This window comes from Onychostruthus taczanowskii, unplaced genomic scaffold, assembly GCF_017590055.1.
Source record: "Onychostruthus taczanowskii isolate IOZ18803 unplaced genomic scaffold, ASM1759005v1 scaffold22, whole genome shotgun sequence".
Taxonomy (NCBI): Eukaryota; Metazoa; Chordata; class Aves; order Passeriformes; family Passeridae; genus Onychostruthus; species Onychostruthus taczanowskii.
Genome location: NW_024499462.1, coordinates 5,960,203 through 6,248,560, shown reverse-complemented (window position 1 = coordinate 6,248,560; position 288,358 = coordinate 5,960,203). Strand labels below are relative to the sequence as shown.

General features: G+C 39.0%; 5 protein-coding genes and 1 long non-coding RNA gene across 21 annotated transcripts in view; 2 read left to right on the top strand and 4 right to left on the bottom strand.

The window, feature by feature from the left end:
• SNCG (synuclein gamma) overlaps positions 1–11,361 on the bottom strand; it is a 35,125-nt gene extending 23,764 nt beyond the window's left edge. Inside the window, exon 1 of the mRNA XM_041405127.1 lies at positions 11,007–11,361. Coding sequence (XP_041261061.1) covers positions 11,007–11,100 — 94 coding nt within the window. The 5' untranslated portion in view covers positions 11,101–11,361. The remainder of the gene's footprint in view (positions 1–11,006) is intronic.
• Positions 1–19,599, top strand: part of MMRN2 (multimerin 2) — a 38,301-nt gene extending 18,702 nt beyond the window's left edge. For 3 of the 6 annotated variants that reach the window (XM_041405119.1, XM_041405118.1, XM_041405120.1), the window contains 6 exons: positions 9,092–9,214; positions 9,487–9,593; positions 11,574–11,639; positions 12,683–12,856; positions 13,918–15,822; positions 16,825–19,599. In XM_041405119.1, coding sequence (XP_041261053.1) covers positions 9,092–9,214; positions 9,487–9,593; positions 11,574–11,639; positions 12,683–12,856; positions 13,918–15,822; positions 16,825–17,213 — 2,764 coding nt within the window. In that variant the 3' untranslated portion in view covers positions 17,214–19,599. Of the gene's footprint in view, positions 1–8,811; positions 8,936–9,091; positions 9,215–9,486; positions 9,594–11,573; positions 11,640–12,682; positions 12,857–13,917; positions 15,823–16,824 lie in introns of those variants that run through there. The other 3 variants (XM_041405124.1, XM_041405121.1, XM_041405122.1) reach the window with 3 other exon arrangements.
• A 1,436-nt stretch (positions 19,600–21,035) lies between these two features.
• Positions 21,036–96,692, bottom strand: BMPR1A (bone morphogenetic protein receptor type 1A). 3 transcript variants are annotated; one of them, XR_005952704.1, is made up of 14 exons: positions 95,739–96,692; positions 58,746–58,867; positions 43,539–43,746; positions 34,756–34,918; positions 33,356–33,458; positions 32,762–32,861; positions 31,860–31,959; positions 30,914–31,058; positions 29,865–30,057; positions 29,206–29,503; positions 28,542–28,717; positions 27,884–28,014; positions 21,786–26,803; positions 21,036–21,653 (listed from the first exon to the last, which is right to left on the bottom strand). XR_005952704.1 is itself a non-coding variant. In XM_041405125.1 (13 exons), the coding sequence occupies exons 3-13, from the start codon at positions 43,603–43,605 to the stop codon at positions 26,678–26,680; spliced, it is 1,602 nt and encodes a 533-aa protein (XP_041261059.1). In that variant the 5' UTR covers positions 43,606–43,746; positions 58,746–58,867; positions 95,739–96,692; the 3' UTR covers positions 21,770–26,677. The 3 variants fall into 3 exon arrangements, 1 of the variants encoding a protein (XP_041261059.1); XR_005952705.1 differs by lacking the exon at positions 21,036–21,653 and having other exon boundaries at positions 21,770–25,808; positions 26,402–26,803; XM_041405125.1 differs by lacking the exon at positions 21,036–21,653 and having other exon boundaries at positions 21,770–26,803.
• Positions 96,693–105,080: 8,388 nt separating this feature from the next.
• LDB3 (LIM domain binding 3) lies at positions 105,081–220,722 on the bottom strand. Of its 9 annotated transcripts, none has more exons than XM_041405069.1 (17): positions 214,397–214,528; positions 214,169–214,293; positions 182,713–182,864; positions 169,798–169,873; positions 162,914–163,320; positions 149,602–149,771; positions 148,615–148,651; positions 135,143–135,178; positions 133,593–133,790; positions 128,547–128,654; positions 124,690–124,737; positions 121,725–121,852; positions 116,077–116,377; positions 114,672–114,852; positions 112,296–112,416; positions 110,881–110,996; positions 105,081–109,687 (listed from the first exon to the last, which is right to left on the bottom strand). In XM_041405069.1, the coding sequence occupies exons 2-17, from the start codon at positions 214,259–214,261 to the stop codon at positions 109,598–109,600; spliced, it is 2,262 nt and encodes a 753-aa protein (XP_041261003.1). In that variant the 5' UTR covers positions 214,262–214,293; positions 214,397–214,528; the 3' UTR covers positions 105,081–109,597. The 9 variants fall into 9 exon arrangements, with proteins under 9 accessions (XP_041261003.1, XP_041261006.1, XP_041261002.1 ...); XM_041405072.1 differs by lacking the exons at positions 124,690–124,737; positions 128,547–128,654; positions 162,914–163,320 and adding exons at positions 130,242–130,403; positions 155,068–155,271; positions 158,561–158,583 and having other exon boundaries at positions 214,397–214,527; XM_041405068.1 differs by lacking the exons at positions 124,690–124,737; positions 128,547–128,654; positions 214,397–214,528 and adding exons at positions 130,242–130,403; positions 220,504–220,722.
• A 127-nt stretch (positions 220,723–220,849) lies between these two features.
• On the top strand, positions 220,850–228,460 carry LOC121336115. Its single transcript, XR_005952692.1, has 3 exons — positions 220,850–221,003; positions 227,134–227,261; positions 228,025–228,460. It is a non-coding gene; the product is annotated as an uncharacterized LOC121336115 (long non-coding RNA).
• Positions 228,461–234,838: 6,378 nt separating this feature from the next.
• OPN4 (opsin 4) lies at positions 234,839–255,661 on the bottom strand. Its single transcript, XM_041404962.1, has 12 exons — positions 255,635–255,661; positions 248,887–249,029; positions 246,907–247,040; positions 245,562–245,765; positions 243,548–243,719; positions 242,554–242,718; positions 239,894–240,001; positions 238,581–238,761; positions 236,917–237,063; positions 236,336–236,404; positions 235,860–235,895; positions 234,839–235,030 (listed from the first exon to the last, which is right to left on the bottom strand). Exons 1-12 carry the CDS (start codon positions 255,659–255,661, stop codon positions 234,839–234,841), a joined length of 1,578 nt encoding a protein of 525 aa, XP_041260896.1.
• Between the last annotated feature and the right edge of the window lie 32,697 nt (positions 255,662–288,358).

The window sequence follows — 288,358 nt, the reverse complement described above, 5'->3', positions numbered from 1 at the left end:
CACCTGGCAGAGATGAAGCTTCCCAGTTCTGCCAGAAACCAAAACACTACCTCTGGCAAAGCAGAATTAGAGGAAGTTAATTTACTGACTCTTTCTTATAATGAACCAATGCTGATTATTTCTGCTGAGCATGGCAAACTTTGCCCATTAGCAGAAGGTGCCTGCCTGCAGACTTGGGCCTTGGAAATGGAGAGGAAAAGGTAATGGCAGGATGTTAGCAAAATAAAAATAGCGAGGAATAAATATAATGAAGTAAGGAATAATGAATAAGCATGACAATTACTACAAATTTCACACCCCCACCCCCTTCCAAAGGGGTTTTCATGATAGCAAAATTATTTTCATGGTAATCTGAAGCAGAAGAGTAGCCATTCTGAGAGTAAAAGGCACGTACTTCACCAGAAATATTCCCAAACCCTATGATTTGTGTAAGTTTTACAGGGCATGTAAGTAGGTCTCTAAATGTTTAAAATAGATGAAAACCAAGCAGGACAGTGAATTAATCTTTTATAGCCTTGATGGATGGGTACAGCAGAGCCCTGTTCAGGAGAGCTGAAACAGCAGCACACTGAGTGTTGTTCACAGCTCAGTGCTTTAGGATGCCCTGGTATTTTTCCCTTTAAATGCTCTTGAGGAAAGGAAAAAAAGTGAGATGGAAAGAGACTATAAAACCTTGCTCATGTCATGCTTCCCTTTCACGCAAACTGAAGAATGCAATCTTGTTTCTAATCTCATCTACATGTAAAATTAAGGCCTCCCTTCTGTATGTAACATGGTGAGTGTATGATAACCTTGCTGTCTTTCATACTACACCTTCCCAAAAATCTGCACCTCCCCTAACAGCCCCAAGGCACTTCCCAAAGCCTGCAAGGCTTCCTGATGAGTAGTGTTCGATAATGAAGTGCTCTATTAACCAACTCCTGGTTAATGCAGTTCAGACATGGACAAAGGAAGGAAACAGGGCCCAAGGGGTACTCTGGGCTTCCAAGTTACTCTGCAAGGTGGTAATCATCTGACTACTGGTTGAAATGCTGAAAACATTCTGAAAACTCCCAGCACTATGAAAATTCAATGCTGTAAAAAGGTCAGCATTACAGGTCAGCAAGATGCTGTAATATACTGTCCTAATCAGGGTTTCTTCCTTGGCTCTGTAGCTCTGTTCAGCACCAGCTTGTCTAATTCAGCTCAATACCAGCTATGACTCATCTTAATTTCCTCCCAAGGAGAGAAATACTTCCTTCTTTTATGGAGATAGTTGCATAATGAGTCAAATCATAACACTCTTCCTAATTATAAAGCCATGTGGATGACTACAGACAATCCAAATCCAGCCTGGCAGTAGCTTTAAGGTATTTGCTGGTTTTCAGAGCTGTCACACTTACAGCACACACAAGGCCAGGCAGCTGCTAGGTCTTAGGAAAGAAATTGGAGCCTTTGAGAGGAACTATATCTAAAAGTAAAGGGAGAGAGGGTGAATAAGAAGGGACAACACAATTCTTCTTGTAACCACACTCCAAATTCTAAAATGGTTGAAGCAACACACCTTCAGAGCATGAAGTCCTCATGTGCCTGTCAGCTGCTGTGGCTGCAGTACCTTGCTAGGCACAGACAAGATGTCATGAATCTGGTATTTCCTCCCTACAAGTGTGACACATTCCCTGGAAAAAAAAACATCAAAAAACGGGGTTTATATCTCTCAGGAGGAGAACAAGAAGAAAAGCATCAGCAGTTAAATAGGAATTGAGAGATAAAGGGAAAGAAAGACATGCCATAAAAAGGCGTGACAGATATGCCAAAAAAAGTCCAGGATGGTGGAGAATAGTTTTCTACCAAAATGATGTCTTACATCTAGTTTGATTTTGAAATAAGAAAATACTGTTTTTGCAGAACTAGGAAAGAAAGTCAGTCTATGGAAACTTGGTCTTTGTGGTAATGTTTTGACTCTCATTATTTAAAAAAATAAAAGCAGTATGTTTTTTGTTCAACCACTTCTTATTTTCTCTTTGTATTAGGAATAGTGGTAGTTACAAAATATTCTTATATTTTTAAAAAATGTAGAGTGTAATTTTTTCAATTGCAGTTATTTGAATAATTGAGACCATCATGACTAAGTACTTCAAGGTATTAATCAGAATCCTCTCGTTTCTGTTTCAACATATGAGATGAAATGACTCATTAGATCCCAGTCAAATACTTGGATATCTTGCTAATTCCTCTAAGAACAATAAGATTTCTCATGTAAGAGTTTTAAAATATAAATCAGTAAGAAGTCACTGACTTTAGAGGAAGAACTAGGTAACAGTTTAGTATCTCAGCTGTTGCTTGTATCTGAACAAATAGGAGAAGCTCTGCATGTTCAACTGGACAAGTATCTGTTTGTGTACAAAACCAAAACTATCAAAAGAAGCCAACTTTCCAAAGGAAATCAACTTTTCTATTGCTTTTCTCCCCAGCAGCTGTGTGGTTTGACTTCAGCTATTTTATTCTACTGCTGAGGTAAATGGATTCACATGTACCCAAAACTTTCAGCAGAATTAAAAAGGGAAATTAAGAGACCTGTACATCAGGAACAGTCAAGCTCACAACTCAGATTTCATGCACTTAGTGCTGTATTTCATTAAAGAACCCAAGACAAATGAAGCATGTAAAAGGCACATGCAGCTCCAACAGCAAAGCCCAAAGCTGCCTGTACCCTCAGTTAGCCTGACCTGTCTGTCATGTAACACTGTAAACCAGAGCACTTAAGCATTCCAAGCTAAAAATAATCTTAGGAAAAAGCAGAGGTTATTTTTAACCTTCCCTCTCAGTAACAACACTGACAGAGCCAGTTCCCAGGTGGATGGCTCACCCTGTAAGGGAGAAATGGATGGTGGTGCTGGAATGGGAAGGAGCACAGCAACTACAGCTGGCTTCTCCATCTATCCAAAGTCTCACAGAACTTCTGTTTCCAGAAGTGTAATCATTGCCAAGTGGTCCCTGTTCTGGTTTTGTCCTGCAGCTGGGCAGGTTCATTTTTTCTTCTTTCTTTTTAATCCACAAACACACAGTGTCATCTCCTGGGATTTTTTTTACAACATACGTGCAAAAAATGGAAAAACAAAATTAAAAAGTCCCCAAACTCTACCACCTGACCCATAAAACAGGAAAGGCAGAAATCTTCAGCTTAAGTAAATCCTTAATTTCACTAATACATTTTGAGTTTAGGACACACAATTCTGTGAAGTCACCCTTGATTAGAGAAAGTTTTCCTGGTGTCAGCCAGGTGTGTTGTTATTTCTCTGAAACACTCACCTCTTCCTCTCATTCCACATCAAGCAGCCACAAAAAATCAGGCCACTTCTCGTGACTACCCAGGGTGTCAAAACATGTAACTATCCTCCCAAGTGCACACAAGCAGAGAAAACCCAAATCACTTATTCTGAGGAAAGTCAATGTTCAATCTTAATAGCTTATTATTTTTTGTCTGCTTTTACAGGAAGAATCCATTAATTTAATTAAGACTAGTTCCACACTGACTCATCTATTTCTTCAAAACAAGGCAGGGACTTTTGTAGGAATCTCACGGGACACTGAAATTTCCCACCAAAGGGGCACAGAACATACACTTAAAATAAAACAGTTTGGATGAAGTGCAGCTGAAAGTGATCTTTAGCCCCTGACATCCTGCAAAGCAGTGGAACAGCCATTGAGTGCTCAACAATAGCTTTGGCAGTGCCAAGTGCATCAACAGAAGCCATGGTTTCCTATCAAAGCTGGGCACTTGGCTCCTTTCAGGACTTCAGGAAGTTCTCCAATATCTGGCTGTCGTTGACTGGCTCAGCTGCAGGTGGAATAGCTCCCCATTAGCCTGCTTGATGCAAATGACACAGCTCCATTCCACACAGTGCAGGAGTTATTGAACCCTCTGTGCCCATGGGATTGATTTGTTTCATAGCTCATTACTGCAAGCTGCAGCAATTAATTTCTTCAGCAGATAGCAAGGGACCTCCTGTTTCAGCATAGCCACAGAATCACTGTCAGCACTATCACCACCTGGACCCAACACCTTCCTGCTTGTGCAGTGATCAGTGGGCAGCCCTGAACAAATCTCCCCTCATGCCCCAAACACGGTCAGGGTGAGCTGCCTGTGCCAGTGGGAAGCTTGGCTTCCCAAGCAGTTTTGACTCCCTGGCATCAGCACAGCTGTGCCAAAGGGTGGCCACTGGCTGTCATTCCTGCTTCCAGAAGAAGTCTGACAAAGGAGTGATCAGGCTGTAGTAGGGGTGAACTTAAGTCTGCAGGAATCAAAGGATAAAATCCAAGTGTAAGCTGCTCTCTCAATGGGCTGTAAACTTCTATTGAGGCGGGATAATACAAATGAGGTAATGGCTGTGGATGCTCTTGAAGAGGAAAATCCTCTTGCATTTGCTTGTCTGGAATTGTTTGTACAGCTGTTGGATTGGACTCAAAATCAGCTCCCAGTCAAGCCTGCTGTTCCTTGAACTCTTGCTCCCAGTTCAGGACTGCATTTCTCTGAAAGTCTTCACTGCAGTGTGGTTTCAGGACGTCCTGAAGGACAGGACTACCCCAAAGGAAACACTTTAACTGTTGGAATACACACTGCGTTCAACCTGGGTTACTCAGGACTCTGGAAGATTTTCAGCACTGCATGGAAACCACATGTTTGAAACTACCATTGCCACCCTTTTCAGTCCAGTTTGTTAAGATGAACTGCAAATCAATCTGCTGTCACCCCAGTGAAAACCAGGGTGTTTCATGGGATGAGACAGGGAAAGATCCCAGACCCTCCCTGAGAGGGAGTTCTATTCCCTTTGGGACTTTTCCTGAGGGAAAGGAGAAATATGAGAGTTTCTGCTGTCTGATTCCAATACAGGGTTGCTGGCTGCCTGGGAAGAGCTGGAGAATTCAGACAGACCACCAGGCATCACTTGTCTGCTAATTAAAAACCCAGTGGCACACCATGCTGCTTTGGAGAGCCAGTGCCTTCCCCAACAGCTGAACACCTTCTGTATTCCACAAAATATAAAAAGATACATCTGTCTCAATACGGACATGCACAGTCTTAGTTTAGATTAATTTAAATGTGGTACTTTATCTCTGTTTTATTGAGGCTGCTTTTTATTGTCAGTGAGAAATTTACACTGAGGGAAAAACCAACCACAGCTAAAGCTTTACTCTTATATTATTCTTCAACTAGTATAAATCAGAAGTCATTCTGTACAACTCAGTAGAAAATCACTTGTTTAAACTGAAATAACAGTCTTCCACTACCTTCCTATAGCACACCAAGCAGGAATTACTGCTTATCTGGTGCCTTTTGTACTGCATAGGAAAACATTATGGTCTTGAAAAGTTTTTTTCACTGTGAGTAGTAGACACAGGCATGGCCAGGCAGGAGTTTTCAAAGTAATTATAGATACTAGCTTCCTTGAGAATAGAAACCTGAGGGAACTGATGGTGAAGGACAACTCAGTTGGACCAGTACAGCCAAAGTAATAACAAAACTTATGAACAACATCCCAACATCCTGAATTCCTGAAGCTTTTGTTCAGGAAAAAATTCCACTGACCTAGGAAACATCTAAAATTATGCACTGCTGTGCCAATAAGAGAACATGTAGCAAAGAGAACTAAAGTGTGTCAGTCCCTCACTGAGCTGGGGAGCATTACTCACACTCACTGACACACTGTAATTGTCTGTATGAAGGAAAGACACCACCCCATATTCATCTGAGCAGAGTCAATTACTGCAGAGCAGCCATCTAACCTTTTCTCCTGGTTCTGTGGGTTTTATTTTGTTTCCTGATATAAGGTGGCCCAGCCAAATCCTAGAATCAGAGAAAGAACTGCCTCCCTTTAGCTATGTTTCAATAGATCAAATGTAAGAAAAAAATAATTTTCATATCAGTTTCTAAACACGTGAAAGATTCAAACAAAAAGAGCTTGGGCTAACCTACATTTGCTGAATCTTATTTAAATACAGAATGCTTTGTCATCAGATACATTTAACCTCTAGTTTCTTTAGAATGTGAATCATGAAAAGCTATTGAACAAATGAAACATTTGCAGCTCTAAATTTGCTCGGGTTCCCTCAAGAGCTGCTCTAACTTTCAGCATTGTGATAAATGTTACTGTTCACCAGATTACAGGGAAGGCTTTTCTGCTCTCCTCACATGAGCAGATTCTCTCTGTCCCTCTCTCTTCCTGGCAGCAAAAGTTTGCACCAAAGGAAACTGTATTAAAGAGAATAAAAGCAGAGGGTGTTAAGTTGGTTACATATTCAGTGAATGAAGCGACATAGTTACAAACAGGAGAATAAAGGCAGCAACAGAACACAAAGCTGCTGTGTTCCACAAACCAGCTCAAGAAAGAAAGTGCTATTTGTGAAGGAGCAGCTCTTTGAAATTGCACAGCTTGATTCAGAGCCTTTGGTGCCAGAGAAGTCCTGCATGCCTCACTGAACTTTAGGTCAAGCCCTTCTCAGTCTTTCACATTGCTGCACTTAACATTAAAGAATGACGTATTTTCCTTCAAGGTTAATTCTGTTAAGGAGTATTTTTAGTTACAGATAGCAAAGTTTCCCTAAAGGAAGCATTTGACAAGTTGTCCAAAAAATACTGCAATAGAAGTTTCATCTTTGGGCACATGTATCTATTTGGCAGCTCATTACAGGCCTTATCTACTTACTTGAGGAAATAATAAACTTTGATAAGTTTTATGGAACCCAAAACCTCTGAAAGCTTTTGTGATTAAAACCACTACATGGTATTACATAGCCCTTCAACTCCGCAAATAAACCTTTAAGATCAAGTGAGAGAGAACCAGTGAACCAGTAAAGAAAACTGGACATAAAGACCCGTTACAGGCACTAAAGGACGTTTTGACCGAGAGTCCACCATATTCCTCCTACATTTCCTCCCTCATCTTATTCATTCTGCAGAATACTAGTCCAAAGCAGGCATCAAGTTGGGATCAACCACTGATTCCGTTTCTGATACAACATAATCCCTTTCTACAACTGGGAAGCCCACCAGGTACCTCCAACACTTTAACATGCTATGAAAAGGAATCCTTGTGTTTTCTGTTTTGTTTGTGCACATCCACCTGTGCAATACAGCAAAAGCACTCACAGTCCCACAGTGCCTCATTCTTGCTAACACAGGTTGATGCATGTGCACATTTGGCTTTGCTCTATGTGGCTGACATGACTCCAAGGACTTCTTGGGAAGGACCTGCATATGGTGGGAAAAAAAAAGAAAACAGCCCAGATGATGATTCACTGGGTGTGGATTGTTTTCATTAGGAAAGAACAAAACCCTGAAGCCAAAGAATCCTATTTTAAAAGGAGGTTTCCACACTGAATGCAGACTCCTGCCTGGATCTGGCAGGCATCCTGCTGGCAGGGGCAGAGATCCTGCACCTAGCAACGATACCAGTGAGCCCCAGCAACTGTGCCTGGGCACTTGATTTCCCCAGGAAAAAGTTGGGAGGATTTGAGGGGGGAGAGCCTCTCCCAGCTATGCCTTGCCAAGTGCATGAGAGACGACAGCCCAAAACCAAGCACAAACCAGCTCCCTGTTTTAGAGTTATTTAACTGACACCAAATTATCAGAAAAGTGACACAGCTGTTAAAGCCTGGCAATGGTAAAGCTGGTAAATTTAGGCATACCTTGGAGGCAGATGTCACCAGAGCATGTGTACTGGTCTGCTGGATTTTACTGAGTGGTTTTATACTCTGACACAAGCAGAGTGTTTGAATCTGGAACAGTAACACTTCAATAAAAATTTGAAGATTCTAGTTCAGTCCTGTAAAAACCAAGACATCCATTGATCATAGGCCCAAAATTTCCCCCAGTCACTTGTAAAGGCCTCAAAGCTACAACTCAAGCAAGTTGTTTTGGCTGGAAATCACAACAAAGGCAGCAGCTTGCCTTCGTGTCCTGCTTTCCCAGCACTGCAGTCTTTGCCAGATTCCTGCCCTTGCTTCTAACAGATGAAGTTTTGCTTGCATGAGTGCTTGCTGAAATCTTAATCACATTTTCCTTAAGAAACAGGGGAGTAAAACAGGCTATGGCCCAGCAAGCCTGGTGAACTGTTCCCAGCGAGCCCAGGCTGTCTGCCTTTCCATCCTTTCAGCTTCCTTGCAGCTTCCTTCCCTTCTCCTGGCTGCTGCAGTGCCAGCTTCTGCTTTTGTGCAGGACTTGGTTCCCCATTGTTACACCAACTCCCTGAGAGAGGCAAACCTTTTCCATATATGCTGATAGTTGGAGATTTGGTTCCTGTATTCCCATTTAAAAATACACTGCCTAAAGTTCAGCTGTTTCCATTATAGCTATTACTTGTCACTTCCTGCCCCTTCTGGTTTTGGATTTAACCACCAAACTTCAGCCAACACTCCACTGCAAAATCTTGACTTTTAAGGAAGAGGCTCACCTACACTCTGGGATTAATAGGTGCCTATGTAATTCTCACTTGGAAAATTAATCAGACTATTAAAACTCACTTGTCCTTTCTAGAAGCATAAAACTAAAACAACCCTTTTCACCCCAAAATTATTTTCCCGCAGGTGATGGGAGAAACTATTTTGAAGCTAGCCTACTTCATAAAATCCAATCACTTACTATATTATCTTGAAGAAGCAATACTTAGGAAGATATTATTAATGGAGTTAATGTTGGATTTAGTTTTCAAAAGCAGTCTGCCTCAACCTGATGAGTCAGTCGTATGGCATCTGAAATGGCAACATGCCTAGAAAGGCAATTTGACATTTAAAGTGACATTAACCCACAGGTTATCATGGGTTGGAAATTTCTCCTGCAAAATGAAAGGACTGGAAATGGAACTAATGCATCAAAGTTCAGACAATCAGCCCTTTTGTAACAAACTCTGATAAACATCTCAAATGAAAGCAAAGGAATTGGGAGTGGAGGGAGAAGGTAGGAAGCATTTTCCACTTTCCTCATCATAAAGCTGGGAAAAAATACGGAAATAAAAATAAAGGCTTTTCTGCATTTCACTTTTTCTTGGCACTATTACAGCCAGAGATTTAGAGACCTCCTTCAAACTCTTTTCCCACGTTTTTCCTCCACTAGGAACTGGTGTTCCTTCACGCAGTCCCGCCTGGTCACATACATAGAAGCCTGCATGAAGGAGAAGTACATTGTCAACTCCCAACAGCCCTGCCCAAACGGAGTCCCAGACTGCCAGAAGATCATGTAAGTGTCCTAAATAAAACCAGTGAAGAAAACAGAATTTTCTCTGAAGTATCTAAAAGATGTTTTCAACAGTACTGAAGCCTCATCATTATTTCTAGGGGAGTTTAAAACAAATTTCTATCTTCCTTGGTAACTGTGGCGTTTTGGAATAATGTGTTTAATAATAAAATGCTCTACACCTCACAGAATACTATAGAATTCAGGATCAGTTCAAACTTGATTACAAAGGACTTTATTACAATAAATCTAATGCCTAGACCCTTCCTCTCCAGGTACAGGACAGCTCTGAAGCCAGTCTACCAAGTGAAACAGAAGACTCTGAAGTCTTTGCAGTGGAAATGCTGCCCTGGATTTATTGGCAAGGACTGTGAACAGCATGGTAAGCAAAGCTGGAGAACAAGTATAGGAATCAATGACTAAATGCCAGGCACAATGGCAAGAAATAAATTTGCCTCATTTTTCTCCTTTTTTTTAGAATTGATGTCTTGTTTTTTTTTCAGTCTGCTATGTCCCAAATCACTGATACTTTGAGACAAGAGCAGTTGTAATTAGCTGCAATTAATAGCTAAATAGCATTAGCTACTTATTCTTTTGTTAATAGCACCTTTGTAATGGTTACACATTAAGAAAGGCATTAATTTCCTGGAAAGCCCATCAGATGTGCATCTTAGACAAGTCCATCTAGGAATGCCTAATTCCAGGTAGAAACTGCTGACATCAGAAAGCAACACTTGTGTGTGAAATGTCCTTATGGTCAGTTCACAGGATGAAATAATGAGTTGGAAATCACAAGGTGTCCAAGTTCAGAGGAGAGGGCAGCCCTCACTCTGCAGTCTGCACTGCTCCTCCTCTCTGCTTACCCTGGCTACAAAGGCACTGGCTTCTTGAGCAGGGAGCAGCTCTACAGCACAGGCAGGAACAGTGCCCAGACTCTAACCTCCAGGAGAGCTCCAGGTACAGCCTTTAGAGTGAACTACTGTAACCCATTGCACTGGTGAATAAAGCAGTGGGGGCAGCAGGTTGAGGGAGGGGATTTTGCCCCTCTACTCTGTCCTCCTGAGACTCCACCTGGAGTCCTGCATCCAGCTCTGGGGTCCCCACCTTAAGGACATGGACCTGTTGGAGTGAGTCCAGGAGCAGCTCTGCTATGGACGCAGGCTGAGAGAGCTGGGCTGCTCAGCCCAGGGAAGAAAAGGCTTCAACAAGACCTCAGAGCACCCTCCAGTACCTAACGGGCTACAAGAGAGATGGAGAGGGACTTTTCACAAGGGCATGTAGTGGTAAGACCAGGAGAAATGGCTTCAAACTGAAACAGGGCAGGTTTAGTTTAGGTATTGGAAGAAATACTTTGCTGGGAGGGTGGTGAGGCAGTGGAACAGGTCTCCCAGAGAAACTGTGGGTGCCCCATCTTTGGAAGTGTTCAAGGCAGGTTGGATGGGTCTCTGAGCAGCCTGGTCTAGTGGCCTCCCTGCCTTGGTGAGAGGGTGGGAATTAGATGGTTTTAAGGCCCTTTCCAACCCAAACCATTCTATGATTCTGTGATCTGTGCAGCTGCTAATAAAGCGAGAGGGGAGACAGTGTGGTTTAAAAACTGAATGGTGGTTTAAAAATGGCATTGACAAGATTTAGCAAATAATACACAAAAAGCAGAATTTAAACAGATTCAAGAATTTAAATGGAATGAAGGGAATTTAAATGGATAAAAGGTAATTCCCTCTTGAAATTAAGTCAACCATAACAATAAAGGCAAACATATGTCTGAAAATGTTTCCACAATCTACGTCTAACTCACCTTCAGACTCCCCAGACGAAAATCTCTGTAGGTTTAGCTTTTCTTCACAGATAGCTTTCATTTGTGGGTTGATCTCTTGGTGAACTTCACTCATAATATTGGAAAGATATTACCAAATGCAGTGCAACTATTTTAGTCTCTCTATTGTTACATTCATTGACCAAAACCAGCTCCTCCATCAATATCTTCTCATTTGTACAGCATCATTCACTGCTGCTGCCACCAGAATGTTCAGGTAACTGTGGAACAAGGAAGAAGAATTTACAGATCTCTAGATGGGACCCCCAGAAAAGAAAAAAGCCCCATTTATTTGCAATAGACTAATTTCTTATGAGCAAAGCTTGGCATGAGTTAAAAATCCCCACACTATACTGCATAGCACTGCCATGCATACAATGTCGTTTGCCAGTGCAAGGAAAGTAAGTCCTCCAGAGAATGTGTTCTTTCCCCAGGAAGCCTGTCTCCACACCATTTACACAATACATGAAATTCCTGTGGGATCTTGCTAAACTGCAGTAGTTTCTGCATCTAAAACATGTTCACAGCTATATCATATCTCAATTGCAGATCCTAATTTTATTCTGGTGCCAGGAATTGAAACTGAAGGACAAGAAGAAGAGTTCTCAAACCACAGTATGTGCTTGAAGTTATTTTGTTTGTCGTCCTTTTACCTCTCAGTCACTGAGCAGGAGAAGAAAAGAGAAAAACAGATTTGAAGCTGTAATTTTAAAGTGATAAACTATGGACAAACTCCTTAGTGAAAGCATTTTCTGGGAAAGCTTTGAAACAATACATTTACTGACTTAAATGAGGGCTTTTGCTGTAACACTCTGTGAATGCTCACAACAAAGCATCCCAAAGTTTCAAAGCTGTTTGGTCAACAGTGAATGCCAGCTGGTGCAGAGCCTTGCCCCTTTCAGTGGCATGGATGTTAACCCCTTGCCCTGGAGTGGGTTCACAGGAGAGCACACCATGCTCACAAAAATCTACCAGAAAAGCAATCCACTGAAAATGCTATTTTAGAACGGCCCCCCAGCAGGTCTGAGACTACAATTACATTTGTATCTCAAGCACTCCACCCTACCAGTGTAAGTGCCACAAATGACCCTCAAGTGGTGTGGCCTGCAGTGCTATGAAGTGCCTTTCAGCAATTAGCTTCAGGGAAGTATTGCACCCTTTGAAATCTACAGCTCAACTGCACAAGTATTTATTTAGAAAAACATCAGTTAAAGGGCCCCTCCATGAGGCCTCACACTTACACACTGTGCTTCTGATTCCTCAGTGGAATGTCTCAATTGCTCTTTCATCCCCTCCTTTTGTTCTAGGCTGTTAAACCTTGCCATCCTTTTAGTCAATGGCTTGAAAAGAGTTAGTATTCCAAAACATTTTTATGGCATGGGGAGATTTCTAATTATGAGCATTTTATTGCCATCATGGCTGTTGTAGCTGAAATTCTCTGCAAATATTTGGATATATTAGGTTTCCATCACTGTTGGAAAAAATCCTTGCAGATAAACTGCAATTTAAGGTGCCAGAAATCAACAGACCCCCTAAATGTCAGTGCAAAATTTTCAGAATGAAAACCAGACAGGTGTTCTCAGAGGTCTTGCATGAATACCTGTCACCTGGTCGCTGCACTCTGTTGCATGACTTTGTTTTTCTAATCTTGTGACTAGTGTCAACATCAGTGGATTCAAGAGAAATGTTCCAAGTCATTCAGAATCATGAGGCTTTACTGGATGATCTTCAAAGTGATATTCATCAAGCAGCCAGCACCTTAGGTGACTTACAGAGACTATTTGAGAACAACGGTACAAGCATGGTGTTAGCAGTGAACGAGAACAATTCAGGTGAGAGGTCTGATGCAGAATTATCAACCCATGACAGGCGCTGTGAAACCACACAAATCAGAAAGAAAATGTGAAAGCAAAAATACCCTGATATTCCTTGGTCTGCTGGTTGCTTCTACAGAGAGAAAAAATGGGTGCAATCCAATGCAAATGAATGAATCAAAGAGTAACTTGAAATGGGAAATGAGAGGAAAGGCACTGTTCAGAATATGCCTTAATCACAGAATAAAGAGGTTGCTTATATTTAAAATTTGTTAACCTCACTATTCTGCTTCTATGGCTTCTTCTCTTTTGTGGGGATGCAGAGTTTAAATCTGTTCTTTTTCCATACTTATGCTGTACACTCTGATGTGTGGAATAGCATACTGGTGTTACATGAAAAAATGAAACATTTGACCCATCTCTGGAACACTGTTTCTGCCATATACTGGAGTGGGAAAAAAAGAGCTGCTGAATTTAACCTACCATAGTGAGCCACTGGCTTGCAGAAACATTTTCTAATGATACAGACTACACAGTACTCAGTGAACTTCAAGGCACTAGAGTTTGAACTTCAAAGTTAGAAACTGAGCCTTAGTATAATTCTCATATCCGCCAGATACCTCACAGATTTTTCAAGTTATTTACTCCTAACCTGGAATATTCAGCTGTTAAGATGCTGTATAATCTTGTGGAGTTGAAAGCATGAGAAAAAGAACATTATGACACAGTCAAAAAAGAAAGAGCTCACTAACTAAGAACTGTTAAGAAAATGGACAGTTATGGCCACTGGAAAAACCACCTGTACACAGGTTTCAAAAAAGTATAATTTTTAAGATAAATGGGGAAGTCAATACATATCCAAGTTATTTTCTGCGCAGTCTTAGACACCATGTGCTTGATAGTAACCTTGATTTAACAATAGGCTATTTTTGCAATTGTTGAGATTTATCACGAGGTCAGATTCTGGGGAGTAAGACAGCAACTACCATAGAAAAATGAACACTTGAGTTAACCTGTCTAGATTGCATTCCAAAAGCAGAATATAAATTTAATTTTTTTTTTTTCAACCGTATTAACAGATCATCAGGAAAGGCTTCTGCAGCAAGTTTTGTTTCCTCACGTGGAGAATTTTCTAAGAAAACATTTTAACCCAGTGTGGGCAAGCTTCAACAAAAGCTTACAGAACCTCTCCAACATAGTAAGAAATCTGTCCCATGATGTGGAAGCCAACAAGAAAAGCATAGAAAGATTCCAAGAAAGCACTGTGCCCAAGAAGGAATTCCAGGAGCTGGGAACTAAATTTGAATCAAAAGTCCAAGAAAACATAGTGAAAGTTGATCAGGCAAAAAGAGATATAGAGAACAAAGTGCACATGCAGCAGGCTAATATTCACTATAATCTCAGCATGATCAAGGCAGATACTGACACAAGACTCAAGAAGCTTCATAAGATACAGCAGTCCCATTTCTTAGCTTTGAATAACAGCATAGCAAACATGAAACAAGAGCAAAACTTTCTTGAAAATAAATTGGAAGCTTTGAAAAAAAATTTAACAGAGCTCTCTTTACATCATGGGCCCAAAGATGAAAACAGCCAGTTAACCATCAAACATATGAATGAAATACTGTCAGGGCATGCCAAGCAGCTTAAAGAACTTTACATGGAGTCAGATGTGGCCTTTCAGAATATTGCAGTTTTAGAGAGGTGGTTTAAGGAGTTAAAGAAAAACATCTCAAAGTACAGGCCAGAAGATCTTACAATAACTTTAGCTGAGAAATCAGTTATTATGGAAGAAAACGACGCAGCAATGGAAAGGCAGATATCAGAGCTCAACTACACTCTCTCAAACCTTCAGGAAAACTATTCAGATCTGCTGCAGTACATGGAGGAATGCAATTGCCAGAGAGTATCTACTGACACTGATGTACTGGAGGAAGATCCAAGGAATAGCACTTATTCCCTTGAGGACACCCAGTCAAAGGATATGAAGCACTTGGAGTCAGTTTTCAGAGATTTCTTCAAGAGTGAAATTGAAGAGCTCTCCTCAGCTATTCCGTCCATCCATCTGTCCCTTAACCTCCGTCAAGAAGAGAACAGACAGCTTCAGTCACAGGTTACGGCTTTTTCAGAAGACATGGGCTTGCTGAAGAGGAAAGATGAAGAAATTCATCGGCACATCAAGCATCTCAACAGCTCTTTTAGCTCTCTTTTGAAAGACGCAATGCGGCACGAAGAAGCGCTGGAGGCTTTACTGAGACATGAATTTCTGGATGTCTTTTTTGAAGATGATTTCAGTAGCCTAATACCATCAGTATTTCAGCTGCAAGAATCTCTCAGGCACTTTTCAGATAAACTGCAAGAACAAAATATGACTTTAGAATCTCTTAGAAGGAGATTTCATCCCTTGGAGAGAAGTCACCAGAATAATCATGATGCTCACTTGCCTCCTAAGCATCCTGAGGAGGAAACACAAACCTCCTCTACTCTACACGAAGTCAGCAGTCAACGCAGTGTCATAGAACACATGGAACCTAACTATGAGGCTGCCAAAGATGACTCCTTGGAGAGCTCAGCATATAATGATATCATGACTCTGAAGAATGATATCAAACATCTGAGCCTGGCAATCAAGAGGCATGAATCCAGAGGTGACATAAGCCTCTGCTGCAATCATACAATAGCAAATGTAATTGAGCCACTCAACGTTTCTGTAGAAATTCTCTCTGCAGATTTAGCAACCATCAAGCGGAATCTGGAGGAACATCTGGTGACTTTCAAGAAACTGTTTGGAAGTAATGAAGAATTAGGTGCCTCAAATATAAGTCTGGATGTTACAAAGATTCAGTCAATGCTGCAGAAAAAAGGGAGAAGGCAACAGAAAGGTCAAGACAAGAAAAGAGACAAGAAAAGGTCTGAGAACCACAGAGAAAATACACAAACAATAAGTGGAAGAAATACAGTGCAGACAGAATTTGTGGAAAAAGGTGTGTTCTTTTCTTTCACTTGCTCATGTACAGGTCTAGCTTCTTTTTAGGCCCTGATACAAATTCCACACACAGAGATACTAGTATTAGTTATAAGAACTATCAGGTATCTTGTGGGATGCTAAAGGGAGAAATTCTGACATTACTTATATACTCCCCCTCCACCAGTTTAAATAGAGGAAAAAAAGCAGTTTGAGTGAGAACCAAGCTGATATTCTGCTGTACTGTGGTTAAGACCAATAAAATAACACCTGCTATTGCTGCTAGGAAATTGGTCTTGAACTAATTCAACTTGAGGTGTTTAGAAGACACATTTTGTTTGTAGATGCTCATGTTAATGCTGTAGCACTCTTCCCTTTGGAAGCTGATGTGGACTTCTTCTTTTTCCCTGTTACTTTGTTTCTTGGCTCTGGAAGGAGTGTACTCAAAGCACCAAATCCTTCTCAAGACAGACAGATGCATTAAATGAACTGCTATAATTTGCACAAGTGGAACAGGCAGCACTGACCAGAGAGCACATACTCTCTCTCTTACAACCAAGCTTCAGAGAAAAGTTTTCAGCTCATTCTTCACTGGGACTGGCCAGTTCCCTTTCCCTACAAGCATGTGACCATAAGCACCCGGTAATTACAACCACCACAGCTTTAACATTGGCTTTTATGATTGCAGTCCTTGTTATGGACAAATAACAGAGCAAAAATCAGCCCCTTTAGGCAGCTGTGCTGCAAAACTGTAGTTAAGACTGAATAAGCAGAGAACATACTCTTAACTGATTTATTTTTGGGACAGTAAGAGAGTGCTATTTTTTCCCCCTGGGTGGTCCCAGCATTATACTTCTCCTAGAGTTCCAGGGAATCATTTATCTACTCCAGTGTCTAGCTTTGCAAAGAAGCCTATAAACATCAGGCCTGAGAGGGATTCACCTTATCTCCCATCCTGATGATCCTGGGGACAGAAGAGCGCTCACTCACTGCTAAAATCCTGATCCTCTTTCTTTTTCAGACTCATTGGTGGCATTCCACGTGGGATTCTCAGAAAGAAAGGATAAAGAAAAAACTGTGAGGTTTAACGAAACATACCTCAATTATGGAAACAGCTATTTCTCTGAACATGGCCACTTTAAAGCACCACACAAAGGTGTCTACCTGTTTGTCATCTCTGCGGAGTTCAGCTCAGGACCAGCACTGGGACAACTCTCCTTCAGCCGTGGGTACAAAAGAACTCTCTCAAGCAGTCAGAGGAAAACCCCACATGGAAACACCATGACTACTTTTGCTATAGCAGAAATGGAGAAGGGGGAGACAGTGTGCTTTGAATTGCTGCAAGGCTCTGTAGTGAAGCGAAGCCCGCCTGGGACAACTATGGGTGGATTCCTAATATCTAAAACTTGAATAGTGACATTTATGTTTTATTAATCTCCTTCCATAGGTGCAATGGATGCATTCACTATTGCTTCATCTGTGATGTATTCAATGCTACTGCATGTGTTTAAACATAGCACTACCCTAGGTTTGTCTTCATGCTTCTTTTCTGGAAGTGTTTGGCTTTTGATTAGTTGCTTATGAGCAGCAATGGGATTTTCTTTCAAGTGAAAAGCTAATGGTTTGGACTCCAAATGTATCAGCACACACATTCCCAAATCCTTCCAATGTGAGAACTGCACATAAATGTTTTGTGGGACTTCACCTTTAACACAAATTTCTCCTTTCCCTTGGCAAAAGAATATCCTCTCATGACAAATGCCCCCAGTCAATGGCAAGGAAAAGATTTTGGGTAGGACTGCACACTCTCATGTTATATGGATGGTACCTTACAACCCAGAAGCCAGGGCAATTTTACCTTTTAGTTCTCTGTGGACCACAGACTATCTTGGCAACTTCTGCAACTCACTCCAATGTTTCAGTCTGTGCACAACAGGAACACTAGAAGAAATCCATCAAACCCACTAAAATTCACTCTATTGCCAATATTTGCAAGCAAGGATCTCCTAAATGGTCCAGTCTTTGTTTCTTGGCCTGTGATGTATTTGAGCTACACTGCAAAAATTTAAAGCATTGTTAAGATGAATTACATTTACATTTAGACACTACGAAAATGTCAACAATATTTTAAAAGTATTGGTGAAAACACAGTTTATTTCTAAAGTTAATCCTAGAGATTATCATGAATTCAGCCCAAAGTTCAGAATTTGGTAAATATTTTAAAACCAAGCAAGCAAAACCAAAATCAAAAGGCAAGCTCATTGGTCTGTTATCACTGCTGAATATAAATTTGTGATGAGAGTAAATCAAAGAGTAGAACTTCTGAAATGTAGAGGGTTTTTTATTTCCAAAACTTCGAAGTGACCATGCCTGGTCATGTCTTAAACTTTTCTTTTGTCAAATAAAACTTCCCGAAGACTTTCACTTTAAAGAAGTCCAAGTATTGTGGTATTTTTATCTATCCCAATACCTTACATAGCAAGATTAAAACAATTAAATTTGCCAAAATGAAATGCACTTTGAAATTCCTAGTATTTTTGATGAAGATATAAATTATTATGCCAATTGCACCCTTTTGAGGTAGCATTTTTTAACAAATCTATTCTGCTGTTAAGAATTTTCCCCCACCCACCTGTACTCTAAGGAATACTAACCTATCATTGTTAAAAACCCCCAACACATCGGTACCAACACACAATGCACCCAAAGCAACAGTCTGACAAGCAGACAATACCTATCTTTTGAAATAAAGCTACAAAGCAATTTCAGCTATTGACTTGCTGAGAAGATTGTTTTTTCTATCCTGACAAATCCAAGAAAACTAACAACAAAAAATCTCCTTATCTCCTCCTGGCCAGTGCTGATTTCCACAGGAGATGCCCAGGCTAGGTGTTTCTGTTTTTCTAGCACGGAGCCATGGCTCCCAGTGCTCTGCTGCAGGCAGCACTAAGTGCCTGCAAACTCAGTGTCATTTCCTGTCCCACTTTTGCTCAAAATATCTGAGGGACGAAAGAAGAATAAAATTGAAAGGGTGAAAATAAAGAAAAGCATCAAATTGTAAGATTAGGTTCTTTCAGTACAAAGCTACCATCCTGGGGTGACCCAGATGGGTTTTTACCAGTGTTCCTCCAATTCCTGACTTTTGTGGTGGCAGCATTCTGCAGAGCCAGGCCAAGTGTGCTGCCTAGGTCAGGGTGGTTCAAGGAACATCTCATCTTCAGTGCACACCAATTCTGCACCTACCAGCCAAGTTCCACAAACAAGCACCACTGGGGAATATGTGTATGTTACATATGGGGGATAGGATACACATATGTATTTCAGAACTCTCTGTTTTTAAAGCTTTGACAGAAAGCTTCAGCTGGAACGGAAACCACTCAGAAATGGACACAGGAGGTAGCAGAGACCATTGCAGTTCATCCTGTCAGGTTTTGTGTCCTTCCTTGTGCTTACCAGAGTACTTTTGTTGAAGAACATTCCAGATGAGTTCAGAGAACACTGACTCCAGAGTGAACAAAATGTTCATTTAAAGATGTTTCTGTATTCTAAAGATGTCTTCAAATATGTGCTTAAGTTAGCCACTTGCACATACAAAGAAGACACACTTCACTGAAAGACTAATTTTTATGGGGCAAAAAATGAATGAAAGAGAATGGAATAAATCACTCTGCTAGCTACTTAAGCCAGGAAGACTGACTTCCTTCTCAAGCAACAACAGAACAATGATTAATCTACTGGGCTGTGGTTTTGTTTGTTCAAAGCAATAAACCAGCTTTATAATAAGCCTCCATCTAAACCACTCCTGCATTTTTTTTGTGGGATGGTTGTTTGGGCTTTTTTATTATACCAACATAGCCACACCACTATGACCTGTATTTTTAGGCAAACTAGAGAAATCGATTTAATGAAGATAATTTAAAATAAAGCTATTGGTTGGCTCAGTGGATTTAGGAGAATTTCCAAACGTGAAAAACAACCTGAAGCTGACCATAGGCACGGGGAAGGGTTGTCTGTAAGAGCTTCAGTTTCCCTCACAGCAGACTGACTCATGTGCCTGAAGGCCAGGCAGCAATAGGCACAGAAACGTGTGCTCACTCCCGGATACCGATATATGTAATGTCAATCTGACATTCACACACAAAAATAAAAGCTTCCAGCAGCTTTTAGTACTTCCTAGAAACCTGCCAGAAAACGTTGCCACTGCTTCAAGTTTCTGTATTTCCAGATCAATGCACTAAGCTTTGTAATAAGGTAGAAAGCTGTGTACCTTAGTGCCTTCATGGAATTATTTTGTTACTGATCTGCTGCTTTATGAACGTCAGTATCTTACAGTACATTTTAAAATTAAAGTCTCCTAAAGTTTTTTTTCCCTTTCCATTAATAAGACAATCTCCTCACTGTACTCCAAATTCAAGTACTGACTGAATCATGTATAAACAATTTTACTTTCTATAGCTCCAGCAATGCCTGAATTCTGCAGGTAATATCCACATCGAGCCAGAGTCTGAAGCCCAAGGAGATCTCCTCATGAAGCACTCAGGAGGTGGTGAGCCCACAGCAGTGGTCCTTTCTGAGCTGATACTGATCTACTGCATTCACATCAGTGAGAAAGACCAAAGTGGTGTTCCAGGGAAAGGTGAAGATGAAATTGCAGAAGGAATTAAGGAAATGAATAGAATTAAATCTGATCTTTTCTGAATTTAGTTATACTTCTTCTATTTATTTAAAAGTTCATGATTCAGTTTGCTTACTACTTGGTTTATTTTTTGGTGTGCCCACAAAACATGCATGTGCAGTGTTTACACATTTCACTGGACACTGCTGATTCACCTCTTAGATACTGATGCCAACTCATCAGTAAGGTATTTTATGTAGTGGTCAAACCCACCCATCTACAACGGAGAACATTCTGGTATGTAATACCAGCAGGCAGTACAACATATTTTCACTTTCCCCAAGTCCTTGCTTTAGGACACAGCACCACGGTGTGGCCGTGTCACGCAGCAGCACCGAGAGAAAAGGCAGCTCAATACACGGACACGTGCAAACACACACCCACGATTTTCATCAAGCCCTCCTGCAACGCTAACATGAAACCCCAGTTTTAAATCCAACCGCCACCACTGCAACCAGTGAAGACATTCCATTCCACAACAGCCACAACCACAGGAAAAAGGTTTACCTTGCCAAGATACTTTAAATCCAACCGCCACCACTGCAACCAGTGAAGACATCCATTTAATTTAAGAAGACCAAATCTTTGTGCAGTCTAATTTCCTAGTATTATGTGTTAAGGACAGAAAGGTTTGAAACTATATTGCTGATCTTTCCACTGCACTTTCCAGAACTATACTGCAAGAATTTAACACTTGATTGTATAGGGGAAACAAAACAAGGCTTATAATTATATTGGTAGCAGTTTTTATGGTGTTCAGCTACTTTCTAGCTACTGTAAAAAATATGTATTTAAATCTAAGATTATTCCTGATTAAATGCAAAAAGAGAACAGAAACTGATCTTACTTCTTTCTCCTTGTAAACTAAAGGTGGACTCTGTGAGAGTAGAAGCCAATACATTTCTGCAATGAGAAAACAAATTCTGACACTCTCTTCATAGTACTCACAGGTGAGACATCCCCTTGACTGGTCTTCATTTGCTTGAATCACAAAAACCAGAGTAAATTTAGCAGGATATACAGAAGCACCTGCATATTTTTGCAACAAGCAGTATATACACATATTATACTCAAATATCTTAATTTGGATACTATTACACAAAAAGAATGTTGTACACGGAGGGAACAAAAAGCAATTACAAAATTCCCCATCCTTTTATTTTTTCTGTTTTTACCTGGTAACCTTGAGGCAAATTTATATGGATAAAACCAACATGTAGGGAACTTGCACAAAAAGAATGTTGTACACGGAGGGAACAAAAAGCAATTACAAAATTCCCCATCCTTTTATTTTTTTCTGTTTTTACCTGGTAAGCTTGAGGCAAATTTATACGGATAAAACCAACATGTAGGGAACTTGTATATGTTCAAACAAAAGTATTATTTGATTTTGATTTGCCTTTGGCTTTGCCGTAACACAGGGATAAAAATCAGGAGAAGAAAACACTGTTTTTCACTGTTGCACCCAAATTTAAATATTGTGCAAGGAATAAAGAGCTTGAACTTAGAGAGCACCAAATAATTTTCAATATCATTGAACAATAAAAGCAGTAATTAACAACTTACTGTGGGGGAAAAAAGCCATCAACGAGGTATGAAAAAGTAGGGAATTATTTAGTTACAGTATTAGGATTTCCAAGTTATTACATCTTTAAGGCAAAATCTTATAGTAACAAAACACATTACTAATGTGTACTAAAATAAGGTTATTTACTTAAAAATGATACATTGGACATAATCTGTGTACAGAACAAGCAATTCATGGTAAACTCAATAAGGCACCTTCTAAAGCAGATGCTGTACAAAATACATTAGTGTGTTACATTTTTAAAGTAGTATTCTACACTTCTGGCATATAACACACACAAGAGTGTGACCATTTGTCTTGTTCCACTCTTCTTTCATATTTTATTTACATCTTCTCTAGGTTAACTACAATGTTATTTATTCTTCTTGTATACAATATAGTACATTTCATTTTGGGCATGTCATGTCAGAGCACAAATATCACTACATGATGTGGGCTTCTAGAATTGCATTAAACAGGAAAATATCACAAAGCAACAATTACATTATATTTGTCGAAAAAAACAGAAGTAATGTGCCCTCTACTTCTGCTGTTCAACCAAGGCTGAGCACCATGGTTTCATAAGTACTGTACTGTGCAACACTGCCAGCTGCTTTTAGACATCACCCCTACTTGGAATAAAGTCGGTGGGCACAGGATAAAGACTTAACTCAGAGGCACTGTCAGGAGAGTGAACAAAGGCTAAATCATTCTAATATTTCACAGAAGACAGGCATGTAACTTCCCTTTAAAAATATCTGCAATAGCAAAAGAATGTTTATTAACTTTATATCTCTGCTCTTCAAACACTTTTAGACCATTAAAATACAGTCTGTTAAGACAGAGTAGATGAAATGTATCCAAATGATTTGTTTTATAAACACATTCAAATGGTCATTTAGATCAAGATCTAAAATTTGATTCTATACTACCATGGAGGTAACTTAAAATATTAATTTTACATTTCATTCAAGACCCCAAAGAAGGCTAATTAAGAAAATAATTCAGAAAAAGTGATGGATATTGGGAAAACTGTTTCTTTAGGAAAAATTACATTAAGTAAAATTCAGAATAAACTCAGAATGTACGCCTAATTTTCTCTAGAGGAATACCACATTCCTGGTGGAATTTGCAAGTTAACCAGGAACACAAAAACTTTGCTTTTAGTTGCTGTAATAATAAGAATGAAGTGACTGCAATTATTTCCATCTAAAATCACATGGAACAGGTTCAATAAACATAAAAATCCCTCCATATGAGTATTTAAAAACTTCCAAGGCACAGTCTTGATACTCCCCAAGGTATTTTCCACACAGTTGATTTTTGTATTAAAAAAAAAAAAAAAAAAACAAAAAAACCCACATTTGCCAGTTTTGGAGGATATTTTTTTGAATGACAAATGCTTAAAATTTTGACCACCAAAAATGAGATTAATCACAGTCCAACAGAAGAACCGTATTACCCTCTCTGACCTTAAAGGCTTCTGAACACTACAGGATTGCATAAAGTAACAACTTACCTTTGGAGTCTTAATTATGCTTAGTTAAGTAAAAATTAATGGGCTGGCTTCAAGCACATTTTTCCACCCAAATGATTAAGTATCAATATAGACATCCTTTAGTGTTAATGTTTTGTTGAGTATCAGAATCAAGGAAGCTGCTGTTCAGCACAGCAAAAACTACACATGCATGATAGACTTGAGTATGAACAGAGTAAATGAAGTGCTGATAAATTAGGTTAAAGGCAAAAAAGATTTTTTTTCCCCTCTCAAAAAACCATCTTTGCAGCAGTTGGCTCTCTCTATGTTAAAGCAACTTGAAAATCAATTTAGGTCCTAAGGTGTCTAACCATGCTATTGCTGCCTTGCAAATACCCAAACAATGGAAAAGAAAATAAGCGAAAATTTACATATTATTGAAATTCATACTTCCAGAAGGGGCTTCCTGGAGAGCTGGGAAAAATGAACTAAAAAAAAAAAATTCACAAAACATGTTTACAGTTAATGATGATGTGGCAAATTCTAGAAGAAATGACAAAATATTCTACATAGGATGGGGTTAATTTAGACAGATCTCCATGCTCTGAAAGTTTAAGCTAGCAGGGTACCTACATAAACATTTTTTCCTTCTTATTGATAAAAATTCTAGAGAAGGAAAAAAAAAGCTTATCCCTTACTTTTTTTGGCTTATACCAAAAATTTTCCAACTACCTGTGCAAAAATTATGTGCGAAGACATGATTAACAATTTCAAAATCATCATAAATTTCTTGGCAATGGACGGAGAAACTTTTTTTTAAAAGCCCTTTATCATGAGGATTGTGGCACAATATCGTAATTCTCTTGCTGTTTTCAAATAAGTTAAAGTTGACATACCTATGAACTTCTCAGCCAGAATACATATTAATACTTAAAGGCATTACTAAACAAAAGTAATGACTTTATTAAAAAAAAAAAAAAAAGTCCCTTGAAATAGCTAGTTTTCTATAAAATATGTAGAACTGTTAAATAAAGTCTGTACATCACAATAGAAAATAAAAATACTGCAATCTTTTGCCTGACCATTTACATTATGGGATCTACAGGATTAAAACAAAAAGGTAACATGCTAAAATGTTGTAATTGTTCACAAATCACATTACTTCTGTGTTACATTGCTTTGTATCAGTTGTATTTTCAAGGGAAATTTAAACACATCAAAACAATCTCTATGTAAATATTTTAAGACAACAAATAATCTGGCATAAATCAATCTGAAGTTTTAACAATTTCATCAGTTCTGGTATTATTCTTAACTTTTTTCTTCAGATCTCAACTATGGCATGTGTGTGTGCATATATCTAATTGTACAGATGTACTTAGGACTAGGTATTTATTGTATTTTGTTTTACTAAAGCACAAAACACACTGTATAAATAACTTCCCTTTTTAAAGTTATCTAGAACAAGATTTACAGTACAAAATTATAGGCACTTAAAATTATCAAATAGATTCAATGGTTCCAATACTGTGTGTTCAATCTTCAGATGATTCATGCTTTGAAGCTTCAACTTGAGTTATGGTACTATTTTCTAACTTCCAAGAAGAAGTGCCAAAGGAGTTATAAATCAATAGTTCTACTTTACAGTAACCTCATGGAGGGTTCTGGCTTCTATACACCTTGTGTGGGTCAGTGGTGAAAATGGGGGACCTTCAGTTTCTCGTGCAGGTCCAACAGTTGGCACAATAAAACCAAGTTTTGCAATTGTGCTAACTTACTGTATCTTCATGACTTAATTTCAATGCCATTCCTCCCAAACTTAACTAGAACTTAAAACACCCACTGATTTACCTTGTCTCAAATCTTCACTTCCACTAAGTGGCTCACAGATGTGGCCTCCTGTGTCTACATCAGAGCAACCCAGCTCCAAATCTTCTGCACGCTGTGGATCTGATCTTCAACAGTTCTCACTCACTTCTCCTGGTCTTGACCCTTTACTGCATTCTCTGATCTTCAGAGCACCCAGGGCTTCCTGCCTTCCTTCTTTTGTGTCTGTACACCAGACTTGTTCTCAAGCCTTTCAAAACTCACCTTCTGCCTAGTTTTGTCAAATGATGAAAGAGCACATGGTACAGCTGACAAATCCCTTCCTTTGTGGGAAGAAATTCAAAGCCTGACAGACACCTATCAGAGTCCCAATACAGCAGGAAGGCAACACACATCACCATCAGTCTTTCTGCTAAGATGTAAAGTATTCTATGGCAAAAATGCTGGTTGCATGTGGCACTGTGAAAAAAATATGACAAATTTCAGGGATCCAATTATGAAGCTCTCTCTAGACTGCAAGTGAGATGACCAAAGCAGCCTACATCTCTAGAAGAGATTGTTTCAAGCTCCTTACAGATTTAGGTAGGCATTTCTTAATTAATTAATGGTTCACATTTTTGCAGTTCTCCTTGTGACCAAATAAAAGACAAAGAAATTAAAACTGAGATTTCTGAAGATAACTTAATGGCAAAAGATTCAGTAGCAAATCTCTGATTATGGAGCCACAAAATGCATGGAGCCCTGACCATAAAACTTTGTTCATTTAAATGGTTTCTTATATATTCCAAATGACAGCAAAATAATCCTGGCACACACATAAAGGCATAAAGAACAGTTTAACTGAGTAGTATCACAAACAGATTAATAACCTACAGGCTGTTTCACCAAAACTTGGTATGGATTGACTAGGTTTTATCAGGTAGAAGACAAAAAAACCCAAAAAAGCTTATATTCTCCATCTCTGTTGAATCCATATAGCTTGTTAGGCTTTCACAGAAAGCACTGTAATCTGAACATTCAATTCAGTACCCAGAGTTTTACTGGAGACTCACTAAGTATGATTGAAGTCTCAATGCAGCTCAAACCAAAACAAAACGTGTATTTTCTCAAGGCTGTCCATATATGTAGCACGTAGTGTATAGAGGCTCTCTATACAGTATCATGGTCCATGAAGTACTGAAAGATTTCATTAGCAGCCTGTAGAAGTGTGCTGAGAAAATATACTGAATCTCAGTTATTTCCTCTTCTCTATTTTTATCTTCCTCACCCACGTTTGAGTGAAAAGATCTAGGGAGTCCAGCTTTGCTCTCCAAAGTCAATTTCCTATGTCAAATCTTTACATCTTGTGATTCCACCATCTTGGCAAGTGTCTTCTTGATCCTCAAGGCAGTGAGCCTTGAGGCAGGATTATGAGCCCAGCACTCAGACATCAACTTCAATATTGCTCTTAAACACTGCAGAAGGAAAAACAAAGGCACATTATTGTAACAATTGCTACGCTTAAAGTTATAATTCTGGTTCGCTGTCAAGCTCAAATTACAGAACTTTCAAGTCCAAAAATGTGCAGCTTCCAAATTTTCTGCAAAATTGTTGGTAGAAAACTATTATAAAGAGATCTACTGAAGGAAAAACCCCAAAACACCCCAAACCCAACATCCACATGCCAATCCTTCTTATCCCACCCCCTCACTGCCAAGTATAACAGTAGCTGGAACTAACGGCAGTGTTGATTTAGTCTCTCAGTGATGCATTACCAGAACTTCTCTGTACAACTCAAGAACAGTGGTACAAATGTGGCAGCAATAAACAGAAATATCTCCACATCTATGGCTGCAAAACCTTAGAGAATTCTTTCAGGGAAAATGAAGACATGACAACAGTTCTTTCAGCAGTAAAAAAAAAAAAAAAAAAAAAAAAAAAAAAGAGAAAACTGGTAATTCATAGAAGTCAAGGACTTGGGGAAGAATAGATATGGCATATGTAACTTGCTATGTGAAATAGTTATGTCTTATTTACTGTGTTCAAGCTGTGGCCCTTTAAAAACACATATAAATGAGAGTATTTTAGTTATATCACAGATTGTCCTGGGATGTAACAGTAAAAAAGGAAAAAAGGGAAGAGGAAATCCACAAAGGAATTGTTTTGTCTTTCATGAAATATCATGCCAGAAACCAATAAGCTATATCTATTAGGACTAATAAAATGAATTTAAAAATAATTTAAGTTTGAGCTCCAATTAAACTCTGAATATGTTCCACTATCTAAAATACATGATCTCAAGTAGAGCAGTATTCATATACTTGCATGCTGCTTAAGGGTATCTTCCCCCTAGATCACTGAAAAGATACATAAAAAAGTACAGTATTTTGAATTGATCTCAAGCATGTCTTTCTCCTATTACTGCTATGAAGTTTACAAAGTATCAGAATGTGGGAATGCAGTCCTACTTGACAACATTTTAGTATTTACTAAACTAAAATGCCACCCCATATTAATGAACAAACTGAAGCAGCTTTTCCTCTGAGCACACTCACTTCATCACTGTTCCATCTGTTCGACACCACTGGGCGCAGGCGTTTGACACACACCACTTCCCTCATGTCCTCATAGGATGGATCATTTGGCACCATGTCATAATATGGCAACTGGTATTCTTCAACAATACCTGGAGATAATTGTGAAAGATTAGGAACAATTACAATAAACAAATCCACATATCTACTCTCAGATTTCCTTGGCCAGGAACAAAAATCAACTTTCTGCCAAGTTTAAACTCAACACACTGTGAGTTTTACTGTGGTAAAAATCTGAAAATTCCACTACAACAATAATTTACTGTAAAAGCTCCAATATTATCATTATTAACTTTAGTAGCTATGATGATTCCTTGCAGTGCCTTTGATTTTGATACTAAATGCTAGCTTTAGCTTTTTCTAATTTACTACATGCTACAAAGAAGCATAGAGAAACATAAGATGGAAGAAGAATACAGATGAAGATGCATAAGAATACAAAAGAAGAGTAAAAGAAAAGCCAGGATGAGTCACAAAAATATTTGTCAGACTATTACTACTGCTTTTAAAGAATACAAGCCTAATGACACAGCAAGGTAATTATATTATTTCCTGGGGAAGCATTGCTAGAATGAGGGAAGGGTCTGGTAGATTTTATCCAGAACATTTAAAAGTTTACCTCCTGTGACACAGCGCCGAGCCATTTCCCAGATGATCAGCCCAAAACTGTAGATGTCAGCCATGATGTATGGCTGGAAATGATTTTTATTCAGGCTTTCATCCAGGACTTCTGGAGCCATGTAACGTTTTGTTCCCACTCTGGTGTTCAAGGGAACGTCAACTTCATTTGTGTCACTATATGAAAACATTAGCAAGTTACTGAACTGTGGACTGTTACAAGGTGTGAAATCCTGTATGGCACAACCACTAAAAAGACAAGTCTCTGTCTCCATAGAACTTAAACTAACAAAGGTATTTAACAATATTATTAAAGTAATGCATCTTCAATTAAGTTTCAACTACCTATATGCTGTTCAAATTTCCTATGAAAGAATTTACACGATTGCAATTACTATGAAAGGCTAGTTTTGAATTAAAAAATTAGTCTCCATTTCCTCTACAAAACTTTTTATTTTCCATAAGAGTATTTTTATTGTTTCTTAACAACCTATTTTCATCATGATGTTTATCAGCTTTCAAGAACTACATTTTACCCTCAAAACTGGAAAAAAAACCCCAAAAACGCACAACCAAATGATTCCATCTGCCTTTTTAAACTGGGTATCTGGTGCATTAAATAAAAAAATGACATGAAAGTTTTCCCATGACAGAGGATTTGTTACCTGTTAAACTTGACTGCAAGACCCAAGTCTGCAATGCAGCAGGTTCCATTTTTCTTTATCAAGATGTTTTTACTCTTCAGGTCCCTGTGTGCAATTGCAGGCTTGCCTTGTGTCCCATAGATTTCTGTGTGCAGGTGGCACAGGCCACATGCAGCAGAATAGGCCAGTTTGAGCAGAGCCCTGTTGTCCAGAGTAGTGCACTTCAGAAAATCATACAATGATCCGTTTTCATGATAATCCGTGATCAAGTAAAGCTGTGTCCAGGAGCCAGTGCCTTTAATATCTGCTGCTATGAAACCTACAAAATGTACAAACCAAGGTACATAAAATTTTTGTGTTATAGATTTAGTGATAATTCCTAAAGCTGCATTTTCTTGTACTGTAGCAGAAAATACATGCTGTCCTTATAAAAACTCACCATAGAACCTGTGATTCTAACTGTATGTGAGGTTACCAGTCCAGCCTTCCAGCAAAGAGACTGCAGATATATTTCCAACCAAAAGCAGCAAAATTCTACACTTTGAGTAACATTTTATTAGAGCACATTAAGGGAATAACCCATCTGGTGATTCCACAGAAGCTGCCTTAGATCCCTCAAGCCACCCACTAAGAGCTTGTCCTCCACCCTCCAGCAGCCAAGGCAGGTTCTGCTGCCTTACCGAGGATGTTTTCATGTCGCATGAGAACAGTTTGGTAAATCTCTGTTTCTCTGAACCAGCTGGCTTCTTCTGTGGTGAAAAACACTTTGACTGCCACTTTTTCACCCCTCCATTTGCCCATCCACACTTCACCATATCGTCCTTTTCCAACTTGCCTCACCATCTGAATTTGTTTGGCAATAGTGCGCTGAACCTAAGGAAGACAAGAAAAAAAAAGAAAAAAAAAAGAAAAAAAAAGGGTATTAGAGGGAGGAGGGAAACATACCACTTAAATAAAAGTACCTGGCCAGGCTGCTTGTCAAGTGTCAAGCTTGGATTACTTTAAAGTTTGATACCATTGTAAAATTTGTTCCATGAAATTTTTTACATTCCACTTTTGGACTCATTATTGCCGCCTCCAATGTATAAAAGAACTCCCAAAATACTTAAGACAACTCAACTTCTAACTGAAGGGTATGTTCTCTTGCACTTTATTTCTGATTTATAAATAGTCATCTGTCTCACTGGCTAATTTTGATGCAAGTATTATATAGCATGGTGAATGAACAAAATTATGAATAATAATCACAAACCGGTTTGAGCTGGAAAGGACCCTAAAGATCATCCAACCCCTTGTCATTAGAACAAGTTGCTCAAAGCCCCATCCAGACTAGTGTTGAACACTGCTATGGATGGAGCATCCACAGCTTCTGTGACAACCTGTTCCAGTGCCTCAATATCCTCAGTGAAGAATTTCTTCCCAATATCCCATCTAAACCTACTCTCAGTTTAAAGCCATTTCCCCTTGTATGCCCTTGTAAGAAGTCCCTCTCTGGCTTTTCTATTTTAATGGTCAGTGGATACTAAGAAAGTAAAATCTCTGAGTTCACTCAATTTGATCCTTACATTAGCCATTTCTTGTATTTTTACCCTAATAGCTGTAGGCTCTAAGTTTGCTTTGAATTCTACTGATGCCAACAGATTTTTTAACATAGCTAATTTCACACAATTTTAATTAACTATGTGAAGATAATAATTCACTGAAGAAAAATCTCAAGTTTATGACCTACCAACAATGGTAGCCCTGATCCACTCCCAGAACTCTGTGACTGGTCAATAAGGTCTTTTAATGACTCCCCAGCTGGAATAAATGCTTCATCTTGTTCCAGGTCACGATTATAACAGTGCCTCTTTGCCATCGACTTACAGTAATGCCTGCAAAAGTAACAGCAGTTAAGTTGAACTCCAAAACACTTAAAACATGTAGCAAACTGTTCTAGGAAAGGAGCTATTTAAATATACACACTTTCTCAAAAGAAAAAAAAAGAGAAGCAGATATTACTGTATTTTTTTCCTTTCCTGAAATGTAACTTATATAGCTTTTTAATGTTAAGAATCTGTTGTAATGCATGTACAGGTTTGTCAGGTGATTATCAGTGAGGGGGAAACCCACCATTTTTAATACTCAACTCTCAGCCAGAGTTACCAGCACAACATTGCTGACTTCGTTAAATGAACAGACAACCTTGAATCACAGCAGCTGAGGCTGACACAAGCCTTGGAAACTGCTAGAACAGTGATCACCTCCAGCACAGGGCTGGTGCTAACAGAAGCACCTGAATGAAGTGCCATAGCTCAGCTGGATAATTACTTAGTTTTGAAACTCAGCAGAAAATCTCAGAAGCAGATGAAATTTAACTATTGAAAGTGACTGAAGACCCAAAAGCATAAAAAGCATGATGATATTCCTGTTTACCAGCTGCTATAGCATCGAAATTATGTGTAGCTTGCAAAACTATAAATATTTTGTACCCAGAGGAAAGGATCAAACTCACTTAAACTGTCTGCTGTGAACATTTCATTTTACCTAGTGATGGAAACTGCTAAAATGTGAAATCAGGTTACAACTATTTCCAGTGTACAAACGATTAACTGAGTACATTAGCAAAATAACTGTTCTCTTTACACTGATTTGCAAAATTAAAAATGTTGCCAATAAAGAAAGTGCTTTCTTACTTGTAACAAAAGCAGCTAAGTAAGATGACCATGACAATTATGCAGACTGCCATAGAAATCAACACTGCCATCCAACGAATGCTGCCATCAAAAAGTCCATCTATTTGACAAAAAAAAAAAAGAAAGAAAAAATAGAAAGGAAAAAAAGAGTGTTTCCAAAGTCTATTAATGAAACATCTATTGTAAACAGTTTATTTAGGTATGGTTTCATGTATTGTGTATCAAAGTAAGTATTTATACCACAAAAGCAAAGATAAATTGATTTGGATGACAAAAAAAAAAAAAAATTCAGCTTGACATTTTGGAGTTGTTGGTTTTGGTTGACTCTTGCTAGTTCGTTAGAAAAGAAATTAAGGATTTAGAGCAGTAAGGTTCTGAGAAGATATAAAGCAACAGTTAGACCAGTACAACTTGCCTAGCAATGAATGAGTAAGCACAAGAAAACAAACTATTTTTGCTGGGAACAACAGAAAGAAGAGAATGGATTTGCAATAAAGAGGTGTTAACAAGGTCTGAATAGTTTTTTTTATGATGGCATTCATAATGGTAAAAGCACAGCAGAGACTAAGAAAAACATTTTAAAAAGAGATCAGACTGTGGAAACAGAACAAAAACAGATCAGAAAATCACATGCAGTCAAGATATGAACGTATTAAGAACAAGAATAAAAATGCCATGAGTGATTGATCAAGGAAAAGATTAACTTGAAAGCGGTAAAAAAGGAAAACTGAAAATAGAAAATGAAGAGTAGTACAGATCTTTAAATAAAAATTACTGAGTATGGAAAAAACCAGATCTGCGCAATACTGTAATTACATTGTCTCCTTACTTTTACTGTTGATGAGGAAGAACAGAACCTACATAGCATTCCTTAGCAGTGTAAACATACAGGAGGTGTTTACCTGTACTGTCAAGAGGTGGTAGTGTTGGTTGCAAATCCTGATTGCAGAAATCAGTGCGACAGCACTCAATCGTTCGGCGCAACTGTGCTTTAGGCGAGTCCTGTTGAAGGAGAATTCAATAAACATTCAGACTTTGAAGCTAAAGCAGGGAGAGGAGATGCTACAGCTACAACATAGCACAGATAAAAGTGCAAGCTATTTTATTCAAAAGGCACTTCAACCTCACCATTTCATGTATGAGATCACTCTGCAGTGGCAGACAGACATCATCTAATCTCTGAGCCTACATTTGATCTTGCGTTGTTTTTATATTTCATGAGATGTTTTCCACTTGTTGCACAGAAACAGACAGTTTCTACTTAAGTTGCTATTTCATATATGGGAAAAACCTTGAGCTTAGCCAAAACCAGTTAACCATATGTTAAACAAATACTGCTCTTAAGACAAAAAACACAATCCCTTTAGAAGTTTTTCTCTTATACTCATCACAGCAGCAGTATTTGCTTTAGAAGCATCCTCAGAATGCCACATAAAAAAGGGAGTGGCATAAACATGAAAGAAAGTATGGCACTGGTATAAATCTCATTTTTTCACCTTGCACTGGAAGTCTGAACCTTCATACTTCATGCAGCCAGAAGCAAGCGTGGGTTCTCCATGTTCATCCTCCTCAATGATAGCAAAGCAATGTCCATTAGTTCTGCAATAAACATATCACATGTGCTTGACCAGCATGTTTATCATTTAATATTCAGCATTAGTTGACCATGAACCTATTAAGAATTCTAGAATGAAAACTTCTAGAAAAACTATTTAATAGAGTAGTTACCATCCAGTTTGAGAACAAAAGACCCCCACAGTATTCTCGAATAGAACACTACAGGGATGCTTTCTCACAAATATTCATTAATTCCCTCAACATAGATACTAAGAAAAACAAAATTAGAAATAATTTTGTTTGCCAAAAATCTATTTACACTAATTCAAAGAAATGCAAATGTGAAAAGCATAATGCCATAAGGTACCCTGCACGTAGACACTGTGGGTTTTTTAACTAATAGCTTCATTATGAGCATAATGGCCTATCAGCTGCTAGGTCAGACAAAAATTAGTAAGACCTATACAGACTGCCAACACTAGAGGGCAATAAAATCCAATAAATAAATACCAAGAGGCTTAAAAGACAAATACTGGAACATTTTCTCAGCTCAAAACTGTTTGTAAGTTACTGCCTGTGTTTACATTTAAAAAGACAGCAGTGTTTACTCTACCTCCTTGGGTTCCACAGAAACTGCCAAGTGACACCTTAGAGAGACTGAATGTTAAAGTGAAGACTCAAAGTACAGGAGCAAGTAATATGTTTCAACTGTGTATATTAATTCTTAAGGAAGAAAACAGAAGGGCCTTGAACATGGAATTGCAAATGGAGAGAAAAAAAGAAAAAGAAGGATGTTTCAGGACATGAAAAAAAAAACAAAACACCTTAAGCAAGCACATAACCTATGCTTGAGTCTGTTAGGATTCTTATACCTATCAAAGATAAAACTTCCCTCCTGTCTCTACATGTCCACAGGCTTTTCTTTATTTTCCCCTGCCTTTCCTTCATAGTCCTTCATGTAACAAGTACAATTCTCAGTAAATGGCCTTGTTGTTTACACTACCTTTTTGACTACTAGGTGAAGAAATAGGTAAACAGGTGGTCATGTCAGAAGGCTTAGATTTGGGTCACTTAATACTCACCCAGCTATAAAATACCACAGGGTTACTTAAAACCTCTGTCCTTCAAAGCAGTTGCTAGGCTTAAAATGACCAGTTGTAAATTATTCTAAGGTGTGGTGAAAACGGAGATGACCATGGGTTTTAGCACTGACAGAACATAATCAATTACGGTCAGACCTCCTGAGAGAACCTGGGTCAGCATTCAGAAGTAGTTTGCTCTCTCAAAATCCAAAATTATATGCTTCAAAGAGCCTCTCCATCCTGAATGCAACACTTACATGCATGTGTTGTTAATAGCATCATCTGGACAATGTCCTGAGCAGTAGCATTTAAGAAAAGGTAAGGTGTCCTCTGGCGCAAGTGTTACTCCATTTGCTTGTTTCTTTTGGTCAGAATTTGTCTTCATTCCTGTACCATGAAGCATGCTGTCTGGCTTTTGACCTGGACACAAAAAATAGAACCAAAAAAAGTTTGCATCTCTTTGAAAACTGCTCAAGAGTTTTATAGTTAAAATATGACAATAATAATTATATTTATAACTGAAATATACAAGGCAATCTCCTCTCCCAAGATTATAGAAATCTGAGTTAATAATTTTATTCTAGCGATACCCTCCTAAGTTATTTTGTACCTTAACAGGAGATCTTCCAACCATATATAATCAATATAAACAGAAAGATATTTTGTCTTTTCCGGGGAGGGCAGGAAAGCAGTGGTGTAACTGGTTAGAATTTTCTGAAGAAAGCTTCTCTCATTCATGTGTTCAGAAAACCAAAATGCTGACGGCTTAATAACCACAACAAGAATAATTTTATGCATGGCTGAACATACTTAATATGCAATTTTCTAATTTTCTGAAGTAATTTTTTTATGGATTCACAGTCTCATGGAAGAGCAGTAATAACTCCAAAATCTCTTGGTTTTTTTGATCTCTGTATGCATTAGGACTTCAAAACACAGCTAAAGTAAATCTCGTTTGCAAATTAAATTTCAGTAAATGACACGAACATCCATCCAAACGAGCTTTCACAGAACAGAAACAGGGCTGCATCATGTTCCAAGTACCCCTCAGTTTCTCAACAGTAGCAGAGTTAAACACCATTCTTTCTTGATCATATTATTAAAGAGCTTTTGTGAATGCATGCATTCAGAAGAAAATATCCCTTTCCTTCTTAGTGAAGAACATCCAGAACAAAAATGATGAATGTTATCTGCCTCATTTGGAATATGCTATGTGATTACTGTATGAGATGAGAACATCTTTACCTATCTCCTTCAGCTTTATCACACGCAATTTTACCAAAAAGAAATCTCTTTCTGTCCACCACCTTGGCTCTAAATCCTCAAGGTACAAATCAAATACAGATAGAAGAGCTGTGAACAAACTATCACTTGCACTGACACAGATTACAGCAAGGCTCTGTGTGAGGGTCAATGTTGGCAAGATAAGCCAGCAGCCAGTCAGGACCAGCAGAAGCTTTTACGAATTCAATTATTAGTAAAAAAATTGAGGTCACAATAAAAATTTCATTTTTAAATTTCAATTTTTCTAAGGAAAAGAAACCTAAGCAGAAAACTCAAGAGTGTCTTCGAACAGATTCTTTGGCTTCCTGTCAAACCCAGCAAACACAAGCTGTAGAGTGATGAGAATATTAGTGTCCTGTTGTACCTTGCTTGAAACACGTCCAGAAAAACTTGATTAAAATCTCTTGCAGATACAGCCCTCTGCATCACTCTACATCACTGTAACATCCACTATGTCATTCAGACAAGTGCCAATTAAATACCTGTGAAATTTGATCCTACTGTACTGAAAATAGCAGACCTGCAGATTTCCTCATCTGGTTAATAGAGCACACCCAGTGCATTGTCCAGTGCAGCAAAATAATGCAACTCTGCTTCTTCTGGATACAAGTAAGAGAATATCCTGAGAAATACACCATTTTCCTAAACACTGAAATCACAGAGCAGTGCTTTATTTAATATGTGGTCTTCAAAGAGTATTTCAGTAATGCCCAAGTTAAATAGTGCTGATCTGTACAGACTGTTCACAAGAAACAAGACCCAATGGTAGAATAACAGCAGGTTATAGGTATTTCTGATTTAACCAAGAAGAATCCTGCACAACTGAAACAGCTCCTCCATCTACCCCCCTCTCTTTCTACATATTTCTTCCCAGCATAAACTGAAAGGTAATTTTAATACTTTGCTAGAGACATTACAAAACATTCTGTATTCACATTTAAGGAGATCCTTACCTGCTCAGAGAACAGGTAATTCTACTTAATATTTAAAGCAAAAGCCACTGCATATGTACAAATATTGTCTTTCTGATTCTGTTGAATGACTACAGTATCCTTCCCAAGTGATGTTATAAATCCCTCTTGAGGGACATTCCACATGTTGAAAGTCTTTATGGTATTTTATGATCAGCGTCTTACAGTCACTCATCCATTTTCCTACCCTGATCACTGAATGCAATGTTTTTTAAGTTTATTAGACAAGAAATCCAAGGAACCCTTAAAGCATGGCTTCTCCTAGCTCAGAACAGAAAGAACAACATTTTTGTGCATGTCTGGGATCTTTTAAGGCAGTATAATTCCCTGTAAACTAACACTGAAGCATGACTACAGGTATACCAACCTTTTATACTAAAAGTGACATGAAATACATTTTACCTCTTCAATTATTAAGATGGATTGCATTACGAGATTTATGAAAAGCACATACCATATAAAATCCAAAACAGGTAACTGTATTCTCAAAGAAACAGCATCTTTGTCTTTTGTTCAGTTTCTGTAGGCAAAGATTTTTATTCAAAGCAAGAACAGACTACAATTTCATTATTTTTGTAATGTAAAACTCCATAGTAGCCTGCTTTCATCTTACAGGTAATACCTGAACTGCACAAAGAATGGGGGGAGAAAGAAAATCACTTCACTCTTGCATTTTTACTTCCTAAGAATGTAAGCAAAACACTTCTTAGACAGAAATTTGAGTACCTAGGGAAGAGAATAAGAAAATTTGGAGGAAGTTTGGGATTACTTCACTAAACAGTTTTTAATTGCCTACACCTAGGATACCGAACTGTATCCTTTACTGCAGTACTGCAATTCAGCAGCAGCACTTCAAGACTCATTAGTGTCCATTTTAAAGCTGCTGGGTATGGGAATGGGAGTCAAGTATGGAAAGACTTGGCTTCCATCCACCTTCGATATTAAGAGGGCAAATGAAGGCCCTGAACTCACAGGATCCTTCATTGTCATTTTTTCCTGGTTAATAAATGCTGAGTAAATGAACAAGAGAGAACTAAGGATAGGCCTAAAGAACATCTTGCTCCAAGGTTTACATCTCCACCCTCAGAGCTCCAGCTCTCAGACATTCACACTGCTGCATCTTCCCCCTGGGAAAAGGACAGGCAAAGGGAGGATCATATTTTAGGATCTCATGACACTACACTACTTGATGATGTAATTAATCTCTTCTTTTCCATGACACTTGCAGTTGTCACTCTGTAGTACAGCTAAGAAACATACATACACAAATCTCACATAACCTTCAAAGGTGTAAGTGCAGTGTACTGTGCACTGAAACGCAGCAGTCAGAGACTCCAGGCACAGCAAAGCTTCCTCTCCACCATTTCCTAACCTCCACCTGCAAATTGCACAGAGCTGGTGGGGCAAAATAATACACAAGAGCAACAAATGAGCTATCACACACTGGTGAGATTGTTCAAGATCCTGGATCACTTCTAGCTTGTTCATCCAGCCTTGAGAACGACAGTATCATAGACTTCTAAACATACAAACTGCTCTGTGCATTTTACTGCATTACAAAGTTACAACATTCAAAAAAATATCAGAGTAAGGGTGGAACAGTCTCCTAACTTCACTGCAGTGTAAGACACTGATGAGAAAAAAGCTGATGGGACTTCAAGTTCTGATTTTGTCTTCTGCTCTGCCCCATCATACACTGCATGCATTGTAGATTTCCACAAGTGTGAACAACTGTTACAGACAGGACAACACTTAAATGGTTTTCTGTTTAAAATTAAACTTTATTTTAATAAAATAAATAAAAATTGAAAAAGCTAATAATAAAACAAATGGTTAGAACAATGCCTGACAATGTATAATATCCAGCCTTTGAACAAAAATATAAATTATTCAAAGCACTGCTTCTTCCAGTCACAGAAAATAAGTTAAGACTATAAAATGTATTTCAAAGAAGCACAGGATATTAAAAATCTCACTAGGTTAGAAATCTAAGTCTACTTGAAAGCACGCATCAAATATGAATATTAACATGGATAAATCTTAAAAATGTGCTGTGCGTGACACTGCAGTGTTACTAATCACTAAAACCCAAGTTAACCTGCTTGCAACTTAATGCCAGGATACAGATATAATTTCATTTAGTCTTCTGATCTAAGAAAAGATTTGTGTGACCCATAAAAAACCAGCTCTATGAAATGCAGAGACAGCAGTAAGTGTAAGAAGACAAATGCAAAAGTCAAACTATGCCTACAATTTTTTTACTTACTTGTATCCTCTCTTTCTCCACAAAGGAAGGTCCAATATGGCCTATAGCAGTCAAGTTGTTTGATAGCTTTCTGAGTTCATAATATAGGTGTTGCCCATAAAAACATTTCTATTCCAGACCACATTATCCTTTAAAGGATATACAGTGCTAGAGGCATTTCTTTGTAGCTACTGTGATCCACACTTGTAAAGTCCAAGAAATTCAATATTTAAGTAAGAAAAATCTTAGTCAGAAGAGCCCCTTTACCTGCCTCCCTGCTGGTGCTGATGCCACTGGGCTCTTTTCATCAAAGATGAAAGTTGTATCAGAGCTCTTTATGTTAGATATGCCTTGCTCATGAAAAAGCCATACCTTGACATTTTAATGTGGTAGTTCTAAATTACTTTTTCTTGCTTTAGGACACAGATACAGCAAAATCCCCCACTCCAGTAAGCACATTTCACCTTTTTGCCTATCACAAACTTTCCTAATGATTTAACATGCTCTGTTATGTGAATTAAACCTCAGTACAACTGACACAGCTTGAATACAATACTAGCACTTTCTTTTCAAAGACAAAATAACTTTTTTAAAAATCAGAAAAACTGTATGAGTACAAAGAAAATATCTTAAATGCTTCTCCAAACTCTGTGTTTGGCGTTGTAAGCATAATTCTCCCTATAGTGCTTTTTTATATATCAAGGCTGTGATCTCCAAAGACCAGGCATGTTAGAGGTAGCTCCATCTAGCAGAACTGGTTCCTAAAAATCACAGCATGTTCCCAGACTACTGGTTTAAAACCTCCCTCCTGTCCTTCCAGCTCTCCCAGGAGCTACATCAGTGCACAACATAGACAGGCAGCCCCTGCCTCCTCTGCTTCCCAACCCACAGTCCTCAACCTCTGCTCCCATTTCCCTTCCCCAAAAGGCACTTCTGAAGACTGCTCTGTTCTTATGTACTCAATATAAAAGTCAGAGACTTGGAAATTTTGTGCATTTTTCTTAAAAGTACACTGCATTGTAATTTAAACTAAAAGGGCTTTTAAAGAAAAAAGTTACTTAAAACTAAATGCGACTTTTTAATAAAGAAATAGATCAACTTTAAATAATCCCTTGAAGAATTTTACTCAGACAAATTTATAAGAGCATGGTTGCTGCCCATATTTCAAAGACATATGCAGCCGTTAATTGGGCAAATCACTAATAAACAGAACCAGTGTTTTCAAGTAATGAATCAGCTACTGACAACTGTAAGTTCCTTCTATAGATTTTAGAATTTTGTTTCAGATTAGTTTATACATTCAAATTCAGTTAACTACTTCATCTGAAATTGAGAAAGTACATAAAGTTTTTAAAATGTATCTTAATATATACCTCATATATATCAAGTATTTGAATAAAAGTAATTAGAGCAGTGAACTAAAATCAACAGGTTTTTTTTGTTCAGTAACAGCGGCAACTTTAAATCCATTTTAATATTTAATATTGACACTAATCATTTTTAAATTTGACTTTTAATACATCTTTATGCATATCAAGTGGTATTAATACATTTTTAGTCAACTAATTTACAAGGATTAAAATACTGGTTTTCTGTGGTGTCTTTGAAGAATACATAAACATGTGATGAACCACATGGGAAGTAAACTGCCAGCAATGAAGAACCAAATTTATGAGAACATGTTTAAGTAGATGTTAAGCACTTTATTACTGCTACATATATTGATCAGACATGCTCATCAATGCACTATAACAACAAAGAAATACTCGAAAGTAAAAGTAGTTCTCTGCCTGAAAACCCTGCACTACCGGGAAGACAAAACCTGTTTAGTGCAGCCACAAGTGTGGCTGAAGCCCAAGACCTCTTGCCTTTGATCAGAAAAAGGAAGTGGATGAAGATGCAGAGCAAGTCACAGACTTAAAAACACTGCAAAGGTCTTCCACAGCAAGAAAGGAAATATAAAATGTTTCAACTGAAGAGGTTGCTATTAAATCCGGCCATCTGCAACCCAGGCTTATTTCTGACTATTTCTCAAAGTAAATAAAGAAGTCCCAAAGCTACAAAGATACAACTCAACGGGCAACCACTGGGTCCCCCTGCTGCGTATTACCAACCTGAGAAACTGCAGCTATTCACCAGTAATGTCATGGAACTGCCTCTGGTTTCTGTTGTTACTGTAAGAATATTTTCACAGTAATCAACACATGCATCCACTTGCTTTTTCAAGTTACCTGTTAAGGAATCTGGTATGTATTTATACATGCAGCTATACAGACACATTTGCTTTTATCATTCTCTCAGGTCTTGGTAAGCTCTGAAATTCCTAACATTCTGAAGAAGCCTCCAAAAAAACCCCAAGAGAGCAAGCCATTAACCTGGATGCCAGACAATGAAAGTACACACAATGGTTTTTACTTTCTCTGCTTTTTCTTCCTCTTTCTGTAAATCACACAAATTTTCTTCAATTTTTCTTAATGAATCTTTTTTCACCTCTGTTGATTGCTTTATGATACATTTTTCTAACATCCTGCATATATTTTCCTAGTTGAAACTACTTTTTCAATGGTTTAAACTTTTCACTTTAGATTGTCTCTTTCCTATAAAAATGTCAAATGCTTTTTGACTATGATCTTAATTCTTTCCCCCGTGAACCTAGTGAAATGCAGAGAGACTTGACTGGCTTTTTCCTCACCACCCCTGGAAACCAAGCATATTTCATATGTTTGAAGAAAAGCCCTTAGGCAACTTGCAAAGAACTAACAACATTTCAATAAGCTCAACTTTTTTCACGGCTTTCAGAACTCCCTCCCAGTATTAATTTGAAAGTCAGGAAAATTTCTAAGATAAGGAAATTTTTTCTTTTGAAGCTGAAAAATAATACTCAGTCTTTAAACTTAATTTATCTATATTACTCACTGGAAGTTATTTACTGAACTGTTATTAATCACTGTAATCATGGAAGGAGTTAATGTAATTTAATTTTAAGCCACTAGAAGACTTGCATATTTGTATTATTATTTCTATTTGAATCTGGAGAGGAAAAAAACCTCTTCAGTTGGTATTGCTTATTATTAAAATGCTAAATATTGGCTAATGCAGAGGAGTAACCATGGCTTCAGCAAAAAGAACAAAGCATATTACTCCCAGCCTCCTCAAGGGAACAAGGGAAGAAGCTGGTCTCTTCCACCAGAAGCAGTAAAACTGCTTGAATACAAACAGAACAAGCTCCACAGCAAAACACTATGTCTGAGTATTTTAGAGAAGAAGAGATCTCTGGAAGTCACCTGGTACCACCACCTGGTCAAAGCAGGATGACCAACTTCTACATCAGACCAGGTTGTTCCGTCATTGCAGTAAAGTTCTGACTACCTCTAAGGATGAATATTGCACTACCTGCCCAGGCAGCCTGTTGTAATACTTAACCACATTCAGTCAAAACTTCTTTCTTAATTTCTCAATGAAACTTTCTTTAGTTTATTCCCATTACCTAATCTAAGCACCTTACAGCTACCTGCAAATATCTGTAATCTACTACAGACTTCAAGTATACCCAAACTAGGCTATTTCTGTCCGAATGGATGTATCAAGCCCAGATATTGAAGAGACAGCTCTGCTATATCCTTTAATCTAATATTGCAGATTCACACCAGAAACAAAACAAAAAGATCAGCATTTGGGTACTTACCAGGCTTCCTCCTCTCCCCATTTTAATGGGTTCATTGAATTGTTATTCTTGAAAGTATCTCACATAGTAAATAGTAAATCTCACATCTCAAAATCAAGCACTCACTAAGCAGTAATTGATCTAAGTATGGAATAAGAATATAAATTCTTCTATATTCAAGTATTTAAATGGCAGTACCAAATTTGTTTTCTCTATTTTCTGAAAATATACACTCTTACACAGAGACCCAACCAGGGATGTATATTTTCAATTCAACCCAATTTGACAGAGGAGTTAAAGTTCTAATGATAACTGAATTTCCAGAAGTTTTTTGATAATTGGTGTATGGAAAGACAAAAGACACACAAATGAGTACCTTCACTAATGGAAAACGAGGATATTTGTGAATAGTCCATAGCCTCACCTTGGCCCATCAATTAGGTACAAAAAGTTCATTTAGATTAGTTATGGCATAGTACGTCTAGACTGCTGGGAGCATCAAAAGGTGTGGGGAACTGCACACTGCAAGTTCTTCAGTGGGTCAAGTTAAGGGGATCAAATATTCACATACAGAAGGAACTGAAATTCAGGAAGTCAAACCTTCACTTCTGCTGCTCATCCAACCTGCTCAGTGGTGTACTAGGCATTTTGAGTATTTTTTCTAATCAAGTATTTGCTAAAATACACCTAATCTAAACTACAATGAATGACCACTAGAATGTCCTTCTCTTTAGGGAAGCATCCCATGACACATCAGGCCAGTAAAGTCACCTGCCCGCAAAAGAAACTCCAAAAGAAAAAACTTCAACCACTGGAAAAAGCATAAGTCTGCTACAAATCAGAAAGATAAGCTTATTTGAACTAGTTTATATTTACCTTGAACATGGAGAATGATAAGCAGATAGGCTCCAAGCAATTGCTCATGAACTCTCAATCGAGTCATTGTTCACTTTTAATCCTTCCTGTGCAGGGCGACCAGCCCTTCTGCTTGACAAATGCTGAGCTCAGTCCGTTCAGTGAAGCCTAATACAGGATTCGGTGCTTGACTGCAAGGATGCTTCTGTGGCTTTTCCACCTTTGTTTCCTGGAAAATAAAATAAAACAAAATGTTTAAAAACTTCATGTATTTGTGGAAAAGGAAAAAACCCTCAAAGTGGTCATCATAAAACAAAATGTTTAAAAACTTCATGTATTTGTGGAAAAAAAAAAAAAACCCTCAAAGTGGTCATCAAGCTGAGCATAACCAACAAACCCAACAAAAAAACCCCATGTGTTTATTAACATTAGTATCTGAAAACATTAGCTATGATTACTGTCTAACTGAATAGCAGGGTTCTTCTGAAATATAAACTTTTGGTAACAACCCACAGGGATGTTTTCATATTCCTATTAAAAATATTAGATATGTCAACTCACTGGTCGTAAATGTATAATTTTAGACTTGCATATAGCTGTTAGAGGTAGTATTCAACAGATTTAACATGTAAATCTGTTTGAAAACTATTTTCTTTACAGAAATGAAACCTTCTTTAAATTATTTCCCATAAAAATTAAATGCAAGTGGTGACTTCCCATAATACTGGTGGGGAAGCAGTAACACCATGTTAGGCCACCTGTTGAAAACTGCTGGTAGAGAAGCTTTATTGCAAAAAATCTCCCAGCCTCTCTGCTGGATGAAAACCAAATTTGCATTAAATTTAACAGTTAGTTTAGTCACCTAATATATTTATCTTGTTACTTTCTTCTCCTAGAAGAGAACTGCAGAAAAAAGACAACACTAACTGCAATTCAAAATCATTACATCCTGGATTCCCAAGCTGTATGCAAATTAATTCCTCCTGAAAAATTACACTACCGTATGTACACGCCATTTGCTCCACAAACAAAACATAATTCTACTCTTGTACAGTGGGTGAACATACAGCTAAGACAGCCAAACTGAGGAAGAAGTCACTTTTTCAGACTGCAGTAGTTGCGGTCACATTCCGCTTAGAGAACTTTTCAATGGTGATGCACGAGGGGAACGTAATTGGGCCTCAAAGGACTAAAAAGCAGCTTGAACACCTCAATAGTTCCTTGCAACAAAAGCGAAGCTGCACAAAGATGAACAGAGCCCTGATTTTGCCTCTCCTCGGCCTCGTTTCGGTGGGGTTGACCCCCCGACCCCTGTCAGCCTGGCGCTGCTCATGAATGCCAGAACGGGCGCTCGCTCGGGGATGGGCAGCAATTACTGTTGGTGGCCGCTTCCATCAATAACTCAATCTGTGTGTCGGCGAGACCCAAGAACTTTTCATTTTAATGAGTCTTCGGGGGCATTTAACATGGAGGCAAATTAGCGGCTGAGCCGGGAGGTGTCCGTCACTTCCAATTTCAGCGGGCGCGGCGCCGCCCCGACCCCTGGCCTACTTTTCACACGTCTCTGACTTCTCCCTAATGCTGCCACAAAGAGGGAGCCAGGCACCCCGAGCACCATGGCAGCCACGGCCCTGGCCAGGATTATTGCCTGGCTGTGGTGGGACGGACTCGGAATCGCGCACTGTGCAAACGTCTGGAGCACCAGGAACTTCAAAGTAATCTTCCTGGCCAGGCAGAGGGAAAAGCAATATGACAGCAAAAATATTCACTCTTTAGTGCTCCATATGCCACAACACCAATTCTGACAGTTAATAAGGAATGTCCTTCTAGCTATAAAATATCAGGCCAACAACGTAAGAGCGTAAGTATTAATGCTTTATTCTGTGTTTTATTGGTAATGAACTTCCAATCCTCTAAAACATGTAGGATTTGAAAACTGCCAACAGCTTTATGCAGCAATAACAACAAAGGCTTTATTTACGGTATTCTATCAAGCAAAACCAAATAAATCTTAGTAATAGTCTGTTTAAAGTATTTTTAAAAATCATTTCTGTCTTGCCCAGTTTCAGAAGGAATACGTATTTGCACTGTTGTACATTGCAAGAGTAGGAGTGTTTAAAACTTGATGATCTTGCCCCCTTGTTCACCAGAGGGGCACACTAGCACAGATATATCTATTTGCCATTGTACCACACAGCATGCTACCCAAAAAAAAAAAAAAAATCCCAAGAAAAAAATTGAAGAAATTAACCATTTTAATGCAATTCACTCCAATTTCATGGTGATTTTTGTTCAGTGACACACTCCAAGGTAGTTTCCAGAAATGCTGTCCAAACCTATTAAAAAAATAATGTTCTCCACCAGTATTTTATATCTCAATCTTCTTTCCAGTAATACTTCCCTTTTCACATATGTATATATAAAAAATATATAAAATATTGTATATAAAACCATGCAATAAAAATCACAGAGAACAAATCCTAATTCCCCATTTTAAAACAAAAAATACCCTTTCAGACTGCTATTAAAGAGGAAGACTAGCAGCCCTGGCTAAGGCACAAAATGGAAAGAGCAACAGCTGGAATTCTCCAAAACCTGCCTGATACAACAGTTTAGAATGACACAACTAAACATTCTTCAAATACATTAAAGCACCAATTAACACTTAGAATGCTACTCTGCCAACAGAATAATGCTGAGGAGATTCAAATCCATAAGTCAATCAATTGATTTTGAAATTCTCTATCTCTTTTCTACCATAGCCACAAAGAAGTGTTCAACTATAACCCACTAAAAAGTAACTTATTCATCAATGGTAACACATGATTTTTCTGCACTGTATTTTATTGTCTTTTTTAGGAACAGTTTATTGAAGAGAATTTTATTAGAACTGTGGGTTTTTTTCTGAACTGGAACTCAGCAGTGAATTCACAGCACTGTCACAGCAGTCCAGCCCTATGTTCTGTATGACTCTAAATAGATAAAGCTGAAGCGTGCAAGATCTCTCACATGGCCCAAACCAATTCTGAAAGCATGGAGCTCAGTGGCAACTGCTCTTTAGATGTGGCCATGTAATATTTTTAACAGCACGATCCTCAAACCAAGTGAGCTGTGCTGTTCCAAATTTCAATAAAGAATGATAGTGGTGAAGGCAACAACAAAGATAGTATTGTATAAGGGGAACACATGAAAAAATGTCAATCTTAGACCTCACAAGAATTAGAACATACAATCCATTTCAACAGACAAGATATTTCAAACCATTTGCAGCAGTACATGTAACACCAAGTTAATGTATTTAAACACAACAAAACTAAAAGTTACTAAACGGTTCTCTGATGTGTAACTGGGGCAAGAAGCAACTTAGGCAACTGTAAGCATATTACCTCAATCACAGGGACTGTTTTGAACAAGACTTGGAGATGAACAGAATGCCAGAGATAAACTGAACTGTCAGTCTAAGTCAGTGTGCAAAAACAACTTCCCTGGAAGATTATGAAAAAACCTGATATGGTGCCACAAAGAAAATTACTTATTTGGATGAAGAAAAGAGGGATTATAAGAACAGTAAAGAATTCACTACAGGGCAGACAAGTAGTTTCAAGAACAGAGATTAGTAGCCTAGTTCAAATGGCATCTGAGGACCTCGATTCTTGATTCAGCTTGACTGAAGAATACTCACCCTTTTCATTAATGAAGTAGTTACAGAAAGCAAAAACTTTTTAAAAATTGCTGACAAACAAATTGTCAGTTCAGCTGAGTGTTGTTTTTATGCAAGAAGATTTGGATCATGTGAAGAACTGAAGTAACAAATGGAATGAAGTACAACAGCATGAAATTGGAAAAGTCACGCATATTGGTAACTCTGGGAAATTTCTGCTTCACACAGACTAGAAGCTCACACATAAGAGATAGCTATGTCCAAGGACACCAACTGATTACAGAACATCAGACACATCCATGTGATGTGGCTGGGAGAAAGACACAAATACAACTCTGGTATTTCCTAGAAAAATTTCCCAGGGAAAACAGCAAGGCATGAATAGCACAAAGATAATATGATTGATAAATTCAACATCCATCTAGAAGGATACTATATCAAGGAAAGCAAGACATTTGGAGATAACAAGAAAAGAAAATAATACAATTAAGAGAGCTAAAACTGATGGGTAAATAACTACACTTTGACAACATAACAGGAATAAACACAATGAAAGACATACAGCTATTCAATCTCAAAAAAAAATTTACTGGTTCAACAAGGTACGGATTAGCCATTAAAATTCATTTGGATCAGAAATTAGAAGCCAATTCCTAACCACTGGTTAGAAGGTTGTAGGGCAGATTTTCAGATGAAATAGAGTCCAAAAACTTAATTAGTCCTTAGTTTTCAAAGGCCACCATCTCATATAGCTAGAGGTGTCAGGACAGGAATAGATTGATCTGGGACTACATTTCATTATTCTTAATACAAAAAGACCTATAGTTAGCTTCAGTTTATCCAAAGTCAAACAGTCAAATTTAACCCAGCCTGTAACAAGAAGAAAGTTTCAGCCTGTGTATTGTGTAATGCTGTCAAATACTTGTACAAAACCTACTTTTTAAATGTGTTTTTATTATTCTATTGCAAGGCATTGCTTACACAAATTGTTGAAAAGTGTCACAATGAAACACTCGAACTACCTATGCTTGAGTGCTGAAAAATATGTTAAAATAAAGAAGCAAGGTAAATCCACCCAAAAAAATCTGTCAAGAAATCCCTACAACTGATGGAGAAGACTGCTGACTATTGCAAGCCTGCTAGCTACATGGCCACCAACAAAAACAACTTCATGTAAGGTCCTATTTAGGCACTAATCTGTTCGAGCTCACAGAAATAATTCCCCTGAACTGTGGATTGTGAACAAATTATTTAAAACTATTCCTGCTTGCATAAATTTAAAAGCCAAGAGATTGTGTAAATTATACAAGTCCTTTCTCCTTCTAGAAATTGAAGTGAAATTTGAAATGCTAAATGAAGCCCATTTGTGTATATTATATACTTCTCAAAAGACTGAAAAAAGAAATCTTAGTTCTCCCTGTGGCACATATAGAACCATGTGTTTAGAACACATGTGCTGCAACATATTCGTTCATTCAAAAACCACAAGACCCTAAAACCAGGTTTTTTACAGCAGGAGAGCTCACAGTCTTAGAAAATAACTTCTTATTTCTGACCAGCGGGAAAAGCCACCAAAATCCACCTTGGACAGTCAAACAGATACCTCTTGAAACAAAGATTTCCCACTGCTGGCAAATATCAAATGCATACACCACAACAGAATTCAGAAGGCAAAGTACTAAATTATGATATATCTGTCAGTTTCATAAACAAAGTTGTTAACTGTGAAGAAATTAAAGCTTAGCTGCTTTCTACCATGCCCAACAAAATTAGGTAATTGGGGACGCCACTCAGTGGACTCCTGAATGCCCATCTTACTGTTACTCTGGGATTCCAATTCATTAACTGCTACAAAGTTTCTTCAATTAAATTAACTGAAATGACATCCAGCAAAATTGTCTTCCCACTGCAATCAGGTGTTCAAACATATCCTAATGTGTTAGACACAACGCATTTTTTTTATTTGAACGTATTCAGAGATAATGCCACCACACAATTTTTATTCACCTTGACCCATTTCCCTCTTTTCTCAACTGCTTCACTTTGGAAGTGATTAGCTGGCTTAGAGCTTCTGCCCTTAGGACAATTAGCAAATGGACACCCATGCTCTTTCTACAATGACATCAACTTCTACTATTCTACCCAGAAGCTATCCTTCTTGTATGTTTTTATAATTTTTTAATCATTTTTGCTAGTTCCTTACTGTCATACCAATCGGCCAACGTGAACAAGGAGAAAAGTCTCCACTCGTAATAAATTCCATCTCTAAATTTAGTAACTACAAATGGGTAATCATAACTTAAACCTCTCAGATCTCATTCATAAGAAACATACTTCTGTTCACCAAACATAAGCAGCAAGGAAAAAAAAATCAAAATTGTTAGAAATTTTACATGTCACTATTAAAAATATTTTGGTCACACTATACTGCCTACAAGACTTATCACACATTTTGGCTCCGAGTTTCAATAATTTGACACAAATAATATACCTGGGCCGAGGAAAGGAAAAAGCTGGGCCTCAATCCTGAATATACATTTGCTCACGTTTTTAGAAGTGAACAAAGGACCCTAAAATAAGTGCACCAGTGCCTTCAAAATTACAAATGCTTTTATAGAAAGAGTTTCTAATATGTAACACACCTTTTATCACTATTAAGACGCATGAATGTTTTCACAACCTTACAGTAATTTAAGGACAGTTATTCATTAATCTACGTAAAAAAAGGCCCAAAAGACAGATCCAGAAATTGACAGGGTAAGCATTTATTTTACTTAACTCCCATGATCTTGGCTTGCTTCTGCTACACGTATAACATCTGCCCAACCTAGAAGAAGAAATTCACAACTTCTTTATGCCTCCAAAGTGAAGGCGATTATGCAACTTAGGGAACTCAACGAAGAAGAGTTCTGCAGAAACCGGGTTTTTGTTTGGTGCTTAAAGAGCACACTTTTCATTTCATGATGCCTAAGGAAAACAGCCTGTATTTTTGGTCACTAACTTTAACCAACAAGAAAGCGTGCCGGACAAAGCGGCGATGCCAGGGACATCGGTGTGTCCAGCAGAGGAGCGATGGACCGGAACCAGGGCACCTCCCAGCCACGCTCAGGCCGGCCCGCAGCTCCGGCTCCCGGCGCGCTTCCCAGCCCGAGCGCTTCGCCCACAGGAGGGAGGTGTAAGCTCATTTCCCAGCAGGGGCACGTTGCTAGAGCCTACCTCTCTCACGCACAACCCTTAGAAAATGTGCCTGCTATTTAAAAGACACATCACTTGAATTTCAATTTTTGGTACAAAGGAGAAAACAGCAGCAACAAAGCTGAGACAACTCAATACGGGGTACAGGGTTAGCTTTTTTTAACGTGAATAAAACCAAGATTATAAACTACTTCTCTCCCTCTTGCCCTCGCCTCTTCCAGCCTTAACTCTCGTTTTCTAGGTAGTAAGATTTTTCCAAGTGCGCTGGCCAGCCGCCAGCTCCATAAAGCGAGCGGGAGGCGCTCCCCCCGCGGCCCCTCCCGGCAGCCCAAGGCGCCCGGCCTGACATGCTTTTCAAGGCGTGCTAGACTGCAGCGCAGACTTTCTGGCTCCACTTCCATTGTTTGCACGGCTGCTTTGCTCCTTATCCAGAGCCTGGATTAGCATAAGAATACTGTCTTCCCCCTCTGCAAGCCAGCTTCCCTCTAGAAGACCTCCACCCCTTAAGAATAAACATAGGGTTGGGTTTCTTTTTTGGGGGGGTTTCTCTTTAAATCCCTTTTTCCTATTCAGGACTTGTAGAAAGCAATAAAATAAATAAAACGCTAAACAAGCGAAGCTGACAAGGCTCAGAAAGGGCCGATTGCATAGATTAGTAATTACCAAGGTCAAAAGAGTCAACACCTGATAATGCACGGAGCCCTCATTCCCCACACTCACACTGTGGACATGAAAGTTATTAATGGATATGCTTTCCATACGGAGCTGAAAAAAAAAAAATTTAGGAAGGGGTAACAGAAAGATGCTTTTAAATCCCCCTTCCTTTTAATTTACACCTGGAAGATGGAGTTTCAAATTACTCAGAACAGACAGGAAACATTACTTATGAAGACAACCCTCAGCCAAAAATACAAACTGCAAGTCGTGATGCCCTTTACACAGGGGAATCTGCCTGCTTACACATCTGCAAACCCTCTGGTATGTGACAAAGGGACTATGGTGTCCCTTTATGTGATCCAGTATTAAAAAAGGCCGACAGAAGAACATTTCACAAGAAGCGAACTGCTTGCCCTCACAACGCCTCAAACTGTCAAGATGGACGTATTTTTTTGTTCTGCGACTCAGAAGGTAACAGCTGTCCAAGTGAATTCATATGTCGTTTCATGAACAAGATAAAAACACACTTGTAAATATTACTTCGTAAGCAAGCAATGTAATTTTTAAATCATCAAATTCCGCACTCCCCACTGCAATGGGTGAGAGATGAGCTTTCTTTGACAGTATTTGCTCGACACATACAAACAGCAGAGACAAGACTAGCGAGTTCAACATCGTGAAGATTTGCTAATACAAAACGCTGCTTGGCAAGGTAAGCCTTCATCCTCGCTTTCCTCACCTGCTTGCCATGCCCACGGAGGCACTGTACTCTGCTGAGAGGAAAACTCCCTGTCTAGCTGTTCTCACAAACCACTGTAAAGAACACACAGATACCCTCAAAGAAGTGCTCTCCAACAGACTTCCAAAGAAGGATCTTAATCGCTGGACGGGACAAATAAGTGAAATTGTAGGTGCTGCTTGTTTATCCTCCTCTGAATGAATGACTCCTGTGGCAGGGGGGAAGTTATTTTTAAAGTGTTCTTACTACAGAAACAAAATATTAGATAAATGTAATTTGCAAATTACATTTACCTATTAAGTTTGTTCTTTGTGGTAGTTATATTACCATTATAACTTAAAATTGCAACCTTTCTTATTCTTTTGAATTTTAATGCATAGTTGATTAACTTTTGTCATCTGTGAGCCTTCACTTCACCCCAGAAACTGATGTTGGGGATATTTTTACAAGATTACAAACTCCAGGCACAGAACACAAGTAGGTTACTAGCTTCACAGCAAGGGCAAAAGAAGTGAGAAAGTACTATCAGTGGCAAGTTTAGAAAAGCCTAAACTAGAATCATTCATTATCTTACACAGAACTTGCAAAGCGTTCAGATAGTCTAAGTATCAGAGTGATAAATGCTTATGTGTAAAATGTGACATGTTCATCTACAGAGTTACCTCACACATAGTGGATATACTAAAGTAGATTGCTATATTAAGAAAGTGCTTACACAGAACAAATAATGTAAAATTAATTATATGCTGCATTCAGCATCTATTTTCATCTGCAACACTTAATTTCAATGTGACATATGTAAGAAAGTATTATTGCTCTGGGAAAATTTTCCAGGACTCTAAATGTATGTGTCTGAGCGCTATCTCACCCTGTCAGTGTTCTGCGAGTCTTGCTGAGATAAAAACAGATTTTAACGCAAACTTAAGTTAAACTCTAAGTGCACTGCAAATCCGCTTGGTTAAATAACTACAGAAAAAACATAGCATGCACATGCACACAAATACTCTGCTTAAGTTTGAACAATTACTTTCATCAAATATACCTTCAAAGACATTTCCAAACCCAAACACCGTAATCTTTCAATAGGTAGACAAAAACAGAGTTCAAAGGTAATGTTGACTTCAACAGTTATAATCCCCTATTTCCCTGCACTGAAGTGCTAGAGCAATACTGTTAATTTTTTTTTTTTTTTTTTTTTTTTTTTTTCACAAAATTCAAAAGCAAACAAGAGCTTTCTGGTCATGAGTTTAATGAGATTAAAAATCTCCCATTTGTAATCAACCAACAACACCAGTTCTTTTCTCAGTGCAAAAAGGTTATTTTAAACACAGTGTGAAACATTTTTCAACAACTGTTACACAGTAGAACTCAGGACAGCAGGAAATCAACATACAGGGTAGAAGCTTGGTTTGGTTTTAGATTAAGTGAAGTTCACATTCAACTAATAAAATCTGTAATTTTTTTTTCATTCAATCTTTGTTTTTCTCTCCATATTGTAAGAAAACAACTGGACTAAGACCTAAAGAAACCAAAAGGTACAGAGACTATATGATCTATTTCTTCTATGAATTTCACTTGGTTTCCTACTTTTCTCTTTGACCATCATGGCATACGACTTAAACTGCCTATACTCAGTATTACAGGGATGACTTGGACACTATTTTTTATTGCAAACATTTCCCCCACTCTCCCATCATCCTTCAACTTGAAGGTATCTCCTCTGATGTCTCAACAGCCCCTTAAGCTAAAAATCTTAAGACCATGTTCCTCCTAAGTCACCTCTGCATTAACTTTGGCAATTCAATTATTCCCCAGTCATTCAAGATCACATTCTTAAAACTGTCTCATTCTGCCTTTTCTGATGTTACTTCTGTTAAGGCTGTTATTCCATCTAGGGGTGATTTATTCCTTCCACATCTTCACTATCAAAACCTTCTTTCTTTCAAGATTCTTTAGCTTACATGAATCACCTCTAATAGGATGGAATTAAGGCTGATTCAAATTAAATCTGTGAAGGAAAAATTGAGGTTACAGGAAAACCACAGATTCCATAACGGGAAACAATTTTTGTTGCTAGTTGAAGAGAATACAGAATTATTTTTGGCAGAGAGAAAGGGGACAGAAAAGCCTCATTATTGAGCCTTCTCTATTAAGCACTATATAATATCTTGTAATCCTCTACCACATCCTAAATATTTTTCCATTTCCTTTTTTTCTTTTGAGATTTTTCACACATTTGAGTTAAGAACCGTACTGAAACCAAACCAGCATATGAAAGACTGCAGTAATTTATTGGGTTAGTGTGACCAGGTTTTTGTAGCAGGGGACTAAAGGGGTGGCTTCTGTGAGAAGCTGCCAGAAGCTTGTCCAGCCAATGCCAGCTGGCTCCAGGATGGACCCACTGCTGACCAAGGCCGAGCCCATCAGGAATGATAACAATGCCGCTAAGATAACATATTCAAGAATGAAAACAATTTATTGCACAGATGTTCCTGTGGCCAGAGAAGAGAGGAGTGAGAATATGTGAGAAACAACTCTGCAGACACCAAGGTCAGTGCAGAAGGAGGGGCAGGAGGTGCTCCAGGTGCCAGAGAAGATTCCTCTGCAGCCTGTGGTACACCATGGTGAGGCAGCTGTGCCCCTGCAGCCCGTGGAGGACCATGGGGATGCAGAGATCCACCTGCAGCCCATGGAGGAGCCCACACCAGAGCATGTGGATGTCTGTGAACCCACAGGAAACCTGGGCTGGAGAGGGTCCTGGCAGGGACATGCACACTGTAGGTTTCCTGGTAGGACTTGTGACCCCATGGAGGACTCCCATCACAGCAGACTGTGCCTGGAGGACTGCACCCCAGAGAATTGACCCAGGCTGCAGCAGTCTGTGCAGAAGGGAAGGAACTCTCCTCCCCTAAGCAGCAGCAGCAGGAACCTGTGATGAACTGACCATAAGGCCCATTTCCCCACTTCCCTTCATAGCTGGAGAGGGGAGGTAGAGCCCAGGAAGGAGGGAGGAGTAGGAATAAGGTGTTTTTAAGATTTCTACTTCTTGCCCAGCTCTGATTTTGTTAGTAAGACATTCAATTAATATCCCCAAACTGAGTCTGTTTTGCCTGTGGTGGTAATCAGTGACTGACCTCTCCTGGTCTTTATCTCCAACCATGCAGAGGGGAGTGATAGAGTGGCTTTGGTGAGTGCCTGTGCAAATTTTAAAGACTAGTAAAGCAAACTTTTTTTTCCCTTTGCCCATTAAAAAGTCTTATTAATTCAGAGATTGGTGGTATCACCAAACATGAAATTTACTGAGGGGAGAGGAAACCGAGCAGATTGCAAATGTACATTTGCAAATTCCAAAACAACTCAAAGGGCATGGAACTTCAAGACACCTGTATAAATATCCTTCTTCTCATACACTGCCTTCTCAAAGACTGCAGGGACTCCTTTGCACAGGCATACCCCTTATCACTTCACTTTCATCCCACTGAAAGCCTACGACTGAACTGTTTCTGTAAAAACTTTCATATGCTTTACCTGCCAACTGAAACAAATAATTGTTTTTCAAACACCAGCAACTTGAATGAGCATGTCTGAACGAGAACAGGAATTTCAGATCTTAGAACAACAAAATGTGTTTGAAGCCTGGTGAAGTGTAGCCATTTGGGAACCCCTCTGCACATCTACACCGTGGAAATTCTCCTAAAAGACGTGACTACTGACCTCTCTACCATTACTCTAAACAGATTCAGATTTTTATTCATGATATCCTGAAATTCCTGTCCTGTAAACTCAAAAAATATTTTAAGGACATGATAAAAATATCCTTTCTTTACACAGATTTGACTATGGCACACAAGTAATTTTTTTAAAGGATGGTACACATATCTGGTTTAGAAATAAGAAAATTAGAATGTTTCTATCACAGTGTCTTTATAGACCTTAAGAATATTCGAAAACTTTGTTAAGCTAACAAGTAGCTGCCTATTATTTTAATATTTACTATTTTAAAATACATTTGAAATTGACCCCTAAAATTATTCTAATTAAATTCTGTATCAACTGCAACACTTGAAAAACACTTCACCTAACATTTCATGAAACTTACTTTATCTTTACAACCTCAGAACCTCTGGAAAAGGATATTCTTGACTTTTCAACCTAGTTTAGAGGAACCTACTCCACAACTATTTAGGACTGCTTCAAAATACTACCATCAGAAAGAAACATTTTTCTGCTTTGTTTTGGCTCAAGGGGAAAAAGGAGAGAAAATAATTCTTGAAAGCAAAATTAATCCCTGTATTAATGTTCAGTTGAAACCCACATTTTACTATTCCTAATCTAAACACTAAATAGAAAATAAGCAAAAAAGGCAACCTGGTATGTTTCTAATGACATATCCATGTTACAATAATCTGGTTGCAAAATATACTCCTATCAATACAAACATCTTCAGACTGCAGTGCAAATGCATTCCTTGTAGCTTTTCTCACTATATGATCTTAAGTTGCTCTCTATCCTACCCCATAAAATTCCCATCCTCAGATACAGAAATAAAATACAAAATTTAGCTTCCTTTTACTACACAGGAACTAGTCTAGATTTTTTTGAAATCTCTTGCCCTTGATACTTTCAAAAGGAGCTCCTGAGCCAAACAGAGCCAACATAAAAACAAAGGGACTCTCAGCAGCTTAATCTGACCTTGCTGAGCCTGACAGTCTTGACCTAGCAATAGGAAGGCTCTTGTTTTGTGTGGTCTGAGATCAAGATGATGAGACTACTGGAACAAGCTGGGATAAGCCAGGGGCAATGGCAGTAAGAAAAGTCCTGTTAGGAGGACACTGCAGAACAGAGCAGCCCCAGAGTGGAACCACTGGCACTTCCTGTTTTGATCAACTGATTCACAAGATGACACGGATGTCTGGTTCCTCCACTCCTGGAAAATGCTTTGAGCACACTGACCTGTATTTCCCATTTGTGGTTTGAGCCTCAAGTGGCTCAGCCTGTTTGTTATGGAATTAACTCCTAGCAAATAGTTTTCCACCAAGGAAATTCAATGGCAGCTAACCCAACCTTCTAAAATAATTGTTTCCTAACAGAACAGTGAGGATCTTAGGTAGCCTTGATGATTAATGAGAAAATCATTGCAGGAATACCATTTCATCACTGGCACCCTTCATTCTGAAGCACCTGGTATGTGTTTCTGGCTACTGAATGAACGAGCTCCATCACATAAAAGATGCTCCTACCACTACTGGTTTGGAGGACACAGGAAGGTGACAACTCTATGGACAGTAGAAGCTGAAAAGTAGGAAGTTATTCCTAAACTGTCAACTAAAGTTACTGGTTCAGCAGTTGTATGTTAGAGGTCTTCAACGTCCTTCTAACTCGTGCCTTGCTGCAGGCAAGGCAAACTATGGGAGTATTTGACATTAAGGGTGGTGCTGGGAAGTCATCCAAGTCCAGTTTTCAAAAATAAAGCAATCATAGAACCAAAATCTTTCTATTAACTAAAGAGACAACACTATATGGGACACCAGTTGCAGGAGGGAATTGAGCACACATAACCCTACTGATTACATGCAATAATCAGAATTTCTCTAGCTGCATTGCATTAGAAATTCACAAATTCACAGGTGTTATTAAAACAGAGCTATTCACCCTACTAAGTCAGAGGTAAGAAAATCTTACACTGAATCATAAAATAAAGTAGAATTAGAATTAGCACAATGAAGGGCTGTATTACAGAGATCCCATATTAAAGAAAGATAAAATAAACTATCTTGAGAACTGTCAGACATTTGATACTCTTCACTGAACCCTAAAATAGAAGAGACAACCAAATAGATTTAATCAAAATTTCTCTCTGTAAACCAATCAGGAGCTAACAATCTCTCTGTAAACCAATCAGATGCAAACAAAAGACACCTTTTGTACATAACAAATATTTAAAACTAAAACACTCACCTTCACTGTTTTTTGTAGGTGTCCAAACTCATAAATGGGCTCAAAGACATACCTAAAAGCAGGTCAGGCAATGAAATACAATACTGCTGATCTCTCACTCAGGAAGCACATAAAATGTCTGATCAACACCTGGGCAATGTACACTGCTCACATCTGGTATTTATAGTACTGCCCTCTTTTGGCATTCATGATCAAATTTTTTCTTTGTCTTAATCCCTTTGCTATTGAAATTCAGGCATAAAAGGTATGAAAACAAGAGGCAGTACATAGGAGCAGGAATAATTAGCACAAGGACTTGCTTTTATTTGGTTCTGATAAGCTCCCCTGTTGCCATTTGTGTGTTTGTGGACTTAGAAGCAAATAATCCCTAGTAAAAAGAGAACGAACTGTGTGAAGATAGAGAAATTTTGTGGTGGAGTAGTGTTGCCATTTTATTTTTTGCCAGAACAGCTATTTGCATACAGCGAAAGCAAAAAACAACCTCCCTCCCTCAACTGCTTCTAATACTACTAATCTTTAAAAAGACAGTGAACTAGAAGGCAGGAAAAGTAACTTGTGAAGGTGGCTGGGGGTGTGCGTTTTATGCTTCCCTTTTTAAAACAGTATTGTGTCCAGTTTTCAACCCATCTACTTATGCTTATGCCCTGCCACTTGACACTGTGTAAAGCTTTTTCCCAGTCATATCAGAAAAATAACAGACTAAACTAATAATCAACTAAAGCATTAGTAGTGTTCATGACTAAGCAGATTCTACCAACCAAAATTTGCCTGATACCATAACTCTTTTCCAAAGTGCCTTTGTATAACAGATGCCTCTGTAGTTGAGGCTGAGTTGTCTTTTTTCATAACTAAGATACAGACAGAGATTAGATCAAACAGCTGTTTTAATATGGTATGAAAGACTGTCACTAGCATAAAAAGGTGGCTCTGAAATTTTTTATAACATATGGTGGCTGCTTATCATATGCTTTTTATCCCTGAAGTACTCAAAATAAAATTTTGCATGCGTTAACCTTACCTCCGAATTAGGAAGCTGAATGAAACTGTATTGTACTTCAAGCTTCCTCCAAACTGTTTTCATCTGTACTTCCACTTCATTAGTTCAAATGTGGTATTATGGAAATGCATATTTCTACTGATCTGCAAAATAAAAAGAGGATTTGATTAAAGAGATGGCTGAAGAAACTGTGTTGATGGTTTATAGTCTAGAACATGAACTGCACATTGCAGATACTTGTATCTGGAATTACAGAAACCATCTCCTATGATGAGCTGCTCCCAGCAAGAAACTTCCTAAGAGTCATGCATATCCAATAGCAGCACAGTTGCAGCATATTTGTAAAACACTGACACAAAAATAATTTAAAAATAATTTTACTGTTATCAGTAATTGATCATATTAAAAATGAACCAACAAAAACATTTCTATCCTTTAGTTGGAAACTATCTTTGAGATCATTGCGTCCAATCTATGCCCTAACACCCCCTTGTCAACTAGACCACGGCACTGAGTGCCACTTCCAGTCTTTTCTTAGAACACTTCCAGGCACAGTGACTCCACCACCTCCATGGGCAGTGCATTCCAATGCCCAATCACCCTTTCAATGAAGAACTTCTTCCTAATGTCCAAGGAAAGGATACATTGTTGGTGACACCAACAGAAAAAACAAGCCATGCACAATTCAATCTTTATAATAAGCACCACAGAATCTGTAAGACTGCAGCTCCACACCAAATATCTACTGGTGTCACACCATTAGTTCCAGTAACTGCAATATACTGAGAAATAATGGAAAGGTTTTTTGTAGCTGTGCACAAGCATGATTACTCCTGGGAACTGAAAAGCAAGCCAAGAATTTAGACAAAGGTACTGGCAGTCAAGTGGGTTTGATTTTTGGTTTGTGTTTTTAAACTGCTGTACATCCCAGCATCAGAGGAAAGCCTGGCACAGGCTCTTCGCCAGTTCTCTTAAGGACGGTGAGCCAGCCTGACTTGAGTCAAGTCCCAGCATTTTCAGATGCATTGTTGATAGCTAAGATGGGCTTACCAGCTTTGTTAGTTTGATTCCACAGTGAGCAGATGCCACCTATTGCCAACTTTTCCCATTTTATCAGTGTCATAATTTCTGAATGTTTCCATCATCTGAAGCTTTTCAGAAGATCCTACAAGAATTTTACCATTCAGAAGTGCCAGTCCTATGACTGGGATCATAACCTTGAAAATCACACAAAGGCTTGAACACCACCATTCCAGCTGTACTGTTAAATAACATACAACATACAGTGTAGAGACAGAATGAATTTTGAATATCAAAATCATGTGTATGATTTCCAGCACAGTTTCAGCATCCACTCTCCTTCTCTTTTCCTTCCTAAGCAGCATAAAGACCTTTCCATTACATGAAGGTCAGAATACTTCTGTCTCCACATCCATTTACAAGCACTGCTCCTCATACAGTGAGGTTTAATAGTCTTGGTAATAAATAATAAATTTGTGCTAAATGGTAACCCAAAACCATCCAGAATATCAGATAGCACCAATTCTTAAAGACAACTGTCTCCTCTGAGCAGACAAGCTGACACTTGACTTATTTCTTCCATGGTAAAACTGAAAAAAAAATTCTAGCCATGCAATTGTGTTTGTAGAGATTGTTTTTGCTTTTTTTAAATAAAGAATCTGTAAAATACACCTATATCTTCTCCTCTCTCTAACCAAGGACCTCCATCTTCTGATGGACTCCAAAAGAACAACAAAAAAAAAGTTGTGCTTTCTGTTTTTACAACACGCCCAATATCCCTGTATCTAGTACCTGATTTAAATAGTCCCCTCCATATTATTTAAAGTGGTTGCTTTACAAGAGTAAAGACATATCTGAACAATGCAGCTCAGGGGTTTTTTGTTTTGTTTTTAAAACCACGTCCTCCTTATATTTTTCCAAAATCCCAAACTGATGAAGTAGCTGTTCAATTCTCTAAGTATTCATTACCTTTCCTGATTCCAAGCTCATGGATCAGATATCTAAGCTCTCTTACTAAAAAACTTTATTCTGGTGAACTTCCTCATCTGTACAACTCTAGGTATGTCTATATTAGCATTTAATTCAAATCAGGACTGCATTTTTGAAGTCCATCTCCCAAACAACCCTATTTTCCTTGCTTTGCTTTACATTGCAAAGCAGTCATCAAGTACATGAACCAGATTCCTTTTGAATAAAATCAGATCAGAGAATGAGCTTCAGGTGTACATTGTACACGCTCCAACCACCAAGAGGAATTCAGCCACAGAATCGGACCAGGACCAGCTTGAAATAAAACTCCCACCACCTGTATGGCACTTATGCCAGGTTCTCAGCACCTGACCAATCTGATCTTATTACACCACTCTGCTCGGTAATGTGGACACAGACTCTTTTATGACTTACTGAATTTTTGTGTCAGTTCCAGATTTATCTGTCCCCTTTTCAAAAGGAAAACTACAAAACCTCTGTCAGACATAGGACAGAAGTGAATGATAATTATTTAATTATGGGAGTGACCTCACAGTGTTACTATTTTTTCCACTTCTTTATCAGCAGGAAATGCTACTTGAGAACACAGTTTTATAAAAATTGATTTACTTAAATATTTATTTTTATACACTTATCCAAACTGCTTAATTATTAATATATTAGTTTTTCAGAATGGTTAGTGCCATTCTTGATGGCATCTTCCAGAGAAGTGCTATCAAGTACAAAATGAAACAAGTGAATAAAATATTTGCACAACTGTACCTTCATTTTATTAGAATTTGCTAACCTACAGCAAGTATAAGAGGAACAACTCCAAAAGTACTCAAGAGCCTCACAGTGCTTGTCACTAGCTACATATTAAATCCAGATTTACCTACAAGTTGTTCTTAATGCCAAAATTAAATCTGAGAGGTTTATATACTATCAACTGAAAATATCAGAACTCAGCTGGGGAAAAGAAAAATCAGAATTACATGAACACACCAGCTACCTAGATAACCCAGAAACTGTAGATTTTCTGCCACCGGCAGGCCCCAGGGAACAGTCAGAATATCTAAACTGAGTTGATTTAAACCTCATTCAGGAGTGGAGGTGGTTCCCCTGGCAGCAGAGTGCAGGAAGCAGCAGCTATGAGCAGGACAGACAGACCGCAGGGACTCGCAGCGGCAAAGCTCAAGTCAGCCTAACTTGCCTTGAGGAGCAAACTTATTCAGCCTGTGGATTCCTTTTTTCTTGTCTTACCACGTATCTCCAGTTACTGCTTCCCTCTCAGCAGTTCCAGTTTCTTCAGTTCCAGGGCCACATCCAGCTCATTCCCTCACCTGTCTCTTTTGATGCCAAAAACTTTCCCGGCACTTGACTTCTCCTGCACTCTGTTCATTCCTACTCTGCTCCAACTGCCTCATCAGTTTCCAGGTGGATTACCTTATTCATCCTAAATTATCTTTCTTCCTGAAGGAGGCTGCTACTTGTTAAATACAGTGTGCATTTAAGGAACAGAAGTTTGTAAAGTAACTTAAAGTAACATAAGAGTTAAAATAATTCAAGTGCCATTAAGTACATGATCATACAAAGACTCATTGGTACAGACACGGTTAAATACTTGACCATTCACTCCAACTTCCAGTTACTGGAAGTAACTGTAACAGTTTCCTGCTCTTCCACTTCCTCCAGCCATCCACAGAGCACCTCTGCAGGGTGCCCATTCAGGTAAGCATACCTTTATTTCAGTTTATGAAAGAGAACTTGTTTTGAAGCTTCTGTAAATTTAAATCATGGCACATACATAGGCTTGGGTGATATCAGACTCACAAATATCAGAGAAAAAAAAGGTCAAAACCAGTCTGCATCTGAGACTCGGGGTGGGAGCAAAGGGGAAAAGGAGAAAAGTGTGTGGTGCTCGCAACACATCCCTGTGTGCAGTGTCAGAGCTCACGGCCAGCTGACAGCTCTGGTAACCAGAGATGAGAAAGGTTTCAGACACAGAATTATTCCTCTCCAGGTAAACTATAGTCCTAGACAATAGGCTTTTTGTTAGAAATCTGTGCACAGTGAAAATACACTGCAGACCCATATGGTGGCCTGAAAGATGCTTCAGTTAACAATTTCATGACTGCCACTAGAAAACACAGCCAGAATTCTTGTAATATATTTCTTTTACAGGACTACTCCTCCTCTGAAATACGAGCTGAATTGCAAAGGGAAATACGCCATACCGAGTTTCCAAATTTTACTTCATAGTTCATGTTCAAAGATAAGAATTTATTAAGGAAACTTTTTTCAACAAGTTTACATGTGAGCTAAACCCCCACAGCATGCTGGGAAAAGCAAACATCATACTGTATGGCAAATTTGGGGCTTGCTGGTTTTGTCTGTCAAACAGTGAAGCTGTATGACAGAACATCTCATTGAATAAACAGCCCTTTAAAATACAATAAGACCAATTAATGAAATAAAATAAACTGGCTGAACAAACACTTTCCAGTCCCTGGACACCATGTCTTCCATGTAGCAAGAGGGGAAAGTGAGAGTCTGAGACACGGCTCAAGCACATTTATTTGATCTTTGAGGCAAGGTAGTTCAAAATTGTTCAAAATCATGTTAGTAAAAATATACCTCCATGAAAGCTAATTTTTAAAATTAATTTTATACCTACCTTCCCTTGAGTTTTAATTAACAATCATTAAATTATTCTTGCAAGGTATTAAAAATGCAAGGAATTATAAAACATTCAAGCACTTAATGTCGTACAGTTCTTCACATCTGTATTACACTGGTTTGACCTTCCTATATATCTGGTCAAAACACTCAAATTAATTCAGAATACCACTGATCTTTCCAGCACTTCCAGGTTGTTCTTTGAAAGCCTAGATTTTGTTGTTTTTATTGACCACTTCATGGATCCTTGACAGCAAGGATAATATAATTATTAAGAATTTGTGAGAACTTCAGAAATGCTACCGTGAAGGAATTTGAAGGAAACGACATATCACACAGGACAGAAATATTACAGACTAAAACATCAACTGGGCCATTCCAGTACTAATCTAACCTGGATGGTTGGTTGTGTAGGCAGATGGAGTAATGAATGAATGCTGTTGCCACTAAGAATCAACTCTTGATTGACCTTCCAGTCTGACAGAAAATATAGGACCAGTCTGTACAATTCAAAAAGCCCCCAGAAACCTACAACTGTTTTTCCTTAACTCAGATCACCCTCTTTTTTGAGGGAGATTTTCTTTAAGAGAGCCATACAACCTTTTTCTTCCTGACTCTGTTTTTTATTTCATGAACATGACTAGCTGGAAGTTCAGTGGAGCAGGCCTAGCACAACAAAAATTTTTTTTTGCACAACAGACAGCTCCTCGTGTCTATTCAAGAGGTATCAGAAGACTCCTCACAACATCTGTCCCCTTCTCATAGGAGGGGAGAATCTGTGCCCTAGAACAACCCAAGGTTTTCCTTCTGAGCACTTACAACCATGCAAGCGCACACAGATACAAGGCACCCTAAAGAGGTAGCATCTGAAGGACCAAGACACCGTGTAGCAGCTAAGCAAGCACTCTCCCTGCCCTTGTTACACATTTTTGTTTTCATCATCTTCAATGCCTGTTGAGGTAGAAGACAAAATGGTCTACATGATGAAGCTCCTGAAATATCATTGCCTCTGGGCATAACTGGAAGTGTAAGAGCACAAGAATTCCTGAGTAAGGTGGGACTGTGCAGTACCTGACAGAAAAAAAAAAGCATTTTCCAGAATGACACTGATCTGCATTATTACAATACACCATACCCTTCACAGCATCTAGTGGCATAAATCATTCATTACAGGGGCCTTGAGAATCCAGGCACAAGGCTCATTCTGCCTCATCAGTAGGGCTAGATAATTCCACCAGGTTTTTACTTTGCCCTGGCAGATGTAATTTTCCATATCAGAAAGAGTCTAAGCCTCCTGATTTCTTAGAGGATAACTTCAGTGTTTTATTTTGGCATGCCTAGCTACATCATCTGTAGTCATCTGAAGGACTCCACAGGCTGCTGTGCTGTGAGAGCCAGCTCTGTGCTCCCAGGAAGGCTGCAGAATTCTGCTGAGTCTTCTTAAATATTATTCACCAGTGAGCCAGTAGAAGCTGAAAAATCAGCTCACTCTCCAAACTTCAGAGGTAAAAGGAATCTGACAACAGCTTGCTGTTAAAAGAAGAGCAGTTGCCCTCAAAAGGAAACCCATCAGCCTGCAGTAGTGGTGACAAATCAAAGCCACCAGTTCATTCTGTGCTGAGAGGTGAAGTCAGAATTTGACTTGTCAAGCTTTGTCAAGTAACAACTGGGCAAAAGCCTTTGCTGAGCAACTCCTTCTTTCATCACATCCCACAGCTCACAAAGTATCCAAAACAATTTGTCTAACAAATATGCTTGGTTTTCAAGAGAGATGTAAAACTCAACTGCTTTAACACAACTCTGGAGGTACCCGGCCCAAAGCTTCTCCACCCACAATCTCAGCCTCCTCTTGGGATACTGATGAAAGAGTGGCCCCACAATTAACAGTCTTCTGCTGTGCCTGACATCCCTGAAAACATAAGGCTGCTTGTGACATCACTGACTTCATAAGTCTTCCTGAGTTGCAAAAAAATGAACAAGAAAAACCCCCTAACCGAGGCTCCATGCTGTGCTGAACCATCAGGCACATTTCCCAGCAAGCTGCAGACAGTCCCTGGGCCACTCCTGCCACCTGGCTAATAGGTTGTCTCGTGTGGATGGAAGCAACAATTCAATTCGATCACTTGGCACACAGACTCTGAGGCGCGCATTCTTATCCTAATGCTGATCCTGGGAATGCTGCCCAGAGTGCAATTTCTCTCTGACAAAAGAGCCAATGAAATTTAGCTTCTGCCTGTTCCGCAGGACATACTAGACCACATTCTGATAGGTGATCCTCTTCTCCCTCCCCCTAAGATTCCTGCAAAAGGTCAATTATTTCTTCTATCTGTCTATTTTACAGAGTAATTAAAATGGTGAGAAACATTTTCAGGAATCTTCAACTTAAAAAAATAAATTCTGTTACAACTTTAAAATTCCATGTTTTTGTGCACTATCAAAATACTACAAAGCAAACCACCTGAAAACTACACTAATGCTCTATCACATTGCCTTATACCTCCATGTGTGTAGGATTGATATTTTCTAAATTTAAATTTTACATTATAAATTTTTAAATTTTTAAGTAGTGTAGTGGGTTGACTCAGACTGCATGCCAGGTGCCCAAAGGCACTGTTACTGCCCTCCTCAACTAAACAGGGAGAAGAAATATAACAAAAGGCCTGTGGGTTGAGATAAGGACAGGGAGAGATCACTCACTGATTAATGTCACAAGCAAAACAGACTAAGCTCGGGAAATTTGTTTACTATATTACCAACCAAATTGAAGTAGGATAAAAAAAAATAAAACCAAACCTTTAAAACACATTTCCTCCATCCTTCCCCTCTGTTTGGACTCAACTTTACTCCCAAAATCTTTACCTCCTCCCTGCATGTGGTACAGAGGGACAGGGAATGGGGATAGCAATGAACTCCTCAGACATACTGTCTCAAGTGATCCTTCTTCCTCAGGGGAAAGACTTCTCACACTCTTCCACTGCTCCAGAATGGCCTTCCTCCCCTAGGAAAACAGTTCCCCCCATGAACAATGTGACTCCTTCCCACAGGCTGCAGTTCTGCATGCATTGCTGCAGTGTAGATTCTTTCGACGAGGTGCAATCCCTTAGGAGAAGGCTGCTCCAGCATAGGTTCCTTCCACAGCATCACAAGTGCTGCCAGCAAACCTGCTCCAGCATGAGCTCCTCTCTCCATGGGGCCACAGCCTCCTTTGGGTATAAATATGCTCCAGCATGGGGCTCTCCATGGGCTGCAGGTGGAACTCTGCTCCATTGTGGACCTCCATGGGCTGCAGAGGCACAGCTGCCTCATCACGTGCCACATGGGAACCTGCTCCTACCTCCTGCCCCTCCTTCTCCACTGACCCTGGTGTCTGCAGAGTTCTTTTTCTTTCTCTGGCATATTCTCACTCCTCTCTCCAGAACTCTTCTTCCCACGCTCATGTGTTATCCCAGTGGCACTTCCACCATTAGTGGTGGGCTGGGGCCTGGCCAGCAGTGGGTCCCTCCTGGATCTGGCCAGCACTGGGTTCATTTGACATGGGTGAAGTTTCTGGCAGCTTCTCACAGAAGTCATCCCTGGAGCCCCAATAAAAACCTTGCCATGCAAACCAAATCCACACACACAAAACCATATTAAAAACAGGTTGCAGCCTAACTTCTGACAAGAAACACAGGTCACAGGAACGTAGATGGGCATGAGAAAACCATTCCAAAAAGATCACTGACTTCAGCAAAGCACTAAGAGCTACCAGCTCAACAGCTCTGAAGACATGGAAGTGTGACAGATTCTTTAAGGAAATCAGGAGACACCTTAGACACCACCTTCACCATGAGCAGACCTATCAAGCATGTAAGCTTTTCTATACAAAAGTATGTGGATTACACACTGATATTCAAGAGTAAATACATCTCGTGGAGGAACCTTTGGAGTCCACATTACATCCAGTCTCCTGCTTTCTTTAAATCACTAACTATATAACATCACATAGCAAAACAAAAAGAAAGGCATGTAAAAATATTTCTAATTATTCTAGACAACTTCAGAATTCATTTGGACCACATGTAGTATCTAAAACTTAGATATTTGGATATTTTCATAGATTCCTTTGGACAAAACTTCAGAAAGCCATAACCCATAGTCTTTTAATGCACAACACATGGTTGTCTAAAGGAATGTTTGGCTTTCCACAATTAACTGAAGCTCCTGAAACAACTCTAAGTCTTTGGCACAGAAGATACACAACTAAATGTTTTACCCTTTTTTGTAATTTAATGCTAAAAAAATCCCCACCTTTCTGTACATAAAGTGAAAGAATGCTTCATAATCCAGATGACTATGTGAAATTACCTTGGTAGCCTTTGACTGCATCTCATCTCAAGCAAATTGAACTTTCCTCCATCCTTTTACAGGTACTGTAAAATTTTCCTGATACAATGAGACCAATTCATTATTCAGACAACTGAATATTATCCCCAGAAAATACAAGTCATCTTTTTTTGCAAAAGTGGTTACACACAAGAAAGCTGTAATTATGGAATCAACTCTGTTAGTAAGATGTGTGTACTAGGGACTTGTTGGAGCATACTTGGTCTCTGAAATTTCTTTAAACATTGTTATTTCAGGAAAAAGAAAAGCCAAATGGAAATTAGAATAATGGAATATCCTGAGTTAGAAGGGACCCACAAGAAATCATAGAAGTTCAGCTCTTGCACAGGACCACCCCAAGAGTCACACCATGTGCCCAAAAGCGTTGTCCAAACACTTCTTGAACTCAGACAGCCTTGAAGCTGTGACCACTGCCCTGGGGAGCTGTTCCACTGCCCAAACACCCTCTGGATGAAGAACTTTTTTCTATTATGCAGCCTCAACCTCCCCTGACACAATTCCAGGCCAGTCCTTTGGCTCCTGTCACTGTCACAGAGCAGAGATCAGTGCTTGCCCTTCCCCTCAGGAGGAAGTTGTGCCTGCAATAAGGTCTTCCCTTAGTCTTCTCTCCAGGCTGAACTGACCAAGGGACCTCAGTCAGTCCTCACACATTTCCTCTCAAGGCCCCTTACCATATTCACTGGTCTCCTTTATACATTCTGTAACAGCTTTCTATCTTCCTTGTATTGTGGATCCCAGAACTGCACACAGGACTTGAGACAAGGCTGCAGCTGGGCAGAGCAGAGAGGAACAATCCCATCCCTCAATCAGTCAGTGATGGTGTGCCTGATGCACAATTAGAAGAAATTTCTCAAGTAATAAAACAAGCTGGATATTTCCTAAAGTATTCTTTACTCATCAGAATTTTAGAAGACATGAGCATAACATGATTTCCATCCTTACCATTTGCATGATGATAAAGCACTTGATTTGCATGTCTAAATTCAGGCCACCATGGCCTCAACATCTGCCCCAGCCGAGGTGAACAGGTTGGAGAAAGGCAATGCTGCCTCACACAGCAAATAATAATACAAGAGTAATTCAGTGTAGACAATAAGGTGCTCAAAAATCCTCAGCCATTTCAGCTATTAAGTCTAATAATTATTCATTCTGAATGCTAGAATGTTATACTGCCTCTAGTTCTTTGGTCACCATATTATGAATGCTTTCAACTTGACCTAAGATTTCTAATGACAGATTTCTGAAATACTACATCCAGAATAGAACTGAAGGGCACAAACAAACACAGGGCAGGAAAACTCATCACCAGGTTCCTGGACATGCTGTACAGTTATCTAATATCTAATCTGGCCTCTTGCATTTCCTATTGATTTATATATTTGGAAGCAATGGTGAAGAATTCATCACATCTCAAATTCTCTTCTTCAGATGCGCGGGAGTCCTGGTGCTCTCATCAAGGATTTGAAAGAAAACTAAGCTGCCTTTTTTTTTCTGCCCTTAGCAAAGCCACAATAAAAACTCGTTGTGGTAAAAGGTGGTGATAGGCCACTTGCAGAGAACAATACAGATCTCTTCTGGTTAACTGCCTGGGAACAGGTTCATTTTGTACAGCAACAGCACCTTCCATGAACAAACAGTAAAAGAGGCCGTATCCTGAAAAAAAGACTTGAAAAAGAATGACTAAATTAAATCCACAGCTTCTTCAGCGTGGGAGAGATTTTTGTCAACAGAGCTCTAAAGGCACCAGAGGTGTGCCTGCTGAGAACTGCAACACACCTGGTACTCTGCATGCTCCTCCAACTGCTCTGACAATGCTGACAGGAGCTAACAACCCTGACTGCTGCTCTCCTTCAGACACATCTCAATCCTTTATTTTGGAAGTCAAGGCATCATCCCTCAAGTTGTGGATGGACAGGGTGTTCCCAAGAGGGACCTGATGAGAACAAGTGATCCTTCACTACTATGCCTGTTAAAGACATCATTTTTTACAGAGATGAGCACAAAGCCTATGGAAGAAAGGGGGAAAGGGAGAAAAGAGGCATAATTTGATTTTTAGCTAATTAAGCACTCTTGGGGTTGGAGAAGACCCCCAAGATATAACCACAGTTTTAATACATGCTTTATAGCAAAATATACACCAAGTGAGAAGTTATTTTATTTTGGTATGTAGAGAAAGTAATTTAGCCTTCACTGTGTTCCAAAGTGGCTTGAAAAATAATATGAAAGCTTTTCCATCAACATAGAAAGACAGCATCAGAAAAATATGAGCAAGCATTCGTGGTAGTTATTGTTCAACCATGTTTTGAAAAAGTCATGCTTATTTTAGTTCTGGAAAGCTTGTCCTGCTGCAAGAAACTTAAGATACTTGACATTGTTGCTTTAATATGACTTCTAACAAAAAACCCCAACCAACCAAAAAAACCCCAAACCCACAAAAAAAAAAAAAAAAAAACACCAAAAAAACCCCTCTGACTCTAGCAGCTTTTTCTATTTACTGAAGACACAAGAGCCAGCAGCTGACATTTGAATCTCATCTAAATTCAAACAGGAAATACACTTTAAGGAGTTATCAACTGCAGACTGATTCACCCTTGATGCAGTGGATTCTTCATTCTGAGAAGACATCTAAATGCACAGGTAAGAGCATTTATGTATACTGGGCTAGGAATTTATGTTGTTTCCTTTTGCTCACAAACAGACAACATTCCCAAGCAGAATTACTCAATGCTGAATACAACATCCACACTGCTCAGCCCAACCAAGCAGAGCTCCCCAATAACAGGACCACTTTGAAACCAGTGGAGACCAAGTCCCATTGCACAGAGCATGGACCAGCACAAGAAGGATTTTGTACCTTTCCATCTTTGTCCCATTTGTGGCTAATTAATAATATTTAAACAACTTTGAAAAAAGATTAAAGCAGAGCTATTTCAGATGTACAAATGAGTATACCATGTGATGTAGATCTTTCAACAAAAAGCTAAAGCAAGTTTAACAGATACACTTTAAACTATAATTACCCTAAGTAATTTTTCTTTCTCAGTTTTTCTTTTGGTGGGGAAAAAGGAAAATGGAGCATCTTGTTATCTTCCCTTAACTTAGCTATTTAATTTCCTACTCAAATAAGTGAATAAAAATCTTTTTTTTTTTATCAAGGAAAAATAAGAAAAGGAGTTTGAATAGAGAAGTGACCTCTGTCCCTCTCTACATTCATTCCATCTGCATTCTATTAAACCATCAAGCCATTTATATGTTAACCAGGGTTAACATATAAATAAAAGAACCAGCAAAATATTTAACACTGGCAGATTCTTTACTGGCTATGCTAAAGCTCTACATGAATCTCAGCTGATTTAACCCTTCAGATGCGTGACATCTGTTTTATAAAATTATACAGGCAACACTGCAACAAAGTGTTTTGCCCTGCAGAGCAGCTGCCTCCTCCTTCTAAGCAATGTGGAGAACTATTTATAAAATAGCAATCAATACTGTGAAATTTAGGGGGAGGCAGCAAAGATTTCCAAATAAGATTGCTGGGTTATCTTTTCTTAAAGGTTTCTTTGTAACACAGACTACAGACTATACACACCACTGTGTAAAGACTCCCCAGACAAGGGCCCTACTGCAGACAAACATCGTTTGGGCTCAAAAGAAATTCAGTCACATCTGGGTATATGCTCAAAAGAAACTTCTGAAAAAAAAGTTTTTTGAAAAAAGAAACTTTTGTATATGATGTACAGACTTCACTAACAGGAGCCCTCCTTGAATATTTTCATCCTTTAAACAGGTAACAACCATGCAACTGAAGTGTCACTCTTCAGGTAGGTCCTTTCAGCATAACGTAATTTCCACTGAACCACAAAGCTACTGAGCTTCCTTACTCCTTGAAGAAAGAAATTTCAGCCCACTAATGAACTGAAACTTCAGCATTCTCTGTTTGACAAGAATGCAAGACACTTGGAAGTGATGATAGATTTCAACACTAGATACTTTCCAAAAGTATTTACTGGAAACAGAAAAGAATCCCAGTTTAGGGCAGCAGTTTCCTTATTCAGGTAAAGAAAGGTGAAAAGCTGTCAGAGAGCAAACTCAAAGGAAACGGCAACAAAGTCAGTTTTTCCTGAAGGGTTTTATAAGGGATAGATTGGTTATTTACATTTTGCCTCTGTTTTTTTTCTTTACAGCAAGATGCAGAAGTTAAAACAATTATATATATATAACATATAATTAAACAAGACTGCAAAAAGAAGATATATATATATATATATATATACACACACACAAACTCTATCATGACAACTTTTGCTTGTTCAAATACAAAATGCAACTGTTGGAACAAACAATTGCAGGAAAAATGTACAGACTGAGGATTAAAAATGTGTAGGATTACATGCCTTACAAAGCCAAGGAGGAACAAGTTCAGTATTCCTATTTTTTTAAATGTAAAAGAACATTTAAAAACTTATATATGGAGTCCCTCTCTTATAAACCACAGAAACTTTGGAATGATGAAATGACCTTCCACCTTATTATAAGCAGCTTTGAAAATGACTAAAATTGAGACAGAATTACACAGTCTGCAGAAGCAGGCTCTATTGATAGGAGTGTCTTTCACAGAAGCACACAGCTTTCCTTACTATCAGCCCTACCAACTCAGCCCAGAGCTAACAATGAGTTACTTCCTTGGGATTGCTTTAACAGTGAAGATTCTGTAAAATAAAGTATGTACCCCAGGTATGCCCCTGCATTTACTTCAGGTGATTTATTCAAGTATATGTGAGAGCAAGTCAGGAAAAACTTTCCAGCACACAAGGAAGTCTGGAAAGTCTGATTTGGTTTTGCTGTCTCTAAAAGAGTTACAAGATAAAACAATAAAAGTTACTTAAGTAAGCAGTATGTTTAAGAGTATGTGTAAGAGTATGTTTAAAAAGAAGCACTGCTGAATAGAAGCTGTACTCTTGCACATTCCTTCTACCATTAGTATATTCTCAGAACTAAGAACAAATATTTAAGTATATTTAAACAGAACCACACAACAACTCAATAACAAGCTTACAGCTCAAAAACAGAACTTGAAAGATCTAAGCAGTGTAACTAAATCTTAATCAGAGCAGCATGCAATCATATTCTGGCAGTCACTACAGCAGATGCCTGCCACCAGTGTAATGTAAGCATCTCCATAACCTAACTCCTCCTTATTTAGAAGGAAGAATATCTGGGGTAAGGACAAAAAGAAACGTTTGGAGTTGCAGGAAACACAGGAAAGGGTGAGTTTAAGATGCTGTAACGTATTTTGCTTGAGGATGTATGTCTGGAAATCAGGTAAGACCCAGAAATTCTGAAGTTCTTTAAAATACAGGATGTGTGTTTCTAATAAACCAGAATATTGTATGATAATTCAGTGACCTGATTAAGCCAGTTTTGACTGTCAGACTGCCAAAACCTTGTGTAGATCAGACTATATGGATCTTGGCCTTTCCTAAAACCAGAAAAGGGAGCGGGGAAATAGGGAGGAAACAATGATGTCAGGGGACATAGATATGTATGACCTAACACAAAAACTCCTAATTGTGTCCTTGGACACTGCTAACTCCTGCCAAGGCTTGCAAAGGCATCCAATGGCCTTGGGATATTTTGTGTTTCCTGAGATAACTAGGGAGGGAGAAGAGGCAACCACACAACACACATTCTTCAAAATACTGCTCAAAAAGCTTCAAAATTCAAGTGTTCAAAAATTCTCCTGATAAATTAAGAGCTTGCAGGCTTTCCTTGTCTACATGCTCCCTCAGGGGAAGGTTTATCTCCCTGTCAACAGACCCTAATGCTTTGCAATTTGTACAATGACAGTATCAGTTCTATGCAGAGTCCAGCAAACAGGTTTGGCAGAGGTGGGGGCTTCCTGGCTGGCCATGGTGGGGGCTTTCTTCTGTTAAATAAGCTGAAAGCACAGTTCCTCTTTGTTAAAAGATGTGAAATATTTATAAGCTATCTTAAGAGGAACATTCTTAGATACTGTAAAATAGCAGCAGTTTGGATATGTAATTATTATCACACTACTTGTAACCCGAGCCCAGAACTGACAAACTGAAAAGCAGCCTCAGAATCCCGTATCTGCCTCCGGGAGGGAGAGGTCATGGAAAAGAAAAATAAAAAAGGCATCTGATAATTTGAAAACTGCATGATCAAAATGCTTTCAAAGATCCAGAATCTGTTGCACCAAATCCAGTGAGAACATGAGCAGGATGAAGCAATACCCTTCTGCTGACAGATGAGTTGACAGATGAGACTTTCAAAGGTGCATCAAGAAGAGCAGGAAGAACAAGAATTCACCCTCCATCAGCTCCAAAGGTCACGACAAAGAACCATTTATCAGCAATGGATATAGGAAGGTGTCTTGCAAAAATTAAATAGCTACAAATATTTATACTTTTTATACTTTGACTGGGATGAAGAGGAGGGAGATTGTTTAGAATAATCAAACAGGTAAGGAAAAGATGTGGAAAGAGAACAGCGTTTTTTTTAGCTACTGCTCATCTCCAGATGGAAGTTAAAATACCCCAGAACTCAGCCTACCCAAACAGCAAGGGAAGTTCTCACTCCAAAGCTCCTCAGCCTCACTGTGCTGCTCCAGGCACACTGACTCCACACGAGAAACCAAAGTGTCTACTGCATGTGAAGTGATGACAAACAACTTTTCCATTACTGCACAGTGAGAGTACATTTTTTTACAGGTTTTCCAGCACTTGGATTATTTCAAAAATTGTGTCTACATTAAAAAAAAAATCTTATATTTTAAAATTTATAAACTCTTTTGTCAATTGTAAATATTAGAAGTTTTCACAGCAAAGGCTGTAAATGTGTATCTAAAGCTCAGTGTATTTTGATGAGCTGCAAGTTCAGACTCTTCTCATATCATGTTTTTATGAGAAATAATTGTGTCAAACACCAATCATACAGCAGCAGGATACACAGCTACCACTGAAAAACAGATAAAAAGCTTTCCAAGCCACTGTCAGCAAGTGAAACTAAAATAGTTTCTGGAGAACCAAGGAAGTGCTACATTTCTACTACTGCAGTACTGCAAAACAGTGCACAATTATAATGGGAAGGTCCTTATAATCTAGTCTTATCTTTATTACATTTATCTTACTTTATTTTATCCTCCTTAAAAAGGCTTCCTCAGATGCTACTATAATCAAATAAAGTATCAAAAAGCCACTTTTAACACGAGAAATTTTTCCAATACAGCTGTTACAAAGAATATATCTGTGGAGGAACAACTTTCACTTTTTGCTTTAGCTGACTCTCTGCAAGATCACTGCTATTTTCTGACAAAAATGATATTTAAATTCATCAAACCTACTGACATATGCAAAATCAAAGAAAAAGAGATGGAAGACAGCCCAAAAATTCCAAGAGAATTGCCCACTTTTTAAAAGATTGAGTTAATGCAAGAGGCCACGCAACAAAACAAAATACCTAGTAAAAAACACAATTGTCTTCCCTTGATAGCTTCTTGAGTTTTTGACGAAACTACAGCCACATTTGAGAAAGCTTTTCAGTTCACAGATATGTTCCATTTCTCATTGATGTAGCAATAAAACAAAACAAACAGTAACAAAAAGGAAAACATGAAATGTGCAGTTTTAAATAATAGCCAAGAAATACACTAAATGCTTGTATTTTCACCTTCTAATGATGTTTGGAGGGGAAAAAAAGGCCTCAGAAGAGAAGTAACAGTTGCAGAAGTGCTGCCAATACACAAGGTAAACAAATAAAGGAACGTGGGACAAATGTTTCTGCAGGGCCTTTGTGACTGGGCAAGGGGTAATGGTTTTAAACTGTGCGGTAGGTGCACAGTAGATATGAAAAGGTTTTGTTTATCAGGAGGCTGGTGAAACACCGGCACAGGTGGCCTGGAGAGGTGGTGGATTCCTCATTCCTGGAAACATTCAAGGTCTGGATGGACAGAGCTCTGAGCAGCCTGAGCTACTTGGAGATGTCCCTGTTCACTGCAGGGATTTGGACAAGATGTTTTAGGGATCCCTTCCAACACAAATCCTTCTGTGATTCCATCAATGTTCTGGGTTTGGGTTTAATTTACAGTCACCATGTTAAAAGTAAACACGACTTGCAAGTTGCCACTAGTCCTTTGGAGCTATCTCCATACATTTATGTACACACAGTACAGAAACTGTCATTTCCAAGCAATCAAAATTGAAGGAAGTAGCAAAAAGAAGACAGGCTAAGAGATCTTAATGCCAGTATACAGTTAATACCTGAAAAAAATACAAAGAACCAGGAAAAAGATTCTTGCCTTTAGTATTTGGGGAATTTTCTCTAGTTTAATAATTTGCCTTAAGGCTTCTCATCCTCTACCAAGTTCCAGCATGGTTTATTTAACAATAAGGATTCTGTGGAGTTGAGTGGTAACATTCACATTTGATAACACTGCCAAGAAAAATTCAGTTGGAAAAATAACATAATTATTTGCTTGTAGAAGACTTGCAGAAGGCCAGAACACCAATACAAAACCCGTCATGGTTTATTACATATTATAACAGAAATTTACACCATTGTCCTCTCTTGAATTTGAAAACTCGACATGCATAAATTTATGCTGAAAAAAATTACCGTCAGTCTTCAATTATATCTATATAAAACCAGATCTCTACCAGAGGACAACAGGCAATAGTTGACTAGGCAACAGGGACTTGGCAACAGTTCTACCCAGAGCCATTTGCTACCCTGCATCACAAAAATAAGGAAGAAAACTAACCACAGGTCACTTTGAAATAAACTCCCTCATTCTAAGCCCAACAATAGGCTTTTAACACTTGCAGAAAATCAGGGGACTCACGAGAAGTACATTAAGAGTTACTCCTTTTCTGGCAAATTATTTGTGCAAACCACTGCCAAATCTAACACTGACAGAAAAAACACTTCAGAACTTCAACATTTTTTAAAATCTTTCCATTGTTTCAAATATGCTCTTCAAAACAAATAGCATTTAACATCCATTGCGTTATGTTATCTTCCCCAGGTCATAAACACCCATAATTTAAGAAAAACATAGGTAGTAACTGCTGTAGCTCGAGACTATGTACTGCTAATACAAATGCCAAGATTTAAAATAAAATAGAAGCCCAAATCTATTTGGACAATCAAGAAGTCAGACTAAAAAAAAAATTAAAAAATAAAATGCTAGGCATCCACCCAATAGCTCCCACTGACAAAATGTTCAGATTGAGATTTTCAGATAGCCTGTAGCACCAAACTATTTGGCAGCTCTATTGGCTCAGCTCTCTGTATAAAGTCAGATTTAAATCAGGGAATAGAAGACTACCACAAATGAGGGATAAACAGAAAGAACACATTTTTTCATTCCCCAACCTAGATCTTCAGAGAGCAAGAATGCAGGCCATCTGAAATAAACAAACCTTAGTTACAAGTAACTAAATTTAGAAGTGAATAAAAAAAAAATTGTTAAGTCTCCTTCTAAAGAAAGATCTACTAGAAAAAGCCCACAAATCTGACCCTAAACAAAGGGCCAGCACTCAGTGCTACATCTGTTAGCCGAGTTCTTCCCCCCTGTGACACAGAAGGATGAATGCACACTGAAGTTCCAGTTTTTGTTTTTTGCCCCGATACACAATACAATGAAAATTTAACCACTGAATCCAGATAAACCAACATGGCTGGTGTTACACAAGGTCAAGCAATTTTCACCCCAATCCTCCATTCACTAACTCTGACCCTATTAAACTGGGTTAGAAATCATGCGTATTACAGTCTGAAAGAGTGAGCTCTTCATATGAACTGTCAGCCCCACAGACCCCGATTGCTGTCAGACACAGCCATCAACTCTCACAGGCTGGAAGAGACCTCCAGAAGTTGTTCAGTCCAGCCCCGTGCCCAATAAAAAGCCAAATTCCACATTCAGTTAAGCTGCTCAGGACTTTGACAAGGAATATCCTGCACATGTCCAAGAAAGGCAGCTCTGCAGCCTCTCACAGCGTGTCCCAAGTACCTCACCATTCTAATTTTTTTTTTTTAATCCAGTAAGAAATTACCTTGCTGTAACTTGCAACTACTAATTTAGCACCCTTTCAACATGCGTTCCTGGGAAGACTCTAGCTCCACCTTCTCTGAAGATAACAAACACCATTCCTCAGCCTTTTGCAGGCTGAGCAAACACACCTGGTGCATGGCAGCCCCTCTCCTGCAGGCCACACCAATCCATCAGTCTCCCTCTTCTACTGGGGAAGCCAGACCTGGAAGACCAAGCCTGCAGCCTTGCTGGCTGTGATTTCTCTTCCAATCCAGCAGAACACTGAGCCAAACACAAAAGGCTTCAGCTTGATCCCACTGCTGTCCTGCCAGTTGCAGACCAGAGCTAGTACTCCATGTGACCTGAGCATGAAAGTCTTCAAATACCTGATATGATGGGTTTCATGCTGATGATTGGGGGTTTTTTGTTTGTTTGGGTTTTTAATGGGTTGGATTTCTGAGACCAAGACAACGACTTAGCCTGCTACATGGAATATCATAAAAATGGAAGACACAGACCCACCCATTATCTCATTGCCCTTTCAGACAGGTGAACAAATAACAGCTTCACAGCAAAACCAACAGCAGACACAGAGCATATCCTCCATTCCCTAGGCCCTCAGCTCCAACACCATGTTAATTTAGTGCCAAAATAATTTTGTTGCTTGCCACGGCAGATTAAGGGAAGTGTTTTTTATGAAGATCTATGCAAACATTCTGCAAGGTAAGCATGTGTGGGCGGAAGCAGTATAACTCAGATATGTGAGTTAACTTACAGTGACTCCAGCAGCTGTGCTCTTTTTCAGCTAAGGCAAAAAATTGGGTGTTGGTAATAAATTTTACCCACAGCTGTACATTTATTAATTTGCCCTGGATCTCGACACAGACTACTGGTAGTTCCCAAAGTGGCAGAAATACCTAAGTAAAATACATTATATGTGCATTTATAGCTCTTTTCTCATTTCTAGTCAATATACACACTGATCTCCGTATGAAAATGATGAAACTATTTGAACTGCACTGAAACCCATCACAGAGGCACAGACTGGAACAGAAACAAAAATGTGTGGTGGTTTTTTACATCAATTACCTGTATATACTCACAACAGCAGCTGCATCCATTGCATACTGCTTTGTGTGAATCAACTTTTTTTTTTTTTAAGCCAACAACACATGCATTTTAAATTATAGAATGAGGAGCAGTAAATTGAGAAAACACTGAGAAGCATTTGGTGAAAGACTACCTGAGGTGATGAAGTAATCTTTTTTAACTATATACAGTCTTAATAAGAAAATGAGATTCAATGTCAATGTTTCATTTCTGCTATTATCATCAGATTTTACTGATCTTAGGGTGAAGTGAATCTTAGCAATAAATTTATGTACACATTTTAACCAGACAGGACTAGATTTCACATGTTCAGGCTGAAGTGAAGGAAGGTTCTCCAACCTGTACCAGAGACACTTAGGCTGGCAGAGACACAAGAGAGTCCCTGCAGTGAAACAAAGAATCAGTTGGATCCTTTCAGTTTTGGGGAGCTCAGGGATGCAGCAGCAGCAACTCTCAGAAAGAATTTTCAAGAACAAGATACTCTTCTCGAGTGTTTCATTTTAACTAAAACAACTGCAGAGGACTCTTCAATTCAGCGTGTGATGGCTTTTATTTGTGGGAGGAGGGAGGGGAATAAAAGGAATTCCTTTGACAAGAGCGCTGCACTGGAAACCACAACCAGGATCATTTTACTTATTTAGCTACAAAGAGATTACATGCAATGAAGAAAAATCCCATGATCTAACAGCTTTTACAAATAACACCACTCTAACCAGTTGCCAGAGAAGATATTTTTGCAGCTGATTTGCTTTGTACATTTCACAGCATTTGATACACAGTATTCATCATTTAAGCTCCGATGAATGTGGTATCTCATGCCCTTGCTGAGCCTTCCCACGGACAAAGCTTCATTTAGTTCTTGAACTAAATCTAAAGTCGTTATTTATCTCATGTTTGTGACAACATACTGAAGGTAAAGGAAAAGAAATTCAACAGTTATGGACTCCTGATTGGCAGAATGATTTACAACCTGAATTAAAAGCAGGGGGAAGAACACAACACCTCTAACAGCATAACATAACATGCTCAGAGCTTAACATTGATATGTCCTGCTTAGTTTCTTTTACCTGAAAAGATTTATGCAGCCCCAAAGAAGTACACAAGACATGCTAATGACCCTGCAGGAACACTGGGTACCAGCAGACGTTGCTTTAACAGTTGCAATAAATATTCCACAAAACATTCTGTTCCGAAGTCAACTTGAAACCTTAAATACAAACTCAGCTCTATTATAACAAGCCTTAATGATATTCTCCTGCAGGTTGGTTTTTTTTTAAATGGTGAAGGCTTTAAGAAGTGTGCACTAAGTACCTAACTATTGTTCTGCCAAGGAACAACTGAGTGCTGCTCCAGTGCAAACACGAAATGGAAATTACACCATCTTTAAAATACATTACTTCAAATCGCTATTTCGTATCCATGGGAAGAGAAGGGAAAACAAGCAAAAAAAAATCTACACCTCCACGAAAAAAAGCAAATATTTACCTAGAATTCACATAATACAGGCAACAACTTGAAAAATGAGAAGGCGATAAACGCATCAGATAATTAACCTTCTAGCTCTCAAGGAAATATCTGAAGCACAACAGTCTGCTTCCACAAAGTCCTTATAACCACTGTTACAGCTAAGCAAAATTAAACAGCGCCGCGAGGATTTCTAATCTCTAAAAATAGCTCAAAAGCAAGTTCTTTCCTAGTAAGTTGTTACGCTCACTGGGAGGCAAGCGCAGCCCGAACGCTGCCGCGGTGACAGCGCGGGCCCGGCGCTGCCCGTGAGGGGCGGCGGGCGCGGGCCCCTCCCGGCGCCGCTGGAATGCGGAGCCCGTAACCCGAGCCGCGCCGCCCCTCCTCCCGCACCGCCGCGCTCGCACACATTGAGCCTCAAAATGGCATCCAGGCACGGCCTGCCCGGGAACCGGGCTGCGCCAGCCTCTCCTGAAATGGGCAGGAAAAGCCTTTTCTCGGGGTCCGGCGTTCCCGCCGCGCCCCGTCGCTCCGGCAGCCGGGGGAAGCAGTGGTGCCCGGCTCGGGAAGCACCGCTGCCAGGCCTCCTTCGGGCCACCTCTGCCATGACTCAAAACTCACCCGAACTGCCCTGCCACCCTTAGACAGAAACCTGGCTTACTCAGAAGCAAGGAACTGGTGAGAACAGCTCGTCCATTGCAAAGGCCTCGCACCTCAAAACCAGTGCATTCATGTAAATCAGCAAGACAGATTTCTGGAATGAAGTGAATTGTCCCTTTCTCAAATGAAAGGGACAATTTTGTTATGAATTCACTTAACTTTCCAAACTATAGGCATATTGTTTCTTTTGGGTACAACAACACTACAATGTGTTCAGTTTCAGGTCAATTACATACAAGCACAGAAATTAGTAAATTACCCCTCAAAAGAAGTGTGAGATGATCTTACAGATTAACTGTCTCCATCCATTTTCTCTAAAAGCCAGTAGTTTCGTACCATAAAAAAAGGCTGGTGCAATTTGAAATAAGTATTTTGCTGTAAACAAAACGGACAAGAATTTTACCATTGAAATTACTGAAATTACTAAGGTGCCATTATGCCACCAGATAGCAGAGACTTGGAAAAAATGATCATTCCAGTCACAGCACATGCAAGGAGAGAAAGAGAATAACCTGAAATGTATGTTTCTAGTAATAGTGATGTTACTCATTAAGCACACTACCAAATGTTCCATCAGGAGCTGAGAAAAAAGCCCTCCACGTGTCTCAGGAGGGTGCAAGTCTATCGCCATCAGTGTGGAAGGGGCTCACACTGACTCCCTCTGGTACGACTCCCATGGGAGGTGCTTTGTACTTCCTTGGCTGAACTAAATCTGACACTGCAGAGCACTGCTACGGATGGTAATTCTGCAACTCTACCAAGAGGAGACCTTTGGTCACTGTACACTGGATAGAGTCCCTCTGTTCATGCAAAAAAATATCTCACCAACAACAGGTTGCCAGAAACTCTTTGCTGTTATAAAGTTTTAGGCCTGGATCTTAAGTCAAAACCAGAAATTCAGAGCTCAATGACTTTTACACAGGATTCCTTCACTCACATGGTTTCCCCTGTATTGGTTCACAGCTACAAAATAGGAAAGAATTCAAAGTGCTAAGAGACATTGACCTAAAGCACTGTCTTAATGGTAAAACCCTAGAATCTAGTGAGGAGTGCCAAATACCACTATGACCCAAAAGACTTTAAATCTGAAAAAAACCCCAACAACCTAGAGTAGGCAGGATGATGAAAAAAAATCACTCTTATCAATATACTAATACACCTATCAAACATCCCCACTATCAATAAATGTTATTGCAGGTCAAGGATCAGAAGCACTAACAACTGGCTACCTCTATAATTCTAGGCAAAGTAAGCATAAAATTGATTATTTTTCTTTGTTATGCATGAGAACAAAAACCCTACTCAGACAGATACTTTTGTTACAGAATACGAGCACTTAAAACAATTTTTTTGTTTACTGCAAACAGACTTATATTTGCAGCACCTCTTTTTACAGAAGGCAAAATACAGCCAATTTTTCTTCTGTGTATCATATGTGATAGCATTTTGTCTCTCAGATTATATAAAACTCAGACTTTTAAATTCTTCCCTAAAGGAATCTCTCCTCTCTGTTAGCATTCTATTCTACAAAATTTTATTTCCAATTTGTAATTTCTATCAGATAATCAAAATTAAAAGTATTTTCTATTTTAACCAGAATTTCTCTATTAACCTAAGGTAACAAAAAATGTCGTACATATAACAAATAAACAGCTATTTTTCTTTTAAAATAGATTTAATAAAGCTTACTCATTGGAATAAAATTTATTTAAATTGTTGGTTAGCAGTGGAAGAGCAAGTATGTTTACATATTAGAATTGAAGCTCAAAACACCGTAACATGATTACCTGACAGCTATTAAATGCCCTGCAAGAAGTTATTAGTGTTGATTCTCTTTCAGAAGGCCAATATAACAGTTCCACCCTTAGCATCCTCCCTGTAGTTTTACTTTGTTGTGTCTTTTTTAACATAAACTTTCCCGTCACTCCCACAGGTCGTGTTTTGGTCTCAAGACTATTATTGGGATATTTCATACAACTACATATAAAGAAAATTAAGCCAGTGCTAAAACTACAAAGTAATCCTAAAGGTTTCAACAGGGGTTAAAGCCACTGTGCTAAAAATAACAAGATGTATACATATTTTGCCAAGGATTCTGTTTTCCAAAAGAGCAGATAGAAAACACCACTGTGATGTTTTACAAAGACATTCACAAATACCTTCAAGTACTTCAGTACAAGTTTCATGCCAGCAAAGATTACAAGCAGTCACTGTGGGAGGGAGAGGGAACCAAGGAGAAAAACAAAACCAAAACCAACAAAAAATCCAAACTAATCCTGCCATTTCAAATCAATTTTAACAAATGAAAAGCAGTGTCAGGAAATATACCTGCCTATAACAGTTTTAATATTTCCACAGCCACAATCTTTAAAAACTGCAGACCACGCATCACAGAAACATAGACATGGTGAAACAGTGGTGAAGAAGAGACACAAAGATTACAGAAAGTACTGTTAGAAAGCACTTTGGAAGTGGAAAATGTCCTTTAAGTTCTTTTTGTGTTTGTCTAGGGTGCATGAGTAACACAGTGCCTGACAGGTGTCATTCTAAACAAAATATCTTTTTGAACACACTTGCTTTCCTATGAGAAATGTGACTGTGAACATCACTAGCTGCTCTAGCAAGTGCCACTTTACTCACTGATCTCTAACATACCATGGACAAGCAGTCCCACTGAGCTGTAACTGAGTGCTGTGTGCCTGGCCAAAGGCAGCTCTGCCAGTCACTGCTTCCAGGAGAAGAGAATCTTCTGAAAGATGTAACTAAATTAATGGGTTTTAAAAAGTTATTTTTAAAGTATACTTTTAGAAACTTGTATTCTAAATTAAAAACTCAACAGTATTGGCAAATTTATTTGCACAAGACTCAAATATTTCCTAGTATACCTTCCAAAAGCACAAATTATGGATAATACTACTTCCTGCTGAAAACCCAGCACAGAAGAATAGCATTTGTCAAATCCAGCATTTTCAGAAAACAAGTGAATTTGCAACAAACAGTTTACGCAGAATCTGTTTTTTATTACAATGTAATGGGTTCCATAGGTGGAGGGGTGTAAAGTGCAAACATACTAATATATAAACATGTGGCTGCATCAGTACTCCTATGAGCTTGTCAGACATTTCAACACTATTTTTAGATTATTCTCTCATACCAACTGCACTGTTACAGTGGTATTTGAGTCTATTATGTTCATTGTCAAAAAGCTAATCTTCTGCTTCAACTACAGCAGTTACTTGAAAAAATACATTTTTAGAGATTGTATTTAATTCTCAAATATATTTTCCCAGTCATAGCCATGAGCCAGCTTAGTGTAATACAGAAAAGAGCATCCGCATTTTGCTTCCTAGATGCTATGTCACTTCATGCTCCTTTTGACCAACTCTGTAAAAATCCTTGGATTTGGGAATAGCACACCTGTTGTTATATCTGAGCCTGCTATATAAAGATTTTATTGTGCTTTCTCTCTGTTCTAATAAAGACTGGGTTAATGAGGAGAACAAAGAAAATACTTGGCTGAATTGATCTACTCTGCCCTGGCAGTGATGCCAAACGCACATCTATGGTATTTCTAGTTCTTAAAGCTCAGGTGGTTCTTTCATCTCAAACTTTTCTCTTCATTCAAGGAAAAAAAAAATAAAAAATAAAAGTCGTCATCACACATCAAACAAATTGCATTATGAGCAACAGACGTAGGAAAGCCTAGTTTTCTACAGATTTCTTCTATTTTGGTCTATATCTTTTCCCAGTGTAATTGCTCCAGCTCACTATATATCCTGTATGATTTCACTCTCCCTGTCCTTTAGCAATAGATCCATTTCCCCACTCACACACATATTCCTTTAACCACAGTTGTCTCTCGCTTCCCTCCCACATCCTCTGGTGCCAAATATCTTGCTGGCTGGACAGTAATGTGCATATTGACCTCCCTCTTAGCAGGCAGAACAAGTTTACTGAACACTTCTGATCATAACATCCTTCACGTCTGGGGACATTAACGCAGCTCAAGACCTTTGAAACAGAAATAGTGTGACAATCACTCCATAATCTGACTAGATACCTAATCTTCAAACCTGCTGATACATGAAGCTTGTCTTTGAAGTTTTAGGTATTAGGAGTTTGCCAAACTCCAAAACTTTACAGACTATATCAAAGGCAGAAAAATTTAACAAAACTACAAAACAAAGGACTCAACTGCAAAAGAGTGAAGACGAACGTGGGCATGGGAAAGTAAAGATTCTGACCAACTCATTTTTGCTTTGTGGAGTGAGAATATAGTCAATATACACTAAGAAGTTACACAGGATCACTAACATTCAAGCTAATAAAAAAAACCAAAAAGCAAAAAACAAAAACAAAAAAAAACCCAAAAAAACCCAAAAAACCACCCACCCACAACCAAAAAACACACAAAAAAGGCACTCCAAACTGGGTAACATTCCCAAATAGCAGACTTACCCACAAGCACGTTACACTACAACTAAACTGGGCCTGGAAGGGGCACTCTTGTTCTCTATGCTAACAGTAACGCTTGGTCGGCCCCCACAACCACAGCTAGACTGGCAAGAAGTGAAGCCTACTGAAAAAAATTTTAAAAATAAGGTAAAAAAGGGTAATGGGCTCTCAGCCAGTTTAGATTCCTACAGCATCAGAGCAGTGCCAGCCAGCGCTGCTGCAAAGGAAGAGGGAAGGACGCAGCAGGGTGGCGTGAACAAGGAGTAGAACTGGCCCTTCGAGTGCACCCGGCTGCTTAGGCTGCTTATCTGCAGCACAGAACTGCCCTCTCCATCTGGCAGTTAATTATTCATCCAGCAGACATCAATGGCAGTCTACCTGGCTACACTGCTTCAGTCCTTAGGAAATTATATGATCAATCTTTCCACACTAAGCAAAATAAACTACCTGAACAGAAAATGTTTCAGATAAGGCAGATACAAAAAAACATGTTACTTCACGTTTGATGGCAGTTTCGTTAAAGCAGACCTAACAAATGTGTCAACGAAGGCAGATGGGTGCCAGCGCAACATTAAAAAAAGCTGTAGGCGTTACAGACACTACTAAGTGCAACAGCAGAGGAGCTGACGTGCCTGGCTGCGTGTGGGTGTGATAAAAGGCCTCCGGATTCGCCGCCTGCTCTGTGGCAGATGTCTAGCCCAGCACTCTGCCTGTGACACCGCCCGCTATCAGACCAGTTGGGAGCTAAGGGAGAACAGAGTCCTCCCTGGCTTCATGCAGAAACGCGGGGAGTTCCTGACCTGCAGCCAGGCACAAGTGACTGCGCTATTGCCATCAGTGCACACATCCGTCAACAAATCCGTGTGATGGCCAATCTGCACAGCACTTTCATCCCCAGCCACGTATTCTGGCAGCGACTTTTCAACTGAAATATCTGCTGTCAGGAAGGAAAGAAACGCCCCATTTTACCATCCTTGTAAACCTGCCATTCCCTTACACCGTGGAGAAAAAAAAGTAGTGGTGAAACACTATTCATCAGTTTTTAAATTTCATTTAAGGTTTGATAGATTACTATCACCATCTCTCTCTCCACTGTTTCTCTTTCCTTAACTGAAGAGGCTCAAGTCTATTTAGTACTGCATCCTATTTGTACTGCTCGAAGAAGGAAAAATGCAACAGAACAAAAAATATTATCTTATCATTTTAATGGGACTGTTGAAATTGTATTACCAAAAGGACGCAACCTGTATGTTCATATATAATGAACTTGCACAGCTGTATAATCACATTTTTAAAATACTTAACCGTATAGAATGCTGCTTCAAAATTGGCCTAAACTCATTTAAGCCTGATTGTAAGGAGGGAAGTGCCGGTCCTCCTCTCCTCTTACTCCACATAAGGTACCACAGTGAACTGGAAATACTGAAAACCTAGGGGGTTTTATGTGGTTAGTTTTCAGTTAAATTAGCAAACAAATCCAACCTTTTGCTTGGCCAAAAGTACAAAAGTGACAGTGGAAACGCAAAAAAGAGGAGAGCGGAAAAAAGTTCGACACCATACGCAGATAGGTTCAATCTAAAGTAGAAGCTTCAAAACAAAGATCTTGCCATGTGTTAATACCTCATTTAGAGCCTATTACTGGTTTTGCTTCTGTTTGAATTAAATTACATTGCACTTACTGTACCTCATCCAGTATTTTATCATCCAGGCATTCAATACTGCTCAGGCCAGTTTACAGTACCTGTATCAGCTACAAATTTCACCACACCATCCACTCCCCCTTCCACACTATTTCCGAGCACAAGAATAAAACAGCCCTCCTCACTTGCTTCCTGTGAGGCTGTTACCACTCTATGCCCCAGGGTCATCTGCCCAGTTCTTCCTGGGAGCACAGAACCAACCAGAACCTTCCAGATGTGTCTCATCAGTGCTGAGCTGAAGGGCATCATCACCTCCCCGAGCCTGCCCACAACACTCATCCTTGGACAGCCTGGGATGCACCTCCCCAGGTGCAGGGCTTTGCACTTCCCTTTGTAGAGTTTCATGAGGTTGCCCTCTGCTCTCTTCTCCAGTCCATCCAGGCCCCTCAAACTACTCCTCCCATTTCTGTATTGCCTTCAAACTTCTGAGGGTGTGCTCTGTCCCGTCATCCATGAATCTTCACGTGGTTGCACTGTACTAGAAATCCAGCTCGACCCCTGGGTCACACTATGACTGGTCCCCAGCTGGACTTGCGCTGCTGATCACAACTCCTTGAACCTGGTAGCTCATCCAATTTTTAATCTATCTCACTGTCCACCTGTACTTCCATCACTTTGTTGATGAGGATGTTACAAGTGATGCTGCTAAGGAATTCAAGTTAAACATTATCCACTGGTGCCCACTCATTCATGAGATAGTCTCCTGCAGGCACCTACAAACACCACCCACGCTGCCCTGCTGCTAGGCCTGACCCACACCTCTCAACTGACTCCTCATTCACCCAAAAGGAAGAACTTGAGCAATCTCCATGGCAGTCTCACAACAAAAATCCCCACAATGCTGTGCATCCCTCACCACCTCAGCCTGTCCTTCCTGGAGAGCCTGTAAGGAGCCCTTGCAGCACACCAGCCATGTCAGCTATGCAACCCCGTCTCTGACCAAAACAAGATGTGATGCCACAGCACACAGACCACCAATTTCTCCTGTTTGTGCCAAATCTTTTCCATAACATATGGAAAATAGTGAAATCCAAATAAAATAATCAACTTAGGTTAAGTTTTAGAAACTTTATAGTGGCTACACCTTTAATAGCCTGAAACCTCATTTCACATGACAAAGTTACAGATCCTAGAGAGAAAAATCAACAGTGACAGTGGAGTAATAATGCATGGATGGATAGATATGGGAAGAGCTGCTTTGCAGTTATATAGAGCAAGGAGATTAAGAATTCTGTCACTCCTGTCCCAGGTTAGAAGAGAGCTCTGGGCTCCTCTCCAAAGCCCAAACCCAGCAAGCCTTTCTCACCATGCCACTGCTCCTCTGCCCACACTCCCTGTTACCTGAACCCAAAGTCTCACTCCTGCTCTTTCAAATGCTCAGGAGACCCTGGGATCTGTCATTACAGCACACCCGCAGCTCCTCTTCTCAATCAAAGTAACACAAAGGAGATTTATTTTACCTTCAGGTGGTCTAAGTACACACAGCAAAAAATATCTTCCAGTAAACAATTACTTCTTCCAAAAGCAGAAACAGTTTGAAATCAAGATTCAAAAACTCAAAAAGATCACTAGAAATTCTGACATTTCTCTTACATAACCTCAAAATTTTAAATTTTGGTAAAAATTCTTTGAAGCAAGAGTCTCTTTGTACAAAGCAAAAAAGCCATCCTAGGGTCTTTTATTAACTAAATCACCCTTCACATGAGCACTCAAACCAATGCTTTCTGAAAGACTAGCTCTACCATATGTAAATCTTAGTACTAACAGGAAACTCTGATGAACACCAACACTAAAAAACTACAAAGACAAAAAAGAACACAAACGAAAATGTAAAATTTCACATTTTTATAACCTGCTTCGTAGCTTAGAGAGACCTTTTCTAACTACAATTGTTTCATGTGCTATGGATCTATACTGAAATGGATTGAATGTGCCTTACAGACTCAGCTAGCCCCTGGCTATTGGGATGTAGGAAGAAGCTTCCAGAGAGTGGTGTAATTCCACAGCTGTCTGCTAGACTGTCTTATGTGTTCCTCTGGAGCAATACTGCTGGCCATTGATGGGAGCAAAACACTTGAAGCATTAGTAACATTCTTTTCTCACTAGTGCACCCTCCTTTTATGTAGTTTTTAGTTGGTTACTTTTCCTGTAACCAACTTCTCCTCTGAAATTAAGTCAGCAGAAATTAAAATATATTTATAAAGAACAACCAAGCATAATCACAGAATTTCATTGCAGCAAAAAACGACACACACTAGAGATGCTTTAGGACAAAGAAGGAAATTCTTACATCAGCTCTTCTCTCCACCTCTATTCTCCAGGCTTCTAACACTATTACTGACAGTATTAGAGAGATGTAAATATTATACAACAGCATTTGAAGCTTTGAGAAAAACTTGAGTAATGCCATTTCTGCAATGGAACCTCTGGCTAAGGAATGCACAGCTGCTGAGCAGATGTATAATTTCAGCATTTAGATTCCATTATTTCAAGGGGGATTTTTTTCTTTACTCCATGTTTTCAGATTTTCTATTTCCATCTGGTTTTTGACCTCCTTCAGCTTAGTCCACTCTTCTCTGTTTTAGTTCATTACACCAAAATAATTTTCTAAATTAGAAACATCTCTACATTTAAAAACTTGTGAATTTAAAGAGAGGTGGGGGAGTGAAACAGGGCCAGGGACAGAACAAAACCAGACAGTTCAACAGAGGCTTGGGTTTGAATAAAAACTGTCCTGTCTGGATCAGGATTGATTTTGCAGTTCCTGGTCTAACCCAAATTGGCGAGCCTCTAACTGCATTCCTTCCATGAAATTTTAAGAGCAGGAAACTGAAGAATATCAGCTATATGGGAATGTTTCTAGACTTTGCCAGAGCCCTCTGCCATAAACTTCTGAGTATAACAACACTCCGGGTTTTGACTCCTTTTTTAAGAGTTATGATTAATTATAGTTTTAAGTCTAAAAAAAAAATTAACTCACCATGTACTAAAAGAGCTTTGCAAAACATATAAAGATTAGTGCAAACAAGTGAGTGGTTGCCAAATCAATTAAGTAAAGAACTTATTATAATATTATTTTATTATGTATTATTATATATTTAATTATATTATTATGCAAGAGTACTGAAATATTTTAAATATATATATCGAGAAAGCATTGTTTAGAAAAATTTCTATTCATCTAAGTCAAGGAGAAGGCTAGGGCATAGAATATTATCTGTCTTAAACTTCAGTCCACACTACAGTAGAACCACTGATTCAAATGTGACAGATCTGCCATAATACCTATCCAATTTTCCATTTAATTTTAGGCTCAGAATAATAATTTGCTTGGGTGGGGAAGAGCACAATCTTCAATCCTAACGGATGGCATACACATCAGAATATTCTACAGGAAACTTTCTATAGAATATTTTCACAAAAAAAAAGAAAAGGAAAATTATTACAAACTAGTAAATATGGAAGATAAAATTATAAAAATACATCTATACTTTAAAACAAAACCCCACATTTTTATTTGGCAGGATTTATTGTTGGCTTTGAGAGGAGACATTCAAACCAAGTTAAAAAAAATATATCTTTAAAGTGAAATTCCCATATCGTCTCTCATCAGGGACATTTCTGCTTAATACTTGGTGCCACTACTGAATTTTTCATTACTGCTAAAATCCCTTCAACAGCCTGAACAGATGATAGATTCAGTGCCCAAACCAGGGAGCGAGGAGAAGGCTGCACCTCATTAGCTGGCAGCTCATGCCTGTGCCCTGTCCCAGTCCTGTGCTGTAATTAACTCTCAGTTGTCCAAACCTGACAACTGCAAGGCTTGCTGCTTGCAAAACACTGAGAGGGCAACAGGAGGGTTTCTAAAAATCTTCTCCAAGGCATTCTGTTAAAGATGATTTTCTCTTCCACAAAGAAGGACATGCAGCCAGGAAGAGCACATTTTACCCAGCTTTGTGGTCTCCTCACTCACATTTCCAGTCACTGAGGTTCACTGTTTTCTTCCAATAAATCCCTCTTTTTCTCATGCTACTGCCCAAGTTCTTTCATTCCCAAATATAAAGGGACAAGTAGATGATACATTTTTCATATTCTCAGTATTTCATGTATTCCATTATTCCTGCTGAACAATTCCTCCCAACCCTTCTGTTTGAGCTTCCTTTTCAAGCCCTCTACACCCCTGCAAAAACACATGGAACAGTTCCTCTGCCTGACCACTGCACTGTGAATTTCTAACAGAACACAGGATAGGAAAAAGAATGATTAATTTAGAAAATGTTAGCTGAGCTTATTCACCACATTCATATCCCTGATGTTCTGACTCTGAGCACACAGTGTGCTCATTTGCACAAATCTCATGAGCAGAATATTGATTCTCTGCATAAGTGAAATCTCTGATGACTTCAGTCCTCCAAAGTCATTTGAGCTCTCTCCACCAATTTCCAGTCAAATTTGGGATCAGGCTCTCTCACAGAGGAAATACAAAGGCCTACAAATGTTTCTAGGTGGGATTTTTTTTTTAATAACAAGAAAAGAAAAGCAAATTTAAATAATTTCAATGGCTGCAGCAGTGAAAAGGAAATTGCTTCTACAAACCAGATCTATTTCCTGGTACATATCTTGTGAGACTTTGATATTTCTCTAACTTATTGCTGCCTCATCTGCTTGTATTTATCAACCAAAGCATGCCAGTAGTGACAGTTTTCTCCTTAAGATGGTGAACTCAGAGAATACAGACACAAACAAGTGCTAGTTGCTTCCACATTTAATCTAATAAAGTTGACTGAAACCACACTGCAAAAATTTATGTGATATCAAATTTTTGTAACAAGCACTGCTGCTGTTATAATATATGATGCAAATTAAGTTACAGTACTACAGAGCTGAGTTAATATTTATATTTTCCCCTTTTAATGCTAAGCAACTCCTGACACTTGAATCACATTTAAATGCACTACATTTTCCTCTGTATTTTGGGGACTCCTATTTTGAGGGGAAAATGAGCATAAGAACATTCAGCTGCATGTTGCAGGTACACATTCTGTGAATTATTATTACACAGATTTTTGTCTAATCAAAATATTTCAAAACATTCCAAGTTCACACCTTCATGATACTCGGAGCACTTCCCCCTCCCCCATGAAGAGGCACCGCTGACAGCTCAGTGATGGCAGGGACAGCTCCATCAGGGCAATCACCTTCACTGTAACTACAGGTGTCACTGCAGAAACACAGAGCTGGTGACACACCTGACCTTCAACAAGGCTTTGCTGTGGCTTTTCCTTTCCTCCTGCTTATACAACCTATGAATACTATCACAATCATGAACCAGAGTTGATTTTCCTACCCTAACTCTTGTTTGAATTTTGCTAACCAGACTGTCATTAAACAGTACTAAACCTAACCGTAACACCCAGAATTCAAATGAAATGGGATGGCAGCTACAAGACACCCTTTAGAAAAATGGCAAGAAAAAAACCTCTCTGGATAATAAATCTGAAACAGAGTGACTATATTTCTCACACTGTTTGTGTACAGCTGAAACAATGGGGTCATAACCAGAAACCCATGCAAGGGTTTTGCACTACCACAAGATGAATGAAGTTCTTGGTCTTCTCAATATATCAAATATATGTCATCCTAAAATGCTTCAGTGTCCAACCTGCTACAGTGAATTTCAAAATATATATTGCAGACTAGTGCCATGATTGCTTCATTTTACTTTGGAGGGAAATGGACATGAAATACACCTAATATGCTTTGTAAACATACCCAGCAAAGTCCTGGGAAGCCAGTTCTCAACAAAGGCCATTCAGGCAGGTTGGCAGCTTGTCCCCTGATTTCCTGGTCAGTGTGGGTCAATGTCTTTTATGAAGCTAAAGCTCTTGGGATTTACACACCCCAAATACAATGTACTACACAGATGTTTCTGGACTAAATCCCTCACAGAATAGCTATTCCATAGATCTTCTCAATAAGAGCACCGAGATCGCTAAAATTATGTTTTGTGTACAGAAGAAAAATGAGGTGACTGTTTCAAGCTTTTACCCAGTCCCAAGTATCACCTAGCGTGGTCTCCTTGTTATTCTTAAAGGACACAATGTAGCAGCTCAAGTTTTCTATTCATTGTCAGTTTTAAACATTTTGAAGAGTAACTATTTGCTGCTGGAGAGCAGTGAACCCTCAACAGCTTTCACAGCAACCTTGAACAGACTGCAAGAAAACAAGGCAGAAAGAAATCACGTTGCCCCTTAAAGCACTGACCATCCTGGAAGCACAAAAGGGACCATCAGCACGGCTGTGGTGGGACAGCTGCAGAGGGTTCTGCAGATCTTGTCCAAGAAAGGAAAAAGGAAAAAGTGGAACCACTAAAGCAGCAGTGAAAGGAAAAACTTCTTGTCAGGCACTCTCCGTGCCTGCCTCCAAGTCCCGCATTTTGAGACTACTAGCAAAGGAAACAAAGCTTCAAGTACTCCATCTGTACCCACATATGACTCTGATAAGATATACTTTTAAATTGCTGAGTTCCTTCTGTCATTTATTTACAGATGACAGTAAGATAAGTGAAACAATCACAGGCACTGAAAATATGCCCTCTTTTTACTGAGGAACCAAGAAATACTTTCCCAGGTATCCAGATAGAACAAATCTCCAAATGATGCTTGAAATAAGCAAGGACAAACAAACATTTGTAAGTTTCTCTGCCACATACTGATTAGTCTCTTTCATTCATCTGTGTTTTCCAGCAATTCACCAAAGAAATTACTGCAGCTCTGTATGTCAGACCTGGTATCCAAAAAAAGCTTACATGTCATTTACACACTCCACCATATTCAGTATTTTTCATATGCATAACAATTTTGACTGTGAGGATCTTGCAGAGCAGTGTCCAAAACATGCGGATTTGGGGTCCCACACACTGGCTTTAAAATAGTCGATGCTCTAGCTACATACTGTTTTCGTAAACATGTCTGTTAATCAGTGAATTCCAAGTAACATGCTATTTCAGGCTTGCAGTTTACCAAGAGCTTTCTGCTCTAACTTGAACAAAGGCTCAAACAGATAACATCCAGAGGTCCCTTTCAAAACTAAATTACTTCACAATTAAGGGAAGAAAATAATTCGGATCCAGCCACATATACTCTCTGTTGCTGGAAGAGATCAGCCAGCAGGACATACTAAGGACTGGCAGCTGAATCTCTGAATCTTGCAGGTGCATGAGAAGACCCTTCATAAAATTTCAAACCACATCTCAAAGTCTACCAGGCTGTAACTGTCTACATAAATACATATAAAATGCACACCACCAAGCACACACCCTATAGAAAGTGTGGTGCATAACCTAAGAAAAAGCTACAAAAGAACAAACGTAGGAGACCAAAAGACAAACACATTGTCAGCAAGAGTTTTATCCAGGCTGCTACAAATGCCACAACATGGAGTACATCTAGCTGTAGACTGGGTAAATTATCTGACTACGAATTGCTCTTATGTCAACTTTTTTATTCCAGGATTAGGTTCTACTAAAAATCAAACAAACCTTTCAATTTGGGAGTCTTCCTTATCTACAAAAGCAGCTTCTCTATCCCTGCAGGTAACAGGCCTGAACAATCCCTAGCATGCTAACTTGATAAAAGAACTCAAAGATAATTACTTCTAAGCAGAGAACAAAATATGTACATTCGGAAGGCAATCAATTTACACTGGGAAAAATCGTCATACAACTTGACACAAAGTAACAGGCAACTGCTGAAAGGAAATACCACAGCTTACTACCATTCCCTGCTGCTGAATTCACTCTTAATTTTACCAAAACAACATCAGAGTTCGGTTGATTGAAAGGTGGTAAAAAGCCATTTGTGCTTTTGAACGCTGTTCAATAGATTTTGTAATCAGTTATGAAAACCGGTACATAATCGGTCTCAAAAGCACAATCTTTCGCTACTAAGATACGGGCGATCATTTGGGGTTATTATTTCTTCAGACTTTTTTGTCTGACGCCGCTGAACGGCAAAAGCCGATTTGGAAAGCCGACGTCCAGCTTTGTTCAAGGCTCGCACAAAAGGAAGGCGAAGCACCTTATTCCTCCTCGTACCCTTCCCACGACGACGGGCGCTGCCGCTCGCTCGGGCTGGGGCCGCTCGGCACCGGGCCCGGCATTACAACACCGGGAAGGGAGGGCAGGAGGGAGGGAGGGAGCGCACGGCCGGCGAGCGCCGCGCCGGCCCTGCCCACGCAGGGACCCGCGGGCCCCGCGCCCGGGGCTCTGAGCAGCCAGGCCGGGGCGGGAGGGCCGCCGCCGGCCGCGGCGGAGTCCACCTTCGACGGCGCTGCCCGGGGCCGGCGCAGACCCCGCCGGGCACCGCCCAGGCCGGGCCGCCCGACGGCGGGGAGGGGGCATGGCCGCGGAGGGAGCGCCCCGCGTCCCCCCGGCCGCAGAGGGAGCGGTGCAGGCGCGGCGCTGCCCGGACGCCCCGGCTTTCCCCGCCCGGCCGAGGCCTCCGCGGCGCGGCCCGCACTCACCGGCGGTGGGGGCTCCTCATCCTCCGCGCGGGGACGGCAGGCGAAGGGGGAGGGGGCCCGCTCCCCGCCGCGCTCCGCGGGCCGTTCCCGGGGCCCCGACGGCTCCGCTGAGACGGGGGCGAAGGCGGGTGCGTGTCGGGCGGGGGAGGGCGGGACGGCGCGGAGCGGGCTCGGCGCAGGCTCCGTGTCCCGGCAGGCGCTCCCGGCGCGTCCCTGCGGGGCGGGGCGGGAACGAGCCGGATTCCAATCACTGCAGCCGGGCGCGCGCGCGGCGGGGGCCCGCGGGGAGGCGGGAGCGCGCCCGCCGCCCCCGCCCGTCCATCAGCACGTGCCGTGGGCGGGAGGGCTGGCGGGGCTCCCCGGGAAGAAAAGTTGGCCGGGAGGAACCAGCTGGGCCTGCTTTTCCTCCCCAGGAGCCCCTCCGCGGGCGGGAGCGCGGCCCGCAGCCTGGGCCGGCTTGTATCTGGGCGCCCCGGCCCCGGTTATCCTGCCCCGCCGGCCCAGCAGCGCTTTCCCCGTGAAAAATCTCGTCTAGGAAAGGGCGGGAAGGTGTGAGGGGAAAAGTTGCCCAGCCGGTGTCATGGAAGCACTGCTGGCCTTGAAGAGGGTCGAGACACGAGAAAAGCAGCTGCGGCGGGGTCTGGCTGCAGGGCCGGGAGGCTCCGTGCAGGTGCTGAGGGGTCGGTGCCGCGGAGAGCGGCCGGTGCCGGGGCTCACGGGGACGGGGTGCAGGGCCACCGTGGCACCTTCGGCGGGAGCTCGGCGGGGCTGCGAGTCAGCTGGGACGGCAGCGGCGGAGGGGAAAATGAGGGACTCGCATGGGCCTTTCGGCTTCGTGGAAGAATAGTTCTGAGAAGGCTGACGTTGCAGCGCTGCAGGACGGATAGAGTTCCATTGCAAAGGACAGCGTTGTTTGCTTTTTCCATTTCCTGTATCTAAATAAATATGCCCAGTTAGTTAGATTGGAATACATTATAACTTCTTCAATGAGCTGCTCTGCTTGCTGATAAGGGTGCTGAAGGCCATGATTTGCATTGTATTTCAAAGCTCCTTATCATTAGGACAAATTGGAAAAGTAATAATTTGTCTGTCTGTCTTCAACGGAGGTCTCCCAGCAGCAGTGCAGGAGCTCCAGTGACAGTGTTAGGTGCCCGGCACAGCTCCCACCTGGGCTGCTGTTTTTAACCCTTCACTCGACAGTGTGACCGCAGTCGTGCTGCTGATGTCCTCTTGCCTTTCACCTATCCTGCCAGTTGGTTACTCTGCATCAAGAACTTTGCACACAAAGCCAGCTATGGGGGAAATGAAGGTCACATGCATCGTACAGACCTACTCAGTTTCCCTTTGGTGCACACCAAAACACTCTTTAGGCCTTCAGGACACACCAGTAATTGCTGGTGTGGAGATGACTGCCCAGATAAAGTGTTTGCAGAGAATAACCAGTTGGGAAGCAATCTGGCTTATTGATGCCAAATAGCCACACGTGCATATATTGTGGGAAACATGGCCTTGCTTGTTTTGTTGACCTCTCCACAGTGTATCTCCATTTTTGCATGCTAATATCAGATAGGACTCGTAAATGTTGTGTACTCCACCGCACAGCTGTCACCTCTGAATGTAAGATGAGAGCACTGGCTTTGCATTCTAGCTCACATGCGTTTTACCTACAGATGGTTAGATGAGTGCTTCACTTCTGTATTGTCCTACACAGCGATACAAAAGAGGAAGTGAAACTTCAAACCTATCACCTTCACAGACTCCTTTAAAAAGTAGGCAGGTAAAGGCACACCTAATAATTGTATGTGGCGAGATACTGTGGTGATAGGCATTTGAAAATGCAGGGTCTTGTCTTACTAGACTTTTAGAAAATTTTTTCCGATCACCATCATCCAGAAAAATCTGTCAGTGTCCAAAACAAAGCCAGGCTGCAAGAAAGACAAAATCACAGCTTCCATGCCAAGCAATACAGAACTCCTATGCTTATGTTTATAATTTCAAAGGAAAATATGAGTCTGCTGTTCTTCCACTCTGTGTACTATGAAATTATAGCAGCAGAACAGACACTCAATATGGAAGAAGAATGCAACATGCATGTGTGTGCTCCCAAGCAGAACCAGAGCTGTTAGTGCCAGCATCTCTTCAGTGATCATGTGTGCTAATACAGTCCAGTGCTTGTCAGATGTTAGATATTGATTCCAATCCAGGATGCACGAATTTAGCAACAGCCACTAGCCTTGAAATGGATTTAACCCTTTTTGTGAAATGGATCAACTCTTCTCATCCAGTTCCTGGTGTGTAAATTTGCACATTGAAGAAGTTGCTGTCTCAGCCAGTACTTTTCAAGGCACTTGGGCACTGAAGATACCCACAGGTCCCTGTCAGGTCAGGAACAGTGTGGCTGAGGATGAAGTTTGTATTGCCATGGCAAGTAATGCCCATCTCTACATAATTGACTGCCATTAACTCCTTGTCCTAATCACAAAATAAAGTCAGCAAAAATAAACTATATTATAATAATATGAGGACTGCAGGAGACCAAACTGCATCTTAATTTAAAATGATGAATCATAGTGACCTTAGAAAGTATTTAGAGTGTGATGGATATCTGATTAAACAGCATACAGAAAATACTGATGTCTTTCAAAACATACTTACTGCACAAAAGTGCAGTATTTAGGTTTCAAATATCTCTACCAGGATAGGTAGAGAGAGCTTTTGAAACCAGAAAGTGAACACTTTAGTTGGTGGGCTCTCAGAAAGACACAGGGCTCCAGCAGGCGAGTGAGCAGCAGCAATCTTACCTGGTTAGGATTTTAGGAATCTGCAAAAACTCAGATACACCAGGTTTAGTAACACTGAGTATTTATTTTGTCAATTGAGCCACACTCAAAAAACACTGAAGTCTGAAAACCAGAAAATAAACAAGTTTATTTGACATTTGGCCGAGATATGGAAGTCTAACGTGATATAAAAGAAGCAGTTCAAAACTGACTGTATGATGAAGAGGGCTGTATTTAAAAAAAAAAAAAAGAAAAAGGATTGTCTTCCAGCTGCTTTCATTGTTATTTCCTCCCCAGGAATTTCTTATTAGTTCTTGGAATCACTAGGGAACTGCAAACTTGAAGATCAAAGGAACAAAGGGGTATATATATAGGGAGAAGGTCAGCCATGTGATAGGACTTGATCTTTGCAGATCCTTCTTCCCTTCAGTCTCTGGAATTCAGATGTCTTAAATCTGTGGTCCAAATATATTTTTGAGAACTGTTTGCAATTAGATGAGTATTTCTCTGTTACTGCTACAAAAATAAATATTCCATGTTACATATTAAAAGAATATTGCCCTTCAGCCAGGGACACAATTATTTCACTTAATATGACATGAATTTGGCTTTGTCTCTTTTTCAGAACTATTTTACTTGAAAGCATATTCTTTTGATTATAAATTTATACAGCTGTTTGTTACTTACAAAAGTCATGGATTTTATTACGCTTTTTAAATGTAAGCAAAAAATAATTCAGTAAGGCAGAGTCAAATCTTTGAAGAAATGTGTTTTTAAAAAGTTTTTGCTGGTGGATCACTGGTAGCAAAGAGGAAGCTATGTCCAACCTTGAGTCCAACCAGTCTGGTGTGGAACAGAGTCCGGGGCAGCATTGGAGAGCACTGTGGCAATAATCCAAGGAATAATGCTCCGTGTGCAGAGCACGGGCACGAGGAAACAGGAGTGTTCCCACAGCTCAAGCACTTGGTGTGTTTTGGGGTTACTTTGGGGTTACTTATTCTTCCTCAGCCTTGTGCAGGTGGCCGTGGCAGGAGGAGGACACAATGGCTGTACCTGTCCCCAGCAGCTGCAGAGTGGGAGCTGCTTCCTGGCTGTTCTGTGCTGTGGGGACTGATGCCCCTGCTGTGGCCAAGGGCTGCAGTAATGGGAACACTTTGCTCTGGGGGACATCTTCCCAGTTAAGAACCAGACTTCCCGCTGCTTTTTCTGTTTCTGCTTCCTGTGCCTAGTCGAGCCGTATGATTTTGTTTTTATGGATTCACATTTACAAAACCCTTGTTGCAGTCTTCTCACCAGGTCATAATAAACCCTGAGATAACTCTCCTTTTAAATACAAATTACTTTGTTTTTCTTAAAGTCAGAGCATTAAAAGTCTTATCACAGAAAAAGAAAATATTTGTAGGAGCAGCAGAGGCTTCACCAGGGTGCCTCACTCACATCAGGTTGTTCGGAGAATTAATAATATGTTTTCCCCTAGATGCATGCACATAAAATCCCCAAAGTCTTCAGATGCTCAGAGAAGATTAAGTGTTTTCATTGTAGTGCTGGTTTTAAAATTTATGTTCTGAATTATCAGTCAGTGGTGCCAAATGATCTACAAAGAAGTTTGAATTATACTCAGAGAGAAGCTAAATGTTTGTGTTCCTCCACCTTTTGTTACAAGAGGTATTTGTTTCTTTTACAAGTCGGAATAATCCTTAGATCCAAACCCACACTGCATTAACAGTTCCTCTGTTAAGTCTGATGCTCAGGCTTTGTCCTGAAACTGGTGCACTGCTGAAAGCGGAAATGTTTTTAAAACCTGCTGTTACACAAGGCAAATTCTTATCAATACAGAAAGTTTCTGTCTTGCTGTATATAACAGCTTTTTACTCAGGAGGCATGGATTCAAGTGGATGTGTTTCTGGCAGCTGTAGGAGTGGGTACTGTAGAGATTTACAAAGATGGACATTTATGGGACTGAAAATGCTCTGTTCTTCCAAACCTCTTAAAATGAAACAGATCTGCTCCTATACAAAAGAAATGAATGAAATAATTTCATCACTTCCTGATTTTTTGTCAGTCTAAACATATCTTTAAACATTAATAAATTGCTGTTAAATAAGAGCAAGTGCAGCAACATAGTCTCATTCACTTCTTTTTTCATATTATACTAAAATCAATATGGGACTACAAAATAATAAAAGGATATCCTTGTATTTCAGCCAAAATGTCTGAAAATATATAATGAAGTTAAAGGCATATCAGTTAAGCTTTTCTCTCTTAGTCTGTAAGGTACTTGAATATTAACTGGAACTTGAATAAGTTAAACTCATACAGCTAAAAGAAAATCCCAAAAAATAGTCTATAACTCCCTCTGCTTCCAATGAGAAATTGGCCTGTGTCTGCAAATCTCCTCATTTGGCAGCCACACCTAATACAGTTCAAACTCTCACTGGCATCAGCAAAAAATTACCTGATTAGGGATGCAGGATTGGATCTAAGATAATAGCATATTAAAAATCCACCACGGATTCAAAAGCTACTAATGGAAATGAAATCCCTGGGAATATAAAACATTCCAAGCAGTCGAGCAGTTTCCATTGTGCATACTCAGAATGCTAAACAATAGCAGCTATTGCATGTGTGACCATCAGGAAACACAGCTGTGCTTCTTTGTGTTACAATTAATTACTTCCGTTGTATATAAAATTGAAAGTATTGGTACTCTGGGGCGGAAAGAGGATATCCTGATACACTGCTCCTATTTCCTTACCACGGCCTGTTACTGAATGCTTCACCATTAATTCACTCTCAATGAATTACCCTGCATGAAAAAAGGAAGGGTACATTGGCTGGTTAATTGTTATGCTAAAAGCTACTTTTTCTTTGGATTTTCGCTCTCCTACATTTTTATCTCATTTTACTACTTTTGATACTCATCTCTGATAGTAATTGTTCACTTTTAATAAGTTTCACTTAATAATGAAGGTCTAAAAGAAATATTTTGACTTAAAGATTGTTCTGTTAATATTTAAGTTACAAGATCAGAGAAAGCACAATCTTTCTCACTGTCCTTTAAAGAAATGAACAAAATCATCTCAACTGAAGTATTTGTGGCCAGGTTCTCTGAAGCTGGCACACAGAGATGTAATTTATACCTTTCTGTGCCAGTGAATATTCCTAAACTGGAGGGGAATGAGGATTGTTACCCAGAGATAGGGAGGAGTAGTAACAACCCTCTGTTATGTGTTCTTTTTTTTTTTTTTTTGAGAATTGCATAGGAACAAGAACTGTTTGAGGTTGTACTAAATAGGCAAATATGGGCCCTAAGGAAATACACTACCCCCAAACTTTAATATCTACTTTTTAATAACACTGATTCTTTCTTTTTAGAGAACTTCTAAACAGAGAGCAGCTTCTGTGACTCCTTAGGAAGTCAATCAAGTCTCCAACAACCACCAGCATGTAAGTCTATAAAAGGTGGATAATGTGTTCAGTATTGGTCTCTGAGAATTTAATTTCTCATGATGTGTCTCCTCTCCTAGAAGTCTGACAGTCTGACACCTTTCACCACCAGACTGTTTCCAGTCCATTTTAGGATGTCTAGCACAAAGCTGAATAAGTTACATGTGGAAAACACGGAGTCCTTCAATGTGAGAATAAGTAAATTTTGCCAAATGAGCTGAAACCTTCGTAAGTTTGAATTCAGACTGGTGTCATGATGCAGTAACAGGAGAATAGCAGCTCAGAAGAGCTCCCATTCCAGAAACTGCTTTCCATCATAAAAATGACAGAAAATCACCATCCACAAAACAGCGCTGTTGTCCTTTTGCTGCAGCAGCTGGCACTGGGAATACAATCTCAAAGGCAAACTGTGCTCTGCCATTATTTTATAACCACACAGTTCAGATTCAGGTGTGCTCTGTCTGAGGCCACAGTTAGAACCAGAATCCCTGGCTAGCACTTTGGATTTCTTGCAAGGACTTTTTGGCCAGAAGTAGATGCTGTGTAGTGTACATGCAATAAAGCAGAAACTTTCAATTAGTGTCATCTATGTTGTGCATCCCCAATAAATCTCAGGAAGTCTGGTATATGCAGGATGCAGTGGGCTGAATGCACTCACATGAGCAGCAGTGCCCACTCTGTCACCTTTTACCCCTCAGCTTACAGGCCTGTGAAAGGAACAGGAGCACTGGGCAGGCTTCTGCATGTGCATTAATCACAGGGAAATTGACAATATCCTTCGAATCAGTACAGGGAAAGAATTGCAGGAAGAAAATCTATCAAGGAATGTGCAGGGGACAGATGAAGAATATTTTGTTTGTGAAAGAATAATACCTGGTCTTTGTTTATAATGCACAAATAAAAATTTTATTCCTGAAATCCTATTTTTTATACGAAGCCAGATTTTTGGAAAGTGTGCCCTTTTTTCTGCTCCCACATCTCCTATGCTATCAAAATTGTGAAGTTGTTACTTCATAAAGCAAAAATACCTAACAGGTAACAAAACCCAGGTCTCAAGGTGCACTCAGATTCGTGCATTATTCTTAAGCTATATATAGTAAATGGACTAGATGACAACAATTTATGCTCAAATAGTGCAGATATGATACACATCCACTTAAAGAAATCAGAATCTCAGTTCTGAGTGTTTTAATCCACATATATGTCCCATACATGCATATAGGGATGCTTGCATTAGTCAACATGAAGATTTCTTTAAGTGAAACTAAAGCTCGATCCCAGCATTATTTTCCTGTCTACATATGATTAGATCTTAAAATAATTTAAACACTGTAAATCATTCTTTTGTTTTGAAATGAGATCTTTAATTCAGGCTATAGATATTTATTAAACCTCCTAAAAATCCGAAACACCCTCTTTAATACACCATGAGAATAAAACAATCTAGAACAGCAAGTTTTCTGGCTTTAGTGTAGCAAGCAGCATTCATTCCACAAGCACTGGAAGAATCATCACCTTCACTCAAGTCAAGGTTGTATTTTTATCTGGATCTTCTAATTAAAAGAAAAACAAGTCTCAACTCTATCAGTAAAACTATGCACAGTAAAACTAAGCAGAAGCAGAAGAATTTCTGCAACATCTTTGTCATAAGTGAAAATAATCCAATTTCTAAAGTAGTAAGATTAGAAAATACTTTTGTAGTAGAGACAGATTTATTAATGATATTTTATGCATACTAATTTATTATTCCCTAACAGTTTTAATCTGGAAACTTTCAAAGGAAAAATGTTTTGTTCAAAAGTTTAGCTTTGTTAAAAAAAATTCCTTCTTGTCTTTATTACAGAGAAAATTCTTGTGACTCAGCCTGACAGTCCTTATTAGTACAACACACGTTTGTTACTGTTTTCTTTTGATGTAATCTTCCTAAGAGGAGGAACAAATGTATTTTAACAGCTATCCAAGGGCATATTTCATAGGCTCACAGCACAGAATTCATGCCTGAATATAGTCTGAATCTCATCCATAACTCTGATTTGCCTGGGAGAACAAAGCATTTCATTGTGTATTCAATAATGGTTTCAGCAATCTTATTCACACATTCCTTCCTTTCTTAATCAACAGAAACTGTTTGGATTCAAGATGCATGATTGGGGTGGGAGGGGCAAACAATGCCAAAGCCTATACTTTTGAAATCTCCATTTTCTTCAGAGCAATAATCTCTCTTTAAGAATCTTTGTTAACAATCCCTTAACGCAACATTTGTCACACATTTTGCACCATGTCCTTTCCTAATGAACTTTGCTCTATTCCCCTTTTCCACCCTGTCAGCTGGCATGGTGCTCTGCTTATGCCTCTATTGCTTCCAGTTCCAACAACTGAACTCTCCAGGGATCACAGGGCACAGTTTAGGAAGCACTGTCTTGTGCAAAGGTTGAAGGTCACAACAGACAATCTGAAAAACAGCAATTTTGATCTGACAAAATACTGCACACATTCTGGGCATTCTTTTCAATTGCATTTCTTATGCACATTGTAAACAGAAATTGGGACTGGGAAATAAAATCAAAAATGCACAAAGTTCTGATTCCTGATGCTGTACTTGGTAATGACATCTACATCAAAGTCTGTTCATTTATCATCTAACTTCTTAATTATGTTTAATAAAATTAGTTGTATCTCTAGAATGCCTGCATTTCTGAGGGGTGTGCAACAGGAATGCACAAAATGGCTGTTTTTGAAAAACACATTGTTATATGAAGTCATCCTTTCATTTGTACATATTTCTCGGCACTAGAGCTCAATGAGGGAGTTCAAAACACTTTGTATTTTAAGTAACTTTTGCTAAGAAACAGTAGAACTCCTACCTGAACTTAGGCAGTCAAACTGTGTTTGCAGATGCATCAATGTAACTGAAGAGAGAATTTACCCACTCTTTACAAAGTTACTATAAACAGTATTTGTTGACACAATAAGGTCTGGGACTACACAGGTCTTGCTGAGTTCCAACATGTACTGTTAGCAGGCTGCATCTTTTAAGCATACTAATATTTGTTTAAAACAGCATTATTTGATCAATACAATATTCAAGACTGATATACAATAAAGTTGACCCCATTGGTTTTAATTTTTATTTTCAGGTCTGCAGTAGCGAGTACAAGCTTGTGTATGCTTCCTTACTGATATTACATGGCTGAAAGCTGTCAGCTGTTCACATGGCATATTCATAAATATACCCAAATCATAAAGCTTTAACTGTTTTTGCACATTGCTTTTATTACTAGACTGTTTTATTCATGTTGGCACAGATAATCCATGCAAGGTAATTACTCACATCTCATAAACCATCAGACATTCTGTAGTGAAATAACTAGGAACTCAGGAAAAAATATCTATCTAAAAGCAAGGGCACTTGTGGCATCAAGTCAAAATGTCAAAATATTATAAAACCTAGACTTCTAATACATGATCACTGCAGGCAATAAATCACTCAGTTTCAAATTCTGATGTTTATAAATACTAAACAAAGTAATATCCACTACCAGGAGATGAGTATTGCAAAAAAACATTAGTGTGTCCAGCATTAGACACTAATGAATGTGTTCAGTGCTGTGGACATTCACATTATTAAACATAAATACAAATAATCTTCAGCAAAACATTTTACCCAAAGTACTGACCACTGAAGGACCAATGGAAAAATATTTTTCCTTGTCTTGAATTGATTTTAGAATTGAGAACTGTATAATGTGTGAATCCAATATGGTGAAAACTGTTGAAAAAAAGGTCCTAAACTGTTGGGTTTTTTTGTCCAGATAATAAAAGTAGCCTTATTTGGAAACATTTAGTTTGCCCTATTCTGCAAAAAGAACATCAAAAGAGAGAAAAGCATTAAAAACAGCTTTTGAATCCTTTGACTGAAAAGTTATTGAACACTTTTTAGTTAGACAAAAGACTGATCTTTTAAATTGGTCATTCAGAGGTACAGTACCTATGTTTTATTGGGTAAAACCTCACATTAATTAGAATGAAAAGAAATATTCAGAAGAACTTAGGACTTATCTCAGGCATCTCTTACAAGACATTAAACATAATCAAGTACACATTATAATCTTGCATATTTTTGTACAACATTATTTTCCATGATAGTTAAAAGGTCATAATTTGAATTTTAGAGATATATATTATTGTATATATAAGCATTTTACCCTCTCCATATCACAAAGATGACATAGCAGAAGGGTATCAGCAGTTATGTGGTATTCTACCCCTGTGAAAATTAAAATGCTACATTATTATTCACAAATTTCTGGTTCAGATATGTGCAAAAATTATATCTTAATATAGATATCAAGGGCAGGTACGTGGATTCCCTGTTTTTGGACCACATTATGAAGCAGCACAAGTCATAACAGGAAATTTTTATTACATGATAATCCTCAGGGTATCTCTGTTCTTCAGAGATATCGCTGTACCTCATAGAGTGATATGTAAACTAGCTTTAATCTCTCTTGCTCAGACACCAGCTGGAGCCAGGGCATGTGCTACAGCGCAGGTTCTCTGCCCAAGGAACTTTTCAGGACTCTCTCAAGCCAGTCCAGCTCGCACTGAAGTCTGTGCTGCTGCACTTTCACTCTGCCACCCTGCAAGCCAGCTCAGCTCTGCTCACATACCCTGCATTCCCTTTCCTGCAGCCCAGACTTCAGATGTACCAGATTGGATCATTGCTCACCCCTCTGCACGTATCCAAACCATCTCTCTGGGCTATGGTGAGCTACTTGTACCCTAATTTCTCACTTGAAGCCCTCTCTCTGACTGTAGTGATCCTGGCTGCCCCCTACCCAGCCTCCCCTGCCCGACCCAACTCTCTGACATGCCAGCGTGGTGGAACTGCCCCTACCCGGCTATTCCCTGCTCCAGCCCCAGCCTCGGGAAGGGCTCCCCATCTCCTCATGCCCCATCTTTCCCACTCAACCAGAGGCCTGCGGAGCCCCTGCATTCCGGCAGCCTCCGGTGCTCCCTGTGCGGTCCCAGGCTCCGCTCCCCTGCCCGCACTGGCAGCCCCGTTTCCCGCAGCCCCCCAGCCGGTACCTCCGGGCTGGCCCACCCAGGGTCCCTCTGCCTGCCAGCAGCTTTTCACTGACTGCGCTCCCTAACTGCAACCCAGCATCTCTGGCCAGATCCTAAAATGATGTATCCTCCATGGTGCCAGTGCAGAGGAAGCTTATAGGGACATGGAGGGAGAAGGTGGAGGGGAGAATGAGGCACACGTATAAACACATGCAGATCAGAGGGGAAAGACCTCGTGAAATTCTCCTGAGGCATCCATCACAAGCCCTTTCCATGGAGCCTGACTCCCTATTCTGATGTTGCAGTCAGAGATTAGCCCCAGTCAGTGGCCAACACTGACACAAATCTGCCTAAAGAATATCTTCAATGCAGTCTCAGTATAGAGTATGCTGATGTGAATTCTCTCAAAGAACAGATAATAATAAACAGCATTTTGTTGAATGGCACTGAGAAATGAAAATGAAATGTAGAATTTTCTTACTGTTGTGAATATGTATTTAATGAAGTCAAATAGAAGTGGAAAAAATATTTAACTTCCATAATTATGATTTATTCCTCTGGAGAATATTATGAGCCAGATCTTTGGATTTTGTAATCTATGGGACCATATTCACACCAGCCCAGCACCGACTGAAAACAGAAAATTTGCTTGCTTACAGAAAAAAAATCCAAAACAAACAAACAAACAAAAAAAGGCTTTGCATATAATGCACTAGTGTTTTAGAATAATTCATGCATACAAAAATCTGACCCTGTAGCAACTCCGATCAGATCACTGCTAAGATCAGTGAAAACTAAGATACCTACTGAATAAATACAGGTCATACATGTCAAAACTGCCACAGGCAGTTCAGGTTGTTATTTTTGTCCAAGATGCAGACTGCCTGCAGCTAACTTAACTCTTATTTTTGAACTCCAAATTTCATTTATTCCTCCCCCAAGCTTTGGATAGTTTTTCATCCCTTAAAAGACATAACAAATGTAATGGGCATCACTCATGGGAGGGACAAGACAGACAATGTAATTTTTTGCTACTCAGAACACAAGGTAAAGTAGGTGCAGATGGCACCAGCATGTGGCCCACAGAAAGCATCCTCAGCCTCAGAAGTACTAATTCAAAACTGTCAGTACTGCAAGCTGTCAACACACACATCATAATTCTCACTTAAATGAGTTAATAAAGGTTGAATGGTGATCAGACTTTCCATCTTAACTCCATCAGACAGAACTGCTGTCTGCCATATAAAAGTCACTGATATTCAAAAATTCAGAAGTATTATCAGTAGTACAAGCATTGCTTATTTGAAAAAAAGAGTTTTATAAATAACTGTCTGAACAACTTGAAAGTTGTTCTCAAGCTATTAGGATAGATGTCTGTATGGTTATTAGAAAAGATGATTGTATGGTTATCCTAATTGTTGGAACATAGCTACTGTCTTCCAATGGCAATTACTGCTACAATTAATGATGTGCTGCATTTAAAGTAAGGAAAGGAATAAAGAGTATGTGCCTGCTACCTTACGGATTTTGATACACATTCATTTACTATAAGAAAAAAAAAGCCTTTTTCCTAATTATGTGGCATAGAGGAGGGAATTTTTGCAAACTATCTCCCACAACCTAGCTGTGCTAGATGGATGTGTTTCTTCTGTGTTCACTAGTGTGAAGGTCCAGATGTAGGTTCCTACCTCCCTCTGATATCAGTGGGAATTAGAAACCAAAGCAAGATTGAATCTCTTTTTTTTTTTTTTCCACAGGAGGAAAGGAAAACTGGTTTTGAATTAAAAGCTGGCCTTTCTAGTCAGCTCTATTCCATTCAATGTAAGAGCAATATGGAGAAAGCCAGTTGTCCTTTTCCATTATGATTTGAAAGTGAATTACCTACTGTGCACATAGAAGCCAAGTGCACTAGCAAGGCTGACCCAACCATTTTATTTTCAAACTGTTATGGATTGTCACCTAGGCTTCCCAGCTACATATGGATTCAAGGCAGACTTGTTATTTGGAAAGAATCTAAAATATCTGATGCTATGATGTAGCACCACAAGATAATGGAACAGCACTCACTTTTCCTAGAGGAAGCCCTAATCTATTTATTTCCCTTTGAAAGCTACAGCCTTTGGTTCTACAGATGACTGTACATATGGCACTTACTCATTCTTGCTGTGAAACAAAATGACTTAATATAGAAGTATTTTTCCAGTTGTTTTTAAACACCAGTGTGTGGTCTAAGCAGTAAAACTGCTGTGGGTAGTTAACTTGAAACTATATTTTCACATTACCGTTTATAATAAGGTTTTTAGTTAATTTCAGTATTTCCCCCAACTGTTGCTATAATAATGGACTAGTTCATGAGTTCATTTGGTTTTGACTGCTCATTCAATAGGTTTTTGTATGAACTTCACAAAAAGCATGTTCTGCATTTATGAAAGAGGATAAAGTTAAACTTGAGAAGTACCAACGTCTAGCTTTTACCAAGAGAAGTGCTAGCCATGGTTATCAACTTTATGATTGCCCAGTTAGTCATCTGTTTTACCCCAGCATTACTGACTACCAACTCTTCTTTTAAACATTGATAGCGTGGGCATGCTTCTTGCACAGTGGCTTGTCCTTCTTGGAGTAGAATGGCTGACCTTCCAAATTCACGTGGCATACCTAGAATTAATAATAAATGCAATCAGGAACAATTAAGGAAAAAGAAAAGGGAGAAAGATGTGACTATCAGTTTCAACTGCATTGCTCTTCTGCCCATGCATTTCTTTGGTAGTCTTTAGAAGCCATGTATTGATTTGCTGTTGATTTAACCCACTGAAAGAAATCAAGTTAGGCCCTTAAAAAGACCCCCACTGTGAGAATTGCATATTGACAACACATAATAAAACTATCACTTCCACAGAAAATGGTGCAGCTAAGGCAAATGAACAAGCAAAAAATAACATGAAATATTCAGAGAAAGTGTCTTTATGAGTAATCAATGTTTATAAGTAATTAAGAGCTGTTAGCTTGTGAAGGAAACTTGCTTAGTGTTCCTTTCTGTGTTAGAATTCCCAAAAGACTTCAGTTTCCACAAAACACTTTTTTGCAAAGCTAGTTTATCTTCAGATATTTATAAACATTTCTATACTTTCAACTATTCTACCTAAATTTTAGACTTAAACAAACATTAGAAATTGTCACTGTCAGTTTGGTGTGGCCAACATACTATTTTTAGCTAATTAGAGATTCTAGATATTATTACTTTAGGAATAATATGTTGCAGAGCTGCTCAGTGGTATTAGAACCAGATGAAAGTACTGTTTATCATACGGATTTTTCTGCTTTGTGTGCAGAGTGTGGGAATATGGCCACTCTCCAGAGCTATGTGCACACCACAGATTGATGAGTTTGACCAACTTCTATGCTAATTACTATTCATGCTCACTAAACAGACTTTTTGCAAGTTTCAACAAGCATTCAGCGTGGAAATACAAACTTCACTGCTTTGTAAGTAAGATTATGGTTATACTGTTCAGTATGGTGTTAATTTATTTTCAGTCTTGCTCTATCTTATTTGGCAAACTCTGCAAAGAATAACAGCAATAGTGGTTTGTACTGCTGTATGTACTATCTAAAACTGGATGTTTTATTAGAAAACACTCACTTATGATGGTCAAATTCCATAATTCTAGTAAAAGTTATGGAGGAGAAGAAAAATTACTCCCATCCTTCTCCAAATGGAAGTAAAGAATGAAATTTCATCCCTCTACATCCTTAAGCACTTGTTAGTTATTACTGCTTTCAGATTTTCTGATGTTACTACACAATTTAGGAGTATAAAGGAATGAGACAGTATTTGATGTAGAACTTACAGCACAAATGAAGCAGGTGTCATGCCAAGTGTGTCCAAGAGCTTCAATGAATTTATCTCCAGCTTCAACAGGATAATCACAGCCATGACATTTTGTGCTGAACAAAGCAATATAATCTAAAATAAAACAAAAAGCAAACTTAGAACAAACTCCTAACACAATCATATTAAGTCCAAAAGAAATAGAATGTTTCCAGACAATGAATGTTTTGATTGTTTTTGCTCAGTTTCCTACTTCATTTACTGAAACACTCCTACTGAAATATGCTTCTTTTCTTTCATTATTTCAATACAAACTCAGTCCAGAACCCCCCATTAGTATGACATTTATCATCACAAATGTAGAAAACACAGAAAAAATCCATGGAATTTGAAGTTGTGTTGCTCACAATACTTTCAAATTAGCTTTAATGTATTTGGAATTTATTCATAGGACGAATATGGTTGTACAAAAGAGTCTAATGACAAGGGAATGTTACAAGTTTCCATGCCTGTATTAATGTTCTTTTTGCATAAAGAGAGAACATTATGGAAACCCCATACTGGCTGATTAATACATCTTTACTTTATCAAGTGTGATTTGGAAAGGTTTGACATTGAAAAATATTAGTGGAAATTCCATTACAGTTATTTGATGTTCTGACAAAACCTCCAATTTTAGAGGGTAGGGACCCAGTCAGTCAGGCTGCATGGCTTTTTTTCTTCACTAAGAGCTACTCTGACTTGTAAAATTTGAATTGTGTAACCATAAGAAAGGAATCTCCAGAGAGAAGTAGGCCAGGAGCTCACTGAATGCACAAGGGGAATACAGAGGGAATACCACTTAAACATTAACCTCCTTCCTGACTATGTCATGCAACACATTTTGGGACAACATGGCCTTTTCCTTTCTTAGCTGGTAAGAAGCAGTTTGTTTGTTGCAGCAGCCAGGAAGCAAAATCTGCACCACCATGTGCTGCACATCTGTGCAGACCTATCTCTTCAAAAGTGTTGGTTGAACAATTCTAGCATGAGGCAGCAGCATCAGAGGTCACAGCTCCAGCAACTCAAAAGGATTGTGGACAGCCCCTAGAAGACTAATTTTTCATTTCTGGTGAGCAGAATCTACCAACGAGGGGAGTGGAACAGGGGAAAATGTGTAGGGAAGGAATTGCAAAGTATGATAATACATAAGGGAGAGAAATGAGGGAAGGCATTGTTGACACTGAGAAATGGCAAAGACCAGCACTCTGCCATTCTCTCATATAAACTGGAGAAAAATACAGACACAAACATTTGGATATGTGAAGAGTGGAAACAAAACCCATACTGGATGGGGAACTGATATTATTTTGCTCACCAGCTGCTTTATTCTTATGTTGCTTCCATGAACATGAAGCACATAATTACTGTGCAGAACTGTCCAGACTGCCATACCTTTCTCACAGTAAGGCTCCCCGTCCTCCATGTGGAACAGGCTATTCCCAAATGGCTTCTTACAAGCAGCACAGACAAAGCAACTCGTGTGCCAAGTCTGTCTTAGGGCATGCATCACTTCCTGTAAAACAAACAAACAAACAACCAAAAATCTCCAGCAGAATAGCCAGCCCTGCAACTTACTCCTGGAGAACAAACACAAGGCAGAGATGCTGTAAATTCTTCCCTTCTGGATCAGCCAGTTCCCCTCCTCAAAAGAAAGAATTATGACAGAAATTGGGCTCCTTTTGGAAAGAAAGAGGAAACAGGACTGCAAGCCTTCTAGAACAATGTATTTGCCAAAGTGAAGCAACATGGTTCAGCCAGCAGTTTATATCAACATGCCCAGTCGCTGTTGCAGGAGGGATTCTGCACAAAGATTCTGATTATTTTCTCCTCTGTTTTGATATGACCAGTATGAACTCTTCAATGCAAGAGTATGATTTGTTAAATAAACTTAAAAGATGAGGAGTAAGCGGTGTAAGTCTGTTGTTTCAAAATAATCTAGATTCTGTAGTTATTTCTTTATAAGAAATAATAATTTCTTTATAAGAAAAAACCAATTTTTTTGTAATTGTTCTTATAAGAACAATTCACAAACTAATATAAAAATCTAAAAAAAAAAACAACAAAAAAGGAAAGGTTCTTTTAATGTATATGATTAGTAAAAATGAGTCTGCATGTCTGTTCCTAAGCCATGTGTTTATCACAAAAATCCCCAATTCTCTGTGTCTGTACAACTGATGTTCTCCTCAACTGAGTACATCTAGATTTTATCAGCTTCTTACTTCTGTCCAGTATGGAGAAATCTCTATTATTGCTTCAGTCTTTTGTCATACAGAAGTCTTCCAAGTCAAAAGCTGCAGTACTGGGCTCTGATGCACAGTTACCTGCTAACTTGTCAATCTTACGTGTAGCCAGGATGATGTTTGACAGTGTATCTCTCTCCAGCAGCCTAGATTTCAAAGGGCCAGCTGCATAACTGCTGTAAATTAACTTTGTTAACTTCAGTGAAACAGCATTGATTTATACCAGCTGAGAATCTAGATCCTATTTTATGTTGCTTCCAATTATACGCATAGACTCTGATTCTCTTCTAAAGATTGCTTTTAATGTCCACTGATTATGAGAAAATGGATTGAAGTCCTCTTCCATGCTTTCAATCCAGTGAATAGACAAAATAGTCTAATTTAGATTTGCCATATATCTCATTAGAGAATCGCCATTTGAGATTCATTAACTTCTGTTACTGTTTGCAAAACAACTATTGCTGATAAATAGGTTTGGATCCATTTATGAACCTCAGTGAGGTAAGAAGCAAAAATAGCTTGAGAAATCTTATTAATATAAATAGAGGCAGCTGGCATCTTTGCTACTTTCCTGATGAAAATCCATAATGGGAAACTGATTTGTGCCAGCAATCATTAGGTAGGTTAAGTCAGCACTCTGTTATAAATTAATCCTTCTGCTGCAGTAGCAAACAAGACTTGGCTGGAGCCAGAGCTTCACCATCCATGTCTGATGCTGCCATCCCTAATTGGCAGTTGCAGAGAAGAGCATCTGTAATGCCAACATTTAGACAGATGTCAAAAGGTGACAGATAAGCAGTGAAAAACCAGTGGGGGACTCCTTGCTTCTTCATCTGAGTCATACATTCACTACAACTGCATGCATAAATACACTGCTAAAATTACTGATGGCATTCCAACCTCACCACCATCTAAGGTATGTGGAGAGCAAATTAAATTGTACATTTACTTGTACATTAGTCCTTTAAGACAAAAGTGGAATTTTGTCTTTTGCTTTATGAATATTATTTTTGGCTTTGTGGAATTCAGATCTTTGTATTTATTCAGTATTTTATTAACTATAAGAAACCAGCAGAACTTGTCAACAGCTGTGCTGCTAACTAACAGTGAGGTGCAACAAGAGCAGTGCGCCTCTTCCCAACATCACTGATTTCTCTACTGAAATTTTGACTAAATCCTGTGTAAGAAATAAAAACCCTGTTCAAGTCTCTTATAAATGAGAGATAAAAGTAACATAGTGTTTATCAGATAGCAAAAAACTATCCAGAAAGTGTTACTTAATTTACACTCAGTGAGATGGTACCTGGATTACATATTCCGTCTGTGAGCTCAATAAGGTACAGAAATATCCAAGACTTCAGATGGATAAAAATTATTATAAAATGTTTCTCATTCTGAAAGAATCAATAAACTGGGAAATAAGTCTTAAAGGATGAAATAATAAAACTTCTACATTCACTGCTTACAGTCTGAACTCACTGTTTCAGGGATCCATGCAGTTGCAGGAAGGGTTAATGTTGTCTCTTACCCCCATAATCTTAGTGTGGCACCTGGCACAGGTGGGTGCGAAGAACTGTTCATAGCAGCGCTCGCAGTACACACTGTTCTGCTCCTCCACAAAGCACATATCAGCCAAGGATGTCTTGCAGTAAGCACAGTTGAATTCTTCTGGGTGCCAAGAGCGACCCATGGCTACCAGGAAAGGCCCTCTGGAAGCAATCATAATTTATTTGTAATCTTGTTTAATCTTATTTGTATTGTGAAAAAAGGGTTGAATGACCCTGATTGCAAACCCACTTTGTCAGACACCATGTACACGTGTAAGAAGCTACTTGAACCATGAGGTGCATATTAAAGTAACATTCAGAAACCTGAAGTGGTCTTTTTCAAGACCATTACTCAAAACACACTGGTTAAAACATTTCATTATTGTTTGGTCTCATACACTGCATTTACAGACAACTGTTGGAAAAATCAATTGTTTTCATATCTGCATAGCTATAAGTGGTCTTTGTAAGCAGATTAAAAGACAAGAGGAAAAGGCCAAAGGCAACAGAAGATAATGCTACTATTTGAAAGCATGAAATAACAGGCAAATTTCCATCTTTGCACACCCACACCTCACAACAGCTCCTAAAGTCTCCTACCTCCCTTCTGTCTGACAGCACTGCGTGCAGCATGTTCTAGAAATGTCAGACTATCAGGTGATAACTTGCTGTTTTGTTATGTGGAAGACACGTTAAATTCATTTTGGTGATTGACTCTGGTGATTGTAGCTAGATACAATGATTATTTCTGGAATATTTCCATTCCAGAATATATGAAGGGCAATAATCAGCAGTTCCACATCACCAAACTAGCTCCTTTCAGTGGGGAAGACTGTCATTAAACATGGATTACTTAAGTTGGATAGCAGTGCACAGGCTAACAGTAGGCACTGGTCCAGCAGAATGAATTGGGAGAGAAGGGAGAGGCATGCTATGAATCACTGCTAATAGAGTGTAGGCATTATCTTTCTCCAGACACAAAAGCAACAATTACATTTGGCTGCTGTTCCAAAATGATGCCTTGTTCCTTTTCTCTCCACAATCCCCCCCTCTGCTCCCAGCCCCCTAACTCTCCCAATGAAGTTGCACGAACCTCCTTCAAAGGGTTACCTTAGGACCAGAAACCTGTTTAAAATCAAGCAGGGATTTGCTGCAGCATCCAAGAGCCAAACAATTAGCATGTATAACTTTGCAGTGATAAAAAGTGAACCACACAACAACAAAATGAGCTCTGGAAATGTTAAATTAATGAAGCAGACAACAGACATCCCTGCTGGGTAATTTAACAGAGTCTTAGGCTCTGGAACTGTATATTAATGTACAATGAGCAGTCTCTCTGATACTTTTTTTTCTGCTTCATCCCTCTTCAAAGGCCCATGACCTTACCGAATGATGCTGTTACAGTGCCCGCAGAGAGGAGTTCGGCTGCTGGCTGGAAAACGCTCCGCCCTCTGAACTGTTCCCCGGGCTAACGCAGGGGGCTGGGAAGGAGTTGAAACTGGAGACGGGTAAGCAGGAGTTGTGGCAGGGGATAGCACTGGAGCACCCCTTGGTAGGATGTGCTTTGTGACAGTGGTGGTGGATTTTCCAGGTGCAAATTTCTGGGAAAAGGAGTCATCTGTTACCCAGGGAGGGCGACTCGCAGGCTCCGTGTTGGCAGGGGTGTAGGAATGAACTGGTGCTGGCGCTGTTTTAAGTATTCCAAAAGAAACCAAGAAAGATTTTAAAGTATTTTTCTTCTACTGTCAACACAGCAACACTTACCAAAGGGTACCCCACGACACACATACAATAAAAGCTGTAGGTGATAGTTAATTATGTCCCATTGTTGCTCACTTATTCTGGGCTGAAGCCAAAGGTATCAGCACAATCACTGACTTCTCGTATCACTGCCTCCTGGCTTTTACAGATTTTATGGAGACCATTGTCAAGATCATCTCTTCATTTTTTTGAAGGAATGGGTATGACAATTCTGATAATGTCAAAGACTGCCACATACTCTATTTCAGATAGGTTAAAGATATAAAAAACAGATAATACAGTAAAGTTTTAGATAGAATTCCCCAGAATTTCAGTAAGTTATGCTTAACTTTTCATCTCATTATATTAATTAAAATACAACATGTTCTGCAGACGTCACTATTATCTATAATTTGTAGGTTTATTCCTAAGTTTTTGAAGAAAAACAGGCTCCCACAGGGAACACAGAAATAGAGAGCACTGGAAGCAACACAGGGAGCCAGTTCAGCTCACATGACCAGCAAGATAAAGCCAACAGCACTTAGAGGAAGGCCAGACTTGTGGTTATGACTGATCTCAGTTCAGTTCTTGGCTCTGCCACAAGCTTCCTGTATAACTTTGAGCAAAGCAAAGTGTGTCTGCGCCTCAGTTCCTGTGTGTAAAACAGAATATTATCCTTTCTCTCTGCCAGCCTTTGACTAGCTAAAACCTTCAGAGCAATCTGTCTCTGTGTTTGTGTGCACCAGGCTCTAATCTTGGGTGGAGCTTTATCACATTAAAATAAGCAGGAGCCAGGGCCTGCACATACTGACAAGTTTTCCCATTATCCTGCTCCTTTCAAAATGTCAGATCTTGCATTATGTAGGACTGAAATTACTGCCCAAGAAACAGCCTCACTTTGCCAAGTACAGGAGCACTAAAAGCAGTTTCTCTTTGCAAGGAAAACAAAGCAAATGATTGAAAAGAAGCTTGGAGAGCTGAAGTGTTTTGCCCAAATGAGAAAGCACAGGCTTGGGAACAGAAGACAGTTCTCCAGCAGTCTAGGCAAACATTCCACACAGCAGATCCCAGCACCAAGAAAATCACAACCAAATACAACATGTACAGGTTTAAGGGACTTGCAGGTAGAAAGGTATTTCAGCTAAGAGGGTGAAATACCTGAAAGTAACATGGATCTTTCTGAATAATTGAGTGGTGAGAAGTTTATGTTCGACTTAACATCCCTTCTTCAGCCCACACCCTGCCACATAATAACTTACACTGATTATTGGCAATTTGCAAGTGCTTAAATTGCATATATATCAATGCACTGTGATCACCCTTGGGATCTTTTTATTGAGGTCAGAGTTGAATCCAGTGCATTTTCTTGATAAAAATTTCTTATGGTACAGCATCAGCAATGTTTTTGCTTCATAAAATTGTATCCCACCTTAGCTTGAGGCTTCTTCTTCTTCTTTTTTTTTTTTTACTTGGAAATGGTAAACAGTATTTAAAGATTTCAGAGCAGAGTTTATATGCAATCTCTTTAGATCCCGAGGCTCTTGCTATTTATGTAATTATTTATGTAATATGGTATTAAGATAGGCAAAAATAGAAGTTAATATTTCATCTCTAATTGATGAGTTCATAAGGCTCCCACCTATGAGGCTAATTAAACAAGGTGACTTCAGCTCACATCACTACATTCTCTCTACCTTCTATTTCTTTTCACTCTTTCTGTTCTATTTGCTGCAGTAAAACAAAGAAACAGAAAAAAGGAAAGTAAAATAAAACAACAAAATGGGATTTTTCCCCCAGCTACTAAAAGGAAGTACCAGAGGAATTACTGCAAAATGACAAATGCTGGGTGTTTGCATCTGCTCTGAGTTCTCTTTTCAGCTGTTATAATTTAATTTTACAGGCCTGATTTATTACAATATATTTTCCTCCTGTGAACAAGCTGCAATTAGTATTGCTTCAAAATAGTATCACTGCAACATATTAGAAAGATTTCACTAACTTTGAGATTTTAGCAATTGCTATTAAAAGGGAATTATCTTATTTTCTTAGAACTACATCCCTAAGCTTATATGAACAATTCTTTTCTCTTAGTAGCTACTGCCATACATATTGAATGTTTATGTATTTAAAAAAGTCTTCCAACACCAATCAGGAGAAAAAAGGGGTTGTTTGCTGCTAAAAAAAAGTACTAAGATTCAGTACATCAGAGAATATATTCTCAAAATACCAGTATTGCATGAGTTGACCATTAACTGTTAAAATATGAATACTTCAAATAATTCAGCAACTTAGCCTCTATCACCTTGTTTCTCTCAGCCCTCATGTTCTCTTAGAATAGGAAAGAATGAATGGCATTACTGTTGTCCTGACAGAATGGCAGGAGAGGAGGTCTCTCTTAACAGAAGCAGGAACAAGCCAATTCCTTGCTTCTGGGGAAGATAGAATTCTCCCCCTCAGCTCTTCATTTATGGCCTATGGCTATTTTCTCTCCAGACAAAAAGGCACATTACCAAGACTCATGCAGTAAAGCAAAGATTTATAGAGTCTCAAATGCTTTGGTCACACAGACTTGCACTGTGAGAACATTTTTTCTTTTTTTCCCCTCCTTTTTAGTAGATGACATAAGTGTTACTCTTTATTATTATCAGTAACAAAATAAATTAATAACCACAACTGATACGGCTTGTTCTACACTTAGTGGCCACATCCTTGAATCCCATAAGTTTTCCCATATTCTGTTGCAGTACAGAGCAGATGACAGACAGAGCAGATGAGGTTTTATAGGGAGACACTATTCTAATTTATGGGAACTAAAAATGAAATAATGGTGTGGAAGCTGCTGTTTTAGTATTGAAGGTGCTTAGGATTCAATATAAAGTTCATTAAGTTCATTAAGTACTGTGGGAATCTACCAATTCCTCAAAGAGCAGATCAGGCCTTTACACTTGACCAATTTTGCATACACAAGAAGGCCCAGTTGGACGCAGGAATTTAAAAGGAAAGATCTGCTTTCTTACATTTAGGTATCGTGTTACTTTGTGGTACAGAAGTGCAGCTGGAGTTGTTTGGGATACGTGAAAGGTCTGGGAATGCCTGCGGGAAAGGAATACCCAGGTATGTTCTGCCATCTAGTGGGCTTTGCTCAGAAGAGAAGCCTTTAAAACACGAGTTATGAAATTTAGAGAAAAGATTTCAGATTCCCAGCCTTCTCTAGTGGAAAAAATGAAAGATCTTTAGCAGCAGAAAATTTTCCACCTGGATTAGGTTAAGGAAAGTGTAGACTGCCTGATAAATCCCATCTGAGCCAGATACTCAACAATCCAGTTTCATTTTGAGATGTTTCAGTTTGTTTGGGTTTTATTTTCAATCTGACATTAAAATAGCCTTTTAAATCCTCTCAGTGACTGATTCAGGAGTCTCTATAGTGAATATATGAGCCTGTTGATTGGTGTTTTAATCTGGAAGTTGCTGCCCCACATTTCCAAGGGAAGCCAGTCACTGACAAAGTTGGATAAGGACATTTTCTAACTGTCTTGGTGGTTTGTTTCTAAGTACTATTGATTTTCCCCTCTGTGACAGAGAATGCTATTTCCTCCATTTTTTCCCAAGTGGCAATTTCCCATTTGCTCTGCAACCGTCTCTGAGGATAGCTCATGCTCCAAAACCACTGTGAAGTGCTACTACATCAAATATATAACACTTTATAAAGTACCACAACAAGAACCAAACATGTTCCCTGAAATCTCTGTCTGGAGCCTTTATTGTACCTGAGTCACTTCAGGGTTCAATTATGAAGGCATTTTAGAACCCCTTATTGGACATTTCAAGCTCCTAAACAGTACAGGAGGACCTTTTCAATCTCTGCCAACTATTTAAGCCTCTAGTGAGAGGCAATGAGGCTCAAAAGTAGCAACATAAGGAATTGCAAAGGAACACCAGCAATGTCAGGAAGTGTAAAGAAGATGCCCAACCCAGAACAAAAAAAAGCCTTTCCTCTTACTCCAAGCAGAATTCAACAGCCAGCTTTGACTTTACCAGATCCAGCCAATAATTGGAAATAGCTGCAGATGTATTTCTGTGGCAGGTTTGTATATTGAACTGGAGTTTATACTTCCCCAAATGAGCACAGGGCTTAACATCAGTCAGTGTATTTAGGAGATATTTTGACTTGCCAGAGTTTGCTCTCTTCTGCATTATAGAAATAAATCTGCTGTCGTCATCTTTGCAAGTCAAAAATAATAGCATTTGCCTTGAGTGAGAACATGGTATACACTGGCACACTTAACAAAAAGCAAGTGAGGAGGAGCTGAGGGTTTATTTACTTTGAGACCCTTAAATAGCTCATGAGAGCTCTGACTTGACTTTTTCTACCTTTATGTCTCAAATATAAATGTCAATTGAGTTGTCTGTCTGCTTTACATCTAACTAAAATTCCTACATTTGTTTAATTTTAGTAAATCCAGAAATAGAACATTACAGAAGACAGGGTTAGAATTGTTGGCCTGCTCATGTTTATTTGACTGTAAAGATATAAATCAACAGATTAATTCTCTTGCTAAGATGAGAAAAACCTTAATTTGAAACAGAACTGCCTTTAGACTTATATTGCTGTCTCAATTCATTCAGTTTGAAGGTTCACATTTTGGTCTTCAACGGTTTTAGAAGCTCAGTCCATTTGTAACACATTAATACCAAGGGAATTTAAATAATATCAAGGAGCATATTTTCCAAATGAATGAATAACCAAATATATTCCTTAAGTTACTGTCTCTGGGAAATGGAATAGCATTATGAGGTGCTTAAATACCTCATTCTTTACTTCAAATATAAGCCTAAGTTTGAGAAATTCAATATATGGTCTTACCTATTTTGCAAATATATCCTACTCAAGCAAACTCCATTTATTTTACCTCCTTCCTGAACTGTGCAATCTTTTTTATAGCCTTTTTCTCAATTCTGTAGTGTCACTGGGCTCCTAATTAGATAAACTGTTATTTTTCAAATGTATTTCTTCTGAAAAATCAGGCTACACATTTCTTATTAGACTTTTCCCTTGCTTTTATTTTACCCTCTGTTTGTTTCCCATTTTAACTCTGAAGTAGAATACAAATACAACATAATCCTCAATCTTCAGATAATCTGAGGCAAAACTAGCAACATTTAGATCCACATGTATAAATACTGTCTGGTACATCTGTGTACAGAATGTGTGCTTTCTACATTTTCTTTTCCCAAAAGAAATGTGTGAGCATTTTTTTTTTCTGAATCTTTTGAGTACTTTGAAGGCTCCTTACCTGGCTGGTAGACAGAGGGCTTTATGCTGGCAGTAGTAACAACTCTCATTTTTGAAGCAGCAGAAGGAGCAGGACTTTCACTGTAGCCTCCAGAAACTGGCATTGGTGTATATGACTGGACTGTGTTTCTAAAAGCAAAATGTAGGTGTGAACAACTTGATAAACAGCAAAAGTTAGTGATCATGAAGTCAGAGATCTGGCAACATCCAGAGAACTCCAAGAGGAACTGTCTGTGAGAAGTACAGAGAGAATGCTGAGAGATTCATCAGTCTTTGTCATTGCTAAGGAAGCCTTGGACAATTCTTTGGAAAGAAAAATTAGTCAAATAAGGATTTTAAATAATGGCAAGTTTGCTGTTGTTGTCATCATAGAAAATAGCTTGCTGAGGGAATATGATAAATTTGAAACTCTCAGTAACAAGGGATCAGACTTTACAAAGCTACATACAAAGTTTGTGTTTTCTGTTCCTCTGCAAACAAAAAGGCCTGGTCTTCTCTAAGATAAATCAATGAGTCATATCTGGACTTAAAAATACACTTGCTCAGCAAAATCATTACTAGCACAAATGCTAATTAGTATTTATATTTATATTACACTTATATTTCTATTACATATTTATATTATAGTATTGATATTTATAATTATAGTAGTAATATTTATAATTATAGATGTATATCTATATCATATTTATATTTATATTATATATTTATACTGTTATACTATTTTCAAAAATATTGAAGTGACTACTCTAAAAGTCACTCTAAGAGTAACTCTAAGAGTAAATATCTCTTTTCCCTATTTAGACTGAAAAATTTACATTAATTTTCCTATTGTTCAGATTCATCCTTCAGAAAAAAAACATACAATATGCAATACTATGATGCACTTTCTTCCAGTCCTAGAATAAAAACATTTTCTCAGGATTCCAAAAATCAGTAAGAAACAGTTTTTCCCCATCTTATGGATTGGATGGTGATTCTCAGTTTGATTACAGTAACAGATTACATAATATGCCTCTTCTATCTGCAGTTACTTGGGGTGATTCTGTTTGTAGTGCCTGTGTTTCACAGACTGCTAGAAGAGCATCACAGTCAAAGCAAGCAAGAGAGAATAAAGAAGTACAGAGAAGGGAAGCAACAGACAACAAGATGTGTGCAGGAAGAAAAACTTACTCACTACAGAATATCCTTCTTACTCACCCTGAAAACAGCTTTACTTGTTTTCTCCCTTCAGTGTCACTCCCCCTAGGAACTAGATCCCTATCTATTTGTGCTGACAGCTAACAAGTTATTTCCAAAGTGGGTTTGCCTAGAGGAAAACGTTTGTCAGCATATGAAAAGAAGAATCCATCTTTCCCAGACTACTGGTCCATCTTGACTTTACTTTCTTTAACAGTGGAAACAGATGCCATCTGGAGAAAACACGTTATAATCTTACATGGCAAACCCAGCAGATTTTTTTCCAGTACAGGTAAGAAACATTCTGAGGAATGGAAACTTTCAATTTTTAATTTTGAACAAAATAAACCTGTCCTCAATGTAGCTTTTTGCTGCTCTGACAGTGTTTCTACTACAGATTTAATTTGCACAGCATTGCTGCCTCAGGCTAATTTATTTTATTATGTAGCAAGACCTAGAAACTTAGCTATTGCTACAATGGCTATAGCTAATAATTTCTGTACCTAGTCTAGGGCTTAGGCCTGGATTTGTGTCCACTGTACCGTGAGTGAACAATAGTTTATCTCCAAGATAACTATTTTAGTGGGTCTGTATTCACTGTAAATTCTGTTGTGAACCCTGCTGTGCTTTTGTAACTGCCAAAGCTGTTCTAAGCACTGTCAAACTTTCTGGGGCTGTTCTTACCTGATCTGTTTCCTGATGATACCTCCTGTGAAGTGCCTAAGAAGGCACTGTGCTTGAGATCACTGGACAGAGGCCATTGCTCCTGCTATAGCACAGGGACAGGGACACTCTGGGCACTCTGGCTTCACCCACAGCTTTCAAAATGCCATCAGCTAAACACACCATCTGAACACTTGTCTTTGTTTTAAAATCTGATACTCAGGGTAAACTACACAGCTCAGTGCCCAATATTTACAATGTGAGTTAGAAGATTTTAAAATTATGTGTTGCACAGCCTGAATCTCAAAATGTCATCCAGTCAGGAAAGTCTACTCCCAGGTGCACAGATCCAATGGTAAGAAAGACTCATTCGGATTTCTCTTAATGCACAAAATAAACAAAAAAGTTCTGAACCAGATTAGTAATATTTAGACTGTCATGAAGAAAAATGGTTATTCAAAATTCAAGTGTTTCCCAAATATAATAACATAGTAAAACCATAGCACAGATTTCCTTGCGTTCAGGGAAATGAAGCTGAAAAAACCCCAAAACAACACCCCCCAACCCCCATTCACAGTATCAAAACCAAAGCAAAATTAAAAGTAGTACTGAATCCTTTTAGCCCATTTATATGTATATGATGCATAATAAATATAGTAAGAAAGATCAGAAAGCTTATCAAAGAGAAATAAAGTGTTATACTACATCATTAAAGGTTTAGTGAAATAAAAGACTTATCAGCATTTCTGCTGAAGAAATGGAAATGGCATGTGATTAAAAGAACAAAAAAAAAAAAAAGAAACAAGAAAGAAGAAAGAAGGAAATTAAGAAAGAATAAAAAGATGTTGTAAGGACCAAAGATGCTTTAATGGATCAAGAAGCACTGGCATCTCAAAAAGCAGTGAAAGCAACCCCATTGAATTTATCTGTAGCAGTCAATGGCATGTGACAGGCAGCAAATTAAATACCGGCTCTGAAAACTATTAGTTGTCAGGAAAAGAAAGAGTAAATATTTCTAAGCAGATAATTTTTATGTTAACGCTTCAGTAGATGCCTACTAGTAGCAATAAACTGGTTTGTTAAGTGCTTTTAAGGTAGAATAGCTGCACAAAACAGTTTTATACCTCTGCTTTGACTGGTAGCTGATGGAGGTGGAAGAATGCCGGTTGAAACTAAAATGAGACAAAAGTGGTATTTGAAAAAATATACAGAAAAGATAGGGATATCTTGCCCTAGCATGAACTTCCTATGAGCAAGAAGGGCTCTTAAACTAAAGCAAATAACACATACATATTTATCATCATATGAGTATTACATTACATTTTGTTTTCCTATTTAAGCTGGGAATCACAGTGAAACCTGAAGTGGTAACATAAGTCAATGAGCTGAGAGCTCCAGAAGTCTCATCTGATCCTGTTATTTGATTGTGGAACTCCAATTATTTTAATAGCAGAAAAAAAAAATAAATACAAGGGATTTTTTTCAGTATCATAAGTTTACGTTGCATCAAATCTGAAAAGCAAACCTTGAATAAACCAAAGGCCAAAGATCAGGGAAGTGCCCCAGCCTGTGAGGCAGCTCGGACAACCCCATGGAAAGGACAGGCTGGTGTAGTTGAAGCAGAAACATCAGCCCACCATGTTCAACTTTTGCCTTGCAGAACCTTTCTACTGGTACAGTCTTAGGTAAACAAGTAGATTCTTTTTTTTTTTTCCTTGGGGAAACAGTGTAATTTCAGAACATAAATGAGTCATTTATGCAAATACAGGAAGTACTTGAAAGCCTGCACAATGTATGATCTGAGAAACAAGAGGATTCAGAATGAACAGAGCTCCTGTCTGCAGGGCAGTGCAGGGCTACAGAGCATCAATCCCATCCCACAGGGGCACAGCCCACATTTCCCAGAGCCACCAAGAGTCTGCCTTATGCCAGTTATTTTCCTAACTTCTGGAGAAGAGTTTTTTTCCCTTTACCATGGACACAGTGCTTGGATTAAAATCTCCGGATCAGAAGCTACACTTGACTTTTAGAACCATAATTGTAAACTCTTTCCATTGTTTCTCCTGGTTTTGCATTCCCAGAGTGCTGTTGCATGGGGCACCCTGCTTTAACCCTCTGGATGGAATAACCCATCCCTGAAGAGCTTCAAGCTTTTTCAAAACTCTCCTGCTGTGCTTGCTTATTTTAAGTAAGATTGTAAGTGGAACAGATAAGTCAGATTTCACTGCAGATGTAAAAGAGTAACACAGTCTGTTAAAGATTAGTGATTTACTTCAAACACTCCTCTTCAGGAACATTATAAAGATTTTACTCATGTTAAGTGTTATGCATATGCTCACCAAAGCTAAGTCACTATAGAACAGGATCTACTAAAGTTTAAAATCAGATGTAATAGTTAAGGATATTGATCAAGAAATCCTCCTGCCTTTTCTTGGGGGATGTTTTTAAAGCATCCAAACGGAAAAAAAATCACCAAAAACTGGAATAATGGTGATAAAATCTCAGCCTCATCTACCCGAGGATATCCCCATCCTGTAAAACAGTGGTGTAATTAAGGTCATCCATATTCTTTTTTAAAATAAAATTATATTAAATGCTCAATACTCCTCTGGTATATGTTAAGCTAAAACTGGATTTTTAAGCCTGTATTTCGGCATGCTAAAGCATTGCTTGATTTCTAAATGAAAACTTCCAGATGGTCAAAAATTTGAATTATAAATCAATTTAGAAGCCAGTTTTAGTCCCTTACATTTGAATACACTAACTATAACACACAACACTTTTTAAAACAAACATGGAAGAAGTGCACCAAGATAAAGAACCTATTCCAGCTGCAAGACAGCCATCCAAAACCAACCAACCAAGCAGAGTTCACTTCTTCTACTTGATTATCAGGGAACCAAATTTTTACAGGTCCTACAAGTCTCTGATTTACCCTTCTGTGCCAAGACTTGCTGAAGCCAAGACAGTAACATTTGCCTGCTGGTAACAGGGAAGCAGATGACAGCATCACACTTGTGTCATCCACTGACAAAGCAGCAGTGTATAAAGGTGATATGCTGTAGATCTTTTCTATGTGGCCAAGTGCCAGCAAGAGGCCTTAGGAGTCTGATTAGAGCATTTCTTTTTGACATGGACAGATGTTTTTTCATAGATTCACAGACTCTTTGAGGTTGGATAGGCCTCAGGAAGAATCTGATCTAACCTGCTGAAATCAAGGCCAGCTCTGAGGTCAGACCAGGTTGCTCCATGTTTTAGCCAGTGATGTCTTGAAAACATTCAAGAGTGGAGACGCAGCCTCTCCAGGCAAGTCACTTCCTTTCAAAGGGGCAGGAAAAGCAGCAGTGGTCCATGTCAGTCTATTTCACTAATTTACTTTCAATTGAAATGCCTCAACATCTCAAAGTCATTTTTTTATCCTCTTTAGAATTTTGTTTTGCACTGATTAGTCCATGTTGGTACATAACTACAAATGAATTAATATGGTTTTGGGCCTCACACTGCTTCCCTTCTCCCATTAAATGCATATAAAATTTAAGGGAAATGGAAAAAAAGCTAAATCAAAAAATAGTATTACATCAGTCCTAAGAAAAACATGCAAGTATTGTCAGCAAGTACTGGTTTTAATAGATCTTTATACTAATTGATTAGCTGTTTATATGTAAATGATGCATAACTGCTGCTTAACTTGTCCCTGCCCATGGAACTAGATGATCTTTAAGATCCCTCCCAGTGCAATCCATTCTATGATTCCATTATTTCCAAGGCAGGAATGAAAATAAGCTCTTAGGAGAGATTTAGATGGGTCCTAAGACCCCTGTAGACTGGTGAAACATGAATAGATGTGCTCTGTCTGGACAGAGTAGTCATCAAAGCTTCTGTTTAATTTCATCTTCTGACTGATTTCAATCTTCAGCTGAAAGAATCCCTAAAATCAAGTACTTTCTGTAGCTCAGGAGAAATAATAGTTTTTGCATGCCAGTGTTTAATCAAACTCAAATATGCACAGTATTTATTGCTTGGAAAGCAATAAATCTTACCTGAGTAGACGGAGCTTCTTGAAACTAAAGTTACAATTGGTGTACTTCCACTCATCAGCAGTCAGTTTTATTCCTTATGTTTTATCAGTTCTATACTGGGATTACTTCCCCTATGTTAGTCCCAGGGCTGGAAACAGACAGGTTCACATCCGAAAACTAAAAACTCTTCTGATGTTTTGTTCTGTAGCTATTTCATTTTTGCATTGGTTTCAGTGATGTGAAGCCAACCAAACTGCTATTAAATACTTCTTGTGCCAAGCACTTAACTGTTCTGTGATTTTCTTGAGAAATACCATTGTACTTCATGCCTTCATTATACTCAATCCTTCAACTTGTGCCCTTTGTCAATTTCAAACATCACCTTTGGGTGATTCCTTACTATTTTTTAATATAAAGATAAGACACACATGGTTAATTACAATCTCAAATGTATTGCTGATTTAGTTTTTTATTATTTCTTAAGACTGTTCAAATTATGTTCAAATGAGTCTTGAAATCACCTACTTTTTCCTCTGTTAGTTGTAAAAGTGTTATGAAAGCAGTGAAAAGGCTTGGAAGTGAGGCAGTACAGCAGCATTCTCTCTCTCTAGTGATAAAAGATTGCTGTGATCCTGCATTTTCATCAAGAAAAAAAGTCCATAATTCTCACCCAGTGTCTCTAGACAAATATTTTCATTTCAGTATGGCAAAAGCAGCACAAACCAACCAAGTGAAACACCTGTGTTCTAACAGGACCTTGTGGTCACACATCCTACATCTAAAATGTAGCTGTTTCCTAGCTGGGTTGTCATGCAGAAGATAAGGAAGGGGCTGTTCTTTTAAACACTTGGTGCTTTTTCTCTCCCAATTCAATTCCTTCAGAAACTGAAAACCTCATGTCAGAGAGCATAATACAAAATCAAAACAAATTAGGTTAAAAGAAGAGAGCTTTACAGATATACCTAGACTGAGATGAGATAGCAGATGAAATAGTGGAAGCTGCTAATGACATGTTCTTGGGCCCATGGGAAGGCTTAGGCTGGGAAAGAGAGCTGGGGGCTGCAAGAACTCTGCAGAAGACACATAAAAGCATGAAAGCATGAACAAAATGATTTAACAGAGGCACAAATCATGGCATCAGAACCAAGCTCTGGCAGGATTCAGATCCAGGAAGACTGCTGCACAGTTACCAGGAACAGGTTTTCTGTAGCACACATCTGCAGACTTACAGACTAGCACAACCAAGCACAATCCTACAGAACACAAGGCAAAATGCACACATTATGGAAACATTTGAAAACCAGACTATCAATAATTAAGATAGACAATATTACAGGACAGGACTTTTGTCAATGATACATGCTTTTATCTGAAAGATCTGAAGATGTTTGAGTCTAAATACAAGATAAACATTTTACAATGCAAACAGTCCCAGATACAAGATTGTCCTGTCAAAACCAGAAGTAATTGGAACAATTAGTTTAGTAGAGGCATATTTTTGGTCTGGAGCAGATACTAGGTAATACATTTTCTTCATGCTATGGTTTCAACTGAGGGATAAAATTACTTAAACCTTACCAGTATTTTATGTGGAAAGTGCCTCTCAGGCAGTTCTGAATTTGAGCATAAGACTTTATTCAAACCTCCTTTGCTGTCTGGAATAAAACCACTGCATTCTGGTAGGCCATGGCTAGGTAAAAACTGACTAAAGTGAGAAACTAATTAGTTGCTATATATACATAATGCAAGTCAACTACCAAAATTAATTAAGAAATAGAGCCAAGAGAACGTTTCCAGTTCCATTTATACATACCTAAAATATGGTACATCTGAGGTCTCAACTAAAGGTGGTTTATATTACTGGAACTATGTTTTTCCTTGGACTTTAAAAGCATGCTAAAATAGACATCTTTTCAGAATATTCATGTAGCAAACCCCAAAGATAAAAGAATATTATGTACCAAAAAACACTTACTATCTCCAAAATTACTGTAATATAAGTGACAGCTGTATAAATCCCACACATTTCCTTACAAGCTGTCTGACAGTTTTTAATATACAACTGTAACTCCCACTCTGCTACAAGTGTTAGGAATGCATCTCCTTGAAACTTCTGCTCAAAGGCTAATTCTCATTAGGAAAAAAAGATCAGATAAATCTAATAGAAATGAATTGATTTAACTTACAGAGCAAGTCAATCATCAAGTGTCCACTATGCTTTACTGATATCTGCTGTGACACAGTAAGCTCAATCATGTGAGTAAATGACATTTTCTGATTTTCCATTTCTTGTCCTACTGCAGAAACACTATTAAAAGAATCTTCATTCACTGCAACTAATATGAGGAGTTGTTTTGGTTTTATTATAAGTGCTGTAAAAACATTTCTAATTTTAAGCCCAGACTTGCTTTCTGAAAATGAAGTTATTTTTAGGGCAGTTTTATTTTGCAAATTCTATGCAAACATGAACAACATATCACAAAATTGAAAAAAAAAAACCCACATCAAAAAAACCCCTAAAAAACCCACCCCCCCCCCCCCCCCAAATATATAAAAGCATATAAACCAGGTTACAGCTTTTCATACTACATTCTTAAGCTAAGAATGTGTATGCAGCATTTCCAAAGCCAGAGGGGTATAAAGCAATGGAGCATTACCTTTGGAAGGAGGATGAGAAAGACTCTTGCACTACTGAGGTGGTGGCTGGTGCTGCCATCAGGCTGGCTGTGTTTGGAGCAGCAGTAGCAGGCTGAGGTGCTGAAGCATGTGGTGCAGGAGCAGCAGAACTGGGAGCCACCGGGGCATGCTCAACAGGGGTACTAATTAGAGTTAAATTAAATAAAACAAGAAGCATCTTAAGAAGGCGTGCATTTACATGGAGAGCATAAAACCTACTATGTTTGAACCTGCAGCTGCAAACATAGTAGCTGGCTGGGTTACTGAGGGAAAAGCACAATTATGCAAAGAAAAAAAAGACATTTGTTCAGCCTTTTCCATTGTGCAGTTCAGACTGCAATGCAGTGCTGGTCCTGCTTGACTGAAATTTACCCCAGGTGTTAAAGAGCACTTCAGTCCTGCTCCCACTGATGCCAGTGGCAGGAAATGTGGCACACCCAGGACTGAAGTGGCGGTGAAGAGCCTTTCACAGTCTTGTGAATTCGTATAAATTCCATCAAATATATTGAAATGAATTATAATTAGTCTTGTATCCAGTGATGATTTAAGTAACCTGTTGAACTATTAATGTGTTCCATCACCTCCATCAAATTTGAGAATTACTCCTCTCTTACAGACAGACAAATGGAGCAAAGTTTACAGGTTTTTTTTTTTTAAATCAGGGCATCACTGTACATAGTTGTCTTGTCCACGAGCAATGGCCTAGAAGCATAATGGATATATGTCTACTTCTTTAGACTTATGTCATAAGTATATTGTCACATCTCTGTGTTCTTACAAATTACTCCTGTCAAGGTGCTGGAATTTGGTGATTCTCTTGCTCCAGGTACAAATACCCCAAATGCTCCTTCCTGAGCACAGCAAGTATCAAATAACAAAAAACCACATTTCCATAGCTGTTTCTTCAGCCAGCCTTAGCCCTCCAACTCTCTCTCAGCCTTTTTTCCTAAGCAGAATTACCATCCATTGTGCAAATTATTTCATATTCTCTTTTGCTTCTCAGAAGCAATGATTTGACAAGTTCTATTCCTCAGGACCCAGAATGAGTGTTTGGTACTTCTGAATTTGGGATATCCCTTGTTCTCCAACGGACTGTCCCGTTTCCCCTGTCCTTCACCTCCTCTTGTAGAGTTCAATAGTCTACATGATGGTGTCTTAATTCAGCTGAATGTTTTGTTTGATTAGCTGAAACAGAAGCTGGTTGTTATACCCACAAACCTCAAAGCTGAATGCAGCTCTCAACAAAAGCAGGAAATTGGTATTTTCTTCCTTATGGAGATTGATCTACAATTATGTACATAATAATTAAGTTCCTGAAAATAATAATCCAGTTTGCAATTCTGGATTTCAAATCCTTACACCTAGTTTTGGAACAGTTTTGCAGAAGTTCTTCCATAGTAATATGCATTTGAGAGTCAGATGATTTCTTCTATCCTGATGCATTTCGTGATGTAAGTTCTTCCAATTAACTAGCAGACTATCAATTTCACAGCCTATGTAGCAGAGTAGCTGTGTATTATCCACCACAGCTATTCTGGTACTGAATTCCAACACTGACATTTTCCCTGTGCCACAGTAGGTACCAGAATTAACCCGCTAAAAACTGTGGAGACACAGTTTTCATCTTACATACTTACATATCTTTGATTTGGCAAAGAAGAAAGGATTGAAACTATGCTGCACACAAAAATGGAACTTAATGTATGCGTTAAAAACAAACACAAACCAGGATTTCACTTATTTGGTCTATTTGCACTGATGTGAAAAGGAATCTGCTACAGATTTCAGAATATTCAAGACTTCGTATCTTGAAGAGAACAGTGAACTTAATTAATTGCAATTTCATTTTAACAATCTACAAAATAATTAAAATACATGTTCACTGAATATGATAAACACTGAAAAGAAAGTAAAAGAACCCAATCCATATGTGTGCACCTGTGTGGAGACATACATGAACAGAACGAACCCATATAAATAAAATAAAACCAAATATACTAGAATACCTTTTCAAGTTTAAAAGAAATAAAAAAAAATTTTATCTTGCACAGTGTTTGTAATATTTCTTTTTATGTGATTAAAATGTCATGTGATTAAAATGTTGCTTACCTTCCTTCACGGTCGCATATGTTAATTATCAGAACAAGGAATTGGAATAAATATAAGTCAGGTGGATATAACCATAAAAATCAGAGTGGTTTGGTTCATGCAGTTGATAACATTCTCAAAGCAGTTTTATAGAACGAGCTCAAGACTGACTTGACTGGTCTTAACTTAGCAACTATAAATTTTACATAATTTTATCTATATTGTCAAATACAATAGCCAAACTGGGTTTTTTTTACTCCTCCTTTCTAGTCTTTCAGTCCAATTTTCATTTTAGTTATTCAAGAACAGAAGAATTTCAAGACCTGATAAATGTTGAGTGGTGCTTTATAAAAAAGATCATCTAATGCAACAGCTTCATTATGACATGTTATAGAATGTTTTTTGGTTGGTTGGTTGGTTTTTAAATACAGTAATTTTGTAGACTTTAAATCTTTACAGTACTTTGCATTTTAAAAGACACTGAAAAAATCAAACATCTTCATATTTGTGGTAACAAACATAAAAGTAAGTTAGGTAGATGAAAACAAACACACATTTCTTCTCAGCTGATTTTCACTCATGAAAAGGAACACAGATCAGTAGAGGTTAAGAAGATAATAATGGTTAACAACCATAATGAGAACACAGCAACAAATGCACTATAACACTTAAAATATAACACTTTTTCTCTTAGTGAAGTCCTAAGTTCTGAGACTTTCTATCCCAATAACATGGAGTGGATGATTAAAACAGCACTTAGTCTCCTTTATGTAATGCATGAAGGTTTTTGTGTTTCTAATCCTCCAACAGATCACTTGCAAAGAATCAAAAATACAGAGAACCAAAACTAAAATGGATATGAAAAAAATATCTGTTATCGCATCATTCGTAGAAAAAAAAGTATTTTTCCCAGAGCAAGTATTTGGAGAAAGCTGTAATGTGGAAGGATTTAACATTTGAATATGGGAATGTTTGTGGAATCCAGTAAAAATACAGAAATTTCAGCTGCTGCTTCTCTGCTCAAGATGCTTAATGACTTGTCTCTGTACTGTAGTCGTGATCCTACGAGAGCCACTGAAAATGTAACACCCACATGAACCAGAAGCTGCTGGAAATTGGAAGAACTGGAATGTCTTCCTTTGTGGCAGTGGGCATTTCCATCTGAAGGAGTTAGAGGTTGTTATTACCAAACCATTGCAAAGCTCCAAACCGGGTCAGTTATGCAGTTACACGGCACAGTGTACCTTTGGTTACTGGATGAAGCAAGAGGGGCTTTCTGGCCAACACCGGCCTCCCCCTGGCTTGTACCTGCTCCAAGCCTCACAGACCCCTTGGAGGCCACTGGCTGAGCATTGGCAGTGTTGGCATCCCTGGTGGATGACTTAGGAGGATGCCAAATACTCGAGGTCACATACTGGGGCGCATGCGCGGTACCTGTAGGCCTGGGTAACAGAGATTACAAGGGTGTTTGTAAATGAGGCATTTCCTAGGTAATAGCAGGGGTTTGAGGAACAGACAGAATTCCAGCCACAGGTGGAGCTGGAGATCATAATGACAATGCAGATGAATCTTGATAGTTCGTTGGTTAATTGATTACTGCTTAAGACCAGGAAAGGCTTGACAAATTAAAAAAGGTACCTTGTGTTAAATCTGGAAATCATATTGCTATGAATATCAAAATAAGCAGAGCTGTGATGGTAATGGAGGTGAAGAAAGGCTGTGGTATGACAGATCACACAAAATTAAGGCAACATAGGAGGACAATAACACCAGTCATATATCAGAAAATGTCCCTGGCAAAATAAAATAACAGTTAAAAGAAAAGATTTCAGTGAAGCAGCTGCATAGTCCTATAAATGGTTTTACACAAATGAAACTGCTGGTGAAGTTCTAACATGTGTTGCTTGTTCTTTACAATTTAATTTATATTCAGGAATCAAGGGGTTTATTTCCTTTCTTTTTTAATTATTAATTTAAAAATAAAAACCAATTTTCCCAACTGTTCAAGTGCCAGTTGCCATTGCTTCTGTCATTATTAACAAATAATGCTTGCACTCAGATATTAACTCTATGCAACCTTCGTTCAAATATAAGCAGTCTTAAAAAAAAAACAAACAAACCAAAATAAAAAGTGGTTGCATATCACTGAGGCAGGAATCAAAAACAAAGAGAAAAGCAGTAGTATAAAATTCTTTTAATGACTAACTACTAAGAAGCCTGTCTTTGCTCCATTAAACAACTGGTCAGATTCACTCAAGAAGTACCTGTGTATCAGTACTTGGGGTTTTAATAAATGAACTGGAAAACAACATTTCTATACTTATCTGCAAAATTCTGAGATCCTTTGGGAGAAAACAACTTGACATGAAAGAACTTACAGAGGGACTGTTTTGAACCTCACAACCCACTGAGTATCAATCAAGATCTGACATACATATGTCCTTAAAAAGATAATCTTATTTAGATTTTAAAAACATCTTGAATGGTCTAGACAAAGTTTAAAATGGAAATTGTTCTTAAAACTCCATCACAAACTCACACTACTCCATTTCAAGAATATTTGATTTAAAACCTCTTATTTTTCAGGTTTATAAGTTTTGAGAAACACAATCCCCACCTGTTCCACATCACAGTGCATGAGAAAGAAATGCCTGATGAACCCACTTAGCTGAAGCCTCTACTTTCATCATCTGCTCAAACAGTATACAAATTTCATGTTTTTGAGGTAAGAACAATATGGAGGAAGTGAAGATACACTCTTAACAGGAAGTAAATCAAACACAGCAAACATTACCTGTTTTCTGATGCTGCTGCAAGGTTTTCCTTGTCTCTGTGAAAGGAGGGGATACAGTATGAAATAACTGCAATTGCCAGCAATGGCAAAAAAACCCCACCCAAAACAACCAGGGAAGAAGAATATGGGTTGGGTTGGGGAGAAATGTTTGGTTGCAAAAAGCATCCTAGAGTGGTTGCTCGTAAATACAGCTGTGAGAAACCTCTTCAGCTTTCCAGGTGAAACCACCAGACATATAAGTTTGCTGTATGCCTCTTATCACTTGCAAACAACTTTGTTTCAATAAGAAAATAAAAGGAAAATTAACAGTTACAAATGAGACATTGTACTTGTGTATACAATTTCAGGAATAGTTTTGACTTTAATAAGTTTCCTTAAAAAAAATAATTCAATAATATTCTAGCAGAACATGTTTGGATGCCAAATACAAGCAGTAAAAATAATCAGAGTTGGGCAGTCCTCATGGACCCAATATTTTGAAGTGATCAGCACTGAAATGGTTAACAAAGACTTACACAAAAAGGATTTCTTATGCCTGGCATCACTTAAAAATTCTCTTCCCTATCCAAATACTAGTTTTCTCAACCTAAATTGGATTACAGACAATTCCTTCAACTGGAAGTCATTCCTTTGTTGAGGTGAGGATTCAGTCAGCCTCAGAACTGGGCTGTCATTCTGTAAATGCACATACACACTTAAAAAATAACTGATCTGTTTGAATGCCAGCAACTGTTTATCTGTAAGAAGTTAAGACACAAGTAATTTCATAAAGAATAGAATCCATTAGCCTTAAACACCTAAGTTTGAAATCCAGTTAGTTAAGTAATTGAGATAGTCTCACTATTTAGCAATTCAATGGGTGATCGCATCCCTTCTGCTTTAAGGAACTGTGCTGAAATTTCAACAGGTTTAAAGCTGAAATATGCCAAATGAGAACACTTTTCTTAAGTGGCATGTAAAATTACAAACCACAAAGCAAATGTCCTTATTTACCCAACTGAACCTTCTTCCTGAAGCACCCTTTGAAAAAAAAAAAAAAAAAAAAAAGAATACAATCACTTCTTTGTATGGATTTGCTGGGCTCCAATCATTAATTTACATTATGTTTGGAAGGCCATTCTTAATATTTTCCACATTATTATCAGTATTGTGTTTATGTACTTATACATTAACACATATATGTACAGTCACATATTCTTTCCTTAGTTCAGTTCCAAGAAAGTTATAAAAACCAATCCAGTTAAGATCAGCAAAGGCTTGGACATAGGTGTTCTCTACGGATTTTTAAAACCTCTAACTAAAATGTAGCCCTAAAATGAATTGAAGCCAGATTTTGAAATCCAGAAGTTGGTAAATGCCCCTCATATGTGTCTGTATGAATAAGATGTTCCTGTGGTCAGAAGAGCCTGCCTTGAACAGAAATCCCCCAGCGAGGTCGATGGCTCACCACTCTGAAGCAATGAGAAACCAAACACTGTCCTTATGGTAACCAAGCTGTGAGTTCACTGCAATGCCAGCTATCAAACAAGATGCAGGAGGATGGATTAGAGACTGGGCAGGTGTGGGAAGTGTTAATTTACCAAGAGCCATAATCATGCAACAATGTTAAGGAACACAGTCAGGGCCTGGAAACAGAATACAGCACTATTTATCTCCAGTGTTGCCAAATGCTCTATGAGAAATTACCGCCAAGACCAAAAGGCAGGCAGTTGAGGTCAGGCTGAAGCAGTGCTAAGCCTCTGTTGTTACAATTAATGTAATTAATCCTAACTTTTCTGCTCCAATGGTTGTGGCTACACTGAACAAGGCAAAAAAAAAAGTCACTTGACTCAAGGTCACTTTGAGGTTGGTATTTCACAAAAGCTTTTTCCCCAAGTGTACAATATTGGATAATGTTGAGTGATGATAGCAGGGGAGTTGTGAAGGTTAAAACAGAGAGAGAAGTATAGTAAAAATACTTCCACAGAATAAAACAAATGAAAAGGCAGAGAGTAAAGGGGAAAATGAGTTCAAAGGCACATAACACTTCATGGTTTTGCTTCGAGGACCTATTTCTCTTCCCAGTCAATAGGAGTAATTCCCATTTGGCTACCAAGAAGAAAGGCTCAAGATCAGATGTGCCTCTGACTGGCAATACTTGCATTTTAAGGAACCGACGACTGGATTTCTGACCTTTACAACCAAAACATTTTTTGCTAACTAAATGCAGAAATAACTTTACTTTTGAGCCAAATACATCCCTCGGGCAGGCTCAGTAAAGTCAATACCTTCACAACATGAAAGAATTTGGCTCAGAATACTATGAGCTGTTTGTACCTCTGTCTACACAGGCTGCTGCAATAACTGACAGTAGTGAATAACAGTTTTGAGCTATCTGGGAGAGATTTAAAATTACCGTGGGGGATTTTTTTTGGTCTGCTGTTGTTATTAGTCCCCACTGAAATGGCTTTTGATAGAAGGGCCTCAGACAATGACTGTTCTGAGAGAACAGTGCAACTCCCACAGATTTCATTAAATGTTGGACTTGTATTTCAGACAAGACCTATTTATGCAATATACTGTCTTCCCAATTCCACAGAACATTATACAGTAGAAATCAAGAAATGTTTTCTTCTTATAAAATATGCTACATGATATGGTGCTAAAGGCAGAGTGAAATGATAGAAATAGATAGAAATCCCACACACCAACAAGAATCAGAATACTTTGAGTAACAGAAATCAAAATTAATTTGCAAGCCAAGCTTGTGTGTGCTATTGGACCCTAAAAATAGCCTAGAGAATCATCAGAATTTTCAATAAATGAGTAGGTTAAATCTGAACTCTTTGTACAGGACATTGGAATGCTTTTCCATTTTACTTTATTTTTGGGAACCAAATGCAAAAGATTCCCCAACATGTACATGTAGCAGGCAAGCTGAAATGTGGAGATGGTGCACCTTCCATCTACCTTCTTCTTACATAGTAACAGATCTAGACTCTCTCTCTTGAAAAGCTCTGCTCTGTTCCCCTAAAATGTGGAGACAGAATCATATGATGTGCAATGAAGACCTGGTGACATAAGAAACATGAGGTGTCCTGAGGGACCACATGGTCCTTCAACTGCTCTTTCAGTACTGAAGCAAAAAGTGAATATTCTAATTGAGTTTTTTCTCTCTACTCTTGTGGGGCAAGACTATTTTTCTAATTTTACAAATGAGAGTCTAAAACTTAATAGATTTGTTCGTGGTCTAAAAGGAAGTCCACAGCCGTGTAAAGAACTGAAAAAAGCTCTCCCAAACCCCAGCTGAGTATTTAAAATATCAGTTCACTCTCTTTAATGAGGTATTATAGATTTGAAAATAAATACATCTGTTCAGTTCATCAGTATTTTACTGTATTGAGAACCCAATATAGTCTTCTACCGAGTCTGATAGATATACAATCTTTTTCCAAAGGGGAAATAAACATACAGATTATTAGGTTATTTATTGAAATTAAAAATTCTGTTTTTCTGGTAGCGTAGTGTGGATTTGCAGGACTAATCAGACTTATAACTTTCATCCTAGCACGTAATTATATTTATATAAGCATATTTGCCTACAAATAACATTTCCTTTTAAGAAGTAAAACTAACAAAGTGATTTAAAAGAAATTCTTACTGGGTGTCTACGAGTAAAGTTGTGTGAAAGCTATTCTATAATTGCCTTCCAAACATTTTTTGTCTTGAAGGCATGAGACACTGACACTTGGAAACTGGACACTGAGCTAGATTAACTGCTGCTCTGATCCATTGAGGCTATTTCTACCTTTCTGTATTTGCAGCTGAGAATTTTTCCATGGTCAGATGACTTTTGAGATTGCTTGCTTCCCCCCCCCCACCCCCCCCATGCTATATTCCTGTTATTTTAACAAAGACACCAGAAGACAAACAAAGAAATGACAGGCAGTTAACTGGAGAGGACAGAAGAGGACTATCATGCTGGTTTAGTTAACACTTCAGCTTGGGATCACAAAAAGGGGGAAAAGGGCTAGTCTCTCTTTTTCAGCCACTGTAGTTAAGAATGTGAGCAGCCCACGCCAAAACAATTGCAATATATCCTACTATGTTTGCTTTCCAAAAGAGGGAAATACTTTTCTCACAGGGGTTTCATGGTTTGTGCAGACAGTGCCACAGAAGAGAAGAAGCATTATCATAGATTCAGTAGAAAACAACCAGCAGCTTGTTGTCAACACATAGTATGGAACTCAATCAAAGCAGCTCGCTAAAATCCAAGCCAATCCCTCCTGTGAATGCATTTTAGTGGCATCTACAGGTTTGCTGTTAAATTTGACAGGCACAGAATAAATGCAGCTGGACATACAGCAGCATTAGTGTTGGGGAAAGATAAGGTAACTCTTGCCCAAGGTTTACATCATGATATTTGGCATATGAACTACAATTTTAAATTTAATCTTATTGGTAAATACATCACTTTAGCAAGAACAAAGACTGCACAATTTTGAGCATGTGTAGCAATTGGAGCTGGGATTTAATTCAGATAATTATTCCCTATCTTGGCCTTAAGAGTGCAATTGAATTTAATTGAATGTTTTCCTGTAGCTTTCTATAGCCCCACGGTAAAGTGCAGGGATCTGCCACCAGGTACCTGAGCAAAGGATCCAAACTCTCAGGCTGTGTTCCTGACCACTACCGACAAAACCAATGGACAACAAGTTTGGGCTTTGTATGCCAGGAAACGATTCCCCTCTCACTGAAATGCTCTTTCTCATCGTGACTTCACTTTTCTCCATAGAAGCTGCGGGAAGAACAAGAACTCAGAGGTCACTTTCAGGGGGTTGTTTTTTAGACCTACTTTTTAATTTGTGCACATTGCTGATATGAAAATTCATACTTCCTCTACATGGCATTAAGCTAAGTTTGAAGCTGCCCCTGAAACCCAGCAACGTGTCTGTGCTGTTCAGTTCCTGAATCAATTATCTAAGAGGTATGAATTAGAATGGTTGTCATTTTTTCAGAATGTGGATTAAATTTTATTTCATAAACTCTCTCAAGGATTTTCTTACCTTCCCTCTCTCTCATTTGTAATCATATAACATTCTGGGTCAGCTACAACAAAAAATCTTACATGGAAATGAACTATTAGGAAGTTATTAGTATTTAGGGTAATTTTGCTGACATTAATGCAATTTAGAAGCAGAATAAAAGGAAGCAGTGCCAGTGCTGTGCTCCAGCTCACCCTAAGCAAAGCTGTGAGCCAGGCTGATGATCCACAGACCCCAGCTGAGTGCCTCTGAGTTAGAATGCTTGTTGGAAAATCTGCTGCATGTTAGAACTACTTTTCCCTTTTTGGACTGAGCAGTCAGAGAGAAAGGCAGCACTGGTGTCTTGGTTAGCCACCTGCATCAGCTGAAGGATGCATATTAAAAATTTTAAAGGTTGCACAGTAAAAATGAAAGTTAATGTTCATTTCTGGTCATGCAAAGGTTACATGGTGGACAGGAATGTGCAGGAGACTGAGGTGGCAAAGGTAAGATGCTACACATAGGTCAGTACACCCACACCCAAAGTTTGATTCCAGCTTTAACAGGCTCTGTTAGCTTATGCATTACTTTCTTTACGAACTGTTTTGAGAAAAGTTTCATGGTATTTTCTAATTCCATTTGGAGGCTTCACTCTTTCGATTTTAAGTGGGTACATTGAAGTGGATACACTGTACCTTACACTGTACTTTACACTGTCTTTGACCAATTTATTCTACAGGGAACTGACTTGGAAACAAGGGATTTACTATGCCCTAATAATTTTTTTCCTGTAGAACTTCCAGAAATAATTAGAGGAAAAAAGCCTTTATATTTGATCAATTTGCTCTCCTGATTTCACTCAAGATTCCATGGAGACAAGTGAGTTATTTCACTGTTCCTACACTTTTGTCACTCTTCAGGTGTTAAAAGGTAAGCGGGGATTGGAAGATATTAAATTGATGTGCTTATTAATTTTTTGTTATGTTCCTTAAGTGGGAAATCTACCTAGAGAAGTCTGCTTTATTTCACAAGCTATTGTGGAAAGATAAGCCATGTCTTTCAAAAGTAGCAATTCTGGTAATTTGAGAAGCAGATAGGAGGTTTTTGGCAATTGGGCAATGTTAATCATTGGAAATTTTGGCCAACAAAGGAAGGAAATCAAGATACCTTAGTTTGTCTTAGTGGTGTCAGATGGCTTTGATTAGCAGCCATAGAACAAGGATGTTTTTGGGCTTGAGAGCAAGTTTCAGTCAATTAATTTTCGTGTATTCTGCAGAAAGCTGTCAACTAAAGGCAAACTAATTAAATGAAGTAATTATCTGGTAATACCATGCACCATACCAAAATTGTGGCTTTTTAACTTTGCAAACTCAAATTTGTGTAAGGATCCACTTAAGTTTCTGATACATATAATGGTAATCCCAGTCACTGAAGCTCATGGTAGACACAGCTAAAGAAGCTACAACATCAACTCAGCTCCTGCGGGAACCAGAGTGCACAAGTGAAAAACTGGTGTCACTTCTTCTGCCTCTGAGGAAGGCTTCAGAAAGCTCTGTGATGTTGGACTTTTCAAAAGAGATAAAGTAGCCCCAGAAATACTTGTTCCTTGCTCTGGAAGATATACTTAACCCAGTTGTGCATAACGAGAGAGAAACTGCAATGAAGTGACCTCTGTATTACTTAGCAAAAACATACTGTCCTTCCTGTGCAGGCAGGCATGAGGAGAGGGAGGCAAGGGAAGGAGCCACAGAACCTTCCTCCTTTTGTCCTTTTGTCATGCATGAAAGGCACAGAGGCCAAGGTGTCACACCTGCTCTCCTAAAGCCACACTGCAGCCACGTCCCATCAGCACACACTGCATGCAGTCAGTGCCTCTGCTGCAAACTGAGCACTGCAGGAGGTCAGGGGGCTGCTGGAGCAGAAGGCAGGGCAGCAGGATTCAGGAAACAGGTTAGTTCAGTTCAAACAGCCTTGTACCACAGCAGAAAAGGAGCATGTCCCTGGTGCCATAACCAGACAAGCAGATTTACCTGGAAGGCCTTTTGGTTTTGATTTCCTACTGGCATCAGCTCTGCTGTGTCTTCATTAAATGCTTATTACACTACGCTTTACTGGCAATATTGGGAAGGGCAGGGGGTGCACATGACTACCCACATCCTGTGTTTTACTTTATTTTTGGCATGGAGGTTATTTAGAAGACAGCATTGTCACCAACCATTGTCCTCTGCTCAGCAGAGCCGTCACAGGTCAAAATATACTCAGCATGGGACAGATACACCTGCCTATCATCAGTGCTGGTTTAAAGAATTACAGGACTCATCGAGTCTTCAATCAGGAACCTATTTTAAGCCTCACTGTCATTAATTGTGAGTGATTTTCCTGTGTGAGACAGCAGACTTCTGCAAGTGCTTAGGAAACACTGCAAGATAGGGTTGGTCACTCAGAAGTCACATAGAGTGAGATAAGCCTGAACATACTAAAATATAATAGGCTAGGCTTGCCCTTTCACTTGAACAAATCTACTGGTTTTTTTTCCGAAGATTTAATGCTTTTTAATCAGGCCCAGGTTTGTTCCTCTAACTAGCAATGATATGCAGTAGAGTGAAAAATCCAGGCCAATTTCTCTGCCTTACAGACAAAGTCTGCCCCCTCCTCAGGAAGCAAAAACAAGGCCTCTTCAGAGCTACACAAAAAAGATCCATAACATTAATTTTCTGGACTTGAAGATCACCATGACAACATGAAAGAAGATCTTTGAGGAGTAAGAGTTGAGGAATTACTAGTCTAAATATAAAAAAGAAATGACATAGAAATACTTGATTGACAGTTTTAACACAAAAAGTCCATCACTTGTGAGATTTTTTAAAAGGAATTGGACTAAGCAGTTGAAATATGCTGTAGTAAAAATCTTGCTGTAAGGATTAATGAAGGCACCTTCACAAAGGGTCTTTAACATTGCAGCAGTTCTAAAAGCTGCCACATATTCAAGTTTTTTTCCTATTGCTTTTTTTTCTCCATGTAACTGCATAAAGAATTGACATTCTACAAGCTTGGAGAATATTAGATTCAATTTTTTATCCTATAGAAAAGAGGATTAAAACTATTGCCCTATATGATTACATGGTTTATATGCACTTAATTTACATCATTAAAATACCTTTCAAAATAACACTAAGTGTAAACATTGAGATATAATCTAGACATTTTCATTCTAACACATGCACTAGAACTCTTGGAAATGACTAGTATCTGTATTATATTCATAAAACATTAAGGATACACAATTGTTGTTACCATGTAGAGACTGTATTACTACTTACTCATAAAAACATCTAATTTGGTTGAAAATTAGAACTGGAAGATTATTTTACTTAGGTACATTTTATGTTTATGAAAATAATCGTAATTGCCTATTGATATTTTAAATGCTATCAAAATTTCCCATACATAAGTAAAATTCACTACCACTTTGGTTCACCAAAGGTTGCTCCTGGCAACAATCAGGAAAAGTTAAAATGTTGCTCTTATTTCATGCAGTGATGCTGATTTACCATAGGTACTAATAAGATAGTGTGATCAGAATCTGTTTGTGTTCCCGGAAAATATAAATCCATGTTGTGAATTAAGTAGCATGTCCTGAAGAGCTCTGGTATTTAGCTAAGAAAAGTGAAATGCATTTTAAAAGGAATTAGTGCTTATGTACTCTTAAGTAATAGTGAAGAATTAGGTTTTTTATATATGTATGATAATCCTTTAAACACTTCAGTATTTGGTTGATTCATGCAAAATTCTCCATGAACAGTAGCTTTTCCTTATTTCTATAATGCAGAAAAAAATTTGGTTCTTGTACGAGCTGCTGAAACAAATTTGGAAGCAGCAAAAAGTGTAATAGTTTCAATCTGATCTCATGCACTAATCCCTTTGATTGGAATTACTGCTACCAGATAAAGGTACCTAACTCAACTGCTTTATCAGGTTTATTCCAATTCAGACAACTTACAGTTCATTAATAATTACAGTTAATAATGGAAAGCTTTTTGACCAAATTTTATATTTGGGAAAGAAAAGGTCTTCTTTCAGTAACCACTTGAAGCAGTTATTGTATTAAAACAGAATAAAGTACTGTGTAAAATAGGCACAGAATTATTTTAGTTTTAAAACCTTTTATTTCAGATAAAGCATGCTGGTATATACAGAAAAGATGTGAGTCAAAGCAAGAGCAATACAGAATGGGCAACATATTCCTTAAAACTTACAAGATGCTTTTAAAAGCTTCAGTGCACCAGCAGTATGATATATTCTTCTCACTCTTAAATCACCTCTAGCAAAATGTCATTTCCCTGCAGATCCTGAGCAACCTTAGCTATCTCTCTTTCATATAATGATAAATTAAGGTTTCCAACACAAAACTTACAGCAATGGTTTCAGTAAATGACTTTTGCCAGTATAATATATTGAAATATAACTTCACATTGCTAATATCTTATTTCAAACAGCATCATTCAACTATGCAAACTAAGTGTGTTATACATTTAGCAAAGTCTAGGCCAATCAGTTTTCCTTTTCAACTTTCTTTCTCTTACTTCATTATCTTTATATCAGTAAAACTGCAAAAATCTCATTCTTTTTCCTCCTAAAGAAATATTGTCAATAAATTCCCTCTCATTTTCTTCTAGAATTAAAATCAAGAGACTACAATAGTGACGTTTTTCTGCATACCGAAGTTTGAGATAATAAAGGAAAAAAAGCTAAACTACTTTATCATGAAGAACATGTCCTGGGCTGTGTCATGATTTCACCTTTGGTGACAGTGAATGGCTAACAGGCTAACAGCAGAAACCTAGTGCCTAGCAGCACATCTTTGCACGAGTGGCAGGCTCAGGCTCTAGGTCAGGCCAGCAGTTAATGTGTTACTGGGACTCTGTGGTTGCCCTCGGACTGGGGGCATTTAGCTTTTAACATTAAGGAGCTGCGCGGACAGGCCGTGATGCCAGTTGCGCAATTTGGCAAAGCGTGGGCTGTTACGTTCCGTTTCAAACCTCTCCCTGTGGCATGAGGAAAGAGAGAGACAGAGACAGAGAGAGACACACATACACAGAAGAAAGAAAGGAGGGAGAAAGAAAGGGGTTAGGGACCATGGCTACCACTCCCCTGCCTTACAACTAGGGCAGTGGCAATTTATTTGGATTTTTTCCTCAGCTTTCAAATCAGCATAGTGAAGGCTGGGTGATGCTTTTTGGACCACGTGTGAAAGGTTTTGCAGTGGTTTATTTTTGAGAAGCAACTTGATATAACTTCTTATTCTTTGACTTGTGCTTGGTATTACAGGGCTGCTTTTGCTAGAAATGCAGTGTAATCCCATTGTTTTCCTCCCAGCAGTTTCTCTTGTCTTCTCCCTTCCTCTCACACAACTAAGGAATCAGTGGAAGTTAACTCATACAAGTGCAAAATGAATGTAAATTTTTTTCCATTCTCTAACACTTAGGTCAGCCCATATATAACCTGCTGTCCTTCCTGCAAGGACCACCAAGCCCAGGTTTCAGCAGTACTTTACTACAGCTTCCTCAGAATTAGTGAGTATTAGTGTTGACATTTTGCATAGATATTTCTGGTCATGTGTGTCAGAAAGCAGAACAACAGGGGATTTACAAAGCAGAGTCCTGTGAAATATTGTCCATCTCCTGCCACCCCTGACTGCAGACTGGGGCGCTCGAGCCATGCTCAGCATCTCTCAGGATTTAATCTTTTCTAGATGCCCTATGACTTAAATTCAGCTTTTGTATATAAAAAGGGGAAGAAGGAAGATGTGAGATGATAGCACAGTCAAGGAGAAGTATATCAAACAGAATGAAAAAGAAAATATTCTCATTATTTGCAAAACTTTTTGCAGTCATTGCAAACAAGGTCATTATTTTCCTCATTATTTACACTCAAAACACAAGACAATTAATTGTGTTAATGCAGTGGGACTTGAGAGTGAAACCAGCCAAACAGAAAGGAGCAGACTGGGCTGGTTTTACTCCTCAGGCTGAGGAAAGCACAAAACAATAAACAGAGTAAATGCCAACAAACTCACTGATATTTCTAAATCTTTTGTGCTTAATAACACATTGCCATGCAAGCAACAGTCCTAAAGGAGTCTTGATGTATGACTTCTCAAGCTATTTTTTATGCTTTTAGGTAATTAAGAGATGTAAAGTATTTGCAGCTGAAACTTTCGGATGGCATTTTTTTTTCCAGCTACACCAGAATATACTAGCTCCAGTGGGTCTGACATATAATTTAAGAACTCCCTTTCTGCTTTGAAGATATTACCCCTCCATTCAAGGAAAAGGTATTCAGAAACATCTGTTTGGCTTGAAATGGATCCCATCTCTCCAGAAAATACTCCACAACAATCATCATACCAGCAATGAAAAGTTTTCATAGCAAGTTATACTTTTATGTGTGCCTTCAAAACAGCAGCAGCATGAGCAAAGGACAGTCATACAACACACTCATTAATATTAACTGACAGGAATGTTCTGCCAACCAAATTCCCAAGTTTATGGGTTTTTTTGAACATATGTCATGAAGTTGGAAGTAGCAATCTAAAAGTGACTCTTTTAATGTAAAACAGTTCTTCCTTAAAATAAGCTACATCTTTCTTCCCTCCACTCCTAAGTGTTTGGAAGAAACCTGATCACCATTCCATGCAATTCCTGCTGGCTACACTGAGGAGCTGACACAAAGAGACAAGAGAAACACCAGAGAGAGATTGCTCTCAGCCTCCCTGGGGCCACAATGATGGATGCCTGCACAGCCAGGGTCCTGCTGCCAAATCCCCAGTGAAGTTTGTCCAATGTTTGAGGTGAGTATCAAGCACCCAGATGGTGCCAGTGGGGTAGGAAGGAGATTCCAGTTCATTCCTTGCACCAGAGCTTACACCAGTTGCACTGTCCCTGTGTAACTACTGATACATGCTCCCTTATGCCTCTACTACCAATGCACACCTTAAACCTGTTCAGCTGTGCCTAAACATAACCAGAAGCATCCTTGGGCAAGAAAAGAATAACACAGCAATACCTAAAGACTGCAGAAAATGTACAAAGCATAGTGGATGTAGTCATGTACTTGGAATTACACTGGATCGAATGTGCAATTTACATGTGTCGATGTGTTATCGGGTAATTATTGTCAACGTATCTCATGCCATGTCAATTTTCCACAATTTTGTCTTTTCCAAAGCCACAGATTAGACCTAGAGAGATTACTTCTTTAAAAACACATACTACTCTCAGATATGAATGGGGCAATGTGAAGTTCAGCACAATGCTTTAAATCCCATCATAATAAGGATTTGGATGTGTGCTATTACATCAAAACAGATAATGCACAATACATGTAATGAGAATTAGGCTTGCTTATTTGAGGGAAGAAATAAATCCCTGAGGGCTATAATGTCAAGCCCAATGTTCAGGCACCCAGCCATGAACGTGGGCGAACTGCAGCGGAGGGTTTACAGCAAACACCAACTGAAAGCATTCTTGTATTCTCACAGGGAAGACAGCAGATCTCTTTCTCACTGATTCAACATTTGCAACCTGCACTGCGATCAAAAGCTCAGAACCTTTAAAGAACCCACAGAGCCGTAAAATATAAAATAGAAAAAGAAGAGGTGGATTGAGTACCCAACACATCAAAAACCCAGCTGGTGGCTTAGAGCAGCTACAGTGAAACAGGGATTTGAAGTATGCAAACAGAAACTAAGGATTGCATGCAGAATGCTTCTGACTCAACTGCAGTTTTTAAGCTCAACATAGTAATATTTAATACATCTATTTCCTGGCTATGCAGGATGATGATAAATCTTTAATTCCATATTATATCTCTGAACATATCCTCTTTTTCAGTGTTTTAGATACATCATATGAAACAAATACATTTATCCATTAGCAAAAGCAGTCCTGTGCTTCCATATTCTACAAATTTAGGTCATATTTATTCCAAACAAAACATAAACCAATGAGTATGGGTATGAATGGAAACAACTCCTTTACTGTATCATTTAAGGAGAATCAAATGTCAATCAGAGGGACATCCAAATAAATTGCTCACATATTTCAGTGCTATCACAACATTACATATTCTTTATCCACTTACACATTCAAGTAGTTACACAGGGCTTGGAACTCATGACATTCACACACCCAGTAAAGTACAGGAAAGTTGCATGAGCAGAGAGCTTTCAGATTTGAGCACACACTTCAGCAATTTTGCACTGTTTTTCCTAAAAACATGCTGATTCATTATCCTTCTCATTCAAATGCCTCTCAATGACAGCACTTTAAATTTAGTGATTTTTAAGTAAATGTGTTAGAATTTTTTAGGACAAAAATATAATAAAGGAAGTTCATATTAATGCCATTTTAAAACATTATTGGGTTATCAGGAAGGAGAATGCTGTATTTTTCACAGGGACTTGCCTACCTTGACCTCCTCAGGGCTTCTTCATCTGGATCTTGCACTGTAGGAAAAAATGATTCAGTTAAAAAACAGAAAGAAAGGAATTGGCTTTATGCTATTTTAAATTCTTTAGAAACTTATCAAAAGCCTATCTAAAGGTGCATTCACACTGACTTGGCAGCAATGGAATTTGAAAGAACATCATGAAGATAGCAGTTCCCTAGAGACAAGAAGGAGGATGTTAGGAAGAAGGTAGCTATTACAACTACTTTCCCATTCATTATTAGCAGTGTTTCACAGCTGTAGGCAATGATTCTATAGAGAGGTCCTGCCGTTTTGTACAAAGCAGGAGAGACAGCAGCAGCACATTAATGGGGGAAGGAAATACTAAATATTTCCCCCTGATGTGGGAAAAGGCCCTGACCTTCCTTCTCTTTACATTAGGAACCACCCGTGAGCTGAGTACCAGGCAGCCATAAAAACATTTCCATAGGCAACAAGGTTAAAGCTCTGTGATACTCAGATCTAGGTTTAGATAACAGGGCTGATAGAGATGTAGATTCCATACAAATGGTGATTCATTTGTTTTTGACCTCCAGAAGTCACTTCTAAACAAGACTATTACAGAAGACATGACATGTTTATCATTTTTGTCTAAAGAATGGACAGCTCTGTATGCCTAGGCTGCAGGAAAACCAAAGATTGCACTGCAGAGACTTGATTTCTAAGTAGGAATAACTATGGGGTCCCAAATGCTCATTTACTGTACAATCTGTTATACTTTTATGCTGAGGCCCTTGGCAAAAGAATTTTCTTTATAAAGCATAAAGCGAGATTGCTCACTTTGATTTCTGAGTTCTCTCAAGTTACATCCAGGATCTTCACCCTTCTGACAACTACATGAGCCTGGACAAGAGTACTCCCTGAATATCAGTGGCCAATACCAGGGCAGCGAGGAAAAGACATGAATCTAAAATCAGGATGAGGGGGATGTTTTGCCATTCAACTTACTGTACTCAGTTCCAGTCATCTGGGCAAGGATGCGGAAGGACTTGGACTGCAGGTTGGCAGAGCGACGGCTCCAGTCCTCACTGTCCTCCTCAGGCTTGTTCTGAGTTTTAAGCACAGCCTGATACACCGGAGAGGCACTGTCTACGTGAGGATCCTTTATAGGGAGGGTACTGCAATTCAGAAAGGGAAATGTTGGAAGCAGCTCTCTGGTCACAGTTTCTCACCCAGCCATCCCCAGAATGGCTTTGAAATGATCACTTCTTAAAAAAATACACAGATCAATTTTATGTTATGGCTCATTCTGTCTCTGAAAGGGCCTGTTTTCATTCAAATCTGTTTGGACATACTTGTTCATGATTCCTCAGCCAATGCAGGTACACAAGCGTGCAGTGGTTAGAATAATATGTGGAGAATAGGCAAAACCATTTATTTCTCCGACCATTTTGGTGACATATTATTTCTTATAGAAACAACTTCATGTTGGTACTGTTTTATGTTTTCTTTAAATTACAGTGTTGAGCCAGTGTACCTTAAGGTTGCAATTAGAAATAAACCCATGTTTCAGTATAAAAACAATGAGGTAGGCTTTTACAGCTTTTTCTAGAGATGATTCTTTTTCAAACTGAATTGAACTTCTATCTGCCATAGTCTGGATTTATTGTCTACTAAACATGTGAAGCACAGGAAGTCTAGACTTGCATTCAAGACTTACATATATAAGTAGTATCTGAAATCTTTAATGACTGAATGTGTCTCAGGATCTTACAACATGCTTAATCATCTTGCAAAGTGATACATCCAGGTGTGCACAGCTAAAGTCAAAGCTACATAGGAAACCTCACTTTGATTTATGATGCAGGCTAGAAACAAGCACAGTAACTTAATAGGTTTTGGTGGGCTTTTTTTCCCCCAGTGAAAATAACTTCTGCATAGCAGAATTAAAATTAACTATTAACAGAGCTGCAGAAATATACAGTGAGGGAATGATGTGTGCTTGGAGCAACTTGGCTCCATGGCTGCTCTAAATACAAGGTCTATTTTTGAAGCAAGTGATTTATTGTAACAGCTTTATGCTATTCCATAAAGAGCTTTGCAAGCAGCAAGCTCAACTTCATGAAAACTGAGAAACAGTTCTGTTTAAAGTTAAGGGCCATTTGGTCCAACAGTTGCTTCCTTGGTTCAGGCTCAAAGTTAGTGCTAAGATACCACTGTGCAGAGAAAATCTACAGAGAAGTTGGGTCTGTGATTTGAAAGCCTGAGAGAAGTCATGAAAAGCCAGGATGTCTGACATCCTACATAGAGTGGGATGCAAATGTTACCAGGTAGTGCTTTAAATATCAGAGTATTTCCAAGCTGACACACTCCTCTTCTTCAGCACTAGGTAACATACACTGGTTTGATGGATTTACACACAATACCATGTATTTATAACCCCCACATATGCAAACTTCTCACTTTCCTGAGGAACCACCCAAGTGCAAACCCCAGTTAAGTTTTTTTTGTGTGTTTCCACACAATCAGCTGTGGGGTGGAATGCAGCTTAGGTGAATTTAGAGAAAAACTTGACTCTTCAGTTTAAGCTCTGCCACGAAACATACAAGTTATGTAAAAAAGTTCCTTAGTGTGAAAGATGGCCTGTAGGAGGAAGCAACGTTTTTGAGCTCCTTTTTTAGCTTGAGTTTCCTAGACCACAGTCCTTACAATATCCAAACACTAGCAGGTACAGAAGGCAGAATGCAGACTTGTTTATTTTGGGAAGGCTCTGCCATCAGTGACTTCCACTAGTGCTGCTCCTGCATGGACAAAGTGGTGCCATAGCCTTCTTTAGGTGGAAGAGGGGAGAGAGAACAGTAGTCCTCCTCTTCTGGTCCATTACACAAGCTAAAGGGCTTGCTGAGGCAGGAAGGAAAGGACAGCAGTGAGTTCTGCCTTCTCCAGGAACAGTCTTTGCATGGCAAAGAGATTCTCTGTAATACCAACACTAAGTCAGAGCAACGCCCTTGGGACTGTTCTGTTGCTGCTTCTGACACTTGGCTATGCTCAAAGTTCTGTCACAGTGATGTTCCCCAAAAGGTGACCCAGTTTTCAAGTCCCCAGGGCACTTCAGGGTGCTTCACATCCAGAACCTGCCCCATATGAATACCAGAAGTGACTGTCTGATGTGGGACAACAGTTAACTTCATATTCCCACAGTGACTTCTTAATCTTGCAGAAGCTTGAAAACCTGCTGTATGGGACAGCAAATTTCCCAGCAGAATGCTGTTCTAGAGTGGATAATAAACCACTGGATAGACACTGCTGCTGATTTCAACCATGGACCACTGTGGCAGCAGTGGTGTGTCAGCACAGACACTTCAAATTCCTCTGCTTAAATCCTCTAGCTCAAATGCTTTCTTTGTATATTATGATCTATGTACAAAAAAGCAGTTCAAAGGTTTATGTACAGATATGCCACTAACGCAAGCATTGTTAAAAAACTAGAGCTGGAGGCTGGACTACAAATTTCACAGTAGCAATGTGTGGCATTAATATGACATATTAATATCCTTATGGTAGATGATTAAGGCAGGAAATGGAGCTTGGTGAATTAACCTCCCCAGCAGAGTGAAACATGCTCATATAAATTGAACTAAATTAATGCAATACACTGGAGTATTTCCAACTCTGTCTTTAATTCAGCAGGCCTTTTTCTTTTTTTAAAAACATAATTATATTGTGGATGAATAACTAGGACATATGAGCCACTCAGCATGGAAGTGTAAAATAGAGCGGATCGCTGATTATGAGCATTTCATAAACCTAAATGTGACAGCTGATTCTTACAAACAGCCTAAAGATGCACATAACCATGTTAATACCTCTGTTATACCTCTTTGTAATTTAATTTCTTTCCATCTGGGTGTGGATGTGCAGAAATATCATGCATCTTTAAGCATATTACTTTAAATTGATGCTACTGAAAACCCATTTTCCCAAATGGGTTGGAGCTGTGCAAGCTTTTAATCTAGAGCCTAAGGTATTCTAGTAGGAGTCAATAAAAATAATTTTCCTTTTTCTTATCATCATTTAAGTCACACATTTTTACCATTAAAACAAGCTTTAAAGATAGTCAAACCTCTCTGAATAAGTAGCAATGGAATTTTATTTTTTGGAGTTCATTATAAACTATGGTTTACTGTGTGAATAACTCCCTGAATACATGACGCAGATTTAATTTCGGCAGATATTAAGTAAAAACTTAGGAATGCTGCAATGTTCTACCCCTGATGTAGACATAAAACAAAATATTGTGACATCAGGTATTAGACTGATTCCAGCTGTTTTAAAAAATGCTCTAAAAGGTAAAAACCCCACAACCCAACAAACAAAAGTTCAGGTAGACTGGTAAATAACCAGCCAAGCTGACTTATTGCAGAGGACACACAAGACCTTAGTTTGTACAACCACATTCTTTATTCTGCTACTTCGACTGTCAGAACTTATTCCCAATAAGGTACTGGATTTGTGTCTTTATAGAACTTGTGAATTTGGCTGAAACTGCATAATGGAATTTAGAAGTCGTTTGACAGAAATCTACTCAAAATGCACTGTCCACATGGTTTTACTCTAGCTACCTAACTCCTGGTTCTGGGTTTAGCAAGATCAATTAAAACAGAAAAACAAAGAGTAGAAAAATATATCAAGTCAGGGCATTCAAAATTTTCTACCTTTAAGTTTCAACATGGAGTCTGAGTCTGAATAATTCTGTCCTTCCCTTTATGTTTTCCGTGGTGATCCAGTAAGTGTGGCTTATTCCAAAGTAACAAGAGTCTGACTCTGATCTCATGAAGATACAAAATCACTGATTTAAAATGGTGAAACTAGAAAATGAATTCCTATCTTAAGCCTGCCTGTCCTTCATCATTGATAAAATAAGTAAACTGTTTCCAGCTGCTGTCTGCCCTTCAGATGTGCAGTCTGAGTGTGCTTACCACCCTACGGATACTTGTGGACAAATGAAAAGGACTAAGATTATTAATTAAGAACCAAGACCAAATTATAGGCTGATAACTGAGACAAAATGAATCGGCACACAATTTGGTCTGCTTTTATATCAAAATCTTCTGATACAAATACTTCCACATTAAGCAAAATCTTAACTCAGACTTGATTGACTAAGCAAGCTAAGGAACATTATGGTTTTCACTGCAAATTAAAGTTCAGAGTATCACAGAGGAAACTAAAGCAAACTTATAAAATGAAAAGGATCCACATATACAGCATTAACTTTATAATCATCTGATCATTTAAATAGGTAATTTTTTTAAACATTACTATTTGGATCATATAAAGCTACAGCATTTAATACAAAGTGCCAATGTATCATAAAATGTCTCCTACAATCCACGCCTATGAAGGATGTGAACTCTTATAGAGAACACAAATGAACTTCTTTGTACTTCACTAATTGGAAGTACGAGTCTATCAACACCTGTGGAGATTCACTGAGTCATGGCCAAAGGTATTGCTTGTGATCCATCATGAGGGACAGCTGTGATGAACAGCAATATTGGTGCAAAAAGTTAGCAGAAAAGACAAATAATTATAAAAAAGAGAGAAAAATGGCCAGCAAAAGGGAGAACAAGCAAATACATAAACCATCCTCATTTTGAATAAGCCTGCAGCTGACATATGGAAAAGAAACTACATTGAAGTGTGTTGCTACAGCTGTATTTTGGTGTCATACCAAAGGAAGGCAAATTCTATTTTAGGCAGAAGTGCACCCGGTAAGAGATAAACCTGGCTACTTTTATTTTACATGTAATTTCAGTAAAGCTATTATAACTCTGGACAAGTTAATCAGGTAAGATTACCAAAGACATGCATTGGAAAAGCAGAGTTATTAAAGATCAGGGAATTTTGCCATAGTCCAAAGGATCTGTGTAAAACACATGTACTGTATGTAAACTGGGGATAGGGAAAATACAGCAAAACATTCCATTCTGAAGAACAAAACAGTAGCCAGTGCTAAATAAATATTTTACATTTTTCATGTCTCAATAAAAATTCCATCCCCCTTTTCTGTCCTTTCTGAGCTATGCATACAATAGTGACTATTATAAATCATGGTTGCCAGGAATGAAAAGCCATCCAATATCATATACAGAGCATTAGATGTATTTTTGTGGGGTTTACCAGTTCTAGGAGGAATACAAAAAAGCTAGGTTAAATTAACGTACCCCTGACCATGGTAGGGGCTTGGAACATGAATGTCCCTTCCAATAACAAACCATGCTATGATTTTCTGGTGATCCATCCTTTTAAATTCAAAAACATGGAAGTGCTTTTCGACACTGTCTAGGATTGATACACATTTTTCACCCAGGAAAAAAGGAAGAGTCCAGGAAGAGCAAATGTGTCATGCAGGTAGGGATGTTACAAGTACCATGCAGAGAAAGAGCATTCCACAGAAGGAAATAACCTTACCCAGCAAATTCTCCACCCTGGGCTTGTGCCTGGCCTGCAATTGCATCCATGATAGCATCCTGGGAATACATGCTGATCGGGGTGTTATACTGCGCGTGAATTATGGTAGCCTTGCCGCCAAGGCCCTTCACCTCAATGGGTTTGTGGGTAGACAGGGCAGAGTCCTTCAGGACATTGGGGTTGAAACGCTCCGTGAAGTCCGTGCTGGGTTATGCAAGAGTGAGGTTCCATGGGGAAGGAAGGGAGGGGAAGAAAGGAGAGAGGCGTGAAGTTAAGTGAGGGAAGCACCACCAAGAGAGGAGTGTGCATGTCTGTTCATGGCATCTCACCAAATTTTCTCATCAGGAAAGCACAGACAATATAAGTACCAAGCCACAGCGAAAAGATGGCTGTGCTAATGGATGTCATTTTTGGGTTGGCTTACGATGTATAGAAAGGAAAAAATGGTGAAATAGCTGTCACTGTATTAAAATCTCAAAAAAAAAATCTGTAAGTATTTGTGCAATACTTACATATTCAAAAATTCTGTTATTATATGCATATATACATCTAAGTGTATACAAACATGCACATGTATATATGCATGTCCATGGGAAGTACATGCACAGTGCAGAGAATTCCCATATTTTTTTTCATCCATTTGTGTTTTCAGAAGGGTCTTACAAAGGTCTAGAAAGTACAGTGAAGAGATATCAGGTTCTCTATTATTTAGAAGATTTCAGTACTTTCTCTGTGTTATTAATCACAGTGAAATTTAGTACTAGCACCTTTTAATCTTCAAGGCTTTCCTTACAAAGACTAAATCTTCCCAAAATCGCTGTACAGACAGCCTGAAGTGCTGCTATGGCATGATAAATGCTCAGCCCCAGATCAAAATATCCAACATTGCAACCAATGGGACAAGTGCAGTTGAAGAGTTGCTGCCTTAGTTTCCAGTGACTCCATTTACAAGGAAAGACTTTATATTTGACAGACTGAGCCCCTAAAGCAAGTTAACTGAAGCTTCCATGACACCAGAACGAGTCAGTTTGATGTCAGACTGCAGCCAAAGAGCAGCTGGTTTTCTTGTAGGACTGAGTTGTGGATAATTCTAGTCCTATAGCCATGGACTGAGCACTGTCCAGAGTTCCAATGACCAATGGCCAGCAGGAGTGATTCCATACACTCACCAAACTGGACAAAACTGGGAATTCCATCCTTTGTGACATAACAGATATTTCATAAATGTTTCATTCAGAACTGAACCCAAAAGCTGGAAATAGGTATTTCTCCCCCTGCAAAAGAACTGCTGAAGAATTTAATTCTGTTTGATTGGAACAATTTTCCTTTTCACTTTAAGACATTGGATTGCAAGGATATTGGCTAATACTGTTTTTTCTCTTTACACACAAAACAGTGTGCCTGTTTACCATGGGTAGCCTCAGAGGGTGAGAGTTAAAACTCAATCCAGCATGATGAAAAAGGTAAACTCATGTAAGGCTGGCAGCCATCTGACTTAATTATCTGGAGACTATCACATGTGCTGTGCCAGCCACACCTCTGAAGCCAGCCAGAGGACTCCACTCTGTTTTCAGCCTTTTGTTTGGTGGGATGCCCTGACTGAGGATGGACAGAGATACAGTCATATATAACTGCAAATCCTTGATAGAACATCGACAGCCACATGCACAAGGACCAGAGACACACAGGTGCACATGCTGCATCACAGCCACAGCCTTCACTTGCACATGCCAACATTTTAAGGGAGGGAACTGGGAAGCAGCATTATGCATTCAAAAAAAGTGAAAATTCTCTTTTTTACCAAGACATTCTCACATTTAAAACACATCTCCCTTAACTATTCATCAACTCTGACAATCCTATAATTACAATGGCATCATCTCTGGAGGGGTGATGTGCAGAGACGTGCAGGTTGCTGTACTGAGCATGCACATGCCTGACTTCAACAGTATCTCTTTTCTGTGTAACACCCTAAACAATCGCATGATAATTACAAACACACAGGTCCTCAAGATCTTGAATTTAGTGTTCTCTTTCTTTCACACTGTTGGAAGTACTAAAGAGATTCTAAACTCAAGATCTGAGAAGATTGTGTGAAGGAAAGGACAGAGGTTAAATATGGCACCTTTAAAAAATAATGTTCTAAGCAATTTGTTTCCACAGTCAGTTATAGAAATCAAAGCTACTAATGTTAGAACAGCCTAAACTTCCCTCATGGTAGCAGCAGGAGTCATTTGGGCTTTCACTTGTGGTCTTTAAACAATTTTAGTGATGTCTTTCAAGAGGTTTTAGTCACATTATGTACACCTAAGCCAAACTTCCAGTAAAGTGCTAACAGGATTCCAATAAAAATAACAGAAAAAATGTACAGATAGCGAACTGCTGAGCTCTTTTTCCAACTCTGGAAGCAAACAGAAGATATTAGTGCTTGTAAGGAGTGCTGGGCTCTAGGACAAAGTGGCAGAGGTAAGGCTGCAGAGACAGCACCTCTGCAAAATGAACGGGATCTTTCTCCTAAGCTACAAAAGATCAGGAAAAATAAATCCCAAAGCAAGTAAGATTACAAACACCCCTATAAAGTGACTTCTGCTCTCTAAGACAATCCTGTCAGAATAATTATTAATGTAAACTAGCTAGGATTTTTCACTCCAAAGGACTTACATCATCACACCCACACTTCACTGAAATCAACAGAGAATGCAAGATCAATGTAAATTATATGTACTAAATATTATTTCAACTTTATGTATTCTAATACTCCTAACTTTGTACTGTCAGTTTAAATTTGACATTTTACTATTAGATTATTTATTTCATAATCAGTTTAACCCAGTCTCCAGCAATTTATGGACAACACTCAGGTCAGAGGCAAAAAGCAAGAGTTTAGAGACAATCGTCTGCCTCTAGAAAACTAAAGGTCAAAACTGAGGACTCTCTGAAATCTCCTAAATAAAGCAGGTCAATCGCATTTTCAAGTCAATAGTTATTTCTTTTTTGGGCAATAGATTTATCAAGGTAAATCAATTAATAGATTTTTTTCCCCATATCAATATCTTACTGCAACCTAAATTTGAATTTTAGCAGACTTTAGAAATTAATTTAACATTGAAGCTTAAAGTACTTTACTAATAATGCAGCAAAAAAGGCTCAGAAAACGCTCTCCAAACTCCGAGGGCATGAAGATGACTTAAAGATTCAAGAGGACTTAAACCTGCCCATAGAAGAACAACCACCTGAAAGCTTTTAGAACTGGGCAGGCTCAGGTGGCAGCTCCATCCACAGCATTAGAGGAACACTGAGAAATGCCAAGTGGGAGCACTGCTGGACAGCAGGAGCAGTGCAGGGCGCCTGCCACACCAAGCAGATGTTTAAAAAAATACTTGCACTTGCAAGCAGACACAGCAGGAACACAGGGGATCATGCTACCCCAGAAAACACATCTTCACACACAGCGTCACACAAATATCTGGCACTACACAGAGGTGATACTAACTTGGCAGCGGTGTTGGTTATGACCTAGAAGAAGAGAAAGAGAACAAATAACATCAAAACCAACCACACAGAAAAGTCAATAGTTTGTAGAGTGCAAAGGGCAAAAGATATTTACAAAAGGTTACTACAGCTCTTCTCAGACCATCTAAAAATAAGAATAAAAAGTAAATGTATGCCTAAAAACACCAACATGATTAACAAAGGAAAAAATGCAGGGATTATAGTTGATCCACCAGGACTTAGTAGGGTACCGTGGCATTTTGGCTGACTGTTGAACACAATCTTATTGCTGTGGATCCTTAAAAGTACTACTACCAAAGTGAAGGGAGGAGGGAGCAGAGGGAAAAAAGGAGGATTTTCAGAGAATATTCTCAACTGAAAATGGAAAATGAGTGGTAGAGACTATATTTTTCTCTTAGATACTGAATATTCAGAGATAAAGTCTGTTCTCAGGCCACCCTCAGAATTGGTTTTGCAAGACTGATTTTTAAGTATTTTACATGCTGGAGAAGATCCAAATAATATATTGGCAAATGTTTTAAAGCTAAAACTAAGGAAAATGCCTTTGTATATAACAAAGCATTTGCCTAGCTATGACTGCACCTACATTATGCCAAGAGGTGTGCAAGCCAATTAACTTTGGAATAGTCATTCCTAATTTATTCCACATGAAATAAAGCAAGCCACACTTGCTATATGTTCTTTAGGACTATCCATATCAGTATATTTTATTCCAACTGGTTCCATACAGTATGGAAAAGCTATGTTCACACTCCATTCCTGCATCTTTGTATAAACCAGTGATGGTGCTTGCATAAAGCTGGGAGTGCAGAACAGAGTGTGCTCAGTCTGGACTACAGTGCTCTTCCCAATAACTCTTTCTGGTGGTTGCACAAATAGCAGTAATGGGCTGTGATATTTATTTTAACTTTTTTTCCCCTGAAGCTCAGAATACCCACATTCTGCTCTTTTCTTGGTTGAAGAGTAATTAATCCTATTTTGTGCAAAATAAAGAGGAAGAGATCCGCCGTCCGTTAATAAACTTTTCTTTTTACTTGACTGTATGGAATGCTGTTGACAGAACTGGGCACTGAGGATTCCAACTCGCTGCTGTGACATTTCTGTGTCTGGGACTGATACAAAATACTGGACATCAAAGCTACACTGTTAAAGAGTGACATTCCAAGTGGATTTGGCCCCTCCTGCTTTTTCCTTGCAGAACCTTTGATATTAGTGCTTTTTCCTACCTATGATCCTTTTGCCTTGGCTCATCGAACAGCACTTTTCACAATCAAGAGGACTCTAATGAGCCAAAGCTGCAGTAAAGGTTTGCACTTCGGTATTTCCATGGTAAAGCAACCACAGATCACCCTCTGCAGCTACTGGTCAGACTCTAAGATTTGGAAATATTCTTCTAGCTTTATAAACCCTAGATTAAGCCAAATGTTCTTACAGGAACTGCTAGAGATATATTAGGAACAAGCTGCAGCCTGTAAACACGTCAGTGATCCTACATCCATTTTAGGTGCATGTGAAACAGCTGGGCACTCATTTACAATGAAACCAAGTGTAATGGTATCATTTTCTGACTCATCCACACATCTACCATACCTATAAAATAACATTTTCAAGGCAGAACTACCAAACCCTTAAAATACAACCTTATTAAAGGAATATAAAAGTATGTCCAAATAAAAGAAACATCATGTGCACACACTAAGAGCAGGTCACTAGTCACATCTCAGTAAAGATTTTTGAGATGTGAAGAGGCTGCTATAGTTTCCTTCAAAAACAGTAATGCTTTGCTTCTCCTTATATTTAGGATATGATGAGAAAATTCCTCCCAGTTCAAAGCCACAATAATTTTAGCTTGCCTCTATACATGGGACATGTCTGGAACACCCAACCTGCTGCTCACAGAGGTCACTCAGTAAGAGGCCAGTAACCCAAGCCACCTGGCACGTACTTGTGGGACAGGTATTTACTGCCCTTGACCTACAGTGTGAAAAATAACTTACACTGGAATGAAAAAGATGCATGTTACAAACTATGACTCACTGTTCATATTTATTCATACACTCCAGAGCTTTCAGCACATCACGTTCCACACTCCTAACAGGCTATCTTATTTTTCACCTTGGGTCAGAGTGATAAAGCTTTAATATAAAGTGTATCAGACAAACAGATGCTTTGTTATTCTTCACAGATCAAGGAAGAAATCCCAAAATTAATTTCAGCTTCTTGATAGGATTTTCCAAAGGGTTTAGCTAAACCTGTAACAGCAATTCACACAATTAAGTTTAAGTCATCTGGTGAAAAGGGCACAGAACTGAAACATACCTTAATATCACTCCTCATGCTTGAACTTTCTCACAGCTTTTACCATACAGCTAAATGCATGTTTGTGAAAGCACAATGAGTTCAGTTTTGGAGCACCACAGTATCACAACCATGTTGTATTATATGGAAAGAATGTTCCCAGTAAAGACCAGAGCTAATTTTTCAGTGCTCACAGTGCTTCCTTATTACCATATATGCACTGTGAGACTGAGATTATCATGGATGCCACCAAGTCCCAAGATAGTTACGGGTTCCATGTTTTTCTCCACAGAGCAGGAGGCAAGATACTTCTTACTTCATGGATAACAGTCAAGTGGGAGTGGGAATGACAGCACTATTGAGCTCTGAATTTTCTCTGCATGTCAACAGAGATGTACAGTTCTCTAAATCTCAGAGAAGTTACCAGACAAGATACATTTATTTAGTGCTTCTGGGCTCTTTCATCTTTTCAGAATGTTCCTGCACAGCAGGAAAAGTTTTTTTTTGTTTGTTTGTTTGTTCATCAGTGTTCCAGATGGTAAAGGCAGATAGCAGTTCCCTAAAATTTTATTCCAACTAAATAGAAAGGCTCACACTGACTTTGGTGAGTGATGGATACAGTTGTGTTGTAATTCTAATAACAAACAGTCACAATGCTGAGCCATCCAAAATTCAGCCCCTCCACCATCACCCTTGCAGGTATTAAGGAGGATTATAAACATAGTGGAGGAAAAGACAACAAGATATCCACCCAGGAAACTCTGTATATTGAAATAAGACAAGAATTGGTATTCTTCAGGAAACTGTAAATTAAGAGACAAGTATTCTGAGGTTGATTTTGCTGATCTTGGTAACTAACTGAAATTATTTTTTTAAAGGTAATTGCGTTACTTAATTATCAAGTATAAGGAGGGAGGATAGAATTTTCTTAGATAAGTTAATTAGGATTGTTAATGTTGAGTGCTCAAGAGAGTGGCAGTGAATCACATAAAATTGCTTGAATCATTTAGAACAGGTGTATATGCTCTTTTAATAGGATGAAATATCCCTACTTTTCTACAACTTAAAACCTCTTGGTTTTATTTTTGCAAAGAGATGCTGCAAATGGATATAAAGTACTTGAAGATATACAGTTGCTATCAGACCTTGAGAAGATTGTCAGAATTTTCTGGTTTTCCTTATGTAGCCAAGTCCCTAGTGTCAAAAAACACTTTTCCCCATATTCCTAACAAGAAATTTATCTTCATTTAAAATAAAAACCCAAACCACAAATAAACTAAAAAATTAGATTTGTTTGATGATTTATACATGGAGGCAAAAAAATTAGGAAAACCTGTTTCTTCCTGCTTTTTCTCACGTACAGCAGTCCAAGCTCCTCACTTCACAACCTACTAATAAAATAGTTGACTTAAAATATAGGAATATGGAAAACCTTGACAGCATGGGCTCAAACTATCTGGGCAGTATCTGGAGATCATTCCTTGTTATGGCAAAGTTAACATTAAAGATAATAGACGCAAGATGCAAGAGGATGCAAAATATTGCAGTTCTGACTCATTCTGCATAGGAAAGCCAACACATTAAGGCAGGAATTACAGCAGGACACTCCAGTAGCTGGGTATGTCGGATTTGCTGGACAAAGCAATTTCTCTCTAGCACAGTACCAAAGATCTGGTGTGGTTTATAGCAGCTGCTCTGATGTCTGACAGCAATACTTGGTTCTCTGAGATTCCATGCATTAGCTAGAACTGCTGAATGGCACAACCCTGAGATGATTACAGTTACTTCAGTCCTAGTGTTCCCCCTCATGCTCTGCTGACTATTGCCAATCCATGCTGCACGCCACATACCAACAACCATTGTTCTGTAATGGCAATGTGGGTATGTTTTGGGGGCTACTGGAAAACTTAATTATTGATCCAGACTTTAATAATGACTGCTAGACAAATGCACAATAGAGTAAGCACCATTACATTCACTGCTCAGCAAGTTCATTACTTATTGCAATTATTAAAGATGTTACCATGTTACCTACCCTCTAGGAAGTCCACCTTCCGAAGCCCTTCGGTTGAGACTCAATTTATGCATCTCAGCCATTTCCCTCAGGGTCTCTGCCGAGTAAAGGCCAATGGGGTTGTTATACTGCCTTGCAGGGCTCAGCTGGTGAGCAGGGCTACTGCCACCAGCCAAAGCTGGGCTTGCTTTGGAACCTAACGAGCTCTTGGCAGGTGAAATGTCAGGAGTCACAGACTGAGAGGACATGGAAGATCTAACTGTGGTAGTCTTTAGGTAGGAAGAGCTATTTGAAAGGCTGATCTCTTGCTGGTTGAGGTAGCCTGAAAAGGTTCCATTGGTTGCTAAAACACTACCCATAGGCCCCGTCGCCGTGTTAGTTAGAGGGCTGAAGGTTGTTCTGTTGCCATTCATTTCCCAAGCAGGTTCCTGTAGTAGCAAACATGCAGGCCAAGAAAAGAAAAAAAAGAAAAGAGCAATCATAGAACACATGCAAAAATAACATATTTGCAATTAATGCTGTAAACATAGTCATAAACTAGCAATAAATAGATTGGGGCCAAAGCATTCAAACTTTCAGGGAAGATTTTCAACAAAGAAATGCATTGTTTCAAAATAAGGAAAGCAAAACCAACTCAGGCATTCTTTTACTAGGTTTTAGTTGAAATCAACAAATAAAGCTTAACATTAAGAGAGCATTTGCTACTAGTCAACCTCACAGCAATAATTTTATATTAAGGCAATACTGTCCATTAATTTCTAGGATAATTAAGAAATCTTAAAAAAAGTCTTGAGGTAAGAATAATTTTAGATCATGTACAACCATAGAAGTCAATGCCATTATTATAAACACAAAAGGATTCTAGACCACACCGTTCTGTTTTCTATGAGTGCACTTGAGGTTATGGAAATGATGCACTGCTTTCCTGGGCTCTGGTTCATGCTGATCAGGCCATGCAGCAGGGTTAGCAGAGACACCAACAGGACTCAAGAACAGGTACTGCTCCATCAAGAGGCTGCTCCTATGCTGATCATTCCTGCTTAATTTCCAATTGAGGGAGTGTGTGCTTGAGTATGTAGGTATGTGTGTGATCATACAGTCCTGTCCCACATAATATTCCTAACTGGGACAGCAGCGGGTATTGCCTTACCCAAAGGAATCTCTCCTACAATATCTATACCCATAGAAGCCTGTGCTGGTATTCAGATTCAAAACAGTCTACCAAAAACTCATCCTGGAAAAACACAGTCCAACACTTGAGTTTCATAAATGATTCATTATAAATGCACCTTAGTGAAATCAAAATAAGAGAAGATATCAAAAAAGAAAAATGCTCACAGTTAAGAGGCCCAGTAATGCTGGCTACTTGCTGAATCCAGCTCAAGGGACAGGGACAGGCAGGGGACATCAGCCTGAAGCAGGAATGGAGCTCACAATCTGGCCTCAATGATAGCCAGTTCGAGAGCAGGTGGTGGCCTGCAGTGAGATTTTGCCTCATTCACTGGCAATGCAATCGTCATCTTTAACACCTTGCACTCATCTTCCCCTTCCATGAAATACAGGTCTGAGAATAATTTGGCCTCTAATTCCATGCTTTTGCTAGTATTGGTTATCATTAATGTAATTTACTAATTTGAACACTATGGTTCAGGAGAAAAATATTTTTATTGCCCTTTTGGATTTTTCTATATTGCATGTATAAATTTAGGGAGCACACATTTGAAAAAAATATCAAGATAATATGCCTTGATTAATTAAAATTTATTGGAAAAAAACCCTAAAAGTCTAAGGATATAAGTAATCATAACATTAAACACATGTTGAATCAAAAATGTAAGGCAGATAAAATTAACTAAGAAAATTTTTCTTAGTGATAAACAGGAAGAGATTTTAGCTGGCATTAATATCTGCTTGAGGCTGTAGAAACAGATAATCCTAAAAGCATTTTCAGACCATGCCTTTTTACATAAATACATTTGCAATACATACTTTGGTTATTATACCCTGACACTGAAAACAGCAAACAACAATCCCTTCCAGTGGCCTATTGAAAGCTTCCGGAAATAATTAAATAAACAGAAAACAGGGCTTCTCTCTAAAAAAGTGTTCAAAAAGAGGCACAAATGCACAAGGTCACGTTCAAAAATCAAGTAATCACTTGGGCAAATAATTTTTACATGCCAGAGGGACAAAACAATTATTAAATAAAAAATAAACACAGATGTAACAGAGAAGGAAAAGGATATGCTGGAGTTATATTCATTTGTTACCCTGAAAACTCTGGCTTTTACTTAATGGTGGGTTTCTCCCTTCACCCCAAAACAAAAGGATATGCAAGAAAAGCTGATTGTAAAGTATCAGTTTCAACTGCTAATGAGAGAAATGCCACATATTTCCTTAGCTCTAATGCATTTTCATAGTCTTGGTGTTACTGGACAGTAACAATAGGCAAAGGGAAAATCATAGGACAGCCCTAAAAAAAGATGGCTGAATATTTTGCTCCCTTTTGGCACAAATGGAGTTGTGGTTTTGCTCCTCAAATGATCCCTAGCTGGAGTACCAGCATACTGGCAGATCAGCATTGGAATTCTTAAGAACCTAGCAGTGCCAGCTTAGCAATCGCCATCTTGAGTTCATATTTTGGATAGTTTTAGGGTAGTTGTTTTTCCTGTCTTGTGGGGGAAAAAATGGATGAAACAGGAAGTGTCTAAGGGAGCGGCTGTACTTATAAATAATTACTGCCCCACCACCAGCATATTTAGCTCTTCCCTTTTGTGACCAACAAAAAAATCTCTGATTCAGTCTATTCCTCGGCAAATATTGTAGAATTATTTTTTGTCTCCAGTTCAGTGTCAAAATCAGATCAATGAAGAATTTTGGAATCCATTTCTGTCTGTGAAGGGCAAATGTCTAATACTGAGCAGCAGCACTGAGCTTTCAGCATTGCATCACATGAAATGCAGCCAAGAATTACAAACGTTCCCCTGTTCCCCATCTCTCATCCCATTCTGTTTCAGTGGCTGGAAAAGCACGCTGACATTTCTAGCTCCGGGAGTCTGATGCTACCCCTCCAGTCGACCAGGAGAGGAGGCTCTGACACTGAGCAATGGGCTTCCCTTCAGAAAGATGAGGGATCGTGCAGCAATCCCTTACTGCGGGAGGAAAACTGCGTAACTCAGGGAATGAGCTTCAAACTGATAAATGTAGAAGAGTCTCAAACCTTTTAAAATAGAAGGAAGCTAACAATCAGCTCAATTTCTATTCTGAAGTATTATTATTATTATTATTTGTTTATAAAAAACCAGTTTCTATGAAAGGCAAATGTTCCTTTTTATGCATCAGAGAAGTGAAAAATAAATTTAGATTGGGAGATAAACACCAGGTTTTGCAGGCCCTCTCCCTTTGACAAATCATTCTTTATCTATTGCTGTGATCCTACAGCCATTACCCACCTCTTGCACTTCTGTGAGAACAATTTTAACAGTATACCAGTGAATTTGACCACCCAACATGCTCAAGAAGCAATTGTTGCTTCACATTTTTTAGAGGATAAAGGAGATAGAGGCACCATGGCACTGAATGACTCTGCTCAGACATGATCAAACTGCTTTTGGCTGAGCCAACTCCTCCACCCTATACTCTACTTAAAATTCAGTCATCTCCATCTATTTTTTCTTAGACACAGAGGCTCCCAAATCTGGAGGAAAAAAATCATAAGTATGACAAGATGCTCACTGGGACTCCAGAATAAAAGTGTTGTCAGTAGTGTTTCACAGAAAGCACGACACATAGCCATACTATTAGAATTAACAAGGCTGTCAATACCTTCATGCAAATGAACAAATGTTAAAGCCATGCTTAGCCCTAAAATGCCAGCTTGAATGTTTTGAACTGCACTGAGCTGAGTCTTCATTTGTGTTGTGTCCTCTCTGAAGAGCTGCAGGAACTCATTGACTGATTGATGGCTTAGCTTAAATCCTTGGACTCAAGCTTACTCTTACTTGAATTCTTTCAACATTAACTATGCCCTTTCTTCCCACCTGTGCAAAAGACTTCACTCAATCAAAAATATTTGACTAAACTAAATGAAAATTGTTTCTAGTTTGAGATTTATGTCAGATATAGTGAAACTGAAATGCAATCAAACCTTATTTCCAATAATAGCCCTATATACTTATGGTTGCAGAACCCGTATAATCTATAATATTGATCAGCTTTGTGAAAGAATCTTTGTCAAAAAAGTATGCTTGTTTCCATAAAACAAAAAAAAAATTGTGAAAGAAGAAGTGCATTCTTGAAAATTAGTGGAAGCTGCAATCAGATCAGCAATAATGTACAAGAGGATTTATGGTTTTAACTAGACACTGAAGTTGCACATGCAGATTGTTTAGCTAACATTGCCACACCTTAACCTTAACCAGAGAAGGGTGAGGAAAGCTTCTCTTGATGTATGAGGATGACACTGTCACGACTGTCTTGTAATGCAGTCTTTTGCTGATTTTTAAAAAATACCATCAAATTCATTTCATGTAAACCATCAGTCTAAACACTGTCAAGCAGAGGTGTGGAGGTGACTTCTGCCTGTGTGTCACAGAATTCTTCATTTCTACAGTGACACTTGTTACTAGAAATAATAAAGGGGCAAGCAAAGAAACCTTGGTTTTCATGTGTATTTACTGTAACACACCTTACTGCCAAATCAGCATTACACTGCCTTTACCAGTAAAATATCTTTATTCTGGATTTTTAGACTTCTCTGAGAACTCAATGCCTTTTTTCCTTCCAAACAACCCCTCAGAGAAGAATTCTTCTTCACTTAAAACTTAGTATTAATGTAGACAAGTGTCACTCCTCTTGACCTGCAAGGGGTCCAGCACTCTGATGTTACCTCTTCCCCTGGGTGAAAGACCCTACACCTAAGATCTTCTTGAATACTGCAAGATAACCTGTTTCCCACCATACTCCCCCTGGAAGCCACCCTTTTTCTCTAGAAAGTTCCACTAATTCTGTTTTCCAGCTGCTGGTACTGCGTGTAGCCGGCTCAGAAAAGGCTGCCTCCAGCAGCTCCTACAAACCTTTCCTGAGCACCTTGCACAGAATTCTCCAACATGAGACAGCAAGCTTCTGAAAATGGGTTGAGTCTTTTGATCCTCATCTCTCTCTGAAGGGTTAGACTAGGAAATTTAAAGTGTCTTTATAGCTTTCATGCCAAGGGGTCTTTTAGAATCTTCAAGAAAACCCTGCCGTGTGTAAAGTTAACTTTCTACACAGTAGATAGTTAAGGGAAGAAAGTATTTTTTGTGGTAAACAGCTTTGAAAACCTATGGCAGCAATTTTAAAACTGGCACTTGGCAAGGAAGAAATGCACCTAAAATGCCCCTAGAAAGAGTAATGAAAGTCCAATATATAAGAGCTTTATGTGCCTGTGGAGGAAGGGGACAAAATTTTCATTTCAAAATTTTAATTTCACCTGTGCAGGTGATATAGAGCCCCAAAAGGCAGGAGTCAACCTGGTGTGGGTGAATAACTCTGATGAGACACATCTACTCACTGCCTTGAACACTGACAGCATTCTGGGTGGGTCTTCAGGGAAAATGAGAACTCCTTCCCCTTTCTGTCCCTATTAATTTGCTGGTGCAGTCAAACATCAATTTAACCAAAAGAATGATTCATCGTTTTTTTCCTAGAAATTTCACAGTACTGTTTGGTGACTATTCCAGTAAGTTCCTCCAAAATAACTTCTATAAAATCATGATATAAACAGAAACAACTCTGAGCAAGATAAATTCTTAGTTTCATCTTTACTTGCCAAAAAAGTTTACAACATCCAGTCTGAAAAAACAATTTCTGCCTCAACTAATAAACGGCCAGTCAGATTAATTTAAAATTTCACAAAATAAAATTGAATCAAATTACTCCCCCCAGGTGCATTCTCTTCTGCTATTTTGAACCTATTTGCAGCAGTCTCAGGGATGATGTTACCATCTGTGCTCTGAATTTGGAAAGCACAGTGTTTATAAAAATTACTTAAAATTGATCTATGGATGTTGGAACTGTCAAACCCAGCAGAAAATCATCTAATTCCCCATGTATTTTGATCATCAGTGTTTTTTATTTATATGCATGCTGGGAATGAAACTGGCACAGACAGCAGGAATAAGTTGCAGCAATGGAAACTTTAGCTCCTGTCCATTTATCTAATCAAATGCATCAGCAATACAAATGCTCTGCCCAGAGCCTGAGCCTAGGGATATATACACACCATCTTTCAGGTACCCCTGCTCCTCAGTGTCTCCAAAGATGCAGAAGATGAGTTGCCAGGTACAGTCAGTGTTTATTCTAAAATGAACATTTATTTTATGAAAGATGATGTGTTTTGACAATGGAAACCAAGCCATTCATTTCCTCTGCCACTTGCTGTTATTCATTAAATTGACTTATCTTCTTTATTTTTTATTCTCAGGTCTTCTGAATTCTATGATAAGAACACTATATGATGCAAGCTTTCAAATGTCCTCATGTCCTCTTTCCCAATCAGTTTTATTGCAGCCAGGATTTGGATAGATTGAGGTACAGTCTAATGTTTCTCCCCAATAATCTATGAAAGCAAATGTAGATTTTTGAGAAGCTTTAGTGGCTTCTTGTAGCTAAGATGAAAACAGTTGCTCAGAATTGGTTAGACCAAATCACATCAGAGGATAGCTGGATGCTTTGGTCCTGCTAATCAGAAATTAGCAAAATACAGACCACTAATACATTGCCTTGCAGCAGTTTTGCTGTCTGTGCATTCATTCAACCTTTAATTATTTGGGGCAGGCAGAAGCTATTTCCTGTAATAGATATTTACCTTCACCACAGCAGATAGAAACAGTATTCATTCTGGCTGAGGAGAAATTGTCACTTACCTTCTGATGGGGAATTACAGCCCTGGGAGAGTCAATTCTGGGAGCTGTGGTTGAAACTGGCACTGGACGTTTAGATCTGGGGATTTAAAAAAAAAAAAAAAAAAGAGAAAACAAAAGAGATGTGCAATCTGCACTACTATTTTTCACATCTAATTTCAAGACAAAAAGCTGCTACATCAGGAATGAAAGTTAAGTGCAGTCTAGACTTTTTCTGTCCTACATCCTCATTTACAAAGGTATTAAATGAGAGAAAAAGTTTGAGAAAGATTCTCTGAATGATGAAAATCCACCCTTATGGAAGCAACCTCTGACTTGGGAATCCATCTGTTTTCTAATACTTGTGCCAAACTGCATTTTCATAGATGAAAGTCAGCCACAACTAGATAAATTCAAGTTTGGGCAGCACTCTGGAAGAAGAGACTTAAAGGTGCTTTAAAATGCAGAGGCTAAACTTTGGTGCTGAGGCACCTCAAGATAACTCAAAGGATTATTATTTAATAACAAACTGTACAACTACAACTGCAATTACTTAAACCTCTCTTCAGGAAGAAACATGGGCTTCACTTCAGACAACTGAGTTTCACAATGAGCAGAACACTACTGCATTAGCCACTCCAGGTGCCTGTCTTTCACCTGTATTTGACAAATATATGTCCTTGACCATTTAAAAAGCCCCACTACAATGCTCTGAAAACAGTTTGTCCTTTCATTGGAATAACAAAGAAAGCACAGTGGCACATGTCATCTGAAGCACTCCTGCTATGCCCAGGTAAGTGAAGATGTAGTTGTGGGAGGTGTTTTGAGAATCTACCTAGTGGTGAAAGCTCCCCTGAAATCGTTCCAGTATGGGATCACCAGAAAAAAGGAAATGAAAAACAAATAGTCAAAAGATTCAGAATTATACAAGTAATATCCCATTTCCAACCTACAGATCAGGCTTATGCCTCAAATTCTAATCTTTAAAAAGTACACTTCAAAATTAGGACAGGTACAAAAATGAAATAAAAATACTTAAAAGCTTACAAATCAAGTAGAAGCAGCTAAGACATTTGGAATTGTTTGCTTTAGACAGGAGATGAAGAAGGGAAGACATTGCAGAGGCTTAGAAAATAATGAATGGTAGAAAAAGGGAAATAAAACTACTCCTGTGGACATTGAATGAAATTGAAAAGACAACACATATAAAATTGATAAAGGAAAACATCTTTTTCTAGAGAACTTGATTAACCTGAGGTGAAACTCATTGTTACAAGACATCACTGAGACATTGAGAAGAGCAGGGTATCAGAAAGGATCAAACAGTTATACTTAACAAGAAAAAACCCCAAGAGCTGCTTTAGACTGGGTATAATAAGTAAATATACAGACTCTCATTTTTCACAGCACAGCTCAAAAGACCTCCTGTGTTAGGTTCATTATGTCTTTACTGAGGGCTGTGCTGCAGTTTCCTCTGAAATACTTACCAGGGCATCCATCAGAGAGGGAAAGCTGAGCTCAACAGGAACAGGGCTCATCCCCAGTGGCAAATCCTGCATTAATAGCCAGTTTCACACTGAGCTCTGGGTTTAACTTTAGCTGCCACACTTAACATTTTTTCCATAAGCAGTAGTGAACATACAAAAAAAGACCACCTAGAAGAAAGGAGTAATCCTTACAGGAACTGGAAGATTTCCACTTAGAAGGTATACAAATTTTGCTACTTTGAGAGCTGAAAACAAATCTGATGTAATAGACGCCTACCTTACAAGCAGGCACTATGAAAATGAATGCAGTCTGAGGAAACAATGAAAACTGGAATTTTGTTGAACAATGTGTAATTAACCTGTGAAATTCACTGACAAAGTACTCCTGAAACAACAGGTTAGAAAATTGTAATTCATACTCACAGCTGAAATACATCACAATATACTACCAAGATATAATTATCTGAGAAATAGATACCTTCAAGTTCTAAGAATAAGAGCTACTCACTAACTGCCTAAAACAAACTTTCCTCCGGCAAATTATCTTCCCTAAGGAATTAATGCCATACTCTTCCTCCAACCATTTTTGCTTAAAAAGAGAAACAATAAATCATATTTATGAGACATGCACATGTATCATGAAAGACAGCAAAAAAGAGAAAAAAACCCAACTGTAGCTCATAACACAGGGTAGCTGAAAACTGACAGTGACAGTTTATGAACACACAAAGATTTAGGGGATGATTCTTCTCCTCTTTCCATTATTGTAATTTCTGAGTACACCCAGTTATTTCTGTGAGGTGACATTGGTGGGCCTGGGCAAGTGCCCCCCTGCTCTGTTCACTGATGATGAATTTTAGTGCCAGAGTTGCTCAGCACTGTAAATGTGGTTTGCCGTGTACAGAGGTTGAGCAAACAACCACACATCGCATGTTTGATGTTTAACTGGAAAACAGTTGTATTGCAGCAAAAGAATTTATTTACCAGACTATTCCATCACTTCTGATGTTTATAGTATGTTCAGTTTTTCCTCTCTCATTACCTGCCTACAGAAGATGATGCTAAAAAGCTGAATTTCTTCCACATTAGTGATAAAATACATCTGTCATTCACAGTGTTAGCCAAGATTTGTATTTGACACCATCTTGGAGATTTCAAGATGTTTCTTGAAAACGATGTTCCTACACAGCTCTGACTTGGATGTTTATAGCTTTGATATTTAAAAAGAGAATAATGAGGCTTGCTAGATCTAGCAGAGGCTTGCACCAGAGAAAAGGGCAGAAGAGGTGAAATCAATTTGTGGAATGAAATTGTATGCACTTGCAGAATAAAGTGATTATTTACATAAGAGTCATTACTCCTCCAGGAAAAACATCTGCGAGTTCAGAACATTCTTTTTTTTTCCTCTCTCTCTTGCTAGATGGATCAAATCCTGAAGCAACAGAAGTTTGCTTTTTCAAGTGATGATGGTGCTGTAGTGAACGTATGTGTTGAAGTATACACTTTAATCCACCAATTGCAAAATAATTCTATTCCAAACACTTGAGGGTGTACCTGGTCAGTAGGGCTATGAGAAGGGTGAAAGACCAAATATCACTGATGATTGTGATAATTTTAGATTTGATATTGAAATTTCTCATCAAGATTCTTTTTCTCAGGCATCTAATTTGATTTCAACTTTCAGACATTTTCTTCTACATTTTCCAGGGTAAAGATGGGAACAAAAACCTCATTTCAAAAGGAAAACCTAGAACAGTTCTAATGATGACCAAATACATAATTCTGGTATTTTTTTCAACTCTTCTCATTTCCACAGATACACTTCTTCTCTCCCTCAGTACTGGTTCTGTTTTTTAATGAAGTTCAAAACCAAGATGGACATAGTTTTGCAAAGCAGTTCAATTTTGATAGCACTGCTCAAATGACTGACAGAATTTCTACTTGTTCCCACCTAAATAGATCTTTAATTGAAGAGCACTTGACTTCAATCCTGGTATTTTTGTACTCACCACAAAGGTTTATTATAAGTCAACTGCACTGAGGAGTGCAACTGCTGCCTAAGTCAACTTGCAAAAGGCTGCAAAGGAGTTCTGTGATGCACTATCAGTTTAAATTGCATCCTCAGGGGAGCACAATATTGTACTTGAAAAGAGAGACATGATCATAGAGATAATAGCTCCTTTTAATCTTCATGGGGCTTTTTTCTATTTCATATCTTCACCAGTCAGTGTCTATCTTTACTAATTCCCAGGACAACTAAAATCAACACTTCTCTTTTACAGTATGTTTTTCATTTGTCATTTTATGACACATGAGCACTTATTTACCACTTCTTGAATATCTTAATAATTGTATCCTAGTATTTCAACTACTAGAAAATGGAAAATCATCAAGTGCATGGAAAGGTAATAAAACAGATTAGAGTTAGAAATTTAAGTAGTTTAGCTATGACCTAACTGAAATGGAGGTATTCTGGAATGGAGCAGGTAAGCACAGAGCAGGATGCAAAACAAAACATGTAGAATAGGGTTTCTGTTAAATCACAGTAAGATAAAAAGTATCAGATATATATATATATATATATATATATATATGTTTTAATGCATTAATATTCCTGAAAATTTGCTGGAAATGATGATGGGAATGTCAGGGAGAGATGCAAAAAGATAAAGTATTACTCATGGTTATCAATTTTAGGTGTCCATTTAATAAGTGCTAAGATATTAATGTGCCAGTTAAATTTTCAGCTAACCAGTGAATTAAGCAGCCAAGCAGAAACTGCTGCTTGTTTCTAAGTCTTGCACACAAGACCTTGAGCCCCATGATACCGTGGTGTAATTCCCTATGCTCTGCCTGGGACATCAACAAGCACTCTTAGAGACTTCTCATGGTCACTCTTAGTGACTGCAATGAGAATCACAAAGACAAATCCCTGAACATTTCACAGTACTTCAAAGACAACTGCGATCACTCTGGGCCTAGGATCAGACTTACTTTCCCTCTCTCAGGGTATCATCAGTGCCTTCAATAAAATTGAAAAATAGTTCCACCAGCACTTTTGCTCCCTATATATCAAGGGCAAATTAAAATATTAGCATTTGGTTGGATGACTGATTCATTAATCCTTTCCCTGCATTATGCTGCACTCACATTGCAAGTTGGGCAGTTATAGTTTCCTGACCTAATGTTCACACCCACAGTGGCGTAAGGACAAAAGCTTGTTAGGCATAGAGGGCATCAGTCCAAAAGGGAGAAGCTATCCAATAAAAAAGCTGTTTGGAAGTATGTAACACCTATTTTCCCTTAGAAGGAATCTGAGTCAGAGGCAACCAAAAACATTAAGGGATAGAAAGGGAAAGTGAAAAGGAAGAAGCCTTGGAGATTTCTGTAAAAGGGAGGAAAGAAAACAAACTGAAGCCAGTATGTGAAAAGATGAGATTTTTCCAAGGCTCTCCTGATCTCTCTTTGACCCCTTCTACTTCTCTGGCATCTGCACAGTCCCTGTTGTATCCTCCTAACTCCTCCCCTGCTGTGGAAAATCCCTCCTTTCCTGAACTGCCCCACATTCTGCCCTCCAGCTTGTTCCCTCCTAAATGGAGCCACTCGCTGCTAATGCCTCCATCTGCTCTTAATTGACTCGGTACTGACCCTAAAATTCCTCCATCCCAGCAGCTTGTATGGGCAAACAGGAGGCTATCCAGTATCCCTGCAGCTCTGCCCTGGGGGTGAGTTACCCACAGAGTACCATGTATGAATGCTGAGCACATGCCTGGCACTCACCCAATACACACAGCAAGCTCCAAGGAGTGTGGACACCTTTAACCTCCAAGGAGTGTGGACACTTTTACTCAGGCAGGTTACTTCTCTGTCTCCTTCTTCCTGTCTTTGCACAGTTTTTAAACCATTTCCAAAAATTTCCACTACATATCACTATTGAAAATCTGGGTAAGCCATAAAAAAATGTGGATTTCCAACCAAGGAAATTTAATTTCATTACAAAACTTGTTTATGCTGTCATGGATTGAATTTGCATGTAGATGTATATTGCCATTAATACTGTTAAAGAAATACATTCATTTATATCAAATTTATGTGCAGACAAACCCACAATACTTTTGAAATATTCAGAAATACCAAAATCAGTATGGATTATAAATAGGAAGCCACTACTCTCACATAAATTGGTTAATTGCAGAATTTGCATTGCCTAGTTATAGACAATGTCAGTTCAGAATCAAAAACAAGAGGCTGAAATGCAGTCAGGCTTATCAGAGGGATCAAGGCTTAATAGCATAGAAACTTCAGATACAGCAGCTCACTTGCAACCTAAAGTTTGGCATAGCTATTTATTATTAATGATTTAACAATTAGATTGATTATTTAAAATTACTGAGATGCTAAAAACAATCTACTGAAGGTAAACATACAAATAATAAAAAGACTTGCTCATTTAAGATCATCACAAAAAATGTACCCAGTGCTCAGCATCAGTGTGCTCCAGCAGCCACCAGCCAGGGACAGCACAGACACCAAGAACTGCCCAACCCCAACACTGCCCAGCAGCCAGGCTAAACAGACCTTTGTTATCACTGCAAGAAAAAATGGGTTGCCAATAATTAAGAGTTTGTTGGAGAAAAAAAGAATTAGGGCAGACAGCTTTTATAGGGGTTGATGGGCAAGAAACACCACAGTGAAAGGGATCCAAAGGAAACCAAAAAACTCATAGGCACAAAGAACATTTACGAGACTTATCTAGTAAAGCCTCAGTGTTTTACCTGATTAAAAAAATTCCTTATTTCACATCTGAAAAATACTTTTTCATCCATTCCAATTAGTTTTAAGTGTGTAATTTACATTTTTCCATGACTGTGCTTAAGCGAATCAGCATTAACAGTAAAAGGTCCCAGCCTGAACAGACTGTGACCTTGCTGTCTATTGTAACATTTTGGCTAACGTGTCTACTTCCTCCTTGCAGACAGGAACTGTTTGTCTGAAAGAATACAACTGCCATGTTTATTTACTAAGCTGTGTCAGCCCACTGACTTGGGTGAGATGGGCCCATGGTACCCATCTTGACCTTTCCATGGTGAGTGAAAGATAATATGTGAAAGAATTCACATGGAGATTATCTTCAGGGAATCCAGAAAATATTTCTCACATAAAACAATGAATTTTAAACTCACCTCTAAGGTGAGTATAGGAGGGGGGAAAAAAGTTATGTGCACTCTGAGAACAGCTCTAATCCCTAAGCAGAACCTTGCTGCAATGAAAACTTCACTGCCCTTTAAAGCCTTGGCATATATCCACAGTTTCCAGACTCTTTTCTAAAACTAACAAGGACACTTTATGCAGTGAGTGTAAATAGCAATCCACTAAATTAAACTGCTCATGTAAGGAATATATTTATGTTTATTCCAGTGACTGACATTGATACTTTATTTCATTTTCCATGCAAATGGCTGCTCATTAATTTCACCAGCACTAAATGTTACTACTCAGAGAGAGTAGCTCACAGTTCTGTCCAAATGATAGCCTGATGTCTGTAAACAAATCCTACTGCCCTCTCATACCTGCATACAGAGACAACTGGGCACACCTCTATTTCACAGAGAGTGAGGGAGGACCAACTGTCTCAGTAATACAGTGTAGCTTCCTTAACCCAGTAGTTCGATGTGTCTTTTTTAATGCTTCAAGCATACAGAACCACCAGAAGGAAGGAAAAAACCCTTGGCTATTGGTGGCAGATGACTTAGAAGTTCTACAGTCACAGGTTTAAGCAAAATAAGCTAACTAGCATGGCATGTCATATCAACCATTAGTGTTCTTTTTTCTACTAATCTGCTTAATACTTTGAAATAGTTCAACTAGTTCAGACCAAGCTTTCATCAATATTGTATATGTAGTTCTAATTTACCCTGAACTGGAACAGATACCATATTTTAATTCTTCTGAGCATAAATACAGCCCTATTCTGGTTCTGATTTAAGTGTGCCCATCAGCAGACCTAAAACATGCAGAGAATTGGTTACTACACCCTGCCTCAGACAAAAGAAAGCAGTTTACAACAACCATTGAGTTCCCCTTGCTTGCAGTTTGCTGTCACCAAATGCTTTATTTATCGTAGGCCTGAAATAAATACTGCAGGATCAGCCATCTTTTGGTGCTGCACAAAAAAGGAAAGCTATTAAATATTTACCATCAGTCTTCACAGCCTTGCCTCTGACATTTTCCCTTTCACTAGAGAAAAGAATTATTTAGCTCATGATTTTCCAGCAAAAGACAGCCAATTGTGACTGTCTGAAAGCAAAGGGTAGCATCACTGGCATGCCCTGGGAGGGGGGAGTTTTGTCAATGTGCACCCGGCACAGAAGTCTCCACCTCCCCTGCTCCTCTCCAGCAGCACAGAGTGACGCCAAAGCGGAGCCTTAGAGTGACACAGGAATGTTTGTGCCAGCAGAATGAGGCACACTCATGTTACAGCACTTTCCAAAACTAAGCCAGTACATTTGGTGAATCCTTTCCAAGGAGGCTGATCAGATTACTTGAGTTATGTTGTGGGTGCTCCAGTGAAACATGTTGACAAATAATGCTACTCTCTTTTTAAGAAAGAAACCCATTTGTATGAAATAAAAATAGACTTTGCATGCATTTTGTTTTTTTACTGTGAACTGAATACCGCATGATCCAATGTTTATGGCCTAATATGTGTGGGACAGACAGACAATTAAAGATGAACTTTGACTGGCCTAGAATTAAAATGCCTGAGGGCAGCTGTGTAGCTCAAGTAACTGATTAGAAACTGATACTGAAAAATGACTGAGATCTGAACTCCAGGAGGTCACAAAAAGACTAAAAGCAAGGCAATGTCTTTTTTCCACCCCAAGCCAGGCCATTATAGAGTGTGATCATACCCTTCCACAGCACAGTCCAGCAGAACCAGCACCAATCCCCCCTCAGTACACCTAGAGCAATGCAGGTTTCTAAGGAATAAGCTGCATCTACAGAGGTATGTAACACTTTAGAATATCAGCCTGGTTTGCCTGAGTGTCTCATGGGAGTTCTGCTGAGTAATAATGCACAGTGCCAAAGATACTTCTTTCCTTCTCCTCTCACTCCTGCTCCTTTCTTCAGCAAAAATAATGAATCCACATCCTAGATGTACTTTGTCTTCTAAACTTAACGAAGCAGTGCTAGTCTGGAGGGTGCCAGACATTGCCACGTCACTGGATGACAGGTCCCTTTCTCCAGGCATGGCCCAAATACCTCAACTTCCCGACACTTGCCTGTCTGCATCTTTTCGCTTCCCAGAAGCAGCAAAGGGAGGCACACTGCAGGCTCTAGAGAAATCGGCAGCCAGACAATGCAGCTCAAGCCACTAACAAGTTCTGGCTGCCTGACCAAACCTCTGGCATAGCTGGTGAGACTTCCAGTCTAATTTGGTAGGTTTATGTGAAAACATAGCATGGTTGAGGTGATAAGAACAAATTAAAGAGGGAGTTTAGGGAAGGGAGTTGTCAGAAAACACTTGGCATGCACAAATTCCTGAAGCCATGGCTGAAACATGGAGAGCTCCACTCAGGCCAGCACTGAACATTCGTGGAAGGTTAGTGTGCCTTGAACAGTGCAGGTGCTACTTGAATTAAAACTAAGTTCATAAAGGAAATCACAGTTTAGGCAGGCAAGTATGAATGGAGGCTCTTAACACTTCCTTTTTTTCAATGATCAATGCCTTGCAGTTGGACACCCTGCACAAGTGCTGACACCATGTACAGCTTTTTTTGACAGCCAAATTAAAACAACAAGCAATTCCCCACCCTGAAAAAAGTCCACAGGGAACGAAGTGTTGTAATAAAAGTGGGTAGCAGCAAACACTGTCTTAACTGTCAGGTTATAAACAATGCTCATGAAACCTTCACGGCCACGACGAATAAAGGGAAAGGCCATTGCTCTTGAGAGCCAAGAACCATTAGGGAAAAAAAAAAGCTTTCTACCTCAGAGGATTTTCATCAAGATTTCACATTCCACTGCTTCTTCCATGGACTTACAGATAAAACAAGCAAGATCAATTCTACTTCCAGTGCTGCAATAGCAAAACCAAGCCACAGATTGCCTGGTAAGGCTCTCTATGACCTTGAAACATATTCTGTAGAGCCATGTGACTACTTCACATACACGTCCAACATCACCACAATTTAGAGCTTAAGTTTTCCTATCGCAACAGTCAATCTCCTAATGCACATATGTGCCTTTTCCATTGGAAAGGATTTTCAGCATTTCCAAACTTTTATACAAATAGGATAAGTGAGCACTTCCATCTCTGTGCTCTTTATGGCAACTAGGGCTGTTTTTCCACAGTAGTAGAACACTGCTCCAGTTTCATTGCTGCAAGCCATGTCTAAAAAAAGTCAAAGTGATCTCTTAGCACAGTCATTTTCCTCGTAACCACATCCCAGGAGATTTTGCCTCTCTTCTGTCTTGCTCTTATTTGGTTGAAAGTTACTATCCCTTGTCACTGCTACCTTCTTTTCGTGTTACTCTTTTCACCAATCCAATATCTGTAAAATTCTTTGCTGAAAAAAGGATATTACATTGTACATTTTTGGCAGGTGACTAAGCTAACAATCTTTTTGTCCTTGGGTAAATGAACCCATTTGTGTCAAGGAAAAAAAAAATAAGGCAAGATTAATATAACTTCCTGAATATAGTGGAGATGCCTTTTGTTCAAGACATTGTATCCTTAGTAGGGTTCTATGTGTACCTCAGTTGGTCAATATCACTTGCTGCTAGGATTTAGTGTCTATAAATTTTGAATTGTGCAAAGCAAAGCCAGCTTAATGCCTCTGAGCACAACTTTTTTGAACAGCCTCATGTCATCTAATAAAAAAATTATTTAAAAAATTACTTTTCAGTCTTTTCATTGGGTTTTCCCAATGAGGCTGAATGGGTCCCCAAGGTGAATTAATAGCTCGCATCATAAAGTAGCTGAAGAGTCCATTAATTGTATAAGTTCAGAGCAAAAACATCATCTGAGAAAATTTTAATTTGATAAAAAAGCTATTTTATCATCTATTTACTATTATTTAATTTTACTTTATGCCATTTTCCTTATTTTCAGAATATCTACATCTATTATCTATGCAAGCATATTTCAGTCTCTGGAACACTCCATTACTGCTTTCTTTGGTTGTTCTTTATCCATATAACTTGAGTATCTGAATTATATATTATTGTTTTGAAACCAAGAGACAGGGAAAGCCTTAAAAAAATAGAAGAAAAAATAAACAGAGATGAAAGCAATTAATAAAGGTATTTCCACTAGTTTTCTTTTCTTTTTTTTTTTTTTTCTTTTTTTAAATCGTGTGGCCACTAGAATTGGTGATGTTGCAATTTAGAGGTCAGCAAATAAAAAAGCACAATGATTACTCAAATGAAATATCCCTGGCAACACTTGATCAAAATTACTGTTTTAAGTAACTTGTCTCTGTGATATGTATTAGGATAATCTGGATTTGTTAGTCATGAATTTGGAAATCCTTCTGTGAATAAGAAGAGCTTTTGCTTTGTACTTTTAAACCATTTAAACCTCTACGGCCAGGCCACAGAGGCAGACACTGGAGAATTTTTTGGGTTCAATATTCAGGGAAATTAATACCAAATGTGGAACAACCCAAAGCAAAATAATGTTTTCTCTCAAGTTAAAACACAAACGTTCAACAGAAAATCAGACAGACATTCTAACAATCAGAAAGGATTTCACCTAACTTTTAAATAAAAAACATTCAGAGCAATCTAAATCTTTGCAAAAAAACCATCATAAATACATTTGTCATAACACTATAACTCCAAGTGAAGAAAACAGAAGTTGGAATGGGTGATAGGATGAGAATTCAACTACATGCATCAAGATAGTGATTTTCTATCTGGACCACTCAAACAGAAACTTATAGCCACGGGGGAAAAACAGCCACATATTTTACTTTATAGTATCCTGTCCTGTCTTGGAAACTTCATCTAAACTCCATATTCTTTAGCTATTAGTATGTTCATGATACTGATTATCTCTACTGCACATTCATATATGAGATTCTTTGGTATATTCTCAGAAATTGTACTTCCACATTACAGTCTGCTTTCTGTACTTGTCTTTGCCTGTCCTGTACAAAAATTTTCTTTTTCACAATGCAATAAAATTAGCAGCTACATCTCTTTCTATAATTATGGAGCTTTAAATATTTATGCATTTATTACAGAAATCCTCTGTGCAAGGTTATCTAACTTGAGAACAAGTTTCCTTGGAAGCAACATTAACCAGCAGAAGTTAAAAGACCTATTAACTGCTTTCTTAATGGCAAGAAAATGGTAACACTTGCAACATCATAAATACATTTGTCATAACACTATAACTCCAAGTGAAGAAAAAAGAAGTTGGAATGGGTGATAGGATGAGAATTCAACTACATGCATCAAGATAGTGATTTTCTATCTGGACCACTCAAACAGAAACTTATAGCCACGGGGGAAAAACAGCCACATATTTTACTTTATAGTATCCTGTCCTGTCTTGGAAACTTCATCTAAACTCCATATTCTTTAGCTATTAGTATGTTCATGATACTGATTATCTCTACTGCACATTCATATATGAGATTCTTTGGTATATTCTCAGAAATTGTACTTCCACATTACAGTCTGCTTTCTGTACTTGTCTTTGCCTGTCCTGTACAAAAATTTTCTTTTTCACAATGCAATAAAATTAGCAGCTACATCTCTTTCTATAATTATGGAGCTTTAAATATTTATGCATTTATTACAGAAATCCTCTGTGCAAGGTTATCTAACTTGAGAACAAGTTTCCTTGGAAGCAACATTAACCAGCAGAAGTTAAAAGACCTATTAACTGCTTTCTTAATGGCAAGAAAATGGTAACTTTTATCACATCTCTATGATAAAACCTGCCCTTTCCATGCCTCCCTTTCCTGCACTTGGGCTACACCTTTCTTATTCAGTCAGATACAGAGCACTTTCCAATGCACAGGTGCCAGACCATTAGCCCAAATTCTCACGAGGTTCCTCCCACACACTTGTAACACTTCTGTTTATTGTCTCTAGAACAGTTGTTCATAAATTAGCCAAACTGAACTGGGTTGCCCACATGAGAAGAAACGTCACTGTTGGATTCATTCAACAGAAGCTTGAATGGATATGAGATTACACCTGTATTCAATAGGCTAAATCCCACACAGATACACTCAACCTAATCATTCCATTTCTGTAGGAATCCGTGCTGACTTCTACAAGAATCAGAGCAGATTTTGGCTTTTCATCTCATATCTGTGCCATGAGCACTTCAAATAAATCTAACAGACAGGGATAAAACACTTGCAACCTTCAGTGACAAGTTTCATACTCATTGTCCTTAGGAACACAACAAATTAAAGTTATTGCAACATACTTCTGCAGAGTGAGGCTCAGGTTGTGGCTGGCTGATTTGATCTTGTTCTGGGCCTCCAGGTGGGTCATGCTGTCAGTGTTGACTCCATCAATGGCCACAACAAGGTCCCCCTGGTTCATCTGTGACTGTGCTGCCTTGCTGCCAGGGGTGATCTGTGTGGAAAAAGACAAAAGAAAAAGTCTTATCCTGGTGAGTCATTCTATATCCAAAGCAGCTGAAGAACTTGCCCAGAATTATAGTACAGAATAGATACAGCAAAAAATACACAAATAGATACAACAATAGTTGTATCCGTTATTATATGGGTGAAAAATCAAAACTTACAGCAATTAAACAAATCAAAGTTAACGCACGCTTCTGCAAAGGTCCAGGACACCATCTACTTGTTACTTCCATTTTGAGAGTTCAGCACAATGTAGTGGTTCCCTTACCACCTATTATCACTATCTCAAGGGGATAATTATCTCTATACAGCAGCAGTATATAGAGATATTACTCAAAAGCAGAAAATGAATGAACCACTATCCACTGCATGATTTTATTCTATTTTTTCTCCTAAAAGCCATTTTCCCCAAATTAATTCATTTTATTGAGGAGATAGAAAATGAATGTGTGTGAGTGGCCTTGGGCACACTTTGTTTCTTTAATAGCAGGCTTTAGAGGAAATTATTCTACTTAACCTTACCCATATACAACTGCAGCTCCATTACCAACACAAATTACTACATACCCATCTCACCAACTGTTGGACCTCACACTCCAAAGACCAGCACTCTCAGAAATAAGAAACCACAGTGCTGCAACCACAAACCTAACAACTGACACATCAGTACAAAAGTTCTGTTTGTTCACTGTGGCAACAGATTTTGTTGGCTCCAGTCAGCTTGTGACCTGCATCTTCTCTGAATGGACAGCACCCTGATCTCAATTTTACACAGCCCTCTCAGGTTCTCTATGGTTAATACCAGTACAGCACTGAACCAGAAAAGCCTTCACATGCCGTCAGCCAGACAAATTTTAATGAACGCACCAGAGCTGTCCTCTCCTTTCAGCACCCAGTACAGAAAGAGCATGGATATAAGCTATAGGTCTTTTTTTTTTAGAAATTCACTTCCTTGCATTCCTCACTAAAAATCCCAAGGATAATCTAAAGTACTACAACAAAGGCTGCATTCAAAAATGCTGTTCCTTCAGTACAGTGAACATAAAATAAAGATGTGTTTGATTATGAGCCAAAAGTCCCCTGTGAATTCTGCCAGTCTGAAACCATGAAGTCAAATTTCTAGTCACTTATAAATATACTAAAGAAAAAAAACTCCTTCCAAAATAATTCCCTAGACTGTTAGCTCATGTGCTTTACTGGCAAAGATGAATAAGCAAAAAAAGGAAAAAGCCCTTTCTTAACACGCTGTTAAAGGTGCTCAGTATTGAGGCCAGAAGTTCAGTTGACAGTGCAGTCTGACAATGGGAAGTGTCAGTTTATTAGAACACTAGCTCTAGTATCAGAGTGCTTGAACAAACAGCATCCTGGATACTCAAACTATTTGAAAGTAAAGATTGCTTCGGAATTAGGCACTGTAAGTAATTCCCAGAACTGATTTGACTGAAAGAGACAAGTTTTAATACCTTTTCATTTGAAATCAAAGCAAAGAGTTCTGTGTTTTCTGAGTGAAAGACAGCCACAAATACAATGTTCTCATGCAAGTAGAGCTGACTGATAATGGCAGTACTATTCCCCAATGTATTTTTCTGGTGTTAAGGAATTGAGGGATGGGGGAAATATTCAGTAGTTTCAAAGATAGGGTTCTATCCTGCAATCTAATGCACCCTCACAAGAAAAAAAACCAAAAAACAAAACAAAACCCAAAAAATTTGTGTTACAAGCATAGCTTTTCTAACCTGTTATACAAACATTAGCTTCTATGCATTTTATTGACTTGCAGCGTGCCAAGTACACAGAATCCAGAAGCCCATAAAGAATATGGATCATTTGTACACCCACATATACTTGTATAGTTACTCAAAGATTCTTCCTTGCTTAGTCCCACAAATATGTTGAGAAATAGAATCTGCAAAAGAATAAAAGGTAAAGAAAGGGCAAACTAAAGCCAAACTCAGACAAATGAGTCAGTAAGGCTTGAATTCATCAAGTAGGAAACTTCTTTTTCAAATTATCATTTTAAAAATAAATAATCTTCACACATCACTTTTCTAAGACACCACTTTTAACCTCCTCATGAAACATACAAGTTCTTGCCACAGAATATTAACTGTGTGATGCTGGTTCCAAATTCTAGGACACTCCCCCCAACACATGTTTTTCTTGTCAACAACACTGGTTTTTGAACATCAACCCAATTCCTGAAAGTCAAACATCTGCTGTAATTTGGGTATTCTTACTCAACACATCTATCTCTTCCTCCATTCCCCAGTGATGCCTCAAACAAAATAAACCCAGAGAAAGAGAGCTTCCAGAGACGGGATAACACACTCTAGGTCTGGGGCTAGTTTAACACAGCTCTAACACACTGGCTTCCCTCTCACTTGCTCTGACTTTTGCTTTTAGTAGCCCCACAGGTAAATGCTCTTAAAATCATGTCACAGCAAGTACAACCCTCCTAGAATGAGAGTCCATTTAGAGGGAGGGGATGGTTGTAATGAGTGACCTAATTTCACTTCTTCTAACTAGATATTTTCTGCCTAATATTTTAGAAAATATGACCTAAATTAAAAAACATTCATCACAAGAATTTCTCAAACAAAAAAGTCCTCAGTAACTCTGAATTTGTGATTTACATGACTTTCTAACTTTGCAACACTGTTTCTGAGGCAAGGAGCACCATACTGTGAAAGAGAAGGAAACAATCTCAACTGTGGCTCAGTCAATTGCTACCAAAAAAGGAAATGAAAGGGCTTCAACTTCTTTAACTAAGTATAAGGGTAGCAGTATTTGTGGGGGTTTCTTTCATACAGTCCTGTTTTTTCAATTCCCATTTCAGGGGACAGCACTCCACTGATGTCACTTTACCTCTAAAAATCAGCTTAGCCTTACTTCATAGACAGCAAGACTCACAAGTATAAAATATCTAATTTATTGTATCTGCAATTCAGACAAGTAGTAGATATCAGGAAAGAATTACTTCTTCTCAAGGTCTTCCCGCTGGCTAAAAGCACACTAGATTATTTGGTCCTGTAGAATTTTATATAAAGGCATTATTAATGACTGGATGCATAATCTGTATGAAACGTGAAAATCAAAGTACAAAATTACATGTATTTTAGTTAGAACCTGAGAGACATCTCTGTGAGTGCTCCAAGCGAAGGCACAGCATGCATTTCCAGCAGACATCGAGAGCAGTCAGTAATTGTTGTGAACAAAATACCAGTGTGCACATGGAGACACAGGGCACACAGATCTGAAGTGTCAAGGCACATTCAAGACTATCTTGTTCCCATTTCTAAAGATCCAGCTGAAAGGAATGGAATGCAAAGAGTTTATCTTTTATCTGTTGGTATTTTCCTTTGAAAATCCATCTCTGATCTACTAAAACATTTACTAAATATAAATCACAAGCAGTAAAGAGCTCACTATGTCTTTCCAAAATCTTTGGTAAACATTTTCTATTTAAAAATATTTTTTGAAAATATTTTTGAAGGACTAATGCTAATTAAACCTTAGAATTAGACTGGAAACCCAGATCTGTCTCCATAGCAAATTCTACTTTGCTCTTATCTCCGTTTCTCTTCTATTAACAGAAGTAACAAAATTAGAAAAATATGCTATTGTCAAGGATAAATATGCATTTTTCAATTTGACCACCAATTCTTTTTCCTAAAGCAAATCTCTGGGCAAGGTCTAGACAGAATGATTTCAGAAAACCTTTGTAATAGTCTTAACTCCTTGCTCTGGATTACAACATAGCTCTCAGTTGCTAGGTGCTGTAAATGCTTTTATTTAATGCTACAGCGAGACATTTATCAGAGTTTCAGGGTGCAGCTATTTCTGTCAATTAATTTACAAAATCCAATCCAGAGTAACACCAACAGGCCTAATTTTAATAGTAGTTCTTTAGTGCCTCAAGCCCAAGCATAGATTTTATCTTGAAAAACCAAACATCTCACTGCTCTCAGAAAAGCAGAGGAATATGTGCTGCTTCAGAGATGTGAATTTTCAGTCCTGCAAGACAGATATCTGACTTCCAACATCCTCAGCTTAAAGCAAGTTGGCAGGCTGGAAGTGTCACATATTCCTCCCAATACACTACAGAGAATTCTTACTACGCTCTGTTGTGAGCGGATGGGTACACCGGGTGAATATACAGTACCACAGTAACAGCTGTGCCCTAAAAAAACTCCTCTGCACTGGGTTCACAGTAAATACTACTTAGCAGGAGCTCTGGGAAGCAGCACACAAAGAGCAGCTGCTGCACCACCTTGAGAACTGCACATGCTGCCAGCCAAGCCCCCTCAACTCCACTCCAAAGGGAAGAGATAGGGATCAGGCAGCATTTGAGTGGATGAGTGTTCAAATACTAATGAGAATGCTTTACAAACAGGTGGATGGACACAGTTTTCCTACCCTCAAGGAACTCCTAATTTACGAGGCAGACAAAAATACATAGGAAGGCCTACACAAATGAGAAGCTGTTAATACAGCCTGCAGCATTAGCCAGGGCCTCTTTTTTCCAGCACTTGAGCTATGCCTGACTCCATCCTGGCTTCTACCCCAAAATGAACAATTATCTTCTTCTCATTTAAGAACAACATTTCAGAGAATCAGATATTCACTAGCACTGGAAATGTGCAAAAGCACAGAGAATACCCTCTCCTCTGGAATAGAAGAAATAAAAGAAAATGTCCTTTTCCCTAATCAGAAAATCAGAGACTAAAATGTCTCAAGAACATCCCAAGAAAAGGATTGGCCAGAGATTAAGGAACAATATGTTTCCTCTGTGGAGAAAAGAGCATTTAAATCTCTCCCCATTACATTTATGTAGTTTTTTGCACAGAAGATTCCAACAAACTTTCAGAGTCATTCTAAGCTCTAAGGCTCTAAGTACCTGCAAAACTTCCTCTCTTTAAACACAGGAGCATGGCCTAGTGAGAGGAGAGACATGCTTTGAGACCTCACCGCAGAATAGTTGCTGAATGCCCACATTGATCAAAGTAGTTACCTCTAGACCAGAGATAGCTCTTCCTCTCTCCCATGATAAGAAAGTTATTGAGGAAATTCTTATTATTTTTTTCCTAAATGAGTCACTTGCCATCCCTGTCCCCACAATGAAAGTGTAAGAGCTCCAATGGGAAAAAAATGTTTTTTCTTAGAAAACAGAAGGCAATTTTGGACAAGAAAAAATGCAAAGAAAATGAGTAAGACCCACTGGGATAAGTCATCAGGCAGGAAGATATTCACCATTTCATTTGACACATTGCCAGAAGGCACAAAACAAGGAAAGAAACTGCCTAGACAACCTATACCATAAAGCAAGCACCCTATGGCTTTCATACCTTTCTGTGTCAGATAGGAGAGCTGAGAAAGACCACTTAAATGTACAGACAACACTGTGGGAAACCTGAAACTAATGGCTTTGCATGTATCACTAACCAAACCCAAGGAAAACTTCCATTTTTCAGCTACCATTTGCCTGAACGACATGTCTCATTGTTTTCAGTTCACTATTGGGCTTAAGTGGCTTTTTCTTTTTCCCTTGCTCTCCTTTCTGTTGTGTTTCTTTTGTTGCTTCGGTTCAGCTTTTTCTTTTTGTTTTTAATCAGACAACAAGAACTGCCTTAAATGAACACTCACGGCATGTCAGTGCAAAACATGCCACTGACACCTTGAAGAGATTCCATTTACACTAAACAGAGCTGCACTGGCAAGCTGCAAAGACAATCTGAAGTGGCCTCTCAGCTCTGCTTCATCTGTAGCTAGGAAGGGAGATTACAATACATGTGAGAACACCCAAAATAGCTCTAATCTACCTCTCTCAGGTACCAGGAATCACAATGCCACAGCAGCACAGAGATTTTGTGGGATGAACAGTAAAGCACTTGCAACTTAGGACACCCTGTGCTGAACTCTGTACTCCAACAGCAGAAGGGCTGGGGACACTCAAACCAGCCAGTTTACCTCATTCTCAGGAGTTCCAAGCCAGGCTGGAATGATGCCACCTTGATTAACACCAAAAATTTCCTTTACACTTAACATCACTCACAAGCCTGCCTTTCATGCACAATAGATAGTCTCTTCAAGGAAGAAGACAGACAGATGATAGCTCTTCCCACCAAGCTAACTAGACTCAGGTGATGAAAATAAGCCAAATGTAAAAGACTTTCAGCTGTGAAATGAAAAAGAAGCATATAGGCATGCTTAGGGAATTGCCCTAGGCAAGGCTTTGGGGGATGTTTTGAAAGGCAGTGTGAATACACCTGTTCCTATTTGCAAGATCATTTCATTCCCGGCCCCACCTCCATGTCATCTGATGAAAAAATTTTGAATCCTTTGTTAAAAAATAAAGAAAAAACCCCCAATATTGTGGACTGTGGAGATTAGCTTGTTAGAAGCGTGACTGCTCTATGTCACACCAACTATACAGATGATAGTATAAGAATGGATGTGGTTTTTTAATAGGAAGTGTTGGTGTAACTAGGCTACACAGCTCTTTATATCATGTATGGTATGACTAATAGTAATATCTCTTTTCCCAGTCTTTATCCAAATGTATCTGTTACAGCTATTCAGTCTGTTCTCAGTTAGCATCACACACTGTGCCAAGGTAGTGTGTGCTGTGTGTCTCACAGGAATTAAATGGAAGCAAAGAGGTGAGTCACAAAATAAGAACTTGATTGTTTTGTTACAACAGGTTTTGAGAACCAAGTGACTGAGTTCTCATTTGGTATCAAGGAGTTCAATAACCTGAATGTCAATCAAAACCAGGAATAAAACTGATGTGCTGTTTCTTAGTATTCTTAGCCCCCATGTGTGAGCTGATCTGTCAGCTTCCACAGGACAACCCCCTGCAGCAAATATACACACAGCTTCCAAGTGCCTGCAGGATCAGAACAGCCAAGTTTCTTCATAGGTTCTCCATCCCATTCCCTGCTTATCCTTTTCAAATTTGAATTCATTTTAAGGCAGTTGTGTAAAGTGGAATATTTTTCTGTGTTTTGTGCAGACAGATATCAGTCATCAGTATTGCCTGCTTTTTTTCCAGCTTCTTGAATTCTACATTCTGTGCAGCTTTTTAACCTGCTCACAGAAACACAATTTGTCTGTCTCCCCCTACAACCATTAACAATAAACTGAGGGGTTTATGTCTTGCTGTTGGCCACTATGGTAAGATTTTCTTTTTTTCAAGTTCATTCTGCTTAATGTATCTCATTGTATGTAACAAAGATTGTGATGCTTTATAATTCTGAAGGGCTTTAGATTGGTCCAGCAACAATGAGGCCTGACTAAAAGGGCATTTGAGACTATACTGAGAGGCTTAGTTTGGCAGTTAGTGCCTTCAGCCACTTCTGATATTAAGCAACTTAAAATAGCTTTGAGCAAGTCCTGAGGTTCTGGCACAGTTATGACTGATGTGTAAATGACTCTTCTGTTCCTGCAGGCTTGTAAATTAGGGTACTTAGAAAATGGATGCAGGCTTACATTTAAGTGTTCTTTGAATGCATTTGTTTGAGTTCTCTTTGTTTCTGGCTACCAGAATACCAGGGGAGTCGTTCTTCCTCTGTTCACTAAAATAAGAGCTGCCAGTTTGACATAGCAAACAGCAGTCCTGTCTCTAGACCAGAAATATTTAGTTCTGAGCTCTGTGCTTCACTTACAGAGGGTAGAACAGCATAGCACACACCAGCTGGCAGCTGTATGAAGGAAAATGAGATGTAGGAGATGCCCACAGTGGCAGAGGTGCTGGATCAGAACTAAATTTGCAGGAACTGCACTTGGTATCATGCCTTTACTTTCGCATCTAAGGCTTTAGGAGGCCATAGTACCCAATGTGAAACTGTTCCAAGTGGAGGCCCCAGCATTAAGCTGTCAGCATACAGCATCAATGCCTCCCTAAACACTTTATTCACAGGAATAACTGTTTTGTACCTGGAGCATTCATCGAAGCTCTGTGAGAGAATAAACAAAAGCACAGGCTTCAAACTTCAGAGAGTGAAGAATTCTTTTTAAGATCAAAGTGAATAAAACAGAATAGAAGCAAAGTTCCCCTGAGAAAGTGCAATGCCAATTTCTTCTGTAATAGGCTGTTTCACATTTAGTGCATAACATGACATCCCGCCAGGCAGCCCAGAAGGATCCCTGGAAATTTAAAGATGTAGCAAGTAAAACAAAATTTTAACACATTTAACAGGTACATAAACTTTTGGATGTTTCAGGAAGCTAGGAAATTGTAGAGATTGAAGAGGTTTGTTGTACCTGTTAAAATGTAATTACTTAAACTTTGTTTTCCTAGCAGTGTTGAGTTGAACACAGAGAGACCACTTCCCTTGGTAAACCACAGGAACCATGTTTGTTTAACAGGAAATAATCTGAACATATTGATATAATCTCAAATCTAAAAGGGAAATCATGTTATGTTGAAGACTGTTATGTTAACACAAACTGAACATTCAAAAAGGAAGGATCTTGATTTTCCTTATTTTCAAAAATGAAACTATCCCTGAGGAGGAATGTGGCTACTGCTGAGGACAAGGATTTAAATTGATTGATAGTATGATGGTGCCAATGCTGGTTTTGGGCATTTTAACTCATTAAAGTATTGGGTACAGCAACCTACAAAGATTTCCCACTGAGAGCTTGCATAATATAAGAACACACATGGACAATTTTATTTGATAAAGAACAAACCAGTGACATGGATGGTTCTGGAAGGTAAAAGCATCTCTCTAGGTGAATTTTACATCTATTAGCTTTAGAATCCTGCCTTGCATGAGTGCAGTATCTTCCCACACATTTTTCAATGGCTTCAGTGCACTGAGCAGTATTAAGCTGACAAGTTCTCAGAAAAATATTTTCTGTGGGTTTTTTGCACATAGTATTTTCCATAACTCTCCAATAAAAAATTATGTAACTTTATAAAGCCTTCCTGTTTACAGACAAAATAAAATAATAGAAATGAATTGTTGTAACATACTGTCTGCACTGTTTGTAGTTAAAAGCTATGTAAGACCCAAAATTAAAAAAAAAAAAAAGTCAAATTACTACAATGGAAGAAGTATCATTTATTGAGAAAGATACACTGATTTTTGGTTCAACTAATAATGTTTGTTTAATTTCTGGTCAGAACGAAGTCAGATCAGCTGGCTGTGCTATACACAAAAGTAACCTAGGCTGAGTCTTCATTCTCTATAGAGTACTGCTTCATCAGCTCCCCTTCCCAGCCTGCACCACTTTCTAGGGAGAATTAGAAGTAAACATCTTTTACAAAACATTACACACACAAAAAAAAGACATTATGTTATGAAAATTTACCAAGCGTCTTCATTAAACACAATTACTGTTTATAAGCCAAATGTTTATGTACTAAAATATGGTTTTAACAGGAACATCCCATAAATTTCAGAAGTCATAAGCAGATTTAGAAGAAGGTTATTAAAGAAATTAAAGACCTCAGCTAGTAAATATTTGCCTATGGTGAATGGCTCTTCATTTGAAGTGATCTTGAATTGGAAGATCCAAAAAAATGCCACTCACCTCCACTGCACCATGTCTTCTGTGTTTATGCCCAAGTTTCAGACTGAAACTTGATTCAAAAATTTCCAACAACTAGAAGAAAAGCTGTTATTGGGGATATTTCATTCTAGAGAAAGGCAGGAGTCTGTCATCTCACAATTCTTAATTCAGCAGAGCGCATGGAACCTTACTTATCTTTGGACAAGGTATTGGCTTTCTTGGTATTTTCTGCAGCCTTGTTTGTGCTGGCATGTTTTGAATTCCTCATATAGTTACCCAGCACAGGTGTCTGTGGAAGGGGATTCCAACTTGCAAAGCCTATGATCGTAACTAGCACTTGAAAGAAGGTATTAAGGCAGGAAGAGAAGCCTGATCAGAGTTTCCTCTCCAGCTGGCATCCTGTTATGGACAGCCCTTCCCCTTCTGTGCTGCTCACCCTGCTGATTAACAGGTGAGGGTTAGAAAGCTTTCAGTCTCATTGGGAATGTTAAGACATATCCCATCATAATACATTCTTCAACTTTATTTTGTGCTATATTCCAGAGACTCAATTGAAAACATCCATCATTTCAATTACAGAGAGCAAAGTGGGCACCCATCAACTGTGAATGAACACTTTCTGCCAAACCAAAAGGCCCTGCAAAAACCATCCTGCAGATCTCCCTGTGGTTCTGATACTGCTGGTTAGTGGCACTTTTACCTGTTAACTTGGGGACCAACATTTTTGCCAATTTGTTTTTGGGTATTCTGCTTCTTTCCTGTTTTATCTCATCTAGATTTGGCATACACCACTTACTGGTGTAAGCAGCAACAAGACAGGGCAGTGTTTTTCTTCCAGAGCACATATATTTAAATGGAGTGCTTCCAGAAAGGCCTTAACGATGCTGACCACATATGTTCCCCCAACTCTCACTCCTCTGTACATTCCTATTTCTTTCAGGTGACTACCTGTACTTGGAAACATCAAGTTATTTCTAGCAGTTTGGTAGCACAATCAATGCTTTAGGAATTTAGTGTGAGTATTCCAAAATGGGTTAAACATTCATATCTAATAAATATTCTTAGGTAACAAAAGTTAGGGGCATAAATTGTGTGAAAAACATCATTAGCCTGCTTGAGGTACTTAACTAGGCTTCAGAGAGAAGAATATGCTTCTGATTCTTAGTTTAAGATATGCCTTCATGCTCAGTTCAGACCATAGCTCCTTAAGGATCATTAGGCTGTGTAACTTACGCAGAAGTAACAGAATTAACCTGCAGGGTGCCTCACTCCCACTTTAAAGTTGTACTTTTATCTTCAATATCTTTAATAAGTGCAGACATTTTTCTCTGTGCTGCAAGCAGAGGCTGTAATGGGCTCCATACCTAGTCACAATGAGTTTCTAAACTCTGCTTGTCCAAATTAGAAATTTTCCTCTCCTGTTCCAGAGTAAACATGCTAATTATGATAATATGGTTGTGCATTTTGTTAAGGAATAAATGTTCACAGGACATCTATTTAAATCCATGTAAGGAATGCAATCAAGTTCAGAATTTGCCTTAACAGTATTTTCCTTGGCTACATTAGACACTGACTCCTGCAATGGAGCATGTCAAAATAATTGGTTTGGAAGAGGCAGCAAGAAAGTTGTCATTTGACCAAGAAAGAATTTCAGAAGGTCTAAGGTAGTCTGCCTTTCTGTGTCCAGCTTGTCTTTTTCCCTTTATTTGGCACCAAACAAACTGCTGAACAATGAATTGTATACATGAGAAAATATGACAGTTACTTTAATAGAGACTCCTGCTGCTAGTGGAACCATTATTTGCCTGATACAAATGAGGAATGAAAGGAACACAGAAAAAAAAAAGTTAACCCTCCACTTTGATGTCAAATGAGGACCTAAACTGCAGGACAATGAGCTTCATCACTGTATTTTGTCATCAAGCAAACATCTGAAAGACTAAATTAAAGTGACATTTTGGATCGCATAAAGAAAAAAATTACTATAAAGCAGATTGATGTATTCCATAATACCAGCATGCAAATCTCAGATTCAGCTGCTATTATGACTGATGGAATTATGAAAGTTCTATGTTCTAAGCAGTTACATTTGCAGCAATATTTTTCAGAGCTGTACACCCACAAGGAAACAAAGTTTGTAGGCATTTTTAAGCTTTATTATGTTGTCAGAGTTTGATCCTGGCCACCCTCTCTAGTTTCAGTTTTTATCAGTTTCCTTTTTTTCTTAAATCCTTCTTCCACTTTCAACATCTTGTTCAGTAACTTTGCTTAGTTTCATTAATCATGTTTGCAGAGAAAATATTTAAAAACTGTCAGCGCTGGATGGGATCAACATCAATGCTGTAACAACTGCAGTGGCAGCAGAAAACATTTCTCAAAGTGAATATGCAGCTATTTAACAAACAGGAGGCTTTTACTTCAGACACCAGGAAGCGGAAATAAATGAAAATTAGGAATGCTTGGATGGTTATTGGACAGCTGGGAAGATTCCAGGGGCAGACAAAAGTGCCAAATGGAGCCATATTAATAATCTCTCTTTATCCTAGGATGGGTCTTCTATTTATAGAATTATACAGCTCTTGAAGAAATTATAAGATTGCACACGTAAATGATACAGGAGCAACACATGCATTTTACATGAAACTGCCTAATAAAATCCAAAGATGCTCCCAAAATTTTAGTAGACCTGTTTTAAATAGTACCATATATTATGTCCATCTGGTTGTCTCAGCTGGTGACAGGCATTTTCTTCTGAATGGCGTGCCCCCCTGCATTTCTGTATTGTTTTCAGGATTGAGAGAAATTCACCCTCTACCTTCTGCTCACACTTTTCACCTATCTCCCACATAAAATCCTTAGAAAAGACCTCCTTAATTCCAGATCATACTAGTCAATCTTCTGGGTCATATCCAGTCCAGCACACATTCAAGTGAAAGCAATTTCACACAGTTACCTCCTATTCCATATCAAGAAAGGAACTATTTAATGGCATTATTCTTCAACAGCTATCCAAAGTAAGAACTAGAAAAAGACTCCTACTATTCTGTCTTGCATTAAGACTGAAGTAATTTTATTAGGAATGTTATGATGTTCATGCCTGAACATTCACTACTAGAAACAGCATTTTAACTGCAAAATTTGATCAAATAGGAGAGACTCACAAGGCTGCAGAGAAAAATATGAAGCATAGACAGTAGCTGATATCAAAGCTATATGCATCAACTACTCAGGGAAAACATACAAGTAAGCTTAGATTCACCTAGTAGTCCTCTTTGACATGGGACACACCAGGAGTTGGAGGAAATTCTCTGGTTTTAAACAGTGAGTAATCAAATACTCTTCCACACACTTCGAGTACTGAGTGTAATGGGGCCCAGACCTGCCCTGGCTCTGTACTTCAGGGTAATACAAGTATGGAAAATGAAGAATCAGTATCTTTCACAGTGACAAAGAAAACATCAAACAAGATTTCAAGCAAATGACACAGGAGACTGGTATAAACAAATAATCTAAGCATTCAAATGAGTTCCTTATAAAAATATAAACAGAAAAAAAAGAAGAGAATCTGAGACATAAGAGAAAACTTATTTTACAAGTTTCTTGATATGTCAGAGAAGAACAAGATATTCTCCACTTCAAAACATCTAAGATTATCTCATCTGCTGCTCTCTGTGAATACCACAGACAAAGAGAACTGATATGAATATATGGATTTCAAGCTCTATGCTACTTTGCTCTGCAGTCTAGGTAGTAATTCTAGCATCTGTTGCAGCCTCTGTGAAGAGATTTGCATTGACAGTGCAGAGGTAAAAGCTCCACAGACAATAAGGTGTTGGTCAAGTCTCTCTGAAGGCCCCTTATCCTTTTTTATCATTCATGACCCTGTAAGAATGTGCAATGCAATCATCCAGAGGGAAAAAAAGCACTAGGCTGTCAAGCTAAGCTTTTGTTGGCTGCAACTCAGATATGACACAAAGTCATGCCCATCTTATGTAAAAATTGATAAGAAGGCTCTGTGCTGTTTATGGTATAACAGTGTGTAATTAAAAAGCCTTGTGCTTTTATCAGTGAGTACATTGATAAGCAACTCTCAGGAAAAAAAACCCCAAAACAACAAAACAAAACAAAGCAAAAACCAGAATTGAGAACTGTAAGTGTGAATATCTAAAGTCATTAAATCCTTCTAAAGAAGGAAGGATAAAAAACTGCTCTAAGATTAGCAGCTTTTGAAACTGCATTATTACAAGTACCATCCCCAAGTAAGATGTGAATAAAGCTGCTGTGAAAGTTAATGAGTCAAGGAGCCTCATGCAGGAAATTAACTCCTTTGTGCACATTCTTCCTGGGACCCCACCCCATTTGTTTTGCGGAACCAGAAAACTTTTTCTGTCCTGACAACACACTAGAAATAAAACTTCAGTACAGCAAAAATATTACAGTCCCAGCTCCCCATTACTTTGCACAAATTTATTCTCTTCAGTGCAAATGCAAGTATTTCAGTTCCTCTGTTAATTGCTTTGCACTACAAATGCCTTCATAACTGCCAGGCAGTGGTAAATCAGAGTGTTCATTTTCACCTCGGGCATGACATCAATGATTTTGTTTTAAATCACATTCAGAAAATATAACTTGAATTTACAATAAAGTTCTAAAAGCTCTTTTATTCCCTCTATAGTTTTATGTTCATGTTGGTTTTAGGAGTATGGAAGTAAAATTAAGGACGGCAGGCAGCCTGATGCTCCTGTCCCAAAAAGCAACCTCCCTGCTTTTCTTATCAAAGTAAGAACTTCTAAGTCCAATTCACCCTCACATCTGGGAGCCCTCTCTAATGACTACGGCTAGGGCCAGAGCAAATACTTCACAAAAGAGATTCACATACAACTTGCCATTTTGCAAAGTCAATGTGTAATGACTTTTGTACCAGAGTCATCTTCTGCTCCAGTGTAGACACTCAAAGCACGCTATCTCTGCAACTTTTGAATGGCATATAAGCTTAAATCATAGAAATTAAAGTTTGAAGTTGCCTGTGTTGGCAGAATGCAGACAACCAGCCCATGTTAGTGACATGTTAGTTAGAAAAATCCTCCACAGGATCAAAAGGATCTGTCTACATTTGTCTGTAGTTAAGCATCTTCTTGTCATGACAAACCTGTGGAGCACAGAGATCCATTTAAAAAATATATACATATAATGAATGTAGGAGAGACTGGATTTCAGAGTTGTACACTTATCCCACTGGGAAGAAAGGATGACTACAGAACCTTCTGAAGTAAACGTGAATTAATACTAAGAAAATAACTTTTATTCCTCTTAAAACCTTTCACTCCCTTTCTAGCTTTCTGTAATAAATAGAACAATCAACTGGGAAACATCATCCATGTGTAGATAATGCACATGCTCAAATACAGTCACAATATGTTAATATGCCAAAAACCTGATGAATCTGTATGTTTTTGCATAAGCTATAGACAAATATTTAAGAATGCATAGTGCATATATTTCCATAGTGGACAGTTATATTACAACATACCATTTTGTTAACCCACCATCTAAACTCTGTTGGTATTGATAATGGAAAAGTTTATTTTTAATATAAATTTGTATCTGAAACTATGATAATATTTTCAATATTTAGTAATACAGATTGATGTTCAGTACATCAGCACTTACCAATATATTGACTGTGCTAAGTGTATTTTTAGAAGTGGAGTTTATTTGTCACATAAATTGTTTTTCCTTGTTAAAAAGTAGCCCTCTAGGTGGCCTGTGCTTTTATACATGGCCCTGTTCATGAAGGACACTAATCCATATTATTACATGTACTAAATGCCAATTAATTCTACTTTATGAGTTATGATAAATGGTTATTTTAGGGTGGAGCTATACATTTTCCAAAGGGTCTTTATCACAGCTATGTTGACAGGACTTTAAGTATGGTGGTATGCTTAGTACTCCCCTGAAGTAGCTGAAGTATGTGCCACAGCAGGTGCCACAAGCAGAACATAGATTTGCTTTGACATTAAAACACAGGGTATAGAAAGAGTGCAGGGTTGTTTGATGGATTTATAAAAGCATATGTTGTGAATGGTTTGGAGAAGTGGAGCCTTCAAGGTACAGCATTAGAGTCAAAGCTAACTCAATTTAAAGAAATCCCGCCTTGTCATGGCAACAGTTCTTTGTACTTCATGATTGTCAGGATATCTGTCATTAAAGAAACATTTTGCCACCTCTAAGGAAAAGCTCACTGAAGTGTAATCTCCTGGGGACATTAAGACCAAACTATTAAAACATACTCTTTGAGCTTTAAGGAATACATTTCCACCAAAGAACTGTTAAAATTATGCTTGAGTTTGTTTTACAAAATAGAAAACATGGTTTACATTTCTTTCCCATTTTTGACCATGCCCTCTTTGTAAAAACTTAAATCTTGAAATTTTTGCACCAACTCCCAGTGTCACAGGATGTTGGTAGTCAATGTAGTTCTAGCCCTTCAGGGACAATGTGGCACAGAAGGTGACAACTTTTACTAAAGGATCTCTCTGATCTATGACTTTCTGTCCCCAGCCTAGAGTGACCAATTCACTCCCACAAAGCAGGAGCTGGCAAGCTCCTCCTCATTAGCCATAGCTAATCCTCTCTGCCAACACTCACACACTTCTTGCAGCCATGAGACAACGTTTACTCCTCTGCTTTCCACAATCAATTGAAAATGTCACTGTGGTTGTGATCTCGCCAAAGCTTTTCCCACAAAATTTTTTTCACATTACCTTGTACTTTTGGCCTTTGCAATGTCATTCTACAAAGACATTGATTATTCCTTTACTAATATACAATGATAGTATAGTATTTAGTTTTAATTTTCTTGATCCAGCTACAAAATCAATTTTTGCTTTCTGTATGAATTAAGGTCACAGACAACTTGCAAAAATTAAGTCAAATATCTAACCAGTCTGCTTGATAGTCAGTTGATGGATTTGAGTGCCAAAACTGCAACTAAAATTAAAGATCTGTAAAAAATAATGGAATCATCCCAACTACCACTAGGAAAGCAGCCCAGGCAGTGCATACATTTCCTAGATTAGTCCTAAAATATTTACAGAGCCATAAAACCTCAACCTTACTTGTAATTAAAGAAGCCAGAGCTAGATTCCCAGATATTTAAAAAAAATAATTACATCTTACAGTGGTCAGTCTCCTTAATGGAGTTATATTCGTTTATTCCAGCTAAAAATATTGTCCTTATCTTAGGGAGTGTAGAATTTCTCTTACAGATGGATTTTAACATTCTGTTAAATAGTATGTTTTCCAAGCTCTTTTTATACACAAGTGATTGAGAATAGTGGAATTATCCTTCAACTCAGAAGGCTCTCTTGACGAATATATTCCCCTGTAACTTCATAGAACCAGTGGAATTATACCAGGAATAAATCTGTTCCAGTATCTTCAGTTACTCTATTTGGAAAGCAGTCATTTGCCTGACCTTCAGTGCAATGCTAAAAACGGAGTTTGTCTGTCATCAAGAGCCAGTGAGATTTCAGATAAAACAGAATCATGGCTCCTGCAATGAAATTCCAGGAGTGTCCATCAAAGGCTTGCCAACAATAGCATCTCACTCAGTCAAGACTTTCATACTTTGATAAAACTGGGGGAGAGGGGGAAGAGGGGATTTGACATTGGGAATTGGCCATGTCACAGCAACTTATGCCTCACTCTCAACTATAAAATCCAAACAAATTCCTTAATTATATTCTACTAAAACTTTTATGAAGTGAATAACTTTGGTTCTTTAAAGGTCCAATAATTTCTCACTCCATTGACAATTTACCTTTTGGGTTTTTTTAGTTGACTGTGAGGGATTTTTTACCTCTCTGGGGGAACATTCCTTCCAACTACCAGCACCACAATGTATTTAAAATAATGTATAAAGCAACAAAAAATGAATCAGGTCTGTTCTAAACATCAGAGTAAATATTGTGAAGTGGAAGCAGGACATCCTTGTTTAAACTAGAATAGATTTATCTTGTGTTCACTAGACTAAAAGGACTATTCTAGAAGGACAATTGCCAGGCAAGATTTCAAACTTCTTCCTTACGGTCCCATGTCAGTATATAAGTTTAAAGTGCTCTCTCTTCTGTCAAACTGGCATTTGCCTTGACATTACTTAACCCAAACTTAAATCTCAAAATACCATCCCAGTCCTAGCAGAAAATTGCCCAATGCTTTGATAGTGAGAGATGCCAATAGAAAACATTACCAGCCATTGCCACATGCAGCTTAAATATCCATCAGTACATACAATGCTTGCTAACAACCTCACTATCTTGGAATATATGCTGACATTTCTAGTATTTGCACAGTTTGCTCAGTCTTGTGGTTCCCTTGGTTTCTACTTCGAGGATATAAGCAGTTATATATGGTTGAGACTATGGATAACAGTGGGTTGGAGTGAAGCCAACAGGATACCACGTAACATGGTCTTCTCCTCTCCCAAAATGGACAATGTATATTTTAATAAAAAAATAAAGTCCTGTCCTGGTCTCTCGTGCTGGTCTTTGCAATGAAAATTAACCATAAAAAAAACAGATTAGGGAGATGTCAGAGGTAAGAATGGTAAGGAAAAAGACAATTCAAGACAATATCAAAGATCACAGAAGTGAAAGATGTATTTCAATGTTAAGAGGACGTTAAAATTCATATTATCAATTTTTAAGTGCAACTTCTAGACAGCTCTTCTTCAACATGACATCACAGCACTCTCTGTTACATTATCTAATTGAATTGAGGACTATCACAGTGCAACCTCCTTGCATTACAAAGTGACACAAGTCAACAGAGGTAAGGAGGAAAGTGTCAAGAGGCACAACCAACCAATGGCTATTTGTCCTAGGAATGAAGCTGCACAAAAAGTAAAAAGATACCATCAAAACAGCCTGGATTTTACTTATTCTGGGATGAAAGCAAGGCAAACTGGGCAAAAAGTAAGTAATGGTGTGACAAATGGCAGAGAAAAAATATATATATATACACATATATGTAATCAGGAATATCTGTTCATCATGGGTGTTAAAGAAAAAAAAGAGAGTGGCTTCCATAGGCCATGAGCATCCAAAGATAAATACACAGGTCCCAAGCAGTAGACACTCAGTAGGGAAAATAGGGAGAATACATTTTTTGTTCCAACTAAAAATTAGCTCAACTAAAAGTACGCTCAACTAAAAGTCTTCTAAGGACATTGCAAATCACTGCCTTTTTCATCTGTTCTCAGGATTTGATATCTTTCTACAAAAACATGCTTTTACTTTATTATTTGTTGTTGTTGTTAACAGATAAACCTAGGAACATTGAGATGTTAATTATTATGACTTTACTCAATAAATAGATGGAAATATTCAAATAAATACTAAGAAACAATTAGATGTTTCAAATTCACCTCTTCAAGGAGGTCACCATAATCTCTTTTAAGGTGACAATTACAATTTAGCCAGAAAAAAAGCTTCTCTCCTGACACAATGAGAAAATGAATTTTTACTGAGTATTCCATTATTGTCATTGCTGCAATGGTGAGAAGATATGAACAGGTTCAAAAAATGGCATGTGCCCTTTATTAAAAAAAAAAGAAAACAAACCAAAAAAACTTGGGCAATTTGCAGGCTTTTCTTAAATAGCTCCTGATCCCTATTTTGCTATGGCAAAATTGCATTGTCTGCAGTGGAAAAAGATATTTTAGAGAGTATTTTCTAAACATTTCTCTTCACAGCATTAGTGTATCCAAGGGCAGTAACACACTGGTGTAGACGTATGGCACAAATAGCCTCAGACAGTAGCCAAGATGCTTTATGGGAAGACTGAAACTAAAGACTTGTGGCATCCAGGCCAGAACATTCACTGTGTATGTTCTAAAATTAAACACCAGAGAGGAAAGTTTATTCCTACCTAAACCCTTTATCTACACATTGAACCAAGAGGCTTAACAACCAACTACATGGTGAGAGCTCTTTCCTGGCCTCCTAAGCTTGGAGATGCATTTAATATCGGAACCCAATCCAATCTCTGCAAAACCAGTGGAGGAGGATCAAGACTTAATGGAGACAAAAGAAGTAGTATTATTTACAAGTCCTCCTAACAATACTTCCCTCAGAAAAAATTAATTAAAGGTCCAGTTAATAAGGCAAATAAGGGCTAAATTATAATAAAACTACTTTGTACTGCTTTCTAGTCTATAAAGAGCTTTAATAAAATAAAATTTAGAGATCAAATTAAGCATTTGAGCTAAATACTCAGAGTTGCAAGAAATAAAGACATCTACCCATATCATCAAATGGCATGAAACTCAGATCCAGCCTGGAATTCTTTCCCTATGAGAAAGATCAACATTTCACACTGTACTTATAAAATGTAATACTGTACAAGAGAGTGTCCTGCCTCCTTTCCAGGTTGTCTTTAGGACACATGAACTCCAGGGAATCGTGGGTGGAATGTATAAAAGATCTTATTGCAGCTGCTGGTACTGCATCTGTTCAAGGGATAAATAAAGCAGCTAAGTTCTAGTTCTGGTTTCATACACTGCCAGTCCCTTGACATGCACAGGAATTATATACCACCTCCTCATCTTGTCAATCACACTGCAAATAATGTCTTCAATATTGTGGAAGGGATGATGACTTCTTTTTGCTAGGAAGGTTCCCACAAGCTGGGATAACCTCCAAGACAAGTTACACACACTGGAAAAAACCTAAAGCGCTTCATTTTCTTCCAGAGTAACCTGTTCATGTAAATTATCAAATCTTTAGACTTTTTCTCATTCTTCCTAGGGAAGAATTGGGTCTAGATAAAACTGACGTGAAATTAAAACTGAACTAATTCACTAATTATCTAGACCTTCAAAAAAGTTTTTTTCTGTTTTGTTTCCCTTCACCACCATTTAATACCCATGTTTTGGCATGTGGAATTTATGGAAATATTCTCAATTACTATCAGCTTGTAATTTTTATATATATATATATATATAAAAGAATATTAATGTGGTTTACTATCTATGCTCAGCATATTTTCTTCAAAGAAAAAGTTGGAGATTACGATCTAAGATGCTACTTTGCAGAGTGAGGAACTGCTGCTATGAAGAAAATTAAGCACAGATATGTAAGGAAAGGGAATTGCTGCTGAGCAGGACAAATCTATATTTTTGTGAACCATGGGACCATAGGATGTGTGGCTGTAGAAGGAGTAAAGTCTCTTCCAGGAATCTCAGTGAAGATGCACTCTATTGTCAACACAGAAGTGATATTGGTAATATTTGCAGCTTGGGTTCCTTAACAGAGGCTAGAGAATACTATTTAATACAGCAACACATGTAATCAGAGAAACAGGAAACCCCCCAGCTTCACACAGAGCAGCCATGAACTTCCATGTGGCACCATATTTAGCCAGCTCCTTCCTGCACATTCCTGCACTGTCCCTTCATGGCTCTATAGGACATGATAACACCTTTTGTAGGGTCTAAGTCTTTCACTTCCCAAATGCAGTCTTCATCTTTTTGCTCCTCCACTTTAAGTGCACTTAATCTGAACAGCATCCAAAACTGGAGCAAAGAAAGGATAGCACACGCTGGAGAGGCAGGAAAGGAGGCAAGGGAAAGAGGTCACATAAGCATTCCAGGCATATGGAAGGAGGAGACAGGAGAGAACAATCTCACATGGAGTGACAATTAATGGCAAGAGCCATCAGTACTTTTCCTTGCAACTGGCTGCTACAGCTGAGGCACACAGCTCTCAAGGGTGGGATAAAGCCTCCCTCAAAAGAGAGGAGAAGAGCTCAAAAGAGAGGAATACTCAGGGGTGAAACAGCCAAACAATTCAGGCACCTCAATGATCTGTTCACCCTTCCCATGAGGTACCAACAGTCTGATACCTACAACTCTGTGTACTCAGCCTGGACTACTGAGAACTAGATGGCAAACCAGCAGGCGTTTCAATTTCAGAAGTGTTGCCCTGAAAAGAAGCAGTACCAAGCAGTGGGCAATCAAACAGGGAAGAGATTGCAGTTCAGGTAGATGTGGTTTGCTGCTGTCCACACAAGTGATAATGCTTGCAGACTGCTGACCACTTCTGGTCATGAAGAAAGCAAAGCACACATGTAATAGAAAGATCCTCATCCACCCACCCCTACAGTTGACAGAAGGATTAAAGGATTTCATCTTGCATAATTTGTTAGTTAATTTAAGCAAAACGATGAGATAAGAATCTTTTAGACAGGAAAGGAATTTTGATGGTAGGTTAGGTTACAACTCTTGTAAAAAAAAAAAAATAGCAGAAAGACTAATCATTTTTTCCTACAATAATTAACCTTAGCCATTGCTCATGAAAAAGGCCATCTTACTTTGAATTTTTATTTTTTAAACACCTGCCATAGTACCAACTGCCCTTAGCCATTTTTGAACCAGCTATGATTAGGTAAGGAGAGAATGCTGACATTCTCAAATAGAACAGCATGGTCCCAGTGACCCCCAGGATCAAGAAAAGGCAGCCCAAATTCACCCTAATACCAGGGCATTCAGATTTGGCACTATGTACCAGAATCTGGAGTTACATGTGGTATTTTTGGAGTTTTGGATAAGATGTCCCATTCCAAAAGCTTGAGGTAAACGTAGAATTAGTTCCAATTCAAAATAGCTTCCTAAGTTACTGGATGATTTAAATATAGCATGAGAGATCCACAGAGGCTTCTCAAGAGTGTGCACAGCACCCTAGCCAGGTATAGTAAGTATTACAATGCATTGCAAATATTTTTATTCATGCCACAAAGACTAATTGTCACTAATGCTGGCTTCAAACTGAGAGCCCAAAATTGTTTAAAGTAAGCATGTGCCCTTAAGCCTTCTACTTTTAATAAGGTCTCTATTAGGTATTAGGTACGGCTCATCAAGAGAGGCATGGAGCCAAAATAGCCCAGAAGCTGGAATTTGGACTCTGAGTAAGGGAAAGGTGGGAATAGGGTGAGACCATGTGAAAGGCTGTGTTCCTCCTAATCCTCAGCTGCCATTGCTACAAATCAAGTGTATTTGGAAGGATTTTGGAGAAAGGTTAAAACCTATTTATGCACTGTGTCCAGGCACTGAACACCTGTGACATGGATGATCACAACACCAGCTACGCACGTGGGACGTGCAGAAAGTAACTATACCCACATCAGGGGATTTGCGTGCCTTTAAGACATTTGGCCTATTTCATCTCCCTAAAAGAAGAGCAAGACCTCACTGACGTTTTGGGAAAATGGCTGCTCACCCCCACTACCAAAGAGTCACCTTGTAGGAAGCCCATTCAAGATATTATCTGGAGCCATTTGTAAGCTGCAAATTAATTTTTTGAGGGTACCCAATTACAGGTACTTTCTTCCCTCTATTTTTTGTGTGCTTTTTCTCCTGTAAAACTCTTAGAAGACCACAAACAGCTTTACATTTGGGGAAATATCATACTTTTCATGGATCTGAAGTCGAGAGATTTTAGAACTGTCCCCAAAGGATATCCAGCTTTATGTGACCAAAGTTTATATCTTTTACAACCTGAGTTTTATGAAAGTAGATAAAACACTTAAAAAAAAAATCTTATTCTATGCAACACATTTTGACTGGTGATACCTGTTAGCTTTTAAATATATAATGTGACTTATAGGTCAACACAGTCTGCCTTAACAGCACATTTATTGAGATCCTTGTCCTCACTCTGTACCAGCAAAAATAAAATTCTTTATGAATGAATGAATGACATTTATTAAATATCATAACATACTTCTACCAAATTAGTATTTAGGAATTTAGACAGCTGTAACAGAAAGCCTATTTGGATATTTTGTTCTCAGGTAACCTTTTTATTAAGGATTTAATTACACTAGTACAGAAGAAACAGCTCTTTAACATGCTGTGCATAGAAACCATTCTTTTCCAATTAGCATTATTCATTTCTACTAGCACAGTACTGCTGACATTGCCAGACAAGGTTTTAAATTCATTTATATCCTCAAAACTTGCAGTTGCAATTGATTCTTACCATGTTCAGCTGAAATTTCCCTCTTTCCTCTCCCCCCCTTCTCAAGATCTTTCAACAGGGACTAATACGTTACCTGCACATTGATAATTTGGCTAATCTTGCAACAAAACTCAGTGGAAAAGAAGAGCATTATCTCATATTACACTGGACACTACTTAATGCTATATTATGCATTAAAATGGTGGCATGTCAGGCACCCACGTGCAGACACTTCTAGTTACACATGAACGACTACAGGAGATTGTCTTCTCAGCTAGCTCCAGCCCACTGTGAAAGCCAGAGTATAATGAAGACTATTGTATTTTGTACACCATTTTCATACTTCCACATTGTTATTCAAGGCTGGTGTTATTTTGTATTTAAATACCCACATTTTTGATAGTTATACTATAAGATACATTTTATGCTACTAATTAGACAACAAGATGGGAACTGCTGTTGCTAGTAAAGGAAGTTAATGATAACATATTTGCAGAGCTAAATTCTCCTTGTCTTCCACAGGCTGGAGAATATTTTGCAATAATGTATTCAGGATGGAGATAATGACAGAGTTATCTGCTGTGTTATTAAGACAGTCATTTACAGAGTTCAGACATCAGACACTAATAAAAAGTTTTATCTGAAAAAAAAGCTTACTGTGCATTTTAATTATAAAGCACAAACAATTCAGCAGCTTTAAATTCATAATTTAATGGTTACCTCCTGATGCTTACTCATTCTAAAGGATCTGCAAAATTATTAACTTCAATAATAATTATGTAAATCTGAGGACTTCCTGAAATACTATATCAACTATATTCTCATACAAGTAAACTCTAGGTCAAAGACTGAACAATGTGTCAGACCACATTATCCAGTTGCCAGGGCACACTGTCAAATCTTAAGGGAAAAAGGAACATAACCAATTTGAGTTGTGGATCTGTTTCCTTACGTAAAGAAAACTCTTTCCTCCATAAAACCAGAAGAGCTGCTGTTATCCCCAGTTGTGAACTCGGTTTTCCCCAGTCTTGAGCCCATGTTTCCCACAGCTAACACTATATGCCTCCTGTTCAAGGGAAGAGCTGCATTTCCCTTTCTTTTGCAGGAAAGAAAGCTGCAAAGTTACTTTATTAACTGAGGTGGCAATTGCATAGATGTTACTCAGCCCAGTTATTTCATAGAATGAGCCCTTTTCACAGATAGTGCCACACAAGTATTGATGATTCGGCTACAATCCCACTCCAAATTAAAAAAGCACTTAGGAGGTGAAATGAAAAAAGGGCTTCAAACCCATGGGTTATGTATTTTGTGTCTGAACAGTCAGAACACCAGATTTGACGATCTAACACCATTTAAGCCAGAACCTCATTTATTACAGGCCATTACTCACATTTATCTGGCCTATATTCTACGAGGGTGTTATGTTTCTCCTGAAATTCAAACCAGATAGAACTGAAGAACATAGCCTTAAATAGATGATTTCTGCACAGTATCTGTGCAGAGCACATAATACTCCTTATATACCCCTGACCTTCAGCAGTGGACTTAGTATTTAGTGATTACTTTAATCACACAAACAGATAAGAGGGGCTGCCTTTGTGTTCTGAGTATCTACTTGATTTAAAGGAGAAATCATTTGACCATGCAGCTAGCTACATGCTGTTCCTGAAAGTTATTTTGTCAAGTACAATACGTGCATTCAAATCCTATTCGTTATCATGCTACAGTTTAAATAAAATTGTAATAAAAGCACTCTTCAACAAATAAACCTGAGTTTAAAGTTACAATAACAAACTTCATGGATTTTTCAGAATATTTTCTGCAAGGAAAGAAAACAAAAGCTTCTTACTTCCAGTATGACTGTTTACCCAGAAGGGAAAAATAACCCATCTTTGCTGGAACTGCTTTGGATACAAAATTGGGTATTTGCTGAAATCAAACCTTCTCTTAAAGTGTTAGTGGCTCTGGTGAAACATCCATTGGGATTACTTCTCAGACCTGACACAGTATTTGATCAAGACAGAAAATGTTGTCTACCTCAGAATGACTCCTTACCTCTTAGGGCACCTACACAGCCATGTTTAAAACTCTGTTTTACTCAGAGACCTGAACTGCCTGCCTGATAAAATAGGATTTTTGATCCCCAGATGCCAAGACCCATTTCTCTGGTCCAACAAGTATTATTTAAATGGAACACAAATATAGAATTTGCTCCCTCTTTCCTTGTCTGACAATGACATGACACTTGTGTTTGATGAGACATGCAACCTTATCATACAAATGGCCCATACACCGAACTGCCATTTATAGTACAGAGGCTTTCTACTGGAACATCTCAAATAAACAATACCAAATCAGGAGGCTGAGGAGTTACTTGTAGGGCTCAGGCTCACAGAAACACAATCATTTCTGATGTAGCTGTAAACATACCAGAACTGGCTTGCAAATTAGTTTGAAAGCAAACATACCACATCAGATAACTGGCACTCTCCTAGGATACTGACATTGTTTGTATATATAACAAATAATTGCATAATAAAATTCACAATGCTTTAACTTCAGATGAGGTGACTGTTATTCAAGAAGTAATCAACAAATTAAACAGATTATCATAAAGAAATGCTGATGCCCACAGAATAGTTGTTCTATTAAAAAATAGTAAAGTTTTGGAGTGTCCTGAAAATCTGGCCTGGAAGTATTTAACTTTCCACTCACAAGGAACTATTTTGAGTTCAACTATAAGAAGGTTGGAAGAATGTGAAGCTGCTAAGTTGTAAGAAATTACTAGCTTGTCTAGGCATAAGGCAGTCATTATATTAAATGGCTCACTTCCTTCTCAGAAGTTGACTCAGTCATTTGAACTTTAAAGGAAACATTTCTACTGAGTAATGGTTGAAGAAGAAGACTCCTAAACTTCTAGAGGACATCAGACTTATCTGTTAGTTTAATATAATATAAACTATTATAAATACTAATATATATCTTTTGGTATTGTGAAGGACTTCATATTTGGAGATTAAGAAAAACTCTCTCAAACCCCCCTCAAACCCTCAGCTGCAGCTTTAGGATACCTACTCAGCAGTCTGGTTCACCAAAGGTGGATGCTTAACAGGTGATATGGTACCAGCACTTCAAGAAAACTTGCTGAATTGTTTCACTTCACTCAATACAGATAAACTGCATTTTTCTGATTATAGTTTACGTAAAGCACCACATGGCCTTTCAAAGGACAGCTGCAGAATGCACAGAGCCTGACCCAGATCATGTGAGGCTTCCCCACATTCAAGAATAGAAGAAAAAAAAATGGAGAGGGACTGCATTCCCTCCTCAGCGGCCTGTTGTAAGGCACTTACATGGAACAGCCCACAGGAAATGAATACTCTCACATAGCTCCTCTAAAGCAAAGGCAGTGACAGCCAAAGGTTGGCATATGTATGCTAGGGAGAGGAGGAGGGACAGGAAGCAATCAGCAAGAGATGCTGATAAAAGGAAAGAGCCTAACAACTCTGAGAAAAAAAACCTTCCTGCTCCTGCAGAGACAGACTGCAAAATGCTAGACCAGGGTTTTCCCCCAGACTCAAAAAGCTGTTTCAGGTTGCTTGTAGCAGAGTCAGTATACAGATCAACTAATTTAATTCTTTTTGTAGCAGTGTTTGCTATTTTCTCTCCCTGGACATACATACTCACCAGATTTCAACCTTTTCATCACCTAATCTAATAAAGAGAAATATTTCTTGAATGTTTTTGTTTTGTTTAAACACTATCTCCTGTTTTGGGCTCTGACTTTTGATTTGGATCCCAAGCAGCTAAAAAACCTCTCTATTAGGAAATTCGTAACTGTACAGAAAACCACAGAGTGAATATACCAGTCATGAGTTAACCACAGTGATTTAGACAATATTTCCACTCTCTCAGAAAACGATTGCTCCTTCACACATTTCAGCTCACTGCGTCACCTGCAAGCCAGCTTGTCTCACTAGAAAAGTTTAGTGTTCAGAAATAAAGATTCAGAATTATATGAAGACGTTCTGCTATTGCATCCAACCATGCACAATCATACCATCTCAGGTAACATGGCAACCGAGCACTTAGATAATTAACTATGTCCAAAAGCCTTCTTACAGAGGATTAGGTCTATAAAATTAATGAATTCTGCTTGCTTCCAGACAGTTCAAGCAGTCAGAGAAAATAAACAGCTTTGCTGCCCACGTCAATTTGGAAAGACCAGATTTATGTATATGATCATGCCACTGGTGACAGTGCTTAGCACTGCCAACAACCTGCAAGTCTCATTCATTTCAGCAGGGCTGACAGATGCTTAGCTTTATTAAGTCTGTCAATACTGTTTTCCTATGTCTGCTACCTGCTCATGACATCTCATGACAGAATTTGACATCTCATAACAGAATTTGACATCTCATAACAGAATTTTTCTGGTGGTACAATGGTCTGCAGGGTGGGGACTGGAAAAATAGTTTACAGATGATTTCCCAATGCTATTGTTAAAGGAGTGTGAAAGCTGCAGAGCGACCTTAACTCTTCCCTACTTGTTTTTGTCTCCTGTTTTCTTGTTCCCATCCCCTATGTTAGTCAGGCATTTATTTTTAGATAAAGAACAGATAAGCAGAACAATCGATTTCAGGGGAACACATCTTCACCTGTCACCCAGCTGACTGACTGTGACACCTGTGCATTATGCTGCTGACTATTCAGCAATGAGCTGATCACCTGGGCCTACCTGAATGGAAGAAAATACAGTGACACACCATTTAAGAGATTTCTTTAGAAGTGAACGGTTATGCCAAACAGCTCTGCCTAATTCCCTTCATCCACTGTGTTAAGAACCTGCATTGTGCTTTTCTCAGCAGGTTTCAAAGATGTTCAGGATTTCTCCTCTGTTCTCCAGGTAAAATGTGAGGTGGGTGGGAATTGTATAGAGCTGGCTGACAGAGTGCAGGTCAACAGGTACTTATGTCTATGCATGGGATAGCTTCATAGTGGCACAATACTGGTGCCCTCTTTTGAGAGGGTGCTTGGAAACATCTTGGTCTAATACTAAAGATGGGATGAACAACCCTGCTGTGCTAGACTCTTTCCATCATTTTGCTCAGGAGCTTAGAGGCAGCGCTCTTGCAGCATGACAGAAGAACAGAGAGCCTTCATGAAAAAGGAGGAACCCTTCTGTTCTCTGTGGCCCACCCACAGACAGTCTAATTAATTGGGGGCAGTCAGAGCACAATGAACGTGTCTGCATGCAAACCCAGTCTGCAGGCTTAGAAGGACATTGTAGCCAAAAGGATCATGGCACATCTGCCATGGCACATTAAAAGCAATAATAATACTCTTTATGTTGAAGCATTTGGAGTTTAGGACTCATCTTACACATAGAAAGTCTAATCTCATCTCAGGGCAGCTGTGGATCAAAACCAGTCCATAAATAGGTGTACAGCATCCACTGTAGCAACATTTAGAGCCAAGTGCCCTTTCCAAGATCTTCCTCACAGCTATCTTCTCTTCCCTCCTCCCCACCAGGAATATCTTAAAACGTAAGTACAGCTTCCCTTTTTTCACCTCAATAAGACTGCAATTACGGCTGAGTTCATAGGTCAACTCACTTATAACTGAAATTTCTGATCTGTTTGGAGATATATTTATGTGATAGATGATAAAGAAAAAACGAGATTATCATCAAAAGTCAGGTATTACACTGTGTTCCAATTCAAAACATCACAACCAGCAGGCATAACTATCCCAGCTCCCCCTGAAAGAGGCTATGTTAATTCCTGTATGTCTGCTTCTGCCCTCATAAGGCAGGCTTTAAAATCCAATCCCATCCCAAAGCTGTAGTCCCAGCTAAAAGCTGGGCCTCACTGGGAAGGGTTTAAAAACATTTAACAGTGCTATCTGACACTGCTATGGTTGAAAATGCAGTCAGGTCTGTGAAGAGCTAATTCCTGCACACCTCTGGGAATTCAGCTGTTGCAGTTTCACTTCTGCTCCTCCTATGCTCTCAAAAGCCTCATGAGAATCATACAGCCTTTGGGCATGGTGTCTATACTTTCACAGATTACAATCTGAGACAATGAGCTCTTTGGGTAACAATTGGCTTTTCATTACTGATTGTGTCACATACACTGCAAGTGCTACAGCCCTGGCCCATGGCTGACAGACTCTAGGTATGACTGAATGACTTAGAAGAAAATAATCAACACCATACAGTGCAGGCTGCAAAGTGTCACGAAAACTCCTACAAAAATATGATGACACCTCTCTGTACTTACCTTGGGTGGGATGAGAAAAGAAATACCACCACTATTTGCAGGAGCAAAATCAATCTGAGTTTATGAAGGGAGTTTATTTTTGTAGATGGGGGGTATTTTAGGTTGTCTTTTGCTTGTTTGCTTTTGATAAAACTGCCAGAACAGCCTTCTTTGTAATTACTATGCTGAAAAAGGAGTTATGAAAAGTATGTCTCATCATCATATATTAAGGTAAACGTGGCTCTGTCTTCCAAGAACGAGATAATGTGCATAAGAACAAGGGAGACCAGATGATACAGTTTCACAGGATGAATATGAAATAGCGTAGCTAAGATTTCAGAAGCTCACCAACTGACTTTGAATCACATTTGTTGCAGAGATATGCCTTTCGTACCCACAACTTAACAGACTGTAGTTTTTCTTTATGAAAAAAACAACGTGGTTTTAAAAGCAGTGTAGGAGGCTTTTTATTACTATTCTTATTTTTGTAGTGGAGCAGACTTTTTATTTGCATTCTACTTGTTTGTCTGATTAAATCTTTCTTGTATTTCTCTTACATACTGTTATGTAAGTAACCTCTCCTGTCACTGTACTGCAAAATAAACCTTCTGCAGGTGATTTGTGGAGGAGCCAAGACCTCTCCAGAAAGATCTGAACATTCTGGAGCAGATTTGAGACTGTCAGAAACAAGAAAAGAAGAAGGGAGCTGCCAAAAATCACACAGAACTGTCTTACAAGAGAAAAATAGGTAAGGGAAACACAAATTTCATGAAAACCATTCAATGTTAAAAATATTTAAGAAATAGAGCTAATTCAGGTAATAGGAGTACTGAACCGCAACACCTTAAAATAATGCTTCAAGGGGAAGAGAAAAGGAAAAGGCATCACCGAGATACATGGCTGTAATTGACAGATACACCAAGTAATTAATTATTAAATCCATGCTGTTTGTCAGATGCAAATGGAAGGCTTTTGCATAATTTAAGACCGTATTTTAAGTACCACTGAGTCTTCTGCTTGACATGTCTAATTTTTATCCAAATATTGCACCCCATCACAAGAGGGGACACATCCTTGTCTTTTTTCAGTTTTAACACCTGACTTCACATACCTATAAGCAGTTACATGTTTATTTTTTAGAAATATAATTCTATATTCCCATTCAGAGTTGTCCTATTCCCTTCCCCCCAAATTGCACCAGTGAGGCCCCTATCATCAGAAAGAGAGACAACATTGTACAGAATAGAAGTGGAAGCTTACTTAAAAGAGACAGTGTCACCATCCATACAAATATACTAACCGGAACTGCCTTCCTGAGGCATTACCAATGCCAGGCTGTACTTCAAACTGGCACATTTCTAGTTCACACTCTATTGTCTTTATTCACACCTAGGTGCAAAGATCTTCAATTCTGCTAGGCCGGGTCAAAGTGTACAAATGCCTGCTACTTTCCAACCCAAACAAGCTCAACAAGGTTTTTTTTGCACACTTACTCTGGAGATGGTCAAGGGCATGTTGAAGTCCTTGCCTCCTTGCAGTCTGAAGCCCCACGGTCCAGGTCCATTCAGAGTCACACTGTAAGCCATGTTGTACCACTTTCACAGGCAGCAACAGGGCACTGCAGGACAGAAGGACGGGGCAGACAGAAAAAAGTGTGAAAAAACAGACTGAGAGCAGGGAAAGGTTTTACATAAATGAAAGCAATTCTCGCTCTGCCTTGCCTGTTCAGTCGTGCTCTGATACCACCTAAGAATAGATGGGAGCTATAATGCAGATGCTGATATCCCAGCTGAGTAGGGCCCATAAAAGGTTTGTAACCAGACACCTACTATGCAAAGACTTCATGACTCAGAGGTCTAATATAGTCCCCACGGAAGGGGACAGATCTTTCTAGGCTCCTCAAGCCCCTCATGCTGCTCAGTTACTTTATGGACAAAACACATGTTTTAATAAAACAAGCAAACAAAATCCCATTCTAAAATCCCAAACACCCGAGTCTCTTCACTAACCTGTTAACAAATACAAAGCCATTTTTAAATTCTGCTTCAGCACATAGGTATCTTGCACTGTGACATATAATACAAGTTCTTTCTATATAAATCTTTCCACATATCTAGCAGAAAAGGCATCAAGAAAATGTTAACTTCCTTTTGCAATGCTTTATTAAACTGAAGAAAGCATATGATACATGTATTTAGCATCACCAAAAAAAAAAAAAAAATCCCACAACTTCACGTTCAGCTCTTAGTTCCACAGCCCTTGCTTTTCCTAGGAAAAATTAACATTTATTTTTTCTGAACACAAAAAGATCATGGGATACTTCTAATCAGCATATAATTTCAGTCATAAAAGCACAGTTTCACTACATACCTGTTTCATCATTTCAATACAAGTCTTCTAAAGGTGTGATGCTTGTATTAAAGTCTAAGAATACAAATAGTTACCTAATTGCTGCCTTAAGTAATTCCTTGATTTTTTCATAGTTTACATTCCAGTTCTTAGGAGGTCCATAAAACTATAACCCTTGTTCAGTAGTGCTGGATAGCATTTCTGCCCTAGATTGGAAATTGCTAAAATACGGAGGGCACGAGGGTAGGGTGTTTATATCTGTAGTTCTGTTGGCAGAACTACAGATATAAACAAAAAATGTCTGCTCTCAGGGTAAAGATACAAACATTAAATAACACTCACCCCTCTTCTGTATTTTTGCAGTGTTTATCCTCCCTTATCCTCTGGTCAGAAAGAAATTGCCATTATATTTAAAAAGGTGGGGGTGGGGAACGTCCCCCAAACATGGGCTCTACTTTGACAATCAAAAAGACAAGCAAACCTACACAATGCACTAGAGTGAGACAGCTCAGCTTGAACATTGATCACCCTGCCAATACACCTACCTTAAAACATGACAAATATCTGATTACAAAACAGCAGAGAGCAAACACTACCAGGAACTCAGTCTTTGTCTAAGGATATGGTCAATAATTTTCAAAACCATGAAGCAATAGAAGCTTCTGTCTAGCATTCACAGTGCCAGAAAAGCCATTTGTACAAGGGAATAATAAATCTCCACATAGGCACTAGACTAAACCATATGACCCTCTCTTTTAGCCAGAGGTCCACATTAAACCACAGCAATTCACACAGATTTAAATAAAAGTTGCACTAAGCCAGTGGAACTGGCCCCATCCAAAATGAAAGCAAATAGCAAGATACAGCTTGAGAATAAAGCAGGGGTTTGATGTCTCACAAATACCTCGAAGGTACATTTACATTAAGAGCATTTATAACCTGTCCTCTCTGAGTCCAGAACCACTGATGTTTGGATGATTACTTTGAGGAGAGGCAAAACTGACTTGTTGGACTTAAAATGGCAGAGTTTCCTAGCCTGCCAGTTTATCAAGTACTGGCTTTTTATTTGAAGGTATATTCTCATTGTACTTTTACTTTTCCTAGGAATTCACTGCTGGTTTTTTCCTAGGAATTCACTGCTGTTTTTAGTGCCCTTTCTTGGCTCCATTTCAAGAGTTCAGGAGAACAGAATAAAAGCAGGAGTAAGATAAACATAACAAGTCATTGCTTCACTACTAAAGACAGTATCACATAAATAAGTATTAGAAGAAAGACCACAGTTTTATGGACTTAAAATTCTGTGCATGTTACCTTCCCATACCTAAATCTCCAGTTATTTGTGTAAATAACAGAAAAGGGGGGGAAGCAAAACTCTGAACAGAATAAAACCAGACAACAAACTGAACAGAGCTAAGCACTAAGAAACAGAGATGTTTCTTAGTTTAATCAAACACTGTGCTTCTGTCCCACTTCCACATCTCTAACATGTTATTTTCTTATCAGGACATCTGAAAGGATCTGAGAGATCCTTCAGGCTGAGTGGCGAGCTAAGAAACGAGAGCGGGCATCGCATTTGGGACTCAGTCATTTGAATGAAATGTTAAACTGAGGTCACTTGTTCCTGCTCCTTTGGTTTCTGTCCATGTCTGCACAAATGTTCAGCATAGCTTGGCATTTTTAAAAGGAAAGTGTAGAGGATATGCCAGCATCCTGGCCAACATTTCCCTTCAACACACCAGGACCACAGCTCTTTCATGCGTCTGCACTATCGCTACCAGTTACAATTCAGATAAAGAATATTCCAGAGTTTTCTTGCTCTAAGCCTTTCCAGTGTCTGTATCCCCTCTGCCTGCCTGAAGAAAGCTCTGCTACTAATAATGAAGCTAAAATGCTACAGAAGCTCATGCTGCAGTCACAGGTCCATTTGTTAGGGACACCCTTAGCACAGGTCTCACCTTCTACAGACTTTCAGTACAATCAGCCTCCAAATAACAAAGTTGGTGATCCACCCAGATGGCTGTTTCAGCCCTGCCCTGTTTTCAAAGGTGAGACATCAGTGCAGCAGGTACAGTGCTGCCATAGCTACCAGCACAAACCTCAGCAAAACCTTCTGGGAAACCAGAGGCTGAAATAAACTGTGTGTACAGAACTGTCAATTTCCTTGCATTTCAGAGGCTTCTGATGTTTAGATTAGGTTTTAAGTTGCTTTACATAACTGCCTGTTAGTCTGTTTCAAAAATAATTTTTTGTTTGCTCAGATTTTGTTTCTCATGGTGTGCCTTCTTCCCTACATTCTCTGGCTATGTCAAAATCCACGACTTGTTCAAAGCTCCCTCCCTTCAGAGAGGAGCTAGGCTGAGTGCTGAGTCAGATGAGGTCACCGATGTAAGGGGTGACATTTAAACAAAAAACACATTCCAGGCTCAGGGTGACATTTTCTCTACACATATCAAATCAGAGGATTTTCCAGAGCTCCCCAGGCAGCCCCCCTCCTGCCCCAGGCTATTCCCAGCTGACTGATGGGAACAGTTGCAAGGAAGCTGGATGGGTACCAGGCACAGGAGAGTGCCACCACCTTCAGCAAATGCCCCTGAGCCCGAGCAGAGCTGTCCTTCCACAAGCCCAGCAGAGCTGTTACACCAGCGGAAACAATTCACACGTGCTAGGAGACCATGCTGTGCGTGTTACAGTGGACTGGCTTTGGGAGAGCCACGACTGCGTGCCCGGGAGTGCACAGCCATGAAGTGAATGAAATAAAAGCCACTAGTGTCAATGCTAAATTAAGGTGGAAGGAAACAAGTAATGGAAATTCCAATTGTTAAAGCTGCTACTACTTCACAAAGCTGGGCACATTAGTCAGGGGTTATATTTTAGCTCCTGTGGCACAAGGGAGACTTGAATTGCTGTTACTGCAGCAACAAGGTTGTATCATTTGGGTCATCAAGGATTTCAGAAGTGGATTGCTTGAGAGCTTGACTTCTGAGCTGCTAACAGACTATGAATCTCTGGCAAACAAAAAGATGCACACAAGGTCATGGTTCCAGTATTTTATGTTTAGGCAAGTGAAAAATTTGTGCCGTGCATGAATAAACTATCATTTCCTCTTTAATAGAAAGATGTTCAACAAGTTGGATAGACTTTCCCTTAGGAAAAAAAACCAAACCACCAATCAATAAAACAAACAAAAAAACCCAACCAAAAACCAACCAAAAAAAAAAAAAAAAAACCAAAAAAAAAACCAACCAGGTAAAAAGATTGTCTTTCTTTCAGTCTCCCTCACCTGAGGGAGCAGCAGTACAAGAAGGCAGCATTCAGCTGTATGACAAACACACCTTTTTTGTGCCCATGGATTCCTGCACTGTCCTCAGTACAATTACCTACAATCCTTCAGAAAAGTGGGAAAGTGAGGTGAATGGAGCCTTTGAAGAAACTACTCACTAAACACATGCATAAAGAAAACCCAAGCTTTGAACCCGTTGCTCAATATATGCAATCCTAGAGTTTTTCAAAGTTTTGAATCAATCCAATGCTAAGTACATTTCATATGAAATCAACAGCTGTATTTTGGGAATGATCTTCATTGTCATCCACAGGAGGAAATAGTACACATTTACTATATATTAGTTAAGCAGTGCTAAGGAATTTGAAACTGACATATTAGACATGAAAAAAAAAAAAAAAAGCTCTGAATTCCTACCTTGCCAGTGGCCAACTGAATATAAAATTAATTATCAAGAGCAAAGACATTTTTCCCCACAAGTTCAATATTGCTTCCAAAGTAAGACTATTCTGCAAAAGAGCTCACTGTGAGCCTCCTTTCCTTCACTGCTGAACTCTGAACTAAGTTGAGCTAATCCTACTTGTACTTCCATGTTCATCTTTGTTTCATCTATTGATTTAAAATCCTTCAATTCTCACAGATCTTGCAATTTCTGAGATCATTTTAGCTCCTTTATCAAGTTGTCCTAAGTCTTGATCTTTCTCAAGCCACTAAATTTTCTATCACACTTGGCTTCACCACATTCTGCTTTGTCAATACTTTACTAAGACTGTGCTTTGTGGGTTCCAGAAAAAGCTGATAATGCTGGGGAGATATGCTAGAGCAATATAACGATAGAATATTATCTTCCTTCTCTATAATATAATGCCTGCAGAAATGCAGCTCTAATGTTTCCTGTTTGGCTGTTTGCTGCTGCCAGTATCTCTTTACCAATTAACCGAATTTGTCATCTACCCCTCCCTCTAGATCTTTCACCATAACTATTTTCATCTTTATCTAGAAAAAAGAAAAAATCCAGCCTGTATTTCACACCTTTTTCCTCTGCTGCATGGCCTTTTTTTCCCCTACACCAACCTCCTTTCATTACCATAAAAGATTTGGTCTACAACCCATTTTAGTCAGAATTAAACTTTTAAAGATATGAAGATTTTTTGGTAACTGTATTAAACTGGAAACCTGTGGAGAGACAGATTCACCATGAAAGGGAAGGGGAAGATAACTTTCCAGACTGTAAAGATTTAGGCGTATGTTAGTACGTTCTCATCTTACCAGCTTTTCAGTCATTGTTTTTAAAAACACTCACTACAGCACGTAATACTTAAGACTTCTATGGCACTTCCTGTGATAAGATAAATTATTCTTTTAAGGTAAAGAACATCTAAGCACCTGTTGTTTAAATAATTTCCCACTTATAAACATAACGAAGCACTTAGGTTACCCACTTTAAGAGAGAAAATGAGTCAATAGCAGCAAACTGGAGTAAAACACAGGGCTCTGTTTCTAATATATGTACTTGAGGCAGAAAAAGAAGTCTGTACCAGCTTTTCAGTCATTGTTTTTAAAGACACTCACTACAGCACGTAATCAAAATGTGTTGCTGTTCAGTTTTCATTGTTGTTCTCCTACTCTGGGCTGAAATCAGGAAAGTTTACAGCAATCCCGTGACTAGTGGAATCTGCGCCTTGCTGCAAGGGAACCTAACTGACTATTTGGCCTCAGGAAAGAGGAAACAGAGAACGAAATATCCCGTGACTAGTGGAATCTGCGCCTTGCTGCAAGGGAACCTAACTATTTGGCCTCAGGAAAGAGAAAACAGAGAACGAAATAAAATCCAAACACATCACAGTCAGCGCCACACAGACCAGGGGCCGAGCTCTGGCATCGAGGTCACAGGACCTCTGAGAGCGCAGGCTTTGCCTCCTGAGAGCCCGCGGTGCGGCACGGCGCGGGGAGCGCACTACGAGCTTTAGGAGAAGGATCCTGCGCCGTCAGTGTCATTTGGCCATCGCAGATTCCTCAGGGATCACCACAGCACGCTGATGTAGCGGCGCGCCTACGCACCCACAAGGGTGCAAGATAACTAAGCAGCCTCCCAAAAGTTACACTTCAGCCTCGCCTGCTCACTTCTGCCTTCCCAGTAAGGGCTGTCCGGGGTTTAATTTTCCACCACAGACACGCTGTAGTCGCGGCGCGACCCACCTTGCACCGCAGCGTCTCGCTCACCGGTACCTCCGGGCCGAGCGGCCGCCCCCCGCCACCTCCGGCAGCGCAGCGCTGCCCGGGCCGCGCCGGGTGGGTCCCGGTCCCGCCCCCACGGGAGCCGCGGCTGCCGCACCCACGGACATCGGCCCCGCAGCCAGGGGGCGGCCACGACCGGGGCCGAGGGAAGCGCTGAGGCACCCTCCCGCCCCGTGACGAGGGAAGAGCCGCTGCCCCGCAGGTGGAGCCTTTAAAGCGCCCGGGCCGCGCTGAGGGAGGCGGCCGCTCCCCGTCCTGCCGCGAGGGGGCGCTGGGCGGGCGAGCCGCCGCGGGAGGGGATTTGCCTCAAGCGGTGGCGCAGGGACCGATCCGCGAGAAGCCGCTGCCGGCGGTGTGTAAATATCCGAGTTTGGGCCGAGATCACCTCGGGGCCGCGGTGGCAGAGCGGGAAGGTTACACAGAGCTGTGGGGAGCGGTTCGGCCGAGCTCCGGGGCAGCAGGTATCCCGGGGGGCGGGCGTTCCGCGTCTGAGCCCTCAGGGAAGGATGCGAGGGATGAAATGGCGGCGGGAGCGGTGGGGGGGGCTGCGCCCGCGGGTGGGACCAGGAACGCTCTGGAAGGCGGCGAGGGCGGCCGGGAGGAGCTGCTGTCCTGCCCAAGTTCAGCAAAAGCTCTTGAACCTTGTGCTTTAATGAATTGCGGGCTTGGAGCCCGCAGCCTTCAGCCCCTTCGCTCGCTGCCGGAACACGAGTGAAAACGGTGGTTTCATTCACTGACCCGTAGGAAAAGTGGAAGCGAGGTTGTTTTCCCCCACTGATTTCACTGGTGCTGCTAAGCAATGGTCGTTTTAGTTAAATGGAAAAGTTAAAACGACGTCCCGAGAGAAGACAAAGGGTTTGGAAGACACAAAATGCAGAACGAACAATTGTCCACCAGGATACTGATATGATTTAAGAGTTTGAGCCTTGTGGTGCCTTCACATGGTCCTGCTGAGTGCTGTCATGGACCAGGCAGCCCGCTCCATACATCCCTCTATTCAACAGTTCTGTTTGGTTTGCTTTTTTGGCTTTTTATGTTATGCTCCCCGAAGTAGCCTGCAAGAAAGTCAGCTGTTTTCTCAGTGCAATGACAGAGACACTACTTCATCAGTTTGTTAAAAATCTAAAAAAAAAAAAAAAAAAAAAAAAAAGCCTATTCCCAATCGTTGAACCGCAGGAAACGCGTGCGGTACCCCGTGGCATCGGAGCCCCCTGGGATTTACCCAGGAGCGGGAATTCCCCGGGCTGGGAAGGGCCCGGGCCGGCGGCCCCGCGCTGGCTCCGCAGCGGAGCGGCTGTGCCGAGGGGCCGCGGGGCCCGGTCAGCACCAGGGACAGGGCGGCGGCGCGGCCCGGCCGCGTGAGGGACCGAAAGGGCCGCCATAAACGCAGCAGTGGAATCGCAGAAGTACACGGCCCGTTTGAGAAGCTTCTCGGCTCCTGCCTACTTAAAAGTAGGTCCTACCTTAAAAGGGTCGCAGTTCACGTTCAGTGTTTCTCGTCGTAGGGAACCTCAAGTCTCTTTGCGCTTTAAGTCCAATGTGCAGGATGCATAGACAAGGCCAGGAAAAACTGATCTAAATTATTTCTGCATTTATCTTTGGCCAAAATTCATATTCATATGGATTGTGACATAATAGTAGTAGCAAAAATATTCCACTGACAAGTTGGCTTATATCCCCGATGGAAACATTTTGCTTCTTGTGATGAGGTGAGCAACCTCATAAAGTAGCATATTTGATGATTTAGGCTGGAAAACATGATCCAGATGGTGGGAAATTATGTCTATTTCATGATGTTCTGTTAGATTATCCCATTCTATGTGTGATAGAAAAAATCATATTTAGATTTAAGGACTTATACCTGAACATTTCCAAGGCTTTCAATAACCTGATTTTCTGCTCCCTGGTAAAAAATATCAGCAAGGATGACTGGGCAGTGGCCAATAATCCTGTTCTGATGAGTGGTGGATCAGTTTTTGCTTCAGACTTTGTTTTTGTTTGAAACAGGATGAAATACACAAGTTTGTATGTTTCTCCATAGGTCCCTCAAGGCTGAGGAACTTGAAAGTAAGGGAGCTCTACCTTCTCAGCACTCTAAACAGCCTGCAGGCTTGCTCCCAGAAACGTGTGCCTGCCATTTGGAGGGACAAAATCCTCTGTCCCATTTTTCTAGAAAGCACCAGTGACAGTATTAAAGACATATTTTAAATGATGTTTCAGAAATATGACTTTGGAATAGTTCCCTGAAACACCATCGGGGTCACCACTCATTACGAAAAGCTCAGCACTGAGACTACACTGGCTGGGCCATCTTGTGCAAACAATCCTATTTGCTTTCTGGAAAGTAGCTTACTGATAGATTTAGCTGTCTGTTTTCCTCAGTGACTCACTCAGTGTGATTTGCTTTTGACCCATGAGTTTCATTCCAGCCTGATCAATTTCCTTTACTGGAAAATTCAGATAGTTCTGTCAAGGGCTAATTTTCTGCAAGGCTTTCTGCAAGATCTTTTATCCTCTGTTCTAATCATAATCTGATCTTCCAAACTGTTTCATCAGCTGTTCAGCCTCAGATCAGTCTCAGAAATATTGTTTTTCTTTTAAATAGGCCCCTCATTTTCCATAAATTTCTGCAGTATGGTTTCATAAGGTTTATCAGGTACTTTAGTAAGCTGTCTGCACAGTTTATTTGCAGTCATTTTAAACTGAAGGTGCAACCACCACGGATGGAAACTTAAAAGAATAACTGCTACCCAGCAAGGCTGGCCTCCTCAGGTACTGAGTGGCTCCTCACCAGTGATGATATTAGGAAAATTATCAAGTAAAGTACAGACATTGCAGCACAAAGTATGGATATGCTTTCTCCTGGAATAATGCTTTTGACATCTCATCTCACTCCCTGCCCAGCTGAAGGGGTTCTGAGTTCAGAAATAAACTAGTGATGAGTGTGGCTGTCTGAGAGCCCCTACTGAGGAACAAGTAACTGGGAAGAAGATACTGCCTTTGTTTTGGATGGGCTGTGTAGGTGTTATTTCTCTGTGGCAACACTGATGTGACTGTTCAGACAGAACATTCAGAGTGTAGATCTGGCCTGCACTCACACTGTCATTTATCCAAACTGTAACAGCTCCAGTAAATGAGGCTGTTCCATTTGTGATTGCTTAGCAGTTCTGTTTTTCCCAGTTCTCTGCACATGCTGTGTAAGGGGGCAGGAGAGTCAGTGGTTTGTTCCTTCTGACACTGGCAAATGGGCAATTTATAAAACAACTCACCGTTTTCAATTCTCTTCTGACAAAAGACTAGGAGGAATTTCTTTAAAATTAGGACTTTAGATATGTCCAGCTAACAGTCTGATTCATGTGGGATTGCGTTCTGGCATTGGCAAAAAAGCTGCCAAAGGAAGCTAATATTTTGGATCTCCAAAATTATTTTCTTTTGCAGAAAATCTTAGGAACGTGTGGCAAGCACAGCTCAGATCAGAATCATATTTTTAGTGACTTTACTTTAGTAATTTTATCCATGTAAGATAAAGACTCATCATTCCTATTTTCAATCTTACCTAAATAATTTTGCAGGCTTCCTAGTGTTGCCCACATACAAGAGCAAACAAACATACAAACAAAATAATCAAAATGTGAAGCTGTTACTTACAGTTCAATAGAACATTGCAATAGAATTGCAATTCTAGAGTGTTGGTCAAACATGAAGAAGAAGGCTGTCCACATGATAACCTCCTTGGACTGTTCCTATCATTTCCCTGGGCTATATTATTAGCATAACATTGCTGGTATGGGATGCAAACAGAGTTATGACAGTAGGTAGTTCAAGAGGGACTGTCAGCAGGATGATCCCCAGAAAGGCTGCTTGACTTATAATCCTCACACTTTCATGCTAAATTTGGGCTAATCTGGCCCCAAAATGTCAGCACAAATGTCTTGTGCACTGATTTTAAATAGAAGAAAAGCTGGAATACTCTTAAAAATTAATATTTTCAGTAGTTTGGCTAAATAAATGGTGTCCTCTTAATTCTAACTCATTGGTTAACTGTAAATACTCAGCTGTAAATGCAGGCTCTTTGTATAAAGGGAAAGGTGAATCTCTTCCCACTTGTTTCCTTTGGTATTTCTCTGCATCCCTCCATTGAAGATTCATTAATCCATCGTTGCATCTTTCTTACAACAGGCACTGTTAGACTTCTGTTTGAGTATGCAAAACCTTCCTGAATTTGCCTTGCAGCACTCCAAGAGTAAATGATATGACCTTTTACAGATAATCTTGGGTACTGCACTAAATCAAAGTGCCCAACGCACAGAAGGAGTTAATGCCCTGGTCTGACTCAGAACCATCTTTGATACTTACCACAGTGTCAGCTGAGTAGCAGTCTTGTTCAGTTTGATTACCTGGTGCCTTGAGCTGATGATGATTTTTTTCAGTGAGCCCATTGATTTATTGAAGCAGTTTTCCTTGGGATGAAACCTGGGATAAATTTTGCTGAGGAAACTGTGAGCTAAATTTAACTTAGCTGCTGCTGGAGCCTGAGTGCTGGTGTATGTTTTTCTTCCTTCTGGCATCTCAGTGCCCAACCTTGAAGAAAGATCAAGAATGCCTTGATGGCCAAGTGCTAAATATACAACTCACTAGACAGTAACTGAGCAATCAGCTCTGTCCTTGCACAATGGTTCAGGCAGTAAGCAGAGCAATGGACTAATAAAGAAGGGCACACCATGTCAGAAAAATGTTCTAGACCTGTATCTGTACAATCACAATAAGTAAAATAAATTTATTTTGTAGCTTTATTGGCAGTTTCAGTAATTCAATACTTGTTTAGGGCCAGCCAAGCTTTCCAACTGAGTTTCAGTGGGCTCTGGGAGGACAAGCGTGATACAAATTCAGGATCCTATTGTAAAAGTAACCTGTTTCAATTCCCCTATTATTTAAAACAGTGCATGAGTTAACAAGAATAGAACTCCTAGACAAGTCAACAGGAATGTCTTATTCTTTATTCCATTTCTGTTATTTTGCTCTTCAGCCTTTTCCTTTATATGCTGGATATAAGTTGTAAAGGGAACAGAATAAAAGTTTCAGTGATGAGCTTTTTTCCACTCATGAGCTCTTTCAAGTTTAAATCAAGTAAACTAGTAACAGTCAAATTTTACTGAAGTCAAATAATTCTGCTGGAATCAAGCCACTAGCTCTTGGAAGGAGGAAGCAGAGAAAGACAAGTGCCTGCAAGTTAGTCACATGTTGAAACAGAAACATTAAGGGGTCCTCTTGACTTGTCAAATCAACCAACATTTTGAGTGCACTGTGGTGTAACTTACACTGTATACTTCATAGCTGTGAGTGTCACATTTGGGTCTTACAAAGATTTTCAGTTGTTGAAGTTCAATTGAATGTCCTTTGGACCACTAGAATAATTTTTCAAATTTCTGTCTCTAGTCCTGAGATACAAAACTGGAGAATAAATACTAGTATTGTGAAAATCTTAAGCAAGTAGCCACAAAGACACAAAGTGCTTAGTAGAGGATTGCCACTGGACTTTTTGGTTTTTAACGGAAAGATTCAGAATTGATTAATGATCCTCATGAAGTTGTTTAATTACCATGATTTCTGTTCAGAGAATTCTCCTTAAGCAGTTAATGAGAAACCCAGTTCTCATCAGGATCCATCTTGTATGGCTGAATTCTCGAAATCCTTTTGCTCTAAGTCTTTACTAGTGTAAATGCCATTCCTACTAGTATGGCTGTTCTGGTAAGATATCTGGCCTTGACCATCTTTTGGCTAAAGAAATGCCCTGATCCTAAACCCCAAATCCTGGGTTTCCCAGAAATGGCTTCCAGTGACACTGGACAGTCAGCTGTGTTATTTTGAAAACTCCTGCAGTAATTTTATTTTTACAAGCTGGAATTCAGGCAGCTCACTCTGTTGCCACATTCATGAACTGCTCTAAGAAGCAGCTGTCTTTGTACTGTGACCCAGTGAAAATGGAGCAGGTTCAGCTGTGATTGGACTCTTTCAGAAAGCAGCACAATGAAGGGAATCTGCAAGGTGCAGCTCTGTAACATGAGCTGTGGCCTCCTTAGCCCTGTCTCTGGCGTCATTATGGTCTGGCTCCTGCATGGGAGGAAAATGAAGGATTCAGTGAAAGGAGCAAGGAGAAATCTGACACAGGATGGTACCTCTGAGTCCCTTTTCTGGCCTACAAACAGAAAGAGAAGATGCCTGTTTCATGTGAAGTTACTGTTTTTCAAAATTTTTGGATTCCCTGATTTATTTGCAGTTATTTTATTTTGATGCATTGCTAATGGGTATCCTGAATTGTATTTTCTTATTTCTTATTTTAGTCATAGTCTACCATCACAGTTTGGGTTAAAACAAGAATTAAAGTGGGTGTGATTTATTGAAATGGAGTTTCACATCGTGTTTCATGGAATTTACATGGTTCTAATTTCTTCAGGCATCTACAGTGCCTAAAAAAACCTGGTATCTGCAGTGCCTAAAGAGAGCAGCTCTTTGTGTGTGAAACTTACTTCTCATCTAACTGAACATAATGATCCTGAACCTGAAGGGCTGGTGTGGCTTTTTCTTTTTCAGAGGAATGATTTTCAAAAGGAATCCATGCAGTGAATGTGATGAACCACCAATCTGCCTGATGCTACTACCCCAGCTCTGTCCTTCATCAGATTAAATTCTCGTCTTACTTCACTGGGCAGCAACAGAAAGTGAGTTTTAACAAGTGCATCTGGAAAATAGCACTTCGAATAAGATCTATCAATACACATTAAGGGTTCTGCCATGTTCTTCTGTTACTCAGAGGCTTCAGCTGAGGACAGCAGCATCAAAAAGATTCATATTTTTAAATCACAGTTGGAGGGTTATTATAAGCCCAGACTCCATCTGTGTACATGTTAAGGTAGAAGCATAAATAGTTCCTTTAAAAGCCAGGAGAGAAGTGTGTTTAATTCATGCTGGTTTTGCCGCCTGAGGGCATTGAGGCTGCTTGGAAGGGGGTACTAGAAGAGTGAACTACTAAAAGTTAGAAGAAGATGGTGATACTGCTGGGAGGGCTTGAAAGCAGGACTGTCCATGAGATGAGTGTCAAGGAATGCTCGAGTGCAGAACCTGGCAGGTAGAAGAGCTGAGTCCGGATCAAGAGATCAGGGTTTGAAAGGGAAGTGAAGGGACAAACAGCTATTTCTTAGCAGCTTCATGGAAAGTGTAAGCAAGGGCCTTCCCTCTGGCCCTGTGGGTTAATTAGAGAAGAGTTGACTTGTTCCTCATTGCTAGAAGTAGGGAAAATGAGAAGAATCCCTAAGAGATGTGGATTGAGCTAAGCAGCATTTCTGCAGTCTGCACAAGAGGATGAAGGTGAGCAGTCACACTGGAAAAGAACTTGTAAGTTTAGATCTGAAACTTTTTGCAAAAAGAAAACCAATTTTTCTTTGTTTGTTTTTAAACCTTTCTTATTTTCTTTTTTCTTTAAAGGTGAACTTGAATAGCATATCTAATACAGACAAATAAGGGAAGAGGTATTACTGAAAACATTGTCATATGCTCTATTCTGTGGTTATGTGTTTATAACCATGAGCAGTCTAGTGTATGTTAATACTGCTGGGACTCTTGATGAGAACTGACTTCCTCGGAGTCACAGGTCAGCACTGGACAGTTACCTTAGAGATTCTGGCATGCTGTGATAATAGCCACATGCTCCAGCCACTAGAAATGCTTCTTTTAAGAATATAGTCTTATTCTTGCCTTCTTTCCTTCCTTTCATGGTGAGCCTCACTTTATTCTTAACAGTTCTTGGAGTTCAAGCTTTGATGAAGTGCCGTATTTAAATCCTTTTGTATTAATGGAGCTCTTTTGTGCATGAAATTAGAAGTTGGTCCTGAAAGTGTAACTCATGTCTGGACAGGGCAGAATAAACTATCTAATGTTCAGAGCTGGCTAAACCGTACAGTGTTCACTGATTTTCATTCTAGGCAACATTCAGGGAAGTTTGTGGAAATCTTGCTGGTTTGATTTTGTAGTGCTTCACCCAGTTTATGTTACCCCTGTTTCCTGGATGGCACTGCTGGTCAAGGATTCCCTTCTGCCATGGACAGTTTCTGCCCAATTAAAAAAGCAGAAAACCCTAAAAATGGTTCTACCACCTTGACTTTGCTAACTTCAAGGGACAAACCTTTCTATTTCATATAGGGCTTTTGATCAAAAACATATACACAATTGCATGCTACATATTTTTCTTAGTTACAACTTGACAATAAAATGCCTGATTCTACTTTACTCATGTTACCTGTAAACAGCCAATGAAGTCTGTGTGGTGGGCATCTGTAAATTATTTCTGTTGAGAAAAAGAATGCCTTACCCCCTTCAGTAACAATCTGTGCCTTTCATATGTGACAGTGTAGTTTAGATGTTTTGATAACTGTACAGTAAAGGAAGAAAACGTGAATTTAAAAAAAATGGGAAAAAATTATTTCCAGTTGTGAATCTTGGAACAAACTGTAAAAGCTGGTTGAGAGTAGCCACATGATGATGAAGAGCATATTATCTCTATTTCACAGGCAGAAATACTTAGACATGAGAAGATCAGGTAATTTTCCCAAGGTCATACATGAAACATGGAAAAAAACCAAAAACCCAGAATCTTGAACTTCTGATTCAAACTTGTATTCATTTTTTCATGACTGTCATTCCTCCTTCTGGTAAGGGTTTGCATACCAAAGTGCTTGCTGCTTTCTACATCAAATAAAATTTGCAACTCAGCTCACCTATCACTATTAGCCTTGGCTTTAAAAAATCTGAAACTTAGAAAAAAAATATTAATGTAAAGTTCCATGGTGTTAGCAGCAAATATTGGTCTGGAAAAATATTTTTAAGATTCACTAACTTTTAGTACTAACCTAACATACCCTTAACTCCTTCATTTCACTTGTGTGTCCTGAGGGGTTGTGTAAGTATTTGTGCATATGATTAACTTTAAGCATCTGAAAAACTTAATAAGAAAGTAGTTTCACAGCAAAGGGTGCATCTGGGTGTGTTTAATACATTTTTGAAGTATTGAGGCTTTTGAAGGAAATGCTGTTACATTAGAGATACTGATACATTAGACTCACTTTTCTTTGTAACCTTTCAGGCATGGCACTGTGTGGAAGGGTATAGATTTTCCTTTTTTCATTTTTTGCAGTCAGTGGAAAACATTGCAGCAATTGTATGTATGCCCATAAGCGTCCCACAGCTATTCAGGAAATGTTCCTCTACAGAACTTTACATTGGAGGCTGTGTGCTATACAATGATGTAGTCTCAGATTTTTGTGTCTGTTTCCAAACCATCTTCTTGTACACTTGTGGAAGTGTAAACGTTGAGGGAAATGAGCAATGGCTTTGCTTTTACATTGTGGGTAAAACATGCCCCACAAAAATTCCCCTTAGCAAGTTATTTACATAGGTGTCATGTTAATTTTTATGTCCATGATGAGCTTTACTCTCAGGTTATGTCTGTGCACTGGCACAGCTTAACCAGAGCTGCAGCTCTCTCTGCTCTACACCGTACCTGAGGCTTGAACCAAGCCTGATCAAGTTACACATTCTACCTATCCTCCAAGTTACACTCAGCATCAGACCACCTACTTAGGCCATTTTTGCTGTGCTTCTGAGTCAGATCTGGTGGATTATGACTATGGGTTGCAGTAAGCCAAATGAAAGTGGCTCTTCAAAGGGTTCTCCCAATAAAGTCTCCTTGGCAAGGGTTGGCTAAGATTTTCCTGGAAGTGACTGAAAATATCTTTGGTACTAAAGCTACATAAATACAGGTGTTTGTCTGAGTTAAAAAAAAAAAAAAACCCAAACAAATAAAAACCCAACCAAACAAGCAAACAAAAAAACCCCACAAAAAGAACAACAACAACAAAAAAAAAAACCAAACAACAAACCAAACAACAATCCAACCCAACTCTCCCCCCAAAAAACCCCCACAAAAATCTCCCCAAAACCAAAGCAAACCGAGAAACTCCTAAGTAGAAGGGTAGGGAAGAAAAGTTCACTCTGAAGAGGTGAATCCCCTTCCATTTTTTCCCAGCCACATAGTAGGGTAGTCCTACTATTTACCCCCAGTTTCACGTGAATGTTAATTTTGAGAGCCAATTTCGTTGCCAAAAGAGTTGAGTCTTTGTAGTCTAGTATCATGTGATCTCTGTATTCAGTGAGTGAGCATTTTCCTACACTGATGTGACTCTTGCAGCATTTTCTTTGCTCTGCAAGCTGGGTATACAGAATTCCTATGCTGTGTGTCCAGAAGAGCCCTGGTGCTTCCAGAAGTGCTGTAACTAGAATAAGTGTTTTCCTACAAAATAAAAAAATAGTTATATCTGGTTTGTATCAGACTGTTAAGCTGGATTTGCTGTGGATAAACTTTTCTGCCTTTACTAAGCTTACACTGATGATCTGCTCAGTCTGTTCTCCATAGAAGGGAAGTAAACAGGACATCTTGTAAATCTTGTCAATTGTGAAGTTTGCATAAGTTTGAAAATGAGCATTTAGGTTATAAATTCGAGGGGGTAAGGGACGACAATAGTCATTTAGTGTACAGGATTGTGGCTCATGTCTAAAGTTGCTCAGAATTACACTACTAAGAATTTATTTACTTGTTTCAAGACTTTTATGTAAACCTATTTATAACATTCCTATGACATTAGCAACTCCAAGGCTACAAACAGAAATACTTGTTACCAGCCACTGAAATACCATGGTGTGATGCTAACACTGAGTTGCAGATCAGGGCCCTCTCTCAGCAGTGGTTTCAGCAGCAGAGGTGCCCTGTCAGAGTTACTGGGACAGCAGCACCTTTCACTGAGGGATCAGAGGATGAGGGGACTTCCTGGGATGGCCTCAGGAAAAAATGGCACCAAGCATCCTGTGGAAAACAGGCACACGTGGGAATGGTGACTTACCCATGTTACACCCTAAAGCTCTAGAAACACCCAAAAAAGCATTGGAGGTGTCTTTGTTTACTTCTGAATGTCAAGCTTGCTGTGGGTTTTGCACATGACTTCAAAGAAAATACTGTTTGCTATCCTGTCTTACTTGAGAATGTGTGAAATCTCAATACTCAATGTCATATTCTATGATGACACTTTTTAGTTGAGTAGTGGGTGTAAAAATGTTTCCAAAAGCATGGAATGTGATCGTAAATTGGAAAACACATGGTGTAAAACCCTGGTTGTATGTGAAAATTGGAAAGCTTGGCAATGCGTGGCTGCTGCTTTATACACTCCTTCAGTCTTGGCTTGCAGCAGCCATTCATTACAGTGCTTCTTGGCACGTCCTTTGAAGGTCCAGCACTAGTGAACAATCACTCAGCAGTTTTGCAGAATTGCTTAAATGATCAGACCAAACAGTTTCACTGGTGACCCAAGCCTGAGTTTGTGCCCCCATGAAGGGGCAGAGCTTTTGTTAACTCCCAGCGCTGCTTGCTATTGCTTTTGCCAGCAGCCTGCGCTGTGAACAGCTGCTGGAGTACAAAAGGCCACAGGGAAGTGTCTCAGATTTGCCCTAGTCCTGTCACACTCCAACTCACTGGAACATGTCCAAGTGCATGGTAAGCTACAGGCGCTCTCTGCAGAACAGCCTGTACAGTTGACTTTAAGTGAAACGTGAATCATCTTAGTCCTAAATTATTTTAATCCAATCAGTCATCTGTGTTGAAGGGTGTAAAGAGACAGCAAAACCAAGAGAATGGCTGCCAAGTGGAGGATACAGGACACAAATAAATCTGCTAGGATGAGATGAAATATGAACTAATAATGATTTATTCCAAATGCCGCAGGGGTTACAGTGTGGAACCACTTGTAGAGATATTCAGGTGAGATGAATTTTCTAGGCTTTCCCCTGTATGGTTTTTATAGACATAGCAGAGGTGAAGGAAGGCAAAGCTGTTAGTTACACAGAGAGTACACACAAGGGTTTTGAAGTGCTCACCAACAATTTCTCCCTAATTAATATATGCTTTACAAGTCTCTTGTAAGTAGATGAGAATGAACAGCTGTAGTTCTTTTTATAGATACAAACTAATCTCTAATACATGTTGGAGTTGAAGGATACAGAGAACAACATGCTGTGGATTCATAAAGCTCTTCTAGCCATGGAAGTATTCTTTTTATACCCTCTAAAAGTGGAAAGGAATGCAGAAGAGTGCAGAATGCAGTCTTGAAGAATACTGCTTGGAACAAAATCATGACTGAAGCATAGGATCAAGCTATTAGTGCACATATTATATACTCCTTGTTAGCACATCAAACAGCACATGTGAGTTAGACCTCTTTTCTTGACAGATTCAGTCTTTTGTGACCCATAGGAAACAGGCAGCGCTTGCTAATGTTTCTTTCCATCTTTCGGTAGTGTCAATGGCCTTCATGACAAAGAAAGAATTGCATGTTTCATGCTTTTTAATATTTTTAAAGCCTCAGAAATAAGTTGTAATAGAACTCCTTAGCCTTTAGGAATATCTTTGAACACGCTTCCTGTTTGAAAATGTTTTCTCTCTTCTTTCTCCTTATTGCTAGCTGTATATATTATCAGTTTAATATTTTCCTCTGCTAGGAGACAATATCCTGTTGTGGTAGGTGAAGGGAGAGACTGTAACAGCTCCTGTCCATCTCTGATGACTATGATTTCATTTACATAAAAACACTGTGGATTTTGAACAGTGTATTTCTTCTGGAAGTTTATTACCAGCCTGAATTCCTCACTTTTTTCATGATTAACATTTGTCTGCTGCAGAAGTCATTATCATGTTAATTTTTAGTTTTAATAAACTTCCTTTTAATAAACCTCAGTTGGACCTAATTTTCCAGTAGTTTACTTCAAAACAATGCCCCAGACCTTCTGGAACCCACTGATTTTTCCCCTCAAGATAATAAGCTCATTACATTTTTATTGATTTTATGGCTTTTTCTGTTGTGACATAGAGAAGAATTGATTTACATAGGACAAAAAATGCCTTGCTGGGTTCCCTCCATTATTGCAACCAAAGGAAAAACTGCTGGAGGGCCTATGGGGAAGAATTGTTTCAATAGTGCTTTGTGCCCTGGTCTTTTCGTCTCAGCTCCACTTTGGACTGACTGCTATGAATTGCAAAAGGATTTTGTTCACTTCTTATGAGCGAACTAGGAGAGACACCATCAAAAAGCTGAAAGTCACTATTGATAGAACTCTTTCCTTTCAGGGGAAAGAAGTACAATCTCATGGATTTAGTCACTGTGGAAGAAAACTCAGCTATACAAATGCTGCTGTTTAGAGAAGGGGAAAATGAAAATGCTGAAGTGGGGATGATGTGGATTTCATACATCTCTAGAACAACCATTTTTGGGGAACTAAACTTTCTCCTCCCAGTATTTACTTTCAAAAAGCACATCAAAGAGTAAACAACTTTGAAGTATCAGAAAGCAGATGTATTGACTTACCCATAAGACATTTCAATACAAACACTGCTTTGTATTCTGCATTCTTCTTATGAAACCTGCTAAAGGAAAGTCAGAAGGAGTTTCATAATAATCTCCTATAGCTCTGTGGGAGTCAGCTGAGAATGGGTTAAAATAATCTCTTAAACCACTGTTGGAAAAGAAGCTAAGTATGGAAAGGACCATAGCCTTTTCCTCAACTCTTACTCCTTTCTCTTTCCCTGTCTCAGAAATTAAAATAAAGATATGAGACTTCAAATTACTGCTGAAGTGCATTGCCTTTCATTGGACTGTAGAAGAAAATGGGGGAAAATGTGTCATTAATGAGAGAAGGGGGCACTGACTGTGTAATTAAATTTACATTTGGTTGAGAAACTTCACAGTAATGAAGAAACCATCTTCAGGAAGTAATGTACATTTCCCCCCAAATTTCTCAGCTTTAGCTCCGTAATAGCTTTGAAATTAATACACTAAATGAACAAAGCCAGTTTTGAATATTATACTTCCCTTCCTTCTCAGGTTAATCCTAGAAGGTTTCTAGGTCAGGTCTGTGCAGTGATGGGAATGTATGTGAGCAGAGTAAAATCCAAATGAAATAAATTTTTTCATGAGCTGCATAAAGAAGAAATATTAAAATGACAGTGTGACTCAGATGAAGATGTGATCCACTGGAGAGAGTTCTGACGCTGAAAAGATCCTCTTTATGTTTTCATCCTTGCTTGTCTTGTGCTGTGTCTTTGTAGGAGCATTTCAGACCAGTCTAGGAAGGTATTCTGGATTCAGCCAGTCCACAGCTGTTCCAGGGCAGTTGGCTAAGGTGATATACTGGCTTGCACCACTCAACTGCTGGACTTCTTGTTCTGCTTGTGACTGCTGGATTTTGGATACAGGAAACCAGAGTTGTATCTAGAAGGCAGCTCTACTCCTTGGACACTGCTGCATGTTATTGTAATACTGGGTATCTGGGCTGAAGATGATCCCTGGTGAGACTCTCCTTTCCTTTTTCCAATACTGTTCAGGCTCTCACTTTTCTAAAGGATGCAAAGATTTACAAGAAATGGACAACACAAACATCTACAAGGAGATCTCATTGAATCATCTATTAAAAATGACATATATTTAGCACTTCGCTATTCCGCATGGCTGACTGAAAAGCAAACTTAAATGATGGAGGAAAAAGTACATCTAAACATTTTTTAAATATTTCATTAATAACTTATTAAAAAAACCCCCACGTGCTAATGTACTAAAGCATTAAAGACTTTGCATTTGCTGCTTAAGTGCTGGTCTACTTTGAAGAAAGACCAGGCTAATGACAGCACATTCAGCTATGAACAGAAATGCTGTGAATATGCTCAGACAGCCTATGAATTCAATTGGGTAAAGAGTTTCTCCATAAAGAGGGACTACTTAGGGTCATTGGGCAAGAGGTGATGTAAAATGTAGTGTTAACAGCATGGATAATTTGAAGGGCGAAGCAAACTACATAATGAGATAAAAATGGAGGGAAAGATTAACTAGCATTTTTTGACAATAAGCAGCGTTAACTGTCACTTGCACAGTACCAAAAAATCAGTTAGGATGAGGCTCACAGTAGCTCATAAGGATCATTGCTAATAATAAAGAGACAATTTAAGGTGATTGTATTACATTGGATTTAGTGCTGCCTTGTTTTCATCTGACAGCTCTTTGCTTTTATTTCCATGTCTGCTGAGAATTAAGGCAAGTTGACTCACTCGTGAGAGATGTCAGATATTTTTACCCATATGCTGTAGCTGTGTTAGATGAAGAAGAAACAGACACTAATATAACATACAACATCTTACTGAATAGGTGACATGGCATATTTCAAAAACTGACCTTGATTTCCTCCACGCTGCATGCTTTAGATGTTTGCTGCAACCCAAAACAGAGAACATTAAATAGTTAACAACATCATTTTGCACAGCAGTACTTACCACAGGACTAAGGCTGTCTCAGAGGTATGAGCCATCAGAATGGCTGTCTCAGCTTAGCATGTACATCATTAATATAAAGATGGCACAAAGGTAATGCTTCCATATTCCACTAAGGAAATTACAGACCTCATTAGAGGACTTACTAAATTCAAGAAAATATTCAGGTTCCTCGAAGAAGCTGAACTTCAGAAGAATCCTGTAATACCTATGTTCAACTTCTGCTTAGTTTCAGCAATGGCCTACCCTTTGTGGTCATGTTTTCTGCGTTGTTTTGGGAATATTGTGTAATTTTTGCATCTCAAAAACAACTTAATTTGTGCTCAGGGGCTGGGGTTGTCATTAGTTTTTGTTGCCAAATATTAAAATAATAGTTCTTACAGTAGGTGTAGCCATGTATTCTGTGATATTCAATTCCACCATCAATATGTCATCAGCATCTACAGCTGTCTGAAAAATGAACACAGATAAGACAGATGTAAATGACATAAAGGTATGTCACAATATCTGACATATGCTAAATATATAGGGGAAAAAAGAGGACAGCAGAGGACTGACTGAAAAGCAGTGATATATTAAAGATAGCCTTGTTTTTTACATCTTACCATATTTGTTCATTTGGTAACAAATGGTGGGACAACCAAGATCAATCAAGTAATTTGGACAGTGAAAGACAAATATTACTAAATACTCACTTTAAGCCAAACATGAGACAACTCTCCATTCAGATGTTAAGTTCTCTAAAACAGCAGCAGAAATACAATGAAGACAGCTGAATAATGAACCAGGGTGGGAATAAAAAGTTGATGACCTTTTACAGCCTCTAAGTCATTACTCATTGTGTTAACTCATAGGTTATCTGCATCTTCTTGGCAGGAACCTTCATGATTAATTATGGTACAATGTGCAGATTTGTTAACTTGTCAGTTGTTAGAGAATTTAGGTATTACACAGTCTATTACCTTCCCACAATTCCTAGAATCCTGGCTTGTCACTTTGGCTCTTATGTCACTAGTCTGAGTTGTGTCTTTATCTGTATCGTAGGAAATTTGTCTTCTGGCAAGTCTGGAGAACATACTGGGAGTATCAGTTTCTGTTTCAGTACAGCCCTAAAATTAATACAGCAAAAACATTCACTCTAGGTCCCTTAGACTTTCGTCTAGTTTGCCCCAGTTTTACCTAGACAGAAATAATAAAAGAGACAGGCATTGTATAAAAGACATTGCACAAAAGTTCTGCCATATTTAATTTCATAAAATGTCTGCTTATAAGAAGTATAAATAAAACTATCAACTCTGTTGCATCTAAAATTCAGCTTACTTTTTTTTTCCTCCGCAGGATGCACTGCAAAATTTGAAAGAAAATAGTGTTTCATTACAATCTATTGTTGAAACTTCTCTGATGCCTCTTGTAGCTCCAAAGAGACAGTGTTTCCACAGTACTACCCACTTAGGAAACACAGGTGTTTGGAGCAATTAGGGCCAAAGTTTCCAAAGTGGCTTGGGTGGAAGCAGAAATAAATAGAAAGAAATGTCTCAGGACTGCAGAATCATTGCTTTAGAAATATTTTGTTTCAGTAAGGAGTCCTGGGTTTATAAACTTTGTTCCAATTAATGGGAAAACAAAACCATGTTACTGAGGAATCTGTTGGTTTTTTAAGAATCAAGATTTGCAGAGTAAGAGATACACTATAAAGATATTCCTTTTCTATTAGACAGTTTTAAAACCATCCACCTGACTGGAGGCTACCATTTCATTTTGATTGGACTGAGAAGTCAAAAGAACAGAGAGGGCAAAGAAATTGAAATGTCACTGTTAAAAACAACTGTCATAATTCAGCACTTGGCTGGGTTAGTTGCAATTATTACCCTGACTGTGAAAAAGAATTGCCAAGAATTTTTTCTTTTCAGTTATTTGGAAATTTAGCTTGAAATTACTGCAATGAGCTAACTATTATGCCTATTTAGTTAGTAATATAACTTTGAGTTACAGAAGGCAGCCTGGGTGCCAAATACTTGCCCTGTTTTCAGCTGCTGTGTAAAACATTTGTTTCCAGTTAGATTGGCAGCAGCAAGCTGTTGAGGTCTTCTGTGAGAAAGATTCTGTAATGGATTTACTGATTTGTCTATATCTGATGATTAATATGTTTCCAAATGCATCCCATTTTCAGAAAGCATTATCTATTTCATTACAACCTTGCTTTCACTAGAGAACTATTTTCTGACTAGCAGTTTCTTTTTTCTGCATCCAGACTGCGAATCTGTGGTGAGACAAGCACAACCTAAAAGTATGATTGGACTTTCAACTGAGCTCTATGCTACCTTTATTGTTGCTTATAGGTAAGGTTTTACAAAGTAGCACTTTACATTCTAAACTTCCTGTTCCATCTTTCCACTCTTCCTTCAGTGTCACCAACCATCAAGAAGAAAACTATCTACATTCTGCTTTTACACTTAGCCTTCTGTCTTTAATTTTGCTTTGTCCCTCCACTTTCTCTGGAGTTTTTATAACAAGCACCACAATGCATTTCACTTAAGAGTTAGGGAATCTACCACTTGGAAGGACTCTATATGAAGATGAATTGCTTTGCAATTAAAAATGGGTGTATGGGAAGTGCCTCCCTTACTGATTCACTGTCAGAGAGAGAAGACAGTCTCCTTTTTGCTTTCTGCAGCCCACTTATCTCAGAAGATTGGCTGGTTACGGTCGCTCGTCTGGAGGAGTGGTAACTGCTGAAGGACCGTGAGTCTTTAGGAGAAACTCTCAGTAGGGGTCCAAGGCAAGGAACATATGTTGCAATGGCTCGTCTAATGGATAAGAGGTAGAACCAGTCAGATTTTTTGTCTGTTAGCACAAAAATTCAATCATCATAAACAATGCATTTATTCAGAGATGAACCAATGCTGCATGGACTGGAAAATTACTGGGTCCAAAAAGAGTTTTCCAGATATCATATCACCCTGCAAGATCACTTATTCACAGTGTTCTGCAGAATTCAAATTTATTGCTTGGCAGGGATAAGGGCATTAAAATATAACTCTTGGAACTGAAGGGAGCTATTAAAACAATGTTTTATCTGCTTTCAGCTTAATCAGGACAAAAATAAAATTCTGTCCCTTTAAACTGAACCTTCCAGAAGTACTACATAATGAATTATTTTAATCTTCCCCTAAGCAGCTATTCTAGCTCCTCTTACACATCTGTTTGCTGGCTATCTGTAGAGTTGCACAGAATGTGCATTTATATTACTGTACTACTTTGCTCACATGCAGTGTTAGGAAACTCTGGCCTAGCTTTCCTCTTCCTGACAGCCCTCCCCATGAAGATGTTCCTGCCCACCACTTCTCTATTCAGTTCCTCACAGATCTTTGTCAGTGGTGAAAGAACAGTCTATCTGTGGCATTGCTGCCATCTGTCAAATCTCACTGCCTGCATCTGAACTTGGAGTGGTAATGACCCTTCATTTTACCTGCCAGAGGAAATACTACCTGAAGTGTGAAAGCCTGGAGAAACATGAGGAGGATTCACAAAACAGGGAAGGGTGGTTTGGCTCACTGTATTGCTTCTCTCACTGGCCTGGTTAATGTAACAAATTGCTATTTGCAACACTGCCCAAATGCCTGCCTCTCATGAAGACAGTTAAAAATTTATGGTGCTTTCCTTTGAGATGGAAAGGTTTCTATCTTTTATCATGCAATAGGTAAATACAGATCAGTATCCATAAACATTTCTAACTACCATCTGCTCAGGAGTTTGTTCCAACTACAAATTCCATTGACATTTCTATGGCACTGAGGAGTGTTCCTGGGGAGGGCAAGGCTGTCCCACAGAGTTAAAATGAGCTGGTGAAGGAGAGTTTGGGTACTTGACCTAAAAGTGACAAATTTACTCTCAGATTTTCTTTGCTATATTAAGCATAGCTTGTAGGAGTGAACTTACCTGTATTTGGGGTGAGTGATGGCATAAATGATGGGGTTATGGATGACAGAAGCTTTGGCAATCACAGCTGGTATGGAGTGCATGAATGGTGTTAGGACGTGGGAATACCTAGAGTAATGCAAACACACCATATATTTACTATTGAGTTCTGCATTGTCTATGCAGTTATACAGTGGTAAGACAGTGCTTTAAGGCTCTAGGGAGAGTTGAAGAGGAGTTCTGTACCAAAACAGTGAGAGAACAAATTGTACATCCTTTACCTGTAAAGATCAACATCATTCTAATTAGATTTCTGAGAAATATGATTTTTCTTGGGGCTTTTCTGGCAGTACTTCACTAGTATGACTCAGGATTGTGGTCATTCCCACGCTGTTTCACCTAGGGACAATGTCAGCCTTTAAGAAGGCCTCACCATCCTGGTAAGGAAGTTTCTCATCATACTACAGGTATATATATGCTCTGTGATGATGTGGAAATGGTTTGCCAGTTGCAGTGTAAGAACCCTTTCATCAGCTGCCTGTTGAGATGCCATTTCACCTATTAAGGCTTTGCCCCGATAAGGATAAGGATGTTCTCTGTGTGCAATATTTAACATGGTTTCTCCTGATCATACTTTGAAAACACTGATTAGAGGTATAAATCTTCACATTTTCTGGATAACATGCAGTGTGACCTTACTGGAATGGAGATTTTGACCGTGAGCTGAGACAATGCTTTGGTAAGGCTGATGGAGAGTTCAGCTAACAGAAACAAACAGTGGCAAAGCCTTTCTGTTTAAGCTAAGCATTCTTGTGTTTAAACTAATAATTCCCAGAAAATGCAACCTGTAGGCTAAAAATATTAGAGAGCATGACTGTGTGCTACCTCACTACTCCCCATTCAAAATATTTTCTAAAGGAATTAAGGTTCTTCCTTCCTTTTTCATATGTTGTTGCTCTGTCAGATGAGTTGTCTTTAGTCCAAGACTATAGCCACAGACTCTATGTCTGCCTCCCATATGTAGCATGCAGTGAGATTTTATCTGAGTCCCTTGCAATAAAATTTCATCCAGGCTTGGTTATTAATCTGAAAAATCCCAGTAGGATTGCCTAAAAGACAGCTCAGAAATGGAAAAAATCTGAATTAAGCTATGTTGCTATCCAGACATCTTTATAAGGAACGTTTAAAATTGCTAATTTCTAACATTCTGCAGAATTAGAAAATTATTCATGTGTTCAGATTTTTGAGAGTGTGAGACATGGAGCAGAAGTCAAGTTCAGCAGGTACTTGATCCTCCTAGGGCAGATGCTGAATTCTATGTCACAGCACAACAGTTCTACATAGTAGTCAGCTTAAAGCATTCCCTGACTGATTTTCTTTTAGGTCTCTTACAGTACTGCAAGGTAGCTGTGCTTCATTTCTGTGTCTCCTTGCTTCTCCTCTGTGTTAACTGATCACATGTCACCAGTGGAGGATGTCCAGTACCTAAGTTCCCCTTTGACAGGAAATGGGACACTAGGACACATGCGAAGGGTTCGTGTTTCTGAGTGAGGAACGTGTTTACCTTCATAGAGAAAATGTTCATGGCAGCTGGGAATCACCTGTCTGCATACAAAGAGAGAGGATCCACCTCCCTCAGTTTTTTTTTTTTTTTCTTCTTATACCTAAGATTTTAGAGGTACTGTGTTTAGGAAACTGCCTTTCTAAGCAGTTGAGATGAAGCTCAGCAGTGGCCTCTTTATTGGGTGTGTAACAAAAATCACCCTTGTCTCCCAAAATGCTCCATAGTAAGTAAATTTGAGCTGTGTGTCAATTTTAGGAACACCTACTTTTTATCTCTGACTTGAAAAATACAGAGAAGTGTTTTCTACTGTCATAGGAATCGTCCCGTTGAGGTTTTGCAGGTGACAAGCCTTCCTAAAAGAGACAGTCACACATACTTTAGAGAGGCTAAACTGAAGCAAAGGAAAATTCACATCTTAAGGTGGGAGAATAACCACACAGAGCCAAGGCATCAGCATTCCCAATCCATTATTTATGCCTGGAGTGTCAACTATCTGGGGTCAAGCTAAATGTTTTAGTACTATCATACTTCCATTGAAAATACTGTATAAAATGCTGACAAATAGATAAAGAACATGCTTTGATGATTTATGTTTATGATCTTTTATATCCAGCATCAAAAAGCTTCCAACACATGTATGTACTAATTTTGAATTTGCATATACATGCAAGGAATTTTAGCAGTTTGATGTGACACAAAAAAAAAAAAAGAGTATACTTTGGTATATTAAAGAAGTAGAGAAAAAAAAAAAGAGAATCAACCCCTGGGAGGATCTTTTTAGAGTGCTTTATTTAGCATTTTGGTGCTAAATAAAGTTTTGAAAGTTCAAATATCCTAGCATACAGAATGCATTCAGAAATCTTCGCATGGCAGTTTATATTGCCAGTAATAATATTCTTGTTTTCTTTCTCTTTTTTTAAAATTTTCTTGAAGTCAAACTAAGAAAAAGTTAGTCAGCATGTGCCCCATTTGTCAAATATTGCTCCTAAATATATGAATGTTTTGGACATGCTTCAGATGTCAAATGTGACAAGTAGTTTTGACTTTCATCTGTCTTTTACAGTTCCACATCTTCTGCTTTCACTGAATATTGCTTTGCTGAGACATTTATAATTACCCAGCAAAAGCTACCAGAGCAACAACAGAGTATGGTGACCAGGAAATGACAAAAAACGAGATGACGATCAGTGCAATTTTGGCCATCTTCCACTCATGTTTCATCCTCTGATACTGTTTCTGGAACTCTCTATTTCCACGTTTGCATCCAAATATCTGAATAGACCTAGGGAAAATAAACATACAACAGCAAAAAACAAAGGTAGGGAAGTAAGCAGATAGCTTAATGAAGTGGTACAACAATTACTCTTCTGCTACTTTAGGCTAAAACTCGTGCACTTTTATTGCACGTTAATGCAAGTACGTGACCCATCCTTCCCAATTCGATGTACTTCTGTTGCACTAATCAGTAGCAAAATCCACATGTGCTTCAATGAAAAAAAAAATAGCGGAAAAGTACCAAAAGATTTTCCACATAAAGCAGGTATTCAAGCCAATTGAATGATGCTGAGTTAAAGACACTTAGAGGAGTCTTTACTTCCCTGGGTCCTGTTTTGCTACCTTGCTGTCACTTTGTATTTGTGAGCTAAGTGACCAGATCCACTGGGATCTGTGGGACTGGTACCCACAGATGGCACATGGAGTGGCAGGTTGCCCTTTACATTTACAGCAACAGCTTCTTGTTTCAGAGTCCTGCTATTAATCCTTTAATCTCCTTTTTTATTTAAATTTATAGTTCAAGTCCATCTATTTTTCTGTGAAGTAGTTATTTATACACTGTCATTAGGTGTTTTTGAGATCCCTTTTGTTTTTATTCTGGTTGGTTAATTTCTGTACCCTTTTCCATGTCATTAGATAATACACTGATAAGCTCAGGCCTAAATTCAGAGAACCATATGTCTTACCATGTTGACTATTGACAGAATTCTTGTTTGGTTTTCTGTTTCAGTTGTGCTTACAAAATAAATGTGAGAAACATCCCCATTTTCTTCTTTGTTTTAAGAAGACAGTCATTTAAATGCAAGGATAAAAATTTAGGACTGTTGGCTACTTACTTGTTGGCCTTCTTGATAGCCTCAAAGATAGAGACATAGCTGTATATGATAGCAATCAAAGGAATGAAAAAGACAAAGCAGAAAAGCAGCATTGTGTAGGCACGGACTGATGGTGTGAAAGTCATGTAGTCCCAGGAACAGGAAGTCAGCAAACCCTCAGGAACATATGCACCTAGAAAGGAAGACAGGCATAAACCATGAAGTGAATATTAGAGAAGATACTCATTTAGAGAAGATACAATAATATGGGATTTAGTCCTATTCTCTGAAAGGGAAAAAAGGGTTTAAAAGGATAAACAATTCTTCATGTAAAGAACTTTTATATTTTCTTTTATTTTGTTTCCCTGTTGTATTTATGCTTAGCAGTCTAAGGCTTTAGAAAACTGAGTAATTTTGCTTTACTCTTGAATATTGTTTAAAACTCATCACAGTAAAAGGGAATCTATTCAAATACTTATTTGGGTCTAGGACCAGACCTGTATAGTTTTTAAATATCTCAATTTCCTGTCAAATTGCTGTCTTCCTAAGAAGTCAAAACAATTGCTCTAGGTACCACTTTTCTAAGCATGTGCAGATAAGATAAATTTAATGGGCAAAAGAGAAAGATTAATTTTGTCATGAAGAGAAAGAAATAATTTTGTCATGAAGTAAAGCTGAGTAGAAGTAAAAAAACCCCAAAAAACGCATACATAATGTTTTGCCTGAAATAAAATGTATTATTTTTAAAGGAACTGTTTCAAACTGTTAAGTAAATAAATTGGCAATAGCAATGTTTTTTTACTTTGGAATTTTAATTTTAACTGTTTGTGCTGATATTTTCTGTTCCACTCTTAAAAATATTGCACCAGATGTTCTCAAATGCATCTAATTACAGTGTGAGAGTTCATACTGTGGGCACTATTGCAATCTAATTACAAGATAATAACACCCTTCAAGCAATTATTCCACCTTCTTCAACTGAAAATCTATAATCTGAGGCTATATTGTCATTTTGTTATTCTAACAGCTCCTCACTCAACTAAAGACTGCTTTTGTCAGTATTGCAGTTTGCCTGCTTAAGCATGCTTCATATTTAGGGGGACCAGAATGGCAAAAATATGACAATTACAAAACTCTGCTGAAATTCTACTCAGTACCTGAGCTGGTTGTTGCATCCTTTACTAGTCAAACATGTCTATGTTCTCACCTCAGCTGGCAGACACATTCTCTTCAGGAATTAGGGAGCATAATTGTGGGCTGGGGTTTTGAATGATGTGTTCATGCTAACTTAGTGACTGCAGCTGGTGAATCTCAGGAAATAAACTTAGTGGTAGTGAGGCAGATTCCAGTGAGGAAGAATAACAGAAACTCACTTGGTCACAAATTGCAATGATCAAGGTGCTGGATGAATGTTCCAATTTCCATGTGTGAAATTCACATTTACAAAAGCATTTTAGTTACTACTAAATGCCATGCTTATTGGAAGCCAGTGACAACACCAATGAGTGAACAGAGAAAGTTCACTAAGTGCAATTTGTCCATCCAAAACGCAGTCAAGACTTACTGAAGATCTTCCTGGCACAAATGCTCAGACTCTTTTGTGTGAATGGAAAGAATTAGATTGACACTGCTCTCTTAGACAGCACTTTCAAAGAGGAAAAGGCATCAGAAATAACACAAATACATTCATTGAACTTATATATTGTTAAATTTGATTCAATGGAAGTAGACATGGGATAATGAGTAGGCACATTCTTCATAAATTTTGGCCATGAATTTATCTGCTGTCCTTTATGGAGCAAGTAATGTGTTTAAGGAAAAGTGCCACTGTCATATAATATGCTGTAATACCCACTGCATTCTTTTCTTTTCATTAGAGACTTTCAGTTTCAACATGTAGTTCATCTCTTTTTTTTTTCAAATTGGTCTACTCAAGCCTCAAATGTGAGCTATTAATTCAACCCTCTTCTGTACCTATAACTGGTCTTTTATCCGGTACTATGAGGGCAAAAAAGTTTTATTGCAGTTCACTTACTCCATCCAAAGAAGGGTGGGAGACTCCAAGCCAAAGAGTACAGCCAGACTCCTACCAGGATTATTAGGGCCTTCTTCTTTGACGTCACTCCAACAGAAGCCAGAGGTTTAGTGATGACAAAATATCTGTCCAAGGCAATCACCATCAAAGTGATCATAGATGTAATGCCAAAAAGAGCTCCGCAGAAGGCATACAGCTCACAGCCTTGCAATGAAGATGACAGAAGTAGCAGTGAAATTAATCTGCCCATGCTAATTATTTCTAGGAGAGTTCAAATCTGTGTTTCTTATGAACTAATGTCTTCTGGAATTTGTAAAGCAGTGAAAGTTGAGTTTTCCTGCAGTTATAATGCTACTTCAAAGCTGCTGTCTTGCTAATTACATTATCCAAGGAGATAAACTTCACATATTTTGTTTGCATCAATTGCTGGAGACAGTGATACTGAACATATTTTCACTCACTGATTTCTGGTGTTTCTAGTGGGATCATTTCAGCACTACATTAATATCTTGTTTAACTCCAGTTTTACTGCAGGTCCCATAGAAGCAGCTGTTTTGCTTAACAAAGGGATATAGTTACTTTGGTACTGTTCATATCGCAAGGGCAGCAAAACTGAAGTAAATACGAATATATTAATGAGTAATTTAGCTGAAGTAAATATTCAGATTATGAATATATAAATGAGTGATTTTAATTGTTCAAACAACCTAAGGATTAAAAGCAGTGGTTTGGATTAGTTTTAACATGTATGCAAATGAGCACTTAATGGAAGTAAAATAAAAATATGCTTTCGGTCATATGACATCAAAATAGCAATTTTACTTCTGTGAGTTTCCTTTCTGTCAGTACCGGTTCAAGAGCCTTCCTCTTATAACAGTTATATTGGAAGAATGAAAGCACCTTTATTTCATATTTTCTTACTACACTTAGAATTTCTGTTGTGAAAAATCAGATTTTCCAGGCTTTCTTGCCTCACTATGCCAGGTGCAAGTCCCAGCACAGGTAATTTAAGCTTTTAAGCTGGTGTGCTGAAGGGGAGTGCTTCTTTGTCAGAGGACTCCAACAGTCACCAGGTGACTGGGGAAGAGCACTGGCAAGAAGATTAGTGCTGTGCCTCACGTTGCCAGTGATGCCTTTGTATCTGTCTCATTCATGTAATTTCCCTCTCATAATAGCAGTGTATTTATTGCACACAGACACAAATATTCAATGAAATGTGTCAACACTGAAACAACGTTGAGAAATGGTCTCAAAATTGCAAAAGTACCTGAGAGTACTCTGAGACTAACTGCCACTATGGTAAGAACAAACATAGTAAAATCTTAGAAAGAATATATATACAAACCTTTCTCACCAAAAATCCAGTGTTTGTAGAGGCTGCTGGTGAAAAAAACTGGAGACTGTGTAATGGACATCAGGAAGTCACTAATAGCTAGATTGATGATGAGTATGTTGGCTGGAGTCCGAAGGCTCCTACTCCTACAGAGATCAGAAGAAATGTTGCTAAACACTTCTGCACTGTTAATTATGCTGTTACTTCTTCCTGCAAGCTCACAAATCCCAAGGGACACTCCATGGTAAGCTAAAGCAGAGTGCTTCTTGTTTCCCTCATGAGCGAACACAAGCAAGGCCCAGTTTTACACCCTTATACTCCTGCATTTTACAGGATTGTTTGATAACCAGCTCAGTGATGGGGATAAATCACACTGTTCTTTAAATACTCTAACCAGTGCACTGCATGTCCATGATTAACAGGAAGATAGAGTTGGCGTACACTGGATGTCTGGATCTGGGCTGTGTTAAGCAGAAGAAGGGGCATGCATTTTCCACTGCTGACAAGATCAACAGTGGCTTCCTAACACAGGGATTAAGCAAACTCTCTACGAACCCCATCAAGCACTTCGTTTTACATCAGTTATTCTCTCTGACACTCATTTCACTGGCCCAAACTCAGAGTTTAAAGGAGCAATAAGCAGCTTTCAGTGTATTCTGCCTGCTTCTGTTATTCATAATATTACACTACCATGTTTTAAAGGGTACACATAAAAACTCAACCAAGAGCTCTTCACTTTGGGGCTCAGTGCAACTACTTAGCTCCTTTTTCAATTCCAGTCTTGCACTGGTCCAGAATCAATCACTTGGACCACCATCCCCTTTCTGTCAATTTAGCAGCAAGGAGGTATTATTAGTAAGTGCTTATGGGTTGTTTGTCGTCTGCAAAGTCACTGAACACATTTCTGTTTCAGGCAGCTGGTTCTCTTATGGTTTGTCATTACCTGAGGCTGCTTTGTAAGCACCTAAACTGTTTTCTGAATTTCTGATGTACTCGTTACTTAGCTAACAGTATCCCTTTCTGCCTTCGTATCACCTTCAAATGAAGACAAGCTGTGTCCTAAAGTGGAAGTGCCATAACTGGATTTCCTGTATGGGACCATCCAAAGAGCTAAGCTTGCTCATGTACTTCATCCTCACATATCTGATCTGCATCCCAATACCTTTTCTCTTCTTAAGGCCACTGCCATTTTCACTTAAGTATGCCATTCTACTCTGAATGAATGTGCTGAAACCTACTGCCCATAAGTACAGGCTTGAGACCAAGACAACTTCCATCTACAATCCACTGATCTAAGTTAACACAGCCAAATTATCCTACAATTTGTTGCTGTTATTTTGGTTTATTACATTTATGCCTAAAGACTAATCAAATAGAAGTTCAGTGGCTTGAACATCATGTCAATGCTCTGCTTCAGTGTGACAAATCGGACACAGAATGAGGAGTGAATAGCAATGGTGAGCATATGACATTGTTGTCAGAAATCCAATTTCCCTCAGATAGAAAAGTTGGAATGTGACTTTAGTTAAAAGGAAACAAGCCAAGTATTGGAAAATGTGAAAAAAATGGGACATGGTCACTAATGAACAGGGGGGGAAGGAAGAAACTGACTAATAAGAAACAGGAGGAAGGAAACATCTATAGAGCAGATTTGTGAGGTACAGAGGTGTAAACCAGCCCATCAGTTCAATGCAGATACAATTAGCCAGTAGAAAAAAATTCACTGTAACATTTCTGCTTTGGCTGCATTTCTACAGCTTGGAATATCTGGGTGGTTCTTCACAATCTTGCTAACAATTTTGCTGTGGCTGTGGTTAATGGGAAGAAGTCAGAAGGAAATGGCAGGTTGCCACTCTTTTCCTACAGCAATGTCTCTTGGTGCATTTTACTCTGCCAGTGAAGAAGTCTGACATTATTCCTGGACTGTGTTTGCAGTACACAGTTCAAGTTCATACATTTGAATATTTAAAAAGACATTAAAAAGAAACGTACCTGCAGAAAGCATAGAAGACCAGGAAATTACCCAGAGTTCCTGTAATCCCCACTAGAAGGATGACAACTCCAATTGTATAATGGGCATGATCTGGGACATCCACTGTGGGAAAGGCACGAGGAGCATCTTGCACTGTCATCTTCTGTGAAGCAAATAAAAGGTCACAGGTATATTGCCAAACTTTTCTGAACAAGCTGGCATGTGCTTCTCTAGAAGGGAAAAGAGTCAAGAATGCAAAAAGAAAACAAGCAAAAAAAGTCAGAATAAATCCAAATTCCATTTACTGTTGATCATCTTTGGAGCATAAATATGCCATCAGCAGTGCAAAGGGCAAAGGATGGTTTGTACGCTTACTGTCAATTTAGAATTTTGATGAAGAAAAACAACCTATTCTCTCCCAAAAGAAAAATAAGGATGTAGAGGAGAAAAAGGCACAGGAAGGGACCTGTTTCATTATATCTGATATCAGGTAATGCAGTATTTAACAACAAGTAAACTTCCTATAGATTTAATTTCAGGAAAGTTTCTGTACCTCCGAAGTGCAATTTCAGTTGTCCTCTGACGTCACAGACTAGACTTCTCTAAGTAGAAATGTTCTATGGATAAATAGGCATTTACTCCTTTAGCACTACGGCCACTTCATTTTCCCCCACTGAATAACACAGCCATTTGAGCTGGCCTCAAGAGCTGATTACCAAAAGCCTGGCAGCTTGAATAAGAGTCTTTTGGAAACTAAATTAAGGATCAGAAAAACTAAACCACAAATCCTTTATACCTTATGCCTGGTTTCCACACCAGTTCTGGTTTTGGTCTGCCTGAATCAAGGTATTTTGCTCTCTGTGAAGTATTTCATAAACCACTTGATTGAAGCATTTGTGTCTTAATCAGTTAATAACTCACAGCAGAATTCAGTAGCCAAGTCTGAAGATTGCAGTATTGGAAATGGGTATTTTTGGACAATAGAAGTGGACATTACTTCTGAATGCATCTGTGAGGTTGGGCTGAGGTTATTACAGGCAATGTGGATTTAAAACCAACGTTCCAGTAGCAAGAGGTGAACCCCAGGAGTGCCTGGAATTCTGGATGAGATTGCTTTGTGTGCTGAAGATCTGCCCACAGCAATCCTCAACCACCAGAGTGCACTCCCTGGGTTTCTACATTAGCAGCAATGAAATGCTGGGCAAATACTCTGATCTTAGAGAAAGAAAATGTAGTTCTGGCTGTTACTGTAATTGGAGCAAAATGTTAAGTTTGATGCACTAATTGAATGACAGTATCACAGCATTTATGGTTCAGGTTCCTGCAGCAAAGTGGAAGTTGGCATAACATCATTAACATCAATGGGCATCTTGCCCAGCTAGAAATTGCTGTGCTCAACACGCTGCCAGTAAACTAACTAACAAAAATAATCCCATACTAATAGCAAGTGGATAGGGACAGTCTGAGATAAAACTCTTTCAAGAAAATGAGATCAGGTGTTCTTTGGTTTGGGTTGGTTGTATTTCTTCTTAGTCTTGTGGCTAGAACATTTTTAAACAGCTGTTCTGCAGGGAGTTAATTATGATTATTAGTGGAATGGAGATTTCTGATGTTTTTCCCTGTAGCTATCCATTTAATCAGAACTAGATCAATGTAATAGAAATGAAGCAACTAAAGGAGTTTGTTTTGGCTATGAAAAACAGATCAAAGTGTCTTTAATTTGAATTAAATTTGTGGAGCACTAAGGACAAGGAAAAATTTGAAAGATAAATATAAATACACAGAGAAATCGCAAGAGAGGTAAAATTAGTTAAGGGAAAACAGAAGACTTTAAAATCGCTTTTTAATGAAACAAGTTCAGAATCAATAAAAGTGTCAAGTGTGGGAAAAAAAATAATAATACTTATACTGGAGCAGTGCTAGGGCATAAATTATAAAACTACATATATGATCAGGAAAAGGTGTGTGGCAAAAGGAATAAATTAGCATTTTAGTGTAGAGTTCCTGTAGGCCTTGGATTTTTACCAGAGGATACAACTCAACTGCTCTCTAAGAGATAAAAATCACTTACTAAAAAAAAGTCGTTTCACTATTTTCATTGGAAATACAATTATTATTTTTTACATCAAAGAAAGGCACTAGTTGATCAGGAAGGCATTAGATCAGGCACTAAGCACTTCAAATCCATCACTAAGTTGCATACATACACACAGCTTCCATAGTAGAAGACAAAAATACGTGCCTGTATCGAGTTCAGCCCTCTGTCTTCTGCAGTAATCAAAAGAAAGAACAGGGAGAAAAAGATAGTGCTTGAGAAAATCAGGTCAGCAGCATAATCAAGAAATCAGATAATTCCCAAAGCCTTTGTCTATTTAGTTTCTCTAGTGCATTAGCCCTGTTTATTCTGTCTTCTATTATCATCACACAGTACAAGTACTTGGTTGGCAGGGGAGAATAAAAATCCCCGTTGCAATCCATATTGTAGTACTTGTCCTTTGAGAATACTCTGAACAACTACTTCAGTTGCAGTGATAATACACAGCAGTGTTGCCTTGCATGTTTTGTGTTCAGTCTTCTTTCTATAAGCACCTCATGATGAAGATATTTAGACTGGGACTGGCACTAGTAACACTTTGTTGGCAATATGGACAGTGGGATCGAGGGCACTCTCAGCTGCTTTGCTAATGACATCCAGCTGTGTGGTGCAGTCAGTATGCTGGAGGGAAGAGATTCCATCCTGGAGAGGGACCTGGACAGGCTTGAGAGGTCAGACCATGCAGAACTCATGACGTCCAACAAGGCCATGTGCAAGGTCTTCTGTGTGGGTCAGGACAGTTCCAAGCACAAATATAGGCTGAGTGAAAAAGGGATTGGGAGCAGGCCTGGGGAGAGAGTCTTGGGGGTGTTCATAGGATCATAGAATGGTTTAGGTCAGAAGGGACCTTAAAGATCCTCTAGTTCCAACACCCCTGCTGTGGGCAGGGACACCTTCCACTATCCCAGGTTACTCAAAGCCCCATCCAGCCTGGCCTTGGACACTCCCAGGGATGGGGCATCCACAGCTTCTCTGGGCAATGTGTTCCAGAGCCTCACATCCTCACAGTAAGGAATTTCTTCCTAATATCTAATCTAAATCTACCCTCTTTCAGTTTGAACACATTACCCCTTGTTCTGCCTCTATGTCCTTGTAAAACTTCCCCATTGAATTCTCTTGTAGTCCCTTTCAGGTACTGGAAGGCTGTTCTAAGATCTCCTCAAAACCGTGTTTTCCCCAGGTTCAACAAACCAAAGTCTCTCAACCTTTAGCCACGATTAAAAGCAGGTTTTATAACTTCATTTGGGTGTGTATGAAAACAGGCCTTTTGCTGGAGCTGTGTAAGAATTCATGTTTTTAATCTCTGCAAGACATATAATTTATTATTTACTTACACTATAGTTTTTGCAGAATCAATTTGAGAAGGGCTACATCGGTTCAGACAAGCATCTGTGACAAAACACCAGCCTGCCTTTAGCCAGGGCTGAGCATTTCATAGATACCAATGTGCATAATAAACAGTAATGTGCAAATTTAATTTTAAGAGGAGTCTTAGTAATTGGTTTGTACTCTAAAACAGTGTTATTATCCATTGGAAAGGAAAATCTTAGTCCTCCATAAATTTTAATCCTCCATATATAGTTGTAATGCTTTGCTAAATCCTACTCTGTCATTTGCCTCAGTAGATGCAGAGGCAAGTTATGGAGTTGCTCTGTGTCAGTGTATTTCTTTCTGGCAGGTTTAAGTGTGTCCTTGTGGAAGCACTAGATTAGGGGGAAGCAGCTAAGTTTAATGAAGTTTGCCTTCTTAAAATGCTCACTGTTTTCCCTAGAGGAATATTTGTGTACCGCCTCCAACAAAACAGCTAAAACAGAATTGTGTTTTCAGTTGTCTTGCAGTAAACCTGCATGAGACTTGCAAACTTGAGATGCTTTCTGGAAGTTTGGAGAAAAGCAAATGTTTTATAGATAAATATGTCTAAATGCTTGCTGCAGCACAATATGGCCTCATTATTCTATATTTATGACCTGCTGCCACGGCTGCTTGCAAGGGAGGCAGAATTCTTCCTTGAGGGGCAATCTGAGGAACCAGGTTGCTTCTTAAGGAAGAGACAGACTAAGGCTTGGTGCAAAGGAGTAGAAATTAATCAGCCACAGGGCACATTCATTAAGGCACATGGGGCATAACTTGTATTTCACTATAAAGTTCGTCAAGACCCTCGAAGACACTAATCTGAGGACAGTTGAAAGGATAAAGGAACTCCTTTGCAATCCAAACCAAAATCACTATTCCTAAGTCATTTGTCCAGGTAACAAGGAAGTCTAGATCAGATATTGAACCCAGGAATATTTGATGCCTGTATCTGTTTTGTCTTGGGAATCCATTTTTCATACAGTTTCCTAAAGAGAATGTTTTCTAAATAATTACTTCATAATTGATGAAATAAGAAAACCCAAATGAACAAACCAGCTAATCTCTGAATAACTTCTAGTTGAAGATACACCATTTTTGAAAGTCCAACAAATATCCCCATAGCATGAGAAAAGTATTTCTGTATAAGTGATAAAAGGACAACATTCCAAGAACAGACTTCAACTACTACTGAGAAAAAAAATCTGTTCTTTTTCAGAGTGAGGAAATAAAATCATATCAGTTAAGTACCGTTGACTTGGAGATGTTTATTTCTGAAGTCCTACTAAAGCTAACAGTGGTGATGGTAGGACCAAGGCCCCACAAGCAAATACTCATAGCAAATAATATCTGATATAGCCCACTCCTCACAGTCTCACAATGGCAAGAGTATAAGATCGGGTTCAGCTATAGCTGCAGGGAAAGAAGAAATCCTCATAAGGTCATTTGGGCATTTGAACATATTTCAGCACTGATTCTGATTGATTGATTTGTATGACATCAATTCTTAAAGCCAGGAGCAGAAAAAACTATGTCAAAGACATTTTTTCAGCTATTTCTGCCTGAATATGGCAGAAGGATTGTACCTAATTTGGTTTAAAACAAGACAACAAAAGGGAAGAAAACAGGAGTGCTATGCGGTTACTTTTATGAATTCATCTAACTTCAAACTATGGCCACTGGTTTTGCAGGAAGAATGTTACAACAGAAGAGAACCCAGTTCCAAAACATTGCAAGTTTTGGAAGTGCAATGTGAACTTTGGCAATATAACAAGTTTCTTTGTTCCTAATTTTCCTACAAATGCATGTAAGGAAGCCACTTATTTACACAGTATGGCTTATACAACCAATGATAGTGTCAGGCCTTTTACATTACAACAAATTACATAATTTACAAAAACTATCTGACCAGAAACACTGTAATTTCCTGGGGTTCCTTGTGTGGTATTTGTACTGCCTACCTGCAAGAGGCCTCAAACAACTGATAGCACTTATTTTCCTTGGCAGGTCCTTTCTCTGATTTCTGAGCTTGCCTCTGTGGGCACTTGCCCTGTGATGACAGGCAGCACAGAGAGGAGTGTAATCCCCCTCAATTATGGTTTCAGCAGGGTGACGCTAGCTGCTAAGCCCTCTTTCTAGTAGACAGCAGGGCTTTCCATGGATGATGCTCGCCCTGTTGAGCAATTTGGATAGCAGATTTTGTATCCTATCTTCCGGATTTAATCTCAGCCACAAGCAGCACACACTGCTTTCATTCCTGAAACTCTCTTAAGCCAGCCTTTGTGTCCAGTTAAAATGCAAAATTTTGGTGATACAGATGCTTGACCTAGGGAGAGGGAAAGGGACAGCTAATGAGATTGTTCAGCAGAACATGGAAAAGATCAATTTTTAATTTTCCAGTGTAAATCACTGTGTCCCCAGAATCCTTTTCCATTTTGCCATGCACTCTCTGGTCCCTTTTCTCCCTCCCTGCTACGTTCTGCTATCCTTTTTCACGTGTTATCCATTTAATTTAGCCTTTTAAGTGCTTTGGCTCAGGACACTTCCTTGTTTATTTTTCTGTAATATACCGCAGATATCCAAGTTTTATTAAAAAATAGATTTTAAAAACTTTAAAAATTAGATTGGTTCATGTTTTCATTATAAACTTTTAAACAGACTTTAGAAAAACAGCACATGATGAGAGACAAAGCCAGGAAAACTTCTGAATTCCTTTGGTTCAGGCTTGTGGGGTGGGATGGAGAAAATTTTTAACAAACCCAAAAAATTCCATCCTCAAGTGTCATCACCACAGATTCTCACTTTCACACTTCCAAGGAAAATGTCTTTAGTATATAAAAATTCAGAAAGAACTTTGATAGGACTTACCTGAGAAAACCTTCCAAAAAACTTTCTTGGGTAACTGCACATAACTCTTTTAACATTTACATAAGCACTCCACTGCACTTACAGATTATTACAGAAATTATGGGGATTTCCGCCCTGAATAACAACACAAGAGAACATTGTGTTTGAACTGCTAAACAGCAGTTTAACGTACAAGAACATCTTGTTTTGATAGTTTGCAACATATTTGATGCACTTTGCCATTAGACATTCCTGCTGTCTTCTGCCCATGCAACTCTGCTGAAAAACACTGCTTGTACAGCCCTTTCTGCATTAAATAAATAGTTAAAGGAATAAAAAGAAGATTTAAAAGTTTTCGTTATGTCATTATTGCATTACAGCATAAAACCCGTACATGCTCCTTAACTGTCCATTTACAGTCCTATAAATGCCAGCCTTGCCAGAGGCTACAGCATTGAGTGACAGAAAACACTTACTGTTGGGGCTCTAAGAAGCAGATCCATCTGTGTGTAGGCATTGGCTTTTGAGTCATTCCATGCATTGTGGGACTCCACAGTTTTGGTGCTCTTGGTGTCCTCAGGGGGGAAAAAGATCCTCTTCTTATTGGGCTGATTATTCAGGTGAAAAAAATCTAAGCAAAAACCAAGAAAGAAGAGCTGTCCTCTGAATTTAAGTCAGCCACTTTACCTTTGTATGTGTGAAACAGGTTATTGGATTCTTTGGAATGGTGTGAGATCCAGTGCAGAGTTTCTCACTAGAGCTTCAGATTGCTTCAGTCCATCATCAGCTCAGCAAAGGGCGGCAGCAGCAGCTTCCATTTAAATACGGGAGAGGGCAGAGTCTGCACATGCCCAGTTTGCAGCTTGTTCCATCTGATTCCAGCTTCACTTTAATGACACTATAAAACTGATGCTCACTTATAAGTGCCGGTATCTCTGTTTTGCCTTTGACCAATTTATGTCTGAAATGTAATGCTATTCCCACTATCTCTGTATGAAGACAAAGAAGTTAAAAGGTAGATTTCAATCTGTCTTAAATATATAGTTCTTTTTCACCATATTGGTGAGTTAGTTTTTGTAGTCTGCTTTTAAAGAAGACGCATGTGTACAGTTCCGCTGAAACTGTCAGAACTCAAATAGATTCTGATATTTAACAATGTGCTTGTATGCACTTCTGCCTTGTAGAATTAAGGTCATGGTTGTTTGTTGGTCTACTTCTAAAAATAAAACATAGGGATAAAATCTGACATCATCCTTTTCTGCTCTTTAGTTAAAAACAAACAAAACAAACCAAAACAAAAAACCCCGCACAAATACCTTAGGTAAGGAAAACAGCAAATATCCACCTGTTTCAGGAGTCGCCTGCTTTCTTTTCAGTTGTGTTTAGGTAAAGTACACATGAACAGATTCTCATTCACACAAATCTGGCTTTACATTCCACTGTGCAAAGACATGAATGGCTGAATTCCTAGTTGAAGGCCCATTACTGTTGTAAAGTGAAGTTTAATTGCAACAGAGGCACAGTGTGTGAGTGTGTAAAAACTCTTCTAGCAGATACTGCAGCCTAAGTATCACAGAGTTTAGGCCTTCCACCCACTGTCCAAATGACCCTGATGCAAGCTATTAGCTTCACTGCAGCTGGTATTAAAAATAGATAGTGTGAACTGTTACTGGAAAGCCTTTGTGAGAAGGCTGTGTTAGTAATGGTGGGAACTGCATTCCCCCAGCTCTCTGCACATGTACCTTTCCTTAAATGAACGCCTGCAGTACCTAACGATAAACTGAAGGATTGCATTTATTTGTGTGAATGGTAGCTGTGCCTCTCATGAAAGGCACTCACCTATAGTTTCCCTTAATGGTCATTTAAGGAGGGAAGCAATCCTTTTGACACTCATTTAAGGAGGGAAACAATCCTTGTTGTCACCAGGCCACTGAACATTAACCAGCAGAGACACTTCTTAGACTCTACAGGTTCTCAAACCATGACACCCTAAGAATAATTATTAGCAGGTCCATTGTGAAAGGCAGAGAGATTTCATCAAGTGTCCCTGCCCTGTAGTGTTAGTAGATGCAACCAAGCCAGATTTAAACCAGCTGTGGCAGAACTGCACCCAGAGGTGGCTGATCCACTGACTAGTTTCACCTTTGCCAGTGTTTGAGATTCTGTGGTCACTTTGTAGAGTGTGCTCTTCCCTTCTCTCTGTGTAACATCAGACACATGAATATCAGGGCAATGGTGGATGTGACATTAATGTACAAACTTCAAAAGACTGTTAATGTGAACTCCAAATCCACCCCTCTGTGCATGCACAGTGCTTGCACCATAAGGATGCTGCAGCAAACAATGGACATTTTGGGGGACAGGACCTTTTCGGAAAAAAATTTAGCATTTTACTACTAGTCAGGAGATGTCATTACAGAAAGCACCATGTGAAATGGCAAAGGCTTGTACTATCTTCAAATGAAGTTTGTCGAGGAGTAGAGCAGAAAGTACAGAAATGATCGACGTGCAGAGGAATGAGGCAATGGTAGGTCCCCCATGGGTGAACTCTGTACGCAAAGGAGTTGCGCAGTTACATCCTGATCTTGTCAAACTGATAAGACAAAGTTTCAGACATGCAATCTTCAAGACAAGCATAAATACTAGATCAGATGTGATCTTTGACTTGACATTCTCATTTTCATTGCTTAGATCCTCTTGGTTGTCTGCTTTATGTCTTAGTTTTGGACAATGCCAACACTCAATCTGTTTACACACAGCTTGTACATAAAGTTCTCCTTTTCCCTGGAAGACAAATGACACTTTTTCTTCCTTATTTCCTCTTATCTTAACAATGAGTTAATGCACTGAAAATACTTTGTTTCCAGTTAATCTGGAAGCACCAACTTTTTTGGCAGTTTAGGGGAGCCCGTAATATGATTGGCAGAGTAATCAAATCACAGAATAAATATATATCTTTTAAAGTAAGTTAGACATTATAGAAGCTGTCTTCCTGCTTCATTAGATTTCGTGTTGATGTACATGCCTTTGCAGAGAGATTACTTTGATTAGTTCAGCAGTTGCTGAGAGCATATTATGAAAGAATATACAGTGTAAAGGAGAGAAAGAAAGTTTCTGGGAAGCAGATGCTAGTCCAAAGAGGGCTACTCATTTGGTGTCCTTCCTTAGCCTTAGGACTCTGCTTCTCTGAATGCTAGGCTCTTGCAAGCCAGGCAAACTGTCAGATTCATGGCCAGTGGAGATGTTCTCATATGATGGTAGTTGTGTGATCCTTTATTATGGCAAATTGCTAGAGGCAATTCAGCTGCCCTGTTTTATGTGGTATGACTCCAGTTCCATGGAAGGAGAGGAATCATCCTACAACTGTGTGAGGTTTGAAGTATGAGATGTCTCATTCTCTGTCCCTAGGGCTTAGGGAATCAGGCAAAACCATGTAGCAAATCACTCACAAAACATTTTTCTTTCAGGTTTTCTTTGCTTTATATGCAGTGTTAAACCAGAGAGAACAGTTCTAAGTATTCTGTTGAGCAATAATTGTTTTTCTCTACAGTTAAGACTATTTCACTTGAAGTTAATCATCACACTGGACTTGCGGATCAGGAGGGAAATTTGGCCTCTCTCTCTTTCTCTTGTTTATTCTCTACCAAAAGCTTACCTCTGTTGTATTTCTGGGAAGCCTAATGGAGAAAACATATCAGTTTATGACTCCAGGTACTTTCCAAAGGCATCAGCTCATTCTAAAGCTTTCCAACATTTCTGCCACAAGTTCAGTGTGTGAAACATGCAGAAAGTTCACCTGGCTTAGGGCCCAGGTCTGAATTGCCCTCCAGTAAGTTCTAGAGAAAGGAAAAGCTGCCTAGTATTAATCTCTCAGAATTGTCACATTAAACTATGGTGAGAGCAGCCTTCCCACCTTGAGAGTCCTGTTTTTGGATGGATCCCAGCTGCCTACTAAGCTACTCCATCCCTCCCTCATCTTCAGCAGGATGAGGAGGGAAGGACAAAATAAGATAGAAAAAAACCTGTGGCACAAGATAATGGCAGTTTAATTAAAAAAAAAAAAAAAAAAAAGATTGTGCATGAAAGCAGAGGAAAAATACTTATTCTCTACTTCCCGTCAGCAGGTGTTGGCCAGCCAATACCCAGGAAGCAGGGCCTCAGCAGGCACAGCAATTACCACAGAAAACAAACACTGTCATAACAAATGCCTCCTGCATCCTCCTTTCTCTTAGTTTTCCTTGCTGAGCAGACATCAGAATGACATGGAATAGCCCTTTGGTCAGTTGGATCTGCTGTCCTGTCAATGGCCCCTGCCAAGATTTTGCTCACTCCCAGCCCACAGGCAAGGGGGGAATGCTGGAGAGGCAGCATTGCTGCAGTGCCAGCACTGCTCAGGCAGAGCCAAAGCACTGGGATGTGAGCAGCACCTTCCTAAGTACCAGCACGGCACAGCTCAGGGAGGGTAGAAGTGTCAAAGTGAGCTCCAGCTCAAACAGACCCAAGGCAACCTCTTGCTGCTGATAATTTATTTCTGTTCACAGTTTTTTATAAATTACAGGTAAAAATAGCAGAAAGACCACAGACTCTGGGACCCTTCCAGGAAACTGAGAAAATTGTCTAATAGAAAAAGGGGAAGACAATGTCTGGATAAAATTTAATTAAAGTTCAAATGAGTATAAGATTTCTTTCACAATAATTGGAGAAGAACTCATTTTCCTCTTCTTTGGCTGGGTGCTGTGGGGGGGGAATTAGGTGTTAGCTCATCTCCAGGAATAGAGTGCACTGCAAGAACAGGTAATCTGCTGCCTACAAGATAAACAGACTGCTTTTGGGAAATGCTGGGAGAGTTAAAAGACCAGGGCATGGTCAGCTAGGCATTAATGACTTTGAGGCACCTTTAAGAAGGTTCACCTGGGCTTCTTTAAACTTTCTGAAAGATCACCTAGGTTTTCAAGGCCAGCATAAGGAAAGAAGAAGAGACTACTCAGAAATGGGAAAGGTGAAGTCCCACTTTTCTTTGAGTGCGGACACAGATCTGGGATTTGAGTTACCACAAAGGAGGCAATCACAAAACAAAGTTGTTTGGTATTGTTAATAAGTTGAGTGATTGTATTTTTTTCCTGATTGTGATGTGGGGAATAATAGCAACAATTCCTGAAAATATCTTGGGGAAGACAGTTCTCAGTGCTCAAAATATGCTCTGCTTGCCCTCTTGACATGCTAGGTAATCCTATAAGTGAGGATAAAGGGAAGAACCATCAATTTTTCATTTGAGTGTCCATTTATTTGCAGTATGTGCCTTTCAAAAGGCAAAAACACTATAAAATCTGAGTCCACAGCAGCCTTCCCCTCATAGCTCCCCCTGGATAGTGTGAGCCCTGGGTATCTCATTTAGTATTGCTTCTCAGTGGCTGCAACACCTGAAAACATGTTTCTCTCAGAAGCATTTTTAGGCCCTATTTTTTTACTGGTACCTGCAACAAATATATCTGCTTAGATATGCAGGTGAAAACTGGTTGCTCGTTTTACACAAAACTCTGGTTTCAACCGTCTGTGTTCTTTTTGCCTTTTAACAGCTAAGATCTGTCAGAGGGGAGCTCTCCCACTTCTTAGCTGTTCTCAGAGCGTGCACTGCAATTTTTGGCACCCCAAATAACAAGACAGGGAGAGAGTTGTGTAATATATATCTTCTGTGTGCTGTATTAATCATAAAAATTAAATTTAGTTCTTCATTCCTGCAGCAACTTGGCAAGGGGACAGGAAGCAAGAAGACCCTTAGTAAATACAATTGTTAAACTGGATGCAAAGTTCTGTATGGCCTTTCATGGGAGCATACTCTTGCGACTCCTCAAAGATCAACAGACAAAATAGAAAACAGTAAATCAAATCAGCATGATTTCTATTGTGCTATAGAAGTGAATAATTCACCTCATGGGTAGTTCTAATTTAGTAGGGTAGTCAAGATCTATGGGGAACAGCAAAGACACAAACTCTAGGGTGCAGCCAGCAAGCTCTAACTCTGGACTGTTTAGCCCCACAGCATGAGAGGGAGAATCCCAAGGCTGGGCCAAGTACAGAAGGGCCAGACCAGAAAGGATGGTTTAGAATAGTCCCTTCAAACACAAGATTTTTTTTCTAATACTTAGCAAAACCAAACTCTTTTCCACTGAGATGAAAAGATTCCATCAGTGATCTCTCCAACAGTTTGAAGGTAGCCCTGTAAATGGCATTAGGCTACAAATCTATGGCAAGGCACACTCCAGCAGCTTCTCTACCTGAGTGCCCCCAGTTTTGCTTCCAGCTTCCTCTGGGGGTTCATGGCTTCAAGGGCAGCTAGCTTGAAAAGGTCAGCCCACCTCTGTTCCCTCTTGTCCTTCCTCACAGAATCCGAATACAAAGTAGTTGCACAATGAGTTCTCAAAACCAGCCAAGCTGGATTTGCAGTGCCTCCAAAAAACGCCTCTTAACCCTGATTTGTGGAGCGAGCCCTCAGATTCATCCTTCCCTGCCTCATATGGCTTAACCTCTTTGCAAAGCCTACCCTTCTCCAAGGAACTCTGGTTAGCCAAACTCTTTTCAAACAGTTTCAGCTAGAAGTTCCCTACTTCTAGTTCTCAAATAAGAGCTCTCACCTTCTCACATGTGTGAATTAAAGCTGATTATGCTGGTGCAGCTTAGTGCCTACTGTTGGCAGGGAGAAATCATATTTAAAAAACAATTGAAAAGCTGCTGTATCATTGCAGAAAAATGCCCCATCTTTTTGTCAATAATTAGGTACAAAACTTAAAGGAAATGTCCCTTGCCCCTTAGTAAACCATGTCTCTATCACATGCAAGTCAGTCTACAGTGAGCTGAAATGTGGGATCAGCATATGGTGGTGTCGAAGCTGCTTTGTAATTTTTGCTGAAAGCAGCCATTATGAAAGATTTGCTCATGCAGAGATACAGCAGAATTGTGTGTTTCCCAGCTACTATACTATGCCAATAAGAGGAGGATTATTGACAGGGAAGGGGTGAGAAATAAAATTTCAGAGAAATTGTGTCAAGCATTTTCCCCCTACTGAAATGCTGGCTGCCACTAGAGGTGCACACAGGGCCCGTGGCAGACAGCAGTGCCAGGATTTGGTCAGCACTGGCAGAGAACTTGTACTCCTTACAGGAAGAACTACTGGGACTGTTGGGTTTTTGATGGTTGGTTTTTTTACTCCCATCTGCTTCTGTGGTAGTTACCTCTGAAATTTACAGAACTCAGTGGCTTGAGCGTCTTGTGGGAGGGGCTACAGAAATATCTTGCCAAGTAAGACAGAGGACAGTAATGGAGAGAGATCTCTGATGAATAGACTAAGGAAAGATGAACACTATGAAGCAATTCTTATCTACCCAGCAATCATAATTTAAACCCTGATATTTGAGAAATAAATGTTCATGATAACCAGAGGGCAAACAAAGTGTGATATCACTTTGTATTAAATAATTATAATTTTCCTCCTTAGATAATAGCACTATTGCCCACAAATTATCTGCAGAGAATACATTTGCTGCCCTGATGGCTATACAATTACTTTTTCTGCCGCACAAATTTTGTCTTACAACATCTCTGTGAAAGAAATCTTATCACTTCAAGAAATACCATCAGTGGTTATGTAGATAACAAAAAGCAAACCACAATTGTCAGGTCACTGGTGGGAGAAAATTCTGTTGGTGCACTAATAAGCAGCAGGCATCTCAAGTCTCAGCAGCTCCCAGCCATTGCAGATGCCCTGTTTTGCTGTTCTAGACTGCACTGTGCCCAGTGCTTTCAGAAACTGGAGAAGAAATTGAAGAAACAGACCACTCACATCAGCGAATTGCCAAAATCTTGTATTTCAATTGTTTCTGAAAAGAGCCTGTGAGCAAGTGAAATTAAAATTGCCAGAGAATATTTTAGGTGAGTCTGTAAGAAGCTTCAGTGTCCTACACAAGACAAAAGAGCCAGCAGTAGCCTGCACCAAATTCTGCTTCAGCTGCAAGTGTGTAAAAGATTTGGGTAGGATTCTCTAATGGCCACTGAGAACAGAGACATTATGAGGAGTTTGTCCCTGCTGCAACTTGAAACTTTTCACACAAAGTCTGAAATCAAACAGACCTAATGCTTAAGCTAGAGCAGAATGCAGTGTAGATATACTGTCAGAGGTTCTCAGTGTACAGAAGTGTAAAGCCATATGTCTGTTTCTTTATAAACTCTTCTGCTAGGGCTGTCATCCAGCCTGTTATCCCGTGGACTCTGACTTCCCAAGTGTCCACACAAGGCCTCTAAATGAACACATTCTTCTTTGTTTGGCCTTTATTAATACCTACTCTAATAAATGCCTCCTCTGGATCCTCAATGACTTCTGTTTCAGTTGCTATGACATCCTTTGACTCCAACCTTAATTAATGGAAAGTACAGGACAGTTATCACAAGTGTGCAGACAGGATGCAAGTGTGCAAGTGAGACTCTGTACAGCTTAGTCTAAGCCTCTTTCATTTTGATCCTGTCCTCTCCCAGCTCCCTTCTTTAGCTGCTGTTGCCCTGCATCCCCTTCTTTGACAACCCTCCACCCTTCTTTTTTCTCAAATCCAATATATATTCTGGTTTTCACTTTTAAAAGCCTTGATAGATTCTCTAGCTCCACCTTAGCTATCATCTTTCAGACAGCTCTGCCTTGCCAGCTCTCTCACATCCTGTCAGCCAGTGATGCCCATTTCCATCATTCCCCAAACAGTTTCCACCACATGTGATTTGCTTGTCTCCATGCAGTTCTGCATGCTGGTGGCAGTGGCAACAAACGACATTGACAATAGCTGGGCTGCAGGCACACGCAGCCTGCTGGCCATGTTGACACCACTGATCTGTAGTGTCTGATTTTATCTGCCTCTCTCTTGCCAGTACACCTCCATTTCTCGTCTCCTTGTACTTTGATAACAAGCTCTTTGGAGCAGAGACTTTTTATTCCACGCTGGGATCGTGTTTTGACTTGCCTAACATTTCTAATAAGTATTAGAGCAATGCAAATGTAGTAGGACTTCCATTTTCTGGTAATGCCATGAATTCGCTTAACAAATATACTCAGCTTAATTTTTTGGGTGAACTTGTGAATAATTCAGTGTGACTACAAGAAAATGTCAGTGTTCTGTTTCAATAAAAATGTGGACAGCTAAAAATGTTTTTTAGAGTTTAAAAAGCAAAAGAGTATGCCTTCTGAATAAACACACATCTCAAAAGCAAACCTGTATGAAGTGATAAATACTGGCACCAATGCTTGGAAAGTCACACTGCAGTTTCTTACTTTAATTTTATGATTCTGCCTACTCCCTTCAGAACTGGCATTCCTGCTCATGACTTGCAGATGATGTTGCAAACCACAAAAACATAATTGGGTGATAATTTTGCTACACAGCAGACAAACATAGTCAAGCATGTCATCTGTACTTACTGTAAGAAATTTTCACCGAAATAATATCCTGAAATTCACATACATGATAGTGAAAGCTGGGCACTACACTCTTTCTGCTCTTTCAGATGGCTACAAATGTGCTTGAAAAACAAAAACACACTTACAACATCAAGCCTTGAATATGGGCTTGAGTCCCCAGGATACTTGAGTGATTATGCACACAACCATGCAGTTTCTCTCTTGTACAAACTGAAAGGATGTCACCAGTAGGAAGTGACTGACCTCTCCCGGTGTAATAAACAAGTGGATTCATTATCATCAGATTTAGACAGGCCTTATCTCACTTCCAGTGAATGACTCAGCTACTTCACTTCCTAGGGAGAAAAATTAATGTGCTCTTTTCTAAGCAGAGTTTCAGTAATGAAACTTAAGACCACAGAACACCTCAACAAAAAATGGACATTTAAGAGGCATTTCTTCCTGATCACAAAAATATTTTCTTTGTGTGTTTCTACCCCTTCTTGCAGCCTCAGTTACAAAATGTAATTTAATAATTATTCTTATCCTCTCTTGTTCCCCACAGGAAAACAAAACTCTATCCAGCCAAAAAGTTAAGCCTTTGCCCTTAATGCATATATATTTTACTAAACAAATGCATTGCTGCTGCCTATGACTCAGGAGATGAAAATCCTACTTTTTTAGTGTTCATTTATAATAACTAATAGTCAGGGAGAAGAGGTAAACAGAAATACAGTCACTTCTGTCTTCACAAATTTAAATGAAGTTCAAAACATCCTAACCAGGCAATCAGGACAAACTTTTGCTATTATATTCCTGACCATGGACATACTTAAAAGCCCACAAAGTCTCTTTGTTTTCAAATTCATTGACTTGTGGAACAGTTACTTTCTTGGATTTCTTTTAGCGTGAGAGTGCAGGGCTGTTTATCTCTCAGTTCAGAAAGAAACTTCCTTGGGCAACAATTGAAACTTGTTACCATCATTAGACAACTGCAGAGATCTCAGCCTGCTCTGGCATACTGCAAACAAGGCAACAATGATAATGGTTGCTTAGTCCATGAACAAAAAAACCCTCATGGCAGCATTCTTGAGTTCAATACCAAAGTAACTCAGACCTATTTTCTGAGCATAATCAGTAGAGTATGAGAGTGGCCATTATGAGTCAGTCCAAAGGTGTCAAACTCCACATCCAGTGACTGAAAGCAGCATGCCAGGAAAGAGTGCAAGAATACAGAGAGATTTCGCCAAAATACTCTTTCAGCCTCAAACAGCATGCAGCTCAGCAAATCTATGCTTCTCAACCCATATTTCAGTGACCTAACTCAAACATTGATGGAGCTTTTGTGGGTTTGTAAAAGGATTCAGGGTGTAGGTAGGAATGTAGTTTCAAGTTGTCAGTGTAGAAGTCTGGGAAAAGAAAGACTGCAGTCTGAACCATGAAGTTATTTTGGTCCAAGCTAAATTGCTCTTTAGCTTGAGCAAAAGCACAGAAATCTGAAAGCTAACACAGCCTCTCCTGGAAGGCTTTGTATAATTTAAAACACAGTCATACTACAAAACCAGTTTTCAGCTCAGCTTAGCAACTCTCTTCATGATATGCAAGTGCCTTTCAAAAGAGTTGCCAGAATGAACCAGCTGAGACCCAAACTCCCTTTCCTTCCTTTCTTCTAATTATTGGAAGAGAAATTATTCCTCTTAAAATGAATACTTGCTTCACCAATTTTAATGAAACAATTTATTTTTTTAATGTTCCAGATAGTCTTATTAAAAGCTCAGCTTTTCAAGGTTTGATGATCAGAGCTGAGATTCACATTCCAGAAAAGTGCCTGCAACTGAAGCACCCAGACTACCTGAAGATTTAGGAACATGGTTTTTGTATAAGAATTAGACCTAAGAATGAAGAGGCTGAATAGAACTAAGAAGCTAACACAGTAATGCAATACAAACATGGGAATAGTTTCTAATTGCTGCTGTTTCTCAGGCTTTTCCTGTACTTTTATGGTGCTTCTGAATTTCTTACCTTTGCTTATTGAAATTACAGCAATAAAACACTCATCATGATTCACTGACCATAGAAAAATAATGAAGGGGAGACTTCAGAGAGACTATTTTTCCTTCTCCAGCTATTCCACTGGGACCAGGCTCTTAATTTTTGGTAGCCAGTGGAGTTGTGGATGTAGGAGAAAGAGCCACTCATAGTGGCTCATGAGTATTTTAGTCCTTTAATGATCATCTGTGCATGAGCATTATGGAACCCTGGTTCTGGAACATGACGTATATATTTATTGTGAGGGCCCTTTAGGTACTTTTCTGAAAATACATATGTAGGAGTCAAAGATGCTGGTGATCTTTTGTGCAGGGTACTTACCTAACTGAACTCGGAGGAACAATTTGCAATTTGTTTTCTTACAATTAAAATTGCATGAGGCAGAAGGTTGACACTGTTTAAATTCAGGATGCAACTTATTTATTTACCAAAAGATAGAAATTACTCAGCTTATTTAAATTAATTTAAATATTTTTCCTTCACAGGAAGGAAAACTTTCTTAACCACCTGTTGCCACCTGAAGAAATTTCTGCTCCATTTAATACATGCTTCCCTCTGTCTCCTTACAGAAAAATAATGGCTATTAGATGACAGGTCTAACAGGAAAAACACCACCCACACACATGAAACCAGGTACATTTAAAACTTCTGTTACTCTTATTTTACAATCACCTGCACTAGCTTCTATATGAAAGTCCTAAGTCTCAATTTACACAGGCACGTGATGTTTGTGTTTCTGTCCCACAGCTGATGGAGGTGATACATTCTAAAAAATGAGAATTAACTTGAATGACTGAACCTCACAGACATTTGATAACCTGATATTAAGTAGGATTTCCCCAAAATACCATGTAAGTACTTAAAACCCCCTGACTTTGAAATATGGTGTAGATTATCAGTGCTGACAGCAAAATATGAAGTCAAATTATTATAGCTGTACAACACAAATAGTGAGGGACTTAAAAGGGCAGGTGATGAGCTACATACTCTGTTAAAGAGTAAAATGTCTGTAGTCTCAAGGGACATAAGCCATCAGACAGCTGTGGAACAGTATGCAGAAAACAGCCAAAGATATATAGCTTGTACTGAACAGAGGTGCTGATGACTGAAGTTTAGGTATTCAACATATAAAGCAATTCAAAATTGCAGACTAAATGATAGCTAGAAGAACACATACAGTGTAATAAGTTACTAGTTAAAAAGATAAAAGGAGCCAAAGTTCATAGTCTTTGAATTCAATAGATTGGAGAGCTGGATCTGGGTTTATGGGGCTTGGTCACAAACACAAAGTACACTGTATTGCCCTGGATGAATCAGGAGAAATCCAGCACCAAGTTACCCCATGTAGCTGGGAACTACAGAGACTCTGGAACCTGGGAGTGGTGGGATAAGGAGCTGCTTCAATGAGTGAAGAGCCTGCACAGTGCCAGCAGCAGCCCTGATCCCTGGGGAGCAGAGCAGCCATGGGCAGAGTCAGGCTCTGGAAGGAGCAGCACAAATGAAACATCACCCTGTTAGCTTTGAAAAAAACATTGCTGCACATGCATGAGTTTCTCATTTCTGTACTACTTTATACTTTCCAAAGTTTAGTGCAAATTTCTTTTACAGAGAAGGTAGATGGAAAGCACCTAACATTTAAGTATTAGGAAAAAACATAAGAAATGGGACAGACAAGAGCAGAGGAAGGGAAGGAGTCAGCACAGAACTGACCGAAGCAGCACTAAGGTAACATTCATCAAACAGAGGTGCCAATCCTTTACTCTCTAGGAACAGAAATAAGTCTACTTACAGCACTAATCAATAATGCATAGCAGACTAATGGAACTGAAGTCATTAGTGGTGTGGGAGGCTTACTTACTAAAAGCAACCTGCATGAACATTGATATTAGCCCTAGTCAGAGGATGGGTCTTGCCTGTGCAAAACCCAATATTACATCTTCAAGTGATATGAAAAGCATATTCTGTTTTATTTTTTCCAATAAGTGAACTGTCAAAATAAGGCTCTTGATAGGTCCCTTTCAATATTTTTTGCCTGGAGCTTTTAAACTAAAAATATCTTTGTTTCAAAAAGGTTATGAGAGGATATTCAGGGGTTTTTTCAGGATACATCAATAAAAAAATAACTAGTTGAACTGTCTTTTGCTAAGGGACAACAATTAAGAAACTTTTTAGTAAAGCACTAACCAGCACCAGATGTTAATATGGGAAGCAAGGAAATACAAATGTTATAAGTCTAATAAGTCAAATCAAGTGTATCTTGCATAAGAAATACTTATTGACATGAAATATTTTGATCTTACTAATGATTTCAACATTTATGTGAGAGGATTACAAATTTGTACAGCAAATCTGTCACAGGAATCATCTCTTCAAAAAAGGGAAGTTCCTCTGAAGAACAACTGTACTCAGACAGGAATGGCCTTCGAATGCCCGAAGCAGATGGAAAAGGTCTCTTGCGGGTTTTGCTCACCAAAAGACTGATATTCCTATCAATGAATAGCACACAAAGAAAAAGGGAAGGGGTATCTTTCTCATTGTCACCACCCACAAAGGAGGAAAACCAAAGCTAGTTTTACAGAGAAAATGAATTCTGAAATTCTGTATCAAATTTTTTTAAAGCAACCAGCAGACCTTTGAGACTTCCAAAATTTAATGCAAATTCTGATCATGTTACTTCCCACCTCATTCTAAAGATTTTCAGTAACTTCAGACCCCACTACTAGTTTTCTTCCCTTTGTCTTATGCCTCTGGTCCTTTCTTTTCATGCCAGAAGTTGTCACTTCCTTGAAAGGCAAGTTAAAAACTAAACTATCTGGAAAAAGCAAATTAAGTTAAATCACAGCTAATGCAAATTCTATTAATAAAACTATTTTCAAAAACTGGGCATGTTTCCAGACATAGATTAAAAGGTATAAAATAAGATTGCAGAAGGTCTGTAAGAACCAGTGTGATAACATAACTGGGATCCCTTAACCTCTATCAAACCTCATAATGCTAAAAAGCTTATGGTAACAAACTAAAGCATATACTAAGTCATGTTGATTTTAATTTTGTTTATGCATATGGTAGGTTTAGGCATAACTACTTTTAACAGCCCTTTGGTTGGCCAGGAAAGTGAATATTAATATGTTCATTTCACTAATGAGCACATAACCTTGCTAAACAAGTAAAAAATTAAGAGCATTCCATCACTGCAGGTCTGACCAGAGCCCACTGTGTTAGACTAAGGGACACTCTGGTAAAAGCAAAACTCTGAGGTGAGTTCTCAGTCACCCCGACCATGTGGTAAATCCCATAATGGCAGACATTGGAGGGGTTGGGTTCTTTCAGGAGTTTGTACAGGAAACAAAGAATAACTTCATATAGTATTGTACATGCTGATCTACCAGTGCAGAAGATGTCATCCTAGGGATTGGAGTCCTGCTGGGAAATTGAGTGTAACTGGAAAAAATTAACAGTAAGGTGGCCTCCTAATATTACACTCATTACTATTTAAATGGTGTTCTGTGAAAGTTTGATAGTTCAAGAGTTCATTTACCCAGCTTATACTGTTCTTGTTCCACTATAAATATTGCCTTAGTGATGAACTACTTATTTTGTCACCTTTTTCACCTTACTCTGTTCTTCTTATCCCAATCTTTTCTTTTTCCTCCCACCCTTCATTCCTTCCCATTTTCCCAAGTTGTATCTCTCATTCATTCCATTCTCTTACTTATCCTCTTTTCATTTCACTATCGTTCAGTCTTTGAGGAAGGACAGTTAATTTTGTAGGAAAATGGAAAAAGCACAAAAGTAAGCTATTTTTCTTAACAGTACCTACAGTACAGTACATTACCTACAGTAAACTAATGTGGAATTGTTATTGCTTGGAACAATTCTGAGTTTCACATCAGCCAGTCTGACTTTAATTCTGTGTCAAAGAGCTTTCTGCACACCCAGCAGGCTAACAAATACACAGACTTTTTAACAGACCTTTAAAAAGCTTTCACTCAAATATTTGCAGACTTAAAGGCTTTTTTTTTTAGGTAATGAAGGAAGCCTCCTTTGAGGAGAATGACATTACTTCATGATAAGATGAAAACATGAAAATGTGCCATTCTCCCCCCAAGAGAAAAGGCACAGTACTGCAACTTGCTGCATATAATTCACTAGTTGAACTAATATAATTTGGAAAAGCCTATGCTTATTCTAACAAATTATCAACAGTTTAAAAGAAGTCCATGACCCATACTATCAGAAATTCACTATATAGGAACTATTTCATAGATACAGCTGTTTTGTGAAATAGATGTTCACCTGGTTACTTGTAAATTAGTTCAAGAACAGAATAATTCTAGTTTTAGAAGCTAGACAAGGAGGGTGGCAGTATTTTCTTTAAAACAATAGCATTAAGGTCAGCTTGCTGAACTACTTTAGAATCTGTTTTACAATCTAATTCGGTCTATTGAACAGTAAACAATGAAAGTAGGTTTTGTTCCTTCATTTGATTACATTGTTCCAGCAAATACAATCACAGAAAGATTAACTACCTTCTGAAATAAGACATAGGCCCCAGCCAGAGGCAGCTGTTAAAGTTTCCTATCTGCTTCACAAGCAATTAACTGTGTCTAAGTAAGCAGTGTCTTATACAGAAGGATGGACAATAGGTCACTCTGCATGAAGGAAGAGGGCTAATTTTGATTTCTCTGGGTACAGTTTCATTTGAATAGCTATTGATTTTTAATGTAAAAGCATTGACAAGGCATGATAGTTTTACTTACAACCAATTTTATCACATGACAAAACTACAAGGCCTTTTTTCCACCTCTTCTGCAGCAGGATACCCAGTGTATATTTGTTACATTAGAAGAAATATCTTTTTTTTTTTTTTTTTTTTTGTAAGTGTAATGATAGCTCCAAGAAAGGCTTTCTGATATAATAGCACAACGTGTGTTTTAGTAAAGACCTCAAGTCTTTAGAAGGACCTCTTTCTTGGTGATCAGTTGTGATGAAAGGCATAAGAGCTTTCTGTAAATAGAGAAAAGTCATATTCTCTGGTTGAACTTCTTTTACCTTAACAGAGCCTGTGGAGGTCCATGTTTCTCAAACTTCTCTCCCTTGTTTCTGCATTGGTAGCAACATTTGGTATAGTCTCAGTTGTCCACCACTTTATTCCCCTACTACCACCTGGTCTAAGCAATTCTCAGTGCTTGAAAAGCAAGTTAAACCTTGACTTGTGTACTGTTCCTGAATATGATTAGTTTACATTATCTATCAGATTCTGATTAATTACTAAGTAGATCTCCAGTACCTTCAATTTTAAGAGAAGCACTCTTTCTCTTACTTCAAGCCACATGCTCTAGTATGGCTGGAAATTGTTCAGGTATTATGAAAAATATCACATGATTTTTCTAGACAGCTTATCAATTTGATTATAGCAAGAGGAAAAAGCAGCACCAAAATAACTTAGTTGCTGGAGAAAAGACTGAATATTCTGACAGCAATGATCAGGCGAGCTGGAACATAAAATATGTGAAACACGAACGACCCATACGGCACTCACTTTGTAAGGAAGTTCCTCAGTTGGGCTGCAGAAGTGAACAGTCTGGGGCATCAGAGAAGGACTGAGGACCATTGCTGTAACCCACATCACACATCAAATTTCTGCCCATAACATACTACAGTATTCTCTAATTTAATATGCAAATTTTAATTAGCAAAGACAGCAGCAATTAGTCTGTAAAGGCTACTGGGGCACTGTCACAAGACTGGAGCTATACAAAAGAGACCAATTAATGGAAAATTAAGTTTGAACATGAATGGCCTTTCCTAAACAGGGCTTTGTTGCAAGGGTGACTTTAGCTTAAACACTAGAAATAATTCTCAGTTGCATTTGCCAGAAGCAATTTTTACATGTAATAAACATACACAAGGTAACATATACCAGTGGTTCCCACTTGGTATTTGTCACTTAGTATTATAAATTGAAAAGTCTTGTACATACTTCATAAACCCTGTTACCTTCATCTCAACCCCGAAATTCAGAGTTGTTGACTCACTCAGTGAAAGCTTACTTCTCCCAGTCCTGGAAAGTTGAAGGGTCATAGAAAATGCTGAGACTTTTGGTTTGGTACATACCAGGAGGGATAAAATTGTTTATTTACTTTCCACTTAATATCAAATACCTTTGCTCTAAACTATTAGAGAATTAATATTTTATCTCTAGGAAAAGGATTAACACCAATTTGTGCTGCATATAAGAATCACTGCAGTTTATACAACAGTAATTTCTAATGTGAATGAGAGCTTCACAGACACAAACAGAAGAATACTCTGCTAATACATTATTAAAAGAACTGAATATGAGGCTTTAAATGGAAATTGACTTAGTATGTCTAAAAAAAGCTGGCTACAATAGCCTGAACTAGTTTTCAAAGTTCCCTAGGAGGAAGGATCACAGGATGAAGGTCTTTTCACATGAAATGTTTTCAGATTGGGATTACCAGATGAAGTGTAATTGAATTAAGCCCATTCATAAAAGCCTTATCAAGTTAGTACCACTCATTTACAAATGTAAAAGAACAGAATAAATACTCGAAGTGTGATTTTCAGTAAGTAAAACTTTTGTAAAAAGCTCTGTATCAGAAAACACTGAGGGCCAGCACTGGAAACCAGACACAGCAGCACAACCAGGAGAGCAGAGACCTCCACCAGGGTCCAGTCCCACTTTACCTGAGAAGCTGCCAGGTCAGGAGAGAGCACCTGGGAGTCTAAATCCTTAGGCACACTGCCAAGGACAACATTGGGAAATCACTTTAGGATAAGACTTGCTGAGGATAATGAGGACAAGACATCTCAGGGAGCAGCTCCACAGCCAAGTTGAGAAACCAGAGCCAAAGACCAAAAAGACCCAGACCCTGACAGCAGGGCTAGAGATGCAGCCCAGCAGCATTCCTATAGAGAAAAAAAGAAAAGCGTATCCAGGGCTGAGCTAAATAGAGCTCCTCATCAGGAGGAGTGGGTGGAGGCAACAGGTGAGGCTGCTCAGGGCATTTAGGGCCTATTAGTTCACACCAAGTTCTGAGAGTTTGAAAACACTCTTGTTCCCCTGAAAGCAGCTGCTTTGCTAACATTTATAGCTCTTCTTTTGCCTTTTCTTGCCATACTTACCAAGGTAAAAAGTTAAAAAGAAAGCATCTCTTTCAAGACTACAGTGTGATCACACAAGCTTAAATTACATCCCCAAGTATTGCTTGTGTTGCGTTTAAATTCACTATGGTTCCTCTTTAAGTTCCTGATGTGAATTATACTCAAGTGATTTGCAGCCTCTCTTTTGCTCTCTATAACTTTGGACTTTAACAAGCTGGCAGATCAGACAGACATGAGGCTGTTCATGCTTCCCCTTCATTTTATCAACAGAGCAGATGAATGCTCTAAATCAAGGAGAAAACAGAGGACATGTCAACACCATACAATAAGCACCACGAGAGGTGATAGTTTGGGTTGTAGAAGCAGAATGGAGATGTCACCACAACACTTCTTCCTGGCAAGTTACTGCTGTTGAGCAGTACTTTTCAGTAATGTTAACTGTCCTAGTTGTACTGCTGCACTTTCTTTTGTGCCTTCTTTTACCACTTTAGCTCCTCTGCATGGCAAAATAGCAGATGGTATAGGACACTAAAAATAATAATGACAAAGGAAAATACACAGGAATAACAGTCAAGAATCTGCACCACCTTGTACTCTGGGATGTCCTGGTGTTAGGTACACAAAGATCCCTGGTATTGGGAGGTACACATAGAGTGTGTTCTGCAACACTGTGAGATATTATTTAAAATAGCAGTTGGAGGGAAGGAGAACTGGCCACATTGATTCAAAGCTGATAGTGTGGGGCTCCTACCATTTTCAGAACCAAATTGATGCAAGTGAGCATAGGCAGAGAAGAATGTTTTGAGCTGTCACAAGGCTGTGAGGAATGTGATCACATGCTGTGTAGGCACAAGTCACGTGCAGAGCCAGCTGTGCCAATAATCACTTAAAAATTAAATTGTAAGAGCAATGGGGCCTGTGATATCTGTTTGAGACAGTATAATTCCTCAAATATATCCTAGGTCTATGCAAATACAGTGTTTGCTTAGCTGCAAATTCTCTGAAGAATTGTGTTGCATTTTATTTCCTGCTTACCATGAATGAAAATGTGTCAGTCCTGAGTGACAAGGCTTTAATGACCCTAATTGACCTCATCTTAGACTCCCACCCACACACTCTGCCTATTGGCTCAGGAGTGCTACTTAAACTTAGGTCTGAGCCTGTGTAGCTTTGGTGACTATATTTCTGTGTGATATGGTCTTTTTTTCTTAGGGCTGCTGCTGGAAATGCTTTACAGCTTACAGCACTCTGCTTCTTCTCATCTGCTGCGATTTGGCCTGTCCCTACAGTTTGTCATTTCTATAATCTGTAGTCATATTGTATGTTAGAGGTATGGTTCTTCCTTCCTGTGCAATGAGCCTGGTCAAAGAACTGAAAATGAAGTGCAGCAAAAGTGAATACAGGGAGCTGATGGAGGCTGAGTATGACTGATGATAATGCTTTATTTTGGCTTCTTTACCTATGTAGTTTTCTTCCCAGTTGTTCTACAGTCAGAGGGGGTTTGGCTGCTTTTACTGCTTCAGAAAGCAATTAAAGGGCAATTGTTTTAGTGAGGATTTCTACTTTACGTGGTGTTTGATGTAGCCCCTGTTGTTGAATTCCAGGAGTATAATACTGAAAAGATAATCTATGTGGCACAGGATTATTCTGTGAGCATTTTGACTTTGTCTTATCGCACAAGTGTGTGAGAAGATAAAAGTTTGTTATGGTGCACCATGGGCCAAAATGCAACTCACAACCAGTGGTCACATTTATCAGTCAAGTCCTACTGTACTTTATGAGGGAGGCCTGCCATGCCAGATGCTCTTCTCATAAAGCAGGCTACTGAGAAAAGGGAAGCAATAATGTTCCCTTTCCCCCAGTGCCACATTTCTCACCACAGAATGAGGTCTTTTTAGTGGGAAGCTGTAAAAGACTGCAAGGGGCAAGATGTTTCCATTCTGAGAGTGTCAAGAATGGGGGGTTTTCTCCCTTCTAAAACCACACAGAAGAAAGGGGGGCGGGGGAGGCAGGAAGGAAGTAGTATCTCTTCCTTGTAGCTCAGAAATTGGACATGAATTAAGAGTCATGTGAAGCCATTCAGAAAGTCCCTACCAAAAATTAGAAACTGCCAGAGTCCTAGCTTTCTCTAGAGAGCCTGCCTGTCCTTTCTTGCAGAAAAAGCTATGTTATTCTGGAAAGAAAGAAGGAAATTATATCTGCCTTATGGCTACTGCTAAAGAGGAAGGTAATAGTTAATTATGTGTTTGTGGGTGTGAATTTGCTGAGGGATGACCAAGCTGGAGGTAGAACTGCATCTCTTGGTTATAACTGCCTGGAGGGCTCTGATGCTACAGCAGGTATAGCCTGGTCAGGTGGGAACTATGGCAGCAGAAGCTGCCTCAGCAGCATGATTATGCAAAGCAGGCCAAATGTTTATGGCATGGGGAACCTATTTTTTAACAGTCAGAGATTCTAATGATGATCATTATAGGTGTTGTTATAGACAATATTTAAAGTGATTTGGTCAGCCCTGTCTGCTTACCAGATACTCTAGAAAAGGCAAGGAAGGAAAAAGATATCCTCTTAATGATACGTAAGAATCTGTTTTCAGTGTAGGACTAGGGTATCAATTATGCTTCTTTTCCATCAGTATAGAGGAGGACCCTGCCATTAGGCAGGAAAATTACTTTCCTTTTCCCCCCCTTACTGATGCAGTTTTCACAACTGCCTTCTTACAAGTTGTCTGCAGTTTGTTGTTAAATCAGTTTTGCCCACAAGACACTAATTTTTTAAAACAATGTTCTGTATGCTTTTTATATGATGTGTAGTCTATGATGGAGCCATGGACATAGGAATTAATGTTCAATCTAAATCACCATTTTTTCCAGTATGTCTAGTGTAGTAGACACACACCAGGCTAGTGTATCTCAAAGGATACTGCTTTGCACCCAGCCTTCATGCTGTTCTCTACCTTCCTTACAACCTTTCTTCAACCCTTTAAAGGTCTTGGTATTTCCCTTGGGCCACAATCTGTGAATGATCTCTTCACCTGCTCTCAGAAAGCTTTAAATTTTGCTTCTGTGGTCCCTGGTGCAACACCAACAGCCCTTGGCAGAGCAGGACCTGGCTTCTCTTCTCATGCTTTCAGTCCCTAATGCTCTGTGTGAATTAAAGTCTTATACTCTCTCATGACTGTATCAGAAGGAACAGCCCTGCTTTCACAGAGAAAAAGATCATATGCAGGAGAGGTACAGCTTCTTTCTCTGGCAGAACTTTAGGTTGCCATGTTGAACCTTTTTCCCATGGAATATAAAAGATATTGAAATACCTGTGAAGAAATGATAAGTTAGCTATTAACTTTGGCTAGAGTTTTTTTTTTTTTTTTTTTTTTTTTTTTTTTTTTTTTTTTAAGTGTTTAGGGCAACTGAAGCTAAAAGCAAGTCTCTTGTTTTAACAGGTATTTTAATCTGAATGAAGAAGCTTTTTTGTGTGTAGAAAAAACTTCAGATTCATGTCTATCTGAAATGCTCCCTAATTACTGAGGCATTGTAAGCTATCAAGTAAATATTAGATATACATAGGCTTTTATATGAGGACAGACACTTGCAAACAGTGGAAGGGGTAATACTATGGCACATCAAGGCCTGTTTACAGAATAGCTCTTAGGTACACTTGTACAACAAGCAAAGCCATTCAAACCTACTCAATAGAAATAATTCTCCCTGATATTTGGAGCTGTTATGGGTTTATGACAGGACCTACATGGACATTTTCCAAGCCACAAATTATATAACAGAAGAGGTTGGGAGCAAGCAGTGGATTTACATATTCAAAGTCAGTATAACACAATACACTGTTAATAAGTAATTGACTGTAAATACAGTTCTCTACAAGAAGATTAACTGTGCTCCCTTTTGGAACATAAGTACTTGAGTGAACTCCTCTCCTGAAAGAGAAATCAAATATTTGTGGGTGTCTTCTGGAGGTGAAAAAACCCCTTTTTTGGGTTAACATAGGAGTGTATTTTTATAAAAGGTATATTTTTTTCTTAAGTATAAAGTAATGTTTGAGTAAGTTGCAGTTATCTGGTGATGAATACCTGAGGATTGTTGGCTGTTGAGAAAGTGTGAGCTTGATTTGAATTACTGGCTTGTATGATGTGAAGAAATTGGATGGTGTGTGGTGCTGTGCATTGGGCCAGTCTTTTGCTGCTATGCTGCAGGATTTGCCTCTGAGGACTAACAAAGCCTTTAGTCTAGTTCATTTATTCATTCACATTTGTGCTTGCTTCCCTTTAAAGGAACTGAACCCAAGTGCCTTAGCAAAACCTAAACTTTCTGCTGGTTTAGCCAGAGAGCACGGTTGTATCTAGCTGGATGAAAGCTAAGTACAGTGATGGAGACACAGCATGAGTGTCTCTGTGTACTGTCCTTTCTCCTCTCAAACGTGTCAGAGAAGCCAAGGGGGGAAATGTTGAATTAGTGAAGGAAGAGAATGAATGTGATAAAGAGAGATGGATATGGAATGCCAGAGGCACCAGTGAGCAGATGAAGCAGACTGAATGAAGAATGGTGATGGGAAAGACTGCATGCTTTCTTTTTGTGTAAGACTAATGGAGAAGTGTGTGGTTTATCAGTTTTCACTCCCTGTCTCCAAGATGGTTGCAGCTATGACTGTGCAGGACTGACACTGGGCAAGGTGCTCTGTGTCCTGTCTTCTGTAGCTGCTACCTGGCCAAGGTAAATATGCTTGGCTGACCTGGAAGTCTGCACACCATGTCTGTATTTGCTGTATTTGATAACTGGTGCTCTTGAACCTGTGCAGCTGCAGATGGACTTTGTCATGCAATCTGAGCAGTGTCTGTGCCAGCAGTGCTCTGAAGCCTCAAGTGAGACCACCTAATATCTGAGTGACAATCCTACCTCACACCAAGTCCCTGCAGTCCCTGCTTGCTACTTTCAGATTACATCTTTTGTAGCAAGTGACTGGCTATTACACAGCCAGGTCTGACAGAAGGAACAGTAGATCTCCTGTTGTTAAAGTACAGCAGTTGCACAATTTCCTCAACCAGGAAAAATCGGGAGTGTGCCTTACACAGTTCTTTGCGGGACTACGTCACCTTTATGGTCAAACTGTCAGAATTTTGAAAAGGCAAACTATTGCACATTGAAAGGTGAGCATAGAGGGATAACCATCAGGGGTTGCTCTGGACTTGCTGCTTTCACCAGTGTTTCTATCTCTAGAAGTCTCTTTGCAGTATGTGAGAGCTGCAAGTTAACTAAATGTCACATTATATTGTGTTGTGTGATGCGCTGGCAAACTCTGCAGTGGAGTGGGACCAACCATGCCAATAGTGAAACTGTTCCCAGTGAAGTTCTATTTGCATTCCTTGTAAAGTGCTACTGCAGCCTCTGAAGGATTCAATTTCCTTCTATTTTTGTATCATTTTCCAAGTCTGTAGTTAATATTGACTGACAGGGCCAGCTGAGAATCTTGGGATTTCCTATTACAGATAATTAAGGAAAATACTAATTCATGCACAGACAGATGCCTTGTTGTAAATTGCACTGCATGAGTATCTTTGCCTTCACTGCTAATTCTGTTTCCTACTGATTACTGAATCTGACTCATTGTATAAGGTGCTGGGGCATGCAGCATGTTTCCAGCCAGGAGATGTGTAAAGAAAGCTGCAGAGAAGCTTGATCCTATGTTTTCTGAAGTGTTGTTTTTATGGGCCAGCTCCCTGAATTGTTCTGTACCTAAGATATATGACAGCTTGTATTTTATACTCTCTTAATGGAGCTTGGAGAAGGACCTGGGAGATGGAACTGCCTTCATCAAGGACTTTTCCAGTTCACCTTATTTATTTCCAAATTGGTGTTTGGTTTTATTTTAGGCTAAATTTAAGCTTCCTGTTTTGTTCAAAAGAGAGATTGCTGTCAGGGAGCAGTAATAATAGGTGGTTCTGCAATATAGGTGAGCCAGAAGCAGAGGATACAGCAAGGCAGGTGTAGAAAGTGTCCTCACCAATGCCACAGGACTTGTGCAGGAAGAGCAGAGAAGGCCCAGTGGCAGCCACAGCCATTGTGAGACAAGTCTGGTGTTGTATCAGGGTCTAATGAGAAAGGTGAGTTAGGGTCCAGCAGGGATCAGCAGGGCACGTTAATTGTCAGCATAAGCATTTGAACAAGCGAGTAGCTGGTGATAGAAGTACAAAGATGTTCTCTTCAGCATCTTGTGGAATAAATGTGCTTCCTGGGAGACTGGCTGCTTATCTTGTCAGTAAAAAGATCTGATAGTAATCCCTGTTCTCTAGGAAGGAATGTGCTGAAATCTCCTGAGTCATAACTTGCCAACAAGCAGAATGGTAAAGGTTGTTTGTAACATGTCTAAGTACAATGAAACATGAGTGGAGAGGAAGGAGATCTGTGCTTATCTTGCACCTTCTCAAGTGTCTCCTGCAGAGGGATATGAGACCAGGTTTGCTGGAGCCACACCAGTTTGCTCCCATGTGCCTACACTGGGTACCAGCAGGAGGGACATTCCGGCAGTTCTGCCTTTTCCAGTCTTCTGCCTGATGACGAGGTAGTTTGAGTGTGCAGGCTCAGGCAACAAACACCTGCAGTACAGGTGGGGCCCCCAAGAGAGTTAGCAGAGCTGCTACTTTGGTGATGGGAAAGACTTTCCAGTTGGAAACAAACCAAACTTTGTCTGTCATCAAGGAAACACACAAGTATGGCCTGGAGCAGATCAGAGCTTACCCTTCAGCACTTCCTGCAGATAAATTTTGAAGTTTTGTTCTTTCAATATCCAAGTTATCAATCTGAGGGCACTTTGAACAAATCAATGCTGCTAGCAGGCATGCTTAACAGTAACTTCCTTGTGCTGGGGAAAAACATACAGATTAGATTCCTGGAGTTCAGCATGAAAGATGGGAAATGAGTAGAAATGAACAGGACATAAGTTTAGTATACTATGAATGTACTTGGGCTGAGGTTGCTGAGTGTCCTAAAAGACAAGATACAGCAAAGCTCAGTAACTGGGTTTTGACAGACTCCATTGCATTACCTTCCTTTCTATCTCTGTTGTGCCTCTACTTTTATCTAATTTTATATGTTCATGTCTCAGCATAGTTAACTCTGACTATGGTCATTGATATCCATTCAGTGAACTGCTTTTTACCAAGCCTTGCTTCTAAGACTCTTAACCCCTAAATGCTGGGGCTTGCTATTAGCTAGTGGCAAAACAAAGGCAATCCACACACCTCCAACTACTAATTCCCTATATGCTCTCCCTTGGAATGCTGCAAAAACTATGTCTAGCCATGCACACATATTCTACTGATCTGAACAACCCAGTCAGCACTGAAACTTGTATTTGCTAGCCATGCACTTCAGTTATCCTAACCTACAGCATCAGTGCTACACAGAATAAGGTGTTCTGTGGGCTTTAGCTAAGGTCTTAATATTAGAGAGGTGAAGTTAAAGTATTTTAATGTATAGGTATTAGTGTGTGTGTATACAATGCCATTTTGAAAAAGTATATGACTCACTTGGCACTTACTAGCATATGGAGTTTATAATAGAATTATAAAATAGCCCTGCTGAGAAGGGACCTCAGGAGGTCTCTCATCTAGCCTCCAGCTCAAGGCAGGGTCAGCCCAAATGTCAGACCAGACTTTCAGGGCTTTATCTAGGTAGGTTTGGAAACCTTCAAGGATGGGAACTGCACAATCTCTCTGGACACCTTGTTTCCCTGCCTGCAGAGGTTTTTCTGTACCTGCAGCTGGAATTTCTGTCAAAATTAAATTTACAATTAAATTAATATTGTAAAACAAGTGTGTTGGATTGTAGTTCAGGAGTAGTGTCAGATGCAGAGCTGAAAATGTACATGGGCCACAAGGGAAATGCTGCTGACGGGGACAGAGGCCAATGTCTGCCAAATCTGTTCTAGTTGGGATCCAGGGGCCCTACTGATGGTTCTTAATTGCACATGGAGCTCAATGTCTGTAACTCAGCCAGAGCAGAGGCTGCTACAGAAACAGTGCCATGCCACCAGGAGTAACCTGAAGTAAAACAAGTGTTCGTAAAAGTTACATTTGATTAAATCTTCCATACCTTGTTTTCCTGAGGAGTTTGACACATTTTCCCCCCTGCAATCTAGGCATGATTCGTGTCTCTGTCTGCTGCTCATTTCTTTGTAGAGCAGCAAAACCAGCAGGAAATTGATGTGATCTTCTTTCATTGCTGCCCAAAAGGTTCTGAATAGCAACCCTGGAACAGAGTGGGCTTGTTGACTTCATTCTGCAGCTGCATGAAAAATCTGCCTCTAAGCCTGCAGCTTCAAGAAGACAGCACAGCATCTGTTCACATAAAAGATAGCTTTGAGTTTGTCTCTTTTTAAATAATGAGAAATTTAAACTACTGGATTTGAATAGAAACTTGGAAACAGGTTACTAGGCTTCCCTCATTTGCCAAGGAAAGCTCTCCACTTATCTTTGACAAAGGACTGGATGAATTTTCTTCAATTTAATTTAAATATTTTTTCTCCACATGTAGAGAAATTAACATCTAATTTATGAGACACTTCAGTTCTGGAATAATAATTATATTATGTCAATCTCTGTTTAGTCAAAGTACAAAGTCTGATTTTTATGGGATGGTTCTTTCTATATGTATCCTTTATATGCATTTGCTCATTACCATGATAGGTTCCTATCAGTTTGTCAACAATGTGCCCTTCACAGAAGGTATGGTTAACCCAGGGTCCAAATGCAGAGTGCCAGGGAGTAACATCTGGGCATCTAATTTCCATGGGATCATGCATAGTTCTGCTCTGATAAAGTTTAATGCATCATGTTTAAAAACAAAAAAAAAAAAAGGAGTTCTTTGATCAGATCTTGAAGTTGCAACAGACTGCAGTTTCTCTAACATCTTCCTATTCTAATTATGTACACAGGTTTGTAAAGCCATTATTATGGACATATTGTAAAGTCAATATTGAACTATTGCTTAGCAGATTTATAGCCTGATTTCTAAAAATGTTTCTACAGCTTCTTTAGAAATTGTTGCCTTTATAGTCCAGCTTAGAAGTTTTGTTATTGAGTACTGGGAACAGCATTTAATTGGCGAGTATTCTACTATAAAACCAAGATACCTTGCTCCTGTCTGCCTTCCAGTAACCTACCTGCCTGTGCAAATCTGGCTGATGTGTTCTATCAGAAGCAATTTTTCAACTTAAACTTTGGTACTCAAAAAAAAAAAAAAAAAAAAAAAAAAAAAAAGAAAAAAAAAGAAAATCTGTGCGTTCTTTGTTCTGAGATGCCTGGGTTGATACACTGAGAGTTGTGTGGATTTGTGGTGGTGGGTGTTCATTGCCAGGTGGCCTCATCATTCTGTTTTTGTTGTTCTGGGACAGTTTGCTCTGGAGACTGTCAGACTTAACCAAGAGACTTTTGTACAGGAAGATTCATCTCCTCAAAGGAAGGATATGCAGGATAAAGAGGTAAAAAGCTTCATGGCTTTGTTCAGTTGTATCTGAAAGGACCTCAGTATTGGAGATGAAACTAAGACAATTCTAAGCCTACCAGAGGTAGTAAGGGCAAATTTTCCTAATGCAGTGGGGGTGGCTAGAGCTCCATCAGTGATGTTTATGGCCAGTTGTTTGGCAAGGCTGTGATTTGCAAACCTTGCATTATATTCCCCTGTCAACTGCAGAAGGAATCCCTCAGTCACAAATTGTCTCAAACAGAAATATTCATGTCTATACACAGAGCTAGTTTACACAATGGAGCCCAGTGTAGAAAGGAAGATGAGTCTGGTGCCCAGAGCTGTAGGTAGTGCTGCTTTTCCTTGCTGTGTTTCTTCTGCTTGTCCCAGCTGGCAACTGAGGTGTCTCTGAGTGCACATCATGCATATTGCATCCCTTTTCTGGGGGTAAAGCTTGCATCTTGTGAGGTTTTATTGAAATTCTGGCCCCACAACTCTCACTTAGGGAGTTTATTGGTATTTATTCTCTTATAAGTGCTGACTGAAATGACATTTAGGAATGTCTGTATGACCTGCCAGATGAATACAGCTGTGACAAACCAGTTCAGCACTACAAACAGCAAGGAGGTGTCAAAAGCAAAGCCATGAGCTTGGTCAGTTAATCTACTCATTAGATCTTCATTTTTTGGAATCTCTGCTAAAAGGAATGCACCTGAAAGCAAATGGAGAGGTATTGAATTTTTTTTTTACTATAGTTGCATTAATGAAATAAATCATGAAGAGTAAAATTGGAAATATGTCCAGTGTAGTCCAGCAAGCCAAAAATCCACTGGCCTATCTTAATCTACAGTTGCCAGTAGCAAAATGTGGGACTCGACAATACCTTCAGGGTGATAAAAATGCAGTTTCAAATAGTTAAGAATCAGATGAAGTCAAAATCCAATTTTGAAAAATAAATACAGGTTCATTAACTCTAACACCTGATTGTAGCGTGGTTCGTAGCCTGAGCTGCCAAAAAATTATTAGCAATCCTAAGGGCAGGTACATAAATTAATGCTACTTCATTTTCAATAAATGTTTGGCAATTTCTCTTTTTACCAGTAGGTGTCGCTGGAGTCCAGCAGAGAGCTGTTACAGCTTTAAAACATCTTTTCTGCTTAATTGAACTTTTATTTCATAGAGGAACATTCATATGATGACGTACATACAATAAAAATAAGAACTGTGATCAATGCTCTTTCAACTGTTTTTTCTTGCCTTAGCTACTGATAACTGTTGGTGGATAATTCAATGATTTGAGAAAGATTCTGATGTTTTTTTCCTCTGCAGCATGACTGAATCTGGTCCAAGCTGATAATGACCAAAGCCTTCTATTTTATACAAAGATGAAACCACTTAGCAATGCCTGTATGATTACTCAGCCCTTGCCCAATCTTGTATTTCGTGGTGGGGAGAAAATGGAAAATAAGCCAAAAGACCTAAAGACTTTTTTTCTCCCTTTTTTTGGGACCTGTGTTGAAAATTAGAGTCTGGAAACTGATTGGGACAGGAAGGACCTGTCAGCCATAAAACAGCTCTCTGCAAGACTGAGAAAGCATTTAAGGAACAACATTTCTTACACTTTATATTAGAAGATGCAGCACTGTGTGGATGAAGGCTTAGAATTGAAGTAGAGCATGGAATGATTTTTTCCTTTTGAATGAACTGTAGTTCTTGTCTGCTGTGTGTTTGCTTGACAGCTGATCAGCAAAGGTATTTTGATTGAGATGAACTTTCAAGTATGCTTAAGTATCTACCATCTGAAAGTTTAAAAAACCACTAAGTAGACACTGGCATATGCTGTGCAAGCCACTTGGTATCATCACTAAAAGATAAAACGAATTCTGTTTTGTTTTTCCCAAGCCATGGTATAAGGCTTGTTCTTTATAAAAACCACTGGGGAGACATTTTGATTTAGTCAAAGCATCTTAGTTTGAGCCTAAACTCTTGCATCGGTAATTACTCCAATTTCTTTCAAATGTTTACTAAAAAATCCCAAAAACCCCTGTGCCACACAATAAACATTTATCTCAGATTTTCAAGGTCACAGATCCAGCAGAGAAGTCTAGCATAAGGAGGCTGCCTGCAGGCCAGTGTATTATTAGAATAATAATGTGGTTTTGGACAGTAAATTTGCCTGCTCTGTTGCCCTTACATGTGGCTGATCCAGTAATGAGTCATTTCCGTGACACATCTAAAGCACCAGGCAATGCACAGATGTTTTCAGCCTTTTGTTATCATCAGCTACTTTTCTGAGTGTACTCTGCCACCACTCATTAACAGGCCTTCTACTCCATGCTGTGGTGTGATCTTTGCCGTGGTGTCATTTCATGGGACATGGCTGCATTGTATGCAGGGAATTTTAAGAGTGAACAGGTTTGCAAAACTGGCACAGTGTAAGGTCCTGGACATACCAGGGTCTTGTGCAACAGACATTGCAGCTTTCTTCATGGTGCTGCATTGTAGTCTGAGTAAAGGTGAAAGTAATTTGTTTGGGGCTCTATTCTGGCAGGAAGCTAATGAAGTCACTAAATGATATTTTGTTGCCTCCTACATGTCCATGAGGAAATCTTAATTTGATTCTTTTTTTCAAGTTTCATTTTATCAGCTTAATTTGCTAGCTAGTACATGAATTCTGTCATGACGTTCAGGGACATGTCCACTCAGATCTCATTAGTTACATCAGTTTTAATTCTCTGGGGATTTTCTTCTCCAGTTGTAGTTGATGTTGCCGTCCTTTGTAGCTTTGCTCACAATCCTCAATGGCCACACATCCTGATTCCAGTGCACCAACAAATTTGTTAATCTGATATTGCTGGGCTTTAATGGTTTGCAACTACTATAGAAGTGCTTAGTTACTGGCCTCTTTCTAAAAAGTAGAAGCAAGTACTTGGGAAATACAAAGGTGAAAACAAAACTCTTGTAAATTAAAACCCAAAAAGTAATGTTACAGTCTACAGCATCTGCATGTGACAGCCACATGCAAATCCAATAATCACCACTAAGAGGAAAAGGAAGATAAAATGTTGGTCACATACCTGCCCTTTTTAAAAGATGAAAGAAGCAAAACAGCAAAATAAGCAACAGAAATGGCTTCTCCCCTATTGCTGGAAGAGGAATAGGATAGGACAATGACAGTTGCACCAATGAGCTTGTCATAAGAACCAATTTCTTTCCCCAACAAGCACTATGTGCATACAGTTTGGTAGGTTTCCTTAAGGGCTGTTGCTATAAAGACAGACAGAAATTCATTCAATAATAATGTGAAACAGAAAGATCTTAAAAGGAAGCTAAAAAAAATTGGCTTCCTTTGGAAGCCAAAAATTGGAAGAAGGAAAGATTGGTATTCAAGCTGGTCATCCTACAGGGCTGTGAGAGATCTCAGGTATTTGAGAGAGACAGCACCCTTTTATTCCTTATACAACAATGGGAACTTGCTTTGTTCAAAGGAAGGAACCTAGACTTTCCTTGTGGATTTTAAAGTGAGGCTGCATCCTTACTGCAAATGCCTTTTGGTTTTTTTCTCCCAAAACATGTTGGCACATTGTAAAATTTTCAGTGGGAAACAGCACAGGTCGTTACTTTCTCAGCAGAGCTTGCTGGGAATATACTGCACAGCAGAATAAAGTTCTGACCTTGATGATTATAACAAGGTGAAAGCTACTTTTTGCTTTCCCACTAGAGTTTCACCACAGGTTTTTCCAGTAGACTTACAGGCTGATCACCTAGGGAAAAAAGCTGCACAGAAAACCACTGAGAATTTAGCCGTAGGTGAATGACTACTGTTGGTTCATCAAGTAAAACGAGTCTTTCCAGAGGCTCTGGCATTGCAGGGACGATGCTGCCTCTCACATGATTGCAACAGATGGGTGTGCAGGCCAGAGAGAAGGTGGAGTAGCACAACTTTTTGTGAGGGCCTGATCCAATAATGCCATGATCCAGGGAACTTTTATTTTTTAAACCATGGAGAATGAGAACTGGCCCTTTGCTGTACTGATATAAGCATTCCTTTGGTCTGTCCAGCAGTGTTTGTTTTAACCTTTTGATTACTAAACTTAATGCCTTGGCATGACCTCCACTATGAGCAGGCAGCTACTGAAAATTATCATCCAAAGCTATATAAAGATCCCCTGTTTGAGTGCCTTTCAGTCCTCCTTCTCAGGGTTCAGTGTCAGAAATTAGCAGTACAATATCCATTGGAAATACCTCACTAAGAAAAGCCATATTCTTGACAGAAATTATACTTCGCTGTACAATGGGTTGCAGATCTCTCCTCTTTCCCTGCCCCTGTACTTTCTGCTTTTTGGTTTGCATGGCAAGGTTTTGGTAGCAGGAGTGGCTTCTGTGAGAGGCTGTCAGATGCTTCTCTTGTGTCCAATACAGCCAATGCCTGATGGCTCCAAGATGGATCCAGCACTGGCCAAGGCCAAGCCCAGCAGTGATGGTGGCAGCACCTCTGGGATAACAGACAGAAGAAAGGGAAGAGGAGAACTGCCCTACTTCAGCTGGAGAGAGGGATATGTGAGAGAGGGGAGGAGACAGAGAAAACTGGGAGCAAAGTTAAGCCTGGGAAGAGGGAGGACGTGGGGAAGGTGTTTCAAGATTTTAGTTTCATTTCTCATTATCCTACTCTGACTTGGTTGGTAATAAATTTAACAAATCTTCCCAAGTCAATTTCATTTTGCCTGTGACAGTAATTGGTGAGTGATCTTTCCCTGCCCTTTTCTTGACTCATGAGCCTTTTGTTGTATTTTCTCTCCCCTGCCTAGATGAGGAGGGCAGTGACAGAGCAGCTTTGGTGGGCACCTGGCATCCAGCTTGGGTCAATCCACCACGTCTGCCCTGTGCAGCCACTGCAGCTCTCAGTACAACCCTGTCATTCTTGCTGTCCTGTGCTGCTGCTCTTCCTCCTGCATGTTACTGGTGATATTAAAGTCTTAGTCACTATTTTAGGAGAAGGTGACTAAAATATGGTAATTAGTTACTTCATGTGTCTCTTTACCATCCTCTCACCTTTGCTGTGCAAATAGCAAGGGGAAAATTCTCACCCCAGTGAATCGAAATGGCAAGTGCCGTGTGCT

Bases quoted from the DNA above. Each gene is read 5' to 3' on its own strand.
- LDB3 (XM_041405068.1), bottom strand. From the start codon at position 214,261: ATGGCTTACAGTGTGACTCTGAATGGACCTGGACCGTGGGGCTTCAGA. The intron at 114,853-116,076 runs GTAAGGTCATGG...GATTGCTTCCAG, and splicing joins CACTGTAACAGCATCATTCG to AGGGCCTTTCCTGGTAGCCA. The intron at 112,417-114,671 runs GTAAGAGACAAC...TTTGTTTTACAG, and splicing joins GCCACACTAAGATTATGGGG to GAAGTGATGCATGCCCTAAG.
- BMPR1A (XM_041405125.1), bottom strand. From the start codon at position 43,605: ATGACTCGATTGAGAGTTCATGAGCAATTGCTTGGAGCCTATCTGCTT. The intron at 32,862-33,355 runs GTGAAAAAATGA...CTCCTTCAACAG, and splicing joins GTTCAGACTTCCAGTGCAAG to GACTCGCCTAAAGCACAGTT. The intron at 26,804-27,883 runs GTGAGTGTGCTC...TTCCTTCTGCAG, and splicing joins ACAGATGGAACAGTGATGAA to TGTTTAAGAGCAATATTGAA.
- OPN4 (XM_041404962.1), bottom strand. From the start codon at position 255,661: ATGGATCTGCTTCTTAGAGCCCCAACA. The intron at 245,766-246,906 runs GTTTGTATATAT...CTTCATTGCAAG, and splicing joins CTGGATTTTTGGTGAGAAAG to GCTGTGAGCTGTATGCCTTC. The intron at 235,031-235,859 runs GTCAGTTTTTGA...TGCATCCTTTAG, and splicing joins GCAGCGTGGAGGAAATCAAG to AAAAGTGAGAGCCTGAACAG.